The sequence below is a fragment of the Amblyomma maculatum genome, chromosome 1 (assembly GCF_055883805.1).
Source record: "Amblyomma maculatum isolate TAMU_Amacu chromosome 1, ASM5588380v1, whole genome shotgun sequence".
Taxonomy (NCBI): Eukaryota; Metazoa; Arthropoda; class Arachnida; order Ixodida; family Ixodidae; genus Amblyomma; species Amblyomma maculatum.
The window spans coordinates 472,105,814-472,394,171 of record NC_139344.1 but is presented as its reverse complement, the minus strand read 5'-3'; the positions used below and the strand labels follow the sequence as shown (position 1 = coordinate 472,394,171).

Genomic DNA, 288,358 nt, shown 5'->3' with positions numbered 1-288,358 from the left:
GTTTCTTTCTTAGTTCCCGAACTTTCTTTGAAAAGTCTTCGCCAACTGAATAATCTTTTCCCTTTAGTTTCCGTTCTTGAGTATCTCAGTTTTATGTCTAATGTCTAAAAGCTTTATGATTACATGACATGTTTTGTCAAATGCCGGCTTACCTAACCTATGTATCCGCTCAATAGGGACAGGGTTGAGTCCTAAAATATCATGATCTTTCTTTGTTTACGGTTTCTTCAAGCGATTCATTTGTTTCCTCTTCAGTTTCCGGGATGCCATAAATGATCAAATTTGACCTCCTACTATAATTCTCAAGCTGCTCAACCCTTGCTTCAAGCCTTTGAATTGTACTCATACAACTAACCTGTTCTTGGCAGAACGTTACTTGGCTTTCAAGCCTGGACAGAGCATCTGATTTGTTCTCTATATTCAGTAATCTGTTCTCTTTTATATCCTTTATGTCAACTGCGATTTCATTAAGTTGTTGCAAAATCAGGGTCATGTCAGGGCCGGGGTTCGATTCAATGTCACCTGCTAACAATAATAATTTCCTCAGACAAAATGTAAAAACCTCTAGCAAGCAGCAAAGCCGAGGGCACGGCAGCACCAACAGGAATAGGTCATTATGTCAAATATAGGTCAAATATATTCATTGTGTGTGCGTTTGTACGTGTTTTCTGTCTCTGTCCGTGCTTTTTTCGCGCAGTTGGAAAGATCTTCCTTAGTGAATACAGACGCAAAATACCTGTTGGATTCAACGGGGCAGTAACTGTCCGAAAAAGGTGTGTGGTCGGTATTGCACAATGTAACGTGGTTACTAGTATCGCCGAGAGATATCACACGCCAAAACTTTTTTCGGATTAGATTTTAAGAGAGCAGGCAGGTCATGAGAAAAGTATTTGTTTTTGGAAGCGCGAATAGCAGTACAGTAAGATATTAGGCATTGGCTGTATTTTTGCCAAGCAAATGGCGTGGACACAAGCTTAGCTTTTCTGTGCAAACGCTTTTTTTCTGTTTCGGCATCGTTACTTAGCCAGAAATTTGAAGAGCAAGATACTCACCTGCCTCAAGATTCCATAGTAGTGTACGTTGATGGAAGGCTGCAAGATTGTGAAGCCAAAACGGCAATATACTGTCGACGGAGACCTAGCTTGAATCAGACCACTACGCTTGAGCTTTCGGAACCACTTACATCTTTCTGCGCGGAGCTCGTGGCATTTCAGGAGGCACTCTGCTCCGTGGCTTCCATAACCATGCTTCCTAAAGCGCACGTTGTCATCCGCGCTGACGCACTTCAAGCAGTACGTCTGCTCCGACGTGTCAGCCGCTGCCCTAAAATTTGCCAAAACATCCACCAGCTTGCGGCGCGCATTCCACAATCAATACGCATTGAGCGGGTCCCACGGGATCTGCTGCCTTCCCAAAGTCAAGCTGATTTAGAAGACCGCCTCGTGAACCAAGACGCATCAATCCCACGGCTCCTCGACGTGGACGACGCTACCCTCCTTTTGTCAAGAAAGGAGCACCTCCGGCGCCGCACACGTGCACGTATCCCTCCGTGTGCGATATCCCTTCCCCGCGGTCTCACCCGTGCAGAGGAGGTTGCGCTTAGGAGGATCCGGGTCGGTGTTGCCCTTACACCAGCTGTCACTAGGACGTGGTCACACTTCCAACACTTATATCCTCGCCCAGGATGCCCGATCTGTAAAAACGAAGATGTCGAGGCCGACATCCACCACTTGCTGTGGGGCTGACCAGCATTCAAACCAACACAAATCCGGCACCTGAGCATAGCTGGCCTTTCAGCAACCAATCCTGCCTCATACGTCACTTGGACGCAGGGACCTCATCATCACTCACTTTTGGACTTCATAAAATCAGCCAACCTTTTTCCATTCATTTGATCATCTATTTATCCTTCATCTCATACCCTACTGATACCCTGAGGCAATAATTATCGACTACAAAAAAAAAAAAATAATTCGTTAAGTGCGATATTCATATCGCTATAATTAGCTCTACTGTAGTCACGAATTTGCCTGGATGAAGTACCTTGAAATTTTAATTGGATAGTAAGCTTTAATTGTATAAGCTTATGATCGCTAAAACCATGTAGGAATAGCACTTCGCGAACCGTTTCAGGTGCGCTGCAGAAAACTAGATCTAGAATATTGGAACCACGAGTTGGTTGATTAATAACTTGAAAACAATTAAAATCTAACGTGAAGCTGATAAGCTCAACTGAGGTGTGGCTTGCGGATGACAAACCTGACCAGTCTATCCGAGGCAAATTGAAGTCACCAACCAGGTAAATGATTTCAGCTGGGCATTTTTGGATGGCAGACGCAATACTGGTATGAAGCTATGAAATGAAGGTATGATCAGAATCAGGTGGACGGTAGCAAGCACCAACCAATACTTTCTCTGATGATGTTGTGCAAGCAGCCCACACTATTTCAAGGATGGAATCAGTACTGACGAGAAATGAAGGCAATGCTTTCTTGATGGTGTCCACCACCTCTTTTAGTGGAACGATTACGGCGATAAATATTGTAACTATCGAGATTGGGAAAACTTTCATCATCCGCTACATCTGGATGCAGCCAAGTTTCGGTGAGTGCCACGATATCACTGTCAGCATAATCCAAGAAAGAACACAGTTCCGTGCGCTTTGGGAGCAAGCTTCGGATGTTTGTGAAAGAAAGTGATAACAGTGGACCAGTGACAGATGCTCTCGGCAATGGCGGAATGTGTGTGCTTGGCCCTAGCTATCTTGTGAATAATACAACTGGGTCAGTCGCGCTGTCATACATGTATGTTCTTTTCTCTTTTTTTAAATCAATATTTATTGCCTCAGGGTATCACTAGGGTATGAGATGAATGATGAATAAATGATTAAATGAATGTGAAAAGGTTGGCTGATTTTATGAAGTCCAGAAGTGAGCGATGATGAGGTCCCTACGTCCAAGTGACATATGAGGCAGGATTCGTTGCTGAAATGCCAGCTATGCTCAGGTGCCGGATTCGTAATGGTTTGGGTGCTGGGCAGCCCCACAGCAAGTGGTGGATGTCGGCCTCAAGATCTTCGTTTTTACAGATCGGGCATCCTGGGCGAGGATATAAGTGTTGGTATGACCACGTACGTCCTAGTGACAGCTGGTGTAAGGGCAACACCAGCCCGGATCCTCCTAAGCGCAGCCTCCTGTGCACGGGTGAGACCGCTGGGAAGGGATATCGCACACGGAGGGATAAGTGCACATGTGCGGCACCGGAGGTGTTCCTTTCTTGACAAAAGGAGTGTAGCGTCGACCACTTCGAGGAGCCGTGGGATTGATGCGTCTTAGTTCACGAGGCGGGTTGCTAAATCAGCTTGACTTTGGGAAGGCAGCAGATCCCGCGCGCCGCAAGCTGGTGGATGTCTTGGCAAAGTTTAGGACAGCGGCTGACACGTCGGAGCAGACGTACTGCTTGAAGTGCGTCAGTGCGGATGACAACGTGGGCTGTAGGGAGCATGGTTATGGAAGCCACGGAGCAGAGTGCCTCCTGAACTGCCACGAGCTCAGCGCAGAAAGACGTAAGTGGTTCTGAAAGCTGAAACTTAGTGGTCTGATTCAGGCTAGGTCTCCGCGGACAGTAGATTGCTGTTCTGGCTTCACAGCCTTGCAGGCTTCCATCCACGTACACTACTATGGAATCTTGAGGCAGGTGAGCATCTTGCTCTTCAAATTTCTGGCGAAGCAAAGATGCCGAGTTGGCAGACGTTGGTCTGCGGATATCAGTTGGCTTGTTGTCTCCTAACTGTACGAATTTCCAGGGAGGGAGAACTGGCGCAGGTGGCTGAAGAATAATGCGTGACATTGCATACACCATGAGTGCTTGCGTGGAATGTGACAAAGTGACCTTCAGACTGCGAGCATCACGGCGCTGCTGCACCAGTTCATCGATGGTGTTGAGCTGCGCATTCTCCTGTAACGCTACGACCGGTGTGAGTCGTGGAAAGCAAGTTATGGTCCTCATAGCTTCTCGATTTACGGCTTCAAGGCGGTCCCATTGTGCTCTTGTAAGGTGCCGGAACTGTGCCTGATAAACAATACGTGGCTGCAGAACCGCCCTCACTAACTGGCATGCAACAGACGAGCCAGCGCCACCCGTTTTAGGTGAAACTCTTCTGGTTAAACTCATAGTTTGAAGTGCTTGCTTTTTTGCCTGAGAAAGCCAAGCAGTCGCTGATCCTGATTGGTGAATTGCTAAGCCCAGAATTTTCAGGCTCGAGCATTCTTGTATTGGGGTGCCTGATAGAGAGAGACGAATTGGAATTAGGTAAGTTTACGGCGTCCCCAGCGGTTGGCGACTGACTTGTATGAAGTGTTACACACAGAATGTTGAAGGCCAAAGGAGGATGCGTAATCAGAGGTTACGTCTAATGCCGACTGAAGGGCGGTCTCTTGAGTGAGAAGATCATGGTGACTGCTCCATAGCGTGATATCATCTGCGTATTGCAAAAACTTGATTTCAGGGATATCATGTAAGCGCCACGCCAATGGGATGAAAGTAATATTCATCAACGTCGGACCCAATACTGATCCCTGGGGCACGCCACGTATTGAAACGAATGAACCAACTGTGTCACCACTGAGGCGTACTGCAAATTTTCTTCCGTCCAAAAATGATGTGACAAAAGTGCGTACTCTCGGAGGGAGATGAAGCATGTCAATGGCATTCAGGATTGAAGCATGACTGATGTTTTCATATGCCTTTTCAACTTCCATTGCTAATATGGTACGTACATTGCGGCTGCGGGTAGATGATAGAACTGCTGATGCCAAGACAGCCAACCCGTCCTCTGTACCTATGTATGGACGAAATCCAATTTGAGCAGGGTGATAAAAACCGCGCTGTTCAAGCCACCAAGAAAGCCGTGTGGCTAGCATTTTCTCTGCAAGCTTGCAAAGCGTTGATTTTAAGGAGATTGGTCGTAATTTGGCGAGATCTGTTGGAGGCTTCCCAGGTTTGGGAATAGGGATCACGGCAGCGGTTTTCCAGCTCTCGGGTACGACACCATCAAGCCACACTTTGTTTATGGTGTCTAGTAGTTGAAGAAGTGCAGAAGTGGTGAGGTTCTTGTAAACCTCATACTGAATTTTGTCTAGATAGGGCGCTGTTTTCCGTTCCGCATCGTCAATTGCAGCCAGCAGCTCAGATATAGAAAAGGGGCTCGCAATTCCATCTGCGTCGGCAGCAGATGGTAGTTTCCATGCGTCTGCAGGGATACCTGTCAAATTAAGATTTGCAGCTGAAGGAGGCAGTATATCGTATTTTGGGAAAAATTTTCGAGTAGCTTCTTTGGCGAAATCCCCCGGCGACAGATTAGCCGCAAAGCATGCTGTTCCTGCTGCGTCATTAGAACGACGACCGTTTTCCATTGCACGAAACGTTCGCCAAAGTGAGGCATTCGATTATTTATCAGAAAATTGTTCACACCATGCATGTCATTGGCGTCGCGAGAGATCGTGCTCATATCTCCGAGCCTTCGTAGTGAGATAATTCAGTCGTGTACGTGCCTGCCCCGAAGTAGGGTCTCGCGTAGCAGCCAGCTCAGCTTGACAGCGGGCTGTCCACAAATTAAGCAGGCCAAGATCTGGTGCAGGTCGACCTACATCAATCCAGGTAGTAGTCATAGCGCTGTTTACTTCTCTTTGTATACGGTCAACAAAGAGTGACAGCGAATCTAAAGACATACTGTCGAGACATGAGCGAAAGCTGTCCCAGCTGATCATAGAACATTTGCGGCGTAAAGGGCGGAGACGGGAGGGATGGAGACCGATGATATGATAGGGTAGTGATCACTTCCCCAGCAGTCTGGCTCCATGTGCCATGAGGGAGTTCCCGCACCCAACCACCACGTCAAGTCTGGAGCATAGGCAGCACAATACGTATGTGACGCACAGGCCGTGTTGCTGTCCCAGAGTGATTAAGCAGAACAAACAGGGCATCAGTGAAGGTGTCCCGCACACGCCTACTACGAGGGTTTGCAGTCGGACACCCCCAATCTGGGTGAGGGGCGTTAGAGTAACCTCCGACCAAAATTGGACACCCGGGGTATTGCCAACGAGCACTTAATAACTAGCCAAGATTAATACGGGAAGGGGCGCCTCCAGCTGGTCGAACGTAATATGAAACAAGAACAACGGTTCCTTTCAGAAATTTCGCTTTAACTGCTACTACCTCTTGGTATGATGTGCAGCAGTTTTCGAGAGAAAGGCGCACATGAGGAATACGCGTTTCAACATATACCGCCGCCTTTCCCGGGGGAGAAGCAGTCTGCACGCTACGGTCGGTCATTGAAGGAGACACTTAGCCGCTGAAGCCCGGAATTGATGGCAAGGCGTTCGTTTCCTGAAGTAACATAGCCCACACCCGAAGCTTGTTAAATCGCAGTCGGGTCTTTAGCTCGGCGTGGAAATGCCTCTACAGTTCCTCTGTAATACACCAGGACGACCCGATTTCACCGTTTTCGTGTGCTAGTCCAAGCGCTGCAGTATCACAGATGTCAGGTTGGACAACTGGTTGCCATATAGTGGAGCAGCGATGTTGCAGAGTTATCATTGGGTGTTGTGGTACACTGGGAAGAGGCAGCAAATGGCCCTGTTGCGCGGGATGAAGGCGGCGGTGCTGGGGAATTGCTGGATTTGGCATTTACTTCTGCAGCTCGCCGACGTCGAGCAAGCATTTCGCGGTGTTGTCGGATCTTAGAGTCCTCTGCTAAGAGACGATTGATTTGCTCATCTACTACTGCCATATCGTCGTCTGGTAGACCAGTACGCTGCTGTATTGGCTGTTGTCGACGGCGTTTCTTCAGCACCGTATCGTTAGACTTTGTCTTAGCTGGAGGTGCATTCGAAGCGGGATCAGGATGCTCTGGCCACTCGTCAGCATCCCACTGGAGAGCTGCAAAGCGATTGGATGTCTGCACTGGTTGACACCAGTCTCCTATTGGCCAAATACTTAGTGTTCTGAAGAGGAGCCTTCTGCGTTGCCATTTGCTTTGTCGGACAACTTGGAGATGTTATCTCGTGGTCGTCCGATTTGCAGAGGCCGCATCGGTACGTAACTTTTCCTTCAGACGCACCTTCATCGGCAGTAGCAAAAGAGCAAGGTTTGCGCATGTGCCCTGGCCGGAAGCAGTTGTAACAGTAAACCACACTCGGTTTATACGGCCGTGGCCTTAATATGCAGCCGTAGTAGTACAGACAGGCTGGGAGTGTCGGAGGGCCTTACAATGTAATCACGCAGGTACGCCCCTTTCCTATGTGTCGGGCCTGTATGACTCGGTGCGTTGGGCAGTACAGCTCACGTTGAAGGGTGGTTTGATCTTCGTTTATGTCGAAGTTGTAAACGACGCAACGCTGCAAATCGGAGCCTTCAACTAGATACACTTGCACAGGCACTGAGATCTCTCTTGTGACTGAAATACTACTAAGCGTTTGGATACGTTCCACCGCAGTAAGGGTCGGGAGCCACATAGCTATAGTGTTTGACTTCTTCCTTGCCGTGAAGCCCCGAAAACCTCTGGTTCCGAGACACGCGTCCATGTTGGCCTGAATGATCCTGTTTGGTATATCGGTCAGGCTTTTGTTGGCTAGAAATTTAATTGCCACTTCATAAGATGGCGATCCCGGTGTAGGTGCAACCTGGTTTACGATAGTTAAACAGGAGCGCTCTTGATAGCCACCACTTGCCGACGCAGAATTCGGTTGATTATCTTCCGAATAACGCTTGTGAGGGGCGCGGGTGCTCGTTGACACGGATGGTGGTGCCGATATGTCCATTAGAGAGCACGTCTCCTCATGTTGCACTGTTGGATGTCCATCTAGGCGTGTTAACTGAGTGGTCATAGCCGTGCCCCGCCCAGAGAACAGTTCATGTTGTGCATTTTGGGAAGGCTGAATGGGCGCTGATGCTGAAGAACCGGGAGCACCAAGCTGGACCTGAGGCCGATGGTCAGGTTGAGATGTCGACGGCAGGGCAGGAGTTGCAGCGAGAAACTCCGGCGAAGCTACCTTTGCCAGCGTGGTAGCGGCAACACTACGCCTGGTCTCCGTGCCGACCTGAGCGGCAATCATGCATGGGTAGCATGCGCTGGAGGTCTCGCAACCTGTCGCCGAGAGGAGGTCTGGAGCTTCCTCGGATGTAGAGGATCCACTTCTCTGGAGACATGACAGTTGCTTACAAGGGCGGCAAGAATTTTCAGAGGAGCGATGAAGCCACCTTAGCACGAAAACACTTCTTGCTCTCTTGTCAATGCGCATTTTATCAGCAACCAGCTTTCCCTTCTTAATCTGCTGTTTGGCGAACTCAAGCAATTTCTTCTTAGCAATCCTGGTTGACCAAGAAAAATTTTCAGCTTGTGCGCAGACGAAAGAATTTGTTGCTTATCTTTAAAAAGTAAGACTTTTGCGATGATGGGCCTATTCTTCTCGACGTCGAACTTTCCCACCCGATGGACACGTTCAAGCTGGGCGTCCGTAACCGTGATTCCCAGTTTTTCTGAGCAGAAGGTAACTATTTTTTGCTCGGAATTATCCCAGCTCTCATTCTCCTCATCCTGAAGTCCAAAAAATAGCAAGTTCGAGCGCCGAAGCCTGTTCTCTGCGTCATTGCATCTCGCGGTAACTTCAGCTAGCTTTACAGTGATTTCGTGCAAAGCAGGGTCAGGAATGCTGGCACCAGAATTTCTACAACATTCTGTTGTGGCTTCAAGTGCTGTAACTCTGTCGGTGAGCTGTTTTATTGTAACATCTGTTGCATCCTCTTTTCCCTGACACCCTTCAGTTCATTAAGTATCGCTGTTTGACCGGACTCAATACTTTGCACTGTTTCCAGCACTGATGCAAGCAATACCTCTTGAGTTATTTGCTCAGGAGGAGGTCCAGGGTTTGGCTCCATATCATCAGCAAGTAGGAGCAGCAGAGACAGGGCAAAGGAACAACATCGCGACACTGACAGTATCAAGTGCTTCACCTTAACGCGGAGCTCTGTTAGGCACGACACCGCAAGTAGACAGTAATTAGAGCTCGTAAGACAAGTAGCACCTTTCATGTAACTAACCTGCGTAATCAGGACAGGTAAGTGATGCATGCCTGACGCGGCGTTGTGCCCAACTCCACTGCTTGCCCCGTCGCTGTTATATCATAGAGAAAGGGATTGGTAAAGAGCGGACACCCCATAGGGCGGCAACTACTTCCGGTCTTGTTGAAAGGCGCGCGATTTGAATGCTAGCATGCGCTGCGCCCTTCCCTGCCCTTTTGGCGCATTATTTTGGTTTTACATGGTCTGCTAGTGTTTCTATTTACTTTCAGCATGCATAACAACATAACAACAGTTCTATAAACTGGCCATCAACGTAGCTGCGCCACAGCTTTTGCAAAACAGTATTGCAGAAAAGATGCCAAGTGCTTTGTGAATTGAGCATTTATTTTGCTGCATATAAAACACGTAACAGATGCAACAGATGCAGACGGATGCATTGACAAAACTTGGCACACATTAGGCGATGTGCCCAGTACAGAAAAATAAAAAAAAACACAAGGCGAGAAACAGCACTAAGGTAGAGACAAAAAATAGCATAACGTTGATTTCCGAATTATGTCAAATGATATGTAACAAAACAGGCATTATACATAAACTACACAGTCCCAGTCACGGCTACCTTAGCAAGGGTAACTTGTATTGTTCAGGGCATAGAGGAGTACTGACGCTTGGGGGAAGGACACAACATTCAGTCGTCGCATCTGCCGTGCTTCGGCTGCAGTCCGTGGGTCCTGTTGGAAAAGGAACGAACATGATGCAGAAGGTTGCAATGAAATGTAAGACCACTGAACCGCGCACACATCTGTGCATGTGGGTGCGTACTGAAGACTTGGTGAGCAGCAGTTATGGTCCAAAACAGAAAAGCTGTAATTCGTAAAATTGATACAACAGCTACTCTTGCAACGTAGAGGTCAGGAAATGCAGGCTAACGGAACCTATCTGAAAATGCATTTCTACAGCGAGTGAAATAACAGCCACTAAACTAACAATATTCCTCAAGAGCACTGAACAGCTGAAGCAATGAAGCTTGCAGCATAATAAAACACTTCTCACTTTAACGTTGTCCCGTTAAATGCAACGCGACACCACGCAAAACTAGCCGTTCGCAAAACCGCGGCCGACGAGCACGCCATGTTGACTTGCCCTTCATACGCGCTGACCGCCGTGCTGAGCTAAACTGCCCGAAATGCCTCGCAGTTTGACAAGAATGAAACATTTCTCACCTTGCGGTTGACCTGTTAAACGCGACACCACGCGAAACTACCCATCGCAAAACCGCCAAGGTCTATGTACAACTGGTCGCGCAACTTGGAAGGAAATGCGTGCAGCTGCCTACTGCCAGCGGCATCAACTCGAGGATGAGGGCTCCTGCGAACTGTGAGGCAAATTACTAGCGTACAGAAAATGAAATCTGCCAGAACTCCAAAGAAGTAGAAAGTAAACATAATATTCGCGCTCAGGAATGAATGCAGTTGTTTCTTGCGTAAGAAAAAACGTGTCACATTTATATTAATATTTTAACTTGTTTCTAACGGCCTCTCTCGGCCATTTATTATCCGTTGCGTAGTTGGCCAAAGCTCAGAAATGGCTCAGACCAAAGCTTTTTTCATCCGCGGAATGGGTGCGTCATCGGCCCCGGTTCAACGTTCATCGTTGCGTGCTGCGTACAGAGTGCGTTATCTGTATCCAACAGTCAGTACTTCATTCTGCTGGTTGTGGTAGAGTTACAGCAAGGCGAAGACTGTGTGTGCTCGATGAGAAACTGATTGCCGCTGCATGTGCGCATTTCCCGACGATGGGACAATGCTGCGTCACAGCTCGGCGGCTCGGCTCGGCCTCCCAGGCACGTCGCAAAAGTGGTGGCTTGTTCTACGGATACACGTCTGCATGAGCGGCGTATCACTGCATGATTTAATTGAACGGTGAAGGTGGGATTTTATTGCCCCCAAGACGCGTGTCGCATTGCTCAAAGTCTTCCGTTCCGCTCCCTTTGCTGCGTGCTTTGCTTACTGCATCGTATTACCGCACCAACGTTCGCTGAACGTGATTTAGCTGTTATCACAGTGATGTTCCTATTGTCAATGGGATCTTTCTCATGAACATGTTAAATGCTTAAGTTGTAAATTTGTAACCTCACATTGAGTCCTCTCAGTGGCAAATGAAGCGCGAGTAAAATAATGGAATCGTGAACAGGGCGATATTTATTGGAGCGAAGCTATATCGTAGATATTTTCACTTCTCAGACGTATTAACTTCTAAATACTAGCAATCCCAATTTGAATTGCTTACTAAGCTCTTACAGGTTGGCGTTCTAGCGCTAGCGTTAGTTATTCTGTTCCTTTGTTTTTTGTTCTTTGACACTGATATGTACTTTGTTTGTTAGCAAGATCTTTTACCCTTTTATAATCTCACCGCGTCTCGTTTGGAGACCTACGCTCAGATCATTTTGTTATCACAAGGATTTCATGAAGACAAATGAGCGGTGGTCGCTTTCCTACACTTAAAGATTTCATTGTCGTGAATCGTCTATGTAAGTAATCGTGAATTAAAAAAGCCTGGCTTTCTATGCAGCACAGCTTCACTCATTTATGCCCTTAGTGAAATGCCTCAAGCCATGTGATTCTATTCATGTGCTTGCCGAATTCACTTGAAGGCCCTTGTTCATAAACGTTCCCGGAGAAATAAGCCCCAGAATGCGTTTACATGACGCGCGACGAAAGACTAGGCTAACGACGACGGAGGCAGAACGATGATATGATAAGGTGGTTAAAGATGCCGTAACATTTCAGTTAACGTAAAACTCGACAGTAGAAATCCATGTCAAGTAAAGTTGGCTGAACAGTTACGGTGTCCATTTTTCTGCCTTATCCGAGCATCGTTGACCTTGTTTTTCGTTCATAAGTAAGAAGGCAAATTCCCCGCCAAAAGTACGTCACTGTGACGTCACGAGCAACGTCACGTGTTTGTTTTGCCTCACAGTTCGCAGGGGGCGCCGGGAAACTAAACCCTCTAGAACTAGGAAACTAACTAGTAAGTATGCTAGTAACAAGGACGGAGAAATAAAGAGCATTAAGCAACAGGTTAAAAACACAGAAGGTAAAAATTGGATAAATTTGATGGAAAAGAAACAGAGTGTGGAATTATGCCGAAAGTGGAAAATGCAGATCAGGAAGGAAGATTTCTTTGATAACTCAAGAGACAGTGCCCTACGTTTTGAAGCTAGATCAGGGTGCCTTAGAACACGCAGCTACAAAAAGAAATTTAACAATGGAGATTACGCATGTGCTGTATGTGGAAACTCCAGTGAAACAATTGACCATATTATACTCGAATGTAATGGTATCCATCCGGAAATTGGTGCAGGCGCAATCACTGTTCCTGAAGCTCGGGGGTTTAGAGATAACAGTGGTCGGGTGAATAAACCGGCGGTGGAAACTAGCAAAAAACGACTGAAAGATTGGTGGCTTAAAAGCAGAGAAGTGACATAATGTTAGTAATGTAGGAACAAAATTTAATAAATAGAATGATGGTTTAGTTAACCATTCTAAATCAATAATTAAGATATAAGGAAAAAAATAAGCATGATAGCTACTGCTACCACCCCGTTTCAAAGGGGACGCTCCTATATTCCATCCATCCAACCTCTAGGGTGCTTCGATGCGCGCCCGGGGCCCGATCCTCGATATTCGCCTTCCCCTAGCGGCGCCATATTGTCTTTCTGATTGGCTCTGAAAAGAGTCACGTGCTTCAAACTTGTGGCGCGAAACCATCAGTTGAGGCAAGCACTTTTAGCGTTTACGTCAAAATGACGTAGCCGTGAAAACTAATTTCAACCGGAGCTATCCTTCTTGCCTGGATGACAAATACGAATGATTTTGGAGTGGAAACAAAGTTACTGACGGTGGTTTGGAGAACACTTACGCTCGATTAACCAATGTGATGAAAATAATGGCATACTGGGAGGAGCGGATGCTCAAATTTGATTGGCTGGAGGTATGTCACGTGAAACGCGTGATACGCAAGCATATTTAGATTACGTCAAATTGACGCGTCATGACGTAACTGATGTACCGCCATTACCGAAAATGCTGACGTTTGGCCGCCATAATTTCGCCGAGTGGCGAGGTACCCGAATTATGCTAATGAGACTATGGCGACAGGCAAGCTGATTTATGCAGCCGTTAGCCTACCTTAGTTTCTTAGCTTGTTATTAAAAGTAAAAGGATAACTTTATATACACCTTGTATGGCTTTTTAAACGCAATAGAAAGGCAAATTATGAGCGCGTATGAAATAAAGGACGCTTGAGACAATCTCTAATGGGGGCAGAAGCGTGCAGCCGCGTGACGGCGCTAACTGCTTTCTTATTTCAAACCCTTTCTTCCCATGGTAAGAAATCATTGGTCTGCGCGTTTATGATAACCCAGCAATGGCGGCGGCCATGGAGTACTTGGAGGAAGGAAAGAACTTGTACGCTTATGAGTGGTCTTCGTGCCGTTCATCGTCTGCAAGTGGTGATCGAGGATTTTCTGCAGCACAGCACTGCTGCCAAATTGTCTTGAAAGATAGCTCGTCAGTACTTTCAGATCAGTCATCTGACGAGGAGTGTAGTGTGGCGGCTTTGCAAGCTCCGAGGCGGGAATTGCCCTGCGCTCGGAGTGTTGAACTGTTGTGCTACTGGTGTTTCGGGTGTGATCGCCAGTGGTGAACGCCTCTGATGTTGGATGGCACGAAATGTATTCGTTCGGCCGAGCAACGAGCTCCCGGAATGTGTCGGGCTTCTCGATGGGTGTCGACCAGCAAGGCAACGCAGTCAATCTGCTGGAAATGATGCAGCACGTCGAGCATCACAGAGGTAATAAAACCTGCAAAGGTGACTGTTCATACAGCGTCATTCGCATTCAAGTTGTACGCAGGCGGGAAATGACTGAAGATTAAAGGAATACTTACAGGACGCATGCGGCGAATCCGATATTTTTAATCAGCATTTTGCGTTGCTTTTAGCTGCCTATTTCTACGACGCATTATAATTTTCTTCAACTTCTCTACACTGCACGAACTTAAAAAAAAAAGAAACTGTGTGCTCGTAGTTGTCAAGATTTCTTCGTTAATGGTTTAGACGACCGAGAAAGGAAAAACAAGTGAAATCGCCTGATATAAGTCGTTCTTTAATTGCAAAAAAAAAAGAAAGAAAAGAAAGAGAGGAAAAAAAAAAAGAAAAAAAAACCGTCGCACTACAATTTCCGCCATCAAGCCGTCTTTACCTGTTGCGGAAATGGTTAACTTAGGTATAGGTTTTGCACGGACCATTTCTTCCATTCATAGATTAAACTTTACCGCTGCTTAGCTTGCAGCTTTGATAATTTTGAATGTTCCTGTGGCATGCGTGTTTGAAATTTTATTTGCATATAATTTAGCACTAAACATTTGCAGGTAATCGTGTGGACCTTGTGCAGCCGTGGCAGCACTTCCGATCTGAGTCATCATGTGGTGAGAAATCCTGGGGCCATATTCAACATCATTAACCTCTCTGCTATAGGCTTGCATAATCTGGGAGGCCACGCCTTGTCCCTGGATGGCCACATCAGATGTGAAGTGCTATGCAGATGAACAGCTCTTTTTGAAGATCGTTACAGCTTGTAGTGTGTGCAGATCACATGACATTGACGCCACCTGCAAATGGTAATCGTAGCAGGAACATCAACAAGTACAAAGAAGAGGACATGCAACATTTATATTAACTCGGACAGGAACAACTTGATCACCTGCACTTGTGATTTTCACTCGCTGTCACGATTTTGATATATGCCACAAGTGATCAATGTGCGCATTCTTACTGCTTCATGTTCGATAGCATACTGCTGAAAAGCCGTCCAAGTCTTAATTTTTTCTGTGGTTTTGGGATATAACCATCTCTTTGGTGTACATTTTGTTGATAGCATGTGCAAGAACCAGGTTCAGCTTTGGGGTGGCGCAGTGGTTACGGCGCTCGACTACTGTTCCCAAGGACGCGGGATCGAATCCCGGCCTCGGCGGCCGCTTTTCGATGGAGGCGAAAAGCAAGGCGCCCGTGTGCTGTGCGATGTCAGCGCACGTTAAAGAACCCCAGGTGGTCGAAATTTCCGGATCCCTCCACTACGGCGTCTCTCATAGCCTGAGTCACTTTGGGACGTTAAACCCCACAAACCAAACCTTTCTTTGGTGCTATAATTTTTTGTCTACCGTCACCCGTTAATAATTAGGGGGTATTATTAACGATGCGCCCTTAACGGTGCGCACACTCCCAGACACCCTTAGAGTGAGTGGGGGTAGCTGTTCCGGTCGCAAAGGAGCTGCCCTCGACCTGCGTGGCAAGCTCAGCCGGAATTCAACTACCTGGTAGTGACAGAAGGGGGTGGCCGTTTGGTGCCCAGCTGTCGCCGGTTCAAACCAGAGTAAGGATCGGAGTCAGAAGTAACAAACAAGGCACAATGTATGCACAGCAAGAGACGATACAAAGGAATACACAAGAACACTTGAAATGCACAGACGAGAGGTTCACAGAATACAAACGCTAAGCATGCAACTACAGAATGATTCAATAACACAGAGGCTTTACAACAGATCAAACACGAGAGAGTTACATAAACAAACACCAAATTGTTCACCGGGCACTGTTGCAGTCCGAAGCCTCAAGAGTCACGATGTGGTCGCCATACGAGACGAGCGCCGCTCCCTTGCTGGTCTGTGGGCTAGCCAGCAGCGGGTGATCCCTGGGAGTCCAGCCGAAGCTCAGGGGAGCACGTCGCAAACACTGACTGACTACGCCGGGGTGGCGCAGTGGTCACGGCGCTCGACTACTGTTCCCAAAGACGCGGGATCGAATCCCGGCCTCGGCGGCAGCTTTTCGATGGAGGCGAAAGGCAAGGCGCCCGTGTGCTGTGCGATGTCAGTGCACGTTAAAGAACCCCAGGTGGTCGAAATTACCGGAGTCCTCCACTACGGCGTCTCTCATAGCCTGAGTTGCTTTTGGACGTTAAACCCCACAAACCAACCAACCAACCAACAAGCGGCGCGGTCTTTTTAAATAAGGCGCGCCGCGTCTGTCTGTTAACACGCGCCAAAGCTAGCGCGCACACACACACTTAGCTTCGCTGGTTAGAGCGCTCCCTTCCCCTCCCATCGAGCTGTGCGTCGTCATTGGTTAGGTTCCACAGAAAGATCTCGAAAGGTCTGGCACATTCCAGGCCGATGAACCACCGTCCTGCCTCTGGCAATGGGAAAGAGGGTGACGGCAACACGTACAAAGCTACGCGCTCTCCCGCGCGGGGAAGGAGGCTTTTCTCTTCATGCTTTCTACGCGACCCGCGCGGGCCTCGCGCCGTACCGGCTTGATGAAAATGTGCGCCGATTTCGTGACATCTACCATGTGGCCCTCGCTGAGAGCTGTCATTCTTTGTTGTATACTTTGCTTTTTTGTGTTCTGCTTAAACTCAGTGTGCATTTTATTAAGTGCTTCATGTCAATGAAACACAGGAAGGTACAAAAACGTTCTCCTTCTACCTCCAGAAGTGCCATTCTGATTAGGACATGCGTGCACCAATAGTTCATAATTCACTTTGGTGTTTTGTGGCAAGCAGGCAGTCTGCGATGTACTACTTCAGTGAGAATATTTGACATACGTGCACCCTGGTGGATGTGTCTGCAGTCGTTTGCCATAGCAGAGTCCATTTCGTTACACCTATCTTATGTGCTACTAGGGTGAAATGTGAGGTGCCCACTGTGTTTTTCCACAAACTGCAGAGTGAAGCGAGCTGTGCTTCTTTGTATTTGGTTGCCTTTATGCTTGTTTTCTATTGCTTCCTTCATATGCTGAATGTAGATGAACAGCAATCAACTAGTTTTCCCAAGGATAATTTGTGCATCTATTTGGTGGTCATTGTCTTTCATTGTTGTATGCACGAAAAATGAGGCCCCCGCCAACTTGTCAACCCATTTTGGCAATTTTAGATCCCACTTTTGCAAAATTTCCCATTTTCACTTTGCACTGCAATTACTGATGCTTTTTAGTGATGTTAATCAAGATCCCAGATAACCTGTTTAAGCTCTGCATCATTTGTGTGGTTCGGCTATCAATGAACATTTTTGTATTCTTCTGTTTTTTACAAAGGCAACTATGGACTTCTCTGTTTTGTAACTAGGTGATATTGATGTGCATGTGCACCCACTGGCAAAAGTTCTTGAAGGTGGCTTTGCAGGGGAAAAAATGCATTCATTTGTGTACGAGATAAATTGCTTGACATTTCATGTTACACTATGTAACCCATAGTCACAATAATGATGCACAAGCGCAGGAATGAAATAAAAACTTTTTGATAAGATTGTCCTTCATAAATTTGTGACTGCAGCTCTACAAAATGCTCCGCTCCTTTTGTGCATTGCTACATATTTTGTTCCATAAAATATCTCCCTCCATGATAGCGTTGTGTGTAGACCTTCCATACCCCTATAATGAGGCTGCTATCTGGGCCAGTTGCTTCTTGACACATTCTTGCTGCTGCCACATGCCCTCCGGCACTCACATATGTTAAAAGAGGGTTGGTAAAGCTCACATATTCATGCTCTAAGCCACTGGAGCATGGCTTCATCACTCGAGATGTCCATTGAATGATTGCAGCTGTGTATAACTGCTTCATTATTTTGTTTTCTGTTAGTTGCTTTTGTAGCCTTATCTTCATTGTTCTTTGTGAGCTTTAAATTCAGAATTTTAAGGAAGGGGCATCAATTTTATGCCAATTACTTTCATTTCATTTATGTAGAAGCACTTTCAAGGGCACTTTTGTTTCATCATTACTTTTCAACATTTTGTACCATTGTGCTAGTACTGAGTTGTATAACGGTTTGCTCTCATAAGTGACAGCTGCACTAGTTTCACTTACACCTATCCTATTGTCACATTTGTTTTCTACGTTATCTAGTATCCCTATGCTTTCCTATTATATCAGCTTCAGCAATCCGCTCTGCATTTAACCCTCAGAATGTGTTCCATATTTTGCACGTCTGCTATAAACAGCCTAAATTGAACACCACAATATATTCTTAAGATTGCATGCAAAAGATAACTTCCTGAAGGTACAATCCTATTGAACACAGTAGACGTCATACTATCCATAAGTGAGCCATTCTTTTTCATGATGTATTGAACAATTTGTGAACAAAGCGATTTCATTTTATCTTGACCACCATCATCTGTTGTTTCTGTGGTACAGCCTCTGCCGCAGCTGCATCTACAACTTGGCTGTTGGCACCATGGTCAAATGTCTTGCGAGCCAGCAGAGCCTAATGTAGCGTAGATGTTCACCTATTGGCTTCTTGCTTTTTTTTTGATGCAGCAACATTAAAGCCTCTCTTCTGCACAAAACGCGACGTTGTGAATGGAAAATCTTGGGCACATTTCAGACAGGTGACATGGCCGAGTACTCAATGTGACGTCTCTGGCTTCACCTTTGAGATGAATGTGTGAGGTGATAAACCTTGCAGGATCTTTGGGTAATAAGACAAGCAACCCTTAGGCCATGGAAACGCATCCATACAGCTTGGTTAGAGTGGGCTTTATAGGTATCTAGACAAGTGGTCTTCCACATAATTGGATAACTTACAGGTGTACACTGCTGATATGTATTGTATAATAAAGACTAGGTGTTAGCAGTAGCAAAGTCGATTCACAAGAACGAGAGTCTGCAGACAGGTGCCATAAAAGCTGTTGTGTCATAGCGGTAAATGCTCAGCTTGCGTGTCCCCACAATTGTTTTTAGGACATGAAGTTTTCAAGTGCTGTGCTGGTTTGCCTGATAGCCGTCACATGAGTTACTTGCTGAAATAATGCTTAAGGCTTGTCTTCCTGAGACAAACATTTCTGCTTTTTGGTAGACTGCACAAAGGGAGCATTCTAGGTGTGGCAGGCATTTATGCACAGGTAAAATCATTCTTACACACTATAACTACCTTTGCTCTGTCCATAACAGAATCAGGGAATACTTGCTCTGTCCCAGGTGCCGACTACCCTTTAAATGACGTTGAGTTCCATAATCTTTGATACTGGTAATATTGCGGAACGCATAACATCCCTTGACTGTAGTTGCAGCCTTGTGGTTTGAGCATTTGGGGACCAATCTTCAGTGGTGTTGGGTACTCATTGGTAAAACAGTGGGTGCTTGCTTTGCTGGTGCTGGGGTTATCTTGGGCCATACACTTGGAGAATGGGCTTTTGAACCTATCTTGTGTTCCCTTGCTTTGTTTAACTAATTTCTCTTCTTTGGAATTCAAGGCCATGCCACCTTTCAGATATGGCGATGAGCTGTACAAGTGCAACAATACTGTAATTACCTGAATGTGTGACAGCCTTTCATTTTAGGCTGTGTATTGTAGAGTGTGGAGTGCTGTAAATAAATTTTGTATTGCTTTGTATATTGTAATTTTCAGTTTTCTTATAAGCAAGGCTTCATGTCAGGTGCATGTAAAAAAAATGCCAAAAAGTACCGAAAGCAAATGATACACCAATTGTTAATCAACGACGAGCTGTTTAAAGCTACAGGGAATGTGTTACGTGAGTAGCAGGTCTCTTGAAGTGTGCATGTTTTGCCAAAATAAAGGAGAGAGCAACCTGTTGGAAAAACCATGCATACAAGACACAGTAGCTGCATATCATACGCTCATTTAAACAAGCCATCACATTTAGTTTTCTAATCATATGCAATCAGAATATCGAAAAAGTAAATTCCATGCTTTATTCCCATATTTATGCCCGTATTCAGGTGAGGTTCATTTGAGCATGTTTTTGAGTCAGAGTGTAGAGAGTGGATGTTAGACAGTTGCACGTTGGACATTATGTATTGCTGGAAGAGCACACAGGGGATGGCAAAGCCAATACAAATCATACAGTATTATCACCTGGCATTAATGAACCTTTGCCAAAAAATCCAGAACACCACCCGATTGCGTTGCTGTCTCTCCTAAAAATAATGTACTGCAGGCCACATCAGCCTTGCAATTCATGCCTCTTTTTGTCTAATATTGTTCCTGTGCATGCTTCTCTTTTTCTTTTTTGTTGCTGTTACATTTTACTTACGGTGTCCTTAAAGTCACGCTTGTTTTCCCCTCTGGCTCCCTTGCTTCACTCAGAGACAGGTTCGGGTTTTGTGTAGCATGGGCACTGGTTAATGTGTGCATGAATGCTACATTCAATGACAATTGCTTCAAGAAAATGGTTTCCATACTGCTCTAGCTCACTGTAATTAGGCATCCTATATCATATTCACTCTTCGTGTCTGTTCACTTCCTGAGCGATTTCTCTAGCCGACCTCTTCAAAGACCCTTCTCTCCTCTGAAGAATCTTGCTGCACTGAAAGAAAGTGCCAGATGCTATTGCAAGTGCAAAACTGGTAAACAGTAGCAAAGGAACTAGGCTGTACCTGACAAATTTTGTTTCGCTTGTGACATTGTGGTGTGATGTGTACCTGCATCAGACGAGCAGTGTTGCTACTTTTATAAAATGTTTTTATGCAACATGCTCAGAAACCAAGGAGAATAATACCGACAGTTTTTTTTATTTTAACGAGGTAATTAATACATCTGCCACAACAGAGTGACACACTCTGCATGCGGTGAAATGTGCATACAGCGTTATGTCTAATTCAGGGCACATTAAATGCCATCAGCCTGAAAGCTAACCTGCTTGCTACCAGTGGGCATCTGGCTACACTTTTTATTGCATTTTTATTGCTGCCAGAAAATCTTATCTGCTTATTTTTGTGACGAAATTCGCGGTAACGTTTCCTGTGCGGCAGCGTTAAAACGTCCCCGCCGCGATGGCTCAATAATGATTATAGACGCTCGGCTCTCTGATCCGCAGTATGTGCGTTGCCCAGCCATGACGATCGCATTTTGATGGAATTAACGCGCTAAAGGTGGTCCGATGTCAGCGCAGGCTAAGATCGCCAGATATATGGCCTAATCGAGCTCTCCACTATGCGGGTTTTCACTACGCCGCTCCATCTGGCCGACATCCGCACGCTACGTCACTGAAGCCGACACGTAGCCGTAGCAGACGTACTAACATATGATGGAAATGGTGGGCTGCCGCAGGCAGTTTCCAACGGCAGTGATACCTTGAGGAGGCCAGCGTTGTCGTCGAACAGGTGTGTCTCTTCTCTAGTGGCAACTGCAGCCCGAACATCTGCTGGGCACTTCCAATTCTAAGTATTCGTAAACAAATTCTTTATACCCACTAGCTGAGAAGTGAATGTGTAAAGCTCGATCCTGATCCTCGCCGATTTCTCTGCGCGACTAAGTCCATGACTGAAACTTATGCACAGCTAGCCACATGCACTCATCTCAAGTAAAGCATCGCTTACACTTGACGACCGGTTGTTTGTGGGGTTTGCGTCGAGTACCGCCGTTCGCTCAGCCTAGCTGCTGCTGGACGTCCGACAGCGTGTGTACTATGATGCACTGTGGTCGCAACGACCGTAACTAATAGTACAGTACAGCCGCAACGTATACGTAAATATCTCACTATCTCCTCAGCCTTGCCCTGCCGCGCGACGCGTATATGCAGCGTAAACACGGTTCGCACCGACCCTTCAGCTTCTCGGCATCGCAGCGTTGGCTTTTTTGTAATCGGCGCCAAGTAGCAGACGACGGCGTTATTTTTTGTAACTTTTTTCTTTGTTTTTAAATTTCGTCATCAATTTCTGTGTACACGCGTTTTAGCACCGCCTCAATTTTCACGTCACGGGTACGTCACAACATGGCCGAAAAGGCGAATATCGAGGATCGGCCCCCGCTCTCCGTTGAGGGTGGCGCCACTCTTAGAAGGGGTCGTCGCCGCCAAAACCGGTTATCGGGAGGCGCCGCCGCCATTTTCTTGCATTCCGCTCCCACCGTCCCGCGGACGTCCACGCTAGACACGGAAAGCGGCATCCTTCACATAGCAGAATTGCTGGGTGCTGTGTTCCCAAGTGCACAAACCGTGCTAAAAATGACCGGAGAATGTTTTCTTTTCCGAGCCCAAAAACGACCCCTTCTATGAACCGTGAAAGTGAAGCGGGACAACTGGCAGCCGACGAACTCTCCTTGCATATGCAGCGTAAGTACCCGACTTCTAAGTTCATTTTCGGGCTTATGTACGCTTGTCTATGCGACTGTTTCTGATTACCAGACATACCATTTTGTGTACCTGTCGGAGGCGCCATATCATGCTTTTGCAGCTTTCTGATATTTGATTGCTGTAAACGGACGTATTCCCTTAGAGCTCGAGAGAGATATGGATCCTCCAACGCGTTTACACCTTCATTAATACACTTAGCATTACAAATTAAGGCTCAGGCTGGTAAAAATATTACGATCTTTATCAGCCACGAAGCTTGAACAGGAGTTCACCGCGCCTACTTCACAAAAAGTCTTGCAGCCCGCTTAATTTTGAAAGACGCATCTGGCAGCGGGAAAATTATACATGTGACTCTCGGAGCGCAGAATAGCATGCGATTCATTAGGCTTTGTTTCTCTACGTTGCGTCACATTGAGATATTTTATACTTTTGTTCTGCGCGAGAACTATGCTATTCAAGACATTCATTATCGCCTATCCTATGTCACGGAAGTAGCGCACAGAAATGAAAAAAATAAATTAATGTGAAGCACATCTTTATTTTGTGCGTGTGTGCGGAGTTCAACCTATATGCATGCCAGTGTGCGTTTGTGTGATTTTCTTGATTTATCGTAAATTAATCCTATTTTTCAGGGAATAATGCATTTATAATAGCGACAAAAATTTTTCGTACAGGTTTACTCTGACGATTCCTGTTTTGAACAAAATAAGGCAGACTGTTGAAAGAAACTGAAGCGAAATGCTTTACCAACGGATTTCCCATTCAGGGCAAGGTATTTCCCACTTGATTCACTGCCTAATTGCATATATTCGTTACCAAAAATGTGGGGGTCGCCCGGAAACATTTCAGTGGCATTTGAACCTCAGGCCCGGCATGGGTCACTTATTTCGCCTTTAACAGGTTATGTGTACCTGTGTGTATCGATTCTGTTTCTCACGCTCTTAAGAATCGATACACACAGGTACACATAAGGTACTACATGCCTTTGTGCTCAGTCGCATTCTTTACACCTCTCCTTACCTGAACCTCTCCTGTGCAGACCAAGATAAAATCAATGCCTTAATCCGCATGGCTACCAAAGCAGCGCTCAACCTACCGAAGACCACTAGCACGAACAGGCTCTTAAAACTAGGAATGCACAACAATATACAAGATCTTATAGAGGCACATCTGTACACACAGTACCTTCGGTTGGCTGGCACGCAAACAGGACGACATATACTGGATACTCTCGGCATTCGCATACCCGCACATGCTGAAGAGTTAAACCCTCTCCCTCAGGCCGTGCATTCAGCGCTTATCCTCAAACCTCTTCCTAAGAACGTCCACTCAGAACACCATCAATCCCGCGGCGTCGCGCGAGCCAAAGCTCTCCATAAACACTATGGGACTGCAGAGGATGTCCGCTGGGTGGACGCCGCATGTGGTTCAGACCGTTCGGTAGCTGTGGCCTACAATCTAGCAGCCCCCCCCCCCCCCCCACTCACTCACTTCATAGACCCTCCCTGTAACTCGGAAGAAGCAGAGGAAGTAGCTATAGCCTTAGCAATCGCCCAAACAGATGCGGCTTACGTACTTAGCGACTCCAAAACAGCCATACTTAACTTTGCCCGCGGACGCGTCCATCCTCCCGCGTGGTAAATATTGAGAATGTGCACCCTGGATTCTGACAGGCGCATTGAGCTTATATGGGTGCCGGCTCACTCTGGCAATCCCGGAAATGAGGCCGCCGATAACATAGCCCGAGGACTTATTAGCCGGGCAAATGGCGACCCATGCCGGGATTTCTCGAGGGAGCGGGCACATACATTTTCTGAGCTCACACAGCAAGCACGCCTTGCCCGTCGACTCTACCCCCCTCCCCACCCCCAGCTGTCTCACTCCCAACAAATCCTCTGGAGGCATCTTCAAACCCGAACGCTTCTCACCCCTCAACGCCTATCCTACTACCGACCCGTTTTCCCTGAGTGCACTCTCTGTGGAGAGTTGCGCGCCACCTTGGACCACATTCTTTTCGGCTGCCCTGCCGATCCTCCCCCGCAGGGACAGCCCGCCATCGGATCATAGGAGGAATGGGAGGCCCTCCTTACGTCGCAGGACCTGGACATACAACTTCGCTGTGTGGACTGGGGTGCCAGTGCCATGGCCCTACGTGACCTGGACACATGCGCGTAATGTGAGGGCCGTGCGGTGGCCCTGGGCCCTTGAAGGGTCTAAACTCGCTCGTTTAATAAAGTTTTTTCCTCCTCCTCCTCCTCCTCCTCACGCTCTTATCAGAAGCATTCCCCTTATTCAATTCTACTGTTGATCGGCTAACACAACAACCTTCATCTCAAACACCCATTTAACCAATTACCACTTGAAAGGCAGAGTCGGTCGCCTTCTTTAATTAATACAAATGAAATTAACCAAGGCGACATTGTAGTAATAAAGGGAGCGGGGAACAAATCAAGTATTTATGTGCACTCTTTGGCCTACGCTTAAATTATTTTCTGGGAAAAAATATATTGCAGAGACGCTGGTCATGCCTTCTTTTCGCTCTGTTCTTTGCCTTGATTTTCCATATTATATGAATCCTGTTTTTAACTTTGCTTTGTGCTCAATTTGATCATTAGTGCTCAATTTGATCATCTTTCTGCTTCCAGTTGCTACAAAAAAGCGAAAGCCACCTAGATACAGAACGCAGCCGATTTGTGCATCAAGGTAATAAATAATTATTCTTGCGTGCACTTGAGTTTTTGTTTCGACTTCATAGTGTATGCATGACACAGTTTGCCACCATTGCAAAATAGTGTAAGTGAACGTAAGCATGCCATGCGTTCGCGCTTGAATGTGCAGCTGCTCATTTCGCCTACGTTCCGCTATATCCACACATAAGCGCTATGATAGAAAGTTGACGGCGCTGGTATGACGACGGCGAATAGTTGGCCGCCGTGATCACATATCGCAAAACAAAGATGACCGCTACACTTTCGCTAATCGTCTCGAAATAGCCAATGCATCACCGGACTTTTGCTATAACTTTTCATCGAAACTATAAAAGGAATGATCAACGAAGGCAAAGTTCCATTCAAGCTACCGCTGGTAGAGGGGCCTCCTCTATCTAGGCGCGTCACGCTGCAAACGCGCGCCTCGCGACCAGCGGATGCAAGAAAATGGTGGTCGCGCCAGCAGACGACGCGGTTGTCTTCACCCTAAGCAGAGAGCGGCGCGCATCGAGGCACCCTAAAAGCCTCGCTCAGAGTCGACACGCAGGCTTTTATGGGAGTTACGCTACCATTTGTTCTTCTACCATGAAACCGCCTCATGCCATGTCACGTCACCGCGGCGGCCAGCACGCCTTGTCATGCCTGTTAGGTTGCCCTTGACGCGCAACTTTGTGAAGCGCAGTCGCCGCCGTACTGAGCTAAACTGCCTGAAATACTGCACAGTTTGAAAAGAAAGTCAAGAATACAACATTTCTCACCTTACCGTCGCCCTGTTCAACGCGACACTTAGGAAAGCTAGCCGTTCGGCAAACCGCGTCAGGCCTGGCCGCACCGGCCGGCTAATACGCCATGTTGGCGCAACGGCGGGCCTTGGTGCCTTCACATGCCACTTTGTCCAGCGTACTGAGATAAACTGTTCGAAATGCAGCCCAGTTTCGCAGGACCACAACATATTAAACCTCGGCGCGGTTGGAAACAGCCGGAGCGTCACGAACTGCGCCTTAACTTCTGTATGCCTACAGCCGGCGCGCCTGTTCACGAGCTGCGAAACTTAATTGGCACCGGCCGGCGTGGTCATGGTAAACTGCTTCAAATGCAGCGTAGTTCAGCAAAAAACGTTGCTTACCTTGACGTCGTTCAAAACCGCAGTCGTTCCGCGTAGCAGACCACGAGAGATAAAAATATGCGGTCTGTGCCGCACAGGCGCGGCGAGGCACGAGCAGACAACCGCTCGCTCTATAATAGTTGGTTCAGAGGAAAGGAAAGGCGCAGTATCGGTCACACTTGTTTCTGTGGACACCTGAACCGCGCCGTAAGGGTAAGAAAAAAAAAACTGATTTATTTATAGGAAGAGAAAGACGCGGTAACTGTCTCACTTGTTTTCTGTGGACACCGCAACCGCGCCGTAGGGGAAGGGAGGAAGGTGGGAGTGAAAGTGGAAAGAGAGAAAGAGGAGCCGTAGTGGAGGGCTACGAAGTAATTTCGACCACCTGGGGATCTTTAACGTGCGCTGACATCGCACAGCACACGGACGCCTCTTCGTTTCGCCTCCATCGAAACGCAGCCGCCGAGGTCGGGTTCGAACCCGGGTACTCCGGCACAGTAGTCGGGCGTCTTACCACTGCACCACCCCGGCGGGGCAAGGGTAAGAAAGGAAGGTGGGAGTAAAGGTGAAAAGAGAGAAAGGGGAGCCGTAGTGGAGGGCTACGGAGTAATTTCGACCACCTGGGGATCTTTAACGAGCGTTGACATCGCACAGCACACAGACGTCACTTCGTTTCGCCTCCATCGAAACGCAGCCGCCGAGGTTGGGTTCGAACCCGGGCACTCCGGACAGTAGTCGGGCGTCTTACCACTGCACCACCCCGGCGGGGCAACCGCTCGCTCCCTACGACAACTTTCTGTCGTCTGCTCCGGCGGGCTACCGCTGCAGCGAGTGCCGTCGCGCGCGCGTCCGTGCATGTCCGCGCTGGTGCCACCATCCATCAATCGGCGGCAGCGCAACAAGTCGCGCGTCATTTCCTGGGGTCAGTTTTCGCCGAGTGTCCGCTCTTTACCAATCTCTTTCTCTATTGTTATATCCCCGGCTGTGTGTGACATGGATCGTGGTCGAAGAAGTACGTTGCCAGATGGAAGGACCCGTGGCGTCCAAATTCAGTTGCGGTGGCGGTGAGCCAGGATTAGGCAGCAGCGGCGCCTCATGACCAAGCTCTCGGTAGATTGCCGGCCAGCAAGCGATGCCACAGAGGAAAGGACCCTGCGTAATAGGACAGGTAAGTGATGCATGCCTGCCGCGGCGTTGTGCCCCATGCACCGTTCATTCGGCCTAGGTTCGTTTTTCATTGATGTTATCATGCAGTAGCTGCATATAACTCTAAAATATATTAGAGTAAGCATTCTTTAGAAATATTTCGTTCTGGCAGAAGCCGGATAATTAGATTGCCGGCAGTCGCTGTTCAGAGCGTAGGAGCGGACTGTCGCGCAAGTTGTAGCTGCGACTGCTAATATCTGAAAGCATGCGAATATCAGGAGGACACTGTGCAGTTTTTTTTTTGCAGCCATTACAAAGCTTATCGGTTTATGCTGCACTGCCCGAGAGAGTCAGAACAGCTAGGGTTTCTTGTCTTGCGGTGCACTGCAGCTGCCTGCAAGCACTGCCGGTACAACGCGTTTTAGTTGCTCAGCTAAAATTGTGACATGCAATTCTAACAGTGTATTGTGTTATTCGTTCAGAAAATCTAGATTTACTTACCAATGCTTTGAAGTGCGCACAATCTTCGCTATTTAGGCTACATATGCTCTTGACAGCTCAAATGATTGTGTTTACATATATACCGTTTTTAGTTTTTCTGGAGACTGTAGGAGGTAGAATGCCAAAGAACTGTATCATGGTAAACATCATACGTTCAATCAATGAAAACAGGAGGATCACGAAATAAAAACCTTTTCCCCAGCGTTTGATTTTTACTTGTTTTGTATTACAAAAATGCAACTGCATGCATGAGTTACATTTTTAGTATTGTTGTATTCATTCTTCATGCATCATACCCCAACATGTATGTAGCCAAGACTATATGGCCAAAAACCTCTACTAATGCCTGTTCCGGAACTGGCTCGGCTAGTAACGTAGCTATATTCCGGCAGTCAGTGAGACATATCCAATTGCCGAGACAGCAGTGCATGCGAGAAAACCCTAGTCATAAGCAAAATTAACCAAGCATAGTGTGTGGGATATATGTCATTCACATACAACTGTAGAAGCTCTCCATGCTCGAAGTTCCCATTCTTAATTCCCCAATACTGATTGCTGCATTATGTCGGTCAAAAAAGAGAAATACTAAAACAAAAATTTTGTTTTGAAACCTACAGAACCTTCAGGGTGCGAAACCATTATTTCTTCCAATCAAAGCTGGGAAGAGCCTGTAACTATTTTGCTGTTGGGTACTTTGTGCTTGGGGTCTGGTTGGGCAGGAAAACTAGATTTTGTATACTTTCAGATGTTTTCAGTAGGCACATAGGCTGTTAATGCATACATACTTAAATGTGGGAATGTATAACTTCTGCACTATATGCAATGTGTTCAAGGTAAAGGAGTCAAGCACGAAAAGCTAGGCATAAAGTCAACTTATCTTGTGGTTCTTCACAATGAAAACATCAGTTGAAAGTATCAACACTTAGCACAGCTGTGCTACGGGCACCAAGAGAAACAGTCAGGTACAAGAAAATAGGCAAAGGTAAAAAATACTAGTCTTTATGCCATATACTAGCCATGAAAGAGTAAAGATCCTTGGAAATGGGAAACCGTTCTCGTACTGTATTACACCTCATATTACTTTCTCCAGCAGAACTTCTGCAGCACATTTTTTACAGACAGCATGTGATTAATGACCTCCAAGCAAGGCTGGGAGTGAGGAATAGTAAATTGTGACAAAATGCCTAGTACAGGATGTAGAAATGAGCTTCAATAGAACTGTGGGTGAGTGATAGCAAGCTATAAGAAAATGCATAGTACAGAGCACAGAAATCCTCGGCAAGATTAATACTTCTTACCCTTAGAAATAAACTAGGCCAGCCTCTGCCTACCTTACAGAATTTTGCACTTCTTGAGATGGCCAATGGCCAACTTGTTTTCCATCTGAAGGCCACGCAGCGAATGAAAATAACACACAGACTTCATACATGCAGCGCTTTGCATTGCGTCACAAGTAGTTTAATTATACAGATGCATTCATTTAATTTTTGAATGAACACGTTTAGCATCACGTAGGCCATTATAAAACTGCTTTGCTGAACGGCAAAATTTGGTTTTACACCATATATCTCACCTGTCAGCTTTTCTACGTGGCATATATAATGATAATGATTTATTGGCAACAAATTTACAAAATAATGACCAACCCGTTTAAGCATACATGCTTGTGAACGGAGCTGGGCAGTACAGCGTCATTGCATACGTGCCAAGCCATGCACACAAAAAAAGGCAAAAAAGAAACAATATTCAAAAACAGCATTGATAAGAAAATATATGCAATGAAAAGAGGAAAGAAATGACAAAGCATTTACAACGCAAATCAATGAAAGTTAAGTGTAAAAAAAATCTGCTATATAGTATTCCTTACCGATAATATCTCGAGAATTAAACAGCACAGGTGAACCGTAAACACTTAATAGCATTGTACAAATGACCGAATGGACTGTTTAATTTTTCGAAGAGAGGTGAGTGACGTATCAATTTCAAATTTGTTGAAGACAGAAGGTGCATAAAAATCCTAGGTTTTTTTCCCGTAATTTGTATAGACACGCGGAACTATGAATTTTTCGGTATGGCGCAAACATCGTGTTTTTCTATTCTTACATTTGAAAGCTTCAGAAAAGTAGTGCTTGTACAAAATTTCATATGAGAACTGTTTCTCTATGGACAATATGCCGAAACGAATCATACTCAGTAATACATTTTCGCTGTGGAAGTTAGTGCCTTAGGAAAGGCTAGAGGCAGTTCTTTTGAAAATACTGTTTAGAATATTTAATTTGTAACCCATATACAGTGAGACCATATCTGAGTACCGTCTCGCCTAGGCTCTTGTAGACCATTTTTCTTATACGTGCATCACACGGCGATCTAAGGGAGAATAGGTATGCACAAACCGTTCTTAAACGTTTGGCTACTTCGGCGATATGAATATTCTATGATAGTGTACTATCGAACGTCATGCCTAAGTATTTTGTGCTGTTAACGAGCGGTATGGGGATACACGAACAATTTCCAGAGCAATTGTAATGTAAAAATATTGGTCTGTAGTTTGAGATGATTTTATGTGGGTTGTGAAAACATATTAGGTTTATTTTGGCTTTGTTATATTACTATTTTATTGTGTGCAAACCATGAAAGCGCTTGTATTATATCAGTTTGTAATATATCCCCAAGATCGCTATAAGATGCCCCAGGCAGTACACTGGCAGTGCCATCTGAAACAATTATAGTTTGGATTTCAGTGGCAGAGTGGCTAAATAATTGATATAAATATTAAATAGGAGGGGACTTAGAATCGAGCCTTGGGGTACTCCAGATTTAATGTCTAATAACTTACTGTAAAAATCTCCTATTTTTACGCATTGTTGTCGATCTTTGAAGTAATTATGAAAATGTTCGGTATGGCCCTCTGAAACCGAAATTCTCTAATTTGTCTAGCAAACGTTGATGATTAATTGTATCAAACGCTTTCTGAAGATCTACACAACGAAAGATGAAAAATAGCTGTCCTGAAGTGAATATTTCATGACTTTGACCCAGAGTATAGATGCTGTTAATTTGTATCCCTGCAACATCCTTTAACTGTCTATCTTTCTACACAAGACAATAATATACACCACAGCACCATGTGCAGAGGTTTGCACAAGCAGGCTATCAAAATGCTTGTATTTCTCCGCAATATTTGCGTGCTCACGCTGATTGTTTCGCTGGTGAAAGCATGTTTCGTCATCTAGAGTTAAATCAGAACATAACTGCTTGCACAACAATGTATAAACAACAACCGTATAAATCTTACAACTATACTAACGGTGACATGCTGGCCTAAACAGGCAAAGAGACCATCGACAGCTGATCGGTAAGCACTGGCCGTAGTTTTATAAACTTGCATTTAGCAGAAATGGCCGGGGAGAAAATTGTTCTGTACTTTATCAGTTCAGTACTTTCATCAGTAATATTATATCATGCTGTACTGACGGAGGCCGAACAGCACAATTTGCTAACCTTTTGAAGACGTGGAACGACCGCTTGCTGCTACCGTCATCATGCGAAAACAGCTGTAGCGCATATCCAAAGTTGCCCGAGCGAGCGCGAACTTGGGGCTCTTGAACGAGAGCAAACAACCTACTTCACAAAATTTGCTAGCTTTCACAGCGCTATCCAACACTTGCCATTGACAAAATACTTGAAATAAATTCTCGAGTTGCAGCTCGCCGTCTACGGTCAGCCAGTGGATCGCAACGGCCAACTGTTCTCGCCGTTCACAACTTGACGGCACTCGGAACATCTTTTATCGCGTTCTAGTCGAGTTGCCGCAGTTGGAAGCCGAGCACAACACCACATTCTCAGTAAATTGAGCGCAAATATCAAGGGAGTAAAGGTCGAAACCGTACGTTTGTAACCAATGCCAGCCGAAACCAAACCACAAAAACAACCCGGAAGGGAAAATTCACTTGACAAAGCTTCGCCGTGACGCAATGGCCACCAAAACACCTCTTGCTACACACTGATAGTATCGTCGATCGCCGCGCACTGGGTGCGCCCTAAAACCGGCGCGGTGCCCTGTGCACCGCGGCGGTGGCACCTTGGTTCAACATCGACGACAAAATGCATTCCGCGGGTGCATGCATGCAGCGACACCTTTTTTCTGGAGCGCGAATTTGATTGTCTGCTGCATGGCTTCCGAGATCACCCTCGCGCGCGAGATCATCGTGCGCGCGGAGGGGATCTCGGAGGTCATGTCTGCTGCAATCTCGCCAAACTCCGTGCCCCACACACACCGTTGTAGAAAGCAACAATATCAACGGTATGAGGCATCATTCGGCAATGTCTCAAGAGAACAGAATGATGTCAGGGAAGCGGCAGCACGGTCGAATGATATATAATGTATTTTCTGCTATGCGAAATATTACGGCGATGTTTGTTTTCAGAATACCATAAGTGAGATAAATCAATTAGGCACACAATCGCGATCATTAAAAAAATTAGAAATGAAAGGACGTGTTCTTCGAGTACGCTTTTGCAGGCTAGTTGGTGCCTAAGCATTCTTTTTTTTTTTTTTTTGCGCAAAGAACACGACACAAAAGGAACGAGGTAGACAGGACAAGCGCTTACTAACAACCCAGGTTTTTATCCACCTCGTTCCTTTTGTGTCGTGTTTTTTGCGCAAAAAATAAAATAAAACCAGAACGTGTTCTTCAGCCGTCTTCTGTGGGTAAGGGCTCCGCTGAGCTTAAAAGCACGACTTCTCATATAATTGTGCCGACTAGCAGACGTTCCTGCTCCCCCCAAAATGCTTTCGGAACTGCATATAAATCACACAGTTAAAGTCTCAAAGGCACATGTCGTACGTTACAAGCTTGACGTGTCAAAGGCTTTGCACACTGCTAGGTTAAGCAGGGAATCGGTAAACAGCCGCTCGCTGTTGTTGAGGCGCCAGATGATCGGCCCGAGGAAAAAACTGGTCTACTTTCGGGCATTCATCGTGTTTACGCTGTGTGAGATCGATTGTCCTACCGTCTTCGTAACCAGATGATCTTGACAGAAGTTGATCGATCGCGGCAACCATCCGTACTATTTTTCTGTATCGCTTCAGTCTGCGTGCAGACGCTACGGCTCCATGGTAGACGAGAGAAAGCGGCGTGCGTCCCACGGTGCTTGCCGGGATTGCACCCCTGCGAACCACCGATTTTCTGGGTGCGTGGCGGAGCAACGAAAAACTACCCCGGCAAGGGCGCTCCCGGTGATCGAGGACAGCGGGTGCGCTCCGGTGCGGTTGATTGAGGATAGATGGTGCGCACCAGAGCGCCCCGGTGCGCACTGGTGCGGGCGATCGAGGATGATATGAGATATTCAAATTTTCCGTCATAAAAAAAACGGTTGGGCCTCAAAATCCTCAGAAAGGGATAAAACGGCAGGATTGAGTGCCACACACCATAGTCTTCCAGTCTTCCACGACAGTCTACAACCGAAAAATTTTGTTTCTACCATTACTAACATTCTGTCACGTCTCTGCTTTTAAGCCACCAATCTTCCAGTCGTTTTTTGCTAGCTTCCACCGCCTGCTTATTCAACCAGCCACTGGTATCTCTAAACCCCAGAGCATCAGGAACAGTGACTGCGCTTGCATCAACTTCCGGATGGATACCATTACATTCGAGTATAATATGGTCAATTGTTTCACTGGAGTTACCACATACAGCACATGCGTCATCTCCATTGTTAAATTTCTTTTTGTAGCTGCGTGTTCTAAGGCACCCTGATCTAGCTTCAAAACGTAGGGCACTGCCTCTTGCGTTATCAAAGAAAGCTTCCTTCCTGATCTGCCTTTTCCACTTTCGGTATAATTCCGCACTCTGTTTCTTTTCCATCGAACTTATCCAATTTTTACCTCCTGTGTTTTTCACCTGTTGCTTAACGCTCTTTATTTCTTCGTCCTTGTGACTAGCATACTTACTAGTTAGCTTCCTAGTTCTTTTCCTCCACTGTGAGTCAACAATTTTTAAGTATAGATATCTAAATACTTTAGCTGCTTATCTGTTACTGGCCAATTTCCTCCGGCGTTCCTCATATAATATTTTACTCTGAGCTTCGTGTACTTCGAATGATGCCCAGCCCATATCTGCCTGTACCGCCTCATTTGTGGTTTTGCTTTGGGCACCGTGTGCTAATCGTCCAACGGCTCTCTGGTTTATTTCTAATGTCGACTGTACCTCTGATTCAGCGTCGTTTTTGAGCGCCGCGTAGCGGTTAACCCGTGCAATGTCGCGGCGATCGGTGTGCCCGTTGAAATCGAGGGGTCGCTTCAGGCACCCGTTTTTAGCACGTAGTTAGTCGATGGGCGGAGCTCGACGTCAATTGACGTCACATAAAAAAAAAAATAAAAGTAAAAATGCTGATGTGAACTTTTCAGTACATATATTTTTAGGTATGAAAGGGTTTTATTAATTTTTTCATATAGTAGAGTTTGGGCCGCATCAATAACAAACAAACTAGTCACGTGGGCACTTTGAGATTAAAAAAGAAAAAGAAAACTAACAGATCTGTGAGCGCCAAGCGCGGATCCCCGCTCGCGCACAACCTGTCTCCTCACCCCCCCCCCCCCCCCACCCTCTTTTTTTTTTCTCGGAAACTTATCCACATGAACACAGCGGAAAGCGCGCTCGCGCTGGGAAAAATGTATATAAAGGTTAAAAAATGCCGGATCTGTGCGCGCTCCATGGCTCATCCCTATGTCCCTTTTTGCTTACCCACTGACCTTTTGTGATGACTCATTTTTCAATTCTTTAATCATTCATCTTTTCTGAGGGTAAATATATATATTTTATTATTATTTATTTCGCTGGACTAATTAGTTAATAATGCTTACAAAGGTGGACCAGTGAAGACAGACTAAAATGTAGGATCAGCATTTTTCTTGGGGCCAACTGTTCCAGACTATAGCAGAAGGAGATAATCAACCCCTGTTCCATGGTCCAGTTTCCCTATGCCGCATTGGATATAAACCCAGTTCCGATGTTATGTGCTGCTGTGCAATGTGGCATTTGTTCAGTTTAGGTGTACAGTTGAACCACTTATTGTTACCCCGGAGAAGGACCATGGCCGCTCCTCGAGCCAAGGCCGTAGCATAGTTCAAGATCGCAGCCAGAGCCGATCCGGGGATGACTCTTTCCCGCCGCTAAACCGGTCAACAGCCAAGCTGGAGCAGCAACAGCAGCAGTCTCAGAAGGAACAACAGAAGAAGGGAAGGTGAGCTGAAGGGAGAGCGGGCCCTCCAAACTCACTGTTTACGCACTCGATCAAAAGAATATTACGCGCAACTCGGAAGAGATTAAAGCTCTAAGAGAGGGAATGCATATCTCCGTAAAAACGTCGATGACCTCATTAAAGAGATGCAGGCTCAAAGAACAGGGCAGGTACCATGGCCCCCGATCCTGCCGGTCGAAGTGCAACGACCCCCGTCCGCCTTAGACGTGAGCCCCGAGGAATTAAGAGCTTTTATGCAGCACGTGGAGGATTTCACGGTTCGCATTAAAGAACAGTTTCGCCAAACTCATGCAAAATTAGATGCTATGTATGTCAAAACCAACCTATTAGAACAGATTGTTTATCCCGACTTCAAGGTAGGCGTGATTTTGTCTGTTCCAGGACAAGGATTTAAATTTAGCAATGTGCATGTGATGAGCAGGGCTTAATAACTGAGAAAGATAAAAATGTCTAAGCGAAGGTATAGCCATTAGCAAGAGGCTTCTGTCAAAGCAGCTAGAATGGCTAAAGGTTACTGTAGAGGCAACCGAGGATATAAACTCTTCGTGTTAGAAACACCTCCTGAATCACTTTGTGATTTAAACCAAATAATCCCAATGCCAGTAAAACCAGATGACAAAATGCTGTTTTCATGTATTCAAGCATGAAATTAAATACAATTTTCTTACAAAAATAGAACAGGTAAAATTGAAGCTAAAATCACCAGAATGGCAGAAAAATGTACAAGGTGAATTCAGGTTTATTACTTTGCCCTTCATAATGTTTTGTTCTGTCAGCATAATGGGAATGTATATTGACATAGATGGAATTGTGGTGCCAGGCATTTAGAAAACGAAAGAGCCAGCAGCATGCCTAGGACCATCATAACTTCCAGTGCTGCACGACAGCTTTGCTACGTTCACCAGTTGTTACGGCAAGTTAGTGTCTAGCTCAAGATTGTCTTACAGCACTGATGAAAAATGTACATATGTGTCAAAGTATTATGAGGACAAATAAAAACCCTTAGGCCGTTAAGTTCACATTTTGATGAGAACAGAGAAGCATACCCAAACATACGCTACACGAGAGTTGAAATCATGGCCTGCTCGAAAAAGTCAGACACAGAACGAAATATATTTAGAAGTATGGATGATGGAACTTATCTTAGTTCATGAAGCGAAAAAGGAATAGCAGTGCAAAAAAAGGCAGTCAAGGAACTCCGTGTAAAAACAAAAGTTGGCATCGTCCCATAAAATCACTGACTGTTCCATAATAAGAAAAACATAGTGCAGCACCTAGTGCTAGATTGAATTTTCGGCTCAGTTATTATTTCGAAGAAGATTTGTCAGGAGTTTAAAAGGCGGTTGGCTGCACAAAGAAGCATCGGGAAAAATTTGTTAACTGCATCGAAAATGCTGTGTATGCATGAAATATCTCTCTCCTGTGGCAAACAATGTGTGAGGCAAACGGGCAGATGCCTGAATGATTAGCTGCGGTAGCATAGGCCAGACGTTAAGAACATGTGGGGGAAAGGTCTGTTGGCCACTGCCGCATTTGCAAATGCCTTCTTCCCCTTCAAAAAAAAAATGCTTAGTTTTAAAAGTGCATAAAAACCGTATAACATGTGAAGGCTCCGCCTTCTAGAATACGGGTCCGCGAGCCATGGTCTCGCCCGATGAGTGAAAAACCAAATCTTTCTTAAAAACACCTGTTTATTCCGGATCAACAGGAAAGTATTAAATAAAAAAGAAACAGCATTGGACGAAACTGCGCTGAGAACATGTCGTCGAAGTGCGCGACAATGGACTATGCAGAATAAAACGGAACATGGATCAGGGCTTCACCATGGCAACAAAAAACACTGCGGAGCGAATAGGGCGAGTAATAGGACCAAAGCGTTGACAACTCTACAAAAGCATTGCTTCTCGCGTGGCAGCACTCACGCTAATACTCCTACGGCATTCTTGTTGGCACCGCTTCCGACTTCGTCTAGTAGGACCCCGCTCCGTCGTCCGTGTACATCCCGCCGGCCTGGGATGCTGCCTGGCCGCCCATCGCTGTCCGGCCGCACGGCGAAAAAGCCACGAGCTATGCTCCCGATGCGCTTATCTACCCTCGGTCTCGCGCCGATAACATGCCGCCCCCGCTCCAGGCAACTCGTTCATGCGTACTCGCGCTGTTCGGGCAAACACCAACACAAACAGGAAAAAGCTCGCGCGGTTTGAAACACTAAAAGGCGCTGTGGGGCCCCAGACTCCACCCCTCTCAAGACGGGACACCTCCCGAGGCGTAGAAAAAAAAAAACGCGGGATAAGGACGGAACTGGTACTGCTGCTGGTGGGGCCTATGCTTGCAGGTACCTGCCGAGCATGGGTAGCTGTAGTGCCTGGCAGGTCAAGTGGTTCTATGTGGCTATTGGACGGCTCGTTCGCCCTTACCAGGCAGTGGAGCTCGGGACAGGGCATCGGCCACTTTGTTGAAAGTGCCTCTTCTGTATTTTACCCTGTAATCACACTTTTGGAGAGCGAGTGACCAGCGGGCTAGACGACCAGCTGAGTTTTGCCACCTTGAAAGCCATGATAAGGCCTGGTGGTCGGTCTGAATAGTGAATTCGGTGCTAGCCAAATACATGTCAAATTTCTTTAGTGCAAACACAATCGCGAGACACTTTTTCTCTGTCACACTATAGTTCCTTTCCGGTCCCGTCAGTGTATGATTAGCAAACGCCAATGGGCAAAGCTTTCCTTGATGTTCTTGAAGCAATACTGCCCCAATTCCGTATTCACTTGCATCCGTTTGTACTGTGAATGGCCGGTTAAGGTCTGCAAGCCGCAGGCGCCCAGTCGAAAAAAACTACAGAACTTTGTTAAAAATACGACAAAATGTCCTGTAGTTCTGTCGTAACCATCAGATTTTTCTGTAGTTCTGTAGTACTTTTCTGTAGTTCTGTAGTTTTTCTGTAGTCTGTTGTCTGTAGTTCTGTAGCACTTTTCTGTTGTAACTACAGACCAGAAATTTCTGATGTTACGACAGAATGTTCTGTTGTCACAACAGATTTCCCGTCAAAAACCGCACAGAAATTGTATCGTAACATCAGAAAATTTTCTGTAGTTTTTTTCGACTGGGCGTGCAGTATCCGCGATGTTGTTGCTGTGGTTGTAGGAAGAAAGAAAAGAAAATGCACGGGCCTGCTACTGGCTCTGCAGCTGAGCCACCTCTGCTGCCTCGTGCGGACAGAAGAGACTGATTTGTTTATAGGAAGGGAAAGGCGCGGTAACTGTCTCACTTGTTTTCTGTGGACACCGCAACCGTGCCGTAAGGGAAGGGAGGAAGGTGGGAATGAAAGTGGAAAGAGAGAAAGAGGAGCCGTAGTGGAGGGCTACGGAGTAATTTCGACCACCTGGGGATCTTTAACGTGCGCTGACATTGCACAGCACACGGACGCCTCTTCGTTTCGCTTCCATCGAAACGCAGCCGCCGAGGTCGGGTTCGAACCCGGGTACTCCGGCACAGTAGTCGGGCGTCTTACCACTGCACCACCCCGGCGGGGCAGGACAGAAGAGAAAATAGACAAGAAAGAAACGAAGAGGGAGAGAAAAAAGCGCGCCGCAACAACAGCCGTCGTCCACCACCACCGAAGCGGTGGCGGGTGCAATGACGGCCTACAACAGATAAAAATCAGTGACTGGCTAGCCCCCGCCGCATGCGGCGTTGACCTACCATCCCAGCCCCGTAGGGCCAGGAACTGCCAGTATCCGCGATGGCTGCAGACAGTGAACGGAATGATCACTGTTCTGCTTTTGTCCATTCTCTCCCACTTTCACTCCCACCTTCATACCTTCACTTAACGGCGCGGTTCAGGTGTCCACATAGCAAGTGTGATAGGTACCGCGCCTTTCCTTTCCTGTGAACGAATTATTATTATGACCAGCGGGCAATACCCCGCCGGGGTGGTGCAGTGGTAAGACGCCCGACCACTGTCCGGAGTTCCCGGGTTCGAACCCGACCACGGCGGCTGCGTTTCGATGAAGGCGAAACGAAGTGGTGTCCGCGTGCTGTGCGATGTCAGCGCACGTTAAAGATCCCCAGGTGGTCTAAATTACTCCGTTGCCCTCCACTACGTCTCCCCTTTCTCTCTTTCCACTTTCACTCCCACTTCATCCCTTCCCTTACGGCGCGGTTCAGGTGTCCACATAGCAAGTGTGACAGATACTGCGCCTTTCCCTTCCTGTGAACCAATTGTTGTTGTGTGACCAGCGGGCACCCTTCCGGAGGAGCTGATGGAGGGGTCGCGCTAGGTCAGCGCAGTTAGGGACGATGTGGCGTTAGAATCCCACAGTGCCCAAGAAACGCTGGAGACCTTATGCTGGTTGGTGGTGGGAGCTGCAGAATGGCCTGAAGCTTCTCTTCATACGGACGAACTGTGCCCTGTTCCACAATGAAACCAAGAAGGTTGATTGTGCTTGTCACCAACTGAACCTTGCCGTAGGTAATGGTGATGCCCGCATTCTGCATTCGTTGAAGGACATTGGTTATATGAATGAGGTGCTCTTCTAAGCTTTCTGAGAACACTACTTCGTCATCCACGTGGGCCATAGTGTAGTTAAATTTAGCGTCTCCCAGAACAATATCCATTACACATTGAACAGTAGCAGGTGAGTTGCACAAACCGAAAGGGAATCGCACAAATTCGAACAGCCCCTGATGGAAAGTGAAAGCCGTTTTCTCAATGTCACAGCGGACAATCGGGATTTGCAGAAAACCAAGAGTTGTAAAACATTTTGCTGACCCAAATTGATTTTGATTTTGTGGGGTTTAACGTCCCAAAGTGACTTAGGCTATGAGAGATGCCATAGTGGAGGACTCCGGAAATTTCGACCACCTGGGGTTTTTTAACGTGCACTGACATCGCACAGCACACGGGCGCTTTGCTTTTCGCCGCCATCGAAAAGCGGCCGCCGAGGCCGTGATTCGATACCGCGTCCTTGGGAACAGTAGTCGAGCGCCGTAACCACTGTGCCACCCCAAGTGAGAACATGACAGAGTCAAATGACGGGAAAGGGTAAGGGTCTCGCACTGTCACAGCGTTCAGACGTCGATAATCGACACACAACCGTGCTGCGCCATCTTAGGCGCGAGAACAACAGGGAACGCCCAGGGGCTTTTTGATGGTCTCACCGGACCGGTAGCCACCATTTCGTCGAGGGCCCCATCCAGCAGCGCTCGTTTGTGGACACTCAATGGCCTTGGATTGAATCGGATAGGACGAGCACAGCCGGTGTGTCGATCCTGTGAGTTTGTACGTTGGCCTTCCCCGGAGCCTCCGTGAATATTGCTGCAAAGGGCTTGAGCACTGCCTCGATTCTGCATTTTTCCGCTAGTGACCCCGTGAAGGAATTTAAAACAGAATGCCACTTCCTGTGATATTGGCCGAATGGCCGTTCGTGGCAAGCAACTGTGACTGTCGCTCAGCAGCCTTGGTCTTGAACTGAAATGCTTCCTAACCGATGCCCTTACTGAGATCAATCACGATTCCTACCTTCACTATGAGGTTACGGCCTAGTATGACTTGCCAGGATAGTCCGGGGAGGTGTAAGAAACGCTGTCTAATCTGTCGACCATTTATAGTAACTGTTAGGCGGGCTGCTGAGGTTGCGAGTACTATGTGAGTCGACGCCATACGAAGGTTAGATTTTACACTCCGCAACCGGACATGTTTTGCCTCACAGGAATTTTTACCTAATCGCCGAAGACTGAAACCGTAGACCCTTCGTCTAAAAGGGCTGGAAGTTCCAGTCCGGCCATTTTGACCAAGACTAGCGGGGTCTTGTCTGGTTGGCTTTGCTCAAAAGAAGTTGACGGGACTGCACTTGCCGAGTGTTTGTAGGGTTTCTCGGTGTCTGCCTCCTGCATAGCAGGTGGTGACGATGGTACCTGTGTCAATGGCACCTGGGTCGATTCAGGCAGGACAGGTAGCGACTAGGTCAGCTTTCCCGGCGGTTGACCATGTCTGTGCGGCCTGGCAGCTGGATGGTGTGATGACCAAAACACCCTCCCTGCGTTGTCCTGAATCTGCGAACCGGAGGACAAGTTGTACCCGGGAGCGACACCCACGCCTCACCTGATGGCGGCACCGATGCACCCGAAGGCGACGTTATGGCACCCGGTGATGACATTATTGCACCAGAAGGAGAATCTCACGTTGCACCCGAAGGCGACGTTATGGGAACTGATGGTGACACCCACGTTGCACCCATAGGTGACATCCACGCTGCACCCGTAGGTGACATGCACGCTGTACCCGTAGGTGACATCCACGCTGCACTCGTAGGTGACATCCACGCCGCACTCGTAGGTGACATCCACGCTGCACACGCAGGTGACACCATTGCACCCGATGGTGTATGGTAGACGGCAGTTCCTGCAGGTGGTGTCCGTGATTTGTGCGTTCGGACTTTCGATGACCAAACTGCTGCCACACAAGGGGTCCCAGCGCCTGTGTATGGTAAGAAGACACGGGGCCCCGTCTGACCTGCCCCCCCCTCATGCAATCGGCTCGTCACCTGAGGAGGCGCATCAGGGCTTGTGACCCCGTGCAAGTCTTCAGCCTCCATACGGCAGCCTGGCGTCACCAGGCTGCGTGCTGCCGATGATCCAGGCCACGCACAGGACGGCTCAAGGCAGGTCTCCGCCGGTGGAGGTGGTTTGTACTAGAGCCCCGCCAAGAAAGATGCCTCGACGCGGAATGCTTCTCTAGCCATGCCATCGAAGTCCGCGAACTGCGACGCCAGAGATATAGCTGGTACCTTGGATGGCACCGATGTATGACATGGGCCACCTTCTCTGGCTGCGGAACTGCAGGATCTGCCCGCTTATGCAGCTCTTGAAAACTGCGCAAAATCTCTAGCAAACCCTCGGTTTCGCCTTGCGTCCTGGTGCAAAGCTCGTCTTTCATACGGATGACATAAAAACTCTTCCCGAAAACGGTCTATAAAATCCTGCTTTGTAGTGAACGGCCGCTTTCTACACCTTCAGGTTGCTGCGGAACCTACTAAAGCTACACGAAGCACACGCGTGACCTGAGCGCTGTCCAAAATTGCCATTGCCATCTGATAATCATCGATTTTATAAAGAAAATTGCGAACAGATTTCTTGTCGGCATATCCTTCAAACCTTGGCACGGCCAAATTCAGCTGCAGCTGATTATCGCGATACAAGGGAGTGGGCGTTAACGAAACGTTCTCGCTTCCTACCATTTCTCGGAAATTTGCCTTTGATTCAAGTAGCTCGGACAGTAGGTCAAGAATTACGCTACCAAAAATCTGATGGTTCGCTTTTACTGTCTCCTGATTGCTCATGCCCGGAACCTGCCTGTGTGGGAGGCCGAACTGCCTGTGTCAACTGGGCGCTTACACCCGGTAAATCCGACATCGCTGCGCACGAAACTCCATGAACCTCAAATTGCGACACTCTCGGGGCGAGTCAAAGCTCGAGCAGAAATCATGTTGGGCGCCAAATGGAGGCTCCGCCTTCTAGAATACGGGTCCGCAAGCCATGGTCTCTCCCGACGAGGGAAAAACTAAGTCTTTCTTAAAAACACCGGTTTATTCCGGATCAACGGAAAAGTATTAAATAAAAAAGAAACTGCATTGGACGAAACTGCGCTAAAAACATGCCGTCGAAGTGCGCAACGATGGACTATGCAGAATAAAACGGAACATGGATCAGGGCTTCACCATGGCAACAAAAAACACTGCGGCGCGAATAGGGCGAGTAATAGGACCAAAGCGTTGACAACTCTACAAAAGCATTGCTTCTCGCGTGGCAGCACTCACGCTAATACTCCTAAAGCCTTCTTGTAGGCACCGCTTCCGCCTTCGTCTGGCAGGACCCCGCTCCGTCGTCCGTGCACATCCCGCCGGCCTGGGATGCTGCCTGGCCGCCCATCTCTGTCCGGCCGCACGGCGAAAAAGCCACGAGCCATGCTCTCGACGCGCTGATCTACCCTCGGCCTCGCGCCGATAACATGCCAGCCCCGCTCTGGGCAACTCGCTCATGCGTACTCGCGCTGTCCGCGCAAACACCAACACAAAAAGGAAAAAGCGCGCGCGGTTTGAAACACTAAAAGGTGCTGTGGGGCCCCACACATGTTAAATAATTGAAGCGAAATAGACTGCGCTTTTCAAAAGTGATTGTGTAAGTAGACCTCTGTTGTGCGATTGCCGAAAGAGCTCGCGTATCTGGGAGGTACGCTTTGCTAGTGCATGTTCTGATCATGCGCTTGTGATACGATGGTATGAAAACCGCCGTTCCTTTCCAAAATAAATATTGCTGGAAGTTAGCACTGTGCGTATTTTCTTTTTTGTATTTTTGTGCTACGCTTTATTCCTTACAAATATATTTGTACTTCTGGCTTCATTTCTAGGAATGTGAATTCCCTAGTAGTACAATTCACAGTAGCTATCTTAGGTGTGGTGCACCAAGAGTTATAAGCGTGCAGCCCAAATATTGCAGAATGCATAGGAAACTGCTTATAAAAATTTTGCACTGCAAGAAAACAGGCTATATCAGTATAATAGAATAAAATTTATTCTTGGGGATGCCATGGTAATTAAAATAATTCTCAGTGTTATGCAGTATTTAACCATAATGCCACCAATAATATTACATAAGCATAGGAAGAAAATTGTTCTAATTACTGGAGGCTGGTTGATATAACTTAAAATGCCTTCAATATCCATTGCTTTGATACCTACACATATTATTCTTTTCAAAAACGTATACATTTTGTAGAGAATATACATATCTAATAATTGTCATTCTCTTCTGATCATTTTGCATTTCAGGTTGACATCGCTGATGGAGCAGGAATATAAAGGACATACATAATAAAGGCCGACAAGATAAGACAGCTTGAAACTGAAATTCAAAGAAGAGAAAATATTAGGACTGAGCAACGCATATAAATCACAGTGTCATCCATGAGTGTGCATAGTGGGCATGAATTTGAACACATTGCAGGCTTCAGCCAAGCTGTGAGTAAACAAGTATCGGCCAAAATACATGACCCTGTGCGCGAAGGCACAACATGTGTCCAAACAGTTAAACAGTGCTTAGACTTTTACTCAAAGGAGTTCTCTTCGCCAGACAAAACCGGACACAAAGTGCCGAGAATTCTTCCCAACTGATGCAGATATACGTATTCATAAAGACAGGATTAGCTCCCTTGATCAGGAAAATGCCGAAATCTTCATAGGCACATACCAAAAGGATGAACCAGACAGTAAAATTTTTTACAGATCATACAAAAAGAAAATAGTAACAATCTGAGATGTGAAAGTGATGAAGTACAAGGAGAATTGGAGCAAGAATGTGAAGAAACACTTTTCATGTGTTATCAATCAAAATTCACGAAAAAATCATGCTAAAATATGGCCAAACTGTTGCATGCCTAGATGCAACCAATAAGACAACGAACAATGCTTTGCCACTTTTTTGATCGTTGTAAAGAGCACACATGGCTACATGACAGTTGGAGCTTTTATACCACAATTTGAAACAAGCACTTGCATCGCAGAAGCACTTGCAATTTTCAAAAAATGAAATCCAGCTTTCTGTCCCGACTATTGGATGATTGACAACAGCCAAGCTGAGATAAATGCTCTGCATGAATCTTTTCCGGCAAGAAGGTTTTCCTCTGTGATTTCCACCGAGAGCAGTCATGGGACAGGTGGCTCAAAAAAAGTGAAAACTGTGTGCAATGAAAGGAAGCTGTACTTGTTGCTCCCCGGAAGATTGCAAACTCAACCAGTGAATAGGAAATGGAACAGAACATCGATGACTTCAGCTCCAAACATTGGGAGAATAAAAAAACTGAAAAGGTACATAGAAGGACATTGGCTGAATGTTAGAGAGATGTGGGAGCATCTAGCCTAGATTTCAATGTTGTAATAACAACAAATAACGGTACAGAATCACAAAACCAAATTTTGAAGCACAAGTACTTCAAAAGTAATGAGGAAAGAGTCCGGCAAAGTAATGAGTCCGGCAGCAGTGCATCCGGCGAGCAAGTCGACTAAGTTTTCCTGTATATTTTTACAGCGGCACGTTTCCTGGCTCTTGGATCAACGCAACGGCTGGCCATCAAGGACACAGACTGCCTTTGCCCTTTGGACACTGTGACGCCAGAGGATCCTACTGCGCATTCTCGGTGCTGCCACCTCGTTCGTCTGTGCGTGCGCTGGCGGAGCAGCTTGACAGCTGCCTACATAAACCCGGAATCCTTGCTTCGCTTCTCAGTCCGGCAGCAGTGCATCCAGCGAGCAGGTCGACTAAGTTTTCCTGTATATTTTTACAGCGGCACGTTTCCTGGCTCTTGGATCAACGCAACGGCTGGCCATCAACGACACAGACTGCCTTCGCCCCTTGGACACTGACGCCAGAAGATCCTACTGCGCATTCTCGGTGCTTCACCCCGTTCGTCGGTGCGTGCGCTGGCAGAGCAGCTTGACAGCTGCCTACATAAACCCGGAATCCCTGCTTCGCCCCTCAGTCCGGCAGCAGTGCATCCATCGAGCACGTCGACTAAGTTTTCCTGTATATTTTTACAGGTGAGCAAAAACGACCTTTGAAACTAAATAGTAATTACCTTACTTGTTGCACTGTTGCCGGACAACTCCCAAACGTTTTGTGTTTTTGAATACTTTAAGAGAGAAAGAAAGAAGAAAGAAGAAGAAATAAGAAAGAAGAAAAGGAACTCACGAGCTTGTTTTCTGGTTTCCGTAGATAAATGCGGGAAATAAAAGATAGTCTGTGCTTCTGTAGTGACACCTGTGATGAAGGTAAGGTAATTGGTAGTGAAGTCAAGGCGCTACATGAGGAAATCCAAGCGTTAACAGCTCAGAATGAATACTTGAGAGCAGAAAACGAAAGGCTTGAAAAGAAAGTCGACGAGCTCGAACAATATCAGAGAAGTAATAACTTGGAAATTAAGGGTGTGCCCGAGGAGCTTGACTCGACTGTCGTGGTAAAAAAAAAATAGGCGAACTTGTAGGTGAAACGGTAACCGACGCTGATATCGACGTTTGCCATTGGGTGCCCATGGTCAGCGGTGACGATAAGCTTGTCATTGTACGGTTTATATCGCGAACCAAGCAGAACGCGTTCCTTGCCAAGTCCAAAAAAAGTGGTCACCAGAAGATGTGGGATTCGAGGGCGCAAGCGCTACTACCATTTATGTGAATGAACATTTGACATCACACAACAAGCACTCCTTGGTGCTGCGCTTAAGGAAAAGAAAAAGGCTGGATGGAAATATATATGGAGCTCGGGGAAAATTTTGGCACGCAAGGATGAACATACCGACGCCATCCGAATTGCAAACAAAGATGATATCGCCCGCATCAAATAACATCAGACGTCACTGTTTGGATCAGTGTTCTTTATCGAACAAATATGATGCTTAACTCGGCATCGTTCATTACCAAACCGTCCACATTAAGAGAAAATCTTCTTCAGTTGCACCCATGTCTTTCCCTGTTACACTTGAAAATCCGTAGCATGAGAAACAAACAAGATGAGCTGTACATTTGGCTAAACTCCCTGCAAGTCAATTTTGATGCATTCATGTTCACAAAAACATGGTTAAACGAAAATGACCCCTCCCCTACATTTATTGATTACATCCCAATACGATTAGACAAAAGGGTAGAGGGGGTGGCCTGATTATTTACCTGCAGCGCAAGTATGCATATAATATTGTTGATGAGTGCACAGTGATGAATAGGGATCTAGAGTACCTAACTGTAGAAACTAGCACGTTTCTAGTTGCTGTTCTGTACATTCCACCAGCTGGATACAAGCGGCATTTCCTAGAGCAGTTAGAAAATGTAATAATGTATTGTATTAATACTGATAAGCAGTTCTTTCTTTTCGGAGACATAAACATTGACACTTTGGCAGATGACTCTTCTGCGCGGGACTTGATGAATCTGTTATCCTCTTACGGGTGCAAAAATGCGATTACTATGCCAACCCGAATTACTTCAAACAGTTCTATTTCTATAGATATATGTATTTCAAACCTGAATGCATTGGACTTTAAAGCAGGAGTATTATCATGCGACATCAGCGGCCATATGCCCATATTCATTGCCACACAATACACTCTAAAGCATAACTATGAATGCAGCAGGCCTGAATATAGGGTGGTGAATGATGCCTCCTTAAACTATTTTTATTACTTAATTGAACGGGCTGACTGGTCGAACATGTACCTACAGCAGAATGCAAACTCTGCATATGAGGCTTTTCTTGGTGTCTTTCTTAGTTGCTACAATCGTGCATTTCCGCTAAAAGAGCATAAAAAATGCAATCGGAAGACTAAGAAGCCCTGGATTGACACCACCTTGCTAAAACGCATTAAAAAGAAAAATAATATGTTCCACAAATTCCTGCACTGCAAAGACGGCAACTTGTTTACAGAATTTAAGAAGTATAGTAATAAATTAAACGCTGATATTAAACAAGCCAAACGTGCATATTACGAAGCAGTGTTTTCTAGGATAAGAACGGATCCAGCTAAGATCTAGAGGCAGGTTAACCACCTTACCGACAGAAACTGCTCACAGGTTAAGGCAGACCAAATAGTAATCAATGGCTCCATAAGCGGCAAAGAGTTTGCAGATGAAATCAACGAGCATTTCATTAAAGCGGCCGTGCCCCAGTCGCCTATTCAACAGGGTGGGGACTACTGGCCTTCTCGCCGAGTAAATTCCTTCGTATTGGAAGCCATTACCGAAACAGAAATTAATGATCTTATAATACACTTAAAAAGTAATGTTGCGAGTGGGTATGATGATATTAAAGTTGAACCCGTAAAGCGGGTGTCATTAATAGTCAGCCCTGTTCTAGCCCATCTCGTAAATCTCACGTTTTCAACAGGAGTCTTCCCGGACAAACTAAAGCTGGCCACAGTAATTCCAATACACAAAGGAGGTAGAAATGATGATATTGTCACGCACTTCCCGCGGTCCTTATTGAAGGAAGATGAGGTTTGGCGGGATAAGCTGAAGAGGAGGAAGCTGGTTCTGCCCCGCTCTTGTGTGCTATTCTCTAGCGCAGCCTAAGATCTGTCTAAATAAACGTCGTAACAAGTGTGGTGGAGTTTGCGGGCTAAAGATCACCACGGAACCTCTCCTACTTCGCCGGAGCAGAAGAATTGCTGGGCTACCCCCCCCCCCCCCCCCTACGGACGGAGATGGCGCAAGCAGATGTTTCAACGCCGCCCATGCCAGCAGCACAACCGACCATCCCACAGCCTTATCGGGAACCCCGACACTTTTATGGCAAGCCTGGGGAAGACGTGGATGACTGGCTCACCCACTACAATCGGGTGAGCAAATACAACCGCTGGGATGCGAATACCAAGCTGGCGAATGCGGTATTCTTTCTCGAAGAAACTGCACTAACATGGTTTGACAATCATGAAGCATCCCTTACCACCTGGGATTGCTTCATGGAAGAAATGAGAGCGGGATTCGGTGATGCCGATGCTCGAAAAAAGAGCGCAGAACAGACTCTGGCTCAGCGAGCGCAAGTACCGGGGGAGACCTGCACAACTTATATAGAAGAAGTCCTCAAGCTATGCAGAATAGTTGATGATCGAATGACAGAAGAAGACAAAGTGGGCCACCTCCTCAAAGGAATAGCACAAGATGTGTACAACTTTCTCATCTGCAAGGAGGATTTGAATACCACCGGTGATGTAACACGACACTGCTGCACGTTTGAATCTTTGAAGCGACGCCGTATCATTCCGAAGTTTGGTCGGCTGCCTAATGTGACTACTGTCGCTAGTGTGGATGTGTCTGAAACGACAAGCCTGGCAGATACAATTCGCCAGATCGTCCGCGAAGAGCTTCGGAGGCATCAAGATATTGGGGGCCACGTCAGACCCGTCTACAGGAGCACCTCTTCGTCAGACAGCCCATCTTCTACCTGTTATGATCCCTCTGTTACGTCTCCTTCGGACACCCGATGCTCTGCTGCTCATCGCCCGAACATCCAGCCCCTCAACATTAACGCCTACAACAGCGAGCACTCTCGTCCTCCTCGTCGACCACATCCAGAGCATGTAACGTTTAATACAAGCGACGATGAGCCTTATTCATCGAATGAACGTGAGCCGCCAGTGTGTTATGCCTGTGGAATGATCGGCCACATTTTCCGCTTTTGCCGCAACCGTCGTCCGTATCAGCAGTATCGCCGACATGCAGTGGGTGAACTCCCGTACAAGGCTTCCTGCTGACAATGATGATTCGTATAGAAGAACACCTGGCCGGAATGAGTACAGAGCAACAGCTAGCCGACAAGACGCAGAATGGTGCTGAACCGAAACGAATCACCGGCCTCTGACCGTAGCCTGACACCACCATCTCGGCGCCTACGACAATCCCCTTCTCCCCGACGACGGTCGCCACCTCCGGGAAACTAGTGAGTGCGGCCGATGGAGGTGAGGTCGCAAAACATTCTAGCTTACCCATGCCTCTGCCCATTTCGATGTTAAAAAACCGAATTGAAGTGTTTGTGGACGGTGTACGTGCTATGGCGTTGTTGGACACAGGTGCAACTATTTCTATTATAAGTCTCGCTTTTAAAAACTGCCTTGGTCGTAAAATTATGTTTGCTTGGTATAGTGCGACAACATTATGTGGTGTTGGTGGCGAACCGCTTAACCCACTTGGAGTCTGTTCCGTGAATCTTGTTATCGCCGGCCACACATTCCGAACTGAATTCGCAGTACTTACTCGATCAACGCATGACGTAATTCTTGGACTCGATTTTCTGGAGCAATGTGGGGCCACTCTCGACTTTCGCAATGGAGACATTTCTGTGAGCACTCGAATTGAATCTGCTTTGCGTGAAAATTCGCGGACCCATCCTAGCACGCTTTCGGTTTCGGAAGACATAGTCATTCCTGCAATGTCAGCAGAGTTTATACGAGTTGTTAGTTCCAGCTGTACCAGTGATGCATTCGACGCTGTGGTTGAACCACTCACCCTCAACTGCGCGAAGAAAAGTATTCTGATTCCCCGCTGCATCGTCTAAGTCATGAATGGCCATTCTTCTTTGTGGACGACTAACTGCTCTAACGAATCTGTTGTATTACCACGTGGTCTAAAACTTGCCAACTTTGACGAAGGCACTTTTAAATCAGTGGCCGTGCTCAGCACAGACAATTCCCAGCCTACCGCATGCTCAGAAGAAGATGAGACAAAATTGCTTGCCATGATTAACAAATCCCTGCTAACAAGTGACCGTCACAGTTTAGTGGAAGTTCTGGCAAAACATACTGCGGCTTTCGATTTCTCTCGGGACTCGCCACCACGGGTTCCCATTTCCCGTACTCAGCACCGAATCAATACAGGAACTGCTGATCCAATCCGCCAGAAACCTTATCGTGTATCCCCATCAGAGCGCCAAACAATCGAAGAACAAGTTCGTGACATGCTGCATAAGGGCATCATTCAGGAATCGTCTAGTCCGTGGGCTGCCCCTGTGATTCTAGTCAAAAAGAAAGATGGCACATGGCGATTTTGTGTTGATTATCGACGTCTGAATACTGTTACCAAGAAGGACGTGTATCCCCTGCCACGTATTGATGACGCCATTGATTGCTTACATTCCGCCTCCTATTTTTCCTCAGTTGACCTGCGATCAGGCTATTGGCAGATCCCCACGCACCCGGAAGATAAAGAAAAGACGGCATTCATCACCCCAGACGGGCTGTATGAATTTAATGTGATGCCGTTTGGATTATGTAACGCTCCAGCCACGTTCGAAAGGTTCATGGATACAGTTTTGCGCGGGCTGAAGTGGCACATTTGTATGTGTTATTTGGACGATGTAGTGATATTCGGGAAAACTTTTCATGAACACAACAGTCGATTAGAGGTTGTCTTGGAGTGTATTGAGAAAGCTGGTCTGGTACTCAATTCCAAGAAATGTCGTTTTGGAGAACGCCAGACTGTGGTACTTGGACATCTCATAGACAAGGATGGAATCAGGCCTGATCCGAAAAAGATCGAAGCTGTCACTTGTTTTAAACCGCCGAAATCGTTAAAACAGCTCAGGAGTTTTTTTGGGCTTTGCTCCTATTTTCGGCGTTTTGTTTCGAAGTTTGCTGATCTGGCATATCCCCTTACTTGTCTTCTGCAAAAAGATGTGCCTTTCAAGTGGACTGCCGATTGTGACTCCGCCTTTCGTCAGTTAAAGTTTATTTTGACATCAGGACCAGTACTACGCCACTTCTGTCCATCAGCTCCAACAGAACTTCACACTGACGCCAGCGCAGTTGGAATTGGTGCTGTGCTCATACAGCGCCACAATGGCGATGAACATGTCGTTGCGTATGCAAGCCGTTCTTTGAGCAAGGCTGAGCGTAATTATACAGTAACTGAACAGGAATGCTTAGCTGTTGTATTCGGTGTGCAACGGTTTAGGTCATATCTTTATGGATGTGCATTTAAAATTGGGACGGACCATCATTCCTTATGTTGGCTTGTAAACCTTCGTGACCCCTGTGGACGCCTTGCGCGGTTGGCTTTGCGCCTTCAAGAATTCAATTTTACTGTGTCTTTTAAGAGTGGTCGTAAGCACGGTGATGCTGACTGCTTGTCACGGTTGCCACTCGAAACTACTGATTGCGACAATGAGGTCTTGGATGAATATATAGATGCTATCTCTACAAGTTTCCCTGATGTTGGTGAATTCAAGATTGCGCAGCGGCACGACAACGAGTTGGCGCCGCTTTTTGAGGCAGCAAAATCCCGGAACCCTACGACCTCATTCTGCATTCGTGACGGTGTACTATACAGGAAGAACTACTCGTCAGTAGGTGCGCGGCTTATTCTGGTAGTTCCTACAAGTCTTAGGTGTCAGGTTCTTCGGGTAATGCACGACGATGCCACAGCTGGACACTTGGGTTTCGCAAGGACATTGCACAGGACTAAGGAACGTTTTTATTGGCCGAAGATGCGTCAAACAACTCAACGTTATGTGGCCAGCTGCCTCCAGTGCCAGCGTTTCAAGCACCCAACCTGTTCACCGCCGGGTCATCTTCAGCCTATAACGCCACCACGAACCCCATTCGAACAGGCGGGAATTGATCTTCTAGGACCGTTTCCCCGTTCCTCCAACGGAAACCGCTGGGTCATAGTGTGCGTAGACTACCTTACGCGGTACTGTGAAACTGCTGCCATACCATCAGCCACTGCTTCTGATGTCTCGGCGTTCCTCCTACGGTCCATCATTCTTCGACATGGGCCTCCTCGTGTGTTAATAAGCGATCGTGGCCGACAGTTTACGGCAGAAGTTGTAGAAGAACTTCTTCGCCTCTGCTCATCCCATTTTCGCCATTCAACTCCTTACCATCCACAAACAAACGGTCTTACCGAACGCACCAATCGGACGCTTAGCAATATGCTCGCAATGTATGTCGACTCCCGCCACAAAAACTGGGATGAAGTCCTTCCGTTTATAACATACACATTTAACACTACTAAGCATGAAACGACAGGCTACAGTCCGTTTTTTCTTCTCTATGCACGACCTCCACGAAGCACTTTGGACACGTTTTTGCCTTTCTCACTCCCTGCTGAAACTTCACTAGCGCATACTCTCTCTTCGGCTGAAGAAGCTCGTCGACTCGCTAGACTTCGCACTCTAGCCTCCCAGGAACGCTACAAGCAACGCTACGACAAGCGTCATGAGGATGTTAATTATGTCCCTGGTGACTTAGTGTGGCTTTGGACGCCGTTGCGTAAGCGCGGTTTGTGCCAGAAACTGTTGCACCACTATACTGGCCCTTTCGTTGTATTGGAACGCCTCAGCGCAGTAAACTTTGTAGTCTCTCGCGTGACCACCCAAGGGCGTCGTTCTCGGAAGACTCAAGTAGTCCACGTGGCCCGCATGAAGCCCTTCCATCAACGTGACGAACCTTGACTCGCCCGGCGGGCATCGTCTGCGAAGGGGGCAGTGTCACGCACTTCCCGCAGTCCTTATTGAAGGAAGAAGAGGTTTGGCGGGATAAGCTGAAGAGGAGGAAGTTGGTTCTGCCCCGCTCTTGTGTGCTATTCGCTAGCGCAGCCTAAGATCTGTCTAAATAAACGTCGTAACAATATTATGAATTACCGGCCAATCTCGGTGCTACCGGTGTTTTCTAAGGTTTACGAGCTGTCAATCAAAAACCGACTGTCAAAATACCCAACTAAGTATCATATAATATCACCCTCACAATACGGCTTTCAGAAAAATAAGACAACTCAGGACGCTCTTCTTACCGTCAAGCAGCAAGTAATCAGAAATCTTGAAGATCAGCTCCTCACCTTGGGGATATTTCTCGACCTGTGTAAAGCCTTCGGTTCTGTTGACCATGAAATCATAGCTATAAATTAAATTGCTACGAGATCCGAGGCGTTACATTGAATCTTATCAAGAGTTACTTATTGTTTCGGCGTCAGTTTGTTAAGATAGACTGTGTTACTTCAAAGCAACTTGATATTAAACTAGGTGTCCCGCAAGGGTCGATACTAGGCCCGTTACTTTTCCTCTTATATGTGAATGACATCACGGAATTAAAAACAACACCCACAGTATGTTTGTAGACGACACTAGTCTATTTTTTACAGGTAGGACACTGCACGACATCGAACAATCAGCAAATTGTTATCTGGACGCGTGGTTGCAGCAGAACAAACTCCAACTCAATGCAGTAAAAACAAAGCTCATGGTATTTAAGCCAATCAATAAGTACGAACAAAAAAGATTCATCTAGAATACAGAGGACAAAACTTACAGCAAGTGAGTGTGCAGAAGTTTCTTGGGGTATGGTTTAGTGAAGACTTGTCTTGGACCCCTCATGTCAATCACCTGCTCTCTGAACTCGCAAAGTCTGTCGGATGTCTCAGAAAAATAGCCTCCCTTCTACCTCTCTGGTTAAAACAATCACTCTATTACTCCCGGTTCTATTCCAAACTTTTGTATGGTATTCTAGTCTGGGGAACGACGACAAATGGGAACTATGATAGGCTACAAATGCTGCAAAAGCGTGTCCTCCGAAACTTTGCAAACCACACCGCTCCTATTAGATTGTTACCAACGCAACCACTTCTTCCTACCTTTGATGTTTTACCAGCAAATAAAGTCTATTTATGGGTACTGGCACAGCAAATCTATAAAAAGAAACTCCACACTATTTACATGCCTGTCTTGGTGCCATATGATATTCGTAACCTCAAACGGAGAATCAAAAACGTTAGAAAAAACTATGGAAAGCAAGATTTTGAATAACAGGTAATAGACATGCTAAATCGCTATGTTTCTATTTTGGATTTCTGTTTGCCGACAAAGGCGTTCAAAGGGCAACTGCGGGAAATTTTGTTTTCTGTTGAAAATGTACAGTAACGTTGATAAATCTATGTTTTCTTTATGCCAATATGTCTGTGTGACATGAGCAAATGTTCAATGTAAATAATGAAATCAAATTAAGCCGCCCCAGTCCATAGTGGTTGAAAGAATAGAGCCATGCTGTATGAATGTATGCGTGCATTTTTTGTTTTTATTTTTATTTTTTTCCTTGGCTTCTATGTTCATATTTATGTATTGTTCCAGCTTTCTGATGTACTGCTGTAGACTGCTTAGCTTGTTACGGGGGCAGAGACCTCGTCAGGCAATCATGCCTTTTGTCTCTGCCACCCGCAGGAAGGAGTGATGTCCTGCAAATAAAAAATGACTGACTGACTGACTGACTGAAAAACTTCTGACCACGTTAGTATCTGTTATCGCAAAAAAAGTTTTTACGATAGGCATTTGATGGCTGCATCGTCATCATACAGGGCTTACAGTGACACTGTACCGAAATATCTACATAACAGACCTCCATCTTTTGTCAAACACATGATGCAAAAGGTGTACACAGCTCTAGAATACACTGAAAGCAGCACAGGCGCGGCCGGAGAGTTCACTGTGCGATTGCAATCTTCCCCTGGCTGGCACACGGTAAACATGTCTCGACCAGAATGTACAGTACTCACGGATTGAAATAGGACACTCGGAGCGCGTGGCCGTCGCTGCATGCATGGCATTGTGGTAAACAACAGGCCGGTTTATTGGCGACCGGAAGGAGCAGTTCTGCTTTTTAGATGTTCTCCCCCTCGCGCTATACCACAACGCAGCACCTTGGTTCCATGAGCATCCACGGGCGGCGCTGCATGCAGCGACGGCCACGCGCTCCGAGTGTCCTATTTCAATCCGTGAGTACTGTACATGCATGGACTTCAAGGTGACCAAATTTCCCTGTAAGCACTTCTGTGCAGTCTTCCGGCTAACAGAAATTTCATTCAAACAATTACCTGAGGGCTATTAAACAGTTCCTACATCTCTGTAGCAGAAATACTCACTGCTTCGAAACCGGGCACCGAAGTAGACTATGAAGTGGATCCCTACCAAGAGAGTAACCAACAAGAGCACAATAGTCAGAATGAAGAGTCAGTGCTCCCGATAGCCTCATGCTCCTCCAATCAAATAAAACTTAAGCGAAAGAAAGCTCAAAGCCTTGCAGAAATGTCACCAGCTTTCTTTACTATTGTACCGTTTTTTTCGTTTTGGACGATGCTAATGAGAAGCTCGAGGCAACTTGTGCTACTTTGAGTGCATCAATTCTATCATCAAGTGGCGTACATATACGAAATTCTCCGACCAAAGGTTGTTCAAATCATAGGCCCCGTCCTCTGTAGAATAAAAATCTCAAAGGAGCAAGAATTGCAAGCGTGCTGAGGACTTACGCAAAACAATCAACGTTGACCCTTTTCTGTCAGCAAGCAAATGAATTTAAAAAAGCAATCAGAGGAAAATCATTACATTGGTCAGGAAGCAGTACTTATACGAGAGTCTCAACATTTCAAAATGGCCACCATGAGGAGACTACAATGAGATACCTGCTGCAGTATAGCCCTGGTTTCAAAGAATCTGCTTGTGATTTTAGCCGATACATGAAATTATCAGTTTTCATAAGCCACTGCTGAAACATTGGCTGGAAGCTGTTATACTGTTTTCCTGTAGATAAATGGACGAAGAACCCTAACTGCATGGCAGTCCAAAAATGCAGCCACCGACTGAAGAAACAACTCTGCGCTACCTAAATAAGGCTATGCTTCAAGGGAGCGAGATGAATTTCCTTTCTGATGGTTGGTTGATTTATTTATAGGGTTTAAGATCTCATAGGGACTCAGGCCAATGAGGAACACCGTAATGGAATGCTCCGGAAATTGTGGCCACCTGAGGTTCTACTGACATTGCGTGGTATGAATGAGCACTGAACAAGGATAAAGAGGGTGGAAGCCTCAGTTCGCAGGTCGAGCCAAAGTTTCGACAAGTGGACTTGTCTTCGTTCTAAAGAGAAGTCCACTTGTCGAAACGTTGGCTTGACCTGCGAACTGAGGCGTACCCCCTTTACCCATGTTCAGTGCTCCTTCATACCGTGTAAACCATCTTCGTCTCGTTCTACTTGACAATGCGTAGCACACGGACATCTTGCTTTTTACCTCCATCGAAAAGCTGTCGCTGCAGCTGGATTTGATTCGTCCTTTGGTTCTGCAGTCGAGCGCCCTAACCACTCAGCCACCGCAGCCGAGTGGTTATTATGTTCAGCAATCTGGTAACTGTGGGCATACGTACGCAGTACATTAATTTTGCATGCAAATTTCCTAACTTTTGTAATTCTCTTTCTTGTGTTCATGCTCTGATTTGAATTGCTGTCCATCGGAAAGTGGCCGCCGAGGCCGGGATTCGATCCGGCATCCTTGGGAATAGTAGTCGAGCGCCGTAACCACTGCGCCACCCGGTGCTAATGCTGTGAAACAAGTATGAGCGCCGTCGGGTTGTTCACAAGCACTGTTTCTTGCTTTACTCTTTGTCCTGTGTTTTTTGGTATGCTCTTTCAGGGTATAGATCCTGTCATGCAAACAAATTAGTCAAAATTTCAGTGCATAGGAGCACTCTAACCTTAGATTGCCCCCAATACACGCAAAAATCTGCTAGCCTAGGGAGCTTGTTCATGCAGTGCATGAAATTTGGTTACTCGCGTAAAACGATATAGTGAACACAGATTACAAATAAACGGCCTCCGTCGTCGCCTAATCAGAAGCGCTTTTCTTAAATGTCCAGCCCAGCCCAGTCCAAGGCAGTCAACAGAAACGCTATAGACCAGATCATCCATGCATATCCCGGAAGCGGCGAACAATTGTCATCGTCACTACAAAATAAATATGTAAACTCCAGCAAAGATGGAGATTTGTACCCGGACTACCCGGGACGCGACAACCCAAATCGTGACGAGCCTTTCTCGGACGCAGAGATCTGGGCCGCACTGTCTCTCTCAACTGAAGACAAAATCTGCGCCTGGACCAGATAAAATCAATAATAAGATGCTGCGGAACCTAGATCTAAAGTCGGTCACAGCGCTCACGGATTACTTGAATTAGTGTTGAGAGAGTGGTAGCATACCCTAATCTTGGAAGCACGCCAAGATGATTTTTATTCCAAAACCTTACAAGATGATAAACCTCGATAACCTAAGGCCAATCTCGGTTACCTCGTGCTTAGGTGAGCTAATGCAGCATGTTGTGCTTAATAGACTGCAGGACTACGCCGAAGAATACTCACTTCTACCACACACTATGGTGGGCTTCAGAAGGGGACTTTCTACACAGGATGTCATGCTTCAACTGTCACATGACATCAGTAACAGATCTAAAAAGGTAAATACGCAGGCTATCCTGGCTATCGACCTAAAGAAAGCATTTGACGTCTCCCATTATGCTATACTAGAGCACCTAAACGAAATTTACATCAAGGCCTTTCTGAGTGAGCGCTCGGTGGAACTGCACGTGGGCAATTTGAAATCCGACTCGATAAAGCTGGGAAACAGAGGCACCCCTCAGGGGCTTGCTCTCTCTCCGTTCCTCTTTAATCTGGCATTAATCAAGATCCCGGATAGATACCAGGAGTACAGTACAGCCTCTACGCGGACGATATTACGGTGTGGGCAACTAAGGGCTCTTATGGTGAAATCGAGGCTGCTCTTAAAGCAGCTGCAGACGTCATCGATGAAGAGGCCAGGAGAGCGGACCTAGAATGCTCCCCTGAAAAATCGGAGCTTATAGTGTTTCATAAAGGCAAATTAAATGCGCCCTTGACGACAGTCATTATACAGGGTGTGGAAGTAACAGAGGTTCAAGAGATCAAGATCCTAGGGCTCAGGCTACAAACAAACTCTGAAAACGCTCCAGCAATTAACAAACTGAAATGGGCGGTTCACCAAACAGCCAGATTAATACAAAGAATCACTAATAGAAAACGAGGCATGAAAGAACACGACCTCTTCAAACTAATAGATACCTTATCATAAGCAGGATTGCATGCTCCCTCCCGTATTTAAAACTCCAAAGAAACGAAGTTGAGAGAATCGACGCCATAATTAGAATAACTTACAAAACAGCAATGGGCCTGGTTCGCTCGACTCCCAACGAAGCGCTTCTCAAACTCGGGGTCCACAATACCTACGAGGAACTCAAAGGAGCACAACGAACTGCCCAAATAAGGCGCCTATCCAGCATGCCCACCACTTGGACAATACTTGAAAGATTAGGTATTAGGGCGAACCCATGCAAGACCTCCCTAAAACTATTCCATGCGATATCCGAAAGAGGATCACCATCAAACCTCTTCCTAGAAACATGAACCCCCACGCCCATCAAGGCCGAAGAAAAGCAAGAGCTAAGTGCCTGCACAAAACCCTGAGCCGGCTACAGAATGCCATCTACGTCGACGCCGCAGAAGACGCGGAAGACCCTAACAAATATTTGATATGTGAAGTCACATAGCCCAACACTAACCCAGCAAAACTCGTTATGGCGGAGACTGTTTCCACATCGAGACCCCTAGTGGCGGAGGAGGCCGCCATCCCTGCGGCCATTGCTTTTACTAATGCAGCAACCATAGTAAGCGACTCTAAACTGGCAATCAGTAAGTCTGCTAGGAATAGTCTCCAAACCGGCCTCACAAATACTCAGTGAAATGAGAGAATCTCCTCTCTCGAGAGATATCGAATTAAATGAACCCCAGCTCTTGCGGGGAATCCTGCAAATGAGGCTGCCCACCAATACGCTCGAGAATTAGCCGGCCGAGCGGTGGCGCAACATCAGGAACCGGAACCCTTCGGTGAGCCAGCCGTATCATACCACAAACTCACTGCATATTACAAAGCAATTAGAACACTCCCACCACCCCATAAAACACTGACCAGACAACAAGTAATATGGACACAGCTACAGACGGGGACCCTCCCCAATCCAAACTACATATCAGAATTCATAAATAAGGATATGAATCCCTTCTGCCGGTTTTGCGGGGAGAAAGACAACTTCTAGCATATGATCTGGGCGTGCAAAGCCCATAAACCTCCCTCAGAACTCTTGCCTGATCCCTCTAAAGAAGCTTGGGACAAGCTAAGGTCCAGCGATGATCCTGGCATTCAGTTCAAGAACGTCGAATGGGCCGGCATTGCCAAAAGTCTCCACGGCCTGCGGCACGCTAGCTGACGTCCCCTATTCCTTCCACTTATTGTGAATAAAGTTTTATCAGCCCTTAATGTCTCATTTTCCAGGTAAGGCATGGAACATAGCTGCGGATCGGCACTCTCGTATATAGCAATGTAATATATATATATATATTGTGAAGAGGAAGAAGTACACGAGGAACATTCTAGGCAGTGGCATCGTGATCGCTGTGCGTGTTGGACCAGACGGTGTTCGCTGTTGCTGTGCTCGCCGCTGATCTGCCAAGTCCTACTGATCGAGTCCTGCTGATCTGATCAATAAACCCCCATCTTACATTTGGTGGAGCTGTCGGTTAAGATCTATCCTCTCGCCCTGGAACTCCACAGCCGCACATTACCACCTCCTGTGATGCCTGAGGACGTTAACCACCAAGCCGTACAAGTTGGCTCGGCCATTATCTGCCCCGGCTCCCTCCGCCAGCGGGACCCCGCCATCTTCAGCGGCACTGACGCCCATGACGTCGAGGACAGGCTCACATCCTATGAGCGAGTGAGCGCTTATAACAAATGGGACGCGGAAACGAAGTTAAGCAACGTGATATTCTATCTTACCGGCGTAGCAAATCTACGATTTCGCAACCATGAAGCGGACATTCAATCATGGTCCGTGTTCAAAGCTAGCTTCGCTGAAGTTTTCGGCCGTCCGGCCGTGAGGAAACTCCGCGCTGAACAGCGCTTGCGTGCGCGGTCTCAGCAGGTTGGTGAGAATTTCACAAGTTATATCGAGGACGTCGTCGACTTGTGCAAGCGCGTGAACGCACAGATGTCAGAGGCCGACAAGATTAAGTACATTCTGCAAGGCATTGATGACGACGCCTTCCAGATGCTGAATGCTCGAGATATCCGCACCGTCGCAGAAGTAGTCACACTGTCAAAGTTATGATGAACTGCGCAAACACGCAAACAAAGGGCCATAACTCGCGCGAACACCATGCACTCTGCGTCGCTTGCTGGCCTGACAGATGCAGCTGAACATTCTGCGCTGTCATTTCTCCCCAGACCGCTCAGCCATGACCGACCGCCGTTCACCGTCGCCGAGACGCCGCTCTATCTCTCCGATGCGACGTCGACAGAACGCTTCATGTGAGGAAAATTAGAGGCCGCAGTTCTTGAGGCGAGAACTGCGACCCCGTCGAACTTTCAAAGTCCTCATCTATCGCCGGCCAACCTTATTGAAGTTTTCGTCGAAGGTGTTGCTGTCATGGCTCTAATTGACACTGGTGCTGCGATTTCAGTTATGGACGCAAAACTATGTAGCTCTAAAGTGAAGACGCCAATTTCGGGACTTTCGCTGCGAACGGCCAGCACTCAGCATATCAAGCCCTTAGCAGCGTGCACCGCTCGAGTAGTTATCCAAAATTGCCTTTATACCATTGAGTTCGTCGTGCTGCCAAGTTGCTCACACGTTGTTATTTTAGGCTGGGATTTCCTGTAGCGTCACGCTGCTATTATCGATTGTTCTCGAGCGGAAGTGGGATTTTCGACTTTGCCCGATGCCTTACCAGACGCTGATCCACGAAATTTCTGTGCTAAAGCCCTCGCCGCCGAAGATATTGACCTTCCTCCCTGCTCTTCTGTGCTTGTTCGTGTCGCTTGTGCCTCTGTTAGCGATGAGACCGTTCTCTTCACACCAGCCCATACTTTCTTGCGCCGCAAGTGTCTTCCATTGCCCTACGCTGTGCTCGCTATTTCCGCTGGCCTTTCCATGTTATGGGTCTCTAACCCATTTAGCTCCCCTACTGCTTTGCGCCATGGTGAATGCCTCGGCAGTATCCAGCCAATCGCTTCTCTTCTGATCTCTGAAGAACTTGACGACGCGTCGCACTCTGCCGTGACTGTGCTCAGCCCCCCTTCATCTGCGCCCGCTCCTCCCTCTACAGACTTGTTTCTCCGCTGCATCGACGCCGATCTTCCTCCAGCGCAGCGCACTCAGCTTTTGAACCTACTACATCAATTTCGCTCCTCCTTCAACTCTCATAAAAGTTGTTTGGGTCAAACTGCTACAGTCACTCACCGCATCGACACCGGCACCCACGCACCACTGCGACAGCGCCCCTATCGTGTGTCTACAACCGAACGCCAGGCTATCGAAGAGCAAGTCGACCTAATGATTTAGAATTGCATGATTCAGCCCTCAAGCAGCCTTTGGGCGTCACTTGGTGTCCTCGTAAAAACGAAAGATGGTTCTATCCGCTTCTGTGTCGATTATCGCCGCCTGAATAAGATTACGCGAAAGGACGTCTACCCACTCCCACGCATCGACGATGCTCTCGATTCTTTGCAAGGCGCCGAGCTCTTCTCTTCCCTAGATTTACGTTCCGGCTACTGGCAAGTTCCCCTGGAAGCGGCTGATCGCCCCAAAACTGCTTTTGTAACTCCCGACGGCTTGTACGAATTTACAGTTATGCCGTTTGGCCTTTGTAATGCTCCGGCAACATTTGAGCGGATGATGGACACTATTTTGCGTGGCCTGAAGTGGAAGACGTACCTTTGCTACCTCGACGACATTGTCGTCTTTTCTCCTGACTTTGACACACACCTCTACCGTCTGAAGCACGTTTTGACATGCGTATTTGATGCCGGACTGCAGCTGAATTTGAAAAAATGTCGTTTTGCCGCCCGCCAGCTCACCATTCTTGGTCACGTTGTCTCCAAAGAATGTGTATCTCCAGATCCTGCCAAACTTCGTGCTGTAGCAGCCTTTCCCAAACCGACCTCTACAGATTTTATCTGACAGATTTGATCTACGTAGCTTCCTCGGGCTGTGCTCTTACTTTCGCCGCTTTATTAGAAATTTTGCTTTCGCGGCTTCCTAACATTGTAATATATTGGTTTCTACTGGTCGATATTGTCTAATGAGCCTTGATGGCTGGCCAGCATTGCACATATGATGGCATAGGTTGGGCAATAATGTTTTGCCAATATGGCTGGCTTGTCAACATTGAATATATATTGGCATGCATTGGTCAATATTGTTCGATGGACTGGAATGGCTAGCCAGCGTTGCACCCTAATGACATAGGGTGGGCAGTAATGTTCTGCCAATATGGATGGCTTGTCAACATGGACTATATCTTGACATAGACTGGTCAATATTGTTCGACCAGATTTAGTGGCATCCCAATATTACATATATCGTGGTTTCTAGTAGTCAATATTGTCTAACGAGCTTTGATGGCTGGTCACCATTGCACATTTCAGGCTTCGGTTGCGATAAAAAACACTAGAAGCAGGTCTGACCGACACAGCCATTTTTCAGTATGACAGTGTTTTCGGGCTAATTTCGTCCCAACTAAATTTTTCACTGGCCCGGACATCAATTTACGTTCAACTGTAGAAGATATTCCCCAGGCAGCACAAAGCATTGGGCCAATGTTAGCTCGACGGCAAAGAGTGGCCCTACATTGGGCCTGCCTAACCAGCATGCTCCCAATATAGGACATGCCAGGCAGCACCGTGCCTAACAATGGCCCGGACTATCCAATGCTCTTCCAGTGCTGGCGCTGCCAATAGCCAACACTGAGATGTACAGTGAGTTCCCGATATTGGCGCTGCCATACATACAGAATGCCCATATTGGGCCGTGATTGCCGTTGTTCCCCCAATAATGGTCGCGCCGGGTTCAAAAACTGGCTATAATGGGCCAAGCTGTCCTGCGTTCATCCGTCGTTGGGTTTTCCGTTTTTTTAAAACTGGCTACAATGGACCAAGTTGTCCTGTGTTCTTCCGACATTGGACGTTCCGGTTACATGGCTACAATGGACAATGTTATCCTGTGTTCTTCCAGTATTGGATATTCAGTTTTTTAAAGCTGGCTACAATGGACCAAGTTGTCCTGTGTTCCGCCGTCGTTGGCCGTTCCTTTTTTAAAACTGGCTACAATGGACCATGTTGTCCTGTGTTTTTCCGGCGTTGCCCGTTCAGTTTTTAAAACTGCCGACAATGGACCAAGGTGTCCTGCGTACTTCCGACGTTGACCGTTCCGTTTTTCTAAACTGGCTGTAATGGACCAATTTGTCTTGTGTTTTTCCAATATTAGCTATCCCTTTATGAAAACTGCCCACGATGGACCACTTTATCCCCTGATCTCCTGATTGTCATTGCCATCCTAAAAACGCAGCTTTAATGGGCTGCCGAAGTGAATATTTTCTGTTGACCATTCAATCAAAACAAATTCTACATTTTTATGGTTGAATACACGTGCGCTGGACGCGAAACCGCGGCATTTCTTTACGACAACATTTCAGCCGATCGTTCGGACATCACAGAGTACCACGTACGGGACGACAATTACTATAACCCATTCAAGCACGTACCGCTGCAGCTGTCTGAATTCGTCTTTTCGGTGCACTCATATGCGGCGCACTTTTGGGGGTCAGCTATATATATTTGTTTATGGTTTTAGGCTATTGGCATGCATGCAGATTTCGTCGCAGGCACATACGGTTGTCGCACAATTATATATGATGATAGCACAACCGTGCGACCACATATGTATACCCCAGACCGGCTAGCACTCACGACCCAATATGCCTGTTTTGGACGCCGATTACATCCCTGCATCTACTTAACCTCTAGAACAAATCCAGTTGTCAGTGAGAACGCGCATACAAAACGAAATCGTGTCGCCTTAGCATGATCATGTGACATTAAATTAGTGATTAGAAGGTAACTTTTTCACTGCCGAGAAGGAAAACATTGCCTCAAGTTGAAGGAACAAGTAACCATTTTCTCAGCGATGTTTTTGTTCTAGTGCTTTTGTATTATCCATAAGGAACTACGCGCAGCATCGTCTGTTTACCTGGAGAAACATCGAATACGATGTGTGTACTTTCTAGACGCAATCACTGGAAAATGAAAAGCCGGAAGACTCGCGAGGTCACCATTTTAGTTTTGGGCCTTCACACGGTGGTAAAAAAATGACAGTAGAGATATTTAGCTTACCGGAGACGTATGACGTCTCCCGGAGACGTACAGACGTAGACGTATCGGACGCCTACTGCGCATGCGTGAAAACTGCCGATACGTACAGGCGCTGGAGACGTACTCCGGAGACGTATGCCGCGTGACGTCCAGCTTGCCGTAACCTCGTGAGATCTCACGAGATTTCAGCAGCCATGGAGCCAAGCCGCCAAGCTAAGCCAATCGCCGATGGGATGGTGCTACGAGTGCTTGTAGAGTGCTGCTGTGCGCAACGGGCCACATAGTTCTCCCGTTTTCACATTGGCGTCATCAAATGCTGTAACACGTTGCCTCGGCCGTGCCAAGAAAACAACATGCGCAAGCGTTTCAGTGCGGCGGACGACCAGCAAGTAGCTCGAGATCGCCACCATCCTGTACATACACTGTACAGCGCAGGGAGAAGGCGCCGTTGAAAAAAGTTGCAACGATTTCTAAGGATCCGCCGACGGCGAACGAGCGCTCGCTCCGCTGCGCAATGAAGGCGTTCGCAAAGGCCTTTGCAAGCCATCCAGCGTCAGAAAAAAAATGATTCTGGTAAGTCACTACCCACTACCTTCTCTGTTCAGACGATCGGACTGGACAGCGGACTGTCCAAGCGGAACAATTAGTTATCATATGTGACGAAAACGGCACTTTCGAGTAGCTCGGAATGGCAGTGACTCGGCGCCTGCCGATCGCGTGCGCTCGGAGTAGGAGTGGTGGTGGATGATGCTTTCCCACGATACATACGGCCCGCCCGTCTGAACACCGCCTAGTCGATTGCTGGGGAATAGCAGCGCAAAGTAAAAAGCCACTTACGTTGGGCGAATTAGATACATGATATTTCAGCATTTTTGCTAAGCATGACTCGAGTTGCATAATATAATACACGTCGTATAGCTGCTTTTGTTTACATGTGAATGTAAATGTGCACAGCCACCAGGAGCCACAATAAATGAAAATTGTTTGCAAGATGATTTACTTTATCTTCTCAGACAATTGTCTGGCACCATTAGCTAACAGCACATGCTGAATGCAGTGCCAAAGCCAAATATTGCAAGAGGTCATTTAATTTTTTTTTGCTCCAAGCTTATGAACTTGTGTCCCTGTGTCAGCACGTGAAATGAAGTATTTTATGCTGCTGGACAAAACATTCAGGCACTGGAAGTCTTATTAGCATTTACAAGTCGCAGAGGCTGAACTGGTTTGCTCATTGTGTTATAAAAACACCTGAAAATTAAAAAACGATCCTTGTTAAGGACCATTGCATTGAATGAAGGCAACAGTGTCTGCGTCGTGGCACTTTTCTAGTGTCCTGGCGCAACTTTCAGCTGCACAATTAGATCCTGTATTATGTTGGCAAGTTAATTACCAATCATCTGTGTCTCATATGGTTATTCCCTTTCAGATGAAAATCAGCCTGCAAGTGCCTGAATGACATGGTGCCCAGAGAGACTCATGATGATGAAAGCAATCATGACAACTCCCGGAATAGTAAGCGACAACACTTCTTATAATACTTTCTTCAATGTTCTTGTCGAACATGTTACAGCTATTTACAAAGCACTGCAATGTTCAGTCTTGATTCTCTTACTACAGTGTACAAAGTGTAGCCAGAGTGCTAAAGTAAGCTCGTGCATGTTGTTATGCACCGGAAAACAGCCCAAGATCTCATGGCTGCAGAAATAATTATTTCTTTCATTTGTTTGCTTGCTTCCATGGCACAGCCACAAGTCTGCACAGTGTGGAGCCGCTGCCGTCAACACCAAGCCTGCAGTCAGTGCCCTTGAGGGGTGAGGACATATTTACATTATTTTGAGCAGCACCAATTTGTAAAAAGTTTTATTTATCTCAATGCCTTAACAACTTACTATAGTTTAAAACTCAAGACTGCTTAGTACAACTGCACTAGAACCTAGTTGTTAGCTTTTGCATTCATGCCAAAACTATGCAAGGACCAGCAGCAGCAACAGTGCAATATACAAAATGCAATGGCCTATGAAAGCAGCGATAAATGAAATAAATGAGTACGAAAACAAATTATTCACAAATTTTCATGTTCATGGTGCACACTCACGATACCATCGCAAGACTTTGTGTATTGTTATGCTTGTCTCAGACTGTTTTGAACCTACACTCCATTTGGTGGCATGACTGAGTCTTCGGTTTGAGAGAAGAATGACGTTTCGAAGATGAGAGAACAAAAACAATGAAATTTGATTGCACTTCTGCACTTCAAAGGTCTTAACAGCAAAAGGTCAAAAGCAAGTTCATAGCAATGATAGACTATTGAGCCTCTCGCCCAGGGCCAGTATTGTTTTTTTTTTACTCCACAAGAAACCTTTAAACAATCAATCCAGCCCTCTCACAAAACTTTGACCAAAAAACACGGCACATCTCTTCGGGTCAATCAGCCAGTCAATCAAACAGTATTGGTAAGCAATGTTCCTGCAGTCATACCTTGGGAACAGGCGAGGATACATAGAAACTTCTTTTTTCACTTCGATAGCGTTGCAATAGTCGAACAAGGAGTCTGTCTGCTAGAAAAACACAGGGCATGTCTGATGTCACATACAGCGGATCAAAACAGCATCTGTAGAACTCAACTCCTAATGGATCAGTGTAATGGTTTTATGGCCATGTCCCTTCTACCAAACAGCCACCGTATCTTCCTGTGCGGTGTGGCCTCAGGCACCCCTCTCCAGAATGTATTCATCATCGGGCAAAGCGTGGGAAGTTCCCACATGCTTTTTCTTTTTGCGGCTTCACACTTTTGTGTGATGTTTGCCTGGACGCGTGATGCATTTCCAGCTCTTAGGTCACTGCAGCATACTGCTGTGCATGTACATAATCAACGCAAAAGCTCAGAAGTAATATTTTATAGAGGCATTTCTACCGCAATTACCCATTTGGTGAATTTTATTTATCCTCAAGAAAAGGATGGCAAAATTATATTATTGTTTACTCCACCCTCCACTGTGGTCTTAAGATTGATGTGAAAAAATGATTCAATTTGTTTTCAATGTGCATCAGAAGGAGCGTTCACTGACATAAAATAACATCAAATACCATGGAAAATCTTTTGCATATGCCAGCAACAGGCAAGTCCCAGTATAGATTGCTGTTGAACTTGACACTTAGTATTCTCTGCGAGCCTACAATTGTAATGTTCCGGCTCTCATTGCTGACAGCACGATTAAAATTGTTTTTTTTTCTGGGAAAATAATCAGCGTTGTCTTTGAACAATTTATATTAAGTTTGTTTGATTGAAACCACAACAATAATGTTAACAGGAAGGCTTTGCTTTGCTTTGTCAACGTGTCTGCATCTGTGCCCGTCATAATAGAACAGTCATCTGCATGTGGTGGTGGCAAAACTAATAAATATCCAACAGGTGCAAGATAGTTGTCAACTTATCCGCAAAGATGACGACCTGGAGTCCTTGGACATGGGCGATGTCAGCTAGTCGGATTAGACCTAGCAGAGTTTCAGGGCGTGGGCTCGACAGTAGTTTCCCAAAATTATTTTTTGTCTCTCGATTTATATTTTAGATTTCTGGACACGCCCATATCATATGTACCAGATCCACCCTATATATGTACGACAAATTTAATGGATATGTCGATGTGGGCAATGTCTTTGATGAACACTTTCAACAACAGTGGCCAAAGCAGGCTTCCTTGTGAAACACTGTTAGTGACTGTTAGATCGTTCAAATGGTGATTACTCAGGCATGCTATTTGTGTTTATTCTCCTCTCCTTCGGGGCAAGTGCCAAGGGGTATACTCTACAACCTGTGTGCAATTCTGTTCACAACTATATAATCACACCAGGTTGATTGCTACAATGAGAATTCACTGCCTTTTCTTTTCCTTTCTTTTTTTTTTCATGAAATTCTAGTTTAAGATTCGTAATTATCAAAATACCCAATTGCTTGTCCATGAACCTTTTGTACTTGCTATATACCATGGCCTATTCCCCGCCGTGGGTATGTGCCATTACCACTAAAGACAGTCATCAATGGGTCTGATACATAGGTCAGGGGTGGAAGCAGGCTCAAGCATTTTGGAGCAGCTTTGGGAGCAGCGAGACAAGAGTTTTGGAGCAGCTTTGGAGCAATGAGACAAGAGTTTTGGAGCATTTGAATTATGTTTTGGAGCAGGTTCCTAAGGTCAAATGCCTCTGATAATTGTAGTAATTGTTTTTCTCTTTCTGACAGAAAAAGATGAGCTCTTCCTTTTTATGCAAGTTCAATGCCTCTCCAACTTCGCACTCATTTCTGGCAAGACAACGGCCAACAACTTGGAACAGACTAGCAGCAAACAAAATGCTTGCTGGTGTGCTTTATAACTGAACACCTAGTGTGACCTTGTGACCTAACGCATATGCCTATTCTGACTTGACAGATTCAAATGTCAAGTTTACCACTTCAATGCACTCAAGCAATGCCACTAATTTGGAGCTCAGATTAATGGACATGACATTTCTGCTCTCTATCTTGTGCATATCCCTTTTTGATCCTATGCCTGTGCTGATAAATTCCTGAGCAGTGGTCAGTAGTGCCTTCAGGAAATGTAGATGGCACTGAAGGGTAGCCTTTTCATCCTTCAACATTTTGACTTCACTACCTCCTTCCAATAGTTTTATCATTCTTTGCTTGAGCAATGCTCGGGCTCATTTTTTAAATCTTGGCAATAGGCCCTGTATGGCTTTCCAACACTCTTGAGACGCTTCCTAGTGAGTGACATCTTTGGAGTACCAACCCATAACGATTCAAGTATGATTCTGTCTGCCGTAGGCCCGACAAGCTTGTTACTGAAAAAGAGGCTCGATAGGTGCCTGCTTGTTCTTAGACCACAACAATTAGAATAACTCTTGTGGTTTTTCCAGTCGGACAAGTTTCCTTCCGAACGACTCACGGTAGTTTGCGCCTATCTGCTTCGCTTGCTGCTCTTGCTTCTCCCTCCACCGGCGATTCAAAAGGCTGAGAGGAGGTGCTACGTCACATGCACAGTGCATTTTTTTTGCAACTATCTCCAATCGCCAGTGACTCATATTAAATTTACTTGCAAACAAATATTTATTATGCCACATGCTTCCTTCCCTTACAAAAATTTCGTTTGTATTAAGCCCAGTGCTAGATGCGTTATATCTTTGCCACTGGTGCAAAGACATTGTTTGCGTGTTGCACTAAATTTGATGGTAGAACATTAAAACAGCCAATTTGGAACAGTTTTGGAGCAATATTGCATTTTGGAGCAGGATAGAGCAGGAAAAGCAGTTTGGGAGCAGAATGGAGCAAATGGAGTGGCAATTGCACCCTTGATAGGTGCATTCACAAGAGGAGACTGCTGCACTTCTGTGCCATGATATAGGGGTATGCCATATGCCCAGACATTTCATCAATAATCATGTGCGTAGTTATTCACTGCAATACCAGCTGGCGAGCAATAATAAACAACCTCCAGCTTTCTCATAACAGCTTTAATTTTACAGTAATTTCTGTGAACACTGCACCTTTTCATTCCAGGAAGGTAGAAGAATACAACACGGATGTTTTATGCAGCACATGGTGACGAACACTGCCCCATGTGAAGATGGACATGTGGAGATCAGCTGGTGAAATCTTGGCAATCAGTTGACAAGATGCTGATTGCTCTGATGAAAGAATGAAAGTTATTTATGTTGGCACTATATCACATTGCAGATAGCACCAGTTTATTTTCTCCAAAACTCTCTCGACCATGTTCACTTTGCCAAATAAATCCCAAATACATTTTTGCAACACAAATGCTGTCGGTGTGTTTCTGTTCTTGCATTTTATGGTGCATAAGTGGCTAAAGCTACAGTTTCGCAAATACAGGTCCAAAATTATCTGCAAAGGGCATTACACTAATTTTAAATTGCATATTTTAAGAAATATTTGCATTGTGAGAATTGCAAACATATGCAATGACTCGAAAAAAAAATATGTGCACAACCTCTCTCAAGTGAGCCTCAGCTACAACGTTGAAAACACTGTTAGTGGCCGGTGGTCACCACTTCACCAAAAGAAATTCAAAATGTCCCGTCACATAGTGGTAATTGCTAAAAACATATCATAGATCAGTGTTTCTCAAATAAGGGCTCACGAAAGGATTTTCAGGGTCCACGAAACCCACAGCTCCAAAAAAAAGAAAGATATGCGTGATAGCTTTGGCCTGACTAGACACAGTTTTGCAGGGTTAAAATCTAGGAGATTCAAAGGCGACTTTAGTTTATGAAAAAAAAGAATGCGGAAACAGAGGGAGAGGGCATCTGCGGCATTCGTTGATGCCAACGTTGGTAAAACTCTAGCTCTGGCTGCACTACTGGATGGGGCTACAATGCAAAGCGTCTCGGGCATGATGACAACATGACAGCTCAATGAGAGTACAATCAATTCGGTAGTGTACAGAAAACTCTGAATAATGACTCTGGCAGTACATGCGATCAATAAATATATGAGCTGTGAATTAGCGGCATGAAGTGAAAAACCATAAAATGGCATCTTCACTTTTTGCATCTGGTAGCACAGGTTCTCACTGTAGCCGTCAGACGGCCTGATGAAGACAAGCTGTAGTGGTTCGCCGCCTCGTTCGTCAAAGCAGATGGCACTTCACACATGCAGACACTTTTATAACTCAGATGCGACCTTTCCTTAATCTAGACAATACACAAATGCACACACAACCGTTCAGGTGAAACACTAGAGACGGCCCACGCTGCACAACTCATGTACAGCGTTCAGACTGGTGGTCTAGTGCATATTTGCGGTCACAAGCATCTCGTGCCACTAACAACGAAGTCAGCGTTGGGAACAAGTGAAGCCGCTGGTCCGGAGCACAGCTGTCAGGTGTCCACCGGTAGACGGTCACGCAGTCAAAGGAGCATGGGAGACAATGCCGAACCAAAGTCATCGCGTCCTTTCAGTTCGCCAAGTAGCGAGATGGCAAACCGAAGCTGTCATATCGCTGCACACAACACTCGGGCAAAAACCCCTGCATTTGAACACAAACACTATCACACGCCACCCTAAATGCCACCACGCACACACCATGTCATGTTGAACACTGTGAGACGAGAACAACGAGAAAGTAGTCATGCACTGCTGCAATCAATCGAGATAAATATTGCTGCATCTCGCATAAAAAAAATTCATAAAGCTGCATCTCGGCATAACAGCGTCAACAAATGAACAGCATAAATCTTTGGGTAGCATTGTTGCATGCAGTGATGCTCATCTTGGAAATGGAGTAACTGTTCTAGAAAACACGGACAACAGAAACAGAAGTGGACATGGACGTACACAGGCTCACAACTGTATTTTACTAACCGAAAGAGGACATATATACAGCAAGCAAAAGTATAGCGTTGAGCATGCGGTTTTGTGCACTTTATATATGTCATCTTTACTTAGTAAAATCCAGTTGTGAGTCTGCAAGCCTCCTGTCCACTTGTTTCTGATGTCCAAGTTTCCTAGTGCACTTACCCTATTTACAAGATATGCACCACTGCATGCCGCAATTATTGCTGTAAGGAATACAGAGATGAATTCTGTGACTGTTGACAAATGCCTCAACTATGAAGGTCACTGCTTGCCATGCTTGTCCATATTTTACTGAGAAAGGCAGCCTAAAAAAAATGTTCCAAATTTTTTGACCGCAAGACGTAGGCCGACACTTATGTCTGAAGAGGCACAAGGTATTGACCAACTGAGGCAGACACAAGACAAAGTAGATAGACACATGACAGCTGTACAAAGATGTTCGGCAGTTCATTGCGCAACTTTATACATGCGCCCTACCTGTTACCATCTCAAAGTTTGGTTCTTGAAATAGTCAATAAAAGCAAAATCCCATGCTACGCTGCCAAACCCCTCTCTACAGCTTTCCTAACACTGCTAATTGCCTTGTTGAAGGCAACATGATGAGGTTGCAGTACGGCACCTCCAAACAGCTTGTAGAGTAGAGGCCATCGGGGGTAGGCTGCATCACTATAGATCACATATTTATGACCCATGGTCATCTTCTGCAGGTTCTCAAAGTGCACCGTCTCCTTGAGGATCCCTAAAAGATAGCAAGAATTAAAAATATAACCAATGCGGGTCTACACAGGTGCCTCTTCTTTTTGTATAATGAGATGTAATTACAGTTGCAAGTTTTTAGATACAATTTTTTCCTACAAATTTATAAAATGCCACATGCTAACACAATCTTGCATCACATACTTAAGTGCCACGTTTCTTTACAGATGAAATGCTGTTTTTCATGAGGGGGGTCATTGAGTACCCTTTCCCAAAAATAAACTCAAAAAATATAAAAGTACTAGTGGAATTTTCGCAGCAGAGATGTTAGGCTTTAATTTGGAAATGCACTCCCCTGAATATGAAAAACATATTACAGCTAGTTATTGCAATGAAGACATGACTGAGCAGGCTTACCTGCATCGTGACGTCTGCCTTTAAATGGCCCACTGGCAGACTATGGCATTGGTACACATTAGTGCCTGATATTTCTGCACAGGCTCCACTTGTGCCCAGAGAAGTCCTCCTTCTGAGCCACAGACGGTCGACAAATTTGCCTTGCTGTGCCATGACGATACCCCAGCAGTTGAGCACGGGGGCCTTCCTTTGCATGCACCGCCTGAGGAGGAAAAATTGCAGCGGCTGCAAGCAACGATCGCTTATAGAGTCCCCATAAAGTGGTCATGAGAAAATAATCTTTCAGTGTGCACCTTCTTTACTGTGCGGTAGCATAATACTTATTGCATTGCTTTTGGAAGAGTTCACTAGCGTTACCTCGTACAGGCCCATCAATTTTAAGGTGAAAATCTTTAATGGCTCATACTGTCGGCATTCGTTTGTTTGGTCACACTATAGCTGTCAATCAAATGACGTCATGATGATGCCACCAGAAAAAATTAAAATCCTGTTTCCGCTGGGAGCCGAACCTCTATCCCTCGCATCCCCATCCGAGCGCTTTAGCCAACTGTGCAACGTTCGGGATCTTGAAACACACATCAAAATTCTCCTTGTCTACTGTAAGGATGATAGTAGCGATGACAATGAAGTTGGAATTAGCAGTGATGACATTAGCAATGATAATGACGGTGCATTTAATTCATAATGATGAGAGCAAACGCGATGCACCGTGTGCACCAGCAACGCTTAGATTTTCACATTTCTGCAGTGTAGATTCCGCAGTGCTCCCGGATTTTTTCAACACTATCATCGACACTTGATTTTTTTTTCAAAGCAAACGAAATTCAGAAACCTACACTAGGTTATTTTCTTTTTTTTTTGTAATTGAAAGATCATATATACATCTCACTTTTGCAAATGGTTTGAGACAGTAAGGATGTAAATAAAGACCAGGAATTTCACAGAAATCATGTGCCAAATCAAAAATGAGCCAGATTCTGCTGATGTGCAGATGGAAATGAGCCAAATCTATTTTATTCTTGACAGCTTTCTTTCTCAGCTTTAGCATGATAGGGTGGACTACTGCGAGTGTAAATTCAATTATTGGTTCTCCATAGCTACTTCCTTATTATTGTCTAGGATACGAAGAGATCACAGGAAAATCTGAAGCCAGAAGATAAAAACACTGGGAACATAGTAGGCCTGCAGCAGACGAAGCAGTTTGTGCATAAAGCTAGCAAAATAACTTATAAAAGACTACATTCAGTTTAGCCTGTTGGCAGCGGCTTTCTGCATTTAGCAACATAAGCAAATAGCCGAAACTGGCAAGAAACGACAATATTTGCCGCTGTCTTGTCGCTTTGCATCCCATGTGCATCTACCATTCCCCGGCAATACAATGGTGCACTGAATTAAAATAGCTCTTCATTAAACACATTCCAACTAATTTCTACCAACAGAAAATAGCCTCACATCTTTGCTTGAAGCAGAAGCCCACTAAGCATTTATTTGCTCACTTTAGAGCAAATCAGTGCTGCTGATTGTGGGACAATGAATATTACAACTCTTCATCAGCTGTATTCACAGTATGATCATTTACAGGTATTATTTTCACAAAGAGACTAGAAACGACTCTGAAAAAAATTTCCTTTGCTTTACATGTTTCGGCGGGCATATTTATTTTACCCAGAAAGCACTGCTATCAATAATTTGGCTTGTAACCGTCAAGCCACCACAGCCACCACACCATGCGCTACTTACCTCGGAGAATCGCTGAAGAGCTTGCAGATCAAGCCACTTGTCATATCGTAGAGTAGATGACCGAAGTAAAAATTGAGCTGTGCCAAGGTGCCTCGGAGCCGGAGACCCTGACACGCTGCGCACTGATGACCTCATTTAGAATTAGGAGGGCTAACTGCAGCTCTCCGAAATCCTCTTTCTAGAATCTAAAAATCCTGTTGAACACTATGTTGTTGTTGGCGCCGATGTTGAAGGGTACCACGCTCACGTAAGTTCCTTCGAGGCTTTGGAATATCGCGCTCCCGCTGAAATCAATTCATGTCTTCAAATTCATCCCATGATAGGGTGCTCAAAAAAGCTGCCTGTCGTGAAGGGTGAAGGATGCTGTCGGCATGATGTAACGTAACGTGGGCAGGTTGCACCGATAGCACGAGCAAACTCTAGCACACGACCGAACACCAGCAAACACGAGCAGTTGTTTCCTTCCTCCATGCGAGCACCAAAACAAACGGATTTAATGCAACTAGGCTTGGATTGTTCAGGCTTGCTGCAGGTGGCAAAGTGGTTAAAAGTGAGCTCAAATTATTAATTATTCGAAACACAGCTAACACGTCAACATGATGACTTCGGGGGATCTGCATGTGACATTTTTGTGACATTATTTGAAGTATTTATTACAAATAGCTTCTATCTTTTTTTACTGGATAGCATCATCATCATCTGCATGTACGTTCAGGCGTCTAGCGATACGTCTTACGTATGGGCGATACGTACAGCTAAAACGTGTTTTGCCCGGTGTCAGCCGAATACGTCTACATCAATTTTCACGCATGCGCACTAGGCATCCGATACATCTACGTCTGTACGTCTCCGGGAGACGTAATACGTCTCCGGTAAGCTAAATCTCTCTAGTTTTTTGCGCAGACTGCGAACATGAAGGCCCCGGTGCATTTATATGGCGCACAACATATATATCGGCAATAAACAACAAAAATAGTTTGTTCCGCCTATTAGTTTAGAGTTTCACCATTCCAACCGCGCTAGGCGGTGGCAAAGGAATAAAAAAAACTGTACAAGAATGAAAATAATGTGCGCTGTCGAGTCATTCGAAAAAACGAATGCAGCCCAGAAACACTGTTTTAATGAGGCAGTTTTCCATGCCCTTTCCAATTCTTTCATTCTACTAAAATGATTTGGAATACGTTGCTTGCTCATGAACGTCATCGTCTTTTTGTGCAATCCGCGTTAAGGTGAAGGAGATTGCGAAAAACGTCTGTGTGTTGCCTGATGCCACAGCGCATCAGGACCTCGACGCGCACAAAATTGATTCTGAATCATTCATTGCTGTGTCTGTCACCGGCGATTTGCGAAGTCGAGACAAAATATGACCGAAGAAATATTTTTACAGTTGGAGAATGATGAGGACGAATTGGCGCGGTCGTCTGTGGAAGATTAGGAAAAAGAAGTGCGTAGAACGGGGGGCCCTCGTAGCCTGGCTCCTTGGGTAAACATATTTCTCCCTGTTACAAAATTATATGCCAAAATTTAAAAACCTTGAACAATTCAAAAATTCCGCAGAATTTTCAGAACTGCACGGTGCGCTATATATAATTGGACAAAGGCTTTATCGAAGTGGCCATAATTACTTGCGCAACAAAATTATGCAAGGTGTTTTTAATGGTTTTGAAAGAGGTAGTGTTGATTAGGTGGAAAAAGTTTAAACAATGTTAAAACTGTTTTTTTTTCCTAAAAATTTTCAATGTTCGCTGTTTTCTGTAAATTAGCGCGATCGTATCTCTGTATTCAAATGTCATAAAAATATGAGCTTTAGCTATTTGCGGATAATTATGCTGAGAACATATTATGGAATTACTGCTGCTCTACCATGAACCTTGTCTGAAATAACGGCCTGAAAATTAGGCAAATTTTCGTTTCATGGGCCGATGTTGAGAATTTTTATAAAAACATCTGCTCAAACCCGAAAAGCGAACATTACCTGAATACAAATAAAAACATGTATATATTTAGTGAGATAATTTTCAGCTAGCTAACTTGAACATAATTTGTATAATCTATAACCAAAGTTGGCCAGAATAGAAGAGAAGCTCGGAACTCCGCCTCTTCGACATTAATAATCAGCCATCACGGAACAATATATAATATTTTGAAGTAAATATAAAAGGTCGAACGACCATCCTTTTTTAGATTATAGGTGGCGAACGGGAGGAGAAAGATGACGCGCGCATTTGTCGATGCACCAACTGTATGGATTTACGCAAGAATGTGGATGGTAGATGGGGAGGCTTTCTATTTTTTTAGAAAATGTTATGTCCGTGGTTGGCTTGAAGAAACAATGCATTTGCGAACACACAAAACAAAACTATTTATTAGAACTCGATTCGAGCGGTGCGCGCTGGCGGCCGCTCATCGGCACGGTCCGAAGCCACGGCTGGCCGGTGAAAGGAGAAGAGGGCTCGGTAAAGGAGGAATGGAATGTTGACAGGGTCGTTGGTCCTTCGTTCCCACGCGCAGCCCTTGCGAACACAACACCGCTGCGGGAATCGCGCACTGGTTGAGCGGTTCGTTGTTCCCCCTCGCCTACGCGTCTACGTGCAAGACACACCATGCATACCCAGCTGCGCTGCTGTGCGGCCTCCCCCGAAGCGTTCATTTCAGAGCTTGTTGAAGACGCTACAAGACTTGTGACAGCTTCTTAAGCCTTTCTTTAATTTCTTCCCTCATTAATTTTCTTTTTCATTGTGCTGTGCATAATTTTCTGTTGCGCCTATACATGTCCATGTGCTCCGGTTGGTGCTTGCTACATATCAGTGAATAGCTGAGCTGTGAAATGTCACCGGAGTACGGATTACAGCTACGGCGGGATACCATCGGCATTATCGGACTCAGTGAACGCCGTCATCTTAGACCGTGAGTGTATATCTTTGCAGCATGCCATTGCTTCATAATTGGTTCTATATAATCTCCTACCAGTCCCAAATGTTCTCTTTCCGTATTCTCCTCGAAACAACTGCGCGAAGCATGACTTCAAGAATTAAGCGAATTTTCGTCCGGGTTACATGCAAGCAAGTGCGTGGACTTATTTGCTGGCTGCGATATGAATAGCATTTGCGCCGAAAATAGAGCAGCCGTGCGTAACAGGTGTGTGTGCCACCAACGCGCGACAGAACACTGCAGGCAGCCATTTGCGCCGTTTTTTTGACTGCGCAGCGCGCCGCAATCAATTAGTAACCAGATACTATGCGCCCGGCTTTGTATACATATATTTTGGACCGCGTCTCTTCTACGCGCAGGAAGCCATGTTCGCTCAGTTTTCGGATTTTGTGAAGAGTTAAGGGCAGTTTTTGTTTTCAGATGTACAGACGAAGTTTTGAAAACTGTTCGTGCCGTCTGTGCAAGAGAATTTTACAGTGGGGCGGGCATTATGTGCGTGATGCCGCTTGATGATTAGCTATAATTAAGTCATAATGAACTTCCACTTTTATAATGGTTAATATAATATTGAGGAATTGAAAGTCGTGAACAGCGCAAGTGAGTCCCTTTTCAAAAATTTCTTAATCGACGCCCCCCTTTTGAGCACGCGCCTTCAGGTGAGGGCTTTATTAGAAAGCGGCCACAATAGGAGAGCGATTTCGCAGACGCGCTTCGAAGGCGGGGGAAAATAACAATACAAGCAAAAAGGCACATAAGCCGTGTGTGCACTGCGTCCCTGTCACTGCAAAGTAAACAACGTGCACGCGGGACATATTGTACAAAACACTGACGGCCGGTACGAGGCGACCATATCGTCCGAAATATATTGCTCGCGAAGCGCTCGATCACGGCGCGCACTTTCAGGCCAAATGGGACAGGACGTAAGGTCCGCCTGTTCGGCAATTACAGCTCTTTGTACCTCACGTGCCGTACCGTACGCATGAAGTGCACGCCATAGCCATCGTGCAAAAATGTTGAAACCGAAGCAGCGATCCACGTATTCTAATTCTATAGGAAATCATTTGGGAGTAGAAAAGAGCAACTTAATATGATGTGCATGGTTCTGTAATGAACGATATGTATAAATGGACGGTTGAATAGTTACAGTAATGGAGTGTTCCGCTAGAATTGTTTACGGCCGTGACCGCAATAAATATTACTCATATTCTCTTAGCTTTAAGCTCTGGCATTGATAAGCCTATCTAATGAACCGACTGGCAGTGACAGGTTGTTTACAGCTGTTGATTAAAAGATAGGCCATCATGCTATTATTGCAGGCATATTTGCTCCTTTTTGTACCTCTGTTTACTAAAACTTAATTTTGTTCCCCATTCCTAGGGACGCCGCACCTCTTACAACACTCACTGTTCAGTCCCTTTTATTCAAGGTACAAAAAGGAGGAAATGCGCATGCACTCATAGGATGGCCTGTCTTTCCGTTAACAGCTGCAAATAACACGCCACTGCTGCTCGGCACCTTGGATGAGGTTTTCAATGGGGTTACCTGAGATGCCTAGCAATTGCTGTAATATTTATACGAATCACTGCAGTGAAAAAGAAAGGTAACACTGCATCAATTTAACTGCTGCATGCACCTTTAAACGTGCCTTAATTTTATTGCCTATTCTTATAGACGCAGGACCTCTTGCTATAGGCTTTGTTCAGTAAGCAACCGTCTTTCATTGCTTCCATTTCTGTCTCTCCACCACTTTCTTGTTGCTCTGGGTGTGATCATTTGATTTCATTGTTCAAATCATATTGTTTATCATGTGTGAATGATTTAGCCTGCACATACATGCTTTCATTTTTTAGATGCGCATCGGGAGCGTTTTCTACGTAGAAATGGATCGATTGAGTTGTATCACTGGTGCGAAAACCGACAACCCCCAGAAGATATGTGTCCTGTGGTTGGAAGGGCAATAAAGAAGAGGAAAATCAACGGAAAAGCCTGCCTAAAAAAAAGGTAGCGCTGCATCACTGTAACTGCGGCATGCACCTTTAAATATGCCTTATTTTTATTGCCTATTCTTATAGACGGTGGACCTCTTGCTATTGGCTTTTTGCAGAAAGCAACCGCCTTTCATTGCTTCAATTCCTATCTCTCCACCACTTTTTTGTTACTTCGAGTGTGATTTTATTGTTCAAATCATATTATTAAATCGCCGGTGAATGATTTCGCCTACACATACATGCTTTCATTTTTTTAGGTGCGCATCGAGAGTGTTTTCTACCTAGAAATGGATCGATTAAGTTGTATCACTGGTGCGAAAACCAACAGTTCGGTACCCCCAGAAGATCTGTGTCCTGTGGGTGGCAAGGGTATATAGAAGAGGATAATCAGTGGAAAAGCCTGCCTAAAAACTTACAAAGATGGCGCAAAAGCGAAATGCTGGTCAGGGTTAGAGTCTGATTACTTCTGTTATTCCATTTCACTTGCTAGGTGATGTGACATATATGAAGCACCTTAGTATATTTTGTGGTATACTCAATGAAAATTGTGTAGACATTAAATTTTTTCTCGTTCAATTATTTTGAGCGACGCACGAATTGGAATAAAACGAAGTCATCCACACATCTAATGCCCATAGACATTAGATGCGTGGATGAGCTCATTAATTGTGCTCCTATGTGAACATGCAATAGTTTGTCGAATATATTAATATGTTAAACGTTGATTTTTTTTACTGTTACCCGGAGTAATACATATGGTCCATATCATAGCATTATTCGCCTGTAGTTTGTATCTGCTCTTTCCTAAATTGTATTCTACAAAGTATACGTGTGTCATCTCGTACGTCTATTTAACTAGCCAACAATTTGCAGTCGAATCCCTTTTGGGATGTTGTTTCAGCTACAAATAACGGATGACAGTTGTGACATTATAGGTGGCTTTAGGTATAACGTATAGCGCGAAAATCTTAAATATATGCGATGATATTTCTATTCACCGCATTGGCTAAACCAGCCTGTTTGAAGAGACGAAATGAAAACAAATATGGATGTCTTCAGACAGGAAGAGTAATCGTGGTGCCATGACCATTTTTTTCAATTAAATTTTCATATGTTGTGGGCTAATGACTCGAACAAAGGAATGATCCTTAGGTTTGCAAGATGCGGCTTAGTATTCTCGAAAAAAAAAAAAAAAACGCCTATCACTAAAGCTGGAAAACGCCGTTTTTGTCGTTTCAAAAAGTTGCACGTTTGGAGGCCGGCTGGTTGCGTAAAATTTTGTCATCCATTGTTTTTTACTCACCGCATTTGCGTAACGTTTACTTGTATAAGAAGCATTAAAAGTGTGTTTCATTGATGCAGTTGATTTAGTAAAAAATCGCGAACTTTGCTTCAAGAACAACGCGCTACAAAAATGTTAATGTTCTACCTTACATACTGGCGTGATGCGTTACGTTGTTTGCGCTAAAACATTCTGTGTTTATTACGCAGGTCATATTGTTAATTTAAGGCAGAATTTCGAGCTCTAAGCTGCTATGCATGTTCTCTGTAACGCCACCAAAATTATGCTGGAAAGCGATTTGCTGATGATTGTAATTATAAAAATTACACATTGAAAAATCATCTTTAAAGATACAGTATCGTTAGTTGCGGTCAAAGCTGAAAAATGGAATAATATATTAATAAACTAGATTGAATACTATTGCACCTAGCAATAAAAAAGAATGCAGGACAGAGAAAAAGTTCAGCCTTCACTTGCGTTCTGCCATGAAATTGACAGAAATAGTGAATTAATACCATTTTAAGCTTATATTAAGTATTTGCCAAGAAGAAGAAAAAGGGTGTATAAGCGCTGACAAGGTTTTAAGATTTACTTAAGGTAAAATGTAACTAAATTAAGCAAATACTAAATTGAGGTTTTGATGCCTACTTCATAAGGGGGAGCCATATAAGCACGTCTATAGAACAAAAACATGCATTTTTATATTTCTAATATTACATTTTGCTGAATTCAATATATTTACTGACTCATATTAACAAAGTGATTTGCATTGTTTCCACAGATTTTGATAAAAAATTGATGTTGCGGCCGTTTCTTCAATTCTAATCAGTTTTCCTTATTTTATCATTTTCTTACTTTTGTCCAATTTCAAAATAATATGCAGAAATACACACACATCTAGAGCTTCAAATTTTTTCTGAAATAAAGAATGGAACTTAGATAATGTAGAGAAATAGTTTCTGTGCCAAGATATTATTGGATCTTGCAAGAATGCAGGCTGAATTTGGCCATTATCAGCACAAGCACTCGGTTTAATATTTAATGTTATATTTTTAAACAGTATAACGCAACACGTTTTAGTCCGTGATATTTTTGAGGTACTGAAGATTTTTGAGAGAGATTTGAATGAAAATCGAAGATGATCTTTTTTTTTTAATTGCAGCGAATTTGCCCTTTACTGCTGTTTTTGAATTCTGGACAATTTTGATGCGTTGTGGAGAACATACCTAGTGGTCTGGAGCTCCAGATACTGCCTGGAATTAAGAACATGCATCAGGAAGTGAAAACATATTTAGTACAACCAACCTAATGCATCATATGCCAGCACATAAAGTTAAAAATGAATATTTTTGCAGCGTATCGCTCCTGAAGCAAAGTTTTGCGAATTTTTAATAACTCAACTGCAAAAACAAAACAGGTTTCTAATAGTGTCTGTAAATGTAAAACCTGCATAAATTTAGTGAGTAAAAAATAGTAGATGACAAAATAATGGTATCCAAACTTGCAACATTTTGAAATGGCAACAACACCGTTTTCTACCTCTAGAGATATACCATACATTTTTTTTTCGAGGAAACTACGCGTATCTTGAAAAACTGAGGTTAATTCTTTTGTGTCTAGATATTCGCCCACCACATGTAAGAATTTCATTGGAAACGAAAGATGGCCATGGGACCTCGATTATGTTTCTTATCTAAGGCACCCATAATACGCTGTGAGAAAGCCAATATCAAGGGCTTTTTTTAATATTCCATATTTCGAACGGTTGTGCCATCTAAGAAAATTTGAAAGCTAGGCACACCTTAGGTGTCGCAGGCCCTCACTTTCTGTTACAGCTGCACTTGCTAAGCTGAATTAATACGTTGAGTACTTTATTTTAGCCTCGAATATAGCGCTATTACGTGCCAATTTTAAAGAAAGGCCGCAGTGACGCGATTCCCGTAGAATTTGTAAGTGAAATCTGTAAACCTCAAAAATCTACCCATGTATATGATCTCTTGCAGGTTTTATTCAAGCTACATTACACCTGCTGCACCCCATAGCTTGAGCCAAGGGTTATAAATAAACCATTAGAAACAGACGATGGAAACAGGTGGCGCATTGCTGGCAGCCACTTAGGACAGCGCAGAAAATATTTATTTTGTACGTAGGGAAGTGAGGTTATTCGCTTCAAGTACTAAATGTTCACTTTAGACAATAAATAGGACTTACAGAGTCGGTGAGCACGTTCGGGAACCCCTGTTTCAATATTGGCGGTTAGAAGCCTCATGTGTACCTTTTTTTCCAGCTGCAGATAAATTCCGGGTTATGTAGATACCGAAACCGTTACCAGCCCATTCCCGCGCCTCAATTGTGCTGCTCACAACATATTTAAGCAACACTTGCTGTTGGGCTAGTTGGTTCAAATCCTGTGTTCCCAAATATGCTCACAACATGATTTTGAGCGGACAAAACAACCTGCCGCTGTGATGGCTAGCCCCATGCATGAGTAAGGGTGATATGCTGGCGATGGTTGCTTTGCGTCGGCCCTTTGGCGCACATTAAGGCTCGAGTTACAATGAGCGCGCCGAACTTTGCAATGCGGATAATGACTACAAAGAGGTAAGGATACAAATGAGTGGAGCATTAATTTTCAGCTGTAAAATACAAATACAGTCTTGTTGGACGAATGTGCTGGCGCGGACGAAGAAACCATAGGCAACTTGTAGGTCTAACGCTACACAGGGCTGTCGAGCCAAGCCAAGTCCTCAATTGTATTGTCCGGGAATCTGATTTTTGTATTTTCGTGGTTTCCTATTGTATCTGGCATTCAAAATGCAGACGAGAGGGTTCTTTATCGCAAATAATCAAACGTGGTTTGTGCCGGTACCCTTCAAAGTAGCAACACCATTTGTTGTGTAAGACATTAATCAGTAATTTAGGTAAATAATGTCAATTAAGGATTCCAAACAAAACCTTTTCTGTGGCGCTCAAGGCAGCTTCCAGCAATATGTATCTGGTTTCCTTTGCCTGCCTCCGAAATGTTTTTTATTCCTTGGATCAAATTTGCTTAGACAAGCAGTATATGTATAAAAATGGTGCACCTCATATTTAAATTGACTTCAGATATCATCCGATGACTAAATCACCACTGATCCCACTGAAGGTCCTTACAGTTGCTTGAGTGACAGCTTTTTATCACTTTAACAGGCTAGAAAATTCATATGAATACGGAATGAAAGCTGATATTTTCTTTCGTATATTTTCTAGGATGCCTGAGGAGAGGCAGCGTGTACCTGGTTGACGTCCTCTCCAGGAAGACCGTGGCAGCCATGAAGTGATGGCTCGTAACAGTGAAGTAATGAGACGGCGGGCACAACGAGCAGGAAAACGTGACATCTTCAACTCAGCTTAGAAGCTGAAAGCTGGAATAAATTGCTGTGAAGGCTCACAACCTTAGTAAGCTGTAAGTGCCACTTTTTATTAGGAAGGTTTTGAGCCTGTTTCGAATATTTAAGAAAAAAACAATAAAAAGTGCTGTTTAAAACTACATTTGTCGATGCGCAGGCCTTTTTAAGCTGCATACGTATGGGGTGCTTTTCACCTGCCCAGAGAACACCATTGCTGATGCCAAACAGTTAGCGCCCGCTTGGAGGAGAATATGCGCAATTCAAGATACTGCCCCAGCGCTAACGTCCATGCACAATCGAACTGCAGACGTTTTAATGGGTAAATCATAGGCCATGGATGAGTAGACTCCTAATCATACCTGGATAAACCACCGGTTAGCGTGTACCGCCGAAGTGGTTGGGCCATGTGTGGGTAAGCCATAGCCCATGCATGACCCTAGCACGGCAGTAGGCTGATAAAGTCGGCCATACTCGTCGGCCCGAGGTCGATTGCCGATAATTGGCCGTTCTTAGGTCATTGTCAATTCCCGACTTCGGGCTGAGGTGGGTGGCATAGGTCGGCCCGATGAGTTTTAGTCGGTCATATTGAAAAGGGCCGAGCGCGGGCCGACTATGCGCTTGCCGCTTGGGACTGCCGTGTGACAGCTATAGGTATATTCTGGCTAGCGATGACATAACAATCGAATATTGTTCGAGCGTACGCACCCGGTCGCAGCCATCCTCGGCAAACTGGCAACGGAGCGATAAGCATTAACTTCAATATCTGCAGTGTGTTTTATGAACTTCAGCAGAATTATAATAGATTATAACGATCGAGTGGCTAGATTTCCGTGTTCACACTTTAGCACTCAAGAGCTGTAAATACATGCTTATGCGTGACAAGTATGCAGACAGAGCTAGTGATTTTGGCGTGTGTGGAAAGCGACATTCACCTGTTTAAGTGCGTTACCCACAAAGTGAGCCGAAAGCGTATATCAGCTAACCAGCGGCCAGTGCAGCAGTCGTGGGCTTAGATCGCTTTCACAATATTATATCTAGCTATTTAAAAAAAAATGCAAATGATCGCCGAACATTCTCTTGGTAATGATATTTAGTATAAAATGTTTGCACATCGTAGAAAGCGTAGGAGCGGCAACAAACTAGCGCGCCAATTATGCGGAGACAGCCGACAAACACTGATTCCTAGTGTGGGATGAAACACTGGCTGTCTCAAACGTATTGCTATGGAGACGATCAAATTGCAACAGGGCACATGCTATGCAATGTATGTGCGTCTTTCATCCTAATAAATCCAAGGCAGCTGAAAATAATCTGGAACTCATCAGTATAGTGTCTCTCATTGACCATGAATTTCGGTACATGAATCCTGCAATTTTCTACATCTTCCTAAAATAATGCGCGCGATTTTATATGCCTCGTAATAGTGTTGTAAATTTTGTTTCCTCATTGTTTTTGTGCAGGTGCCATTTGCGAAAAAGTTGAGGTGGACGCTTTGGAGGCACACGCATTTATTCGCAGGTGGCTCCCTGGTTCTTGTGACAGAGGGGGTGGAAGAAAAAGGCGTTATGCGAAAACCTCCCCTGGCGAACCAGGCATGCCACCTGTGCATGCAATTGCAGGGTCAGCCCCCTTCACCATGCCTATGGGTGTGCCCTCCAGCTCCCTGGCCCCTTCCACTTCCCGAAAGCCCGCCCTGCCCTGCCCAACCCTGCCACTGGCCTGCACGCCCCTGCTGCCACTCTGCCTACCACTGCCCCGCCAGCTGCGGCTGTGTGTGCCCTCAGCGCTGGCTATAGTAACAACTGCCGTCTAGTAACAATTGCAATAAATATTATCTTTTTGTGAACCCTGCCCTTGTTTTGTGAATATCCACTGGTTGCTCATGAGCGGCAATTTGAATTATTATGGCCACTCCTATTTGAAAGGCCATTCATTATTGTCCCAGCAAGTTCGATGTGCTGTCACGAATATGGCTTGAATGAAAAAGGCTGCGTTTTATGGCTTGCACAGGCAGTGCCACAAAATGTGTAATCTTGACATCATCAATGGCACATGAATGGAGTAGCTGGTGTACCCATGAACCATTGGATGAATATTGGTATCGACAATATGCGGCATGAATGGAGTAGCCAGTGCACCTGCAATGGCTAACCATTGGTATGATATTGGCATTGACAATGGGTCATCAATGGAATAGCTGGTATTAAACAAATATTGGTAATACAATGATGGTATAATGCTGGACAGTACTGGCAAGAATCATGGTGCATGAATGGAAAGTCTAATACTGTGCCTACATTGGTGGCTCCAGCTTGGTTGAACACTGGACCAGTCTTGGAACGAAAGATGGGCCAAGAATGGAGAATGTAGTAAAATGCCCAAATGCCAATATCAACCCAATATTGATGCCATTCTTTTCCAGTGATGAACCATTGTTGGACCAATGCTGGTGCGCTGCTTGGGTCATACGCCATATGTAATTTGGGCCACCATATATATAATGTTTTTGGGATTAATGTACAGATTGTCTTAAAATTGTTTGACTGAGGTGACCACACAAAATGCACAGAAGCTCCCATCACGGAAAATGTAGAATATATTTTTCTGAATATATTTTCCATGATTTACTAATTGTTGCGGATGACCTGCGATTATATTTGACGGTAGAGTACTCTTTTATTTACGATTTTAGACACGAGTAATTGCTATGTAAAATTCTGCATATAATATCTTCGAGACAATTCCTGCATACTACAGGGCCGTATGTCGATCACGCGTGGACGTAGCTAACACAGATAGTGTTCCAAACTTTAGCCAAGTGTTGACAAAATTCTGACAGCATGTGGAATTTACACTGCAGAAATTTGCGAAGGCGAGATTTTTGGTGCTGCATACGGTGCATCACGTATTATTATCGTTATCAGCTAAACGCAGCGTCATTACCATTGATACTGTCATCGGTGTCATTACCACTAATTGCGGCATCATTCTCGTCGCTATCATCAAGGTAGACAAGGAGAATTATATATGCTGCTTGTTTCGCGATCCAGGGTTTAGCGCAGTTGGTTAAAGCGCTAGCTAGGCTAGGAGACCGATTCCCGATGTAGACGATTTGTTTTTCCGATCTCGTCAAACCAGGATGATTGAAAGTTATAGACACATCAGTGCACAGATCCTGAACACATCTCGGCAACAACTCTCGCGCATGAAATTTCGTTACACAGGCCTATATATGCGCATACGAGTGTACAAGCATACGTACACGCTCGAACACACATCTGACAAGCAAACGTTTAATAGATGCGTGTCCGCGAAAAAACTCCTGCGCAGTCAAGAAACGCAAGGTACTCAAATGCAAAGAACGCAACAGAACGTGTGAGTCGCTTGAACAAACACCAGTGGCTACGTTTGGATAGTAAATGCGGAAACGATCGAATATATCCAGTGAATCCACATCCTGTAAACGTTTGTCTATGATTGGAAACACGCACGCGTAGCATCATTATTTCCGCCTTTTTTTACGCGATAGAAAGAAACCCTACATATGTTCAAGCGATAGCAGTGGTGGGAGAGATCGATCGTGCAACCAATCAAACACTCACTGAATGATTCGCCATTGCGCTAGCTGTTTCCGGCATTCAGCATCAGCACCGACTATACCACGCCTCAGTACTAGCTGTTCTTATAGACAGATATGTTGGGCTGGTTTCAAGGCCTTCGAGTTCTAATATCTACTAAACACAAATTTGCATCTTATTCCTGTACTCTTTAGCGCTCTGCTGTGGGCTTCAGCAACAGACAGATAAAGACTGAACGACTTTGGCCATCGGTGTAGCAGCGCATAAAATATTTCAGCTCAAAGAAAAAAATACAAGCAACATATATTCTACGCTATGTCTAGCTAATTCACTTGACAAGAAAAGAAATCTTAACTGTACTGGAATGGTTCGTATTCTAATGCGACGTAAATCGCACACTGCCGAAACGTTGTGTGCATGTGGAAGATAATAAACAAAATCAACAGCACTACATGCGGCAAGGCAAACGAAAAAAATAAAAGTTTATAACAATTACCTACAGTGCAATGAATGCGCGCTCATGCGTCGCCAGCATATATGGTAACAAAATTGAAATTGCATAATAACGATGCTCTCTATGAAAGTTATTTTTGTTCAAAAGCTGCAATACATGGCTCATAATGATGCATTTGAAATGTGGATTTAATAGTTGATTGGAATGTCTAGCGCTGGCAGTAATTCGGGCACAGCAGGATCGGAATACCAGCCGCAGGGCACAGCTTCAGCGCGAGAGAGATGGGCGCCGGAGACCAGCGATGGTGATGGCGATGCCGCAGCGTTGTTTCTTCTTCATCTTCTTTACATTTCCCCCGCGTGAAGAAGTCGCCATCCTGGCGACTCATGGAGAAGAGACAACCAGAGGGTTGTAATACGGCTTGAGGCGGCTAACACGGACAACCTCACGGCTGCGGCGGCGGTGGTCGGAAGAAGGGGTGACTGGCTCGATGAGGTAGTTAACAAGGGATGTGCGTTCCAAGACGCGATAAGGTCCGTGGTACTTCGTTTCTAGTTTGCTGGTGCAGGAACGCATAGCCAAACGAAGCTGTCGGCCAGGAACGTCGGAGCAGGGGTATCGCTATCATGCTGATCTTTGCGATAGCCTTGGGTGTCGGAGCTAGCTGACGGCATTCCTCAGCCTTCTGTACAATATCGGACAAAGCACTGTACAAGATGCATCTGGATGGTATGGCAAAATTGTGTCCAGAGTACAAGATGGTTCACGGCCGTATAAGAGAAAGAAGGGCGAAAAACGAGTTGTTGCCTGGGTGGCAGTGTTGTACGCGAATGTTACGAATGGCAGTACCTGGTCCCAGTTGGAGCTCCCAGATTCAGATGTAACATACATTGCGAGCATGTCCCCAAGCGTACGGTTGAAACGCTCCGTGAGGCCGCTGGTTTGCGGGTGGTACGCGGTTGTAGCCCGACGTATCGATTTGCAAGACGACAGAAGCTCTTGGACTACTTCGGAAACAAAGGCACGTCCTCTATCACTCAGTAGTTCGCGAGGGGCGCCGTGTCGAAGAATGAAGTGGTGCAGGAGAAAATGGGCTACCTCTCGGGCTGTCGCCGCGGGAAGTGCAGCAGTCTCCGCATAACGAGTCAGGTAGTCGACGGCGGAGATGACCCATCGATTACCGGCGGCACTGCATGGTAGCGGACCATAGAGGTTGATTTCCACACGATCAAACGGGCGAGCTGGACACGGTAAAGGCTGGAGAGGGCCAGCGGGGTGGCGAGAAATCTTGCGTTGTTGACAGGCGGTACAAGAGCGAATGTAACGACGTACGAAATTGTACATTTCCCGCCAGTAATACCTCTGACGAATTCGATCATAGGTTTTCAGGACGCCGGCATGAGCGCTTTGCGGGTCAGTGTGATGGTGGGCACAAACCTCGGAGCGGAGGTGGCGCGGAATGACAAGAAGCCATTTTCTGCCATCTGAGTTGTAGTTCTTTCGGTAGAGCAGGCCGTCCCGAATGGTAAAATGGGAGGCCTGTCGGCGGAGTGCCCGAGGATGCGTAGCCGCGGAAGTAGTGCCAAGGACATCTAGCAGGTTAGAAACCCAAGGATCTTGTCGCTGCTCGAAAGGCATATCCTCAATGGTGAGTGCTGACAAGGATGCTTGAGGAGGGGATGATGAGTTAGGAGAACGCACCGGTGACCGAGAAAGAGCATCGGCGTCAGAGTGCTTGCGGCCAGAGCGGTACACTACACGGATGTCGTATTCCTGAAGCCTGAGAGCCCAGCGCCCGAGACGGCCAGACGGATCCTTGAGAGACGTGAGCCAGCAGAGCGCGTGATGATCTGTAACTACATCGAAGGAGTGGCCATATAAGTAAGGGCGGAACTTCGTTATAGCCCACACGATTGCTAAGCACTACTTTTCGGTAACGGAGTAGTTGGTCTCGGCTTTGGTAAGAGCACGGCTTGCGTAGGCGACAACGTATTCGGAGAAGCCAGGCTTGCGCTGGGCGAGGACGGCGCCGAGGTCGACACCACTGGCATCGGTGTGAAGTTCTGTACGTGCAGTAGGGTCGTAATAGCGAAGGATTGGCGGTGACGTCAGAACATTGCGCAGCGTCGCGAATGCATCATCGCAGGCTGGCGACCAAGATGGGAGGTTAGTGGCGCCTTTCAAGAGCTGTGTAGGGGGGCTATGATGGTCGCGAAATTGCGAAAAAAAACGACGAAAGTACGAGCAGAGGCCCACGAAGCTTCGCAGTTGTTTCAAAGTGGTCGCTTTCGGAAAGTCAGCAACGGCGCGGAGCTTCTCAGGATCAGGCAGAACTCCATCTTTGCACACAACATGTCCGAGTATTGTGAGCTGGCGGGCACCGAAGCGGCACTTTTTGAGGTTCAGTTGAAGACCGGCGCGGGTTAGGCAGGTGAAGACCTGGCGAAGTCGAGTCAGGTGGGTCGGGAAGTCTGTTGAAAAGACGACGATATCATCGAGGTAGCATAAACAGATGTTCCATTTCAGGCCGCGCAGTACAGTGTCCATCATTCTTTCAAATGTGGCTGTGGCGTTACGGAGTCCGAATGGCATAACATTAAATTCTTACAGTCCGTCTGGAGTAATAAAGGCGGTCTTAGCGCGATGCTCCTCTGCCATGGGTACATGCCAATATCCAGAGCGCAAATCTAGTGAGAAAAAGAATTCTGCGTCTTGCAAGCAGTCTAGAGCATCGTCGATTCTTGGCAGGGGATACACATCATGACGAGTAATTTTGTTTAGGCGGCGATAATCAACACAAAATCGTATGGATCCATCCTTCTTCTTAACTAGGACCACAGGAGACGACCATGGACTACAGTATTCTCTAATTACTCCGCGTTGCAGCATGTCATCGACTTGTTGGGTAATAACACGGCGCTCAGTCGGGGACACCCGATACGGCCGCTGATGGAGAGGTGGGTGAGCGCCAGTGTCAATGAGGTGAGTAACGGTCGTCGTGCGGCCCAAGGAAGATTGCGGGGTGTCGAAGGAGGAGCGGAATTGGTGTAGAAGGTCAAGAAGTTGTTCTCGGTGGCGCGGCTCTAGAGCGCTGTCCACAAAATGGTCAAAAAGATCCCGCTGTAGCGGATCTGAAGCCACACGAGTTGGAGTCAAGGCGTCAACTTGGCAAACAGGGAATGACAAATCATCAAAGGCGAACAGAAGGTCCACGGGCTCGATGCGGCTGAGGCACTCCCCTTCGATCAACATAGCGGGAGACGCAAGAGGATTGGCTACCAGAAGTGTGCTAGCGCCGTTGTTCATGTCAAGGACGGCAAACGGCAGCGGTAAGTGGCGGCGGTGGCAGACAACATTAGAGGGCACAAAGAGGACTGTCGCGGCGGTGGTAAAAGAGGCAGTGAGGGGAACCAGAACAGCGCTAACGGGTGGGATGGTTGTGTCATGAGCTACGAGGAGTTTGGTCGCAAAACGAGGACACGGCTCGTGGAGCAGGGCATCAGACGGTGCATCACTCGATTCAATGAGCTCTACGTGAGGACTGGCGCAGTCAATGGTAGCATGATGCTGGGACAGGAAATCCCAGCCGAGACTGACGTCATGAGAACATGTGGGGAGAACGACGAATTCGATGATGTACAAGGCTGCAGCAATGACGACGCGAGCAGTGCAGACAGCTGACGGCTGTATACTGTGAGTGGATGCGGTACGAAGCGATAGTCCCTCGAGAGGCGTAGTCACCTTTCGGATGGAGCGGCAGAGTTTTTGGCTGATAACTGAGACAGCGGCACCGGTGTTGACGAGCGCAAGAGTATGAACACCTTCAACGATGACAGGAATAACATTCGCGGGATTAAGACGAGGACTTTGAATTTCTGTCGAATACGCAGTTCGTGCCTCGCGAACTGCGGCGTTTAGTTTTCCAGCTGGGTAACGGGTCGTCGGCGCATTGGCGAAATGGAGCGGCGACGTGGTGATGGCGAACGACGAGGGAGGAAGTCCGGAGTATCAGGGGGTGCTGTTGGAGGAACCGATGGGACTGGGAACTGGGGGGCCAAATAAGGTGGTGCAGGCCGTGCAGCAAAAGACATATTTATTCGGCGCCGGCAGTAGCGTGTAGTGTGTCCAGGGATGCCGCAGTGGTAGCAAATAGGCCTGTTGTCTGCAGTGCACCATGGAGATGGTGTCTGACGCAAGGGGGGAGCAAAAGCTGTTGGTGCCGAACGCATAGGGGGCGAAGCATAGGCATATGCTGGCTGAGGAGGCGGACTTGAGGTAACTTCGGCATACGTGCGACGCAATACCTGAGGAGGAGCCGGCGCGAATGCTGAAGTGTAGCTCAGTGGCGCAACGCCGGACGATGAAATTGTGGGCGTGAGGAACGGCATTGAGGGTGCGACCGGAGCTGATTGAGGAACAGGATTAGGGAGGACTTCAGAGACATGTTGCTGTATTGCACGGCGAAGCTCCGGAACAAGGCCAGTTGGTGACGACTCCTTAACGTATGGCTGCAGGGACAGTTGTCGCGCGACCTCTTGACGTACAAAAGCCTTGATGTCTTCAGAAAGGCTAGATGACTCCCTCTCCGCGGCTAATCCAGCGAGTGATGCATGAGGCTGGCGAATCAAAGCAAGCTCCTTGAGGAGTTCGTCGTAGCTTTGACAGAGGTCGTAGATTTCCTTGACCGTATTGGGGCCTTTGGCGATAAGCATGTTGAAAGCGCCGGCATCAATTCCTGTGAGGACATGACGTATCTTAACGGCCTCGGTCAAGGTCGGGTCAACGTGGCGACACAAATCAACAATGTCCTTAATATAACTGGTGAACGTTTCACCGGGCAGCTGTAGTAGCGATCGAAGACGCTGTTCCGCGCGGAGTTTTCGGATGGTGGGGCGGCCAAAGACATCGGAAAATTTGGTCTTGAAATTCGCCCAGGTGGTAAAGTCCGACTCGTGGTTTCGAAACCACAAATTAGCGACATCGCTCACGTAAAAGATGACATTATTGAGCTTACGGTTGTCGTCCCAGTTATTGTGACGGCTGACCCGTTCGTAAATGGACAGCGATGGTGATGGCGACGCCGTAGCGTTGTTTCTTCATCTTCTTTACACATTTGACAACAACTTTTGACAGTGTTCTCCTAAGCACTGATCAGAAACTATTCTTCAGGCATTCTATGCCTCCATATAATCATCCAGCCATATAATCACCGCACCGAAGGCGTTTCCCTCCAGAGAACTAAAGAATTCTATTCCATCGTGTCAACCAGGTAGCTAATGGCAATTCATATGTATTAAAAGTAATGCGAGTGCGTTATTTAGGCTGTTTTGGAGCATTTTTAGAGAACACCACTCTCGAAGAATTTAAAACACGATTGAGAATCAGGTTTCCTCTCTGTAATATTCTGCCGCTTTGACAAGAGCAGCTTCCGCGGGCTGAAAGATGATTTTACCGCGCTTCTTTCTGAGGACTACACCTTGTCCCAAGTTCGTAGATATAGTTTCAATATAGACCCTTGCTTTCTTTCTATTCTTTCTTTAGTCCCAATTTAGTTCTTCAAATCTTAGCTCGTCGAGTATTTTTTATTTCTTGCTGCTTTATATGCCCACGCTTAGTTCTATGCGGATTGTTTCTTGCTCTAAACGGCGACCTGATTTTGTAGCGATCGTGGAGAACCACGCATCCCTCCGAAACGCCGCGCGCCGCGGAAGATGAAGGGGACAAAAGTATTCCTTCTCTTCCGGGGTTGAGTAACCCAAACGGGTTGCTCGATAGCGCCGCGTTTCCCTCTTCCCTCGCCGGGCGCAGGAGCGCACCGCTAGACGTCGCAGACGCGACGCTCATTGGCCGAAAAAGGACAAAGGGCAAGATGCGCCGAGATCGGCGGGAACCGACTGCCGCCGAGCAGAGACGACAGCGAGCCGCGACAACGGAAGGACGCAAGGTAAATACCTCCCCGCTATACTTCTTTGTTGTTGCCATCTTGCCCTTCGAAGTGTCAGGCCCCATCCAAAAGGATAGGGTCGCCAGCAAGACCTTCACCAGCGTTCTTTTTGGGAAAACCCAAAACCTGGTTCCGGGCAAAGTCGTGTTCTGTGCTGTGGTACTTCGCATTACCACTTTGCGGCCCTGAGAACGGCTGCCCGTGGTGTGTGATCGCGGGAGCTCTGTGTTTGCGGCCTAGACCTCAGAAGAGGCTCGACGGCTTAGTAAGAACCCCCCCCCAACTGGCGCCCCAACGAGGTTCTCTCGTGCAGAAGCACTTGAGCTACTCGCTCCCGCCGGACACAATGCCAGACCAGCAGAGTAATCTGCCTGATCCGATGTGGCTCGCAGAGCTCAGCCCCGGGTACAGGGAAAGCCCGGCCCACGGCTCGCTCGCCGCCAGCGCGACTCTACAGACGGGACAATCCGCCGCTGCAGGAGCAGCCAGCGAAACACGACGCCCGCAGGCAGATTCCGGCAGACTCCGCGAAATGCCACCCTCAAGAGTTGGCGCGCCTCTGCACTACGCGCGAACGGATTGGGGAGAAGCACCAGGCACGCCGTGTCCGCCCTCGCAGCTACCAAACGGCAGCACAGGGGCCGCGCCAACCCCGCCGACGATCTCGCCACTCGTCGCGGCACCCGAGAGCGAGGCAGCGGCAAAATACGAGAACCTCGCAGGAGTCCTCACCAGCGCATTCCAGCAAGCGCTGCAGTCCTTGCAACCCAGCCCGCGGATCGGAACACCGATCCCAACGTACAGCGGCTACGGCGATCAAATGAGCGCCAACAGCTTTCTCCTGGCGTTAGACCGGTACGGCCAAGTCAACGGCTGCAGCGAGACCCACATGCTGCGAAGGGTGATACCAGCGGCACTGGTTGTCCAAGCCACTCGGTGGCACCGTTTGGTAGGCCACACAACGAGCACTATGGCTGAATTCCGCAGTATGTTTAGGGACGAATTCCTTCCTCACGGCGACCAGCAGCGAATGCGGCGAGAATTGGAACTCCGAACCCAGGCTTCCGACGAGTCGCTCGTCGAATACGTCAGGGCGATGCAGGAGGTTTACGATTACGCCGATCCCAACGCTTCGAACACGCAGCAAGTGGAACGAGTAATCCGACAGAGCCACCCCACCTTTGCTCTTTACCTGCGGGGAAGTCGCTGCAGGAACCTGAATGAGCTTGCCGTGGAAGCGCGTCGAGTGCAAGCCGAAATTTCAGCTGCCAGTGCGTACCGGCCCCCGCCACCCCCATCGGATTGTCTGGAGCCCAGCTGCACCTGGAATGGCAGTGCGCGTTCAAGGAGTGAAAACGCTCGAACGTCATGTGTTTCAGGTGAGGGCGCTTTCCCGGGAATCTCGGATCGCGCTCTTCATCCCTACTCAAGCGGGCCGAGGATCATCGAAGCTGTGCGAGAGGAAAAGTGGTCAACCTCATGCCGACCGCCCGACAGAGATTACCAAACACGGTCAAACGATCGAGCGCTGGTGACGCGTGCGGACGGGCAGCGTAACATGGTGGTGGCACCGGCTCAACAAGCTCTCACGGACGGCCGTACGCGAGAGCACCCTCGTCTGCCTCAGCCTAGAGCCCGGAATACCGGACCGCTTCTCTTGTGGCCAAGTTGGTCACTTGGCCCGTGCCTGCCTTGCGAGTCAGGGAAACGAGGTAGGCCGCCGGTAGCAGCGCCGGCGGCCGAAGGTGATCCGAGCGACGGAGCTGCAATAGTGGCACCCTCAATTCTCAGGATCGGAACACCGACCACTACCAGGGCTCCGTTCATAGACCTTGCGATAGCAGAGACTACGTTCCGAGCACTGCTTGACACTGGTGCTAGCACTTCTCTAATCGGAGACGAAGTCATTTCCCGCCTTCGACAGAGAGGCATTCGGGTGCGAAAACGCAGCCTGCCCCTCCAGTTGGCGAGCGGAGAAGTATGCTCCGGCGGTGATGTGCGCCTCATCGCGCGTTGGAATCAGCTCGCTCGGCGACAGCGTTTCATTCATCTGCCTGGACTCACGGTACCAGTTATTCTCGGCCGAGATTTCTTGTCCCGTACGGGAATCGTGGTTGATATCGGCAATGGTGGTTATCGGGAAAGCCCGTTCGAGCCACTCAAGCCGTTCGTCACAGCACCGACCGCGACGGCCGAAAGGACAGCTTCCGAGGTGGAAAGGAGCAATACCTCCCGAGGAAGCGGCGCTCCCCTCAGCCGCTGCAGCCCGTCCCCATGCCTTGCGCGTGGGTGCGGAAGAGCGTTTACTGGGTCTGCTGGCAAATGCCGACAACCTAACAGACCATGAGCGCGGCCGCGTCTTTTCGTTGTTAGGAAACTTCGAAGAGATGTTCACGGACCGCCCCGGCTGTACCAAGCTTGTACAGCACCGCATCGAGACAGGAGACGCGCAGCCTTGGAAATCCAACCAGAGACCGGTCAGCCCCGCCAAAAGGCAGGCGATTGACGCGGCGCTGCAAGAACTGATCGATGCGGGCATTGTTCGCCGCTCTTCAAGCCCCTGGGGATTCCCAGTGGTGCTGGTCCCCAAAAAGGACGGTAGCTCACGGCTGTGCGTGGACTACAGGCGACTGAATGCGGTCACACAAAAGGATGCATACCCCTTCCCGAGCGTGGACGACATTGTTTCGAACCTCGGCGGAGCGCGGTATTTTTCGACTCTGGACGCAAGCAAAGGCTATCTCCAAGTAGAGATGCGACCAGGCGACGAGTGTGAAACGGCGTTCACCTGCCACAGGGGTCTCTACGAATTCGTTAGGATGCCCTTCGGTCTGTCGGGAAGTCCGAGCACCTTTCAGCGGCTGATCGACCGTGTACTGGGAGACGCCAAATGGCATCACGCTCTCGCCTACCTGGACGACATCGTCATCTACTCCCGCACGTTCGAGGAACACCTCGATCACCTCCGAGACGTTCTGGGAAAACTCAGAACAGCAGGTCTCACGCTGAACCCCACTAAAGCACAGCTGTGCAGGGCTGAAGTCAGTTTGCTCGGCCACCGCGTTAAGCGAGGAAAAGTAGCCCCGGACCCTGACAAACTTCGCGCTATCCTGGAATTCCCGGTGCCGAACGATGTAAAGGCCGTGCGCCGTTTTCTCGGCATGGTGGGCTACTATCGCCAATTCATTCCCAACTGCATCCGCCTGCAAACCCCTCTAACAAAATCGTTAAGGAAGGCAGCCTCGTGGGAATGGGGAGAGGAACAGCAGGCGAGTTTTTGTCAGCTCTCGCAAGCCATCGCCGATACCGCGTCACTGAAACTCCCCGACCTAAAGAGGCCCTTTTTGATCCAGACAGATGCCTGTGATTTCGGAGTGGGCGCAGTGCTTCTCCAAAAGGAGGACGAGAAACTGCGCCCCGTGGCGTTCGTCAGCCGCGCGCTGACGCCGGCGGAGTGCAACTACTCAGTGACGGAGAAGGAATGCCTCGCTATCATCTTCGCGCTCCGAAAATTCGAGATGTACGTTGAAGGTACAAGGTTCACGGTCGAAACCGATCACATGGCCTTGACATGGCTGACCCGCTTACGCGAGCCGAGCAGGAGGCTCGCGCGCTGGGCACTGACGCTACAGTGCTTCGATTTCGAGGTGCGCTACCGGAAAGGTGCCACAAACGTGGTTGCGGACGCGCTGTCGCGCGCGCCGGTGAATGACCCGTCCCCAGCCGCGGGAGAGGAGGCGCGGCAACTTCCCCGCTCGTCGGGAAAGGAGGGCCGAAAGGAGAAATTCCTGCCTCCGGAGCACGCGCATCGCGTGACAGCGAAAACGCCGATCGAGATTGCATTCGGCAGGGCAGAGCTTATCAAAGCTCAACAGGAAGACTCGTATTGTCGTGAGATGGTCGCCAGTCTGTGTGAAGAGACGGACCAATCGACACCGCTGGTCGAAGAGCGCCCAGAATCCGCGGAGAACGCGGTAGGCGCTAGCTCTAGTTCAGCTGGTATTGCTGCGAGTGAGCTGGAGAGCTTCCTGTTGGACGCTGATGGAGCTTTGCTGAAATACGTGCCTGGCAAAGAAGACTCAAACGACTGCTTCAAAACCGTCATCCCCGGCCAACTGAGGCATGCTGCTTTGCAGCACTATCACGACGCAGACGGTCACGGAAGCGCACCAAAGACATGGAAGAAACTATGTCGGCTCGCTACCTGGCCAGGAATGAAGGCTGATGTATGTAATACGTACGGACCTGCCACGTCTGCCAAGAAAGGAAGCCGCGAGGTGGAAAACCGCCTGGCCTGCTCTAACCGATCGTGAGCACAAAGCCATGGGAAACCATGGCATGCGATCTGATCGGACCGCTGCCGCGCAGCAAAAGAGGGCACAAATTTGTGTTAGCAGTAACATGTCACTTCAGCGGAATCGCTGAACTTTATCCGCTGCGAAACGCCACAACGAAGGAGATCCTGACGAAGCTCTCAGGATTGTTCTGTCACTACGGGTTTCCGGAGAGGCTGATCACTGACAACGCCTCGTATTTCACGGCGAAAGTTTTTCGTGATACGTGTGCCGCCATGGGCGTACGGCAGCAGCGAACGACGTGTTATCATCCGCAATCAAATGTGACCGAACGCCGCAATCGCCATGTGAAGCCACTACTCGGGGCATACGCCCGGACACACAGACTGGGATGAGCACCTCGATGCGATCACCTTCGCACTGCGAACAAGCGAGAATCGCTCCACAGGTTTCACGCCTGCCTTCCTGATGTTCGGGAGGGAACTAAATACGCCAACTGACACCATTTTGACCAAAAGGCAGGATGCTTCGTCAGGCGAAACGGCAATAGCTGACTACGCGCGGCGCATGCGTGATCGCTTGCAAAAAGCAGTGAGCGAGGCCAGCCAAAATCGCGCTAAAGCCAGGGCTAGCCAGAAGGCTGCCTATGATCGCGCGCATCGGAACGTGGAATTTCAAGTGGGAGACTTCGTTCTAAAGCGTAGCCATGTGCAGAGCGATGCGAGCACGGGGTTCGCAGCTGGCCTTGCGCCTAAATGGATTGGGCCGTTCATAGTTGCTGAGAAGCTGTCGCAGTTGAACTACAGGCTGAAAGATCCGAACACGGGTCGACTCGGCAAGCCGATCCACGTCGGGGAGCCAAAGCGGTACTTCCAACGGGAAGTGGCTGGCAGGGTGGCAGCGCCGATTTCGAGAAGACGCGGGAAAAGGTCAGTGCCCCCACCTACCCCCAGGCTCGCCCATACAACACCCGCTCTAGGCGAAAACGACCTTGATGGGGTGATTGGCCTGACAACAACATGTCGACCGCTCAGACGAGCGGTCGAGGAAGCAACCGGTTGTGAGGATGTGGTGGTGGTGACAAACATTTATTCATTTCAAAGGGGTGGATGTAGGGGAGCCCTTACAGATACTGGGTGGGGTCCCTAGTACGGGACCCCAGTGGCGTCGGCCGCTGCCCGGGCGCGCTCGACCAAGGCCTTTTGGGCCTGCAGGTCATAGCAGCCGAGCAGGGTCGCCTCCCAGTCCTCCCGAGTGGGGTTGGGGTGAGGAGGAATAGCTGGGTTGGATGGGCAAGCCCACACCATGTGGTAGATGTCCGAAGACTTCTCCGCACAGTGCGGACAACTGCCCGTGAAGGAGGGATTAAAATGTTTAGTGCTGCCGGGCACAGCAGAGTGTTGGTATACAGACGGAGTAGAAGCCGCTCCTCCGTCCTAGATAGACCTTTACTCGGGCGAGGGTAAAGGCTATGACAAGATTGATAGTAAAGAACAATGTCTTTAAAAGAATACGCGGGTTCGAATTTGAGATCCTGATCTAGGGGGTCGAGATGGGAAGCCCGGAAAGAGAGCGCGCGGGCGGTGGCGTCGGCTGCCTCATTCCCTTCGAGACCCATATGAGCAGGAGCCCATACTATTTTCCGGTAAGCGGGGTCCCCCGTATAGGTACAATTTTGAAGTAGTCGGTAGGCTAAGTATGGTGCCCAGCCTTGCTCGACGTTCCGACAGGCCTCTCGCGAGTCGGAGATAATTGTTTTAGAATCAGTGTGAGTAGCTGCCAGCGCAATGGCGACCTCCTCCGCGTGGGTTATGTCACGGGCGCGAAATGTAAGCCCGTTAACAGTTTTGGACTGGTGGACCACTGCGGCCGTGTACCATCCCCCATGGTGGGGGCCGGAGGCATCCACGTAGTAAGTGCCGGGTTTCGACCCATAATGGCGGCCCAGGGCTTCTGCCCGCGCCAGGCGCCGGCCATTGTGGTCTTCACGTGTCATGTTTTTGGGAAGAGGGCGTACGTGGAGGGCGCATCTCCACTCGAAAGGGAGGCGTACACGATCTTCCATAAGGGTGGTATGTTGGATGTGTAGCCGGGCAAGGAGGCGGCGACCCGACAGTGTTTTAGAAAGACGTGTGTATTGGTTGGATAAGTGAGCCTCTCGGATCTCCCGGAACGTATTCACCATGCCCAGGCCCAGTAGACGCTGGTTGGAGGTGTTCACGGGGAGATCGAGGGCTCTCTTAAAAATTTTGCGCAGGACGACTTCGAGTGCATCCTCGTCTTGTTTCCAAAGGTGGAGGTAAGGAGTCGAATACAAGATTCGACTGGTCACAAATGCATGCGCCAGCCGCAAGGCGTCTTTGCACCGCAACCCCCCACGTTTGTTAGAAACCCGGCGGACCATGCGGCCCACCTGGTCCCCCACCTTACGGAGTTTCGCCAAGGTAGTGTTCGACCGTCTATGTTGATGAATGAAGAGCCCCAGTACCCGGACTTCTGTTCGTTCAGGAATTGATCCTGTCTCTAAAAAAAGCTCAATTTTGGCCGTGCACTTTGGTGAGGGGCGTATGTGTACAAATTCAGATTTTTGAGGGGGGCATTGAAGGCCGCAGCGGCGAGCATAACGGTCCAATATGGTTGCCGCTTGCTGCAGGTTGGCCTCAATATCTCCAAGAGAACCGTGCGTGGCCCACAGGGTGATGTCATCGGCATACAGCGCATGCTGCACACCAGCGACAGCACCCAACTGGGCCGGCAGGTGCATCATAGCCAGATCGAATAAGAGAGGAGACAGCACTGCACCCTGTGGTGTTCCTCTGGTTCCAAGTTGGAACGGGCCATGTTCGGTGTCCTGGATTTTAATGTAGGATTGGCGATCTGTCAAAAATTGCCGAATGTATCTGAACGCGTTGCGTCCGCAACCGGTTTGTGAAAGATGAGTGAGTATTACCTCATGAGTAACGTTGTCAAATGCTCCTTTCAAGTCTAAGGCGAGTATGACCTTGTCGTTGTGAGGGCATTCGACAGGGTCAAGAACGTCCCGATTAAGTTGTAGCAAAACATCCTGTGCGGACCTGTACGGGCGAAATCCGAACATGGAGTCTGCGAAGATGTGTTGATTTTCCATGAACTCGGACAACCTGTGACGCACCATCGTCTCCATTAGTTTGCCCGCACACGAGGTTAGAGAGATGGGGCGAAGGTTGTCCGTGTTGATAGCCTTGCCAGCTTTTGGAATGAAAGTGACCAGAGCAGTCTTCCAATCAATGGGGAGTGGCGCGTCCCCAAGCCAAATTGAATCGATGTAATCCAATAAGGACTGGTAGGCCGGGTCGGGTAAGTTAGCTAGTAATTTGACAGTAATTTTGTCCCGACCCGGGGCTGTGCCACGTTTCATTTTTGCCAGGGCCGCCCGCAGATCGTGGAGCTGAAACGGCTGATCCAGCTCAGCGTTCTCCGAACCTGCATAAGAGTGCGCCGGTCCGCGGGGGTCTTGGGTAGTGCACAAGTATTGGTCCCGCAACTTGTGCGCTAGCTGAGTTATGTTGCCCTGAAAGCTGTGTATGGCACGTTGTAGATGTTTCTGAGTTTCTGTGTGTGTCTGCGTTGGGTCGATAAGAGCGCGGAAGAGCCGCCAGGTATTCCTGCTGGACATCTCCCGCGCCGCCGTGTTGTAACGATCCACCCAGTTGGCGTCTGCGAGCTGGGCCGCATACTCGGCCGCCTGCTGGGTGAGCTCTGAAATTCGAGCCTTAAGTTTACGGTTATGCTTTTGTCGGCGCCATCGGCGGACAAGGCAATGCCGCGCTTTCCAGAGGTGGAGGAGGTGGTTATCTACGTCTGATACTGCCTCGGAAAGCTGCTGGCTACGGGAGGGTCGTATCTAGCAGTACTGTCAGTATGTCCCCTCGTCCCAAACAAAGGGGGGAAGGAAAGGAAAAGCGGATGGCAGCGAAGACGCTACCAAGCTGTTCCCCCCTTTCCATCTGCTGCCGTAGGGACCGGGCCAAGTGGCAGGTAACTATTGGTTAGAGGCGTCAAGGGAAACCAATCGGAATCCCGTATTTGTTACCCAGAGGGCGCGGCAGGGCGGTTCGAAGTCACTCGGAGCAATTCGTTCGGCCGCCACGCCAGTCGGATCCGTAATGCCGTCAGAGACACCACGCCGCTCGGGCCAGGAATTGAGACCGGACGGAGCCCGCCTGGTCCGGGCTGACGGAGAGACCAGCTTGACGCAGCAGCAGCAGTACCGGCATCTCCGTCGGCCACCGGGACGCTGCCGAGAACCGGGGCGCCGGCAGCCACAGCCTCGACCGGGGCCGCAGCAACGAGGCCCGCAGCATCGGGGCCCACGGCCGCAGCAACCGAAGCGGATGCAGCAGTGCGACCCGCGGCCGCAGTGGCCGCAACCACAGTGGCCGCAGCAGCAGCAGCCCCTACAACAGGAGCGGCCGCGGTCTCCGCGACGAACTCCAGCGGCGGCGGCTGAAACGTGGCAGCAGCAGTTCCGGTCCGTGGCCACCTGGACGAGCCAGGAGGGTGCCGAGCCGCCGCGACCATACGTAAGCGTGGCGGCCTGGGCAAACCAACTCCAGGTGGCGGCGGACCTCGCCCTGGATCGGGTGCCGCGAGTCTTCCGCGGCCGCACAGTGCGGGAAAGCTGGGCGGCGCACCCGACATCGGGGATGGCCCCCGATCCAGGTGCCGTCTACTGCGGCACGTGCGGCGTGCTGATGGTGAATGAGGAGGTGCACAGGGCATCGGCGGTCCACCGGGACTTCGCGGACCGCTGCGACGCGAGGCAGGAGGCGGTACAAGCCAGGATGGCTCGCGACCCGGAGTTCGCCGCCCTCATACTCCGGGTGGACGTGCCAGGCGACCAGAACCCGGAGTCCCTCATGCCTCGCCTCGAGCCCATGGAGGACCGGCTCGTCATCGACGAGGATGGGATGGCCCTGGAAATGGACCTGCTGGGGGGTTTTTAAAGGGAGGCAAGCCCGGACACCCCCCCCCCCCCCGGCCCTCTCATCTGGAAGAAGGCGGCAAGGAAGTCGTTGCCGGCCTACCGTCGCCTGAATTCAGGTGACGTTCGGTCTTTAGGGAGGAGTGTAGCGATCGTGGAGAACCACGCATCCCTCCGAAACGCGGCGCGCCGCGGAGGATGAAGGGGACAAAAGTATTCCTTCTCTTCCGGGGTTGAGTAACCCAAACGGGTTTCTCGATAGCGCCGCGTTTCCCTCTTACCTCGCCGGGCGCAGGAGCGCACCGCTGGACGTCGCAGACGCGGAGCTCATTGGACGAAAAAGGACAAAGGGCAAGATGCGCCGAGATCGGCGGGAACCGACTACCGCCGGGGAGAGACGACAGCGAGCCGCGACAACGGAAGGACGCAAGGTAAATACCTCCCCGCTATACTTCTTTGTTGTCGCCATCTTGCCCTTCGAAGTGTCAGGCACCATCCAAAAGGATAAGGTCCCCAGCAAGACCTTCACCAGCGTTCTTTTTCTGAAAACCCAATAAACATCTGGTTCCGGGCAAAGTCCTGTTCTGTGTTGTGTCGTACTTCGCATTACCACTTTGCGGCCGTGAGAACGGCTGCCCGTGGTGTGTGATCGCGGGAGCTCTGTGTTTGCGGCCTAGACCTCAGAAGAGCCTCGACGGCTTAGCAAGAACCCCCCCCCCCCAATTTGAAAAATAAAATAAAAATTAATAACATGGGAATTTCAACCTTAAGTACCCGTAGTTAATGTCGTTTTTGCTTTTCTTTTACTTAATAGGAATACAGCAAGTATACGGGCTGCTGCATCGCTCAGTTGCGCGTCATGACGTTTCAAGAGCACTCCGTCATGAACCTGTGTGCCATCTTTACTAAACTAATATGTGCATTTGTTCGAACCGAGAACGATTCCGTGAAAACTGAAGATTGTTTTACGTATGCGATTATTACTGAAACACATAGGTAACGCATTTTGCATTAACAATAAAAATGTAGCGAAATTATCGTGCCACTGAAAACGTTACGGAGTCAACAGTCGAGGCGACCAAAGAGTTCCGAACGCACTTCTCATTGTTTTAGCGAAGCCGAGAGCAAAACTCTGCGCATTCCTCCTCACAAGTTTGGCGCAAAGAACATATGGTTCTCTGGTCCTTTCGTCGCCTCTCCGCCCGAGGGCCTTGACTAAAGCAATTTTCCAAACCGCTTTCAACTTCACGTCTTGTAGCCTTTTCTCCCCGTGAAGCAGTCATCGCGGAAGGGCAGCGACTTTCACTGCCCTTTGTTTCTTCCCGGCTAGGCATGCGTTGCTCACAATTCCCCCCACTCTACTCCCCCGCACTCTCCCCTTCCTTCCCGCCAACTTCTAGGATCTGTGGGATATTCTTAGGGGGGGGGGGGGGGGATACCGGACGCGGGTTATACCGGCCTAATGTCGCGGCGGTACTCTTGGCGTCCGGAGGAAGGGGAGATGGGTCGTGTGGAGGGGTGGAGCCAACTTTCTTGGCCGGCAGCCTTCTGGGCTCGCGCGGTCCTACGGAACCTTTTTAATTTCTCTCACCGCTTTCGAGCTTTATGCCTCCTCTTTCGACAGATCTCAAGCAAAAAAAAAAGAGAGAGAGAGAGAGAGTGAAAACACAACAACCCTTCTGCCCCCTTCCAACCGCGCCTCGAAACTCGACACAAGCGGCTGATTCAGAGGCGTCCGGCCGGCCACACAATCCCCACCCGCTCGAGCTGCTCGAGCTCCTGCACCTTTGGACAGCAGAACGAAAAAACCAGGCATTGTGAAAGTTCCATTTCGTTTTAATGACCATGCCTGAAAGAGGATATGAGTACCACCGGCATTTTATGTTGTTTGTGCATAACCGAGCTTTCTGAGATTATTTCTTGCTTTGTCTCGTCGTAAGATCGCTACTTTTTCTTACCAGGTGTAATAAAGCATCAGATCACTGGGATGTACTTTGCGTGGCAACATTCATTTTGGATTGTTGCAACTGAGGTCTGGGAATCTGCGTTAGCCGTACGGTAAGATAACTTTTTTGCATTATTTGGTGCTGTATATTGCAAGCCTTGATCATTATGTCAATAAGCGATATGCTTGCGAGAACGGAAAGCCATTTATTTCGATCACACCACGCCAGTCAGTTCTGAACTGTATTTGCAGCCCACTATATTGAATGCATAAACTCTAGTCAAAAAGACAAAATTTACAGCGCAGAGGCGGCCAATTTGTATTGAAAAAGAAAAATGTGGCCCTGTAAAACATGATGCGTGTTTTGTGTGATTCTTAGGTTACAACTTCATCGCGCATGTTTTGTGTCTGAAGTGATCAATTTCTTTTACGTACTATATTCAAAACTCATGGTTAAGTTGAGCTTTCTGGAACATGATTTTTAGTGGCAAGCGAATATTTAATATTGTAGTTTGCCGGTCTGAATGCGTTTCTGGAATGGTCTAAACGACGTGTAGCTTATCCACGTGTTTTTTAGTCGATATATATTGCCTCAGGGCATCAGTAGGTTATGAGATGAAGGATGAATAAATGATTAAATGAATGGAAAAAGGTTGGCTGATTGTATGAAGTCCAGAAGTGAGCGATGATGAGGTTCCTGCGTCCAAGTGACGTATGAGGCAGGATTGGTTGCTGAAAGGCCAGCGATGCTGAGGTGCCGGATTCGTGTTGGCTTGAGTGCTGGGCAGTCCCACAGCAAGTGGTGGATGTCGGCCTCGACATCTTCGTTGTTACAGATCGGGCATCCTGGGCGAGGATATAAGTGTTGGAAGTATGACCACGTCCTAGTTACAGCTGGTGTAAGGGCAACACCGACCCTAATCCTCCTATGCGCAACCTCCTCTGCACGGGTGACACCGCGGCGAAGGGATATCGCACACGGAGGGATAAGTGCACGTGTGCGGCGCCGGAGGTGCTCCTTTCTTGACAAAAGGAGGGTAGCGTCGTCGACTTCGAGAAGCCGTGGGATTGATGCGTCTTGGTTCACGAGGCGGGTTGCAAAATCAGCTTGACGTTGGGAAGGCAGCAGATCCCGTGGGACCCACTTAATGCCTATTGATTGTGGGATGCGCGCCGCAAGCTGGTGGATGTCCTGGCAAATTTTAGGGCAGCGGCTGACACGTCGGAACAGACGTACTGCTTGAAGTGCGTCAGTGCGGATGACAACGTGGGCTGTAGGGAGCATGGTTATAGAAGTCGCGGAGCAGAGTGCCTGCTGAACTGCCACAAGCTCAGCGCAGAAAGATGTAAGTGGTTCCGAAAGCTGAAACGTAGTTGTCTGATTCAGGTTAGGTCTCCGTGGACAGTAGATTGCCGTTTTGGCTTCACAGCCTTGCAGGCTTCCATCTACTATGGAATCTTGAGGCAGGTGAGTATCTTGCTCTTCAAATTTCTGTCGTAGCAACGATGCAGAGTTGGCAGACGTCGGTCTGCGGATGTCAGTTGGCGTGTTGTCTCCTAACTGTATAAATTTCCAGGGAGGGAGAACTGGCGCAGGTGGCTGAAGAATAATGTGTGACGTTGCATACGCCCTCAGTGCTTGCGTGGAATGTGACAAAGTGGCCTTGAGTCTGCGAGCATCACGGCGCTGCTGCACCAGTTCATCGATGGTGTTGAGCTGCGCACTCTCCTGTAACGCTACGACCGGTGTGATTCGTGGAAGGCATGTTATGGTCCTCATAGCTTCTCGATTTACGGCTTCAAGGTGATTCCATTGTGCCCTTGTAAGATGCCGGAACTGGGCCTGATAAACAATACGGGGCTGCAGAACCGCCCTCACTAACTGGCGTGAAACAGACGAGCCAGCGTCACCCGTTTTAGGTGCAATTCTTCTTATTAAGCTTATAGTTCAAAGTGCTTGCTTTTTTGCCTGAGAAAGCCAAGCAGTCGCTGATCCTGATTGGTGAATTGTTAAGCCCAGAATTTTCAGGCTCGAACTTGTGCCTGATAGAGAGAGACGAATTGGATTTGAGGCAAGTTTACGGCGTCCCCAGCGGTTGGCGACTGACGTGTATGATGTTTTACACACAGAAAGTTGAAGGCCAATGGAGGATGCGTAATCAGATGTTACGTCTAATGCTGACTGAAGGGCGGCCTTTTGAGTGAGAAGGTCATGGTGAGGGCTCCATACCGTGATATCATCTGCGTACTGCAAAAACTTGATTTCAGGGATATCATGTAAGCGCCACGCCAATCGGATGAAAGTAATATTGAACAACGTCAGAGACAATACTGATCCCTGGGGCACGCCATGTAGTGAAACGAATGAAACAACAGTGTCACCGCTGAGGCGTAGTGCAAATTTTCTTCCGTCCAAAAGTGATGCGACAAAAGTGCGTACTCTCCGAGGGGGATGAATCTTGTCAATGGCATTCAGGATTGCAGCATGACTGATGTTGTCATATGCCTTTTCAACGTCCATTGCTAATATGGTACGTACATTGCGGCTGCGGGTAGATGATAGAACTGCTGATGCCAAGACAGCCAACCGGTCCTCTGTACCTCTGTATGGACGAAATCCAATTTGAGCAGGGTGATAAAAACCGTGCTGTGGAAGCCACCAAGATAGTCGTGTGGCTAGCATTTTCTCTGCGAGTTTGCAAAGCGTTGATGTTAATGAGATTGGTCGTAAGTTGGTGAGGTCCGTTGGAGGCTTCTTAGGTTTGGGAATAGGAATCACGAAAGTGGTTTTCCAGCTCTCGGGTACGACACCATCAAGCCACACTTTGTTTATGGTGTCTAGTAGTTGAGGAAGTGCAGCAGTGGTGAGGTTCTTGTAAACCTCATACTGAATCTTGTCCAGGCCGGGCGCTGGTTTCCGTTTCGCATTGTCAATTGCAGCCAGCAGCTCGCACATCCTCGCAATTTCATCTGCGTCGGCAGCAGACGGTAGTTTCCGTGCGTCTGCAGAGATACCTGCCAAATTAAGATTTACAGCTGAAGGAGGCAGTATATCGTATTTTGGGAAATATTTTCGAGCAGCTTCTTTGGCGAAATCGCTCGGCGACAGATTAGCCGTAAAGCATGCTGCTGCTGCTGCGTCAGTAAAACGACGAACGTGTTCCACTGCACTAAACGTTCGCCATAGTGAGGCATTCGATGATTTATCAGTTCACACCATGCATGCCACTGGCGTCGCGAGTGATCGCGTTCTAATCTCCGAGCCTTCGCGGTAGATAATTCAGTCGTGTACGTGCCTGCCCCGAAGTAGGGTCTCGCGTAGTAGACATCTCAGCTTGACGGCGGGCTGCCCACAAGTTAAGCAGGCCGAGATTGGTGCCAGTCGACCTACATCATTCCAGGTAGTAGTCGTAGCGCTATTTAGTGCTCTCTGTATACGGTCAACAAGGAGTGACGGCGAATCTGAAGACATACTATCGAGACATGAGCAAAAGCTGTCCCAGTTTATCACAGAACATTTGCGGCGTAAAGGGCGGAGACGGGAGGGATGGAGACCGATGAGGATAGGGTGGTGATCACTTCCCCAGCAGTCCGGCTCCATGTGCCATGAGGGAGTTCCTGCGCCCAACCACCACGTCAAGTCTGGAGCATAGGCAGCACTTCGTATGTGACGCACAGTTCGTGTTGCTGTCCCAGGGTGATTAAGCAGAACAAACAGGGCATCAGAGAAGGCGTCCCGCACACGCCTACCACGAAGGCTTTGCAGTCGGATACCCCCAATCTGAGGGAGGGGCGTTAAAGACGCCTCCGACTAAAATTGGACACCCGGGGTATTTACAACGAACACTTAATAACCAGCCAAGATTAATACGGGAAGAGGCGCCTCCAGCTGGTCGAACGTAATATGAAACAAGAACAACGGTTCCTTTCAGAAATTTCGCAGCAACTGCTACTACCTCTTGGTATGATGTGCAGCAGTTTTCGAGAGAAAGGCGTACGTGAGAAATACGCGTTTCAACATATATCGCCACCTTTCCTGGGGGAGAAGCAGTCTGCACGCGACGGTTGGTCATTGAAGGAGACACGTAGCCGCTGAAGTCAGGAATAGATGACAAGGCATTCGTTTCCTGAAGTAACATAGCCCATACCCGAAGCTTGTTAAATCGCAGTCGGGTATAGAACTCGGCCACCTTCGTGGAAATGCCTCTACAGTTCCACTGTAGTACACCAGGACGACCGGATTTCGCCATTTTTGTGTGCTAGTCCAAGCTCTGTAGTATCACAGATGTCAGGTTGGACAACTGGTTGAACATACGGCGGAGCAGGGATGTTGCAGAGTTATCATTGGGGTTTGTGGTACTCCGAGAAAAGACAGCAAACGGCTCTGTTGCGCGGGATGAAGGCTGCAGTGTTGGGTAATTACTAGATTTGGCGGTTACTTCTGCAGCTCGCCGACGTCGAGCAAGCATTTCGCGTTGTTGTCGAAGCTTAGAAACCTCTGCTAAGAGACGATTGATTTGCTCATCCACTACAGCCATATCGTCGTCTGGTAGATTAGTGCGCTGCTGTATTGGCTGTTGTCGATGGCGTTTCTTGAGCACCGTATCATTAGACTTTGTCTTAGCTGGAGGTGCATTCGAAGCGGGCTCAGGAAGCTCTGGTTACTCGTCATCATCACACTGGAGAGCTGCAAAGCGATTGGATGTCTGCACCGGTGTCATGTCCTCTATTGGCCAACGCTTAGTGTTCGGACGACGAGCCTTCTGCGTTGCCTTTTGTTTTGTCGGACAACTTGGAGATGTTATCTCGTGGTCGTCCGATTTGCGGAGGCCGCATCGGTACGTAACTTTTCCTTCAGACGCACCTTCATCGGCAGTAGCAAAGGGGCAAGATTTTCGCATGTGCCTTGCCCGAAAACAGTTATAACAGTAAACCACACTCGGTTTATACGGCCGTGGCCTTAATATGCAGCCGTAGTAGTACAGACAGGCTGGGAGTGTCGGAGGGCCTTGCAAGGTGATCATGCAGGAACGCCCCTTTTCTATGTGTCGGGCCTGTATGACTCGGTGCATTGGGCAGTACAGCTCACGTTGAAAGGTGGTTTGATCTTCATTTATGTCGACGTTGTAAACGACGCAACGCTGCAAGTCGGAGCCTTCAACTAGAGACACTTGCACAGGCACTGAGATCTCACTTGTGACTGAAATATAACTAAGCGTTTGGACACGTTCCACGTGTTTGATCTTTCTCCTGCGCTAATCCTGAGTAGTAGAAGTGTCATAAAATAGTCAGCAGGTGCAGTTTTACTATCAATTTTAGAAAACTAAAAGCGTCCGGAAAGAAGATCTGCCGACGCACTTATTCTTACTGCTGAATTTGATTATTTGCGGAAATAAAAAAGAAGTTTTCATTCAAAAATGCAGTTATCCACAATTATAGATTGTGTAGCAATCCCGATCGCCATCAGCTCGCGCGCCAACCCAAAGAGGTAGACGAAGTGGAGCAGGAGCCTTGTTGGCACTGCACTGCACTTCGAACGCTACCCCTGTCGCCTTGGTTTGCGGACGTTGCCTACGGTCTTGGTGCTCCAATAAACACCTTACACTTGGTGGAAGTGTCTCGGTCGTCGCCCCAGTCCTCCTCGCAAATTTCACTCTGGAACTTCGGAACCGCACGCTACCGCCTGCGGTCACAACCATGCAGAACGCTCCCACCCAACCATCGGCGCCCATCCCTGCCACTCCTGCCACCATCTTCTGTCCCGGGGCAGAAAGCCCCCGTGACCCACCTTTCTTCAGTGGTACCGACGACCATGACGTTGACGACTGGCTGGCCTCTTTCGAGCGCGTCAGCACTTACAACCGTTGGGACGATTCCATAAAACTGACCAACGTCCTCTTCTACCTCACGGACGTGGCAAATCTGTGGTTTCGAATCCACGAAGCCGATCTTTCAACGTGATCTGTCTTCAAGAACTTCGCGGGTGTCTTCGGCCGTCCTGCGGTACGCAAACTTCGCGCCGAACAACGTCTCCATGCACGGCTTCAACTTCCCGAGGAAAAGTTTGCCAGCTACATCGAGGACGTGGTTGACCTATGCAAGCGGGTCAATCCGTCCATGCCCGAGCCTGAAAGAGTCACACATGTTCTAAAAGGTCTCACTGATGATGCGTACTATATGATGTCGGCCAGGGACCCTACTTCCGTATCCGACATTATAACCCTGTGCGAGAGGTTTGACGAGTTACGAAAGCAACGCGCTTCTACGCGGCGGGCTGCAGCACCTGCCGGCATTGCTGCCTTGGCACTGGCCACGTTGTCTGCGGAACAGTCTCAATTTATGCAGAATATCCAAGACTTCATCCGCGAAGAAGTTGCACGCCAGCTGTCCCTCCTCCATCCAGTTCAGCCGACCGTCTGCACTTCGCAATTAGCGCCGGCCAACGCGCCACCCATCTCGCCGGCTATCCGCCAAGTTATCGCGGAGAAAGTCGCCGAAGCGCTGCCTTCTAGTGTTCCCATCGCACCTGTGCAAGCCCCACTCACTTACGCTCAAGTAACCGCTGGAACGCGCGGTCCGTTTCCTACATCGTCTTACCAGAACGGCCCTACATTTTATGCTCCACCTCGTTTCATGGCCCCTCAGTCTCCGATCCCTCGACCGCGACGCCGCATTACGAACCCATGGCGAACCGCCGACAATCGCCCAATTTGCTATGCTTGCGGGCTCCCGGGTCACGTCGCCCGCCTTTGCCGTCAGCGCCCGCTTCATCCTGCGAACGCAGTTCGTTAGTACCACTATGAATCCGAGCCGCCCTTGAGCAACATCTCTTCTGGATCGTGTCCACCTCGGGCTCAGTACTCGACACGCCGTTCGCCTTCGCCTCGCCGACGTTCCATTTCACCGATGCTCCGGCGACAAGGCCCTACGCAAGGGGAAAACTAAATGCCGCAGTTCCGGAGGCAAGAACTGCGCGTTTGACGAACTCGTTAAGTCCTCCGCCTTCTCCCGCCAACGTCATTGAAGTGCTCGTAGAAGGTTTTCCCGTTGTTGTGCTGGTGGATACAGGTGCTGCCGTTTCCGTAATTAGTGATGCCCTTCGCCGCGAAATTCGCAAGGTCACGACGCCGCTTTCTGCCTTTTCGCTTCGTACGGCCAGTTCAGAGTGCATCACCCCTGTGGCAGCGTGCGCGGTACGAGTTTGCATCAAAGACACTACGTATCTCGTGGAGATGGTGGTGCTTTACGCCTGCTCCCACGACTTCATCCTCGGCTACGACTTTCTGTCGACTCACAGTGCTGTGTTTGATTGTGCCCGTGCTGAAGTTGAGCTTTCCTCTGTGTGTAATGTTTCCCTGCGTGACCCGCCTGTGCGCCCTGCAAAACTCCTTGTAGCTGCAGACACCGACATTCCTCGCTATTCTTCTGTTCTCGTTCCCCTTATTTCGACATATACCCTCCCTAGTCCTGTTCACTTTAAGCCCAAATTCGCCTCCGCCCACCATAACCGCCTCCTTCTTCCTTTCGTCGTTCTAACGATTTCTGATGGCAGCTGTGTCATTTATGCTTTCAATCCTTTTCCCTGCCCAACGGCAGTTCTTCGCGGGGAGTGCCTCGGCTACATTGAAGAGCTGGACCCTGATCGCACTTACATGTTCTCCGAACCTGAAGTTTTTCCTCACGTCGCTGCCCTGACGTCTTGTGCTGCTACGAGCGATGAGCTTCCTGTCGACGCCCTTCATCGAGCTATCGCGACCGACTTTCCGTCCGTCCAACGGGACCATATAGTCGCCCTCCTTCAGCGCTTCAGTGCATCTTTTGACGTGTCCCAGCCTTCTTGGGCCGCGCCTTGACCGTTTCTCGTGCAATCGACACTGGTCCTCATGCTCCCCTGCGGCGGCGACCATATCGCGTGTCGCCCACTGAGCGCCGCGTCATTCGTGACAATGTCGCCGATATGCTTCAACGGGGCATCATACGACCATCTCATAGCCCTTGGGCCTCCCCCGTAGCGTTGGTGACAAAGATGGCACGATCCGTTTTTGTGTGGACTACTGGCGTCTGAATAAGATAACCCGCAAATATGTTTACCCACTACCACGAATTGACGACGCGCTAGATGTTTGCAAGGAGCGGAGTTCTTTTCGTCACTAGATTTGTGCTCTGGCTATTGGCAAGTAATGATGGCTTCCGCTGACCGCCCGAAAACAGCCTTCATCACTCCCGATGGCTTGTATTAATTCAATGTGATGCTGTTCGGACTGTGCAACGCCCCCGCCACCTTCGAAAGATTGATGAATAACATTCTCAGTGGGCTCAAATGGGAAAAGTGTCTTTGCTATCTAGATGACATTGTCGTTTTCTCGAAAGATTTCCCTTCCCACTTTCTGCGCCTTCAGCGTGTCCTTACGTGCCTTACTGAAGCCGGCCTACAGCTCAACTTGAAGAAATGTCACTTTGTTGCTACCAAGCTCACAATACTTGGTCATGTCATATCCAAAGATGGCGTTCTACTGGATCCTACCAAGCTTCGTGCCGTCGCAGACTTCCCCAAGCCCACAACCTTGAAAGAACTTCGCGTTTTTGTCGGTCTATGTTCGTATTTCCGCCGTTTTATCCGTAACGTCGCCAATATCATCGCCCCTTTAACGCAACTTCTCGCCGGAGGCCCGAACCTCTCCTGTTGGTCACCAGCCTGTGATGCTGCGTTCCGAACACTACGCCGTCGACTGGTCTCTCCCCCTATACTCCGCCATTTCGACTCTGCCTACTCGATCGAAATGCACACTGATGCAAGCGGCGTAGGTCTGGGCGCTGTTCTTGCTCAAAGAAAACCTGGATATTCCGAGTATGTCGTCGCGTACGCTAGTCGTACCCTCATGAAAGCGGGATCGAACTATTCTGTGACTGAAAAGGAGTGTCTGGCCATCATATGGGCCATTACCAAGTTTCGTCCTTATATTTGCGGTTGCCCATTTTACGTTGTTACCGACCACCACGTGCTGTTGCCTATCCTCCCTCAAAGACTAATCCGGCCGCCTCGCTCGCTGGGCGTTACGTCTTCAGGAGTACGATATCCACATCATCTATCGATCTGGACGCAAGCACACCGACGCTGATACCCTTTCCCGTTCACCGCTTCCTAGCGACTCGACGGCTGGCTTCGTTTGTGCTATCGATATGTGGCCACTCAACATACCAACATGAAATCTGAGCAGCAGAAGGATCCATGGATATCCTCCCTCTTAACATTCCTGTCTACGCCCGCAGAGCTGTCTCCGTTACGTGCACTTCGTAGTCAAGCCCACCACTTCGCCACTCGTGATGAACTTTATACCGCCGCAATTACCATCCTACAGGGCGAAAGTGGCTTCTCGTCATTCCGCGACATCTCCGTGCTGAAATCTGCCCCTCTTTCCAGGCCGATCCCCACTGCGGCCATGCAGGTGCGATGAAAACCTATTTTCGACTGCGCATGAGATATTACTGGCGCGGCATGTACCGCAGTGAATAAGCATGGATATAAGATATTGGATGCCCAGTGAGCTTGACGGGATAGCTGTGATATAACAACCAGTGAGTGATCTTGGATTGAAGATATTGAGTAGTCATTGAGTGCCACTGAATGCCAGTAAACAAGGTAGTATGCCAATACTGGTTTTGATAGGAGAGCCAGTCAAATTGGTTGGCATATATCTTGGCTCTTTGTGCGCCCCAATCAAGCGCCAATATTGACCAATATTGGGACAAATATATCCCAATATTGGACCAGTGTTGGTCTAATGATGGCGTGCTGCTTGGGTACTGCGTCTCAAGCACTCCAGCATGCGGAAAACTGTCGACAAATTGCCCGCGAATTCGCGGCTAACACCCAATACCGCCACAAATCCAACCATGACAACCAACACTCGACACCGGACTTCTCGCCTGGCGCTCTTGTGTGGCTGTCGATACCTTCCAATGCTCCTGGACTGTCTTCAAAATTTCTTGCTAGATACCATGGCCCATACCGAGTGTTGGAGCGCACCTCTCTGGTTAATTATGTGGTGGAACCTCTCACACCGTCTCATGATCTACGCCGGCGCGGACACAAGATTGTTCACGTCCAGTGCCTTAAACCCTATTACGACCCTGCCATCTTGCTCACGCCTTAAGTCGCCAGGATGTTTCCTCTTCGTCCCGCGGGTTATTGTGAAGAGGAAGAAGTACACGAGGTACATTCTAGGCAGTGGCATCGTGATCGCTGCGTGTTTGACCTGACGGTGTTCGCTGTTGCTGTGCTCGCCGCTGATCTGCCCAGTCCTGCTGATCTGATCAATAAACCCCCGTCTTGCAATATATAAATGTATATATATATATATATATATATATATATATATATATATTTTGAGCCTTCTGTGAACGTTCTTTAATTTGTACATGCCATGATATTCCTCTTTCATTTGTACATACCATCATCATCGTCCCCCGACGCCGGCTCCGGCGCGTGCCTGGGTTTTGTCATCGGAGTAAAACGCCAGACACGGCATCCCTTGCCTTGCCGTCTCGACCTGGCCTTCTTCCACAAGTGGTGGAGGTAGGACTTGATCCCCTTGCTGTTTTGTGCCTTGCCTCTCGCTGGAGCTACGTTCCGGTCGCTGTTTACCGCCTGCCACCATCGTTATGACTACCGAGAGTACCCACCAATCGGCAGCACCCTCTACCTCGGCTGCACCACCTACTCCGACTGTGCCCACACAACAACGCGACCCGCCGCTGTTCGCTGGTCGTCGCGATGAAGACGTCGATGACTGGCTGGACACCTATGAACGCTGCAGTAACTACAACCGGTGGGATGATGCTCTAAAATTTCTGAATGTTTCTTTCTACCTCATTGAGGTCGCCAGAACCTGGTTTATTAACCGCGAACCCCACACCACTAACTGGACCACGTGCAAGCAGCAGTTCCGCCAATATTTTGCGGACCCAGCAGTTCGGACTGAGATCGCGAAGAATAAGCTCGCCTCTCTTCCCTTACGGCGTGGTTCAGGTGTCCACAGAGCAAGTGTGACAGATACTGCCCCTTTCCCTTCCTATGAACCAACCAACCTCTCGCCTCCAAGGTCCCGATGAGTCGTACGCGTCTTACATAGAGGCCATACTTGCACTTTGCCGGCGTATTAGTCCCACTATGCCGGAACCTGAACGCGTACACCACATCTTGAAAGGAATTAATTCAGTGGCATATAACACCCTGATTGCCCAGAATCCTTCTACTGTTGACGCCATTATTGCGACCTGCCAACGTATCGACCAGCTGCAGTCCTCCCGATTGCAGCCCGGCATTGCTACGGGCCCGACCTCTGCTGACCTAGATCTGCGGGCACTGATTCGAGCCATCATCCGGGAGGAGCTCCAAGCCCTCAAGCCTGTCTGCAACACGGGTGCGATCATTCTTCGGTACCTTATAATGACGCCGGTCTCCGCAACATCATTAAAGATGAGCTGGCAACAATCACTCGGCCTATGGAGTCCGACCCTCCTGCACCCCGCCCAGCATCGACTTACGCACACGTCGCAGCATCACCCCCTTCTTTTGTTCCACCGCCCAACTGGCACCGCCCTACAACCACATCAACACCGTTACGACGGCTCAGCCTACGCCATGCTATTACGCACCTTGGCGCCCTTCTCGCCCAGTGTGCTGCTACTGTGGAATCCGAGGGCATATATCCCGCTTCTGTCGTCGACGCATTCAAAACGAACGGCGTGGTTACGACGCCTTCGAAAGTGACGTACCCTCATATTATCAGTGGCGACCTATTCCCAGCCAACCTCGTCGATCCTCTCCACCGCCGGTATCCTCGTCTGAACCAAATGGCGCCCATGTATCTCGACGCCGGTCCCTTTCCCCATACCGCCGCTCAGTTTCCCCTCTCCGCCCCGCAACCACTCTCCCTGTCCGCCATCCGGAAAACTAAGTGTTGCAGTTTCCGGTGGTCAAACTGCACTCTGCGAACTTACTAAAAGTCCTCCTGATCGCCCGTATAATGTGATTGCTGTTATCGCTGAAGGTTTACCGGTTCAAGCTTTGATTGATACAGAAGCTGCAATTTCTGTCATTCACGCTGATTTGTGCTACCGTTTGCGAAAAGTGACACCATATGATGGGCCTGAACTCCGTGGAGCCAATGACGTACGTCCCTTTACGCCCTTCAGCGAAGTGCGCCGTACGAGTTGTTATCGACGGCATCCGCCATCATGTGCAGTTTGCTGTGCTCTCACCTTGGGCGCATCTGATGCTTTTTGGATCGGATTTTTTGTCAACCGCTTCAGCGCTAATTTCTTGTGGTGAGCGTGTTATCCATATGACAGACAGCGATTTTTCATCTGACTTTTCTGAACGACATCATCCCCTCGTTGCCGCCGCTGATACTGTTTTGCCTCCTCAGTGCAAAAAACTGCTTACTGTTGTTTCTGACCACATAACTGACGGGGACGTACTCACAGCACAATCATATAGTCATCTTGCACGCGGCATCGCCTTCCCGTCAAGTCTTGTCCGGTTCCACAACGGCTCAGCGACAGTAGTGGCCAATAACACTTCACGTGAATCCCTCGTGCTCCCAAAAGGAACTTCTCTGCATTGCATGGTGGATGTTCAACCTTTTTCCCTGATGGTGCTCACCGCCCCTGTGCCTCAGCAACGTGTTTCGTCAACGTCTCTCTTTCTGTTCTCGCAAAGACTATTAATCCTAAACTCACGCCGAACCAACGCTAAGAACTGCTGACATTGCTTCGACACCACCAAGCCATTTTTGATGCCACTTCCACACCACTGGGGCAGACTAGTGTTGCGCACCATCGCGTCATTACTGAAGGTAACACTATCGTTCGCCGACGGCCTTATCGGGTTTCCCTCTCTGAACGAAAAGTAATTGAAGAAAATGTAAATGACATGCTCCATCGCAATATAATTCGTCCCTCAACAAACCCATGGTCCTCCCCAGTAGTGCTAGTTAAAAAAAAGGACGGCTCGGTACGCTTTTGTGTTGATTACCATGCACTCAACAAAATTACCCGCAAAGATGTATATCCGATGCCGCGAATTGATGACGCCCTTGACTCTCTCCAAGGCTCCGAATATTTCTCAACCTTGGACCTCCGCTCAGGTTATTGGCAAATACCTATCCACGAGGACGACAAAGAAAAGACCGCTTTCGCAACACCCGATGGCCTTTACGAATTTAATGTTATGCCTTTCGGACTTTGCAACGCACCAGCGACATTTGAAAGAATGATCGATACTGTGCTTCGTGGCCTAAAATGGAGAACCTGTTTGTGTTACTTGGACGACATTGTTGTCTTTTCGGCAACCTTTAATGTCCATCTCACGCGCCTGAATGAGGTCCTCACCTGTCTCGCTTCGGCAGGCCTTCAGCTCAACACCAAGAAGTGCCACTTTGCACAGAAGGAAATTAGAATATTGGGACATCTGGTCAGCCATGACGGCATTCGCCCAGATCCTGAAAAAATCATCGCGGTCTGGAACTTTGCTCGTCGACAACGGACTACTTGCGCAGTTTCCTCGGCCTCGCGTCTTATTTCCGGCGTTTTATAAGGCATTTTGCAACTATTGCTGCACCACTTCATGAGCTACAAAGCACGCAGCCCTTTCGTGTGGACTGAACTGTGCGAAACTGCTTTTAATGACCTAAAGCAGGCCCTTACATCAGATCCTGTCCTTGGCCACTTCAGTGACAGCGCTCCAACTATCCTGCACACCGATGCCAGTGGCCACGGTCTTGGCGCTGTACTTCTGCAGCGTGATGCAACATCGAGTGAGAAAGTGATTGCCTTTGCCAGTCGGACCTTGACTACAGCTGAGAAAAACTACACCATTACCGAGCAGGAGCGTCTTGCCGTCGTCTGGGCTGTCCAAAAATTTCGCCCTTACCTATACGGTCGGCATTTCACAGTTGTGACCGACCACCATTCTCTTTGCTGGTTGTCTTCACTCAAAAATTTGACAGGCCGACTTGGCCACTGGATTCTACGCCTGCAAGAATACCATTTCGACGTCACTTATAAATCTGGTCGCCAACCCCAAGACGCCGACGCTCTCTCTCGCTGTCCTCTTTCGGAATCAACTTGGTGTTTTTCTTTCCAATGCATTACCACCTCTGACCAGAGCCGACCGTCTCTTTGCCCGACGTATATCACAACCGTTTGTTTTGACGACTCTGAGAACAAGCACGCTCTCCGCTCTCCCCTCAGAGCAATTAGCCGATGCCTACTGCCGTCCCATCATCGACCGCCTTATTGGCGCTTCGGACCCACCCAATGCTAGGCTTCGCCGACAGCTTCGCAATTTCAAGCTCGAAGATGGCATCCTACTCCGCTATGTGTATTGCCCTGATGGAACTCGCTGGATCCCAGTCGTGCCGCGTGTGCTTCGCCCACGTATACTGGCGGCTGTCCACGATGAGGCTACTGCAGGTCACCTTGGTTTTGACAAAACCTACGACGGCGTGAGAAAATGATTCTTTTGGCCTGGCTTATCTTCCACCGTTGCCAAATACGTCGCATCCTGCCCTCTGTGCCAACGTCGCAAACGGCTGACCTCTTCGCCCGCAGGCCTTCTACAACCTCTTCCTTGTCCCGCCACGCCATTCGACGTAGTCGGCATCGACTTATATGGTCCCCTACCTCTCTCCGATGGGGTTAACCATTGGATTATAACGGCTCTCGACCACCTCACACGATACGCTGAGAGAGCACCTGTACCGACTGGTTCCGCTGAAGAAGTAGCAAATTTCTTTTTGCAATCAATTGTATTGCGTCATGGCGCTCCTCGGGTGCTGATAAGTGACCGCGGTACAGCCTTATCGAAAGTCGTTGCCGCAGTTCTTCACGCGTCATCCACCCTTCATAAGACAACCTCAAGCTACCACCCCCAGACTAACGGTCTCACTGAACGATTTCATCGCACCTTGTCGCACATGATATCCATGTGCATCACACCAGATCATCGAAATTGGGATACTGTTCTACCATTCGTCAAATTCGCCTATAATACAGCAGTACAGCGAACTACCGGTTACTCTCCATTTTTCCTTGTTTATGGCCGTCCTCCCACTACAATTCTCGACGCTTCCTTTTTCTCTACGTCCGACTACTCCACGTCAGTACCTGCCCATTTTTTATCTCGTTTGGCCAGATGCTGTCATCTTGCCCGCCTCAACACGGCAGCTTGCCAGGAAGACCGCAAGACTCGCTATGATTCTACACATCGAGTGGTCTCTTTTCGTCCTGGTGACGAAGTACTGCTTTATACACCATTGCGAACCCCTGGTCTTAGTGACAAATTCCACCACCGCTACGTAGGTCCCTATGAGGTCATAAGCCAAACTTCCCCAGTGAACTACAAAGTTACGCCTGTTAATCCCCCAGCTGATCGACGCCACCGTGGAACTGAAATCGTTCATGTGTCTCGCTTGAAACCATTTGTGCGCCGCGATGCATCGGTTAGTTAGGAGCGGCCAAGCTGACCGCTTCCGACCCCCTGGGCAGATTGTGTGAGCCTTCTGTGAACGTTCTTTAATTTGTACATGCCATGATCTTCCTCTTTCATTTGTACATACCATCATCATCGTCCCGCGGCGCCGGCTCCGGCGCGCCTGGGTTTTGTCATCGGAGTAAAATGCCAGACACGGCATCCCTTGCCTTGCCGTCTCGACCTGGCCTTCTTCCACAATATATATATTGTAAAGAAGTTCAGATTAGGTGGGCATATCGCCGAGAAAGAGGAAGAGGAAGTGATTTTGAGGACCAGCTGACTGCAAGCTAGGCCAGCCCCGCTCCGGTCCTGCTCGCTACCAGTGCTCGTTACCAGTACCTGAATCCCCGCTTAATACTTGGTGGAGGTCGCGAGATTTCTCTTCCATTCCCTCGCCCTGGAGCTCCGCAGCCGCCGAATTCCTACCTCAATGACTGACTCCAGCACTAACACTACCGGCCCCGCTACCTCGGCCCCTTCCATTCCATGCTCCGGGGTGCTCCGGGGTGCTTCGACAGCGGGAGCCGCCGGTCTTCAAGCGGTACCGACGATCAGGACGTGGAGGACTGGCTTTCGTCGTATGAACGCGTAAGCACCCACAATAAGTGGGTTGATATCTTGAAGCTTAACAACGTGATATTCTACCTCACACAGGTCGCAAAGTTGGGGTTCACAAATCACGAGGCTGACATTCCAACTTGGGCCTCGTTCAAATCTCGCTTTGTGGATGTCTTCGGTCGCCCTGCGGTCCGCAAGTTTCGCGCCGAACACCATTTGCGCGAGCGGGTGCAGCAGCAGACAGGCGAAACCTTCACAAGCTACATCGAAGACGTTTTAGATTTGTGCCATCGTGTAAATGCATTGATGACTGAAGCTCAGAAGTTCGCCACATCATGATGGGCATCCATGAAGGCGTATTCAACATCCTCATGGCGAAAGAGCCCCGCACTGTAAGTGATGTCATGATGTGTCAAAGCTACGACGAACTTCGTCGCCAACGCATCGTCCCTCGACAACCTGAAGGCACGATCGCGGCTATGTCTGATGGCACTGTCAGCTCTGCACTTATCCAGGAAATCAAAGACTTCGTACGGGAAGAAGTTGCCCGGCAATTATCATTAATTTCAAACGTTCCGCAATCCAGCTCACACCTCGCTTCGAACATACGCCAGGTTATTCAGGAGCAAGTTGCCGAAGCACTTCCGCCCCCTCAACAGCCACCTCTTCATGCCGCTTCACTCACAGCTTCGCTCATTCATGCCGACGCCGTCCCGACGCCCAGACCCAGTCCACTGTCCCATGCTCAGGTTGCCGCAAGACCACCCCCTCCTACGCCTTTTCCATCGTACGGTTCGCCTCAGCGGGCATTTTTCACTCAGCGTCGTGCGCCACCTATTCTACGCCCTTGGCGCACAGCTGACAATCGGCCGATTTGCTTTGCATGTGGTCTCCCTGGCCATGTTGCACGCCTGTGCCGCCGTCTCTCGGCACCGTACGCTTTCGATCAGAGCCCGGTCAACTACGCGCAGCCACCGTCCCCTCTCCGTGCGCCCCTTTCAGCCCTCGTCCCACCTTGACCACTTCTCGTATGACAACCGCTCAACCTATGACAACCGCTCAACCTCTCCGCGCCGTCGCTCTTCGTCGCCGATGCGCCGCCGTTCTACCTCGCCAATGCCGGAAAACCACTAGACGCAGTTCCGCAGCCAAGAACTGCGATTTCGTCGAACAGTGAAAGTCCTGCTTCGCCACCGAACAATTTAATAGAAGTTACCATTGAAAATGTTTGTACTCTTGCGCTTGTAGATACTGGGGTTGCTGTGTCGGTTATTGACGTTAGAGTGTGCCGCTTGTTACGAAAAGTTGTTCTGCCGTATTCTGGGGTTTTTTCTGTTCTGCCGTATTCTGGGGCCACTGCTGAGCACATAAAACTGCTCGGTACCTGCACGGCTCGAGTCACCATTCAGGACGTTCTCTACGTCATCAGTTTTATCGTTCTTCGTGACTGCTCTCATGACATTATTTTAGGGTGGGACTTCTTGTGTCGCAATCGCGCCGTAATTTATTGCGCTCGTGCCGAAGTAGAGCTTTCTCCGCTGTGCACCGCACCGACCACCGTTAACGTTCTTGGGGAAGCCAAATGGCACGTTGCGGATGCTACTGATATCCCGCCTTTATCTGCTGCTATTGTGCCTATAAACTGTGCCTCTCTTCATGGCTCTACAGTGCTTTTCACCCCATCTTCTCTTTTCGTCTCACGACGCTGTCTTCCCCTGCCCTTCGCCGTCCTTAGTGTACGAAGCGGCCACACCGAACTAGCCATTACTAATGATTCATTCTATCCACTCACGTTGCAACGTGGCGAGTGCATTGGGCATGCCGACCCTGTTCGATCAGAAAATTTTGTTACCGTCCCGGCGCTTCTGTTCGCCTGTGCCGACACAATCTCCGACAACATAAGTGCCCTTAACCCACCTCGTTCCTCGTCTCCTCCATCGCCTCTTGCTGCCTTTGACAAAGCCATCGACAGTGCTCTCGTTCCAGATCAACGCGCCAAGCTCTTCGACTTGCTGAACCGATTCCGAACTTCCTTCGACATCCAGCAGCCATCCTTGGGTCGGACATCAACTGTTGCCCACCACATCTATACTGGTACTCACGCCCCGTTACGCCAACCTCCTTATCGTGTATCAGCCTCAGAGCGCCGCATTATTGATGAGCAAGTCGATGAGATGCTCCGTGGAGGTGTTATTAAGCCTTCCAGTAGCCCTTGGGCGTCCCCGGTCGTTTTAGGCAAGAAGAAAGACGAGTCTATTCGATTCTGTGTGGACTACCGCCGACTTAATGCGATCACACGAAAGGCGTCTATCCGCTGTCACGCATAGACGACGCGCTGAACACTTTGCATGGAGCGGAATTTTTCTCTTCAATCGATTTACGATCTGGCTACTGGCAAGTTCCAATGGCTGAAGACGATCGCTCCAAGACAGCTTTTGTCACTCCCGTCGGGCTCTATGAGTTCAACGTCATGCCGTTTGGCCTGTGTAACGCGCCCGCCACCTTTGAACGCATGATGAACAATATTCTCCGCGGTTTGAAGTGGCACACATGTCTCTGCTACTTGGATGACATCGTCGTATTTTCACCCGACTTCGCGACCCACCTAACTAGCCTTGAAACTGTCTTGCAATGTCTTAGCGACGCTGGTCTGCAGCTCAATCTGAAAAAGTGCCATTTCGCCGCTCGCCAACTTACTATTTTAGGGCATTCGGTGTCCAAGAATGGCATCCTTCCTGATCCATCTAAACTCCGCGCTGTCGCTGAGTTCCCGAAGCCAACATCTATCAAGCAGCTGCGCAGCTTCGTAGACTTATGCTCCTATTTTAGGCGTTTCGTTCGGAACTTTGCGACCATCATTGCTCCTCTGACGCGACTTCTCAGTGCCCACAAAGATCTTTCTGCCTGGTCGCCGGCTTTCGATACTGCTTTTACGAAACTGCGCACGATACTTACCTCACCCCCCTTATTGCGCCATTTTGATCCGGCTGCTCCTACCGAAGTGCACGCCGATGCCAGCGACGCCGGCCTCGGCGCTGTTCTTGCTCAACGAAAACCCGGTGTTGATGAATACGTTGTGGCGTACGCAAGTCGAACGCTGACCAAGGCCGAGACAAACTACTCGGTGACAGAAAAGGAATGCTTGGCAATTGTTTGGGCGCTTCAGAAATTTCGGTCACACTTGTATGGGCGCGCATTTGATGTTGTTACGGACCACCACGCTTTATGTTGGTTGTCTTCACTAAAAGACCCCACCGGCCGTCTCGCCCACTGGTCGCTTAGACTACAAGAGTATGATATCCGAGTAATCTATTGTAAAGGGCGTAAGCATTCCGACGCAGACGCTTTATCTCGCTCGCCAGTGTCGCCTGACGCTCCGTTGTCCCCTGCCTCCAGCTCCGCCTTGTCTTCCTTGTCCATCGACGACATGCCATCAGAACAGCGCAAGGATCCGTGGATTACATCACTAATCGATCTTCTAACGAACTCGTCACTTTCACCGGTGCCTCTCGCCCTTCGTCGTCAAGCGCAGCATTTCGCCCTTCGTGACCGTCTTCTCTATCGACGCAACTATATGCCAGATGGCCGTAAGTGGCTGCTCGTCGTACATCGCCACCTCCGAAGTGATCATAACGATCCGCAGTGTGGCCATGTGGGTGTATTTAAGACATATGAACGGTTGCGACAGCTCTTTTACTGGCGCGGTATGTATACCTTCGTCAGTAAGTATGTGCGTTCGTGCATCGATTGCCAGCGTCGCAAGCCGCCTCCTCTCCATCAGCCGGCTCCACTACAGCACCTTCCGTGCCCATACCGACCATTCGATCGTGTTGGCATCGATTTGTATGGGCCTCTGCCATACACACCTGCAGGAAATCGTTGGATAATCGTGGCCGTCGATCATCTCACTCGCTATGCGGAGACAGCAGCACTTCAGGATGCCACCGGACCCACTATCGCGTCCTTTCTTCTTCATAATTTCATTCTGCGGCACAGGGCTCCCCGTGAACTTCTAAGTGATCGAGGCAAATCTTTCTTATCCGAGGTTGCCGAAGCACTCCTACGCGAATGTCAAGCCATCCATCGGACAGCCAGCGCGTACCACCCTCAAACCAACAGACTGACAGAGCGCTTCAATCGCACACTACGTGACATGATGCCCAAGTACATCGCCTCCGATCACTCCGATTGGGACAAGATTCTCCCATTTATAACCTACGCCTACAACACCGCCGTTCAAGCAACTACCGGATTCTCGCCATTTTTTCTGCTTTACGGGCGTGAACCTTCGTCTCCACTCGACACCATTTTTCCCTACCGTCCTGATATCTCAGAGTACACATCGCTTTCAGCAGCTGCCAGGCACGCTGAAGAATGTTGCAAACTGGCTCGCTCACTCACTTCGGACGAGCAAGACCAGAAACAAGCCCACAGCGACAGCAGCCACTGTCCACCAATTTTCTCCCGGTGCTCACGTGTGGCTCTGGGTCCTATCGACACCACCCGGTCTGACCAGCAAGTTTATTTCCAAGTACCACGGACCCTATCTAGTACTCGAACAGAACACTCCCGTCAATTACCTAGTTGAACCGCTAGCCGCTTCCACCGACCTTCGCCGCCGTGAGCGTGAGATTGTTCACGTTGACCGTTTGAAGCCTTACTACGACCCCGCATTCCTTTCGTCTCCTTGAGTCGCCAGGATGGCTCCTCAGAAATTTCTGCGGGGGCCAGATTGTAAAGAAGTTCAGATTAGGTGGGCATATCGCCGAGAAAGAGGAAGAGGAAGTGATTTTGAGGACCAGCTGACTGCAAGCTAAGCCACCCCCGCTCTGGTCCTGCTCGCTACCAGTGCCTGGATCCCCGCTTAACAATATATATATATATATATATATATATATATATATATATGGCTGAGGGTGGCGCTGGTGAACACTCTCAAGGTTCGTGTACAGACAACATAAATACTCAAGAAAGTAGCAGGGGGGGACAGCGGCCGATGTAGCTTAGTTGGAAGAGCACCGGACGCGTTATTCGGAGGTCGTGGGTTCGGATCCCACCATCGGCACGTTGTTTTTTCTTCTACTTTGTGTCTAATTATCCTTCCCCTAAACAGATTACATTACTAATTTCTGTGATTATCCAAGTAAATATTTAAAATAAAAAAGACAAAGTACCATCCCAAATGCTTTCCTTGGCCTCGCCGACTGTTGGCTTCTTTCCTACACACACACACACACACACACACACACACACACACACACACACACACACACACACACACACACACACACACACACACACACACACACACACACACACACACACACACACACACACACACACACACACACACACACACACACACACACACACACACACACACACACACACACACGCACACACACACATATATATATATATATATATGAAGGAAAGAAGGAAATCCCACCATCGGCACATTGTTTTTTCTTCTACTTTGTGTTTAATTATCTTTCCCCTAAACAGATTACATTACTAATTTCTGTGATTATCCAAGTAAACATTAAAACAATAAAAAGACAAAGCACAATCCCCAATGCTTTCCTTGGCCTTGCCGACTGTTGGCTTCTTTCCTTCATGCGTTATAACGAGCACCCTCATTTTCCCTATATATATATATATATATATATATATATATATATATATATATATATATATAATATTGTTACGTATGTATCACCGAAGAGAACGACGGTGGAAAATAGAGTGAGAGACGACGAAGCTGAAGCAACTGTTCGGGCTTGCCTGAACACTTGCACATCATCTGCTGTGGTTTCCTGTGCTAGCCTTCTGCCCCGTATCATCTTGGTTGGAGGTGCGGGGTACTTCTTCATCATCCCCCATCCTGGTCCGGAGCTTCGGCGCTCTGCGACTTCGTGTGCCGTCGGTTGAAGGTTAGGAGGCATCGCATGGCTGTTCCTCAGCCCGCCGGACCTAGCAAGACCTCGCCGTTCATCCGCCCGTCCCCCTGCCCCGACTACAAGACACGACGGAGAGACTGACCCGAGACGCCACGCATGACCGCAAGAAACAAGGAGAGACCCAAACGACCACATGTGACCTCACTGACCTGATGTGCCGACCAACAATCCCACGACCCAAGACACCACTAAGCTTGAAGTCATCCTCCCCTGCCTATGCCATTCGGTGCATGCCTTGGCCTCTGCCATGGGGTCGTGGCGACGTGTGGCCCGAGAGTGTCCTAGGCCAAGGTTCATTGGGAATCATCGTGCCGGCAAGCCATTCTCTTCTTCCTTCTTCCTCTTCTTCTTCAAGCATCCAGACAACACGCCCATCATCATGCCATGAACTCTTTAACATCGATAAAATTCCTCGTCCGCGATCGGGACGATCGCTCGGTGTCCCCGGGTAATGTTACGGACCAGCAAAGAAGAAGAAGCGGCAGTGGCGCGGGCAGGAGCGCTCGCGCTACGCCCGCTAGCAATTCATTAAATATCATCTCCCATCGCCATCTGTCATGTTCTGTCGTCTTTCTTCATCGGCTTGCCGCATGATAACAATATATTACTTTGTTTTCTAAAGCAACGACAGATGCGAAGAGTTATTTGATGAACTTACTAACACAGGAATCAGTGAGAATAGGCGTGTGCACAGAAAAAGGAAACAAGATTAAGCGCATGAGTCTATTAAAAAAACTTATATTACGAGTAATCAAGTCGCCCTCCCTCTCTCTCTCCCACACACACCCACATGTACACGCACACGCACATACACAGAGACACAGAGAGAAAAGAAAAAGATAATTTTACTGCTCGCACTGGACTGAAATTTTAAAACACGATATTCAAGGTATCTACAGCGCCGGAACAGGAATTTGAAGGGAATTGCATGAACTTAATTGCTCTTAGCGCAACAAGAAAAACTGAGCAAGAATGCAATATTGTTAATGTTAATGTCAATGAAATGCAGAAACAAGAATTTGACTTCATAAACAGAGAAAAACATTGCAAGATTACAAAAGCGAGTTGGGCGAGTTGGCGTTTTCGATGATCTATAACTATAGCGCAAAATACAGAACAGAAATGAAGGAGGGACACCACACAGCGCCAATGAAGAGGAGAACATTATACTTCTTTTGGAGAATATCTGAGTGGGTAGTATAATCATTTTTCTTTTGTGCGTGTGTGTGTGTGTGTGTTTGTGCCTAAAAATGAGCTTTAGCGTTCCTAACTTCCTCTAACCATCGCTTTTTGTAACTGATTTTGTATTGCTTCAACAGCAAAAACCATATTTTCAGCGGATTCACTTCAATATGCTTGGTTGGTAGCATATCTTGAGCTCATTCAGAAGCTTATAAGCTTTTATGCTTGCCCGCCTCACAAAAATGCTGTCACGAAGCCGCTCTCATACGTACCTCAGTCCAGGCAGGAACTTGACCTACCAGCATTTGCATGTCTGGAAGACCTAGCTTGTAGAAGCCGATCTAGATCCTCTTCTGATATTTTTAGATGCTTATCTTTTACCAACAAGAAACTGCTTAAAGAACCGTGAAGAAGTGATAAGCCACACTCCCATTCCTCCTAACTCCCTAATTACCCAAACAGCGACCGAGATCCCAGGCAGCATATGCCATCGGCCCAATAATGGGGATTGATTGAGGATTACTGGCCCACAAGTGGCCCAATGGTGCCAATGAGCTACCAAAAGTGCGCAGCATTGCTATAACATAACCATTAGTGGCCCAGTGAACTTCACCCATATCCGTTAATTAGCATTCAACCGGCTAACAGCGGTCAATAATTCCCATGCATATTGAACAGTTAACTTAAACGCTATTTGTTTACATTCGCCCAACTTTCGAAGCGCCTGCGTAACAAATATATGAGACCAAGTTCTTTTGCTATGTTTCTGGAACCCGGATATTTGCGACCTGCAATGCTCTTGATTTAAGTTGAGGGCAACGCAGAGGGCTATAGAACAAAAATGGTAGGGGTAACATTGAGATAGGAAGCGTGCAGAGTGGGTCAGAGAAATAACTCAGGTTCCTGACATTCTAGTGGAAATCAAGAAGAAATTGGCATGGGCGGGACATATAGTGCGAAGAGAGGATAACCGACGGTCGCTTAAGGTAACAAACTAGATTCCAAGAGAAGGAAAGCATAGCAGGGGGCGGCAGAAATTTAGGTTGGCGGATGAGGTTTAGATGTTCGCAGGGGTCAAGTGGATGCAGCTAGCACAGAACCGGGTTAATTTGAGAAATATGGGAGAGGCCTTCGCCCTGCAGTGGGTATAGACAGGTTGATGATGATGATATTGAACAGCTTGCCATTATTGTATACACAATAACCTGGTCATTATCGGCCAACCAGCTGCAATGATTTGCCAATATCTTCCACACCATGGTATAACCTGGTAGATAATTACCGGTTAATAGCAACGGCTTCTCAATATTGAATATATCTAGGCATACAGTGATCTATAATGTCAAACCAACTTTGGCGGCTTCCTAACATTGTATTATATTGGTTTCTCATCATCATCATCAGCCTGACTATACCCACTGCAGGGCGAAGGCCTCTCCCATATTTCTCCACTTAATCCGGTTCTGTGCTAGCTGCATCCACTTGACCCCTGCGAACTTCTTAACCTCATCCGCCCACCTGACTTTCTGCCGCCCCTGCCTTGGTTTCTAGTGGTCGATATTGTCCAATGAGGCTTGATGGCTGGCCAGCATTGCACATATCATGGCATAGGTTGGGCAATAATGTTCTGCAATATGGCGGTCTTGTCAATATGCACTGCTCAATATTCTTACAGTCGTGGCCCAGGCAGCACAAATGAATGGCCCAATATTGGGAAAGAGATAGCAAAGTATTGACAAGTCAGGTCCTACAACTGACCCGTGTTGCCACTAGTTTCCCAATATAGGCTATGCCACTTGCTAGCACTTCCAATGATGGCCCTTTTAGTACGATGTCCTGCCCATATGGGCATTGCCACTTTCTAGCACTTCCAATGATGGCCCTGTTTGTCCTCTGTTACACCCATATGGGCATTGCCACTGCGTTACACTTCCAACAATGGCCCTGTTAGTCCTCTGTTCTACCCACATGGGCATTGCCACTGTGTTACACTTCTAACGATGGCCCAGTTTCTCCTCTCTTCTACCCATATGGGCATTGCCACTGCGTTACACTTTCGATGATGGCCTTGATTGTCCCTCTTACTCTGCCCATATTGTCAGTGCCACACCAAAAAATTGACCACAATTGATCTTGTCTCCGGTTGTCTGCTATATTACCTGTGTGATTTTTAAAATGGAGCAGTGTACGACCTGTCACTGATTCCTTGAGGTTCTCTTCTGTAATGTGCAATAATTGTGTAATATATATATGCACATTAACATATGCAGTTTTAGGGGAAAACAATATATATGAGGTGTAGTTCTTCGGCATTCACAATTTTTGAATTGGCGCATAATAACGAAAACAAAGAAAACCAGCCGGAGTGAAACCTCAGCTGTAAAATACCTATTTGGAAAGCTCTAGCGAATCAAGTAGTTAACTTCTGCGGGTATGGCTTAGAAAAGCTCCTATTATTGCCTTAGATGGGCTAGGTGCAGCATTTCCGGAATGGCACTTGCCCGATGTCTATGAATTAAAGCGCGCTTATTTTGTGAGGATTGAATGGCATTCCTAAGGATTTTTCTGCAGTTTGCTGGTATAAGCATCTGGAAATCTGCCCGAATGCGGTCCAACATAAAATGTTGACTTCCATAGTCAAGAGCCTGCACCCGTGTGTTAGAACACCTGCACCACAGTTTTTAGAAGTGTATTCTCTGGGCGGCTTTTGCGCACAGCTTTAGCAAATACTAGAATGAAATCGACCCGTCTGTTTTAAAATAAGAAATTGCAGAGAGGATTCCAGGCTTTCGTACGTCGTGTCATTAGCACATGTACCTGCATTCCTTGATTTCGTGTTTTGTTTCTTTTCCTTCCGTTTGGAATGTAGTAAATTCCTATCATATTGTATGGACGTTCTTGTAGTATATCTATTGCTGCATTGGGCATGTGCTTATATTTATTTTGCGACGTTTTTGCTTTAGACGTTGTATTTATTGAAAAGATGCATCCGAAGTACTTATCCACTTTAGAAACAATCGCTCTCGTGCATTATTTTTTTATAACGCTGCAATGCGAACATGCCACAATTCGCTTCCCTTCAAGAAAGCTTGGGCAGGCACGTACGGGCCGCACAATGAAGTTCCTAGCCGCCCCGCAAGGTTTTTACAGTAAAAAATGTAGTAGATTGCTCTGCTACGAAAATAATCAACTGCCTACCGTATGTTTTTTTGCGTTAGCGTCTTAGCCTGTGTGCCGCATGTATCCTAAGTAAAACAGTGTATTAGCATGCATTTTATGCAATTCCGATTAGTTTATTTTACAAATTATTTTCTTAATTTTATGGCAACATTTATATGCCACCTTTAACCAACGAAGACCACCGCATGGGGTTGCACAGATTATGGGAGTGTTTCGAGATGCCTAAGCGACAACTATGTCAAAGCCGCGCTTTTCCCTGCAAAAATCGCAAGAGGATATTCCGCCACTTGAGGTCGGGCTGTGAACGACCCATAAGGCATTTTCCCTGCTTTTGTCCTCTTTCACTAGGTTTGCCTCCCCCGAGCCTCACCTTTGCAGCTCTTTTCCTAGCTTGCTTCTTTTTCACAGAAGAGCTCCCCACTCCTCTCGCCTGAGTGCGCTGCACGTGGCTTATTCTCTTTCTCCTCGTCTTTCTACACATCTTTCAGCTGTGTACCTTCTCTTCCGGTGTGGTATCCAGTTGGCGTGCGCTCGAGCAGTTGAGTATAATAGGTAATGAGTCTGGTTTGGTAGCCTGCCTGACAACCACAACGACAAGAATGTTTGCTCGCTCGTGGCGAGCTGTTCGTATTTCTCATAGCGGCGGCGGCGGCGGCGCGCAAGTGCGCGTTTGGAGTCCAGACTTCCGTTCGGCAGTAGTTCTTTGATAGCGAAAAGGCAAGCCAGATCTTCTGACACCTCGCGACAGCTCCGGCGTAGTCCAGAAGCCGGTCAACAAACTCCTATTTGTGAGTACCACTCTCTCTTTACCTCAGACAATTTTGGAAATGAAATGTTTTGGGCTGTTTGTTGATTGCTCGATGTGGTGTTTCATTTCTATTTTTTTCCCAGGAGGAAAAGTGATGCGCATACTAATTTTTAGGACAACTTTTATTGAGAAATATCTAAAATACGTAGCGCAGGAAGTAATACTTCTGGAATGGGAAAAACATTATTTGTTTTGGTTAAGATGCATCCAGGGGACGTTGACAAATGTTAGTTAGCGGGATTAGGTGCAAAGTTGTATCGTGTCTTATGGGATCGTGGAGATATAGCTCATCTATCGTTTGTGCAAGACAAGAATCTTACTCGCTCGGTTTTGCAGTTCAGCAAGGCACTAAAGGCTTATCACGTACAAGCGATTGAGTGAACGCAGCCAGACCGAGGTGGCGATGCAACGAAAATTTTAATTTTGCACAAGTTTACTCTCAGTAAAAAAAGCTATAACTATCGTTTGTCCGGTGGGCGTTTTGTAAGGGTTTCGAATATCCCAATCGTACCTACAGAAGCGTGCACCCCGAACGACATAGGCATACTATTTAAATTCTTTTTTCCCTATAAAAGTTGCTCCGATTGATGTATTCAACATATTTCACTCGGTTCTGCTGGCATTTCGGGTAAAAACGTTTTGTCCCATTTAAATATAAAGCATCGTTCAAATTTGATATACAGCTTTTACATCTGAGGAGAGGGGGGCATGAATTGAAGGAGATTGCAGAGAATGAGAGGTGGTGGGGAGTGTGCCTACGGGAGATTAGAATATAAGGTTTTGAAGCTGTGCAGGGCACACCAAGCAAACTTCAATCTGAACTTAAGTAATATATAATTTCGGTATATCTATATATGGATCACTGCCTTGTCGTGGCGGAGGGGCTTGCGAAACTCGATGAAGTCGTGAGCTCTGCTGTGTAGGGCCACCCAAGATAGACATGTCACGGCACAGAGTTCTGACAAAATGTGATTCACTGGAGAAGGTAATGGCAACCCACTCCAGTATTTCCTGCCAAGAAAACCCTATGGCCAGTCGCAATACCATTATCGATATGGCGCCGGAAGATGAGCCCCCCAGGTTGGAAGGCGTCCCACATGTTACTGGGGATGAACAAAGGGCGATTCCTAGTAGCTCCAAGACGAATGAAGCGGCTGGGCTAAAGCCAAAAGGACGCTCAGTTGTGGATGTGTCGGGAAGCGACTGGAAAGTCCGATGTTGCAAGGAGATATATCACATAGCAACATGGAATGTAAGATCTATGACGCAAGGTAAACTGGATATCGTCAAGCGAGAAATGGACAGATTGAACATTGATATCTTGGGTATCAGCGAGCTCAAGTGGACCGGAATGGGAGAATTTAACTCCGGCGACCATTATGTCTTTTATTGTGGGCACGAATCCAAGAGAAGGAATGGGGTCGCTCTCATAGTAAACAGAAGAATGGGCAAAGCAGTGCTAGGGTACAACCCCAAAAACGACCGAATGATTTCACTTCTGATCCAAGGTCACCCTTTCAACATAACAGTTATCCAAATCTATGCACCGACCACTGCTGCTGAAGAAGCTGACGTTGAGAGATTTTATGCGGACCTACAATGCCTTTTAGACCGCACCCCATCATCAGACGTCGTTTTTCTCATAGGAGACTGGAATGCTAAGGTGGGGAGTGAAGAAATATCCGGAATTACAGGCAAGTTCGGTCTTGGTGAGCCAAATGAAGCTGGGCAGAGGCTAGTAGAGTTCTATCAAGAAAACAACCTGACCATAGCGAATACTCATTTTCAACAGCACAAGAGGCGCCTGTACACATGGATTTCACCGGACGGTCTGTACAGGAATCAGATCGATTATATTATTTGCCGGCAGAGATGGAGAAGCGCTATATAAGCAGTAAAAACAAGGCCTGGGGCCGATTGTGGCACCGATCATCAGCTTCTTGTTGCCAAAATTAAGCTTCGATTGAGGAAAACGCAGAGAACTAGAAGGCCTTTCAGGTATGATCTGGATCAGATTCCATTAGAATATGCTGTGGAAGTGAGGAATCGATTTCAAGAATTAGATCTAGAAGACAAAGAGCCCGAAGAGATGTGGACTGATGTTCGTGATATAATACAAGAAGTTGCTACTAAGGTAGTTCCAAAGCAAAAGAAATGCAAAAAAGCAAACTGGTTATCTGAAGAGGCTTTGCAAATAGCTGAGGAAAGGAGGATGGCAAAAGGTATGGGGGAAAGAGAAAGATACAAGGTTCTCAATGCGGATTTTCAGAAAATAGCAAGGAGAGATAAGAATGCCTTCCTGAACATACAGTGTCAAGCAGTTGAGGACAACAGCCAATTAAGGAACACAAGAGCTCTGTATAAGACAATCAAAGATATCAAAGGAAGCTTCTGTGCTAAGCTGGGCGTGATAAAGGACAAACGAGGCAAGGACCTCACTGAAGCCTCAGAGATAAAGAAGAGGTGGCAGGAATACACAGAAGAACTGTACAAGAAGGACCCGGATGTGCAAACCCAACATAGGACGGTTGTGATTACTGATCTCGAGCCGGGCATCCTGAAGAGTGAAGTTGAATGGGCCTTAGCCAGCCTTGCTAAGAACAAAGCTAGCGGAATTGATGGTATTCCAGCTGAGTTGCTTCAAAACCTCAACCACGACGCTGTTAACACACTGCATACATTATGTCAAAATATTTGGACAACCCTGCAGTGGCCACAGGATTGGAGGAGGTCAGTTTACATCCCCATTCCAAAGAAAGGCAGTGCCAAAGATTGTTCCAACTACCGCACGATCGCGCTTATTTCGCATGCTAGCAAGGTGATGTTAAAAATCCTGCAAGGTAGGCTGCAGCAGTATGTGGATCGGGAGCTTCCGGACGTGCAAGATGGGTTTCGCAAGGGCAGAGGAACTAGAGACCAAATTGCCAACCTTCGCTGGATCATGGAAAAAGCAAGAGAGTTCCAGAAACCCATTTACTTCTGCTTTATTGATTATGCGAAAGCGTTTGACTGTGTAGATCACAGCAGATTGTGGCAAGCTCTCCAAGAGATGGGAGTTCCAATTCACCTCATCTGTCTCCTCAGGATCCTTTATGAAGGGCAAGAGGCCACAGTCAGAACTGGGCATGGTCTTACTGATTGGTTTCCGATTGAGAAAGGGGTGAGGCAAGGCTGCATACTGTCGCCCTGTCTATTTAACCTATATGCAGAGTGCATCATGAGGAAGGCCGGTCTGGACGAGTCTTCAGCTGGAGTGAAGATTGCTGGAAAACGTATCAACAACCTTAGATATGCGGATGATACCACTTTAATGGCAGAAAGTGAAGTGGAACTCAAGAGACTTCTGATGCGCGTACAAGAAGAGAGTGAGAAGTTTGGGCTTAAACTGAACATTAAAAAGACGAAGATCATGGCGTCTTGCCCTATCAAGTCCTGGAGCATCAATGGACAAGAAGTGGAAGCTGTGACAGATTTTCTGTTCTTGGGCGCCAAGATTACCTCGGAAGGAGACTGCAGCCATGAAATTAGGAGACGCCTGCTTCTGGGAAAGAGAGCAATGGTTAGCCTTGACCGCCTAGTAAAGAGCAGAGACATTAGTCTGCCAACCAAGATCCGTATAACCCGTGCTATGGTCTTTCCAGTTGTGATGTATGGATGCGAGAGTTGGACTGTGAAAAAGGCTGACCGCCGAAGAATTGACGCGTTTGAATTGTGGTGCTGGCGAAGACTCTTAAGAGTTCCCTGGACTGCCAGAAGATCAAATCAGTCTATATTGTCGACCATAAACCCTGACTGCTCATTGGAGGGTCAAATTCTAAAGTTAAAGCTCAGCTACTTTGGTCGTCTGATGAGAAGAGAGGAGTCGCTGGAGAAAGATTTGACGTTGGGAAAGGTTGAGGGTCGCCGGAGAAGGGGTAGGCAGCGAACGCGATGGTTAGATGGCATTCTCGAGGCATTGGAGATGAAGCTATGTGATGTTAAGAAGATAGTGAGAGACCGGAAAGCGTGGCGTGACATGGTCCATAGGGTCACGAAGAGTCGGACACGACTGAGCGCCTGAACTGAACTGAAATAATTTCTGCACTGTTTTGTGCATTGTTTGTCAGACAGTGCACATTTGATGAATATGATGTTGATATAATTGTTTGTTTTTAGTTTAGGGTCTTCCAGTCGACTAAGTTCAAGAGAGCGCACTTCCGCGGAAGAAGCCTCGCATCAATTGTTTCCGCTTTACGATGATAGTTACTTGTTGCAGATGACAATCACCAGTAATAATAGGCGACCTTTCACAAAGTATAGTTTACTGCAACATCTTGAGAATATGTCAGGAGTTTTTCCGAACGCTAGGTCCATGAAGCGGTAAATAATGTATGCAATCTATGACTACGTGGCATCCTCTGCTTAATAACATGCGCGCCTCCCTTTTCATCTTGTCAAATAATGAACTTGATTTATTATGAATGTAGAGTGCGCGGTTGTGAAATCTATTTCTTGGACGTCAGTGCAGAATACCTTGTGCAGATGCTACGTGCGAAAAGCCCGCAGTGGACCTGGCGTTAACAACTTATGCAAGGGTGGCTGCCAGGAGCCTGCTGTCCAGGGCCTACCAATGAATCCTTGTGATGGGCCAGCCCACTGCACAGAGCCACGCATCTATGGCTCGCACCCCCTTTCTAGAGTCGGAACCGTCTGCTGTCTCTGCCACACCTTGGGCCTGCATGGTTATCTCAATCACCTTCTACAAGCCTGCCCTGTACGTCCCAAGCTGTGTCTTGACTTGCCGCGTGTTCCTCGTGACACTTGAAATAAAATAGTTTTTTCTTCAATCATTTGGTTTTCTTTTTTGCATGACTGCTCTTCGCTCATATGCAGAAGGTTTCATATAGGTTCCCCTTCTGTGGGAGGACAAGCGGTGCAAATCCGAATTTTCGGAGTCTGCATTCTGTATTGAACTATTGCCTACAGCTTCCCTCGTCGATTAGACAAAAATTGCAGAATATACAAGAGGATATGGTATAGAACTAAGTGGGGTGCCTCTGGTGGGATTTACCACTGGCCGAGAAATTCAGCGCCCACATTGAAATGGCAGCATTCTGAGCCAAGGTGCAACTGGCTGCACATATGCCAAGCCTTGCCATGAATCTCGGGTGATCAATATTCCGGCTTAACGTGGGTGTAATCATGGTGCAAAAGCGGGAACAGGATGGCTGGATATGGGCGTAATCATGGTACAAGGGTGGGGGTAGGAAGGCTGCATATAGGCATAATCATGGAACAAGTGTTGGGGTAGGATGGCTGGATATGGGAAAAGACTTGACAGGAGCGTGGGGATAAGTAGGCTCTACGTAGGCGTAGTCTTGGCGTGAGCGTGGCGGCAGGTTGGCTGCACACGCGCATGCTTGACAAGAATGTGGCGACAGCTTGGCCATACGCGGGCATACCCTTGGTGACTGGCTGGCTGTATGTAGGCATGCTCTTGGCATTAAAATGGCGATGGGTTGGCATACTACTGGCATTAATGGTGGGGCCATTGTTGGAAAAAGAAATTTGCCCAAATACCAATGAAGGACCTATATTCTTGCCAACGTTTGCCACCAGAATGCCAGTCAAAAGCCATTGCTTTTGTGCTGCCTTGGGTGGCCTGCCAACAACATATACAGATCGGCTTATAGTGGTCAATATTGTTTGATGGACTGTGATGGCTAGCCAGCATTGCCCATATCATGGCATAGCTTGGTTATTATTGTCCGGCCATTATGGTTGTCTTGTCAACATTGAATATATCTTGGCATACATTGGTCAATATTACTCAACCAGCTTTGGTGGCACCTAACATTGTATATATCTTGTCTTATAGTAGTCAATATTGTCTAATAAGCTTGAATGGCTGGCCAGCATTGCACATATAATGGCATAAATTGGTTAATATTGTCCGGCCATTATAGTTGTCTTGTCAGTGATATATAAATCTGGGCATATATTGGTCAATAGTGACCCGCTTGTTATGGCGGCCTGCCAACAGTGTATACATACTGCATTATATTGTTCATTATTTTTCGATAGACTGTGATGGCTAGCCAGCATTGCACCCTAATGGCATTGGTTGGGCAATAATGTTCTGCCAATATGGATGGCTTGTCAACATGGAATATATCTTGACATAGATTGGTCAATATTGTCCCATCAGCTTTGGTGGCATCCCAACATATATATCCTGGTTTCTATAGTGGTCGATATTTTTAACGAGCTTTAATGGCTGGCCACCATTGCACATTTCAGGCTGCGGCGGCACTAAAAAACAGCAGAAGCAGCTCTGACCGACACAGACATTTTTCAATGTGCATGTATGCCAATATGACAGCGTCTTGGGCTAATTCCGTCCCAACTAAATCTTTTGCTGGCCCGGATGTCAGTTACATTCAACTGTAGAAGATATTCACACGCCATAAGTAATTTGGGCCACCATATATATGTTTATTCGGATTAATGCATTCATTGTCCTAAAATTGTTTCACTAAGCTGACCACACAAAATACACAGAAGCGCCCATCACTGAAAATGTAGAATATATTTTTCTGAATACATTTCCGTGATTCGTTAATTGTTGTGGATGACCTGCGATTATATTAAACAATTTTGGTACAGTACCTTTTAATTTACAATTTTAGGCACGATTAACTTTTATGTAAATATCTGCATATAATATCTTCGAGACAATTCCTGCAAATCAGAGGGCCGGATGTCGATCACACGTGGATGTAGCTAACACAGATAGTGTTCCAAACTTTAGCCAAGTGTTGAAAAAATTCTGACAGAAAGTGGAATTTGCACTGCAGAAATTTGCGAAGGCGAGATTAATGATGCTGCATACGGTGCATCACGTATCATAATGGTTATCAACTAAACGCAGCGTCATTACCATCGATACTGTCATCATTGTCATTATCACTAAATGCAGCGTCATTCTCGTCGCTATCCTCGCGGTAGACAAGGAGAATTATATATGGTGCTGGTTTCGTGATCCAGAGTTTAACGCAGTTGGTTAAAGCGCTCGCTAGGCTAGGATTTCGAGTGCCGGTGGAGACGATTTGTTTTTCTCCTCTCGTCAAATCAGGATGATTGAAAGTGATAGACACATCAGATCAGTGCACAGATCCGATGCACAGATATATCCATGCACAGATCCTGAACACAACTTGCGCACAACTCGCGCACGGGATTTCCTTCCATGGGCCTATAATACGCATACCAGTGCACAAGCATACGCACACGCTCGAGCACACATCTCACCAACAAAAGTGTAATAGATGCGTGTCTGCTAAAAAAATCCCCTGCGCAGTCAAGAAACGCCAGGTATTCAAATGCAAAGAACGCAACAAAACATGTGAGTCGCTTGAACAAACACCAGTGGTTACGTTTGGATAGTAAACGCAGAAACGATCGAATATATCCGGTGAATCCACATCCTGTAAACGTTTGCCTATGATTGGAAACACACATGCGTAGCATCATTATTTCCGCCTTTTTTACGTGACAGAAAGAAACCCAATATGTTCAAGCGATAGCAGAGGTGGAAGAGATCGATCGTGCTAGCCAATCAAACACGCACTGCTTGATTCTCCATTACGCTAGCTGTTTCCGGCATTCAGCATCAGCACCGACTATACCACGCCTCAGTACTAGCTGTTCTTATAGACAGATATGTTGGGCTGCTTTAAAGGCCTTCGAGTTCCAATATCTACTAAACACAAATTTGCATCTTATTCCTGTACTCTTTAGCGCTCTGCTGTGGGCTTCAGCAACAGCAGATAAAGACTGAACGACTTTCGCCATCGTTGCAGCAGCGCATAAAATATTTCAGTTCAAAGAAAGAATACAAGCAACATATATTCTACGCTATGTCTAGCTAATTCTCTTGACAAGAAAAGAAATCTGAACTGTCCTGGAATGGTTCGTATTCTAATGCGACGTAAATCGCACACTGCCGAAACGTTGTGTGCATGTGGAAAATAATAAGAAAAATCTACAGCGCTACATGTGGCAAGGCAAACGAAACAAAAATTTTAAGACAATTACCTACTGTGCAATGAATGCGCGCTCATGTGTCGCCAGCATATATGGTAACAAAATTGAAATTGCATAATAACGATGCTCTTTACGGAAGTTATTTTTGTTCGAAAGCTGCAATATATGGCTCATAAAGATGCATTTTACTACAGCATTTGACAGCATTCTCCTAAGCACTGTTCAGAAACTATTATTCAGGCATTCATTGCCTTATTATCCAACCATATAATCACCGCACCGAAAGTGTTTCCCTCCAGAGAACTAAACCATTCTATCCCATCGCGTCAACCAGGCAGCTAATGGTAATTCATATATATTAAACGTAATGCGAGCGCGTTATTTAAGCAGTCTTGGGGCATTTTTAGAGAACACCGCTCTCGAAGAATTTAGCACATGATTGAAAATTATGTTTCCTCTCTGAAATATTCTCGCTTTCACACGCGCAGCTTCCGCGTGCTGCAAGATGATTATACCGCGCTTTTTTCCGAGGACTACACCTTGTCCCAAGTTCGTAGATATAGTTTCAATGTTGACCCTTGCTTTTTTTTTTCTGTTTTTTCTTTACTGTCAATTTAGTTCTTCAGATCTTAGCTCATCGAGTACTTTGTATTTCTTGCTGCTTTATATGACCACGCTTAGTTCTATCCGGATTTTTTCTTGTTATAAACGTCGACCTGATTTGAAAAAAAAAAAAAAATTAATAACATGTGAATTTTAACCTTGAAGTACCCGTAGTTATGGTCGTGTTCGCTTTTCTTTTCCTTAGTAAGAATGCAGCAAGTATTGGCCTCGAGATCGAGCAGAGTCGCCACCTTGCGGCTCAGCGGCGAAACCTACTCAGTGTGGATGCGTTTTCGCGTCGCGTGCCAGCCCACAGTGATTTACGCGCGCGCATGCGGCGTGTATAGGAGTGTTTTTGTTTGTTTCGCGGTTCCTAGCTGTGAGCTTTTGCTTACCTATATGCCTCTGGCAAAATAAATATGAACAGTCTATAACCCCCACGCTTCATTAAAAAAAATATACTTTACTAGTCCGTATCGAGAATGTCATTCTTGGATAAGGACATCATCCATCGCGGTCTTCGCCTCTTGAGATCCTTTGACATGCAATATCTCAAACGAAGTGGTACTGTCGTTACCGCCCTGTCAAAGCAAAACAGGTCGTCGCCTTCAATAAAAGTTGATGCAAAAGCTCAGAAATCGCATATTCCCGTTTCTGTTTGGATACCGCAGCTGCTAAAACATATGTCACCGCAGACTGCTTCATATAGCAGAATGCAGTTTGAACAGACTACGCTATGCCTACTATGCCGTCTGTATGCACGATAGAATCGTGTGAGTACTTTTTTTTTCTTTTTTTTTGCTTTTAAACCTCTGTCGCGGTGTCTCAATGGTAAGGGCGCTCAACTGCTGATTTCGAGAACGGGGGATTCAATCACAACCGTTTCGAAAGGCGTTCCTCTGCTTTGGGATTTGACTGCACAATAAAAAAGTCCTACCTCGTAAATGTGGTGTTAATAATGAAAAAAAAAAACACCAATACCAGCTTCTGCAATCATCCGTCATAGATGATGCCGCTTTCAAGCGTTAAACCTGGGCCAATATGAATTTCTTTTCTTTTTTGTTGGTGTTGAAGGCTTCTGTGCATCCGTAAAAGTTTCAGTGAGCACATTTGCTTTAGAGAAATGCTCGAATGTTTGGGAAACATATTCCCTGCACCTAATTGTTACCCTAAATATTACATAATACACCTAGATCAATGTACTTTACTGGTAGCCTATTATAATCATTATAATCCCTTTTCGTCCAAGTGCTGTCTTCCGAGCAAACTCGACGTTTCTGACAAGGGGAGTAAAAAAGCTTCATGCGGGCTTAAATATCGATGTTTAATTCGGGAATAAATACAGTTTTATAGTCGCATGATAAGATGACCTCAGTTTCTTTCGGAATAGTTTTATATTCAGGATCTGTTTTGGAAGCAACCCTAATATTTTACTTCGCATAAGATTTAGTCACTGCTAAATAATTAGTGATAAAGAAATTTTCAGCCTCTAAAATTGCTTCCCAGAACATGACAGTGCCCATGCGCAGTTTATAACGACGTGTTCGCAGCGAGTAATCCGTAGCTTGCACTTTAACTTTACTGAAAATTAATCGCTGATTATTGTAAATTCTGTCAAGTGTGTAAAAGTTCCCTCACACGGTGAAATTGATTCGCATTAGAAAACAAAATAATTATACTACTAATTTACCGTTATATATTAACATCACACACATCAGAAATCCCTTATACTTTCCTCGGTTTCAGGAAATTATTTACACTTAGTGGCGCATGCAGTAATGCACTATCACATTCTATGACAGTGGCCGCAAAAAGCATCTCTGCAAATTCAATCCACTCAGCGCTGTACACGTGAACAATCAGCTTTCCTGTGCGGCGAGGTTTCCTGTATAGTGTTGGCGTGATCTCATTTTTGGGGAATACTTGTGCGTGGTTGTCTGGGCCAGAGTTTATGCGCACTCAGTCTAAAGCAACTCGCCATGCAGTGCGCTGCCAATGCTACATTTAACCTGCTTAATCCTCGAGTCAAGTATGATTAATGAACCAGGCTTTCTCGATTCAATCTAAATACTGCAGGTCAGAGCCCGAACCTTATATCTGCGCGGGCTTGACACTAAATTCGCCGGTCTCATTCGCATGAGACACGCGCAAACTGTTTAAAAGTCGATAAGAAAAATAAAGCTGTCATTAGGCAGGGACTAAGCATTAGGCGCGTGAGCGCGGTACAGCGCAAGAAACGTGCAAAGTAAATCCAGAAGACTGGTGGTTGCGTGCTTTGTTTTCCTAAAATCCGCTCTTCTTCTGCTGCATTGGCGAAATCCTTGGATTTTTTTCTGCAGTATTGCAGAAATACTGCAGAAGACACGTTTTCATTGCCAACAAACTCGCCGTAAACTCGGAAGCAGACCTACGCAGCGCGCGTTTCTGCGAGCGCCGCCGGCTGCCGATCCACACTACCGGACTGACGGTGGCGCCACCTCTAGGTCGATCTCGCGGCGAATACGGGCTGCTGCATCGCTCAGTTGCGCGGTGCAAGAGCACTCCGCCATGCACCTGTGTGCCATCTTCAGTAAAAAAGTATGTCCATTTGTTCGAACCGAGAATGATTTCGAGAAAACTGGATTGTTTTACGTATGTTATTATTATTTGAAACAATGAGGTAAAACGCATTTTGCATTTACAAATAGAAATGTTGCGAAATTATCATGCCACTGAAAACGTTACCGAGTCAACAGACGAGGCGACCAAAGAACTCCGAACGCACTCCTCGTTGTTTTAGCGAAGCCGAGGGCAAAACCCTGCGCATTCCTCCTCCCAAGCTTGGCGCAAAGAACATATGGTTTCCATTTTCTCGTCCTTTCGTCGCCTCTCTGGCCTCTGCGCCCGAGGGCCTTGACTGAAGCAATTCTCCAAACCGCTTTCAGCTTCCCGTCTTGTAGCCTTTTCTCTCCGTGAATCAGTCATCGCGGAAGGACAGCGACCTTCACTGCTCTCTCTTTCCTCCCGGCTAGGCATGCGTTGCTCACAATGCCCCCCCCCCCCCCCCCCCCCTCCCGCCCCACTCTACTCCTCCGCACTCTTCCCTTCCTTCCCGCCAACTTTCCTGGCCTGCAGCCTTCTGGACTCGCGCGGTCCTACGGAGCCTCTTTCATTTCTCTCACCCCTTTTCGAGTTTTATGCCTGCTCTTTCGACAGATCTCAAGCAAAAAGAGAGAGATAGAGAAAACACAATGATACTTATGCCCCCTTCCAACCGTGCCTCGTAACTCGACACCAACTACTGATCAGTGGCCAATTTGTATTGCAAAAGGAAAACGTGGCCCTGTAAAACATGACGCGTGTTTTGTGTGATTTTCAGGTTACAGTTTCATAGCGCTTGTGTTGTGTGTCTGAAGTGATAAGTTTCTTTTACATACTATATTCAAAACTCAGAGTTAAGTTGGGCTTTCTGGGAAACGTTTTTAGTTGCGAGCGAGTATTCAATATTCTAATTTGCCATTATGAATGCGCTATTGGAATGGTCTAAACGACGCGTAGCTTATTCACGTGTTTAATCTTTCTCCTGCGCTAATCCTGAGCAGTAGAAGTGTCATAAAATAGCCAGCGGGTGCAGTTTTACTATCAACTGTAGAAAACTAAAAGGTACAGAAGGAAGATCTGCCGACGCACTTATTCTTACTGCTAAATTTGAGTATTTACGGAAATAATAAAAAAATCTTTTCGTTCAAAAATGCACTTATCCACAATTATAGATCGTTATACCGCGCAGAGAAAAGAGACTTGCCTGAAACATGACACTTTATATTCTACGTGCAAGAGCTTCTACTCTCCGCGAGAACTCAATGAAAAAAACTTCTGAAAAGGGGATTCTTAGTTACAGTTGCTACATTAATTCGAATACTTTGCCATAGGTACAAACTTGTTCCCACAACAAACGTGATGCTAAGTTACGGATTTCTTTATTTTTTCAATTTGAGTGTATCATACAAACCCCAAAGTATCTGTGTCGTACGTTGTTTTGGCTGCAGCTTTCATAACATTTAAAACGTTCTGTTTGCAGTAATGATGCGGTGTACACTAATTTTAGCAGCCGCGGTCGGAGTGTGACTGCCCTTATACCTAGTGGCACGGGCAGAGGCACATTATTTTGTTTTTTTTGGGGGGTAGCCTCACCATAATATATGTCATTTTTTGCGTCTATTTTTCCTTTCGTAGTTTCTTTTAGTTCTTGCGGCAATCTATCCCAACAAAACTATTCAACGGAAAGCTATTGATTTGAAGCATGCAGTTAGTTATACGACGACTTTCTTCTACAGGTGTTCGATCACCTGTGGAAGGGGGCAAGCACTGACTACCGTTTAACGAATAGGTAATGGCAAATATCATTTTGTTTTATGTTTCCAGCGTCAACAACACATCCACATGGGAAGCCGTGCACTGCCAGATGTCGCAACCAATGTAACCAAGTTAATATGGCCGGCCGCACCGAACATGCAGCTTATTTCAACATGAGTAAACCAGACAAGAAAGTGGCCTGAGGGCCAGCAGATGGTGCTTTATTTTGCATTGTTACTCCATGGTCTAGCTGTACTTCCACTTTCCAAAAATGTGCTCTCTTAATGGGATTTATGAATGTTGCTTTTATTTCCAGGTGTCATCTGCGAAAGGAAATACATTGTTATGCACGCTGCTCAAGTCCATATCTTTAAAGGCTGCTGGAGCTGTTGCCCCTACAACCGACCACAAAAGAAGCTGCGATGAACTCAGCGCCTTCCTCCAACCTGGGACCTGAGAACACCTTGCCAAGGGACGCAAAAACCGGAGAGCACTGAAGTCTACGAGTTCTCCCTAAAGTTTTCCATGCCCTGTAATCCATGCACACCTAATAAATCACCATGCAATGTACCTTTCAGTTGTATTATTTTCTGTGGATGGATATTCTCATCATGCTTTATATAAATAAAAAGCTGCATGAAAATATCTGCACTGCATACGTATGGGATGGCTTTGTAGTTGCCTATTAGCCATAGTACGAAAAAGCAACTAGCCGTAGTACTGATTATTGAAACATTCAGCACTATAATGTGCCGGATTGCCAACTGCTCTGGCTGGATTCCAATAATGCAAAACCAGTGGGCAAGATTGAATTGGAAATATTGGGTAGCCGATAATTTGGCTGGATGCCAGTTGTGAATATCCAGTGAATAAGCATGGATACAAGATATCGGATGGCCAGTGAGCTTGACGGGATGGCCGTGATATCAAACCAGTGAGTGAGCTCGGGTGGAAGATACTGAGTAGCCATTGAGTGCCGTTGAATGCCAGTAAATAAGGTAGTATGCCAATACTGGTTTTGATAGGAGAGCCAATCAAATTGGTTGGCATATATCTTGGATCTTTGTGCGCCCCAATCAGATGCCAATATTGACCAATAGTGGAACCAATATATCCCAATATTGGACCAGTGGCGGTCCATTGACGGCGTGCATTCATCTCTTCAATCAAATGAAGACTGTATTCATTCCTTATCTTTTTTTATTTTTCTTGTCAGCTGCCACAGCTCGCTGCGTTTTCTATGCCACATGCTTAGCTATTTTAAAGGTATTTTATTTCTTGTGAATATCTTGCTTGTCGAATGTTTCTGTAGTTTTTATGATGTCCCCTTTCTTCGCATTAGCTCTGAGTTTGAAGCGTCGTGCACAATTTCGCTTCATTGACATGCTTCAGAAGAGCTGTAACCAACGCTCAGTTGACATGATATGATAACAATATGCGCAAAATATCGTTGCCGCGACCGTTAACTGCTCATTGACAAAAGTCTTATCAACAAGCTAAATTCCCCGCCCTCATGGCTTGTTTATTTCCTCGTCGCGAAAATACTTCGAATTGCTGATACTGCGACGAACTCAAAATGATCCAGATAAAAATCCATTTCAGCAGCTCAGTTGTCAGATTTACGCTATTTACACTGATAGGCTCTTGGAATCTTGCAAGTTCTCTATTTGAATTGCTGGCGAAACACACGGGGCAGCGCGATTATTAGGGTGGTTCTCTTCGGTATATATAATGTCTTTTGCGTTCGAAATATGTGCCAGCAAAAAAAAAAGAAAATAAAGAGCCTTGCTACATGAACTATCACGAGAGTATTTGAATATAGTTCTTTTTCTAAATACAGATCAGTAATTGTTCACTTCGGAGTAAACTTATTCGTATGTGCAAAGCTTGTGCCCACCTTTTAATCTCGAGAAAGTCAGTGACACGAACAAATGACGGATTCCAAGTAATCTTTTCAACAAATTCGTTGCCCCTGGTGCAAAGCATGCAGGCCAGCATGAAGAGATCTTATGTAAAAAAAATTATAGCAGAAAGCTTCGTCTTGAGAGAGGACGCGATAGCGCCTTTACGCTGTCTCTTCATCATCATCATCATCAGCCTGACTATACCCTCTGCAGGGCGAAGGCCTCTCCCATATTTCTCCAATTAACCCGGTGTTGTGCTAGCTGCGCCCACTTGACCCCTGCGAAATTCTTAGCCGGATCCGCCAACCTAAATTTTTGCCGCCCCCTGCTATGCTTTCCTTCCCTTGGAATCCAGTTTGTTACCCTAAGCGACCTTCGGTTATCCTCTCTTCGCACTACATGCCCTGCCCATGCCCATTTCTTCTTAATTTCCACTAGAATGTCGGATACTTGAGTTATTTCTCTGACCCACTATGCACGCTTCCTTATCTTAATGTTGCCCCTACCATTTTTCGTTCCATAGCCCTCTGGGTTGTCCTCAACTTAAGTAGAACACTCTTGGTTAGCCTCCATGTTTCAGCCCCATAGGTGAGTACAGGTAAGATGCAACTGTTGTATACTTTCCTCTTGAGCGATACAGGTAAGCTGCTAGTCATAATCTGCGAGTGCTTGCCAATTGCGCTCCATCCCAATCTTATTCTTGTTAATTTCTTTTCATGGTCCGGATCTGCTTTTACTACCTGTCCTAAGTAGACATATTTGCTTACTACTTCTAGTACTTCGCTACCTAATGTAAACTGCTGTTCCTTCCTGAGGCTGTTGAACATTACCTTAGTCTTCTGCATATTAATTTTCAAGTCTACCTTTCTACTTTTCCTGTCTAGGTCATCAATCAATATTTGTAGTTCATCTCCCGTCTCTTCAATCCGCCAATTTTAGGCATCTAGAGTCTGGCACGTGGTTGGCAAAGCGTAGGTCTATTTGTTTTTGATTTAAGGCCGGTCTGGACGAGTCTTCAGCTGGAGTGAAGATTGCTGGAAAATGTATCAACAACCTTAGATATGCGAATGATACCACTTTAATGGCAGAAAGTGAAGTGGAACTCAAGAGACTTCTGATGCGCGTACAAGAAGAGAGTGAGAAGTTTGGGCTTAAACTGAATATTAAAAAGACAAAGGTCATGGCATCTTGCCCTATTAAGTCCTGGAGCATCAAGGGACAAGAAGTGGAAGCTGTGACAGATTTTCTTTTATTGGGCTCCAAGATTACCCCAGAAAAAGACTGCAGCCAGGAAATTAGGAGACGCCTGCTTCTGGGAAAGAGAGCCATGGTTAGCCTTGACCGCCTAGTAAAGAGCAGATACATTTGTCTGCCAACCAAGATCCGTTTAACTCGTGCTATGGTCTTTCCAGTTGGGATGTGTGAATGCGAGAGTTGGACTGTGAAGAAGGCTGGCCGCCGAAGAATTGACGCGTTTGAATTGTAGTGCTGGCGGAGACCCTTGAGAGTTCCTTGGACTGCCAGAAGATCAAATCAGTCGATATTGTCGACCATAAACCCTGACTGCTCATTGGAGGGTCAAATTCTAAAGTTAAAGCTCAGCTACTTTGGTCATCTGATGAGAAGAGAGGAGTCGCTGGAGAAAGATTTGATGTTGGGAAAGGTTGATGGTCGCCGGAGAAGGGGTAAGCAGCGAACGCGATAGTTAGATGGCATCCTCGAGGCGCACCAGAGGAAGCTATGTAATGTTATGAAGGTAGTGAGAGACCGGAAAGCGTGGCGTGACATGGTTCATAGGGTCACGAAGAGTCTGACACGACGGAACGACTGAACTGAACTGAAAGTCTATTTGTTTTTGATTTTAGGATAAAGACGCAGCATCTTCTCGGCGTACGCCTAACGTTTACAGTGAACGGCATAGAATTGAAGGCACATTAGTCGGCGGCTTGAATCCATGTCACAAATTGGACTGAAACTAGGAAAGAAGGTGGAAGCTAAATAAGAAGCGAAAAATTACATGAAGAAACATGAACGCTGCGCATTGAACGGCTTCTTCATAATTTAATACGAAATGACTTGCACGTCACCATATCGCGTAATAAAAAGAAAAGAAACCGAAGATCAGACAACGTTACTAGAACGCTGCTTCTGCCGAGGAAGTTGACAACGCTGTCACACTTGTTTTGCGGAATTAAATTTTGCATCACTCAAGTGCGTTCTCTGATAATGCTTGTCTTCCAAGCCAAAACTGTCATCATGTAGTCATAACTGCACTGCTGCCGTGTAGAGTGCAACGGCAGCACCTAACAGCTACGTGTATGCTGTGCTCTCCACGCTTCCGAGCCGCGTGTAGCAGACGACGCGCCCGGCAAGGAGAAAGAGTCAACTGCAGCGCCGTTAGTTCACGCGACCGCCACTAGGGACACTCTCCGGGCGGAGTTGACAGTTGTCATCTGTGTGGTGCGGACGCGTGTTTCATCGCTCCTCCAATTGCACGTGGCTACCGGCAACGGACGGACTGGCGACAGCGGGAGCTTCCAAAGCGTCAAATAGATGAGTTTTTTTTCTTTTATTACCTTTATTTCGTTTTCAGCTAGTTAGGTTAGGTGCAGCCTAAAGAATAGATTTTAGCTCTTTGGCCTAGCGGCCTGGTTTTTCGTGCCGGCATCTAGGTTTTCTCGGCGTTCATTCTTTAACTATCTTGTTTAGATAAATACTTTTTTTCTAGGCTATTGGCATTCGCAGAATTGATTTTAACGCGTGTTTACTAGTCGTCTCTTGTGTCTTCTTTTGGCAATTTGTATATTCTGAGAATTCGTAATAGATATAGTTCAGTCGATACATGCTTAAGATGTGCAATCAAAAGAAGGTAAAGTGTACTCAGTGTGAGGCGCAGGTTAATTTCAAGGAAACGCGTTTTGACTCTGTAGGTGAAACAGAATGCAGCGACGTTTTGTGTCGGTGTTGCGTGCTGAGTGCGCGTCTAGATAGATTTGATCAAGGAAGGGGCAGTTTAGTGTCTCGTGTGGATGATTTAGAAAATGAAGCACGTTTGTTAAGGGCAGAAAATCAGAAACTGCTTGGACAGCTTCCTGAAATTGAAAAAAAGTGGGCGACTTTATCCTTGGAACCAACGAGGACGAACATTCCAGCGCGGGTCACGTGGCTGGAACCAGCACTGGCATGGTCACGTGGCTGGAACCAGCACTGGCATGGAAGGCTAAAGCAAAGTAGGTCAGGCGGATCCGAACCGACAGAGTTATTTAGAAGCAGCTACTAAGAAGCCGGAAAAAAAGGAAGAAGTAAGGAAGAATGAACATCTAAGAGATAAGGACACAGATAAACGAAAGCAGGAGCCACCAGTTGGGAGAGGAAGAGAGAAGACCCAGGTGCTTATCGCCGGAGATTCTATAACATGAGCAGGTGCAAGCGAGATATCCTGGAACGTGTAAAGGGTGATAAGAGAGTGGTAGTTGGAGCCTTCCTAGGGAGCACAATGAGGGCAGTGCTGAAAGAGAGTAAAAATAGACTTTTGAAAAATTCCGCAGAGCGCAGTATGGTGATAGTAGCCGCGGAGCTAAATGATGTCCGAAATGGTGACGCTGCAGGAATGGTGGAAAGTTTAGCTAAGGGAGTTGACGAGACCAGGGAGATAGCACAGCAAGCGCAGATAGTTGTATGCACAGTACCGGAGGTGCTAGAATTGAACGGAAAGCTGGAAAAGGACGTGGTGACAGTGAATAAGGACATAAGAAAGTTAAGCCTGGAGAAGCGTTTCGAAGTGGTTGAGGTAAACAGGGAGGTGCATAAAGCAGGTTTTGGTAGGGTTTTTCAGCGAGATGGCATTCATTTTAATAGAAGGGTTGGAGCAGAGATCGGCTGGCGCCTGGCAGGCAGGGCTGTAGCTTTTTTAGGGGGTCCGCGAGGACACCGTGCACAGAGGTAGTTAGAAGTGAAGCACAAGAAAGTGCAATAACGGAGGCTGAGCCCCCAAAAATGGCAAGGAGGAGGTCGAGAAAGAAAAGTACAAAAAAGAATTTTAACGCTAGGATCAGCTACATAAGCATGCAAGGAGGTAGAAAAAGAGCGAAATGACTAGATATAGAACAGCAGTTGAAGGATGACAAAATAGGTGTGTACGCTCTTTGCGAGACTCACCTCAGGGATCTAGAAGATCCGCCGTTTAAAGAAGGCTACGTCTGGGGAGGGTGCAACATAACGAGAATCGAAAAAAGGGTGGAGGGGTAGGTATGTTGATACACCAGGAAACAAATTGGCAAATAATTAAATCATCTTGTAAACAACATATCTGGGCTTCAGGAACAATTGCCGGCATAAGGACATGGCTAGGGGTAGTTTGTTTAGGAACAGGACATCAATGCAGGCAAGAAAACAAAGACCTTGTTGAATGTCTCAATGACGATATAAGCCAGTTTGGAAACGGGGCCAATATCATTCTGCTGGGGGACATGAACGGCCACATCGACGATCTGGATGGACACGCGGATTGTAACGGGAAGCTAATGCTAGGTTTCTGTGAGCGACACGATCTAGTTATAGTAAATAGAGAAACAAAACGATGAAGGCCTAATCACATGGGAATTCGGCAACAGGCAGACTACCATTGACTACTTTCTAATGTCGCAGGAAGTTTATATCAAGGTCACAAAAAGCGAAATAGACGAAGAAGAGGAGTGTAGTCTGGAAAGTAATCATAAACGTATTAGTCAGCAGATGGGGCCCTTGATGAAAAGAGAAATGGAACTTAGACAAAACGTAAACGCAAAATTAAACGACGATCAGATAGCGCAGATAGCAGCAGACAGAGGAAGCAATAGAGAAAAGCCCAATGGAAGACTGGGATTATGAACAGGTAGAACTACTCATAAGGAGGAAAATTAAGGAGGTTAAAGCAGCAAACCGCTGGAATGGAAAGAGGAAGCCACGGAGCTGGTGGAATAAGGAAATCAGGGAAGCTATTGAACAACGACGGGCTGCTTCAAGGGAACACCGAGTGGCAAAGAAAGCACAGGTATCTCAGGAGGAAATCGACCAAAAATGGGAATCATATCGACAAAAGAAACTTGAGTTGCAGGCCCTCGTCCGTAGTAAAATAAGGCAGTCCACCGATTGCTGGACGGCTGACATACACGATACCTCTAGAGGCGGAGCAAGAAAATTCTGGAACCATATAAGCTGGCTAGGGAAGGAGAATCAAAGAAAGCAGGATGGGATTCAAGATAACGAGGGAAATTGTTTAAAGGGAGACAACGCAGTGAACTACATTACATCAGTTATAGCCGAGTCATTTAAGAGCGACGATAGGGTAATCTCCACAAATCAGAAAGCAACAAAAGGTAGCAGAATACAAAGCAGCTTAGAACTGACCAATCTAAACTGGAAAAAGGCAGAAAAAAATATTCTTATAAACACATCTACAGGAATAGATGGAATTCCGATCAAGCTGATTAATGAGCTTGGTCCAAAAAGTAAGGAAACGTTGTTAAAGGCTCTGGAAACAGTCATAACGAATAAGCAAATTCCAGACAGCTGGCGGCAGAGTAAAATGAATTTGATTTATAAAGTGAAAGGAGAAGGGATGCACATAAAATCCTACAGGCCGATTACCATAACATATGTTATGTACAGGTTGGTCATGCAGGCGGTGAAATTAAAGGTGCAAGCATGGGTAGAAAGTAACAAGATACTCGGAGAACTTCAGAACGGCTTTAGAAATGGTAGGCGCTTAGATGATAGCCTGTTCGTGCTTACCCAATGCATCGAAATATCTAGAGTGGAAAATAGACCTTTGTTTTGGCCTTCCTGGACATAAACGGGGCGTACGACAACGTAAGCAGGGAACTCCTGTGGAACATATTAAAAGAAGAAGGTATCGTTTATGAGATAATAGAGTTCCTACAGGAAATATACCGGGATAACAAAGTAGAAATTACGTGGGAAGGGATAAGTAGTACGGAGGATGTCAAAGTATGCAAAGGATTAAGACAAGGCTGTCCTCTATCACCGGTGCTGTTCATGCTTTATATGATAAACCTGGAACGGAGGATACAAGACAGTAACCTAGGTTTTAACCTGTCATATAGATTAGGCGGAAAGGCGGTAGAGCAGCGCCTCCCCGGTTCGATGCATGCAGACGATATTGTGCTGCTAGCTGAGAGTCTGGAAGAATTACAAACTCTAGTTAAGTATTGCGAAGACGAAGGCGACGCTCTAGGCTTCAGTCTTAGCGTAGTTAAGTCGCGTCTGATTATTTTCAACGGATCAACTGATCAGGGTCTTAAAATACAAGACCATTAAATACCTAGAGTAGCAGAATATAAATATCTGGGGGTAAACGAAGTATTGGCATGCATTGGAAAGCATGAGGAATCACTTAAGGCCAAAGGGCGAAGGAATGGCGCGATAATGAAGCATAGGGCTTTGTGGGGATACAATAGGTATGAGGTTTGAGGGGTACTTGGAAAGGAATTATGGTGCCCGGACTTACATTCGGAAATGCGGTTTTGTGCCTAAAATCAGAGGTACAGTCTACATTAGAAATAAATCAGAGATCCGTTGGACGATTAGCACTAGGTGCCCACGGCAAAACTGCAAATGAGGCGGTACAGGGAGATATGGGCTGGGCACCTTTCGAAGTACGGGAAGCTCAGAGTAAATTATTATATGAGGAACGCCTGAGGAAACTGGACAGTAACAGATGGGCAGCTAAGGTATTTAAATACCTGTACTTAAAAAGCGTTGACTCACAATGGAGGAAAAGAACTAGGAAACTAATTTGTAAGTACGCTAGTCACAAGGACGGAGAAATAAAGAGCATTAAGCAACAGGTGAAAAACACAGGTGAAAACTGGATAAAATCGATGGAAAAGAAACAGAGTGTGGAATTATACCGAAAGTGGAAAATGCAGATCAGGAAGGAAGATTTCTTTGATAACTCAAGAGGCAGTGCCCTACCTTTTGAAGCTAGATCAGGGTGCCTTAGAACACGCAGCTAGAAAAAGAAATTTAACAATGGAGATGACGCATGTGCGGTATGTGGTAACTCCAGTGATACAATTGACCATATTATACTCGAATGTAACGGTATCCATCCGGAAGTTGATGCAGGCGCGATCACTGTTCCTGAAGCTCTGGGGTTTAGAGATACCAGTGGTCGGGTGAATAAACCGGTGGTGGAAACTAGCAAAAAACGACTGGAAGAGTGGTGGCTGAACTTTCAGCTCTGCATCTTGCGGCAGACATCATACTGCAATGGCCACTCGATCATTACTCCTGCGTATAGTGAACTAGAATACTTTCTAGTGGTGCGAACGACGACGCTCGGGCACGGCCAGTCTCGAGGGAGAGCGCGAGCGCGCGCTCTCCCTCGAGACCGGCCGTGGGGAGAATGTTTTTGCAGACCGTCGATGCGCAGTCACGTGACACATGGGTGACGTAGCCTACACATCACGTACGCGTGTCTCGCGGAGTCTTTTTTTTTCCTTTTAAGAGGAAGCGCTCGTGGCGGATAGTTTTGTCCACGCCATGGCTCCTCCTCCAATAAGTTTGGGTGCTCATAGCCAGAAGATCCTCCCCCGCTCTGGCTTGGGAGGGGTCAGTGGCACCTGCGGTGGTCTCCGCCACTTGTCCGATCCCAATACCACTGAGTTCACTCAAGAATCATCATAGGAATAATAAAGGAAATTTCAGTAATTTGGAACCCAATTGTTTATCAACATTTCACCATTATGTTATGGAGTTCTCCGCCTAACATTTTTATTTGTTAGAAATTGTGGACTTCCTACACATTATACGCATTATATTTCATTATTCTTAAACCAGCTCATCAGAGTTCTGAATGCCGCGCTTTTCTGTTGCAGCTTCATGGCCAAGTTTTAACTGCGAGATTATTCTAGTTCCTACGGAAGCACTAGGGGGACATTTAATTTCCTATATTGAGGGCATGACGTGACGCTGCTTATGGCTCTCTTCGCGGTTTCTCGTTCGCATACGTGCCCCTTGCATAATCACTAACTATATTGCAATCGTAACCTGCCACATTCTGACGTAGAGCAGGCGACATAGAGCCCCGTTTAACCACGCTGGATACAATGGTCCATGGTTCACGCCCATCTCAGAGCTCCATGTTACATGGTCTCGAAACTTTGCACAATCCGGCGACAAATAGCGCCCGGTCGCCTACCCTTCGAGGTGGAAGGCCGATAATAATGCCAACACCGAATTTTCGGCGAGTAGACTCTGAACGCTGTCACGCTAGTGAGTGAGGTTGGCTCTAACACTAGATTTGCATCAGCGAGGCCTGTTCTTCTAGATGTAAGCCCATCTTCTAGATACGGTGTTTTCCACCTTCCTTGTTACTTGCGGAGGGTGGGGGACATTGCAAAATCTGGTAAGAAAGGTGGATAAAACTGTCTCCCTGTACACTTTTCCACAGTCGCCTATTCCACATTCAGCATAACTAGACATCCTAGACAAGCGCATTTTTCAAGCGGAGGTAGTTTTTAAACGCAAGTTTTCGAATATGGCGAGCTTAATTGAACTAGGTGGCATTCCATTTATCGGCAAATCCCCCTGCTACATACGGCATTTATTTTCTATTGTAGTTCGACCTTCCCACTACCAGGGCAGGACAAGCATTGAAGAAAAAAAAGTGGATGTTCATTTGCCATTTTCCGGAGGGTTTAAACATTCGTTCAATTGTTTATACTAATATTTTAGAATATTGGTGCACAAATAAAAGTGATGTTCAAGAAAGCTGGATTTGCGGCACTTCCTTGCAGCGAGCCTTTCCACAAATTAAGCTAGCTTAATTTTGACGCTCCGGAGCTAGCAAGAAGTGCAAGGAGAGAGGCGAAAACAAGTTCCAGCCACTTTCGGCTTCCGTTTCGGACGCCGTGCAGTGCCGGAAGCGACGTCTGCTCCGCCGCAAAATGTAGCTCCGAGGGGATCGATGAGATGAGATGACCGCGATAAATCGATCGCCCTCCGACTCCTGCGCAAGGAACAGGTGGAGGGAAGAGAGCGGTGCGGCTCGATGAAGAAAAGCCGAGATTATCCGGTCAGAGGCACTGGACCGACATTGTAGAGATAGCTTAGGACGCACTTCTTATCACTCAAGAGGCAGGCGAGGAGGAGACATGACGTTGTTCTGGAAGATAACGCAGGCGAGGCAGGTTGGCGAGCGAAGCCCCGGTGCAGGAGGCAGCTCAATAGACGGAACCAAGCCACGGCGGTGGAAAAGAGACCGTCGGCGCACTCAATCAGTGGTGTCTTACTAAATAGATATTGACGGATGATTTAGCTTTGCAGACAAATTTCCTGACAGAGAACCCCTGGAAACAAAGCAACAGATTGGCACACGTGCTGCACGTGACAAGTCGGAGATAAAACGTCGAAAGTCAGCGGGACAGCCGGGTTCAGTCTCGCCTGAGTCAAGGTGAGATACAGAATTCAATTTGCCCTTATGTTACGAGGCGTGTAGACTGCCATCGTTGAAATTGCGGGTGGAGCATAAACCAAGCGCATTTTTTTGTGCTTACGGATTTACTTGAAAGTATTTCTTGAGAAATAATGCATCGCTTACTTGTTTGTTGGGTGCTGTTCTGAAAGGTCTTACTTCAATTAATAGGGCTAAGTGCGAATGGTTCATTCGCTGCTGTCATGAAAGGAACTATAGTTCTTGCACTGAAGGAATGCCGCCTTGGAAGATGGACGGTCGGAGACAATGCCAAGCGGCGTTAGTAGAGAGTTTTCTGTCGCTTCGTTAACTGCACTGGTTATATGTAGCAGTTATCGTCTGCTGTAGATTCGCGCAGACACCCCGTCGCCTCGTTAAGCCGTACAAGACGTCAAACAGAATGCTTTTAATACTCTTGTGCTAGGCACTCACGCGACTGAGTGCAACCGATAACGCGTGGTATTGGCGCGCAGTTAAGTGGCAACTGCGGTGCCCAGCTCTGCTCGGCGGCAGAAGACATCTCAGCGGCCATGAACACGTGTTGGTGAACCCGCTGTCTTCCTCTCGCGGCGCTAAAATATACCCAGAGGGAGAGAACAAAACGCGCGTGCGAGCGGCCAGTCAAACGAGCCGTTCGAGTTATGTACTCGTGCCATTGGCCACTGTGAACAGTTTCTGGTTCTGATCGTATGCGTTGAATTGCGGTACGCGTTTCGCACTGACTGTAAAAAAGGTGTCCGCAAGCACGCGCATGCTGTCACATCTCAATTGGTTCGATACGCCGAGCATCGCTGAATGGTCCTGTTTGCCTTTATCGCGAGCAATCAGCGGAAAAGAAAAATAAACTGAGTGAACCCAAAACGATGCCTGAAAATAGTTCAACTCTCACTATCTTCTTTTTAGTTACATTCCTTTCTTGTGAATTTCAAATGCCGAAGTCTGTTTTGACATCGGTGTTCACTCAGCAGGGCTGGGAACAACAGGTATACGTACTACCTCGGCAATTACCTCGTGTTCCATTGTGCTTACTGCTAATTCGGGGCTTGTTTACTTTGTCACTTTGCGTGATCTGAAGTCCGCCGGTTAGCTCAGATGCTGCTATGCCAGCGACTGCGTTCATTTCGCGGCTGGCGATGGACTGACGCAGCGCTGTGAAAAATACCAACCCATACGTACAGAAAAAACTAAGTTAAGTGAATTGTCAGAACATCGCAGTTGAGACGCATTCGCGCTCTGATAGCGCAGTGCTTATAACAAGAAATTTCACACAAATGAGGGAAATAATTTTTGAATGTAATTTTTGTCACATTTTGTATAACTACACAATAACGATCAGTATAGTCGCGGGCCTTCCGTCGGCAAGCTTGTGGTATTTTGCTGTTTATGTCCAGAAAATCGTCCCATTGGTTTTCTACTGCTGTCCTGATTACCATTCGCCGTGGGCGAAGAGTTAACTTCATGAGCAAAGTTTTGCTAGGCATTGCTAGGCATTTTTCAACTGCTAGGCATTTTTCAACATAATATTTAATAAGATATTTGTTACAATATTTCCCTCAAATAGTTTCAAAAAATGCACCCAAGTGCCTTTCTATGGCAGTTTTGTCTATTCGGTGCGGGAACAGGAAAAGTCTTAAGGCTAATTTTTGCCACGGATCGAAACCTTAGACTATTCCCACCAACATGTGAGCATAACAATTGTCTTACAAATAAAAAGTGTCCCGAAGATCGTGGGGGTGATTCAGTGTATAGGCATCAAAAGTTATTTTGACGCCCTGGACTGCACGATATATATGGCCCTAGTTCAAGCTTAGGTGCCTGTTAGACTGGAACATGTGACGGAGAGGTCTTCATCTGATGTCGATACGCGTAGCTGGTTGTCATGGAGATGATGTATACGGGTGCCAAGAAATGCGTTGCGATGGAGACTGCTGCGAGGAAGACATCAAAGCTGACTGCATGATATTTCACTGGCTTACCAGTAGTCCAGCATCTAACACTACTTTTTAAGAGGAGTTGAAACACATTGCTTGGTACAGTCTTGATTCCTCTAAAACGAGGATGACTTGCGCTCGCTTTGTACGCAGTGGCCGACCATGTCAACAGAGCCGATCAAGCCTTGGCTGGACTGCCAGAGGGCAGCCGGCCTGCTGAAGGAGTGCTTCGGCTTCGCCGCTGCTTCCATTACAGAGCTAGAGAGTTACGACGATCGCAACTTCCGCGTGCAGGTACGTCGAGGCCATCGCTGGATCCTCTTTATTTTATTCAGACCTCAGGACTCCGAGAAAAACAGCGAGCCGCTGAAGCCAGCCTAAGGGCGCTTTATGGCGGCAAAGGAGTGAAGCATGCAGGCTCTCGGCGTCAGACTGTCGGTTCAGGCGCCAGTTGTTGAATTATCTGAAGCCAAGGAACTGTGCTACTCGTCCGAACCAAAGAGCCTTGTATTGTCGTGTCCTATCCGATATGCAAAACACGATATACAACATGGCAGTTTCAGCTGCAAAAGCAGCTCAAACCTGCTGCATTTGGTGGAATTCGCCACTGTACCCCCGTGCGAACTGAAATCTATAGGTGCTTTTCTATTCGCCCTGCACACACAAATTGAAGCGTAAGGTGGTTTAATATGAAGTCTTGCATCCAGGCGGGGGCATGCATGTGACTAAGTTGACAATATCGTACTGTGATGAGAGGCCGAGTAAGGCGGCGCGCTTTGGCACAACTGAGCCACCTCTGCGTCGCAATGGTCGGCTGTGGACTAGCATTTCTGAGAAAGAGCAGCTATTGGAACCCGCCCCGCCGACTAGACCTGCGCTTGAGGAAACTCTGCTCGCTACAGCTGCGTATGGGCAAACGGCATAATATGGCATCTAAATTAGTATTTTATGCAGGAAAAAAAAACTAAAACAACTTGGCTTTCTTAGTGAATTTCGATGTTAAATGTATTGCCAACATAAAGAATGCAATGGTTTGTTGAATAGCCCTATTGAAATTCCTAAATCCAGTCTGGTGAGGCAATTTTCTTTAAAAAAAAAGGTACCAACAGTACAAGCCGAATAAGGACGCACTGGAGAAGAAAAATTAAAATGGAATTGTACCTTGGACCAATCATAATCCATAAACGCCGTAAAAACGATGAAAACGTTTACGTCTAGAGAGCTGATCTGCAAAGTATAGAGTAGTAACAGATAGAAAAGAGTGATAGGGGAACGCTTTAGCGTTCAAAAGCGGTATTACGATATAAGCAATAATCAAACAATGTGCTGCTGGCCAAAATTAATTAGCCAAGAAAGACTACGCACACTCTCGCCCTGATACAGTATGTCTCATTCGAAAATGAGAAGTATCAGCCTCGAGACTCGAAGACAAAGAGAGGGATGGTAAAGATTGATAAATCTCCCGAACATAAGTGGAATCCGAGAAGGCAGAACAAGGATTGAACCAGGCTGGCAGAAGCCATTTGGGCATGTAAGAGACTTGCAGGAAACATGTAACTGGTCGAAAGGACAAGATGGGCTGGTAGCAGAGAGGAAAAAAATAACAGCTATACAGAATGCCAAAGTTACGGAAATGAAAATACTTAGAATTATCTTATTAGTAACTGGGATATATCTCTAAAACGACAAAGGTACGTCTTAACAAAAAAATCAAAATGGGCACGTGGGGGCGGTCAGCTTATATTTCCTAAAGAACCAGACCACTAAACTTCTTAGTTCCTAATTTTGTATTTCTATGAAATTATCGAAAAAAAAACAAAAAACAAAAAAGAAACGGCGGACAGAAGCGCACTGTTCACAACGTTCATGCCATTGTGCAAAAAGTGACCCAGCTCCTCGAGTTTATCAGACAGATAAATAGCGGTAACTTGCTTCAGTGGGAATCTTGTTTCACAGTCACATTACGATCAGAGGCCTAGTTGACTAAGGACACTACTAAAGGGATGATAGAAACGTGAGCCTTCAGCACCGTAAAAGATAGCAAGAATATTGCACAGTTGCGCGAAACATAAAACTCTGGTCTGTTATAAGCCGCCCCTTATTCGCTGACTATTTTGTCACGACTCAAGCCACAGGAAGCGGAGAAGGTACACGTCGACGAGGACCCGAGAATGAGGCCGGCTTCTCGTTACTATAACAGAGTCCAGCACCACTGCACCAGCGCGCCTCTCGAGCCAACAACCGCTTCGTCGTCGTCGGCACCAAGCACGGCAGTCGCACGGCGCAAGGCACGTAGCATTATTCCCCCACCCCCCACCTCCCCGTGAAAGAAAAACATCTTCCCGATGACAAGGTGAGAGGATAAAAAAAAATTAGATGTCAAGTGAACTGTACAATAACTCAAGGTCTCACTTGCAGGAAGCGTCAATGTTACGAAACGCGACGTTGACACAGCGCTCAGTCACGCGAAAAGTACGGCTTTAAGGGCACCACATGCACAATTTCAGGCCGCTGACGCCGAACATAGACGGTCACAGTTCCATCTGGAATAAACTCGTAATTAACACTGTTCTAGCGGCGCAGGACTTTATAGGGTCCGAAATACTGGTGGAGCAGTTTCTCGCACAAGCCTTTGCGGCGCACGGGGGTCCACACCCACACTTTGTCCCCTGATTCGTAGTGGACTTCCCTGTGCCGAAGATTATAGCGTCGAGTGTCGATGGCATGCTGCTCCTTGATGTGCAAGCGGGCCAGTTGACGGGCTTGCTCGGCCTGTTCCGCGAAATGGGCGGCATCGGGTTCGACCGCTTTATCCCTGCACGGGAGCGTCGCGTCCAACATCATGCGGGCCTCCCTACCATATACGAGACGAAACGGCGTAAACTTCGTGGTTTCCTGCAGCGCCGTATTGTAGGCGAAGGTGGCATACGGCAGGATCTCGTCCCACATTTTATGTGCAACGTCAACGTACACTGAGATCATGTCCGCCAAAGTTTTGTTTAGTCGTTCCGTTAATCCATTTGTCTGAGGGTGGTGCGCTGTTGTTGTGCGGTGCTCGGTATGGCTGAGAGTTAAGGTATCCCGCAGTAGCCGAGCTGTAAACGCCTTTCCTCGGTGATTAATGACGGTCGACGGTGCACCATGTCTGAGCACAATGTCGTTCATAAAGAATCGAGCAACTTCGCCGGCAGTACCTCGGGCAAGGGCCTTCGTTTCAGCGTAGCGTGTTAAGTAGTCTGTGGCGACTACGATCCACTTGTGTCCGTTCGAGGATAAAGGAAATGGGCCTAAAAGGTCCATGCCCACTTGCTCGAAGGCTGTGAGAGGTGGCTCGATAGATTGTAACATGCCGGATGGCTTGAGCGCAGGTTTTTTTCGCCGCTGGCATTGTCGACAAGTCTGTACGTAACGTCTAACGCTCGGAGAAAGATGTGGCCAGTAGTAGTTCTGCCGGACTCGGTTTAGGGTGCCTGTAAAGCCAAGATGACCGGAAGTTGGTTCTTCGTGGCCGGCCAGGAGTATTTCGTGCCTTAGATCAGCCGGTATGACTAGCAGGTATGTTTTTGCACTCGAAGCAGAATTCTTCTTATAAAGCACCCAATTGCGGAGGGAATACGACGATAGCCCCCGAGCGAGATACCGGGTGTCATCCGTTAATAATTAGAAGGATTATTAAGGATGCGCCCTTAACGGTGCGCACACTCCCAGACACCTTTAGAGTGAGTGGGGGTAGCTGTTCCGGTCGCAAAGGAGATGCCCTCGACCTGCGTGGCAAGCTCAGCCGGAATTCAACTACCTTGTAGTGACAGAAAGGGGTGGTCGTTTGGCGCCCAGCTTTCGCCGGTTCAAGCAGGAGTAAGGGTTGGAGTCAGAAGTAACAAACAAAACAAACTTTATATACAGCAGGGGACAATACAGAGGAATACACAAACACTAAAATTGCACAGACTAGAGGTTCACAGAATACAAATGCTAAAGATGCAACTGCAGAGGTATTCAATAATACAGAGGTTTTACAACTCAGATCAAACACGAGAGAATCACATAAACAAACACCAAATGGTTCATCGGGCACTGTTGCAGTCCAACGCCTCGATAGTCACGATGTGGCCGCCATGCAAGACTAGCGCCGCTCCCTCGCAGGTCCATGGGCTTGCCAGCAGCGGGTGATCCCCGGGAGTGCAGCCGAATCACTAGCGAACACGCCGCTGTCACTGACTAACTAGCGGCGTGGCCTTAATAAATAGGGCGCGTCTGTCTGTTAAGGCGCGCTAAAGCTAGCGCACACACACACACTTAACTTCGCTGGTTGGAGGGCTCCCTTTTCCTCCCGTCGAGCCGCACGTCGTCATTGGCTAGGTCCCATGGAATGTTCTAGAGACCTCTGGAATCTTCCAGACTGACGAGTTACCGTCATCGCTGGGTGATTAGAAAGAGGGCGACGGCGACGCGTATAAAGCTGCACAGGGGAAGGAGGCTTTTCTCGAACTTTGTGGAAATTTCCATGCTGCGCCGCACGGGCCTCGCGCCGTGCCGGCTTGATAAAAATGTGCGCCGATTTCGTGACACCGGGGTATTGTAGGGTGCCCACCTTCAAGGTGGTCGATGATCAGTCGCAGCTCGGCGTCGGCACGCTGTTTGGAAACGAGGTCGGACGTAGTGACTGCTCCAAGGAAGCTATCGTCGTCGGTGGCATCTGACGAACGAGGGTTGACGGGTGCGCGAGACAGGCTGTCAGCGTCGGTGTGCTTTCGGCCGGACTTATAAATAACGTCGAAATCGAACTCCTGCTGGCGCAATGCCCAACGTGCTAAGCGGCCACAAGGATCCTTGTTTTTCAGCCAACACGAGTGATGGTCAGTGATGACATGAAACGGTCGGCCATAAAGGTACGGGGGGAACTTGGCAGCGGCCTATACTACCACTAAACATTCTTTTTCAGTGGAGGAATAGTTGCACTCAGCACGGGAACGTGCACGGCTGGCGTAGGCAATTACTTTCTCCACCCCGTCTTAGTGCTGAACTGTAGAACGGCGCAAAGGCCGACGTTGCTCGTATCCGCTTGTAGGTCTGTGTCGGCATCATCATCGAAATGTGCCAGGATCGGGGGTGACTGGAGCCGACATCGTAACTCGTCGAAAGCCATCTGCTGCTCGGCGCCCCAGGAAAATGATGCGTCATTTCGAGTCAGGAGTGTCAGAGGGCTGGCCATCTGTACAAAGTTTTTGACAAAGCGGCAATAATAGGAGCACAGCCTCAAAAACCATCGCACTACTTTTGTGTGGGCGAGGATGGGAAAGGCAGAAACGGCAGCAAGTTTCTCAGGGTTAGCTCGGATGCCATCAGCACTCCCGATGTGCCCAAGAAACTTCAATTCGGTGAACCCGAAGTGACACTTTTGAGGCTTGAGAAAGGTTGGCAGACCGGACGACTTCGAGAACAGTTCTCAAGCGGCGCAAGTGTTCCGTGAATGGCGGCGAAAAGATTATCACGTCGTCTGCATAAACAAGGCATGTCTGCCACTTAAGACCTATGAGCACAGTGTCAATCATTCGCTGGAAGGTGGCAGGAGCACAGCAGAGCCCGAGTGGGAGGACGCGGAATTCATAGAGCCCATCTGGTGTCACGAAGGCAGTTTTCTCACGGTCCCGCTCATCATCTTTGATTTGCCAATAACCACTTCTGTAGTCAATGGAGAAGTGCTTGGCTCGGCGAAGTCGGTCGAGAGAGTCGTCGATCCGTTGCAGCGGATAGACGTCCTTCTTTGTCATACTGTTAAGTTTCCGATAGCAAGCGTAGAAACGAAGTGTTCTTTCTTTTTAACGAGGACTACACGCGACGACCATGGGCTGCTTGAAGGTTGAATGACGCCATCGACAAGCATTTCCTTGACTTGCTGTTGGATAGCGTCTCTCTCCCGAGGAGACACACGATAGGGCTGCTGATGAATGGGTCGAGTGGCTTCATGCGTGATAATCCGGTGTTTAATGACCGACGTTTGCTGCACTTTAGACGAAGACGTGAAGTACGCACGAAACTTCAGCAATAGATCCTGTAGTTGCCTCTTTTCAGCGGAGGAAAGGCTAGAATTGATGTCGACAGCGTGCACGACATCATCCGGTTCGGTGGTAGGCGTAGTTTCCTCGGAAGCAAAACATTCGACAACTTCCTGCAGATGGCCGACCTCAGCAGTGACAGTTTGGATTGCATTGGGCAGTGTCACGGAACAGATGTTGGTGTTCATTGGAGACATTGGTGACAAGCACCTCCGTATCTCTGCAGCGAAAGAAACAAAGCCCTCTTGCCACAGAAACTCACAAGGCGGGCGAGAGGGACACATTAGGCTCAACAATCCGGAGGCCGTGATGTGGCTTGTCACAGGTAAATCTGGCGAGGATGCTGGCGCGTGGTGGCACTGTGAGGCTATCATCGGCGATTCGCAACGTGGAGTTGGACCCACGGTACTGAAGCTTTTCGGTTGCCAGTTTGGCGGAAAATGTCACCAATTGGTTCGGGAGATCTATAGTGGCACCGTGCTCCCGAAGGAATTCGATGCCAAGAATAACATTGCGAGAGCATTCGCGTAGAACAAGAAAGTCGCGACAAATGTGCAGCCTCGCACCGTAACCTGGGCCGTACACATACCCAGTGGTGCAACCACATGTCCGCCTGCCGTACGTATGTCTGGTCCGTTCCATGGCGTCATCACTTTTCTCAGTGTCCTTGTAAGTCGCCCTCTAAGGATAGAATTTTCGGCTCCCGTATCGACTAATGCGCTGACCTCCTTCGTGTCGACGATAACAGGGATGTCCAGAGAGACCCGGACAAGACCAGGGCCTGTCAATGTCGGTTCGGAGTGAAGCTGGCGGTGTGGCGGCGGAAGTTGGGCAGCAGTTGTGTGGTCTGCGTCGGGGTGATTTAAGCGACACGTCAGTGATAACTGGTCGGCGATGCGGACGACGTCGGTACGATCTGGTCTGTGCGGCGGACACTGGACAGGAATTCGGCATTCGACGTCGGGGCGAGTCGAGCGGTGCGGTGGTGGAAGCTTTGCGGCGAATCGGTGTGCGGCAGCATCGCCCCCAAAGGTCGCCGGAGCTAGTTTTCCCGGCGAGGGCTCGAGGAACCACGGTGTCCAGCGGTATAACGTGGCGCAGAGGGCGACTCACGATGAGGCGAAGGCGAGCGCGACTCACGACGAGGAGAATACGGCAGACTACGCTGGCGGGTGACGTACTGGGCGATGTCCTGAGGCCGCTCACCAGGCCGTGGACGAGGGCTGTCGGGAGAAAATCCTTTAAGGCCCATCTGGCGATCTGGTGACCTGCCTCGCCACAGTGGTAGCAGAGAGGGTGGTTATCTAGAGCGCGCCAGAGATCCGTCTTCCGGGGCACCTCCGCCGATCTTCCCAGAGGGACAGTGGTTCCGCAGCGTGCACAGCGACCTGAGGTAGGGTATAAGACGAAGGGGTAGGAATCAGGGCTGGTCGGCGTGTGACATCAGCATCAGTCATCAGCGGCTGACACGTCGGAGCAAACTTACCGCTTGAAGTTTGTCAGTGCGGATGACAACGTGGGCTATAGGAAGCATGGTTATGGAAGCCATGGAGCAGAGTGCCTCCTGAACTGCTACGAGCTCAGCGCAGAAAGATGTAAGTGGTTCCGAAAGATGAAACGTAGTGATCTGATTCAGGCTAGGTCTCCGTGGGCAGTAGATGACGGTTTTGGCCTCACAGCCTTGCTGGATTCCATCTACGTACACTAAAATGGAATCTTGAGGCAGGTGAGCATCTTGCTCTGCAAATTTCTGACGAAGCAATGATGCCGAGTTGGCAGACGTTGGTCTGCGGATATTAGCTGGCTTGTTGTCTCCTAACTGTACGAATTTCCAGGGAGGGAGAACTGGCGCAGGTGGCTGAATAATAATGTGTGACGTTGCATACGCCCTCAGTGCTTGCGTGGAATGTGACAAAGTGACCTTCAGTCTGCGAGCATCACGGCGCTGCTGCACCAGTTCATCGATAGTGTTGAGCTGCGCATTCTCCTGTAACGCTAAGACCGGTGTGAGTCGTGGAAAGCAAGTTATGGTCCTCATAGCTTCTCGATTTACGGATTCAAGGCGATCCCATTGTGCCCTTGTAAGATGGTGGAACTGGGCCTGATAAACAATACGTGGCTGCAGAACCGCTCTCACTAACTGTCGTGCAACAGACGAGCCAGCGCCACCCGTTTTAGGTGCAATTCTTAATAAACTCATAGTTTCGAGTGCTTGCTTTTTTGCCTGAGAAAGCCAAGCAGTCGCTGATCCTGATTGGTGAATTGTTAAGCCCAGAATTTTCAGGCTCGAGCTTTCTTGTATTGGGGTGCCTGATAGAGAGAGAAGAATTGAATTTGAGGTAAGTTCACAGCGTCCCCAGCGGTTGGCGACTGAAGTGTATGTAGTTTTACACACAGAAAGTTGAAGGCCAATCGACGGTTGTGTGGTAGCGTTATTGTTTTGCTTTGTGTTTAGGGACTGGGGTTTGTAACTGCTTTTGCTGTCTGTATGTCATTTTTTTCAGCGCGTAGCCGGACAAGGACACAGCTCCTCCGTGCTGTGTCCGTGACCGGCACACGTTGCAGAAAACCATGAAAAACCAACTAGCCCGACAGCGTGTCCCCTTCTCTGTATGAGTCTGCTTTTGCTGCGTATTTTTGACTCTGACTTCGACTTTTTGTTGGTCACACTTTTGAATAAGAAATTGGTAAACTGTTACATTTACAAAGGAAACATTTCTTGATTAGCTTTTGCACGAATGACAAAAGGGTATTGCGAGATTTAAGTGGGCCGTACTTGGATGTGAAGGAAAACGTTATTTCGCTCCTTGTTTTCATATTAGTAACGGTTGCTAGTGTTGGCCTGTGTTGTCTCTCTCTTTGCACAGTCTTAGTTGCGCCACTGTTCTAGGGTATCATGCTAGAGCAAATATCACTTTTTCTTAGGTGTCCCCCGTAGTTTTGTTTATGTCGGTTGCTCTGGCGTCACGTTCAGGAGCTAGAACTGTTATCCGGTGTTGCACCATGAAGAACGTGTGTGCTTGGCAGGCTTCCCAAACGTTTTTCAATATGTGCCAATAACCCCCCACCGCCTTTTGCCATCTCAATCAGGCGAAGATGCTTGTGAATGGACCCGTCATGGCGGTTTTTCCTCTTTCTATTTATTAAAAGTGCACTTCTCACTCCTGCTCAGACGTTTAAACATGAAAAAGAAAATATTTTTGAAAGTTTAATCTTTTCATCACCATCAGCAGGACTATACCCACTGCAGGGCGAAAGCATGTCCTATTTTTCTCCAATTACCCCGCCCTACGCTAGCCGCATCCACGTGACCTCTGGGAATTGCTTAATCTCATTCACCCACCTAATTTTCTGCTGCCCCCTTCTACGCTTACCTTCCCTTGGAATCCTATCGGCTACTCTTGGATACCATTGGTTAAATATTTCAAAGCAAGTTACACAAGCGAAAGGATGACACTTGCTGACGGCGTTGCAAGGTCCTCTCCGTAGCAGATAGGGAGCCCAAGCTCAAGTTTGGCGTAAAGTCACTGGAACTGGGAAAGTACAGCAGTCGCCGGCCGCCATATTTGTTCCAGCGCATGCAGCTGGCGCGCCCGTGGCTGCACATGTCTCGCGCAGCTTCAGAACCTGAAGGGAGTTCTGAATGGGCGAATTTCTTCAAATTTCTGGGCCACAGGCTTAAGAAGTGCTTAGATTGTAAGAATAGAAGTAAAAGTCAGAATTTGGCTTCTGCACGAATAAAATGGGTTGTGAAATGAAACAGTGTAATGAAGACAGTAGCTAAATGCGTCGACTGTATGCATCTTATTCCTGAAAATAATATCCGAGCAGGCAAGGAAATGATCTCTGAAAGGGTACACGAATAAACCAGATTTAGCTTGCACGCAGTCAATTTCGGCGCTGTGGCTCTTAAAAAGAAAACAGTTTTCTGGCATCGTCAAATCCGCATGTAACCTGGAAATCACATTACGCTCTTAAAATTCATGAACGTTGTTGGTGAGATCATATTAAACGCTGATATACAATATAGTTCATGCAACTCCCATTTGCTTCATTTATTTATTGCGTTGTAATATAGAGGAGCTAAAAAAGTGAATATTGAGCAAATGATAGATTGTAATGTTGTTACTCTTACAAGCATGTGAATTTTGTTTATAGGTTATTTTTAAAGCACCAGTTAGGCAAGTAAAAAGGAAATTAACGTTTTAGAAACGAGTTTATCATGCGTTAGTTTTGCAGCAGCTGCTCTAATTCCGGCGGTCTTAGAGGCACATTTAAGGTATGAATTCGGCAAGCTGCATGGTTACAATTCGTCCACATCATGAATCGAAGTTATAAAGTGCGCTAAATGCAAGCCTACTGGAAAAGCGTACGTCACGCAGCCACCTAGCAGGTGGTAAAAAAGAGGCATCATAATAAAAAGGGCAGGAATGTTCCTCATGTTCCGGGAAAAGGAGTCAAACAAAAATCCGCGCCTACCTCCCCATGAGTCATTGCCATTCCGGGAGGTTGCTATTGGAAATATGAAGCACAGTGCGCTGTTTAATTACTTATAATTCGAATTCCACCCACCGAGTGCGCAGCGGCGTCGTGCATGGAGAAAACAAAAAAATGCGAAAATGTTGCTTTTCTCCGGTTTCCGCGCATGCACACAAAGGCCTGTCCTGCACAAGGTGAAATGCGCTGCTGACTAGCGTAGTGTAACTCTCGCTACAAACTCTGTCATGAAACGGGCTAGACGTAACTAAACGACAGGGCGAAGTTGTACGAGCCGGCAGAGTACGAGCAGGCGAAGTTGGGCGAGCCGACTTCAGCGTCTTTTCTTCCAGGCGCCACCTAAGAACATCAGGAACACCAGGTCTACTTACTCTCCTTCATAAAAAATGGAAGCAGAGACTGAAGGGGAGCGAAGGGCGAATCAAGCGAAAACAAAAGAATCAGCACAGGAACAGAACAGATAACGGAGGCGGGGTAAAGTGCCCGACGCAACAACGAAACAAGCGCATAGCACACTGCATATTACCGCGTGAAATACGGCTTCATGCGGACAACGTGCATGAACTCGAAGCGTAGTTGCCGACGCGAGGGCTGCACAGTACCACCTGGAAGGACTTCGTATGTCACTTCCGTGACACGGGGCAGAACTCCGTAAGGTCCAAAGTAACGCGACATCAGTTTTTCAGACGCTTTGGGCCGGCGCACCGGTGTCCACACACCAATTTGCTTTCCAGGTTGGTACGTGACTTGTCGATGACGGAGGTTCTAGCGACGCGCATCCGTGCCCTGCTGTTGCTGAATGGGAATGCGGGCAGGTTGGCATGCTTCCTCGGCGCGCAGAGCAAACTGTTCGGCGTCTGGCGTGAGCGGATGATCCTCAGTGCAGCACGGAAGCATGGCATATAACCTCGTTTGAACATCGCGTCCGTAGTGTGTAGGCATACGTTACGTACGAGAGAATCTTGTCCCAGGTTTTGTTCTGCGAGTTTATGTACATAGCGATCATGTCGGCGATCGTTTTACTGAGTCTCTCCGAGAGGCCATTCGTCTGCAGGTGATAGGCTGTGGTTTTGCGATGGCTCGTGTAACTGAGCTCAAATACGTCGTGCATAAGTTGTGCCGTAAACGCCATGCCTCGATCGGTGATGACTTGGGACGGTGCGCATAGAGCAACAAGATTTACTGCATAAAAGAACTGGGTGATCTCAGATGACGTGCCACGCTGCACCGCCTTGGTTTTCGCATACCGTGTGAGATAGTCGGTCGTGACTATAATCCATTTTTACCGGCTGATGTCAGCGGAAATGGGCCCAGAAGGTCGATGCCGATTTGTTCAAGCGGCGCCCGGGGAGGCGCCATAAGTTGGAGCAATCCCGCCGGTTTGAGAGGCGGCGCCTTTCGACATTGACACTCACGGCAGCCTCTGACGTAGCTATGAAGGGTGTGAGCAAGATTAGGCCAATAATAGGCTTTACGAACTCGGGCGAGTGCGCGTGCAAAGCCAAAGTGGCAAGCGGTGAGCTCATCATGGCCAGCAAAATGATATCGACGCGGAGGTCGGCCGGCACTACGAGGAGGCCAACAGTGTTGGAGCTCTTCTTGAATAGAACGCCATTACAGAGATATAAAGCAGACAGGTTTTGAGCAAAATGACGACGGGCGTCAGGAGCGCGACCTTCTAGGTGGCCAATGACAGGTCGAAAGTTCGGGTCAGCTCGCTGTCGGGACATTTACGTCTGAGGCACTCACCAGTCCAAGAAAACCACTCTCGTCATCCGTGCTCTCACTGACTAAACTGACGGGTGCACGCGACAGCGCGTCAGCATCTTCGTGCTTCTGGCCAGATTTATACACAATGGTTTACTCAAATTCTTGCAGGCAAAGGCTCCATCATGCTAGGCACCCCGATGGGTCGCGGAGGTTGGCCTTTTACCTTTTATTATTCCTCTCAGAATATGACGAAAAAAAATGTAAAAGAAAGAGAGAGGGAGCCCGGATCAGGAAAGCTTTGCCAGGCTTAATCCAATTTAAGATAAAAGAAAAGGAGCTAAACGCCCAAAATAAAAAAAAAAATGATTTAGATGAAAAAAAAACATGGACATAAAAATGTAAAAAAATGTACATTAAAGATACAAAAGGAAACAAAGATCACAACTGCCTTATTACAATAGATAGATATATGAAATGGAAAAAGAATAAAGAAAGAAATAAAAAGCGAAAGAAAAGCACAAAAAGATAAAGAAGTCCAGGAAAGAAGGAAGCAGAGAAGAAAATGTCCGCGGGTAGCCAGAAACTGCAAAAGAAGAGAGAACAGAAATATAAAAATTGTGCATTAAGGATTAGCCAATTCGCAAAAAATATAACTTTAAAGTGAATATGCGAAACACACTTCAGACTAGAAAATATAAATATATGTATATAAAGCGGTTACCAAAGTCTGCAGTGAAATGAGAAAAAATAGTATTGAAAAACGTCGCGAATACGAAACTAATGGAGGCATAAAGAAACACAAAACATCACGCATAACATCCTTGACAGCTTGAGAAGACGTCCATTACTATGAAATTATAGAATAAAATTCTGTCCGAATCGATTGGGAGAAAGCTGTACATTACGTACACACAAAAAAAGAAAAAAACTGAATTCTGAAAATATAATATACCGGTCTATGGAAAATAATTAAGGTAACACGAAATGGAAAATGCGGATAAATGTATACATAAAAATTGGCCACAAAGAGGTGAACAGAGAAAAGAAAAGTAATAGCAATTACATTAGTAAATACCAAATGACAGATTTAAAAGGAAAACAGAAAAGAAAAAGACAGAAGAAAAATGTTATGCAATACAGCTGATATCAGAAAATAGTATAAGAAAGAGGAAGACAGCAGATGCGCTGTAAAGGGCATGCCCATTAAGAGCCCTTGTCGATCTCTTGGGCTCAAGCCTTGGTGAAGAAAGGTGCGTGGTGTCGGTATGACTCTGCCGCAATAAGGCAAATCCGTCAGGCGGCAGTGACTCAGACCTCCACAACGTATTCATGTATTGCTCAGGCAAGTGAACAGGTTGGCCAGCCAACACAAACATTGATGGTCGATGACATTTTAAATGGATGGCCATAGATGTAAACCCAACTTTCATGGTTGCCCACAAAACCGCAAGGCATTCCTTTTCCGCAGTGGAATAGTGTCTCACCGCGGGAGAGCGTGCGGCTGGCATACGCGATGCCTTTCCGACGCCAGCTTGGTGTTGAACGAGTAAAGCGCCGAGGCCGATATTCTTGGCCTCGGTGTGGACTTCGGTGTCAGCGTCTTCATGAAAGTGCGCAAGCAAAGGGGTTGTTTGCAGTCGTCTGCGTAGCTCCGCAAAAGCCGCTTGTGGCTCGGAGCCCCACATTATTTGTGTGTCATCGTGCGTGGGACAAGTCAGGGGGTGACAACCTTGGGAAAATCGGCAATGAAGCGGCGGTAGTACGCGCAGACACACTGGAAGCGTTGAAAACTACTCTTGATTGCAGGAACGGGAAATCTGGCGGCACCAGCAGTCTTGTCGACGTCTGGCTTCACGCCAGCGGCGCTCACGAGAGAACCGAGAAACTTCAACTTCCTGTAGCGAAAGTGGCATTTCTTTGGCTTGAATGTCAAGTCAGCTGACCGAAGCGCGTATAACACTGTGTGCTGGCGTTCAAAATCTTCAATAAAGGTTTCAGAGAACACGATGACGTCATCGAGGCAAACTAAAGAAATTTGGCATTGAGGCCAGCTAGGACTGTGTTCATTATGCGCTGAAAAGTAGCCGCCGTTGAACATAGCCAGAAAGGCACCACTTTAAACTCATACAGTCCATCTCGGGTGACAAAATCCGTTTTTTTTTTTTTTTTTTTTTTCGGCTCCGCACATGGACCGCAATCTGCCAGTATACCCGCTCTTCAAGTTGATTGGGGAGAAGTACTGGGCACGACGTAGTCTGTCGAGCGAGTCGTCGGTACGGGTTAGCAGGAGACCTGTTTTTTTTTGTCATGTCGTTCAGTTTTCTATAATCAACACAGAAGCGAAGAATCCCATCCTTCTTCTTTACCAGCACGACAGGGGACGACCACGGGCTGTTGGAGGGTTGGATGACACCATCACGAAGCATCGCCTGAACCTGTGTGTGAATCGCTTCACGTTCCACCGTTGAGATGCGGTACCGCTGCTGGCGTATAGGGCCCGCATCGTCTTGCGTAATGATGCAGTGCTTCACAAGAGGCTTTTGCCGAATTTTCGATGAAGTCGCGAAACAAGCGCAGCATTCTAGGAGGAGAGCACGCAGTTCGTGCTGGTATGTTTCCGAAAGATCTGTACTAATATAAAGACGGTCAAAAGATTGGCGCACATTTTAAACTGCTCACAAATAAAAACATTCGGAAACGTCTGCTAAGTAGTCGACGAATGCGATTGCAGCCACACGAGAAAGATGACGGAGTTCGTTCGTGAAGTTAGTCACCAGGAGCTCAGATCGGCCGTTACGGAGGTGGATGACGCTCCGTGCCGAGGTGATGCCGTGGGTAAACAAAAGGGACTGTTTGCCCTTAGTGACCGCAATTGCCTCACGTATTTCGTCGCAGTTAACAGTTACAAAACACTGGAACGTGGCGGAATAGAAACGCTCTAGGCGGAAATTCGAAGAGGCGAAATTCGGCGCGGCTATGGCGGTCCTTGGGGTCAATGATCCTCAGCTTTCTCGCTCTAAAAGGTCACGTTACGCTTCCGGAGATCAATAATGGCTCCATACTCCCAGGGAAAATCTACAGCAAGGATACAGTCTTAGGAACAGTCGGGCATTACGAGGCAGCTGACAACAAACGTGGAGTTGCGAATTTGGACTCCCGCCGTGCACTGGCCTCTCGGAGTTGCAATATGCCCGCCAACGGTTCGAATCTGCGTGCGTGGCGTCATTTCTTTTTTTTTTTTTTAGAAGCGCCGCTAACTTCCCGCTTGAAATCGAAGAATCAGCGCCAGTGTTAACCAATGCAGTAACCTTATAGCCGCCGAGAACCACGGGTATATCCAGCGAGAATCGATCTCCACATCTACGAACTGTCGCCGGGGCCGTCAAGTCACGGTCGCTCACAGGTCGCGTTGTCGGGGGGTCTTCGTCGCGCCGATTGAAAAGCGGCCTCGCCCCCGGAGGTCGCTGTCTTTAGTTTTCCCGACGCGAAATTGGTGACCGTCGCTGCGCCATCCAGAAGGAGCTGGGCTGCAGCGATGGTCGGCGTGGAGACGGAGAGCATGACTGTCGCTAGAAAGTTGGCACCATGCGCTGCTAGGCTACGTAGTCCTCAATATCCCGGGGTCGCTGGTCTAATGGAGGACGAGACATGTCCAAGTTGTCGATATGGGCACAGGCGATACAAATGACCTGGTTCCCCGCAGTGGAAACACAGGTGCCGCCGATTTTGGGCATGCCACAGGTCTGTATTTCGCGAGGGTAGTCGGCGGTTATCGATGTACGGCTCTGGGTGTGGTGAATACAGTGAGCCTTGGTCGGGCGGGAGTAATGGTGTGGAATCAGGTGGAGAGCGTCGCAAGGCGTCTGCATACGTTGGCCCACTGTACTCGGTGTAAAAGGATGGCGGGTCAGCTGACGGTACCGAATGCCGAAATTCTTGCTGAAGCTTTTCTCAGACGATACTTAGAAACAGAGCCGACCTTTGGCGGGGGAGCACCGAATGGTGTCTGGAGCTCTTCGCGCAAAACTGAGCGGATGTAGCGAAGAAGATCCGGGGTAGCCCAGAAGGCCGAAAGCGGCTTCGTGAGCGAAACGGCAAGTACCGGCATGTCGTAGACCGCTGCTGGAGCGCCCTTTCCATTTTGATTGTTTACATAAGAAACTCGGCAACTGTGCTCAACGGATTGCGCACGAGGCCAGCGAACAGTTGCTCTTTATCGCTGCGCATGAGATGGCGCACCTTTTCCTCTTCGGGCATGGCGGGTCAGATCGTCGGAACAGCCTGGTCATGTCCTCCACGTACATGGTTACCGTCACATTTGGCATCTGCATGCAAGGACGTAAAGCCCTTTCCGCTCATTCTCGGCGCTGGTATAGGTGTCCAGGATGCATCGGCAGAACTCGCGCCACGATGTTAGGGCGCCTTCGCGGTTCTCGCACCAAGTACGAGCGCCATCTTCCAGGCTGAAAAAGACGTTCCTTAGTTTTGCGGCGTCGTCACACTGAATAAATGAGGCGACCCGTTCAAACTGGACGAGCCAGTCTTTGACGTCATCAATCTGACTGCCGTGGAAAGGCTTAGACAGACGTGGGTCCTGTAGAGCGTAATAATCTGGAGCTTGCATTGCATGTCGAGGTGGTATGTGGTGAATTCCAATGGCCAGTGCTCAGGAGGTACGCCTAGGTTCATCCAGCTAGCACGGCGCACAGGATTGTCAATTAGCACAGCACCTGAATCCTGGGCGTGCGGAGGAGTGCGGGAGATATACTGGGATCGATAACCGGCGCTGGCGCCAAAGTATGTCACGGCCAACAGGGCTAGACGCAACTAAACGACAGGGCGAAGCTGTACGAGCAGGGAGAGTTCCGCACACAGCGCGCGAGCCGACGTCAGCGTCTTTTTCTTCCAGGCGCCACCTAAGAACATCAGGAACACCAGGTCACAAGACACATTCTGTAAGCAACTGGAGCACGCACCAAGCAAAATTCTCATAGCTGCCTCACAGCACCATGCAGAAAGCGCGCGCGCACGCGCTAAAGGTGCAGACGCAGCAGATGCACGCAGGTCAATAGGAGAGGGAGACGGCCTGCCTGATAAGACGTGGAGCCGCTCGGAGATGTGCTGCTTGCTGGCATCCGCAGCGCCATACTGCGATGCTTGAGCTCCCTATTGGCCAGCTTCGTCCAGTCCATGGAAAATAACGCTCTGCCTAGGCGAACGGTGCACTCTTCTTAAACCTCTTTAAAGAGATCTTGAGCTGCTGTTTGGCTACCACAGAAGCATCCCGCCTCTGCAGTTAAAATTCGCAGTTTATTGTACCTAGCTTTAAATTCTGCCTTCAACAAACTTTCTACCGTTTTCGAGTGCCAAAGTCAAGCACACGCGGCCACTTGCGCATACAAGTCCTGGTTACAACGCATGGCCTACTTGTGCGACGGGCTTTATACGCACCGAAAAGGAGAGTCACATCAAAATCCAAAGCAATAAGGCCACCCCTCAAACAGCGCACGCACGTACACACACACGCACGCACGTAGACACACACACACACACACACACACACACACACACACACACACACACACACACACACACACACACACACACACACACACACACACACACACACACACACACACACACACACACACACACACACACACTAGGCTACCTTTTGACGCCCTCTCCGTTGTCTTCATCCTAGCATTCTCTCCAGGGAAAAGTACAATGCCCTCATTTAACCTGCATTTTCCCCCTCCCTCATAGCTTAACTAGATTAGAGGAGGTATCCCTTAGAAGGATAAGCGTATATGTCATGCCAATGGGGCTCTTAAGACAGTACCGACCATCTGTTCTAGACCCGCTTCAGAGGTGGATGTTCGCCACCTCTTGTGGACTTGTGCAGGGACAATTAAGGACACAGATTCTACAAGAAGTGGGATTGTGAGATTTCTCCAAGTGATAGGCTGACAAGAACAGAAGCCTTCTCCGGTTTTTTCGAGACAATGTTTTGCCCGATTTCTTACAGTATCGTTTATGGCAAGTTTGTGAAAAAAAGGGCGAGAGCAAGGAAGCACCTTTTTATGAACGCGATGCAAGCTGTGCGGTACAAAAAGGAGCCAATATTGTCATTACAGTGAATGAACTGTGGTCGTCAACGGAAAACACTGGGTAAATCAGAACTAGTGCACACCCCCGTCAACACCCCCCCCCCCCCAGCATTATTCACATTTAAAGTCCATGGATTTTTTCTTACCTCATAAATTATTACTACTAAAACCTTTATACCTCCTTTTAGACGCATACTAGTGCCTACCTGCCGACCTTTCTTTGCAACCTGTTATTACAGAAACAGTGAAGCACAACCTCAATTATTATTTGAGTCGACACAGTGTACACAGTAGCCTTCTTGCCAGACTAGAGCCTGCAGCGACATAATAATGCCTTATTAGGTTTCATTTGTATTAGCTAGTTAATAAAATATCGCAACCATTGTCCCCCAGTTACACCGCGAGGATGCCCAGTGGAAGAGGTACCCGCATGGATTCGTCCTCAAGGTCGTCAACTGGATCGAGAGCCAACAGACGGAGTTCCTCGGTGAGCGAATCACCAACGGTGCCTCTTCTTCTCGAGCGCCTAGAGGGCGGACTACGGCAATGACAGCAGTAGACGACAACATAACCGCGCCGAAATATTGGCCAACGCTACCGATACTGTAAATGTTAACTCCGATGGCAACGTTCTCTTTGGAGGAGTAAATGAAAAGGATGAATTTTACCAACACACTGCTCACCCTGCGCGCAGGGCCAGTGCAGTCAGGCCGAAGAAGGGAGCTAGACGGTCCTCTACCTCATTTATTGTGCTTTTCAAAATAAGTTTTTTCACCCTGTAGCCTAACACTTTTGAACGCTACAAAATTTAAGCATGGTCCGCAGGGGCTACGGTGGAAGTACAGAGGTTGCCGCGAGGTCAGAAAGTTAAAGACAGCATTCTTCAAAACCTACTATTTACTACCTACTACGTAAAAACCTACTACGTCTACTATTAATCACATCAAAAGAATCGAAATGGCGACGATTTAGGTTGTGTAAGTGGGGTTACGTAATCTAGGAGACGGAAACTTGTTGCTGGGCAGTCCTTGAATGCCCTGTACGGCAGAAAGATGCGACTCTATGGCATGAGCAGCTTGTTTTGAAGCGACAGATTGACTTATAGGAAGGGAAAGGCGAGGTAACTGTCTTACTTGTTTTCTGTGGACACCTCAACCGCGCCGTAAGGGAAGAGAGGAAGGTGGGAGTGAAAGTGGAAAGAGAAAGAGGAGCCGTAGGGGAGGGCTACGGAGTAGTTTCGACCACCTGGGGATCTTTAACGTGCTTGACATCACAGATGGGGCTGGGGCAGGTAGGTCACCGCCGCTTGCGGCGGGGGCTAGCCTGCCACCGAATTTTTATATGTTGTAGGCCGTCGTTGCACCCGCCACTGCTTCGGTGGTGGACGACGGCTGCTGTTGCGGCGCGCGCCTTTCTCTCCCTGTGCGTTTTCATTCTTCTCTATTTTCTCTTCTGTCTGCACGAGGCAGCGGAGGTGGCTCAGCTGCAGAGCCAGTAGCAGGCCCGTGCATTTTCTTTTCCTTATTCCTACAGCCACAACAACAGCGCTGACATCGCACAGCACACGGACGCCTCTTCGTTTCGACTCCATCGAAACGCAGCCGCCGAGGTCGGGTTCGAACCCGAGTACTCCGGCACAGTAGTCGGGCGTTGTTTTGAAGCGAAAGCTGCACTACGCCAGCTTTTCGAACCGTCAGTTCTCACGGAGAGAGAGAAACAACTTTATTTGCCCCAGTTGTCGTGAATTAGGCCAGGTGGGTCCTGTGTGGCCCCCAGGTGCTGTTGTTGTAGCTGTAGGAAGAAGGAAAAGAAAATGCGCGGGCCTGCTACTGGCTCTGAGTTGAGCCACCTCCGCTGCCTCGTGCGGACAGAAAAGAAAATAGCGAAGAAAGGAAAACGAAGAGGGAGAGAAAGACGCCCGCCGCAACAACAGCCATCATCCACCACCTAAGCGGTGGCGGGTGCAATGACGGCCTAGAACAGAAAATTCAGTGGCTGGCTAGCCCCCGTCGCAAGCGGCGTTGATCTGCCAGGCCAGCAGGGCCAGGAATTGCCACCCTTCACCACCTCCCTGGGCGATGTTGCTGTTGTTGTGGCTGTAGGAAGAAGGAAAAGATAGATAGATGGATTTATTGAAAGGAAAAGGCAGAGAGGTTGGCCCGAATAATTCAAATCTGGCCTGCTACTCTGCACTGGGGAAGGGGAAGGAGAGAAGAAAGAAGGTCATGATGGGTGACGATGTGGGAGAAGGGGGGATGAAATATATATACAGACACAGCAGCTTGCTTTACAAGCGTGAATCAAGACCGCTGGCGCTCAAATAGCGGCAAAGAGCGCGCACTGCCTGGACGCCCTTCCCCTTGTCCTGCCAAGCGCCCAGCAGCAGTTCCTTCGACAGAGGCCTCTTGTCTAAATGCTTCAAGGAAGCAGCTAGTACATTTCTTTCGTTCGCATACTCTGGGCACACCAATAATACATGGTCCACAGTCTCTGGGATGCCACAAGTTGAACATTCCGGTGAGTCCATCTGTCCAATTAAATGTAAGTACTTGCGCGTGAAAGCCACGTTTAAACGAAGTCTATGTATCAAGCATGTCTGATGACGCGGAATATCACGCGGAACATTAAATTTAAATGTTCGATCGAGCCTTAGACGGATGTGTCGGGCGAAGGAAAAGAAAATGCACGGGCTGCTACTGGTTCCGTAGCTGAGCCACCTCCGCTGCCTCGAGCAGACAGAAGAGAAAATAGAGCAGAAAGAAATGGAAGAGGGAAAGAAAGACGCGCGCCGCATCAACAGCCGTCGTCCAACACCGAAGCGGTGGCGGGTGCAATGACGGTCTACAACAGATAAAAAGTCGGTGGCAGGATAGCCCCCGCCGCTAGCGGCGGTGACCTACCTGCCCCAGCTCCATCAGGGGTCTTCTCCCTGGGCGATGGCTTTCACCTTCAAGGTACCTAGGCAGACACTGCGCCTTTCCTTTCTTACAAGCCAATTTACCAAGCTTCACTAAGCGAGGTCTTCACGTGGTACTAAATTCGCCCTTCAGGTGACATTGACCTAATTAAGGGTCGATGTCTACGATTTGGTGGTGTTCACCCAGATGTACCATACTGCGCCTTCCTTTCTTCAGAACGTAACGTAAACAGGCAGCTCTGGGTTGGCGCGACGTCCGCGCATCTTGAAAAGGTCCGGAGTTGGCCAAATTTCTCGGTAGCCTTCCACTATGGGACCGTTTCTCTTCACTTCACCGCCCACCTTCCTTCTCTCTCGTTTGGCAGATACTTCGCCTTTCCTTTCTCACAAACGAATGTACGATATATGCAAAGAAGGAAGAAAAAACTTTATTTAGCCCTATATTAGTTGGCGGTTTTTGGGACGTCTTCAGAGATGTCTGCTTGTTGAATCCACAAGAGTCTTCTCTGTCAACCTCATCCACTTCTGCACAATGGTCGGTTGCCCTCAGTCCAGGGCTCCGCTGGCTACTGCCGCCCGTTGGGCTCGATGTACCAGACCTTGCTGGTCTTCGCAGCGGTCGCCGGACAGCAGAGGCCTTGTTCCGCTCTCGGGTTTCGAATTTTGGGGACCACATCTATGTTTTGACAGGCCCATGTGATGTGATATAGTGTTGATGTTTCATCGCACCACGGACATCTGTCCGCGCATATGGTCGGGTGCATTTTGTTTAGTATGTGTAGGTTTGGGTATGAACCCGTCTGTAATTGTCTCCATATGACAGCTTCCTCTCTGGTGAGAGAACTGCGCGTTGGGGGATATCGCATTCTTCTTCCTCAATAGTTTTCTAGTATGGCCGAGTATGCCTTGGGTGCTGGCAAAAGTTCCGCGGACTCGTCGGCTGCTCGGAAAGTAGTGTATGCTCGAGCTATCCTGTCAGCCTCTTGGTTCCCTGCCACCCTCATGTGCCCCGGTACAGACATAATTTTGTGTCTGGTCTAGTTTGCTTCGTGGTTTTTAATTCTGTCGCTCGCTTCGAGGAGTATACGGAGCGCGTGACGACCAATCCTACCATTCGTGAAATTTCGACAGGCTGTTTGAGAGTCCGTGAGTATCGTTAGCGACCGCCCAGTTATATAGCCCTCCGCCACCGCTAAAGCAACGGCTACTTCCTCGGCCTCTGCTACTGTGCAGTGTCGGATAGAGGCGCTGGTCACTTCGCGTAGGGACGAATCGACCACCGTGGCCACTGCAATTTTTTGTGTCCTCCTCTCGAGGACGCGTCTGCATACATGGTCGTGTCTTGAGGAGTGTATGTTTTTGAATAAAATCGGCCCTTGCCTCTCTTCTACCTTGGTGGAGGTTAGGGTCCATGTTTCTCGGGATTGGAGCTACCTTGAAGGACTTGCGAAATTCGTCAGGTATCGTTACCGTCCTCGCTATTTCTCGCATATGCTCACAGTATCCGAGTCTCTGTAAGAGCGCTCTTCCAGTCGTTGTCTGCAGCAGCCGGAGTTTTTGCGACTGAAGCTGCGCCTCGCGTAGTTCTTCGAATGTGTTTTGCAATCCAAGCGCCATGAGCTTTTCTGTAGACGTGTTGCGCGGTAATCGGAGCGCCGTCGTATACGCTTTGTGTAGCAGGGCATCCGCTTGTATTTCACTCTTGTTGAGGCACTGTAGGGCAGGCTGTACATAATTCGGCTCACTACCAGGTTTCTAACTAGTTTTAGTGCATCCTCTTCGCGCATGCCATGCCGCCTGTAGGTGATGCGGGTGATCATGCGTGTCACTTGTGGCGTTGTTGTTTTGAGCATGGTAAAAGTGTGACTACTGCATTGGTCCGATTGAACCCACATGCCTAATATTCATATTGTTGTCTTTTCCGGGATGGGCATTCCTTCCAGGTAAATGTTGAGTTTCAGGTCCTCACTGGTTGGGACAGTCCGGTTTTGTTTGCCTCTCCACACTCGAAGCAGTTCCGATTTCTCGGTCGAGCATGCGAGTCCTCTTTCTCCGAGATATTTCTGTACACAGGAGGCCGCTTCCTGTAGTTTTTCTTTCTTCTCCCCGAGGGAAGCGGTGTTCGTCCAGGCTGTTATGTCGTCTGCAAACATTGCGTGCCTGATGCCTTCGATCTGCTCTAGTTTCCGTGCTAGACCTATCATAGCTATATTGAAGAGGATAGGTGAGATGACTAATCCTTGGGGTGTTCCTTTATTTGGCGCGTGAATTTTGTTCGATCGAAGGTCTCCCGTGCCGATGGTGGCAGTTCTATCTGACAGGAAGGCTTTGACGTACCCGGGGATTCTGCGTCCGCAGTCCAGGTCGTCTAGGCCTCTAAGGATCGCTTCGTGATACGTCATCAAATGCTCCCTTGATGTCGAGGGCCATTATGACATTTTTAGCCGTCCGAGGTACATTTCGGAGCCCATCTTGTATTTGAAGCAGCACGTCCTGCGTCGAGAGTTTTTATCTGAAGCCGAACCTGGTATGTGGTACATGGTCATAATCTTCCATGAAATTTTGCAGTCTGAGCATTACCACCCGCTCGTAAAGCTTACTGAGGCATAACGTGAGTGAGATGGGCCTGAGATTTTCAATTTGGAGCCGTTTGCCAGGTTTAGGAATCATAATTACTTCGGCGTGTTTCCAGTCTTCGGGAACCGTCTCCGCCACCCAGTGTTTGTTTAGAAAGCTTACGAGCTCTTGTATGAGGTCGTCACTCAGGTTTCGAATCAGGGCGTTGTCGATTCTGTCGGCTCATGCTGCCGTATTCTGGTCGTATTCCTTATGGCCGCGTAAACTACTTCCATAGTTTTCGTGCGGTCGAGTCTCTCGTTTTCGGCTCCGGGATAGGTTCCTTGGTATCGTGAGGGGTTATGATCACCGAAACATTTTTTTCGTGCCTTCTCTAAAAGGTCGGTGTCCGAACCCTCGAAGGAGTGGATGAATTATGGATGCTTTTATTGTTTTCTGATTTTGTTTGGGTCGGATCGATTAGTGCTCTTAGGAGATTCCAGGTTCTGGACGTACCCAAGGTTCCCGTAAGCGAGTGGCTGAATTGTTCCCAATTTTGTTTCGCGAGTTGCGCAGCGTATTCTACAGCTTTTGCCGTAACTTGTGCTATCTTTAGTTTTAGTTTCCTGTTGTGTTTTTGCTTCCGTCATCTTTTGGTGAGACTGCGTCTGGCTTCCCATAGTCGCAGAAGGTGCCCGTCTACTTCGGGCGTTGTTGTCGTTCGTCTTACACTTTTTGCGCATTTGTCTCGCGCTTCTGTCAACATGCCACTCCATTCTTCTAGTGATTGGATGCCGCCTTCAGATTTTTTGCAAGCCCCGCGGAACGCGTTCCAGTCCGTGAGTTTTGCTTGTCCAATCCGGTATCTTACCCTTTCCGATGCTATTCGCGTCCGGAGGATAAACTGATCGCTGCCTAGGTTTCCTATGATGTTTTCCCACTGTGACTCTCTGCTCATCCTTACGAACGTGAGGTCCGGGCAAGTGTCCGTGCTCACACTACTACAGATTCTCGCGGGGGTCGCGGAATCTGTCATTAGCCTGCATCCAAAATATTCGGCTACCTTCGCTAATGTTCTTCCCTTGATATCTTGTTTCCGGTATCCCCAGCTCGTGTCCATGGCGTTGAAATCTCCTACGATAATGAGTGCATTTTCTTTGGCCAGCTTGTGCGCTCGGTGGAAGAGTTCGAAGAATTTGGCTTTTCTTTGTCTTGGCGGGTTGTACACTGTTACGTTTCTCCACCGACAAGTGGGATAGCTGACGCGGCCACCGCATAGCAACAGGCAGAACAGCGAGCGGATCGGCCATTTCGACGCCGTTCATCGGCCGCGCAACGCTTCCTCCCGCGGACATGTCTCAACGTCATCCTGCCACGCGCCAAATGTGTGTGCGTGCGTGTGTGTGCAAACGCCGGCCAAGCCTGGAGCTCGTGAGAGAGTGTGCCGCCCTCGCCCGTCTGCAGGAGGTGGAAGAGATGCGTTTGGACCACCTGCGATTGAGTCATCCCATCTTGTCCAGACGTGTTGGGCGCTCCATTTCCTGTGAGGGTTTACCCTTTCCCTGTGAACTGGAAAACCTATAAAAAGCAGCGGCCGACTCCGCTGAGATAGAGACGCGCCGTTGAGACAACGCTAGACACCAGCTGTGTGAACGTGTCTGTATTCTCTCCGGGTCAGCTTCTCTGCCCGTTCTTCACGATGTTGTAGTAAAGGTTGTTTCGTTAGTAGACGCCTCGTCTTTGCTGAGACCGTTGATGCCGTCCTCTGTCCACGGAGCCGCCAGGCCAAAGCTACCGAGGAGCCGTGCGCCGCATGTAACAACTGCCGTCAGCGGTGGGCTGAGCACGCGAGCCACGCACGTAATAACTACGGGCAGCGGTACGCTACTCAGGCACTCGCGACCTCAAACCTAACAATGGGTGAACAGCGGTGGGACGACGACGACCAAGCCGTAACCGTGGTTGGAGGGACGAACCCGGCGATACTGTCGTCCAACAACTGGTGAACAGCGGAGAGACGAGGACGACCAAGCAATGACCGTGGTCGGTGAAAGAGCCAGGCCTGACCGAGGTGCAACATCTGGTGGGAAGAGCGGAGATGTCCCAGGCTGACCCGTGAATCAAGCAGCTTAGCGAAAAGTCGGGAGCAGTGTAACAAGCCCTGTGTTATGACTGGTTGCCTGCAGCGGAACGACTGCGTTGGATTCTTGGCTGCGAGGTTTGGTGAGTGCGGGACTTTCTTCTACTGAGTTTTGCCAGGCTTTTGTTAAGTAGAGAACAGAGCTGGTAATTGTGTTGTCGTTGTTGCTGGGTTAATTGCAGCAAGGCAATAGTGGGCAGTAGAGAAGGCAGCACTCGGAACAGCCATGAATTTGGATTTGAAGTCGTTGCGCAAACCGAAATTGCTGGAGCTTGCGGAGGAGTTGGGTCTGAATTTCTCAGACAAACTCAGAAAACCAGAAGTGTTAAAGGCTATTCTTGCGTTGGAAGCTGAAGATGACGAGCTTTTGGAATGCCTTGAGATCATTGACGAACGTCACGAGAAAGAGGAACGTGAACGTAGAGAACGTCACGAGAAAGAGGAACGTGAACGCAGGGAACGTCACGAGAAAGATATGCGTGAACGTAGGGAACGTTTCGAGAAAGAGGACGCCCGCGTAAGGAAACTGATGCAGCTGGAGATATCAGCACATAGAATGAGCGTGGAAAGGATTAAAGCTTGCAATGCCATTCAGTGTAACGGTTCAATACCGCGAGATGGTCCGCCACCGTTCTTCATTGCCGAGGATGTGGCCGAGTATTTGGCACCCTTTGAGAATGTCTGTAGAAGTAAACGCTTCGAGCGAGGTAGTTGGGCGCAGAAGTTGGTAACTCTTCTATCCGCTGAAGCGTCGGAAGAAATCAAGCGATTGGTTGGCGACCGCTTGAAAAATTACGATGAACTGAAAGGGTCATTGCTGATACGATATCAGATAACGCCTCAGGAAGTTCGGAAGAGATATGAGAGCGAGAAACATTGTAACGAGGCATACTTTGATTTGGCCTATCAGTTGAAAGCCGCTGTAAGCGAATGGCTAGAGAGTGCGGAAGTTCCGGAGCAAATCGAACTTGCACCGGCGTGTGAGAAACAGCTTGGGGAAGCGGCCGAGCAATGTGACCGCAGTAGCGAGCCGACCGAGCCTCGAACAGAAGAGTATCCTGTTACCTTGGTCGAGCCACTAGCTCAGACGGTTAGCACATGCTTAATCGGCGAGAAGTCCGAAGTGACGCCGTTAAGCGAGGTGAACTGCATGCCGACCCAAGTAGCTGTAGGAGATACAGTTCCATCAAATGAGTGTGGGGAACTGGTAGTAACTGAACCGCCTCTCGAGTTAAAAGCAGAAGCTTGCGTAGAGCGCGACGTAGATGGAAACGAGCTAGGAGATGAAAAAATTGCGGTCTCCGAAATCGACTGTGTTGTAGAGCAGGGCACGCAGAAAAACGAAGTGCCGATCAGGGAAACTGCGCAGCCCGCGAGTTGTGATCAGCCAGGGCAGACCGACGAGGAGTGCGCGTACGCTGTAGAGACTTGCGAAGGCGACAGAGCAGAGTCAGAATCGTTCGAGCCCTATACCACGCTATGTTGTATTCGCGAAAGCAACCACAGTGCGAACGCGGACGTAGCATCTATGGCCCTCACACAATCCGAAGCGCCCCAGCTGTCGCAGGAGCTTGATCCTGCTCCGGTTAGCTGTGGTGGTGGTGGTGACAAACGTTTATTGGTAAAAAAGGGGTGGATGGATCTATGAACATCCAGCCCTTACAGATACTAGGTGGGGTCCCTAGTACGGGACCCTAGTGGCGTCGGCTGCCCGGGCGCACTCGACCAAGGCCTTTTGGGCCTGCAGGTCATATAGCAGCCGAGCAGGGTCGCCTCCCAGTCCTCCCGAGTGGGGTTGGGGTGAGGAGGAATAGCTGGGTTGGATGGGCAAGCCCACACCATGTGGTAGATGTCCGAATACTTCTCCGCGCAGTGCGGACAACTGCCCAGCGAGGCGACGCACTGAGTGGCGAGCCGCCAGAGCAAATGCCTGGAAGGGGGACTGACACAAGTCAGCCGTTGTTGTCGTTCGGATTTGACTGAAAGTGAGTCATGCGCTGCTGGCTGCGATACAGACGCGGCTCCGCAATTCGACGACACCCGTGCCTTACTAGCTCCGGTTACCGCTAGAACATTGACCGCTAGCTTGTCAGAGATGGCCCAGAAAGAAAGCAGAAGGCTAGTATTCTAGCGCTGCCTACGAAAAACGCAAAAGGGCAGGCGCGAGAAAGAATGCTGCCATCGTAAGGAGAGCAAACTCCACAGATTGCGAAAAGAAAGCAGAAAGCATGTGTTTCAGTGCTGCCGTAGAAAAAAACGGAAAGACAGGCGCGAGAAACAATGGAGAAAGTGTAAGCTATCGCGAAAAAGAAAGCGACTATCCCAAAGGCACAAATGCGCCCGTGCCCGGAAAATGCGTGAGTGGTGCGCAACCCGTAAGGAGAGGGATAGGTTGTTTAGAAAAGTGAGCGACTCACGCTCATGCGTTTCTTTGCACAGAAACAGGAAGGTACGGTTGTTCCGTGAAACGGACAGCCGAAGCTTTAGGGAAAAGGGTGACCTCAACGGTAATGCCGATGGCTTAAGTGGAAGCCTATAACGTGAGAAGCCTCAGTTTTCACTTCTTTGTGTTTTTCTTCCTGACTCAGGATTTTGAACAAATTGCATTGTATTATTTTTGTTTGAAGTGATGTTTTTGAAAGCGCAATTTTCAAATTTGTGGACGCGTTCCAAGTGCTGCTGAGTTGCCCTTTAATATTGATCTAATCTAATTGATTCATAGGAAGAGAAAGGCGCAGTATCTGTCACACTTGCTATGTGGACACCTGAACCGCGCCGTAAGGGAAGTGATGAAGGTGGGAGTGAAAGTGGAAAGAGAGAAAGGGGAGCCGTAGTGGAGGGCTACGGAGTAATTTCGACCACCTGGGGATCTTTAACGTGCGCTGAATCGCACAGCACACGGATGCCACTTCGTTTCGCCTCCATCGAAACGCAGCCGCCGAGGTCGGGTTCGAACCCGGGAACTCCGGACAGTAGTCGGGCGTCTTACCACTGTACCACCCCGGCATAAGAGGGAAATAGTCTGGCATGACTTAGTGAAGATTGTGCCGTGCTTGCTGGCTGACCGGTTGAGTTTTTAGCGTGGTTGTGACGTTGTGGGTTGTCAGAAATCTCTCCTAAAGACAAGTTGCAGAGTGCCTTGGAAATCCGGATTTGCCAAGGAATTCTTCAGGCTGACTGGCTCAAGAGAAACAAAGTCGGATGACCCCGGCTAGCAGCAACATCCAGATCCCTCCGGACAGCGGATGCAGTCCCCTGCCCTTCGGGATCTCCCTTCCCCGGCGGGGCAGTCTGTTACGTTTCTCCACCGACAAGTGGGACAGCTGACGCGGCCACCGCATAGCAACAGGCAGAACCGCGAGCGGATCGGCCATTTCGGCGCCGTTCATCGGCCGCGCAACGCTTCCTCCCGCGGACAAGTCTCAACGTCATCCTGCCACGCGCCAAATGTGTGTGCGTGCGTGTGTGTGCAAACGCCGGCCAAGCCTGGAGCTCGTGAGAGAGTGCGCCGCCCTCGCCGTCTGCAGGAGGTGGAAGAGATGCGTTTGGACCACCTGCGATTGAGTCATCCCATCTTGCCCAGACGTGTTGGGCGCTCCATTTCCTGTGAGGGTTTACCCTTTCCCTGTGAACTGGAAAACCTATAAAAAGCAGCGGCCGACTCCGCTGAGATAGAGACGCGCCGTTGAGACGACGCTAGACACCAGCTGTGTGAACGTGTCTGTATTCTCTCCGGGTCAGCTTCTCTGCCCGTTCTTCACGATGTTGTAGTAAAGGTTGTTTCGTTAGTAGACGTCTCGTCTTTGCTGAGAACGTTGATGCCGTCCGTCGTCCACGGAGTCGCCAGGCCAACGCTACCGAGGAGCCGCGCGCCGCATGTAACAACTGCCGTCAGCGGTGGGCTGAGCACGCGAGCCACGCACGTAATAACTGCTGGCAGCGGTACGCTACTCAGGCACTCGCGACCTCAAACCTAATAACACGTTCAGTACGAATGTGCTTCTTCCCTTTCGCGTTTTCGGAACAATTTCGACAACCGCGTGCTCGATGTCTGTGTCGGCGATGGTATCGTGCCTGATCGCGGTGATCGCTTTGATGTCTAGAACGGCTGCTTTACCTCCGTTTTGGCTCTCTAAACATCGTACCCCTGTAAAGAGGGCCTGGTTCCAGTCTCTTTAACGCAATCACATCGGGAGTGAAGCTATGTGTTTATATATTGTTTTAGTATGGCCTGTTTTATGCGGTAGCCTCTGCAGTTCCATTGCCAAATTTCAAAGTATTCTTGGTCTTGCTGACGTGTCTTGGTCATGTTTACGTGTTAGTGCTGTTGCCTTGTTCGACAGCGAACGCCGTTAGCGCTGGACGGTTGTGCGATCTTATGTCTTTGTTTTCGAAAAGCACTTTTGATTTCCGAGATCGGCCCCTGAAATTGTGCTTGCATCTGTTGCATTTGAGATTGGATTCGCCGCATCATATCCTACATCATCTGCTGCATCATCTGTTGCATCCGTGTTTCAAGTTCTCCATTGTTGGTTGCTTGTGACTGTTTTGGAAGGGCTCCAGTGATTTCAAGCTCCCGCTGTTGTGCCTTTAGTGTTTTTGTTAGTTCCTCTACCTTGCGTTCGAGCTCATTTTGCTTGAGTCGAGCGAGTTCAAGCTCGCGTCTGAGTGCATCGCTGCTCGCGTCTTAAGCTTCTTTGACAGGAATATTTTTGTTGTTTGTATTGTTTGTGTTACTACTATTTTCTACCGAGTGCGGATCAATGGTAAATGCCCAGCTTACCTTGCTGCCGCCTTTCTGGGAGAGCTTCTTTTTCTTCTTTTCTTGGTTGTTCCCCTCCTGTGAACCGGCCGGCGATCTTGATCGGCTCCTCGAGGTTTCTCCTTCTGAGCTGAACCATCGCTTGCGTGGTCTCCCGCGTTGGTCACTGCGCCCTCTTTCCCCGCTGGGATTTGGTCTTGCTTTTTTCAGTCTCTCGGGGCACTCATTGGATCCGGTGCGATGTGCCTCACCGCATATTAGGCACTTGAGCTCGCACACATGGTCTTTCGTCTAGGTTTGATCTCCGCACAGTCCGCACACAATAATGTCCGGTGTGGGACACACGTTGGAGCGGTGTCCTTGTTGGAAACAGACGTAGCACACTTGCCTCGTGGGCGGTACTGGTAGCACGGTAGTTCACCTCCGTAGTATATTAGGAATTTCGGCAAGATCGGGCCGTCGAACGTGATCACTGCGGTCTTGGATTTTACAAGCATCCTTGCCTGTAGAATGGTTATTCCTTGAGTTCTGAATCGTGGGTGTGCTTTGAGCTCTTCGGGAGACGTACCTGAGTCAACACCGTGTATTACGCCGCGAAAGACGTTCTCCGTGGCTGTCACGTAAGCGTGTGCCTCGTACAACTTTCCGGCGAATTTAAGGCGGGTAATGCGCCGCACCACGTGAGCCGTTTCTTCGTGTGGAGTGCTAACGATAATGATGTTGGATCCTGTACGAAGCCTTACAGGTATGTCCTCGTCCTTGCATTGTTGGTCGCACGCCATGATAACGGCGTGCGCTACTTGGTATGTGGGGAGTGATTTCACCATGAGTCCTTTCTTGAGTCAAAAATTATTTTGATGTCTTTTTCGGGGAGTGCCGGCAGTCTTCGCCTATAGGCCTCCTCTGTTCCCCCTGCCCGTCTTGTTGCAGCCGGTCGCATTACCCATTGATCTTCCATCGTGAGGCTGGGTGTCCGGGCCGGTTCCCGTGCCTTTCCGTTGTCCTCGTCTCTAAAGTTGTTTTTTTTTTTCTGGCACTTGGATTGAATAAGCTCTCAACTGGCATCGTTGCTGTACACGACGCGCTCCGATGAGGAATTTGACGGGATTCCGTCTTCGCTTCCTGACTCGGCGTCTCCAAAGTTGTCTTCATCCATCCCTTGGAATTCGTCAAGGAGGGCATTTGGTGGTTGTGGCGACGCACTTGCGGCTTGGCTGGGCCCTGCCATATGGTCTCTGAAAAAGCGTTGGTGCTAGGTGCCGCCGTCCTAGCGTCCCATGCTCTCCCGATGTAGTGCTGGGCGTCCCGTCAGGGTTAGCGGGCTGGCGCCCGCTTTGGAACTTCCGGTAAAGATCCGAAAAATGATCCTACTGCTTGAAATATGGCATCCAAGGGATCCACCACTTGATATCTTCCAGTTCCGAATAAAATCCGGTGTCGAAAAGCGTTGGTCCGGTGAAATCGGTCAAAATTTGCGGAGCCGAAGTGACGCGTGTCCGCGGAGGTGGCTCAGCATCCCTCTTCCTCTACAATATGCAAGAAAAAGTATGAAAACATGATCTTGACCTGGTCAGGTGTAGGGGTCCCCAATTCCGTGGCGTCCACTCAAAAGTATAAGGCTCCTTCATATCCCCAATACCTAATTTTTTCTTTCCACTTTCACTCCAACCTTCCTTCCTTACGGTGCGGTTCATGTGTCCACAGAGCAAGTGTTACAGATACGGCGTCTTTCCCTTCATGTGAACAAATGATAAGCGCAGCGGTGGCGTAGCGGTAGAACATCCGCCTCGCAGGCAAGAGGACCGGGGTTCAAATCCCGGTGCCGCGCAATTCTCCACAGGATGTTAAAAAACAAAACAAAATCCGCGTGTCGATGGAATTGCATACACAGGTTTGGGGTGCGACCTGATGCCGGTGAACACCTCCGGCAAACGCACTCCCTCACCAGAACAGGAGTTGGCCACACTGGTGCAGTAATTGGCCGCAACCTCCTATGATAAGCTCCATAAAACCCCGGCCCTCAGTCACCAGCGGCTGCGGAACAACTGACCACGGCGGCGGTCAGACCTGTGACGCAGCAGGGGGTGCTAAGAAAGCCTGGCTCCGCTGGACAGGCCGCCATTGGAAACTGACCCTGGCAACGTTTAATGCTAGAACCCTAGCTAGTGAAGCTAGTTTAGCAGTGCTGTTAGAGGAACCAGAGGGCATGAAATGGGATGTCATAGGGCTTAGTGGGGTTAGGAGGCCGAATGAGGCATATACTGTACTGAAGGATGGGCATGTACTGTGTTATCGAGGTTTACCAGGGAAGCGACAACTAGGAGTAGGTTTCCTTGTCAATAAGTATATAGCGGGTAATATAGATGAATTCTATAGTATTAATGAGCGGGTTGCAGGCATCGTAATTAGGCTCAATAAGCGGTATAAACTGAAGGTTGTACAGGCCTATGCACCTACATGTAGTTGTGATGACCAGGCAGTTGAAAGCGTCTATGAAGATGTAGAATCGGCAATGCGAAAAGTAAAGGCGCAGTATACTGTACTAATGGGTGACTTCAATGCCAAGGTAGGGAAAAAACAGGCAGGAGACAAGGCAGTAGGTGACTATGACATTGGCTCTAGGAATAGCAGGGGGGAGTTACTAGTTGAGTTTGCAGGGCGCAATAACTTACGAATCATGAATACCTTCTTCAGCAAACGGAAGAACCGGAAATGGACATGGAAGAGTCCTAACGGAGAGACTAAAAATGAAATCGACTTCATAATGTGTTCAACCCCCGCCATTATGCAAGATGTAGAGGTAATCGGGAAAGTGCGATGCAGTGACCAAAGGATGGTGAGGTCCCGAATTAGCCTAAATCTGAAGAAGGAACGCAACAGATTAGTAAGAAAGAAACCCATCAACGAATTAGCGGTGAGGGGGAGGGCAGAAGAGTTCAGGATCTCGCTACAGAATAGGTATTCAGCTCTAACTGAGGATGGCGACATTACCCTAGAGGCAAGGAACGATAATTTCAGAGATATCATTACTGAGTGCGCGGTAGAAGTAGGCGGTAGGATAGTTAGAGAGGATACCGGCAAGCTGTCTAAGGAGACGAAAGATTTGATTAAGAAACGCCAGAGTATGAAAGCTTCGAATCCAACAGACCAGATCGAATTGGCCGAGATATCAAAGCTAATCAATAAGCGCAAGGTGGCCGATATAAGGAAGTATAACATGGAGGAAATTGAGCATGCTGTAAAGAACGGGGGAAGCCTTAAAGCGGTAAAGAAGAAATTGGGCATAGGCAAAAACCAGATGTATGCAATAAGGGACAAGGCGGGCAATGTCATCACTAATATGGAAAAGATAGTCAAAGTAGCCGAGGAATTCTATACAGATCTCTACAGTAGCCAAAGTAGTCAGGACCATAATGAGACTGGCGGTAGGGAAAAACAGTCAGACGTTCCACCAGTGACGAAGGACGAGGTCAAGAAAGCACTAGAAACTATGAAAAGGGGGAAAGCAGCTGGAGAGGATCAGATAACCACAGATTTGCTTAAGGACGGGGGGGATATCGTGCTAGAAAAACTGGCCACCCTGTATACGCAGTGCCTGGTGTCATCGACGGTACCGGAACCATGGAAGAATGCAAACATTATCCTCATTCACAAGAAAGGGGACTCTAAGGACCTTAAAAATTACAGACCAATCAGCTTACTGTCTGTTACGTATAAGGTATTTACTAAGGTAATCGCTAATAGAATCAGGACAACCTTAGACTGCAATCAAGCAAAGGATCAAGCAGGGTTTCGGAAACGGTACTCTACTAGGTGATAGAAAAATGCTCGAAATATAACCAGCCCTTATACATAGCATTCATTGATTACGAAAAAGCATTTGACTCAGTTGAAACCTCGGCGGTGATGCAGGCATTGCGAAATCAGGGGGTAGACGAGCCGTACGTGAAAGTGCTGGAATATATATATAGTGGCTGCACAGCAACCATAGTTCTGCATAAAAAAGTAACAAAATTCCCATAAAGAAAGGTGTTAGGCAAGGAGACACAATCTCCCCAGTACTATTCACAGCTTGTTTAGAGGAAGTATTCAGAGACTTGGAATGGGAGCAGTTAGGGATAAGGGTAGATGGAGAATACCTCACTAATCTGCGATTTGCTGATGACATTGCCTTGCTAAGCAACTGGGGGATGAACTGCAAATAATGATTGATGACCTAGACAGGAAAAGTAGAAAGGTAGGCTTGAAAATCAATATGCAGAAGACTAAGGTAATGTTCAACAGCCTCGGGAAAGAACAGCAGTTTACATTAGGTAGCGAAATACTGGAAGTAGTAGGCGAATGTCTACTTAGGGCAGGTAGTAACCGCAGATCCGGACCATGAAAAGGAAATAACAAGAAGAATAAGATTGGGATGGAGCGCATTTGGCAAGCACTCGCAGATTATGACTAGCAGCTTACCGGTATCGCTCAAGAGGAAAGTATACAACAGTTGCATCTTGCCTGTACTCACCTATGGGGCTGAAACGTGGAGGCTAACCAAGAGAGTTCTACTTAAGTTGAGGACAACCCAGAGGGCTATGGAACGAAAAATGGTAGGGGTAACATTAAGAGATAGAAAGCGTGCAGAGTGGGTCAGAGAAATAACTCAAGTTACCGACATTCTAGTAGAAATTAAGAAGAAGAAATGGACATGTGCAGGACATGTAGTCCGAAGAGAGGATAACCGATGGTCGCTTAGGGTAACAAACTGGATTCCAATTGAAGGAAACCGTAGCCGGGGGCGGCAGAAAGTTAGGTGGGCGGATGAGATTAAGAAGTTCGCAGGGGTCAAGTGGATGCAGCTAGCACAGAACCGGGTTAAGTGGAAAAATATGGGAGAGGCCTTCGCCCTGCAGTGGGTATAATCAGGCTGATGATGATGAACAAATGATAAAATAATGATTATGAAAAAAACCGCGGATTGACAAGCAGGTTTTAAAGAGGCTATCGCTGCAACACTTGCAGCTTTCGCTCTATCACTAGGTTCAAGCCACGCTTAACCCCCCTCCCCCAAGTTTTATTTTCGCCACGAGGCCGGACTCGTTTCTTTTGCTGTGTCGGCGTCTGTATTGCTTCTCTCTCCAGAATCGACATCGCGCCTGCTGGTCGAGCTCAGCGAGGAAGTCACGTGCCAGCGGCCCATCCTGACCAGAGAGGGCGGCTTCTTCGCCACCGAACGCTTCCCCATCGGCGCCGAGCACAGTGAGTGAGTCTGGCGCGTGGATTGCCTACTTTCTTCCTAAGCCTCACCGCTTACACTGCTTTCACACCATTAAGTAATCTAGCTCTCATTTTCTCTCCACCCTGTCAGATTGCCAGCCGGGCAGAGCCTGGTTAATCTCTCTGTCACTGTTCAATATCTCCTCCTTTCTCGAATAGAAAGGCCTTGCTCGACTCTGGTTTGTTTACAGTATTGTTGATTTACACGAGTAGCTCTTTCGAGCTTGGGCCCTAGCTCAAAAGCTTACGAGTTTTAATTTGCGAGGCAGAAAAGTATTCTAAGGCTTGCATTATATTAAGGCCGCTTCTGGCGGCTTCACTGTGATGATTCTGACCTTTACCGCTTCGATGCATGCTCACAAAAGCACCGATGTATTAGCAAGCACTATGTGTCGCGTCGGTAAGGTGAATTTTACACAGGTTGCTCAGGAAAGCTTGGAAGAGCTGGAATAATTCGGCGAAAAATTGCAAGGGAGAGAGAGCGAAATTTTTCATCACAGTATTAAACGCGGAATGTCTCCTGGACTATGGTCGCCAGCGCCAACAAGTACGCCAGCTTCTTCGAGGCTAGCCCATCGCTCATCACTTGGTGGAGAAGGGTATGAAAAGCTGGCAGTTTGAATGCCAATTGGGCAGGAGAAAATGCAACGTTAATCGGTACAGCGTTCGGGATGACGTGAGGTTGCGTGTTGGCTACTGTATAAAAAAGGGGCAGGAGCGAGGTAAATATTGCGTCGAGGAATGCGTAATTGTGTGGTTCTTTGCGATTTTCGCGGAACAGGGATGAATAGCTTCTCTCATGTTGTCATAGCGAAGTTTTAGTTTTGTTTGTAGTGGAGAGCAGTGTCCTATTGGGTGTATAAGGCCAAGCTATTGCCGAGCTTGAGCAGCTCTAGTTCATGCTGTTTTCGTCCACAAAAGAAATAATAATAATAATTCTGTGATTTGGTAACAAAGGTTGTTGCTGCTGCCGGACGGCGCCCTACAAGCCCAATTGCGGCTTTGGCGCGTCCGCGTCCTGTATTGTTTCATTGAAGTGAATAAAGTATTATTATTATTATTAAAAAAAAAGCGCCTGATGTAGAAATTCACGTGCAAGGCAATGGTACTCCAGCATGACCAGTAATCCACCCAGTAGTGTGGTCTTGGAGATCATCCTTTAGTTCTGGAGAAATCCAACCCGTATGTATTGCGCATACAGCGTTGCACTGAATCAGTGTATACATGGTATATGTTGATGAGTTACAAGTTTCTTCAGAAAGGTCCGGGCTGACAGTCGTTATAGTGTCTTTATGGTCGCTATACGAGAGGTATTATGTGCAAGAAACAAGGATGCATGTGACAACCTGGTCGACCATTTCAGTTGAATAAGCAGCGACCCAGACCTAAGTTCCTGATGCGCCTGTGTACACAGTGGTCGAATGGTTAAAATCAACATGACTGGCAACATGAGGAGAACGCCTGTATAGGTTCGTATTAACAGCAAGGCATTTTGGAAGGATTGCTATGTGGTGGTTTTCTGTCATGGCAAAGGACTCGTAGTAATTGGGTGCTAGATACGTTTGAGAGAAACTTGTACCAAGTGCCTCGGTTTTGAGTTTTAAAGGATAGGCCACTTGCTGTTCTTCACATCGTTGGATGAGGTTTTTCAGGATGTAGTGTTCAGCGATCGTAGGTACCTAATGGAACTTTGGGGGTGGTCTTGAGCAATGATTGAGCGAAGATAGTTTGGATAAATTCAATGAATCTGTCAATCCCCCCTTTGGTGAAATAGGGAATGAAAGCTTTTTATGATTGCAAAGAATTGCAGCCGCTGGGCGGGTGGAATCCTGTTCTAGATCCCGCTAACCTTTGGCAAAATTCATTACCGGCATTTATCGGCAAACCTTATACGGAAGCTGGCCAGTAATAAAGTACAGTTGCAGTGACTGTCTAAGGCAAGAAATGCTGCTAGAAATACTTTGTGATATATTTAAATCAGTAGCAAAACTTAATTTTTTTTTGCTCAATATTTTAAATGTTGCGTAATAGATTAAAAACGTATAAACCAATGTGGATTGCGCAAAAAAGTGGTGATTTATAATTAAATCTTTCATTTCGTGCAATTTTAGTTCTGAACGCCACCGAATGGCTGTAGGCGCGTCGAGGCCCACGAGAACTTCAGTTTGAGCGCCGAATCCCTTTTTTTTTTTTATATTCGGAACAACCCTTAGGCAAGCCTACCTAAGAGCTGGAATAATAAAATGAACCATACGTTAAAGAACAAATGACGACAACTTGTGCTCATCTGGAGCATGGTTTGAATGCTCTAGCAAACAGTTGACCACACTGACGACGGATACGTTTCAAACCACTGCAAGCACCTTTTGTGGCCCACTGAAAACACCCTGTGTTATTGACTCTTAACTAACGTTGAACCAACGCTGCCACTACTGTATTGTTCCCACGGCATTATTTTTCTTCCTTTGATTTGTATCCCCTTCACATCCTGTGTAAACACTCCTACGTCACTCACTAACAAGGTTAACTAGGTTCGCCTCTGTCGTTAAAGAAACAGAGTGCTGCCGTGGCTATCAGATGCCCTGCTTGCTTTCCACAAGAAATGCTTCAGTGCGAGTCCACTCCGACGGAGTTTTTACTCTGATATTTCTTTTCTCCATATTCAACGCATGATGAGCACAGGCACGCCCGGTCAATTCTTTAACAATATCGAGCTACTGTCGACTGCCCGGCGCTGCTGCCCCGTAAAGCGTAGGAGATGACAAGACAGGCGAGAAGGGAGTGCCCACTGTTCCTGCAGTAAGCGTCGTCTGCTACGCTGTTCTGACTGCTGCAAAGCAGCCCCTGCAATCACCGGCTGGTTGCATCGGTGCTCCAAGAAGTTGCCTAAAGTGTTGCTGATGTCTGTAACGAAGAACAAAATATTTTCATTAAACAATTGAGCATGCACAGTAACTATTTGCACTAGTTACTTTCCAAGTAAATATTTAACAGGGGCATTAAATATCGGCCCAAAAAAACTTTCTCTAGACATTACTCTAAAATGGAAATGGCGATAAGTGTAGTAAAGTCTGCGTCAGTAAAAGCCACAAGCACACAGTAGATAGAACAAGCGCTCTGTTACTGCCGACGGAGCAGACCAGCCAAGCAAATGACAAATCGCTGCAGCAGCCCCCCACGCTCGTTCCCTCTCCGGATTTCCACTTGCTTCGCGTCGGCGCCGCTGCACCGGGATGTCGCGCAGTATTGTCAAACAATTGTTATGCCAGCAGAACCCGATAGCACGATATCTCGCGACATTGCTGTCACTTGTCCGGCAACAAAAGATGCATTTATTGATGAGATATTGCGATAAGAAATTGAGAAGCTTTTTTTATCCCGCCGGTTGAATTCAAACAGTTCAACCCAACTACGTAGTTGGATAAAATGACGCCGTCCATGACGTAATACAGACTCCGTGCCCGCGGCGAGCGGCGTGATCTAGAAGCAGCCGAAATGAAAGCCGGCCTTTGCGTCGTGCCGCCGTCAACATAGTTTCGCACCAGTAATGGAGCCAGTTTACGAATCCGACAACGATTGAAGTTCTCGCAGCGACCACTGGCCTGCACTTCAGCGGCCTCAACCAGCCCCACCTAGACTAGGGGGTGATGTCTCAACCCCACAGATCATGCGATGGTTTTTGCGGGCCGAAGTGGCGCAGGTACGAGCACTGAAAATAAGAATGAGGCCGCCTGTGGCGCCGTATGTTTCTCCTTGGTTTGTCCCATTTAGGGTGCCTTTTCGCCGTCGTCTCCACGTGATAAATGCATGTCATTATGTTGGAGACAAAACATACTGCTCGATTCAAACATGCAGCGTAATTAAAATTTGTCACCCTCCGAGATTTATTGCGCGTCACGTGACTCACATCTGTGAGCTTCGGCCGTTTCGGTTGTGGCGGCAATGCTTGTATCTCTATACTTGCTCTTTTCTACCTTAGTAGAACATTGTTTTCAGTTAGAAGGGTCTCTTTGCGATCAAGAAATGGTATTTTATCGATGCAAGCCCACTTCATTTTTCTGCTCAATGTCCTTTTAAAGAATTGGCCAGGTGCACATAGATGGAATCGCTCATCGCGGCCAGTTATGCTAGTGCATTGAAGCACACGTCCAAGAGTTTGTCTCTACTCATTTCAGAAATTATCTATTATTTAACAGCGCGAAAAAACGAGGACGTTAACACACAAAACAACATGAGCGCTGACTTTCAACTGAAGATTTATTATCACACCCGAAATTTATAGATAATCCCGGCAAAATACACACACACACACAAAACTATTTATCCTATCTTTAACTTCCTGCAACGACTTCTCAAGAAAGGCGATTTCCCGGTTAATCAATAACAAAGACTGTTTTGCGACGCACGCGGAGCCCCCCTTATCAACGTGGTACGCTTCTACTAATTCTCTTACCGTCTGATCTTTGTGTTTAAAAATGACAGACGTCTCTTGAAGTAAAGGGGTGCAGGTGTGTTGTCTGCAATGCAGAGCTAAATTCGAGCCGCCTGCTTCGTCCAACGAGTGTTTCCTCCTCCTCCTCCTCCTCATCATCATCATCATCATCAGCCTGATTATACCCACTGCAGGGCGAAGGCCTCTCCCATATTTCTCCACTTAACCCGGTTCTGTGCTAGCTGCATCCACTTGACCCCTGCGAACTTCTTAATCTCATCCGCCCACCTAACTTTCTGCCGCCCCCTGCTACGCTTTCCTTCCCTTGGAATCCAGTTTGTTACCTTCAGCGACCATCGGTTATCCTCTCTTCGCACTACATGTCCTGCCCATGTCCATTTCTTCTTCTTAATTTCTACTAGAATGTCGGTAACTTGAGTTATTTCTCTGACCCACTCTGCACGCTTTCTATCTCTTAATGTTACCCCTACCATTTTTCGTTCCATAGCCCTCTGGGTTGTCCTCAATTTAAGTAGAACTCTCTTGGTTAGCCTCCACGTTTCAGCCCCATAGGTGAGTACAGGCAAGATGCAACTGTTGTATACTTTCCTCTTGAGCGATACCGGTAAGCTGCTAGTCATAATCTGCGAGTGCTTGCCAAATGCGCTCCATCCCAATCGTATTCTTGTTATTTCCTTTTCGTGGTCCGGGTCTGCGGTTACTACCTGTCCTAAGTAGACATATTCGCCTACTACTTCCAGTATTTCGCTACCTAATGTAAACTGCTGTTCCTTCCCGAGGCTGTTGAACATTACCTTAGTCTTCAGCGTATTGATTTTCAAGCCTACCTTTCTACTTTTCCTGTCTAGGTCATCAATCATCATTTGCAGTTCATCCCCCGAGTTGCTTAGCAGGGCAATGTCATCAGCAAATCGCAGATTACTGAGGTATTCTCCATCTACACTTATCCTTAACTGCTCCCATTCCAAGTCTCTGAATACTTCCTCTAAACAAGCTGTGAATAGTACTGGGGAGATTGTGTCTCCTTGCCTAACACCTCTCTTTATGGGAATTTTGTTACTTTCTTTATGCAGAACTATTGTTGCTGTGCAGCCACTATATATATCTTCTGGCACTTTCACGTATGGCTCGTCTACCCCCTGATTTCACAATGCCTGCATCACCGCCGAGGTTTCAACTGAGCCAAATGCTTTTTCGTTATCAATGAATGCTATGTATAAGGGCTGGTTATATTCCGAGCATTTTTCTATCACCTGATTGATGGTATGGATATGATGATCGATAGTAGAGTACCGTTTCCGAAACCCTGCTTGATCCTTTGCTTGATTGCAGTCTAAGGTTGTCCTGATTCTATTAGCGATTACCTTAGTAAATACCTTATACGTAACAGACAGTAAGCTGATTGGTCTAATTTTTAAGGTCCTTAGAGTCCCCTTTCTTGTGAATGAGGATAATGTTTGCATTCTTCCATGGTTCCGGTACCGTCGATGACACCAGGCACTGCGTATACAGGGTGGCCAGGTTTTCTAGCACGATATCCCCCCCGTCCTTCAGCAAATCTGTAGTTATCTGATCCTCTCCAGCTGATTTCCCCCTTTTCATAGTTTCTAGTGCTTTCTTGACGTCGTCCTTCGTCACTGGTGGAACGTCTGACTGTTTTTCCCTACCGCCAATCTCATTACGGTACTGACTACTTTGGCTACTGTAGAGATCTGTATAGAACTCCTCGGCTACTTTGACTATCTTTTCCATGTTAGTGATGACGTTGCCCGCCTTGTCCCTTATCGCATACATCTGGTTTTTGCCTATGCCCAATTTCTTCTTTACCGCTTTAAGGCTTCCCCCGTTCTTTACAGCATGCTCAATTTTCTCCATGTTATACTTCCTAATATCGGCCACCTTGCGCTTATTGATTAGCTTTGATATCTCGGCCAATTCGATCTGGTCTGTTGGATTGGAAGCTTTCATACTCTGGCGTTTCTTAATCAAATCTTTCGTCTCCTTAGACAGCTTACCGGTATCCTCTCTAACTATCCTACCGCCTACTTCTACCGCGCACTCAGTAATGATATCTCTGAAATTATTGTTCCTTGCCTCTAGGGTAATGTCGCCATCCTCAGTTAGAGCTGAAAACCTATTCTGTAGCGAGATCCTGAACTCTTCTGCCCTCCCCCTCACCGCTAATTCGTTGATGGGTTTCTTTCTTACTAATCTGTTGCGTTCCTTCTTCAGATTTAGGCTAATTCGGGACCTCACCATCCTGTGGTCACTGCATCGCACTTTCCTGATTACCTCTACATCTTGCATAATGCATCTTGCATATGCATCTTGCATACGTCTTGTCTGTCCTACTTACCATGCGCCACAGATGATTCTGTATACAACCCTTTTTGCGCAATCCACCCTCCTTTCAGCATGGTACATTCAAGTTTGGCCCTCCTACATAGTAGAGACTCGCGCCTTAGTTATACAGTCGGGCAAATATTGCTCAACTTTCTGCGAGACCAAAATAAAACGTAAATTTCAAATTTACGGGCAACTTTCTTGACGCGCGGTGAGATGTCGAGTGAATATAGAGAATAACCGCGACCCCTTGGCGCTAGGCTGCTTCACGGATGTGATTAGATTTCATTGTGGACACCATTCTTTCACATAACCTTCCAATGTGGACCTCTAGAAAACCTCCCTCCCAAAGCCTGGCAATTTGGCTTTTCACACTTTCCCCAATCAGATGGAGGCACGACTTATTCATAGCGGCGCGAATACATGAAGTGGCAAGGCCATCTTTCACCAACTTTGAATGCCCTCACTGGAAGCTTCTTGACAGAGCGTGGCGAATAGAACCAGGTAACATGCCCAGGTTTAAGCCTCAGTTCTAGATCCAGAAGCTGATTCCTGCCATGGTGAATGGACTCTGCTGTAAAGTTAAGCCCCTGGCCATTCCTGATAAAGGTGTCCAGCACAGGCTGCATAACGCTGTCGCAAAGACGAGATAATCGTTCACATATCTAAGTATCTTAAGTACACCACCCAGTAACTCTCCTTCAATCACTTTGTCAACCCTGCTAAGGAACAAATCACTTAGCATTGGTGCCACAAGAGAACCGATACAAATCCTAAAGAGCTGCACAATCACACCATCATTCCAAGCAACAATAGTTGACTGAATGTACATGCACAGTACTTCAAGGAAGGCATCCACAAACACCACAAACGTTTCGGAACTGGACCTCGTCATTTTCTTCCGTAATGCAGTCCCTCACAAAGCGCAGTAAACAGTCATGGGGAATCGAGTAGTACAGGTCCTCTACTCCACACTGAACACATGACAGTCACCACGATTACTGTCCTGAAGGTATTCGCGAACGCCTTGAGAGTTTCTTGTGCGAAAAGGGTCTTCGAAGGCAAGGGATGCAAGTGACTTCTGTACATAGCTCGAGACGACAAGCTGCCTTGTTCCGCGCTCTGAAATTATGGAACGAAACGGCAAGCCTACTTTGTGAAACTTAACCGTGAAAAATATCTCGAGCGTGTTTAGTTCTCTTTTTTAACCGAATCGCATAACTTGTCAAGGCGCACCTTTTTGAGAGGGGCAACGGCGCGTCTCAATCTTGGCAGCGTTTCTCCGGCAAACACCGAAAATTCTTCGAGACGGCAGCCATAGCTTTCTCTAAGTAGACGCTCTCAGTCATCAAAACAAAGCAGCCCTCTTTGTCAGCAATTAGCGGATCAGGTAACTCACTAATGCGTCATATCCTTTTGGCGCCTTACCAAGGGAGCTTGAACAGCAGAATAGCACTCAGATAAGCATTGCTGACGTTGCCCTTCAGGTACCTGGCGAGCGATAGCTCTGTACATTGCCAATTCCTCAACCGGAATGAATGAATGAATGAAAAACTTTATTTAGGGAAAGGGAATTGTCCCGGCGTGGGTGGGACCCTCAGTCCACGGCCCCAGGGGCCTTTGCCGTCTTGCGCGCTCTGTCGATCAGTTCGAGCTGGTCGTCAGGTGATAGCGCAGCCTCCCACTGCTCCGGTGTGGTGTTTATCATAGCGCTCAACCAAAAGTACTCGAGGCTCAAAATGTTTGTCTTACTTGCAGGTAACGTTCGGCGAACTTTGCTCCGCAAGAATTCGGTATGCCATTCGGCCGCCTTGCACCATTCAGTGAACACACAGCGATATCTTTGATCATGTCCACTACCATAGCAAACACGCAACCAGTCCTTATAAAATCATGTTTGTCTCTGCCGCTCGGAGGAGTGTATACGGCAGATTCTTCTTGAATGACCTGGCGAAGGCTGCAGCCACACACTCAAGCGCTGAATTTCCACGGGGCACGAGTGACTGCTGGACATGGACCTAGCGTTTCATATGCAAATAGAAAGTAGCGAGACGAGCATGGCGGGATTATTAAAAGAGACACACGGTGAAAGGACGGAGCCCAGGGAAATGACCTGACTACGTTCCAAGTATAGCTACCGTCCTTAATCTCTAGCTGGTCATAAATGTTGCATTTTGTTAAAGGATGATTTTCACTAAAGCACTGTTTCAACGATATGCATGGCCTTCTGCAGCGGTCTTCAAGCTGCTGTAATGAGTATGGCACAGGAAAAGGTCCGCAGCAAAGCTCCGGTTTGTTTAAACCTCTGTGATTACATTGGGATTATTTGGTTCAAAACTGTGGTCTAATCGCTGGTCACCCGAATTCATTACCGGTGTTACTGTTCGTTGGGTTAATGCACACAAAACTGCTAGTCAGGTCGAGCTTCAAACTGCTTGAGAGCATTGTATATGAATGACCTCTGGTCATTGAAACTGCTAAAGGGGTGTAACTTTCGGGGATCGTCGCCATAAATTGTTAAATTAGTTTAGAGGAAAGGAAAGGTGCATCTACTAGTAACACTTTCTCCGTGGACACCTGCCCCGCGACGTAAAGGAGTGGAGGGAGGTGGGAGTCAAGGAAGAAAGAGAGAAAGAGGAGCAGTACTGGAGGGCACCAGAATAATTTAAACCACCTGGGGATCTTGAACATGCACTGACATCGCATAGCACAAAGACGCCTTTGCGTATCGCCTTCATTGAGGATCGAACCGGGATACTCCAGTTCAGTAGCCGAGAGTCCTGAACATACAAGAGTTTTTGATGGTCATCAGATACGGAAGCAAACGTATTGTTGTAAAACTCCCTTCTTGTTTTCTCAAGGTCAGATTAGAGCTTATTTCTGAATATTTTGAATTCCTTAAGTAAACTTAGATTCTTGGAAAGAAGAAGGGCACGGCGAGGCCTCCAGAATGAAGCCACCTGAACCTTCGTCCTGTTTTTACAGGCTTTCCTGCGTCATGGCTCAACGTTGGATCACGCAACAAGTACGCGTCTTGTTGCCGACAGCCACGACGTTCATCTTTCGCGGCTGCCTGGGTGGGAAGCCACGAAATAGAACGGATTGGCGCATGCGCATCCTGGGACAACTGCACCAATGATAACGGACAGCAACGGCTATTTAAGCTCAGTCGTCACCAAGCCTTCGTGTGGGCACGGCGATGCCTCCAGAATGAAGCCACTTGAACCTTTTGTCCTGTTTTTACAGGCGTTCCTGCGTCATGCCTCAATTTTGGATCACGCCACAAGTACGTGTCTTGTTGCCGACAGCCCCGACGTTCATCTTTCGCGGCTGCCTGAGTGGGAAGCCACCAAATGGAACGAATTGGCGCATGCACATCCTGGGACAACTTTGTCAATGATAACGGACAGCAACGGCTATTTAAACTCAGTCGTCACCAAGCCTTCGTGTGGGCACGGCGAGGCATCCAGAATGAAGCCATCTGAACCTTTGTCGTGTGTTTACAGGCTTTCCTGCGTCAGGCCTCAATTTTGAATCACGCCACAAGTACAGGGTCGTCCACTTCTAGCTATAACACAGACACTGCTTTCAAATCAACAATACGTACGAAACAGCCACATATCGATGCAAATCGATGCACGCACACAGGGACCCGGATGTGCTGCTTCACATGGCCTGCCACTTAGCTTTATTGTGTGGCCGGTTCGAACGCAACAGCGCTTTGAAGGCGGTGAGCGTGTTACAGCTAGAAGTGGACGAGGCTGTACGTGTCTTGTTGCCGACAGCCACGACGTTCATCTTTCGCGGCTGCCTGAGTGGGAAGCCACCAAATGAAACGGATCGGCGCATGCGCATCCTGGGACAACTTTGTCAATGATAACGGACAGCAACGGCTATTTAAACTCAGTCGTCACCAAGCCTTCGTGTGGGCACGGCGAGGCATCCAGAATGAAGCCACCTGAACCTTTGTCGTGTTTTTACAGGCCTTCCTGCGTCAGGCCTCAATTTTGAATCACGCCACAAGTACTTGTCTTATTGCCGACAGCCACGACGTTCATCTTTCGTGGCTGCCTGAGTGGGAAGCCACCAAATGAAACGGATTGGCGCATGCGCATCCTGGGACAACTTTGTCAATGATAAAGGACAGCAAAGGCTATTTAAACTCAGTCGTCACCAAGCCTTCGTGTGGGCACGTCGAGGCATCCAGAACGAAGCCACCTGAACCTTTGTCGTGTTTTTACAGGCCTTCCTGCGTCAGGCCTCAATTTTGAATCACGCCACAAGTACGTGTCTTGTTGCCGACAGCCACGACGTTCTTCTTTCGCGGCTGCCTGAGTGGGAAGCCACCAAATGAAACGGATTGGCGCATGCGCATCCTGGGAAAACTTTGTCAATGATAACGGACAGCAACGGCTATTTAAACTCAGTCGTCACCAAGCCTTCGTGTGGGCACGGCAAGGCATCCAGAATGAAGCCACCTGAACCTTTGTCGTGTTTTTACAGGCCTTCCTGCGTCAGGCCTCAATTTTGGATCACGCCACAAGTACGTGTCTTGTTGCCGACAGCTACGACGTTCATCGTTCGTGGCTGCCTGGGTGGGAAGCCACCAAATTCAACAGTTTGGCGCATGCGCATCCTGGGACAACTGCCTCAACGATAACGGACAGCACCGGCTATTTAAGCTCAGTCGTCACCAAGCCTTCGTGTGGGCATGGCAAGGCATCCAGAATGAAGCCACCTGAACCTTTGTCGTGTTTTTACAGGCCTTCCTGCGTCAGGCCTCAATTTTGGATCACGCCACAAGTACGTGTCTTGTTGCCGACAGCCACGACGTTCATCGTTCGTGGCTGCCTGCGTGGGAAGCCACCAAATTCAACAGTTTGGCGCTTGCGCATCCTGGGACAACTGCCTCAACGATAACGGACAGCACCGGCTATTTAAGCTCAGTCGTCACCAAGCCTTCGTGTGGGCACAGCGAGGACTCAAGAATGAAGACATCTTAACCTTTTGTCCTATTTTTACAGGTTAGTAAACAAGACAAAGGTTTTAGAACTGATAATAGGTTCATTAATGTTCTGCCGTCTCGCGCAGTCTGTGTATTGGAGTACATTTCATATTTGTTGATGCTTGCTGGACATGTTGAGCCAACTGATAAAACAAGTGAGTGAATAAGTACCTAGGAGTGATACTCTCATCAGACTTGCAATGGGAGAAACATGTTGCATTTATATCAGGCAAGGCTCTTTCTGCTCTCCATTCATTAAAGCGCGCAATCAGCTCTGCAGTACCAGATAGGAAAATACTAGCTTCCACCATACTAATTCGTCCTATATACGAAAATAGTATAATCGCCTGGTACCAACAAAACGAAACAATGCATACAAAAATTAAAGAATGTCTAACGCAAATCATTAACATCTGTATACTATAGATATAGACGTGATGATTCACCAACCGAACTTTTGAATCAAGCTGGCATTTCAAATATAAGTGTTCATACCAAATTCATGCGCCTTAAGTTTATATTCCTCCTGTTTAATGGTTACCTCAAAATGGACGCCAGTCGTTTCTTTTATCCTTCGACTTCACGCAATACACGTAATAAACATTGCAAACATTTAAACGAATATAGGTTCAGCCAGAGGTGGGCATTTGACCTCAAAAACCTCGGCCTCACCTCAAATTCAAAAAATATTTGGCGACCTCAGTCAACCTCAACCTCATAAATTGAGGTTGAAGTCCCCCAGCCGAACTCACCTCAATTTTCAGGTGTCCATTGGCCACCTCACTCAACCTCACCTCAAACTCAAAATGTGAGGTTGAGATCGGGCACTCGACCTCAAAAAAAAAGAATCATTAAATTAAACCATAACTTAAAGCAAATTGCATTTCTCGGTAATCATGGGATATATAGGCAAGCCACAATTTCGTCGCATGAAGGCTGTAGTTTACTCCTAATTTCATACAACAATTAATATCCCGGATAAAAGAAGAAAAACTCCGGAAACTCCATGTCCAATTCTGCACTAAAGTAGTAATCATCTCCCCCTCCTCGCCTACCCTTTTTATTTTGTCCTTTTTATCCTAAGGCCTACATGGGTACCACATTAGTACGCATAGGCCCATAATGCAATACAAAGAGTTTATTCTATCCGACCCACATGAATAAAATCCGTATTCGAAATAAAACAAGCCAGTTCTTACTATATACTGAAAAGATAAGATGTTGACCCTAGCGACGATGACAACAATGACAATATGTTCTTTTTCTTAATTCGCAAAAACTAAATTGATGATTGCCAAGCTTTTTTTTAATACACTGTACAGCCTTTGTCAAAAGTTTAGAGCCCGGGGGGTCTGCTTCCGAGCCGTGTAGCGGCGCTGATTTATCATTAGTGGATATCCTTCCCGTTGAAGAGTGTAGGACAAAAAAATCATCTTGCCATCCAGAGATTACGAACTCTGGAAATGCATTACAAGCCGAACGAAAGGCTCAGAAGCAGACCCTCTGGGCTCTACACTTTTGACAAAGACTGTAATTTGTCTTGCGACGAATGCATTAAATTGGGGAAAAAAGAGGAATACAGTCGTTCCTCGTTAGTAAGGACATTTTGGTTTCCGACTAAAACTGTCCATAACGCGAGTCGTCCATAATAACGAGTCATGAATAAAAGCGAGAAGTATTTTTTGAGCAAAACTTTATTACTAATGACTGCTTTTTAACTAAATTTGTAATTAAAAACAGCCGAGCTGTCGATGTTACCCCCTTCTTCATGAATCCGTCGGCCCGAAATGTCATGTCTGTTCTTAAATCTTGTCAGCTATCCTCTTGAGTAGCTGAAGTTAGTAATGCCTAGACATGGCGTAGAATAATTTTTCTCAGTAAACATCACCCTGTTTTATTGAACAAAAATTCCGTAGGTCATCACAGGTAACACCTATCAAGACGGAGGGGAAGGAACGGTACGCACCCATAATATTACCGAGGCAGCGAGCCTTCTGTTGAAGCATTTCGTCGCTGACTACAGCACCATTCGCGCGCAATTCACGAACCACATCAACAAGGCTGACTCCATTTCTTCGAATTGTGCTGGGCACTGTCGGACTGTGGCTGACGCTGCGATGCCGACGTTGAGCCATTTATCTGAGTCCTGTAGTATCGATGCTACCGTCGACCTGGCGAGGCTGAGGCCTAGTTGAACTTGGGTCCAATCCCTCCCGGCTTGGATTGACTGAGATGGCTTTTGCCGCTTGTAATCACGGATGTCCCGCTTCGCGCCTACGTTCAGCTCCGTTCTTTTGCGTTTAACTCCCGCTATGTCAAAAGTCAGACTAAAGTTGAGGTTACTGGCATACATGGCAAAATTACTTTTCAAAAAGAATTAAATTACATTACTAATATTACTTTGCTGAAAATCACAGGAAAGTAATTCAATTGCTTTACTCGTTACTGCTCCCAAAAAGTAATGAAATTACATTACAATTACTTATACTGAGTAATTCAATTACTTTTAAATTACTTTCTAGTTTCCATCCATGCAAAAACTAAGTAAAGCTAGTGAACAAAACAACTTGTTCTCCAGACGCGAAGCACACACATTCTTTCGTCTTCCCGCCAAATTCCGTCCAGAGACCTATTCCTTCCTTCTTTCCTACAACATTTGCCATTACCAGAACAAGACAACCTGAAAAAAAAAAGGAAAAAAGAAAAAAAAATGCAGAAGCAAGGTAGAACGGTTGTGAAATGACCGGCAGACCAAGCGCCTTGCTGGCCTGTCTCCGCCATTTCAAGGACCCGAAGAAGCTAGCTTATTTATTGCTTCCGCAGTCCCAAGAATCGACGTCGGCACCCTGTACTCACTGCTAAGAATGCTCAAGCCACGGCGGCTCACGCCATGGAGCCTTCTTCCCACAGCAATCCTCCCTCGCCCCGTGGTGAAGAGTGTAACCAGGCACCGCTGGGCCCCAGCCGAGGGAATGCCACTGCGCCGCGCTCCCAGCTAGTTTTCAACTCCAGCCTTCTTGCACCATCTCTCCCTTCGGCATTCCCTTGACGCCTTCTATCCTGCTGCTCCCTGCTTTTTTCGAACGATGTCCATATTAATGAGACAAAAATGCATGGGCCCAAGTGGGCTGTATGCATTCTTCCTCTGTCCATTGTTCAGACAGCGAGATTCTATATTAACGAGGCATAAATACATTGAAAAAGTTTCGTCCTCCGAAAAACTGTTCATAATTCGGGTCGTGCGTGACAATATTAACGGGGCATGAATTTCCCATAAGAGCCATTCATGAAATGACCTGTCGTGATGACTAAATCCCCAACAAAACAAACAAAAGAGGAGAAGACAGCAACACACCAAATAATCACAAAACTCGGCCAACGCCGAGTAGACAAATGTAGCTTCAGAAAATTTTGAAGAAGAACGCTGTGGATGTTATGAGGTCCTAACCGGCCACTCCTAGGTGTTTGTCTATAATTCTGTGATTGCGTGGCGTATTGCAAGAATTAGTGAAATTGCTTCTTCCAACATCACGCTTACATTTAAAAATTACAGGGTTCGGAACTGCTAGGCAAGAGGGCTGTCGCGAACATTGGCTCGCCCGTCAATTTTCACCGGACCAAAATGCCCAACTCCCCGCCCCCCTCCCTGCTGTGCACGCGCTCCTCCCTCCGCCGTCCGTCTCTAGGCATCTGGTTTTGCTCATGCAGTGAATGCCGAACTGTCACCAATACACACCAAAGGCATGTGTCAGCTTCGTTTTCAGAGACTACATCGCGTTTTGCAATACTTGCAAAAAAAAAGAAAAAAGAGAGAAACTAAATAACCGCTCCGGTAAGTGGAAAGGAGGGTTGTGCTACGGGCCTCTAGAAAGATGCCAAAGAGCCAAATGGGAGGAAAGAAGCTTGTTCTCTGTTCGGCAGTGCACGAACGTAAATGTCATACAAGAAAATATATACAAGAATTACCATGTTGACGAAAGTAATACGAAATTTCGCACACTAAAAACAGAAAAGAACTGCGCTTACCAGAGCGTATAGAAGGCTTGAGACATCGCCTTAGTACTGCATTCCTCAGTGCTAGCATCTAATTGGTTTCATTCAAGTATATTTCAATGCAATGTTAAAAAAAAAACGAATGCCTGAATATATTACTCCAATATCTGACCACACAAATGTTCATTCGATTGATTTGTCCGTCTCGAGCAGACGGCTGCACAAAAGAGACAAGCTCAGTTTGCCACACTAATTCGTCCGTCTAGATACCAAAATGTCGCGCCAGAAAACATCTCAATACTTTTTAGCTTATAAAAACATATAGGAGAACGTTTTTCTTTTTTTTCCCTGCGCCTAAAGAGATTTCAAGAGAAACCTGATATTATGGAGTTAAGAATCTGTTACCATCATCCTTCCTCCTGCATTGCTTGGTTTCACTAGAATTTGAGAGAGAAACAAAGGACCTTAACAGAGCAAAAACATTTTTTTTTTTCATTGGGCTTTACTGTATACAAGCCCCATATACTTTTTTTGCCTCTTCTACCTCGGCAAATGGTTAACATGCACAGACTTCTTTCCTGTATACCAGCTGCGTCTATAAGCAGTGCCGTCCGTCTCATCCTCTTGCATGTTTTACCGCTATATTGGTTATGCAAAGAACGATAGCACCTTCATCCCATGCTTCAATGATTCGGCGTTGCAGTTGTTCGAGGTCACCTGTGAATATGTTAGAAGGAACAAGCAGCACAAGACCAAAGAGAGGTTATTCTGGAGAATACAAGAATATAAATTTACAGGACCGGAATATAGAACGATGGCGTACAATTCGAAAGGGAGGACCTCGATAAAATACTCATACTGTTTTGTGCCGATTTTCCTGGTTTGTTCATGTTTTCCTTTTTTTTTAATCTTTCAGTATCACGTTCTCTAACAATTTCGCTGCACCATTTTCTGTTAGGTTCCGTGTAATGTACAGCGGGATCCTTCATCGAATGGCAGCAGCCGTACGTCAGTGCCTGGAAACTGGCATGCTTACGACAAACAGTTCGGCTTCGCGCCGTCTGCGCAAAAGACAATTTGCTTCGCGTTTTAGTTTGCTTGTTTGTTTGCGGCATCCAACAAAAGCACCGCGGGTCAGAGTGAGTTATGTGCTTTGCGCGCTCCTGGGTGTTTGAGCCGGCGGCAAGCATCGGCACAAACAAGTCAGAGAAAACGGGGATGGCGGGCGGGGGGCACGAGGAGCTCATGCCGTAAAAAAAAAAGAAAAAAAGAATATCTTCCAAGAAGACCAGAGGGAAGCGTCCTCAGGCTGCGGACATTACGGTGGAATGCCGAAAGCTGGGCAGCATCCGGTCGTCCGAACGGGGGGTAACCGAACACCAAGAGTCGGCGAGCACACCGCGGCAGTACGCTCGAACTCCGCGTCAAAAGGGGCGCTCTTCGTAGTAAGCCGCGGCAACAGCAAAAAGCCTGGACCTCACAATTTTGACCTCACACAATGACGACCTCACTCAACCTCAAACTCACGCGAGAGGTTGAGGTCCAATTTCGTGACCTCACTCAAAAAATTTCGAGCTATCGCCGACCTCACCTCAACCTCACCTCACTCCGTGAGGTTGAGGTCATTTTGAGGTTGAGGTAGACCTCATGAGGTCGAAACCTCATGAGGTTGCCCACCTCTGGGATCAACAACGATACGTTTAGGTATTCATTCTTTCCCCGAGAGGTTAGAGACTGGAATTCTCTGCCTGACGATATTGTCATGTCTACTACGCTTTCTTGGTTTGGTTGGTTTGGTTTGGTTTGTGGGGTTTAACGTCCCAAAGCAACTCAGGCTGTGAAAGACGCCGTAGTGGAGGACTCCGGAAATTTCGACCACCTGGGGTTCTTTAACGTGCACTGACATCGCACAGCATACGGGCGCCTTGCTTTTCGCCTCGATCGAAAAGCGGCCGCCGAGGCCGGGATTCGATCCCGCGTCTTTGGGAACAGTAGTCGAGCGCCGTAACCACTGCGCCACCCAGGCGGGGTACTACGCTTTCTTCATTCATCTCTAAGTTGTGCAGTGTTGTTTATGATTCATAAGGACGATTAATGTGAGTCTCGTCATTGATGTGAGTGTTGTTCAATATGTTCAGTTTGTGTGCGTTTTATTTCAACATTCCGGTAATTGACTAGCTTTATGTCACTTGTTCGAATTGTTCGATGTTTTTTTTTTTGTTTCTTTGTTTTGTGTCTGAAGAGCACCTAAAATTTTCCGTTCCATCTTTTTGCTTGTTCCTTTTGCATAATACAATCTCCTAAACCTGCGACAGCCTCAACCGAGGCTAGCAGTTTGTTGTGAATAAATAAATTAATAATTAACCCGGGGCCTGATACTGTTGGGAAAATGCTCAGTGAACTCATGAAAGGGCAGAAAGCGCTCAAGGAGGACATGAGGCTACTTAAAGAAAACCAGAGTTTGCTTTCCCAGCAATTTGAAAAAGCCAATGAAAAGATGCTAGACATTGAGAGGAATGTATTAAGTATGCGCAAAAAAGAAGAAAAACTTGAAGCATTAGTGCATGACCTCGAAGTAACTATCCGCTCACAGCAACAGACGATGATAGAATTGGAAGACCGAAGTCGTCGAAATAATCTTCTGGTATTCGGAGTACCGGAAACTGATAGTGAATTTACTGATGAACCTAAGAAGAAAGTGATACACGATATCTTCCATGAATGCCTCGTTGTCAAAGTTAACACAGTAGAACGCATACACAGGCTCGGAAGGAAGGGTGTGGAAAAGGTGCGCCTTGTGATCGTTCGGTTCTTCGACTATAACGAAAAGATGAATTTATTTAGGAACTGCAAAAAATTATAGGGCAGCGACACTTCTTTTTCACATGATTATTCCCTGACAACTTTACAAGAGCGAAAGCGACTGTGAGAAAGTGCACGGCACAAGTAGGACAAAGGCACAAAGATACGGCTTGAGGAGGATAGGCTATTCATGGACAAAGAGGCATTTGTCTGGGAATGCGAGAATCATTGCCGTGGGAGTGTGGAACGGACGCTTGCTATTGATAATAAAAACGTATGACAGTTTGGGACGGAAAAAAGAAATTTCACATTGATAAACGTCAATTCACGTAGTCTCTTGAATAAAACTGCTGAACTTGAACACATTATCATGCTTTATCAACCAGACGTTATTGCAGTCGCGGAAATGTGGTGGCGCCCTGAAATAACTGACAGCGAGATAATACCTCCTACATATCGAATGATACGAAATGATCGCGATAAGCGGGGCAGTGGTGTTGCGCTTATTTTTAAAAACGGAATCGAATTTCAATAGAACTTTGGTTGGGCCTAGTTGGTTCATGATTCCCTATGGTACTGAAGAGCGCAAACAGAAGACAATACACAGAGAAGAAGAAAACACAAGCTCCTGTCCTTGTCTTCCGTAGGGAATCGAATTTGTTGCTATGAAGGATTGCCCTAACGCCGAGAGCATCTGGTGCAAGCTTGGCATTTCGTTCTGTGGTATTGCAGCTGTGCATAGACCCCCTAATGCTCCTATTACATTTCTCGAATCGTTACAAGACTACCTTTTGAATAATGTATCTCCCAAATCAGGTCCAATCATTGCAGGTGATTTCAATTTGTCGAGTATATCTTGGGAAGCTGCTGATGTATGCACAACTGATGTTAAAACTGTGAGGCCATGTTAGACATTGCCTTTAATAATGATCTCACAGAAATGGTTAAATGTGCAACAAGGATCGGAGCAAGTACGGAATCAACATTGGACTTGGTTTTTGTAAGCAGTAAAATAACCGAATATGATGTGTCCATTAAGGAAGGGCTTTCTGATCATAACCTTGTCTTAGCTTCCTTTAAAGGGCTGACACCACCTGAAATGGAAGCAAGGCGAACTATTTCTATTAATGAGTTTTCGAAAGCCGACGATGTCCGCATCATAGATTACATGGAAATGGCTTTGGATTCATTTGATGAGGAAGATGACATCAATACTTTGTGGGAGCGATTTAAAAACGTAGTCCCGCACTGCCTACAAAAGTTTGTTCCACAGCGTAATAAAACAATCAGAAAACGTAGCCCTTGGATAAATCGCGCAATATTCCAGATGAAGCGAAAAATAAAACGGAGAAAGAGCATGAGAGAAAGGAATGAAAATAAAGTTTACACCTATCTTCAATGCTTAAACAGAATTGCTGAAATCGAAAGATCAGTACTTTTCAGAAAAACTTATGCAATTTATGAAAACTTCCCCACAGCGTTTTTGGCATCACCTTTCAACCTCAAATTAAAAAATAGGGCTAATTACAGTGGATGATTCTATTATTACTGATAAATCAGAAATTTCTAACACCTTGCAATGCTTATTTTCAATCTGTATTTAGCACTTCAACCTCCTTGACATGCCAGATATTACCTTGTCCAAACAAGGTATTTTTTCCCTCCTCCTTAATTTAGATACAAAAAAGTCTTCCGGTCCTGATGTTATTCCTAATGAGTTCCTGAGGCGGTACGCGGAATGGGTCGATAAATATCTAATTATTATATTCAACGCATCTCTGAAGCAACATTCCTTACCAAACGACTGGCTGCAGGCTAGGGTAGTACCAGTACAGAATTCTGGTAGCAAGCACACTCCTCACAATTACAGACCAATTTCTATCACTTGCACTTGTTGCAAGATACTTGAGCACGTTGTGGCCAACTGCTTGTCCAAATACCTTGAGGACCTAAACAAGCTAAATCCCAATCAACGTGGTTTCAGACGGAAGCTGTGTACTGTTACTCAACTTATGGAAACCCTGCATGATTTTTTAAAAGCAATAAATGACAGGGATCAAGTGGATGCAATTTGCTTATACATGTCCGAAGCATTTTACCGTGTGCCCCATGACGAACTTCTTAACAGACTGATTGGCCTTGGCGTAAACAGACATATTATACACTGGATAAAAGCTTATCTCACAAACATAACCCGGTTTGTGGAGGTAGACAATGCGAAATCTGACATCATGGTTGTGCCATGAGGTGTTCCTCAGGGGTCTGTGCTGGGGCCGATATTATTTTTATGTTATGTCAATAACATTCGAGTCTTACTTCCTTCCAATATTACAGTCCGGCTGTTTGCGGATGATTGTTTAATTTACTCAGTCATTTCAAAGCCAGAAGACAAGCTGGCATTTATTTCGGCTTTGAACTCTGTTAATCAATAGTGCACAACTGCCCGAATGAAAATTAATTAAACAAAAACTTCATATATTACAGTGACTAACAAAACTAAAATTTTTTTTTTTTCATTTGGTTATGAAATAGAAGGGCGACTTATAACACGCGTAAGCTCTTTTAAATATTTAGGTGTTACTGTATCCTCTAACCTAAGTTGGAATTCAAAAATTAATAACATATGTTCAAAAGCAGAAAATAAGTTGTTGTTTCTTAGAAGGAAACTGAAGCTTGCTTCCACAAAAGCAAAACTGACTGCCTATCTCGCGCTGGTACGTCCGACATTGGAATACGCGAGCGTCATATGGCAGCCCTATCAGTCAAAACAAATTGATAAGATTGATAAGGTTTAAAGAAGGGCGGCCAGATTCATTCTGTCAAAATATAGATACACAGATTCTGTGACTGACATACTACATAAATTACAACTTCCTCCGCTATCTAAACGACTAAAGATCACCAGGCTAAAATTTCTTCATCTGTTGTGTAATAATCACTTCAACATAAACACAAGCCCCTATTTGCAACAGCGTTCCTGTCGTCCTGTACTCAGCTCTCACAGCTATCAGGTTACACATATGAATGCCCGTGTTAACTGCTCTAAATATTCTTTTTTCTCCAAAACAATAACAGAATGGAATTCCCTGCCTCAGGCCTTTCAGCAAACAGACAATCTGCTTTAATTTGAAAATTGCTCATATAGTCACGTACGCGACTTGATATCCCTGCCACTTTTAGTTTTTCATATTTTTCCCTTATTGTGATTTTTTGTGGCTTGCAGGCCGAATTATTTAGGGAATAATTTGCTCGCCAGTGTTGTACTAAAGTCTTGTATCTGCAGAGCGGGACGGCTTTGTCATTTATGGAATTGATTTTTCTAGAAGTGCATAAGGTTGTACTTGTGGCTGTGTGTTCCTTAATTACATGTATTTGTATTGACCCTGTAACTGCCTTACGGCTGACAGTATCAATATAAATAAATGTGTCCAATAACTAGTCCTTTATAATCCTTCCTTGTGCCCCTTGGCTTCCGACATCCTTTGTGCTTTCTAAGTGCTTGCAGAGGAAGTACATTGTCATATCATTGTCATGAAGGATGTTTTCGTAAGGTAGGTTTGCATTTTATGAACTGAAAACAGTTTGCCCTTTAAATCATGTCACGAATATTATCAGTGATCTTACGATTGAAAACTTGACCATGCAGGCTACAGCGCTTTAACTTGGCCTTTTTCATGGGGAGAAAACGCGATATATTGACAGACGGCCACTTAAACAAAACGTAAAAGCACCATAAAAAAGCGCAAGGGTGCTAGATAGTAATGCATAAATCTAGAAAGGTTTTTGTTTCACAAGCAATTTTTGTTAGTGAGAAGATGACATTTTAGCAAATAAAAGATCGTGAAAACTGTGAGCCAGGGAGGTAAGTGTGAATAATTCAAGAATAACATCTCCAGTCAAAATTACAGGTATATTTCGAAAAGTACCTAGTAGAGAATATTAAGTTTAACAATTTCATTGCTCTCTCCAGAGGGAGGATGATAAGCTAATGGATACAGTGTCCCTTCATATTTTACAGCAATGGATTCATAGTGGGCGTTAAATTGTAAGTGATCGTAGAGTGGGTCGACCGCATGAAGAGCACCAAGCTCCTTCACCCGCTCGTCCGGCGACAATTAGTTGCTGCTGCAGGCTCACTTCTGGAAAAAAGCCTATTTATTGAAGACCGGACGAAGTACCAGGCAGTCGTAAAAAAGGCCAGGACTCGCTCTCACCATTTCGCGCTAAAACGCCACTTTTCCCAGCACACTTCACAAACCAATCAGAACCAAGCTTCTTATGGCCAATCAGATAAATTTAGTATAACTTATTTGAGCCAATAGCGCGCGTCGGTGCCTACAAGATTGTTTTTTTTTTTTTTTTTTTTTACTTTTCAGCACCGCGCGCTTTCTCAAAACCGTAAATATTCATGTCTACGTGCAGAGGCAGTGGCAGTCCCTCTCTGTTTCTGGGGCATCAGCGTGCGGCGCATCTTCTAAGAGCCATAAAAAACTTTTCTCAGAACTCGAACACCTCGCGAGGCGGCTGTCCTCGCACAAGTCGCACATTTCGCCACTAAACACTCAGCGATCAAGCGAGTGCCATTTTGTCACCGCGGGGTGTACCACCGGACTGGAGTATACTCTAGGTGGATGCACACGACAGAGGAGCCCGAACGAAATTGCGGAGGGGAAGCGGAATCAGACAGGACTTCATACTGTTTTTAATGTAAAGTAAATAGCCGCCAACCCTTTCGACATTTGCCTTCGGATTTGTATCCCGAGAGACTGATTACATCACTTTCATGTTTCCGTGAAAGCCAAGAAATCAAGTGCATACTCGAATCAATCTAAAGCAATCTCAATGCCCGGCCATATCTTTCTTAAGCTTGTTAGGCTTACATGAAAAACGGGCAGTTTACCTCCGTACCTAAGACTAGAACCACGCAGATAAGATTTACGAAAAGATTTAAGATTTAAAAGAAAACGCAAAAGGAGACGAACAAAAAGATAAAATTGATCACTATGCTTCCGAGTGACCGGGCTCATATTCGAACAAATGAAGTTGTTTTAGAAGTACCCAAAATGATTTGTTTTCCAGCCTCACGTCACTAGCTAAAATCATGGCTGGCTTTCTGCACCATCCCGAGGGTGCTCGTGCGATGGGAAACGAAGGTGCAAAAAAAAATGCGTGACGGCACTGGGAAGTTACTAGATTCTGCTAGTATAGCGGACAGGGTGCAGTTTGAGCAAGCATTCATGCATACACACTCCCTCCCTCTGTGTCACACACACACACACACACACACACACACACACACACACACACACACACACACACACACACACACACACACACACACACACACACACACACACACACACACACACACACACACACACACACACACACACACACACACACACACACACACACACACACACACACACACACACACACACACACACACACACACACACACACACACACACACACACACACACACACACACACACACACACACACACACACACACACACACACACACACACACACACACACACACACACACACACACACACACACACACACACACACACACACACACACACACACACACACACACACACACACACACACACACACACACACACACACACACACACACACACACACACACACACACACACACACACACACACACACACACACACACACACACACACACACACACACACACACACACACACACACACACACACACACAGACACACACACACACACACACACACACACACACACACACACACACGCGCACGCGCACGCACACACACACACACACACACGCACGCACGCACGCACACACGCACGCACACGCACACGCACACGCACACACGCACGCACACGCACACGCATACACAAACACAAACACACACGTACACACGCACGTACGCGCTACAACCCGTAATCTGTAAAACCTGGTCAATGCTTAAACAACGTATGATCCTAAAACTGTCATTATCCGGCTTTTATCCCAGAAAGTGGCATTACATTTTTGGCGACACCTAAGCTCCACGTTAAGTATAATGTTTCTTCACTTCATTTTTATTGCTCACAAAGCCCACACGGTCTCCTTTACACCAAGTAACGAGTTGTTCCCGGATTCAATTACTAGCTCATCCCAGCCTGCGTTTTACTTTGCTTAATTTGTTTTCAGCACAATCGTTTCACTCGTGGTCCTACGTATTAATAAAGTTTGAAAACTACCTCGGCATTACACCGCCAATTTATTTAATGATCGCATCAGTTCCACCATTTCATCACGGCCTCCCACCGGCCGGTCCTTATTTTTTGTTCGTAATGGCGCCATGATTTCTGCTCAAACGAATATTTGAATGCGTTTAAGCGCTGTATCACTGTACGGCTGTAAATTCGAGTTTCATATTACTAAATTACAAACGAAAAATACTTAACTCCTTTTCCGGTCTTTTCTACATAGCCACACCCATTGCCCGTCGCATGTTTCCATTAGTTCGGTCACCGATGAGTTTCTATTTTTTTTTTTTCATGAAGGTAGCGAGCCTCGCCAGCGTGCTTAATACATCGGATGTGTGCAATGCTGCGTCAACCTATGACATCTCAAGATAATTCCGATAAAGGTAGCTTTAAACAGGTGCACACAAAGAGGACCGAAGCAAAGAAAAACAGAATTGGGACGCCAACGGGGTGTGACTAATACTTCTTTGGTCAGAGCCCGTTCAGAGCGGCGTCTCACGTGTGCTTGCTGGCATTTTAGACAAGGCATTATGCATCTCTTGGAAGCGCCAGAAAAAATATTGCTTGCCTAATGAAGATGGGTGTCAAGGAGATTTGATCTTTACTACTGTTGCGATTTTATTGCCTGATAGCCGCACAATCTGTAACTCGTTGCCATGTCAGCTGTCACACTTTCCAAGTCATATATTGCCTGTGATCGTACCTGCCGTAGTCAGCGTATTTGGCGTACGATGTTGCTAAAACTCTCCATTGATAGTTAACTAACGTAAATATTGCCAGTGCTTTATATTGCATTTACTTTCACGTTTTCCGTGATCCTTTTTTTCCGGCACGGTTCAGATCTCTACACTATCTCAGACTGCTATCGAGCCTTTCGTTTCCTGCAACCCGTACGCACAGGGCCATGGCTTTTTGGAGTACTGAGAAGGCTGACACCTTTGGTAACGAATCAAGTGCGAACCGTAATAGACCCATGTTTCGATAATTACATACAAACTCACATTGCTATTAATATAAAACATTACTGGCTTAACGAAGACTGTTGTCAATCCCAATCTAGGAGGGCTGACCCTCGCGGAAAGCACACGTTGAGTGCGTTGAGCGCGTGTTCACCTTCTCCCGCAGGCTCCCTGATCAAAGCTTGCGCGGTGCGGCTGTTCACGTTTCTGCCAGGCAGCACGCTGCATCGGCGCCCTCTCAGCGACCGCGTCTGCCTCAGCTGGGGCGCCCTGCTGGGAAGGCTGCACCGGGCGCTGTGCACAAAGGTACGGCTTCCCAGCGATACGCATGCGGTGACCAGAATCCAGTAATCCGATCAGGTCAGTGCTGCGGCACATCCATCGGCCTGGATATCATAGGCTCAGCACTTCGGGGCATGCAGGATGCCACTCTTTCCTTCCGCGTTCTTTCAAGTGCAGGGACAAAATTGGGAGGCATATGTGCAGTATTGCAACGTACATGTTGAAGAGAAAAAATTACGCATGTGACGAATGGTAATTTTTGCGTTTGGAGTTTGGAATATGTGGCTTCACAAAAATAAGTCAGGCTTTTATTATTGACCGCAATGGGGCTCGTTTTGAAAATGAAGAGAAACATCTAGCACTATGCCGAGGGCAACTAAAGGAAATTGGGCGCGAGCGCCAAACCTGGAGCGAGCGGCGCTGGTGTCGACCTAGGGGAGCAAGTGTGATCACGTGACTCCTCTTACTGCTGCTGAAGCAGACGGTCGATGAAACTTGCGTGTTTTAAAAGCTAATAGTCACGTTTATTTCTGTTTTCGGGTTGATATAGAGTGCCAGCATTGCACTTTTTCATCTTGCATCGGGACTGAGGCTGCTGAAGTTTATTTAAGCTGTTGTTACGGTCCGTTACTGCTCTGTACCCGGACGTAAGCGAGGGAACCCGGAGCAAGCTCCCATTGCTAGCCGAAACATAAGCTCACAGAATCTTCCTTAGTCAAAATTTGAATGGCAAATCAGCAAGTGATCATTCTCATGATGTGGTCAGCAGACATTTCAGCGAGCGAGATTTCGTCCATAGAGTTGGCGCCATAAGTTTGGTGAGCGGCAGAAAAAAACTGCGCGCGCGTTTTCATTTCCGTTTATTATTTATGAAGCTGACGACACTATTGCTAGACCATGAACGGTTGTTATCTTTATGTGTTACCTTCCCCCCCCTTATGTAATACCCCACCCGGGGCCTTTAAGGGTATAATAAATGATGATGAATGATGAAGGATGTAAACGTTGCTAGCTTCTTCATGGAGCATGTTCAGAAGGTCACAAATGAAACACAAATTCTAAATGAACGCATTGACACGGCAGTTTCACTGAAGTGAACTGTAAGATTCTGCCGCCTCGTGCAGCGGTATGCATGGTGAGTTGTCTTAGACAGCGTCTCCAGTGATGTAGTTGTTTCAAACGACAGAGTATGTGAATAAACAAAAGATAGAGCATTGCATGCATGTTGCGATGGGCTGATCGAGATATGCGTAAAAAAAAAACAAAGAAAAAAACCTACTGTGCACGGGGAAAACAAATATCAGCATTAACCAAGAGTACCAATGAACGCACGTCTTCACACTTGCTAAAAAATTAATCCATGTCATCGCCACATATCCTATGCTGAGGCAGGCAAAAGTAAATAAAAATAAAGAGCCTCTGGCCGATTTCATCCCCGCAGTCAAACTAGGAAACATGTTTGCTCTACTACGTTCAAGGGAGCAGGCGAACGGTGCCGCTTCCGCTGGCGCTATGCGAAGGCGCTCCGCATCTGCCGGGCTCCTCAGTCATGTGCTCTTGCTGAGGAATTCCATTACCTGTGCACTGACTGCTTAAATCTGACTTGTTGTGAGGTAGCTTCAGTTTTTTTTTTTCATACCAGCAGAAATGCTGTAGCCGGTTCGTGTCGTCGTAGCAGTAAAGCACGCCAACTTCGATAACTCTTATTCGGTAAAGTGCTGTTTTTGCCGAATGAATGGGTCTCATAGCTCAAACTATTCTTATATAGGCCTAAATCGAGGTGATTAATAAATAAATAAATGAACGTAATGATAACGCGCAACTGACCTACCTAGGAAAGTATTCTGCAGCAGCAGTTCATCGTTCGTTATCCCACTTATTTCATCATGCCGGCGCTTCCGGATGGTGGCGCCACGGTATGTCCTCGCGCCCGAAAAACGTTATGAGGGACACTTAAGCTTCGTTTTTAAAGGCAGGATGCGATAGTGTAGGATATATAACACTACACATTAAAGCTCCGCTTTAACCAAGCCGTTTAAACGTGCCTGCGTGGTCTAGGCGTAACGTAAATTCAAGCGCCCTTGGCAGGTTGTTTCTGATATCCTCCTTCCATATGAAAGGAGAGGCCTGAGCTGGCAGCTCGCAACAAAAGTAATGTTAGCCAACCCTACATCTAGTGGGTGCGCGGCCATGTCACCTGCCAGCTACCGGCTGCCAGCGTCGTGCTCCTGATTTGTAGGGAACCAACATGGGCCCCGCGGCGTAGCATGCAAGCTCCCAGTGGTTTTTCGCTCACAATACCAACGCCGGAGTTTCAGCGAATGGGGCCTTTAATTAACGTTGTAGCGTTAATATGCATTCAAGGACTCTTTCCCAGAATCTCATGTATCACTAGTGACGCTGTCACTGTCACACCACTTCGGCTGCGTAATTTTCCAGAAGGACAGGTGCAGCTCTCAAGCACTAAAATATTTGCCTTGAGCTTAGGTTACGTAATAAATACTCCACAGTAGAACCTAGTTCCGCAAAACCGAATAAATATAAATAGCCGGGGTTAACCCCGGTTAAGACGTCCGAATTAAAGCACCATTTGATTCCCATGGTTTTTCTTAGTAGTTTAGCACTGAGACTGGCACATAGTTGAAAACTAGTTTCTGAGCAAAGAATATCTGCAGCACTTCAAGGCCGAAACCGGAGTAACCATCAATAACCATCACATGCAATTGGAGGCCCGTATGTCCTAGGTTGCGATGCCTATCGCGACCTAGCCTATATATGCCCAGTGTATGAGACCGCCCTAAAAGCTTCATAAAAAGCGGTTGCACCACATTCTGATACAAAATCAGGCGATGTTTTTATTGCCAGGTTTTAGCCCGTCCCGTAAACCCGGCTGGTAGCCACGTTGACCTTTAGAGCGACCCCAGATGGGGCCCCTTTTCAAGTCGTCGGGTAAACCCGGTCAGTAGCCATGCCGCGCCTAAGAAGAAGAAGAAGAACGAACAGCTTTATGCACTGAAGGAGAAGAAGAAGAAAGAGAAGCTACGTCGGCTTCGCTTACGCAACCTACCGGGTTTAACTAAAGTTAACTTTTAGCGAACCCTAGCTAACTTTTTGGTGTAACTTGCCGCTCACACAGCGTTCCCGACAACCTTAAGACAAGTAAGGCTTATGCCTTAATAAGCATGGCGATTTCCTTCACATTTCAGGAAATCATCGCTGCACCAGAGTTTTGCTGCCTGCCCGCTTTAGAACACATGGGTTCAATCCTCCCAGGGCCAGACTTAATTATACCGTCAACCCTCCTTTGGCTCTACGTACCACCGGGAGAGTCAGCACAGGGGGCAAAAAATTTCAAGCACCTCGCGACCTGACGGACAGGATTCATGGAGCACGCGGGTTATGCATTGTTGGACAACACCGGACTTACTGCTCGCTCAGGACGGCTAGATGCAATTTTATTTTAACAATGTATCACCTCACTCTTCCTTCAGTCAGAGATACTGCTCTGGTACACGATCATCTGAGCCGGTTATCCTGCTAATCGTACCGCTGTCCTGAATGTAATGTCTAGGAGCCTTTACTTATCATTGCAACGTTTGCTAATGCATTCATTCTGTTCCGTTGCGTCATGCCATTCTCACCGAAGTACTTTTCCGCCGACTGACCTCCTTCGATCGTAATACTCTGTATCATCAGCATCGTCGGCCGGACTATACCAGCTGCAACAGCATTCCAATTAACGCTATAGAGCTGCTATAGAAGCCCCTCTGGAGCAAAGCCTGCCTCACCCTGTCTCGCGTATTCGCAGGGTTCCGGGAAGTATCCAGCGTTGTTGAGCCGCTACACCTCTTGGAGCCTGTGGAGCGTCCCTGAACTGTCTGCCTTAGTCGATGACTACGTGGACAGTCCGGAAGACAGGAAGCTGGTGCACAGCGTGCTGGCACGATTCGCTGAAATAGAGCCGAAGCTCAGATCTTTGCCCGCGGGTAAGTACAAGCCGGAAAAGTTCATTTTGTCTATGACCTTCAAATTTTGTGACTACGTGAAAGCCTTCAGACCGACCCAATGAAATGAATCTCCCTCATATGCTACGTTGCACGTAATGTCGCGCTCTTGTTCGTTGCGCATGTTTTTTTAAATTTTTTTCTTTGTTCTAAGAAACAGTACACGAACAGTTGGTTCGACCCATAGCCTTTACGGCTAGTGATGGATACAGATACAAAACAACAATTCATTGACATGGATTACGATTGACTGAGGTGGATTACGATGGAATGCGGGTAAACTGTGCCTGGAAAAGGGCGTATTGTCGGGCTAGTCGGTTCTGCATAGTATAGAAGAACGTAGCACGAAAACTGGAGCGAAGACACGGAAGAGAAAGAGGCCTGCCAAGATGCTGCGCTCCTATAACATCTCTGTGCGTCAATATATCGTGCAGAGGTGATGATCTCGGCGAAGTTGGCAGAGCGCGGAGGTTTAGACGCTCTTCTCGGTTTTGTAGCGGATGGGGAGCTAGGCGATAAACCCGTTTCTACGGGTTTCAAAAGACCTTGCATCTGGACACTGTGGAACAAAAAGTCACGAGCAAAGCGATAGGTAGTTATAAGCGCCCTAATGGAAGAAAGTTCTCTAGAAAGTATCTTTCATTCGCGATCTTTCCGGGCCTGTTTTGAAGATCGCTATTAATCATACGTTTCAATTTGCAATTGTGAAAATCGTATAAACGACTTTGTACAGCATATTGAATTATTGGCATATGGAATTAAAGCGTACTCCCCTTAAATTTCCAAAATTCATGATCTTCTGCATTAATATAGTATTACAATGAATAAGTCTGCAAGCGCATGAATTATGGTGGAGCAGACACAATTACAGCCGATTGTGTTGCATATAATGTGAAGTTTTGCGGAATAGGACATAGTTACGTTGGTTTAAGTTGGATTACGGTGAATGTGGCCTGAATCGGGTGATTTCGATGCATTAAGAATGTATTACCTTGGATTTAGTTTCATTTCATTGAACTACGGTGGATTATGGTAGATTGGGTCAGATTACTGTGGGCTGCGGTTGCTTACGATGGAGGAGGTATCTTAAGTAGGGTAACGGCAAATTAATGGTGTATTGCGCCGGAATGGGGTAAATTACAGTAGAATAATGGTTTGATTGAGTTAGAATAAATTTGGTTAAGGTTGAATTATAGTAGTGTACTGGGCAGGTGAAAATTAGTCAATTGGTTTGCTTTTACAAAACCGAACTGGTCTTAAGTGCACACTATGTTTTCGCCCACCTCTCGCTCCTAACTTTGTGTCTTATTCTGTCTGGGCGATAGACTGCAGTTCGCAAGTAAACGTTTTCCAGAAGAGGGATCTCAGCCAAGAGTTGATCCGCGGGCAGCCAAGGGAACAAAATAGAGACATTTAGTCTAGTGCTCCACCGTCTATACCGCGCGAGCATCAGTGTGCATGCGCAGGTCCGAGTTTACCGATATTGCAAAAAATGCACTTTTCGTCGGCCTCCGTCTCTGAGTTTTATTCCACTCTCGCATCGCATAAGCACAAGATGTTCTAATACCACGCTTTCGCGCTCATTATAAGCTACAAATGTTGACCTATGGATAGGATATAGCGAGCCTCGTAAATATTTTGTCGAAATGTGATTTTATGTTGTGACCGCATTGTTAACCCTCATCTGGTTTTCTATAATATTTGCGCTAAACATATATATGAACATATTCTGGTTCATTTTCCAATTCTGCATTTGATATGTATGGTTTTTTGTCGTATTCCAGTTTCTATTTGTACGTGTGATTGAGACGCACATTTACATTTCCATTAGCATTTTTATGTGTCAATTCTACGCGATGTTGATGTTTCCTTACCGCTTGTATGCTATTGTATACAAGGGGGCCAGGGCCCCGTCAATCTGTTTTGCACAGCTTTTGGTCCTGGCTCCTCATTTCACTTCAACCTGATGCCGACAAATAGAGCTACGTACTCGTCAAATGCAAAGCCTGGGTTTCAGTCAAATGCCGGCGAATTCGCAACACAGGAGCCCAAGAGTGCGTGCGCAGCCGAAGGCGCACGGTAGCGGTAGAAAGGCGGTGAACTATACCACACCGAACTAACAGGGCGCTTAGATGGCGTCGCTGTTGCCGTGTCACAGAGCTCTAGTTGATTCGAAAGAAGCTCGTCGTGCCAAGGTATATATATTATGGTAGCGAAGGCTCCATAGAAGCCCATACGTACAAAACATGGCGGCTCATGGGCTCCAGCGACCAATGAAAATTGGGGGGCCATTACGTCAAATGACGTCACGCCTACGTTCACTTTGGCGCGAATTATAAAGTTTAAAAAAAAAACGCCGCGTTGCATTGACGAGCCTGCATCTTTTGAAGGTTGTTGCCTTTCAGCGCGCGCCAAGCTTTGCCATCTAAAAGAACTCGAGTTTCTGTTGTTCACGCCCTTTTTTATAAGCAGTTGCTCCAGCACAATCAAAGTGGTTGGCAAAGGTAGCGACATTGAAAGGCAGCAATATTTCAAAATAGAGACCACGCATGCAAATTCATAATACAAATACTGCTGCAAGCCATGCAAGTACTTTGGCCATTTACTTTGTCCCTCAGCACAGTAAGGTGCGGTCCAGAAACACTGGTGCAACGGGGCAGTCGTGCCCAGTTCGCAACAGAGTGTAACAAGTGAACAATTATGGTTTTCATATCCATGGTTTATTGCATCAACCAATAAAATACAGCAACAAATCACAACAATAAAAATGCATGTCGCAGACAGCACAAACAGTAGCGCTGTTTAAGTGGGCTAGTCATCTCAATGATCACAGCCGAGGCACCGAAAAGGCTTGAAGTGTCTGCCACAGAACGAAACATGCATGCACAGAAAACAAAGCTGTGACAGCTGCAGTTGAAATAAAAATGTCATGAATTAGTAGGTGCACCAAAACATACGTGGAGCATAGAGCACTGGGATAACTCTTCACATTTAAATGCTTCGGCAGAAAGTATACAGCAGTTTTCACGGCAATTTCAAGGTTGCACCAGTCCAGACAGCTCTAGCATCAACAAACGTGCTTAACACAGGGGCATTAGAGCATACATTGAGTCTGTGTGCAACCTCCAGATCTGCTCACCGGTGAAAGTCAGCCGGGAAGCAGTAAGACACCGACGGTTGAGTCCACGCTGTCGCAACGTGCCACGGAGCATCGCTTCTTCACTTTCTGCGGGCTCATCTTGCGATAAAACGCTCAGCGCAATACAATGCTGCAAAAAGACTTCGAAATGCCCGCACCACGAAGGGGACGAAAGCAAAAAAACACTGCTGCAGGGGATATAAAATCTCACCAAACGGCGACAGAGCAGCGACCAGCAAGAACGCCGAAATCTTCGCAAAAGGGACATTTTAAGACTTGCGAACTAAATTACGCTTTCCCGGGCGCACCAAGGCCCGCATCACTGCAGACGAGTAGCAGACAGCGATAAGAAACCGTTTCGTGCTTCGTCAGCTTCGTTATGTCCGTTGCCTTGGTTACCTCTGGCAGCGCCTCCTGACCGATGCAACATCAAGGAGGTGGGGTGATAAGAGTGTGTTGCAAGATTTAAAAATATTAAGAATGTATTTATAAAATACCTTACGTCATTCACAAGCGAAGTTATCAAAATGCCGATTCTTTTTATGTTGATTGATACTTTTTAATTTGTAGTAGTATAATTTCTTAATCTGAGTGGTTGGCCCCCGGACCTGTGGCTATGCTGCGGTACCATAGAGAAAGAGATTGGTAAAGAGCGGACACTCCCATAGGGCCCAGCGGCCCATTTGACTGTAGTGCACCAAGCGGCAACTACTTCCGGCTTTGCTGAAAGGCGCGCGATTTGGATGTTAGCATGCGCTGCGCCCTTCCCTGCCCTTTTGGCGCATTATTTTGGTTTTACATGGTCTGCTAGTGTTTCTATTTACTTTCAGCATGCATAATAACATGAAAAATAGATTCCCAGTTCTCTGCACTGGCCATCAACGCAGCTGCTCCACAGCTTTTGCAAAACAGTATTGCAGAAAAGACGCCAAGTGCTGTGTGAAATGAACATTTATTTTGCTGTATATAAAACACACAAGAGATGCAGCAGATGTACACGGATGCACTGACAAACTTGGCACACATTAGACGACGTGCACAGTACAGAAAATAAAAATACACAAGGCGAGAAACAGAGCAAAAATAGCATAACGTTGATTTCCGCATTATGGCAAATGATATGTAGTAAAACAGGTATTATACAATAACTACGCAGTCCCAGTGGCGGCTACCTTAGTAAGGGTAACTTGTATTGTTCAGGGAAGAGAGGAGTACTGACGCTTGGGGGAAGGCCACACCGTTCACTCGTCGCATGTGCCGTGCTTCGGCTGCAGTCAGTGGGTCCATGCAGTGCTGCTGGAAAAGGAATGAACATCATGCAGAAGGTTGCAATGAACTCTAAGGCCACTGCACCGCTCACACATCTGTGCATGTGGGTGCGTTCTGAAGAAGACTTTGTGAGCAGCAGTTATGGTCCAGAACAGAAAAGCTGTCATTCGTAAAATTGATACAAAAGCTACTCTTGCAACGTGAAGTTCAGGAAATGCAGGCTAACCGAACCTATTTGAAAATGCATTTCTACAGTGAGTGAAATAACAGCCACTAAACTAACAATATTCCTCAAAAGCACTTAACAGCTGAAGCAATAAAGCTTGCAGCATAATAAAAAATAACTCACTTTAACGTTGTCCCGTTAAATGCAATGCGAAACCACGCAAAACTAGCCGTCCGCAAAACCGCGGCCGGCGAGCACACCATGTTGGCTCGCCCTTTATACGCGTCTGTGAAGCGCAGACCGCCGTGCTGAGCTAAACTGCCTGAAATGCCTCGCAGTTTGACAAGAATTAAACATTTCTCACCTTGCGGTTGCCCTGTTAAACGCGCGACACCACGCAAAACTAGCCGTTCGCAAAACCGCCTCACGCCATGTCACGTCACCGCGGCGACCAGCACGCCTTGTCATACCTGTTAGCTTGCCCTTCACGCGCGACTTTGTGAAGCGCAGTCGCCGCCGTACTGAGCTAAACTGCTGGAAATTCTGCACAGTTTCACAAGAAAGTCAAGAATGCAACATTTCTCACCTTACCGTTGCCCTGTTAAACGCGACACTTAGGAAAACTAGTCGTTCGGCAAACCGCGTCAGGCCTGGCCGCACCGGCCGGCTACGCCATGTTGGCGCAACGGCGTGCCTTGGTGCTTCGCATGCCACTTTGTCCAGCGTGCTGAGATAAACTGTTCGAAATGCAGCTCAGTTTTGCAGGAACACAACATATTAAACCTCGCCGCGGTTGGAATCTGCCGGAGCGTCACGAACTGCGCCTGAACTTTCTCTGTGCCTGAACAGCCGGCGCGCCTGTTCACGAGTTGCGAAACTTAATTGGCTCCGGCCGGCGCGGTCATGGTAAACTGCTTCAAATGCAGCGTAGTTCAGCAAAAAACGTTGCTGACCTTGACGTCGTTCCAAACCGCAGTCGTTCCGCTTAGCAGCCCATGAGATATAAAATATGCCGTCTGTGCCGCACAGGCGCGGCGAGGCACGAGCAGACAACAGCTCGCTCCCTTCGACAGCTTTTTGTCGTCTGCTCCGGCGGGCTACCGCTGCAGCGAGTGCCGTCGCGCGCGCGTCCGCGCATGCGCACGTTGGTGCCGCCATCCATCAATCGGCGGCAGCGCAAAATTCGCGCGTCATTTCCTGGGGCCAGTTTTTGCCGAGTGACCGCTCTTTACCAATCTCTTTCTCTATGGCGGTACCGCTGAACCGCTTTTGGGCCCAGCCTTCGCCACCATTCTACTTCCGCCATGGTCGTGCTGGGAAGGCTCGATCCCGGACTTGAAACGACGGCTTTGTGTTCGCCATCGAACGAGAGCCGATCTCGCGGCATAGCAGGTGCAGCGCACAACGCGGGCCCGTCGACAGCGCGTAAAAGGAACACGTTCAACTTTCGGTCTCGGACGAAGGCGGTACTAAGATGCCAAAGCATAGGGAGCGTCAGAATGAAGCACTCACCCACACGCATGATCGCACGTAGTGTTTAATACCCCAGTCACACGGGCAAGTTTAGTGACACTTTCACGAAGTGCACTTACATAGGAAGAGTGACACTTTCGGTGCTCGCTGTCACACGGCAAAATCAAGTGTCATTTTGAAATGACGGCAGTGCCGATGCGGATGCTGCAGCCCTATGTGGAAATTAATTAGTGTTCACAAAAATACCTTAAAATTCAATTTTATTGCAAGCACAATTACCTTAAGCTAACAGTTTATTTGTGCATTTCAGTACATGGTTTTCACAAAAAAAAAAAAAAAGCATCGCGATGTCGCACGCGCTTTTCGCCAACATGCATGGTTACTGCTGTTTACAAGCAAAACCGACCTCGTTTATTATATATAGTTGCGCTACTAACTGCGGTTATCGCGAACGTAGCTTTGCGACTTTGATTTGCATCGTTAACCGGTAGCGCCTACGTATGGAACGGACACTGGTGTTCGAGCGCGAAAAGTGCACGAGTTGTATGATTCAGAGTAGCGTGCATTTTTCACACGAAATCATGTCCGACGGCGCTTCTATGCAGCTTAAGATGTCCAGCGGCGCAGCACCACGCATGACAGCATCGTCACGTCTTCACAGCGTTTGCTTGGCGTGTAATTGTACACAGCGTCGAAAAATGTCCAGTTTCCGCAGCATCACGAAAGTAGGCGAGAAGTTCGCAGCGTTCACAGCACCGGATGCTACGAGCTTTCCGCTGTAATGCCGCCCGTGAGCGCCCGTGAACGGCAGAGCGCGCGGGGCAAGTAGCGCTTGGCCGTGCGCTCCTCCGTGGTCGTCGCTAGGCCTATAGTTTGGCATCGAAGTATCAGTGGGCGGCGCTTTCGTATGGCCAGCTTAATAGGATATATGGCTCACTTGTGGCACTGCCTTGAGAGAAATGAGAATAATGAGAGAAACGTGCAATTGAAATCGACGACTCCTTAGGAGCGTACGTAGCTAGCGTGTACTTACATACGTGTACTACAAGGGTGAGCTGCGCCGCGCCGCCGGGGACGATGGCTATGAAGTAGTGAGCAGAAATTTGCTTGTATCGCAGCGATTACTCCTGCTAGCGACTCGGTACGGGTCAACGATCCCCAAGAAGGAATAATTTCTGACATTGATTTACTCCAGGGATTATTATTTACGGAAAAAACGAATTCTCGCACACTTTTCTGACGCCGGTGACAGCGGGGCCGGATGCACCGTAAAGGTGCTGGCTTGGAGCTGGCGGCTTGTGGGAGCAAAAGCGGTGCTATCTTCGGCCGGCGCTTGAGCAAAATGCTGCCGTGTCAAGTGACGACATTCTAGAGATTGGGTTACAAATAACTCCAACTTGTTTGATGCAGCTTGAGATACCGCATACGATCGAGGTGCAGCAGCAGACGAACGCCTTCGCCTTAGCGCAAGCACTTAGAGCGAGGGTAGCTATTCATGTGTACGCATTGTTTTTAGTTGGTGACAGCTTAAATCCCTTGCCTATTAATAGAAACGCTCATAAAATTACGATAAACATTTCAAAACATTGTAATTCTCAAAAAATGTATGAGTAATATGAAGTGCCCTGTTGTCGAGACTACACACTCGCCTGCCGGACAAAGTGTAGTGAGTTCCCCAAACTCACTTTGCGCTGAGTGTGTTCGGCAGCGAGTGTCATTAAAGTTCATCGTGTGACACGATGCGAATGACACTAAAGGCGAGTGCACTCGTTGAAAGTGACACTAAACTTGCTCGTCTGACCGGGGTATAACTAGTCCGTCGCCCAGTTTAGCCTTTTTTTTATCGTCTTGAGCGCTAAACTAGCCCGGCTTACACTTAAATATTGAACTTCGCTCGTTTGTGACGAAGCCAATAATCTACACTGGAAAAAGTGTTTGTCATTCCTCGATTCCGGTTCGATTCCGCTGTGGTAGCCGTGCTTTTCGACGTAGGTGCGACAAATACTGTGCATGTAATTGCACGTTGAGGTACCCAGGTGGTCGAACATTCCGGAGCCTTCCTCTACGACGTCAATCATAGCCTGGGTCGCTTTGGGACGAAAAAACCTACAAAGTAACCAACCCATTTCTTTAGCACTATCGCGTGAGTGTCGACCTGTTGGTTTGTTAGCAACCTCGCAGCAAAGCAACAAAATCAACGTGAAGAAAATTTGGGGACGCCGGTCGACCATTCGCGGTCTAGCAATAAATAACCGGGCTGGTGTACGGAGAGACAAATTTGTTTCCTTCCAATTTAGTAACACAAAGACAGATTTCTTGCCTGGTCTATATGATGCATTTGAAAGAAAGCCTTTGCACGAAGGCGTGTTTACGAATTCAATTTCACATATGAATGCGGTGCGTTTGGCTTCCATGAGAATCGCTGAAACGGCAGCTATTGACGCTTTGCAGGAACATAGCCCTTGGTTGAAGCCATATCATTAGAAACCGCGACAACCAACTTCGTCATGTAATCGCTTGGAACAACACAAAATATCTCTCAAATTCTTTGTATTTATTTCAGTAAACACATATCAGCTAGAAGAACCTTTCTAAGGCCTGCGCTTTTTGGGATGTTTTCTATCTACCATAAAACCGAACGCCCACATTATAACTGCCGATTTCCACACAGGCTGGAATGAAAACCTCTGTTAGAAGTTGCTGTGTTACGACAGGGGTACAATTTGGCTGTGAAGAAAAGAGGACAGCAAATGAAGCAAGGGAGAAGAGAAAACCAGGAAGCTGCAGAAGCGTTAACTTTTCATGAATATAAACATACGCTTTTATAATGAACCAATATTTAATCAATCATTCTTTAATAAATATGCGCAGCAACGACCATGTGGTGTTCGTGCTGCATCACAAAAAAACGCACACACAAGTTTTACACACACAAATATCACACGAAATGAAACTGAGACGAAATCTATCACGGAGAGCAAGAAATCAATGACTAGCATGTCTTGTATACACGGTGAGAGAATTGTAGAGAACGTCACGAAAAAAAAAACGATAGATAGAGAGAAAAACAAACAAATAACTGCCATTGACTATAGCAATAAAGAAGTATGCATAAAATAAACAACCACTCGAAGCGCAGCAAGTGTTCGGTGTATAGAAGAAAATACAATAAATAAACAGAGTTGAACGCGGGACAGTAAGATTCGAATATAAAGTTTGAAGTTAAAATATAAATAACAAACGGATAAAAAGCAGTACAATATACTATAGACAGCACTGAACAAAACGTGAAGTAAATTAAATACAGTACAAAGGTTAGAAAGTGCAAGCTGTATGTGATAAATACAGTTTAGAATACAAAGCTACGAACGTCCAATATAAATGAAGAGAGCGAGTTTTGGAAGATGTCAAGGTGAAGACAAAAAGAGTTAAACATCTGCGTTCTGTCAAGAGGGGAATGGAAACGACGAAACGGAGAAACTCGAAACGGTCTGAATTCCCTCATGCTCTTTCGCGGAACGCGCAGAAGGATGTACTCTAAGAGCTGAGGGCATATAATGTGGCCACGAGGGAGCTTGTACAGAAAAATAATATCTACTCTGACACGACGGCAGTTAAGAGAAAGAAGATTCAGTGGGGTACTCTTAGTGGAGCGAGAGGAGGAAGTTGAGCAAGGAAAGTGATATCGAAATATCCGTAAACTTTTTGCTGTACTCTGTCAACCTTGTTCCAGGTCGATTTACAAGTGCCACTCCAAAGAACCGACGCGTACTCCAAAAGCGGCAAGCATATGGACAGGTACAGCTTTAGGAATGGAAGTGGAGTACGAAACTCTCTCGAAAGTCTGCAGACGAATTTTTCAAACAGTTCTTAAATATAGCAGTCAGTACTGGTACAAAGATACAACTGAAGGCTTTTACTATGGCTGCTGGAATGCCATCAGGTCCAGGAGACAAAGATGGTCTCAGACGCTTAAGACTCGCAGTTAACTTCTCGACAAAGAGAAAGGAATTAGATGGTGCACTAGATGGGAGGCATACGGAATCGCAGTGTGGAGGTTTGTATACGGAGGAAAAATGTTGGTCAAAACTGTCGGCAACATCCCGAATTTCAGACCCCTGAGAGTCAACTAAGTTGATACTGGAATCCGATTTAATGGAACGCTTGCGAACGTACCACCAGAACAGACTAGGACGACTTGTGGCACTCCTCTCTAAAGACTCATGATAAGAGTCGTAGTCCCGCTTGTATAAGCGTTTGTAAAGAGAACGCAAGCGGCGAAACTGATCTGCCCAATTGTCAAACCCGGGAAGTTTCGCTTTACGATGGGCCCGTTCCTTAAGTTTTAACGCCCTTCTCAGTCCTCTGGAAAACCAGAAAAGAAAATTCCTACGAGTAGGAGTATGCAGAGGTATGTACTGATGCATACCATTAATAACTATTTCAGTGAAGTGACAGAATTGTCCGTCGACATCACTAATGTCATTTAAAAGGGACCAGCCGACAGAAGAGAAGAAATTGAAGAGACCGACATAGTCACCACATGCATACGCGAAACGGGGCGACTTCTCCGCCCGATCTGAATTAGTAGAGGGTGAGGCAGAGACAGAAGTAGTCACAAGAAGTGGAGGGTGAAATTTGTCACAGCGAGTAAGCGGTATATCGGAACTCGAGACTCGAACAATTTCTAAATTGGATAGACAGATATCGAGAATATCACCACAGCAGTTTTCAACGAAATTGTGTTGTTGAAAAGAGTTAAAGGCTACAAAATCAAGTAGCCTGCTACATTTACTTAATATATAATGATTGTTGTGAGAAGAAGTAAATGAGCTCCAATTGATACCTGGAGTATTAAAATCGCCTAAAATGAGAAGTTTGTGTTCGCTATGACGAGTTATAACATGTTCGATTAAGAGCAGAACGTCATCATTGGCTGGAGGAGGAAGACTCGAAGGAATGTAGAAAGCTACAAGTAAAAGTTTGTCATGTCGATTTAAAGTGAGCTCAAGCCACACACTATCTTCAACAGTTTCCAGATCAGAACGTCGAACACACTGCAGAGAACTGTCACGCAATGAGCACTCCCCCTCCTCTTTGTTAGGGTCCTGTTTCAGGGCGGTCGCTTCTGAACTAGAGTAATTATTAGGAGAGAAATCACTGGAAGGGATATCGCTTGACAGCCAGGTTTTGGTAACTACAACAGCGGCGTAACAACTGGCCAAAACGCTAGAAAGGAATTCAGATCCCTTAGTCCGAGGCCCTCGGGCGTTTTGATAACAGATGTCCAAATTAAGGGCCACTGCAATTTAGCATCCGTTCGGAGGAATGCAGCATGTCGTCGTGAAGCTTCCCACGAAAGTCCTTGTAAATGCAGCCTATCGACCACATCTAAGGCTTGACAAGCTTAGTGTAGGATTCTTCATCAACTTCAACATGAAAGGACGAGTAGGAGTCGTACATTGTTTTCAGCTGCCGTCAGGAAATTGGGGTAATATTCATTGACTATAGATGGTTGGTAAGGTTTGCCGATGTTGTTTCGGGACTGAGCTTCGAGACGAAATTAGTCTTCGGACGCTTTTGTTGATAATTGGCAACGTTGGTGAGCTCGATGCGCCAGTGATGGCTGCACTTCGGTGCTTTTTCATCGCACTAGGTGGGTTAAGAGGCAGAAGATGTACAATGTTACGTTTCTCCACCAAGAAGTGGGACAGCTGACGCGGCCACCGCATAGCAACAGGCAGAATCGCGAGCGGATCGGCCATTTCGACGCCGTTCTTCGGCCGCGCAACGCTTCCTCCCGCCGACAAGTCTCAGCGTGTTCCTGCCACGCGCCAAATGTGTGTGCGTGCGTGTGTGTGCAAAAGCTGGCCAAGCCTGGAGCTCGAGGGAAAGTGCGTCGCCCTCTCCTGTCTGCAGGAGGTGGAGGAGATGAGGTCGGAACACCTGCGATTGAGTCATTCGTCGTGAACCAACATGTTTGGCTCTCCCTTTCCTCTGAGAGTTTACCCTTTCCCTGTGAAAGGGAAAACCTATAAAATGCAGCGGCCGACTCCGCTGCGACAGAGACTACTTTGACGCGCCGTTTGCACGACGCTAGACACCAGCTGTGTGAGAGTGTCTGTAATCTCTCCGGGTCAGCTTCACTGCCCGTTTCTTCATGATGTTGCAGTAAAGGTTGTTTCGTTAGAAGACGCCTCGTCTTTGCTGGCACCTTTGATGCCGTCGGCCGTCCACGGAGCCGCAAGGCCAACGCCACCGAGGGGCGCGCACACCCCAAATGTAACAATTGGTGAACAGCGGTGGGATGACGACGACCAAGCCGTAACCGTGGTTGGAGGGACGAGCCAGGCGATACCGTCGTCCAACAACTGGTGAACAGCGGAAAGCGGAGAGACGAGGACGACCAAGCAGTGACCGTGGTCGGTGAAACGAGCCAGGCCTGACCGAGGTGCAACATCTGGTGGGAAGAGCGGAGATGTCCGAGGCGTGACTCGTGAATCCAAAGCAGCTCAGCGGAAAGGCGGGAGCAGTGCAACGAGCCCTGTGTGATGACTGGTTGCCTGCAGCGGAACGACTGCGTTGGATTCTTGGCTGCGAGGTTTGGTGAGTGCGGGACTTTCTTCTACTGAGTTTTGCCAAGCTTTTGTTAAGTAGAGAACAGAGCTGGTAATTGTGTTGTCGTTGTTGCTGGGTTAATTGCAGCAAGGCAATAGTGGGCAGTAGAGAAGGCAGCACTCGGAACAGCCATGAGTTTGGATTTGAAGTCGTTGCGCAAACCAAAATTGCTGGAGCTTGCGGAGGAGTTGGGTCTGGATTTGTCAGACAAACTCAGAAAACCAGAAGTGTTAAAGGCTATTCTTGCGTTGGAAGCTGAAGATGACGAGCTTTTGGAATGCCTTGAGATCATTGACGAACGTCAAGAGGAACGTGAACGTCACGAGAAAGAGGAACGTGAACGTAGAGAACGTTACGAGAAAGAGATGCGTGAACGTAGGGAACGTTTCGAGAAAGAGGACGCCCGCGTAAGGAAACTGATGCAGCTGGAGATATCAGCACATAGAATGAGCGTGGAAAGGATTAAAGCTTGCAATGCCATTCAGTGTAACGGTTCAATACCGCGAGATGGTCCGCCACCGTTCCTCATTGGCGAGGATGTGGCCGAGTATTTGGCAGACTTCGAGAATGTCTGCAGAAGTAAACGTTTCGAGCGAGATAGTTGGGCGCAGATGTTGGTAGCTCTTCTCTCCGCTGAAGCGTCGGAAGAAATCAAGCGATTGGTTGGCGACCGCTTGAAAAATTACGATGAACTAAAAGAGTCATTGCTGATACGATATCAGATAACGCCTCAGGATCTTCGGAAGAGATATGAGAGCGAGAAACATTGTAACGAGGCATACTTTGATTTGGCCTATCAGTTGAAAGCCGCTGTAAGCGAATGGCTAGACAGTGCGGAAGTTCCGGAGCAAATCGAATTTGCACCGGAGTGTGAGAAACAGCTTGGGGAAACGGCCGAGCAATGTGACCGCAGTAGTAAGCCGACCGATTCTCGAACAGAAGAGCATCGTGTTACCTTGGTCGAGCCACTAGCTGAGAAGGTTAGCGCCGGCTCCAACGGCGAGAAGTCCGAAGTGACGCCGTTAAGCGAGGTGAACTGCATGCCGACCCAAGTAGCTGTAGGAGATACAGTTCCATCAAATGAGAGTGGGGAACTGGTAGTAACTGAACCGTCTCTCGAGTCGAAAACAGAAGCTTGTGGAGAGCGCGACGGAGATGAGAAAATTTCGGTTTCCGAAATCAGCTGTGTCGTAGAGCAGGGCACACCGAAAAACGAAGTGCCGATCAGGGAAACTGCGCAGCCCGCGAGTTGCGATCACCCAGGGCAGACCGACGAGGAGTGCGCGTCCGCTGTAGAGAGCGAGACTTGCGAAGGCGACAGCAGCGAACGACCAGAGCAGAGTCAGAATAGTTCGTGCTCTGATACCACGCTAGGTTGTATTCGCGAAAGCATCCCCAGTGCGAACGCGGACGTAGCACACATGACCCTCACGCTATCCGAAGCGCCCCAGCTGTCGAATGAGCTTGATCGTGCGCCGGTTAGCGCTGAGCAATGCGGCTCACCGGAGGACCCGTGTAACGTGAGTGGCGAGCCAGAGGAGATGCCTAGCATGAGGGCTGGCGTGAGCAGTTGTCGTTCGGACTTGACTGAAAGTGAGTCATGCGCTGCTGGCCGCGATGCAGACGCGGCGCCGCTCTTTGACGACACCGGTACCCTACTAGCTCCGGTTACCGCTAAAACGTTGACCGCTAGCTTGCCAGAGCTCGCGCCGAAAGAAAGTAGGACTAGAGCATTCAAGTGCTGCCACCGAAAAACGCGGAAGGGCAGGCGCGAAAAAGATTGCTGCCGTCGTAAGGAGAGCAAGCTCAAACGGTTGCAAAAAGAAAGCAGAAGGCTAGTATTCCAGCGCTGCCGACGAAAAACGCGAAAGGGCAGGCGTGAGAAAGAATGCTGCCATCGTCAGGATAGTAAACTCCAAAGATTGCGAAAAGAAAGCACAAAGCATGTGTTTCAGTGCTGCCGTAGAAAAAAACGGAAAGGCAGGCGCGAGAAAGAAGCGAGAAAGTTGAAGCTATCGCGAAAGCGACTATCCCAAAGGCACAAATGCGCCCATGCAAAGAAAATGCGTGATTGGTGCGCCACACGTGAGGAGAGGGATAGGTTGTTTAGGAAAGTGAGTGAGTTATGCTCATGTGTTTCTTTGCACAGAAGCAGGAAGGTACGGTTGTTCCGTGAAATGGACAGCCGAAGCTTTAGTGAAAAGGGTGATCTCAACAGTAATGACGAGGGCTTAAGTCGAAGCCCATAACGTGAGAAGAAGCCTCAGTTTTCACTTGTTGGTGTTTTTCTTCCTGGCCTAGGATTTTAAACATATTGCATTGTATTATTTTTGTTTGAAGGGACGTTTTTGAAAGCGCAATTTTCAAATTTGTGGACGCGTTCCAAGTGCTGCTGAGCTGCCCTTTAATATTGATGGGGGCATAAGAGGGAAATAGTATGGCAGAACTTAGTGAAGATTGTGCCGTGCTTGCTGGCTGAGCGGTTGAGTGTTTAGCGTGGTTGTGACGTTGTGGGTTGTCAGAAATCTCTCCTGAAGACAAGTTGCAGAGTGCCTTGGAAACCCGGACTTGCCAAGGAATTCTTCAGGCTGACTGGCTCAAGAGAACAGAGTCGGATGAACCCGGCTAGCAGCAACATCCCGATCCCTCCGGACAGCGGATGCAGTCCCCTGCCCTTCGGGATCTCCCTCCCCCGGCGGGGCAGTCTGTTACGTTTCTCCACCAAGAAGTGGGACAGCTGACGCGGCCACCGCATAGCAACAGGCAGAATCGCGAGCGGATCGGCCATTTCGACGCCGTTCTTCGGCCGCGCAACGCTTCCTCCCGCCGACAAGTCTCAGCGTGTTCCTGCCACGCGCCAAATGTGTGTGCGTGCGTGTGTGTGCAAAAGCTGGCCAAGCCTGGAGCTCGAGGGAAAGTGCGTCGCCCTCTCCTGTCTGCAGGAGGTGGAGGAGATGAGGTCGGAACACCTGCGATTGAGTCATTCGTCGTGAACCAACATGTTTGGCTCTCCCTTTCCTCTGAGAGTTTACCCTTTCCCTGTGAACGGGAAAACCTATAAAATGCAGCGGCCGGCTCCGCTGGGACAGAGACTACTTTGACGCGCCGTTTGCACGACGCTAGACACCAGCTGTGTGAGAGTGTCTGTAATCTCTCCGGGTCAGCTTCACTGCCCGTTTCTTCATGATGTTGCAGTAAAGGTTGTTTCGTTAGAAGACGCCTCGTCTTTGCTGGCACCTTTGATGCCGTCGGCCGTCCACGGAGCCGCAAGGCCAACGCCACCGAGGGGCGCGCACACCCCAAATGTAACAATTGGTGAACAGCGGTGGGATGACGACGACCAAGCCGTAACCGTGGTTGGAGGGACGAGCCAGGCGATACCGTCGTCCAACAACTGGTGAACAGCGGAAAGCGGAGAGACGAGGACGACCAAGCAGTGACCGTGGTCGGTGAAACGAGCCAGGCCTGACCGAGGTGCAACATCTGGTGGGAAGAGCGGAGATGTCCGAGGCGTGACTCGTGAATCAAAGCAGCTCAGCGGAAAGGCGGGAGCAGTGCAACGAGCCCTGTGTGATGACTGGTTGCCTGCAGCGGAACGACTGCGTTGGATTCTTGGCTGCGAGGTTTGATGAGTGCGGGACTTTCTTCTACTGAGTTTTGCCAGGCTTTTGTTAAGTAGAGAACAGAGCTGGTAATTGTGTTGTCGTTGTTGCTGGGTTAATTGCAGCAAGGCAATAGTGGGCAGTAGAGAAGGCAGCACTCGGAACAGCCATGAGTTTGGATTTGAAGTCGTTGCGCAAACCAAAATTGCTGGAGCTTGCGGAGGAGTTGGGTCTGGATTTGTCAGACAAACTCAGAAAACCAGAAGTGTTAAAGGCTATTCTTGCGTTGGAAGCTGAAGATGACGAGCTTTTGGAATGCCTTGAGATCATTGACGAACGTCAAGAGGAACGTGAACGTCACGAGAAAGAGGAACGTGAACGTAGAGAACGTTACGAGAAAGAGATGCGTGAACGTAGGGAACGTTTCGAGAAAGAGGACGCCCGCGTAAGGAAACTGATGCAGCTGGAGATATCAGCACATAGAATGAGCGTGGAAAGGATTAAAGCTTGCAATGCCATTCAGTGTAACGGTTCAATACCGCGAGATGGTCCGCCACCGTTCCTCATTGCCGAGGATGTGGCCGAGTATTTGGCAGACTTCGAGAATGTCTGCAGAAGTAAACGTTTCGAGCGAGATAGTTGGGCGCAGATGTTGGTAGCTCTTCTCTCCGCTGAAGCGTCGGAAGAAATCAAGCGATTGGTTGGCGACCGCTTGAAAAATTACGATGAACTAAAAGAGTCATTGCTGATACGATATCAGATAACGCCTCAGGATCTTCGGAAGAGATATGAGAGCGAGAAACATTGCAACGAGGCATACTTTGATTTGGCCTATCAGTTGAAAGCCGCTGTAAGCGAATGGCTAGACAGTGCGGAAGTTCCGGAGCAAATCGAATTTGCACCGGAGTGTGAGAAACAGCTTGGGGAAACGGCCGAGCAATGTGACCGCAGTAGTAAGCCGACCGATTCTCGAACAGAAGAGCATCGTGTTACCTTGGTCGAGCCACTAGCTGAGAAGGTTAGCGCCGGCTCCAACGGCGAGAAGTCCGAAGTGACGCCGTTAAGCGAGGTGAACTGCATGCCGACCCAAGTAGCTGTAGGAGATACAGTTCCATCAAATGAGAGTGGGGAACTGGTAGTAACTGAACCGTCTCTCGAGTCGAAAACAGAAGCTTGTGGAGAGCGCGACGGAGATGAGAAAATTTCGGTTTCCGAAATCAGCTGTGTCGTAGAGCAGGGCACACCGAAAAACGAAGTGCCGATCAGGGAAACTGCGCAGCCCGCGAGTTGCGATCACCCAGGGCAGACCGACGAGGAGTGCGCGTCCGCTGTAGAGAGCGAGACTTGCGAAGGCGACAGCGAACGACCAGAGCAGAGTCAGAATAGTTCGTGCTCAGATACCACGCTAGGTTGTATTCGCGAAAGCATCCCCAGTGCGAACGCGGACGTAGCACACATGACCCTCACGCTATCCGAAGCGCCCCAGCTGTCGAATGAGCTTGATCGTGCGCCGGTTAGCGCTGAGCAATGCGGCTCACCGGAGGACCCGTGTAACGTGAGTGGCGAGCCAGAGGAGATGCCTAGCATGAGGGCTGGCGTGAGCAGTTGTCGTTCGGACTTGACTGAAAGTGAGTCATGCGCTGCTGGCCGCGATGCAGACGCGGCGCCGCTCTTTGACGACACCGGTACCCTACTAGCTCCGGTTACCGCTAAAACGTTGACCGCTAGCTTGCCAGAGCTCGCGCCGAAAGAAAGTAGGACTAGAGTATTCAAGTGCTGCCACCGAAAAACGCGGAAGGGCAGGCGCGAAAAAGATTGCTGCCGTCGTAAGGAGAGCAAGCTCAAACGGTTGCAAAAAGAAAGCAGAAGGCTAGTATTCCAGCGCTGCCGACGAAAAACGCGAAAGGGCAGGCGTGAGAAAGAATGCTGCCATCGTCAGGATAGCAAACTCCAAAGATTGCGAAAAGAAAGCACAAAGCATGTGTTTCAGTGCTGCCGTAGAAAAAAACGGAAAGGCAGGCGCGAGAAAGAAGCGAGAAAGTTGAAGCTATCGCGAAAGAGAAAGCGACTATCCCAAAGGCACAAATGCGCCCATGCAAAGAAAATGCGTGATTGGTGCGCCACACGTAAGGAGAGGGATAGGTTGTTTAGGAAAGTGAGTGAGTTATGCTCATGTGTTTCTTTGCACAGAAGCAGGAAGGTACGGTTGTTCCGTGAAATGGACAGCCGAAGCTTTAGTGAAAAGGGTGATCTCAACAGTAATGACGAGGGCTTAAGTCGAAGCCCATAACGTGAGAAGAAGCCTCAGTTTTCACTTGTTGGTGTTTTTCTTCCTGGCCTAGGATTTTAAACATATTGCATTGTATTATTTTTGTTTGAAGGGACGTTTTTGAAAGCGCAATTTTCAAATTTGTGGACGCGTTCCAAGTGCTGCTGAGCTGCCCTTTAATATTGATGGGGGCATAAGAGGGAAATAGTATGGCAGAACTTAGTGAAGATTGTGCCGTGCTTGCTGGCTGAGCGGTTGAGTGTTTAGCGTGGTTGTGACGTTGTGGGTTGTCAGAAATCTCTCCTGAAGACAAGTTGCAGAGTGCCTTGGAAACCCGGACTTGCCAAGGAATTCTTCAGGCTGACTGGCTCAAGAGAACAGAGTCGGATGAACCCGGCTAGCAGCAACATCCCGATCCCTCCGGACAGCGGATGCAGTCCCCTGCCCTTCGGGATCTCCCTCCCCCGGCGGGGCAGTCTGTTACGTTTCTCCACCAAGAAGTGGGACAGCTGACGCGGCCACCGCATAGCAACAGGCAGAATCGCGAGCGGATCGGCCATTTCGACGCCGTTCTTCGGCCGCGCAACGCTTCCTCCCGCCGACAAGTCTCAGCGTGTTCCTGCCACGCGCCAAATGTGTGTGCGTGCGTGTGTGTGCAAAAGCTGGCCAAGCCTGGAGCTCGAGGGAAAGTGCGTCGCCCTCTCCTGTCTGCAGGAGGTGGAGGAGATGAGGTCGGAACACCTGCGATTGAGTCATTCGTCGTGAACCAACATGTTTGGCTCTCCCTTTCCTCTGAGAGTTTACCCTTTCCCTGTGAACGGGAAAACCTATAAAATGCAGCGGCCGGCTCCGCTGGGACAGAGACTACTTTGACGCGCCGTTTGCACGACGCTAGACACCAGCTGTGTGAGAGTGTCTGTAATCTCTCCGGGTCAGCTTCACTGCCCGTTTCTTCATGATGTTGCAGTAAAGGTTGTTTCGTTAGAAGACGCCTCGTCTTTGCTGGCACCTTTGATGCCGTCGGCCGTCCACGGAGCCGCAAGGCCAACGCCACCGAGGGGCGCGCACACCCCAAATGTAACAATTGGTGAACAGCGGTGGGATGACGACGACCAAGCCGTAACCGTGGTTGGAGGGACGAGCCAGGCGATACCGTCGTCCAACAACTGGTGAACAGCGGAAAGCGGAGAGACGAGGACGACCAAGCAGTGACCGTGGTCGGTGAAACGAGCCAGGCCTGACCGAGGTGCAACATCTGGTGGGAAGAGCGGAGATGTCCGAGGCGTGACTCGTGAATCAAAGCAGCTCAGCGGAAAGGCGGGAGCAGTGCAACGAGCCCTGTGTGATGACTGGTTGCCTGCAGCGGAACGACTGCGTTGGATTCTTGGCTGCGAGGTTTGATGAGTGCGGGACTTTCTTCTACTGAGTTTTGCCAGGCTTTTGTTAAGTAGAGAACAGAGCTGGTAATTGTGTTGTCGTTGTTGCTGGGTTAATTGCAGCAAGGCAATAGTGGGCAGTAGAGAAGGCAGCACTCGGAACAGCCATGAGTTTGGATTTGAAGTCGTTGCGCAAACCAAAATTGCTGGAGCTTGCGGAGGAGTTGGGTCTGGATTTGTCAGACAAACTCAGAAAACCAGAAGTGTTAAAGGCTATTCTTGCGTTGGAAGCTGAAGATGACGAGCTTTTGGAATGCCTTGAGATCATTGACGAACGTCAAGAGGAACGTGAACGTCACGAGAAAGAGGAACGTGAACGTAGAGAACGTTACGAGAAAGAGATGCGTGAACGTAGGGAACGTTTCGAGAAAGAGGACGCCCGCGTAAGGAAACTGATGCAGCTGGAGATATCAGCACATAGAATGAGCGTGGAAAGGATTAAAGCTTGCAATGCCATTCAGTGTAACGGTTCAATACCGCGAGATGGTCCGCCACCGTTCCTCATTGCCGAGGATGTGGCCGAGTATTTGGCAGACTTCGAGAATGTCTGCAGAAGTAAACGTTTCGAGCGAGATAGTTGGGCGCAGATGTTGGTAGCTCTTCTCTCCGCTGAAGCGTCGGAAGAAATCAAGCGATTGGTTGGCGACCGCTTGAAAAATTACGATGAACTAAAAGAGTCATTGCTGATACGATATCAGATAACGCCTCAGGATCTTCGGAAGAGATATGAGAGCGAGAAACATTGCAACGAGGCATACTTTGATTTGGCCTATCAGTTGAAAGCCGCTGTAAGCGAATGGCTAGACAGTGCGGAAGTTCCGGAGCAAATCGAATTTGCACCGGAGTGTGAGAAACAGCTTGGGGAAACGGCCGAGCAATGTGACCGCAGTAGTAAGCCGACCGATTCTCGAACAGAAGAGCATCGTGTTACCTTGGTCGAGCCACTAGCTGAGAAGGTTAGCGCCGGCTCCAACGGCGAGAAGTCCGAAGTGACGCCGTTAAGCGAGGTGAACTGCATGCCGACCCAAGTAGCTGTAGGAGATACAGTTCCATCAAATGAGAGTGGGGAACTGGTAGTAACTGAACCGTCTCTCGAGTCGAAAACAGAAGCTTGTGGAGAGCGCGACGGAGATGAGAAAATTTCGGTTTCCGAAATCAGCTGTGTCGTAGAGCAGGGCACACCGAAAAACGAAGTGCCGATCAGGGAAACTGCGCAGCCCGCGAGTTGCGATCACCCAGGGCAGACCGACGAGGAGTGCGCGTCCGCTGTAGAGAGCGAGACTTGCGAAGGCGACAGCGAACGACCAGAGCAGAGTCAGAATAGTTCGTGCTCAGATACCACGCTAGGTTGTATTCGCGAAAGCATCCCCAGTGCGAACGCGGACGTAGCACACATGACCCTCACGCTATCCGAAGCGCCCCAGCTGTCGAATGAGCTTGATCGTGCGCCGGTTAGCGCTGAGCAATGCGGCTCACCGGAGGACCCGTGTAACGTGAGTGGCGAGCCAGAGGAGATGCCTAGCATGAGGGCTGGCGTGAGCAGTTGTCGTTCGGACTTGACTGAAAGTGAGTCATGCGCTGCTGGCCGCGATGCAGACGCGGCGCCGCTCTTTGACGACACCGGTACCCTACTAGCTCCGGTTACCGCTAAAACGTTGACCGCTAGCTTGCCAGAGCTCGCGCCGAAAGAAAGTAGGACTAGAGTATTCAAGTGCTGCCACCGAAAAACGCGGAAGGGCAGGCGCGAAAAAGATTGCTGCCGTCGTAAGGAGAGCAAGCTCAAACGGTTGCAAAAAGAAAGCAGAAGGCTAGTATTCCAGCGCTGCCGACGAAAAACGCGAAAGGGCAGGCGTGAGAAAGAATGCTGCCATCGTCAGGATAGCAAACTCCAAAGATTGCGAAAAGAAAGCACAAAGCATGTGTTTCAGTGCTGCCGTAGAAAAAAACGGAAAGGCAGGCGCGAGAAAGAAGCGAGAAAGTTGAAGCTATCGCGAAAGAGAAAGCGACTATCCCAAAGGCACAAATGCGCCCATGCAAAGAAAATGCGTGATTGGTGCGCCACACGTAAGGAGAGGGATAGGTTGTTTAGGAAAGTGAGTGAGTTATGCTCATGTGTTTCTTTGCACAGAAACAGGAAGGTAAGGTTGTTCCGTGAAATGGACAGCCGAAGCTTTAGTGAAAAGGGTGATCTCAACAGTAATGACGAGGGCTTAAGTCGAAGCCCATAACGTGAGAAGAAGCCTCAGTTTTCACTTGTTGGTGTTTTTCTTCCTGGCCTAGGATTTTAAACATATTGCATTGTATTATTTTTGTTTGAAGGGACGTTTTTGAAAGCGCAATTTTCAAATTTGTGGACGCGTTCCAAGTGCTGCTGAGCTGCCCTTTAATATTGATGGGGGCATAAGAGGGAAATAGTATGGCAGAACTTAGTGAAGATTGTGCCGTGCTTGCTGGCTGAGCGGTTGAGTGTTTAGCGTGGTTGTGACGTTGTGGGTTGTCAGAAATCTCTCCTGAAGACAAGTTGCAGAGTGCCTTGGAAACCCGGACTTGCCAAGGAATTCTTCAGGCTGACTGGCTCAAGAGAACAGAGTCGGATGAACCCGGCTAGCAGCAACATCCCGATCCCTCCGGACAGCGGATGCAGTCCCCTGCCCTTCGGGATCTCCCTCCCCCGGCGGGGCAGTCTGTTACGTTTCTCCACCAAGAAGTGGGACAGCTGACGCGGCCACCGCATAGCAACAGGCAGAATCGCGAGCGGATCGGCCATTTCGACGCCGTTCTTCGGCCGCGCAACGCTTCCTCCCGCCGACAAGTCTCAGCGTGTTCCTGCCACGCGCCAAATGTGTGTGCGTGCGTGTGTGTGCAAAAGCTGGCCAAGCCTGGAGCTCGAGGGAAAGTGCGTCGCCCTCTCCTGTCTGCAGGAGGTGGAGGAGATGAGGTCGGAACACCTGCGATTGAGTCATTCGTCGTGAACCAACATGTTTGGCTCTCCCTTTCCTCTGAGAGTTTACCCTTTCCCTGTGAACGGGAAAACCTATAAAATGCAGCGGCCGACTCCGCTGGGACAGAGACTACTTTGACGCGCCGTTTGCACGACGCTAGACACCAGCTGTGTGAGAGTGTCTGTAATCTCTCCGGGTCAGCTTCACTGCCCGTTTCTTCATGATGTTGCAGTAAAGGTTGTTTCGTTAGAAGACGCCTCGTCTTTGCTGGCACCTTTGATGCCGTCGGCCGTCCACGGAGCCGCAAGGCCAACGCCACCGAGGGGCGCGCACACCCCAAATGTAACAATTGGTGAACAGCGGTGGGATGACGACGACCAAGCCGTAACCGTGGTTGGAGGGACGAGCCAGGCGATACCGTCGTCCAACAACTGGTGAACAGCGGAAAGCGGAGAGACGAGGACGACCAAGCAGTGACCGTGGTCGGTGAAACGAGCCAGGCCTGACCGAGGTGCAACATCTGGTGGGAAGAGCGGAGATGTCCGAGGCGTGACTCGTGAATCAAAGCAGCTCAGCGGAAAGGCGGGAGCAGTGCAACGAGCCCTGTGTGATGACTGGTTGCCTGCAGCGGAACGACTGCGTTGGATTCTTGGCTGCGAGGTTTGGTGAGTGCGGGACTTTCTTCTACTGAGTTTTGCCAGGCTTTTGTTAAGTAGAGAACAGAGCTGGTAATTGTGTTGTCGTTGTTGCTGGGTTAATTGCAGCAAGGCAATAGTGGGCAGTAGAGAAGGCAGCACTCGGAACAGCCATGAGTTTGGATTTGAAGTCGTTGCGCAAACCAAAATTGCTGGAGCTTGCGGAGGAGTTGGGTCTGGATTTGTCAGACAAACTCAGAAAACCAGAAGTGTTAAAGGCTATTCTTGCGTCGGAAGCTGAAGATGACGAGCTTTTGGAATGCCTTGAGATCATTGACGAACGTCAAGAGGAACGTTAACGTCACGAGAAAGAGGAACGTGAACGTAGAGAACGTTACGAGAAAGAGATGCGTGAACGTAGGGAACGTTTCGAGAAAGAGGACGCCCGCGTAAGGAAACTGATGCAGCTGGAGATATCAGCACATAGAATGAGCGTGGAAAGGATTAAAGCTTGCAATGCCATTCAGTGTAACGGTTCAATACCGCGAGATGGTCCGCCACTGTTCCTCATTGCCGAGGATGTGGCCGAGTATTTGGCAGACTTCGAGAATGTCTGCAGAAGTAAACGTTTCGAGCGAGATAGTTGGGCGCAGATGTTGGTAGCTCTTCTCTCCGCTGAAGCGTCGGAAGACATCAAGCGATTGGTTGGCGACCGCTTGAAAAATTACGATGAACTAAAAGAGTCATTGCTGATACGATATCAGATAACGCCTCAGGATCTTCGGAAGAGATATGAGAGCGAGAAACATTGCAACGAGGCATACTTTGATTTGGCCTATCAGTTGAAAGCCGCTGTAAGCGAATGGCTAGACAGTGCGGAAGTTCCGGAGCAAATCGAATTTGCACCGGAGTGTGAGAAACAGCTTGGGGAAACGGCCGAGCAATGTGACCGCAGTAGTAAGCCGACCGATTCTCGAACAGAAGAGCATCGTGTTACCTTGGTCGAGCCACTAGCTGAGAAGGTTAGCGCCGGCTCCAACGGCGAGAAGTCCGAAGTGACGCCGTTAAGCGAGGTGAACTGCATGCCGACCCAAGTAGCTGTAGGAGATACAGTTCCATCAAATGAGAGTGGGGAACTGGTAGTAACTGAACCGTCTCTCGAGTCGAAAACAGAAGCTTGTGGAGAGCGCGGCGGAGATGAGAAAATTTCGGTTTCCGAAATCAGCTGTGTCGTAGAGCAGGGCACACCGAAAAACGAAGTGCCGATCAGGGAAACTGCGCAGCCCGCGAGTTCCGATCACCCAGGGCAGACCGACGAGGAGTGCGCGTCCGCTGTAGAGAGCGAGACTTGCGAAGGCGACAGCGAACGACCAGAGCAGAGTCAGAATAGTTCGTGCTCTGATACCACGCTAGGTTGTATTCGCGAAAGCATCCCCAGTGCGAACGCGGACGTAGCACACATGACCCTCACGCTATCCGAAGCGCCCCAGCTGTCGAATGAGCTTGATCGTGCGCCGGTTAGCGCTGAGCAATGCGGCTCACCGGAGGACCCGTGTAACGTGAGTGGCGAGCCAGAGGAGATGCCTAGCATGAGGGCTGGCGTGAGCAGTTGTCGCTCGGACTTGACTGAAAGTGAGTCATGCGCTGCTGGCCGCGATGCAGACGCGGCGCCGCTCTTTGACGACACCGGTACCCTACTAGCTCCGGTTACCGCTAAAACGTTGACCGCTAGCTTGCCAGAGCTCGCGCCGAAAGAAAGTAGGACTAGAGTATTCAAGTGCTGCCACCGAAAAACGCGGAAGGGCAGGCGCGAAAAAGATTGCTGCCGTCGTAAGGAGAGCAAGCTCAAACGGTTGCAAAAAGAAAGCAGAAGGCTAGTATTCCAGCGCTGCCGACGAAAAACGCGAAAGGGCAGGCGTGAGAAAGAATGCTGCCATCGTCAGGATAGCAAACTCCAAAGATTGCGAAAAGAAAGCACAAAGCATGTGTTTCAGTGCTGCCGTAGAAAAAAACGGAAAGGCAGGCGCGATGAAAGAAGCGAGAAAGTTGAAGCTATCGCGAAAGAGAAAGCGACTATCCCAAAGGCACAAATGCGCCCATGCAAAGAAAATGCGTGATTGGTGCGCCACACGTAAGGAGAGGGATAGGTTGTTTAGGAAAGTGAGTGAGTTATGCTCATGTGTTTCTTTGCACAGAAACAGGAAGGTACGGTTGTTCCGTGAAATGGACAGCCGGAGCTTTAGTGAAAAGGGTGATCTCAACAGTAATGACGAGGGCTTAAGTCGAAGCCCATAACGTGAGAAGAAGCCTCAGTTTTCACTTGTTGGTGTTTTTCTTCCTGGCCTAGGATTTTAAACATATTGCATTGTATTATTTTTGTTTGAAGGGACGTTTTTGAAAGCGCAATTTTCAAATTTGTGGACGCGTTCCAAGTGCTGCTGAGCTGCCCTTTAATATTGATGGGGGCATAAGAGGGAAATAGTATGGCAGAACTTAGTGAAGATTGTGCCGTGCTTGCTGGCTGAGCGGTTGAGTGTTTAGCGTGGTTGTGACGTTGTGGGTTGTCAGAAATCTCTCCTGAAGAGAAGTTGCAGAGTGCCTTGGAAACCCGGACTTGCCAAGGAATTCTTCAGGCTGACTGGCTCAAGAGAACAGAGTCGGATGAACCCGGCTAGCAGCAACATCCCGATCCCTCCGGACAGCGGATGCAGTCCCCTGCCCTTCGGGATCTCCCTCCCCCGGCGGGGCAGTCTGTTACGTTTCTCCACCAAGAAGTGGGACAGCTGACGCGGCCACCGCATAGCAACAGGCAGAATCGCGAGCGGATCGGCCATTTCGACGCCGTTCTTCGGCCGCGCAACGCTTCCTCCCGCCGACAAGTCTCAGCGTGTTCCTGCCACGCGCCAAATGTGTGTGCGTGCGTGTGTGTGCAAAAGCTGGCCAAGCCTGGAGCTCGAGGGAAAGTGCGTCGCCCTCTCCTGTCTGCAGGAGGTGGAGGAGATGAGGTCGGAACACCTGCGATTGAGTCATTCGTCGTGAACCAACATGTTTGGCTCTCCCTTTCCTCTGAGAGTTTACCCTTTCCCTGTGAACGGGAAAACCTATAAAATGCAGCGGCCGACTCCGCTGGGACAGAGACTACTTTGACGCGCCGTTTGCACGACGCTAGACACCAGCTGTGTGAGAGTGTCTGTAATCTCTCCGGGTCAGCTTCACTGCCCGTTTCTTCATGATGTTGCAGTAAAGGTTGTTTCGTTAGAAGACGCCTCGTCTTTGCTGGCACCTTTGATGCCGTCGGCCGTCCACGGAGCCGCCAAGGCCAACGCCACCAAGGGGCCGCGCGCCAAACCTAACAACAAGTAGTATCGCCGGGAGTCATCCTTCGATGAAGAGCGGTGGAGTAGTCCACAGACGGCTGCTCATCACGGCTAGTATTGCCCAGGGAAACAACGAGAGGGCGCTCGACGAGAGGACGCTCAGACTGCGAAGCCTACGCCGCGGCCTACGCCAGGAGCTTGTGAGGCGCGCACAAGCTCCTGGCGTAGCCCGCGAACATCGTCAAGTAGAGAGCCAATGATCTCGGCTTGTTGTACCACGGCCGGTCTAGACGGAGAGCGCGCTTCCCTTCTCTTACGGCCTCACTAATGGGGTCTGTTTCCACCGCCCGCCGCGCCTCGGTGGGGTCGCCACCGCCCCACTGCTGCGCCTGTGCTGCCGCTGTTCACGCGAAAGGCCAACGCGCGCTCGCTCTTCGCTCCGCCCGCGTCAGTTGCAACCGGCAGGTCCTCACATTTCACCCCTTATGGTTTATACAGTGACGCCGTAATCAGCGTCTAAGATTTATCGTGTACGAGGAATAAAATATAGTGCACACCGTCCACACGCGTGCGCGCCTTCGTCAGTACGGCCGAGCACCTTCGAATGAAGCTGGTACACTTACTTCAACATTTTGTGCCCCTAAATTTTGCACAGAAATAAATTTGTCAGGCTATGCAGGGTTCCTTCGAAAGCTGTAAGCAGGTGCATCGTGACCTAATGTGAGTGCATCGTAAACTGTTGGCTGGAGGTTCTGTCAATCGCTTCTGTTTTCGTATACAGCAAAAGAGGCGCCGGCGAAAATTCAGATTCAGAGTAAGGAACACAATTTACGCATATAGTTAAAATTGCAGTTGTCTAGTGGACCGAGCTGTTCTAGCTTCGTTCCAAACAAATCAGTAGGTTGAAAGACAGAATATGTATATGTAGCCTCGCGACTGACGCACGTGCCGTCTGTTGGAGAAGTTTGCAGCCCAACGCGCCGGGCGGAGGAGCAGTATCGCTCCCGAGAGGCGGCGCTGCGCCCGCCGGCGCGGCCTGGTGACGCAGCTATAAAGAGTGAGGAGGCTTGTTCTCTTCCCCTCATCCCGTGGTTGATATCGCACATCTTTGCTCTCAGCCGCGCGATGAGGGGAAGAGAACAAGCCTCCTCACTCTTTATAGCTGTGTCACCAAGCAGCGCCGGCGGGCGCAGCGCCGCCTCTCGGGAGCGATACGGCTCCTCCGCCCGGCGCGTTGGGCTGCAAACTTCTGCAACAGACGGTACGTGTATAACAGACGTAGTCGGTTTAATGCATAGGTAAACAACAACTTTATTTATTTACGAAATGGGCATGAACAGTTATGCCTAATTGAAAAGAGCGGCAAACAATACAAAAATTATCTTTCAAAGGTATACATTGTACTATATATTCACCCATTCTTCAAACCGTGACCTGCGTCTAGACAATTCAGTCTCAATATCTTCCTGGCCGGTTTGTTCATATAGGGAGCTGGCCTGTAATTCCTGTATGTCACTTTCTTGGTATAATTGACAAGTAGGATTGTGATAAATTTTTCAGATATCAAAGAAGCGGGCCGTATAGGCTGTTGTTAATTCCTTCAGGGCAACTCAGCAATGGAGAATTCTCAATTGCGCTGCTTGTACAAGATTTGAGGTACTTCGAGAGCATTTGTGTGTGGTAGATGCACAACTATTTTTTTTAAAGAAAACCTTATCCAATAGGGCAATAAACTCTGGTTTCGGATAATGCAGTCCACTAGAATTCTTGTCCCCGTAGAAGAGTGTAAATGGGGCTGCTTCTTTCGCTAGTTTCAAGAAAGATAGCGCAGCGTCACACCCGAGGTCACTGATTAACTTATCAATGTATCCATCGACGTAAGCTGAACCGGAATATGTGACAGTAATGGGATGACAGGAGATGCCACCACAATTCCGTCATTTTGTCGGTTACGGATTGTGGCCGAGCAGAAATGATTTCTTTGGCATCGACGAAAACTGCCTTGATTTTGCTCCATGATAAAACGCCTGTCTTGACAATGTGGTCAAGTGCCGCTGTTACGGCCCTCGCATTTAGCATGTCGTTCTCTCCGCACATTAGCCTTACTTTCCCTAAGAGATCCTCAATGAGGCCCCTATTGAGTTTCCTGGTGAGGACGGAGTCGACACCTTTCCCCAGGAGGTATTCTACCACTTGTACAGTAGACTCGTGATGAACAGCATGTCTTGAAATGTTTCTTCAGATAAAGTTTCCTTTTTTAACGCTTTAGAAGTTTCTTGGATATTTTTGATATAGTAAGTGAACTCGATCGTTGTCAGCCGCTGCAATCGAGTGTCACCAGCTGTGTCATTTATTAGTCTCTTTTTACCGCATCCCGAACAAGCGGTGTTATGAATATCAAACCATTTATTATTTTTATAATAAGCATAATATCATGTAAAATTCAATTAAAACAGTTTATTTGCAAAATAAAATAATGAATAAATGCATCACATTGCTAATATACAAATTATAATAACATTGAAAACCCAGCCTTACAGTCTTTACTTTGACTGTTATACTATTACTTCATATCATGCAAGCATTATGCAACTTAGATTACATTTTTATGAAATTATTTTCATCTTCGGCGCTATATATGGATGGTTTCGATCTAGCGCTAAAAGACGATTTTGCTGTTGCAGACGAATTGCTGTAATGTTAGCCTTGAAGAAGCTTCGATGTGATCACTGCTCATTCGATTTTTTTTTTTTTTTTTGCTATTCTTGTGCAGGCTTGGGAAAATTTCGGTTTAAAATGAAGAAAAGTAGCTACCATGCCGCAATGTATGTCATATGCTTCGAGAACGTTTGCTGAGTGACAGTGCTTTTATATAAAGACTCGGTTCACGGGTATAGTACGCTGGCGACATGCTGCTGCAGTATCTACCTTCCGTGTTCTTTCATTTCGGGGCTGCACTCACCACGAAAAAAGCGAACGACAACGCGAAACCAGGCAAAAGCCCCCCGTCGCCGCTGAAGCAGATGCGGAGCGAACAATGAGCAGGTCGCGCCCCTTGCGGCGGGGGAGAGTGTAACTCAAGGAGAAAAGTTCCCATTGCTCCCGCGGCGATTGAGAAGGCCGTAAGAAAGGGCGTGTGCTCTCCCTCGAGACCGGCGGTGGTTGTACGAAGGCCCGCGAGTTCTCCCCGCGAAGGCGCTCGTTCTCCTCCCGTAGCTGGGCAACCTCATTGCTCAGAAAAGAGATTCCCTCAAACGCGTCGACGAGGAGAGCCCGTAGCGAGGCAAACTCACCGCCATGTTCGCTGGTCGCGGTTGAAAGGGGAAAGCCGGTCGGGTGGCTGGACAGGAGCGGGGCGATGGGAGAAAGGAACTTAGCTGCCGGCCCACCACCGTCGCTAAGCCTAACACCGTCAGACGACGACGACGCTCACAAATTGCACACGAATGGCTGAGAGCCGGACTTCAAGAGTTGCAGCTCATCATCCGCCCAAGTGATGCACTTCGGGTGAACACGTTTCGCACAGTCGGCACAGCGTAAAAACTGCTGCTTGCCAAAGAACGGCCGAGAGCACAACACACATGCGTCCTTACTGGGCGCCATCTTGGGAAAAAAAATAATCATTCATTCAATCAATCAATCAATCTTTATTTAATATGCGCAGGAATAACCATGTGGTGTTCGTGCTGCAGAACAAAAAAAAATGGCAATGCACACACAAGTTTAACACACACAGATAAAACACAAAATAATAAACAAATAACACATGAAATGGAACTGAGACGAAGTATCACGGAAAGAAAGAAATCAATGAGTAGCATGTCTTATATACACAGTCAGAGAATTGTAGAGCACATCACAAAAAAAAACAGATAGAGAAAGAAACAAATAACTGACATTGATTATAGTAATAAAAGTATACATACAATAAACAACCATACCAGGCGCAACAAGTGCGTGCTACTTAAACACAGGCTAGAAGTACAGAGAAATACATTAATTATATACAATTGAACCCGGGACAGTAAGGTTCGAAAATAAAGTTTAAAGTTAAAATATAAGTAAGAAACGTAAAAAAAGCAGTACAAGATATTTTAAACAGCACTGAACAGGAGAAAAAGCTAAACGTGAAGTAAATTAAATACAATACTTTGGCTAGAAAGTGGAAGTTATATGTTGTAAATACAGCTTAGAGTACAAAATTAAGCTACGAAAGTCCAATATAAATGAAGAGAGCGAGTTTTGGAAGAAGTCAAGGTGAAGACAAAAAGAGTAAACAACTTCTGCATTCTGTCAAGAGGGGAATGGGGATGAAGAAACGGAGAAACTTGAATAATAATAATAATAATAATAATAATAATAATAATAATAATAATAATAATAATAATAATAATAATAATAATAATAATAATAATAATAATAATAATAATAATAATAATGATAATAATACCTTTATTTGTGTCCCATAAAGAATACAAGACACTGCTGGCGGCCTGCAGAAAAAGTTGTCATTATAAAGACTGGCCCCAATACACTGAACAGCGTCAGCTCTTAATGGGAGCTTCCCACTGCGATCCTCACACGGCTTGTGTTTATTCCTTAGTTAGTAACGTTTCTTTGACAGTTTCCTGTGCTTGCTTGACAGCGATCACCGCTGTGCTTGTGGTGTAGTTTATGTCCAGAAGGCAAGCGATCAAATTGAATTCCCGACTGAGACTCACGTGGATCGCTTAGGCCTTGGCGTATTCCTTTTCGCGCTCAGGCGTTCTACATGGTGACCTGAATGAGAAGAACGTGCTGACGCACCCAAAGAAGACCTGCGGCGGAGGACAGCAAGGGCAGGGAGACGAGGATGGCGACGACGAAGTGTACGCCGTGCTGGACTGGGGCGACGTGCACGGCGGACCCCGGGTACTGGACCTGGCCGTGATGCTGGCCTACGTGCTCATCGCGCCTGCGGGGCTACGGTCACCTGAAGAGAACGTGGGGCTGTCAATCGCAGGGTACCTAGTTCATCTACCTGAGGAGAGAGGATCGGTTCACTTGCTCAAGGTATGGGACAGATACGAGCACGCAGCAGTCGCGCCTCTTGTCGCGTTCAGGGTGCAGCCAACACCGCAGGCTTGGCTGGAGGGATTCCTCGCGCACCCATGACGCATAATATTAACGCCATATCGTCGGAGTCCGAATGCCGAGAAAACTCTCGTGGCTCTCAGTGTCTGTCACGAAAAACTGCGATCGGCAGAGTGAAGGGCGGGGCGATCACAATTCGTGACGGCATTGAATAAGGTGATTCATAGCGACTGCCGTACATAAGGCTTGTTCGAGGAATGTGCTACAAAAACAAAAAGCGAAGTGTGTGGTAACGATCCATTAATTTTATTTGCGAACTTTGTGGTGTAACTTCTGAACGCGAAGTTCTTGGGCCGCGTTACTTCGCTTTCGCCTTTTGAGCACAATGTGATTTTAATGCTTTTCCGTTACAGGCCTCGTTCACTAAAACATTGTTGCGTCTTATCGACGTCGGCGCTGAGAGCGAAAAATGCCGAGCATGACGCTGACATTACCGGGCACTGATTCGAAGTAAGCTTGCATGACGTTACGTTTGGCAGAAGCTGCTAACGCGGTCTTCTCCTTTCGTTGGGATTTCGGTATCAGCCTGCCCTTGAGTTCTGAGTCAGAGACCTTACCCCTATGCAAAGCAGGCACGTTCATACGGATTGGTTAAAGCGGTATTTTATATGTCCGGTTTTAGCCTACGATATCGCATTAACCCTTAAAGGATATGAAGCGATAGTGTGGGCTAGCACCTGACATATAACACGTGACGTAGGATACTTAAGTTCCGCCGTAAAGTATCCTCCATATATACTATATATATATATATATATATATATATATATATATATATATATATAAATGAAGGGTAAATGAGGGTGCTCGTTATGATGCATATATATAGTATATTACGAAGTAGTTTCCGTCGGCTTCCGTAATTAGGGCGGGGGTCCCACTCCGGCAGCGCGAATGGGCCATTTTAGGCAATGTTTGCGTGAGCATTCTACGCGTTGTTCTTTTTCGAACATCACAATGTAGGCATCATTCGAAAGCTTAATATACGCTCTGTCAAATGATGTGCGCTGCTTTAGTGTGCCAACGTTATCAACTGCATGAGAGGTGGTATTGCAGATGACAAATTCGCTAGCGTCGTTGATATACCCTACTTCGGATTAATTTGCTGAAGAAACTGCTGCACTTAGAACAGTGGCCTACACATAGAATGGGTATTTATATTAGGGGACATGGCGCGTAATTAGTTTTAATTTAATGAGTATTTTATCGGCAGCCTTTTCAACATGGTAAAGTTTGGCTATTTTGGGCACGAATATCTGCGCTTTATCAACGTGCACAGCAGTAAAATTTTTACCACTTCGGGCGCACATTATCATAGTTGAGTGTACGAAGTTTCATTGAAATTTATTCGCTAGTTCGTTTTTAATTACCTTTCCAATTTGAAGATTTCCGTAATACTGCCGCACATCGCATAGCTTGACCAGAAAACCCGCTCATTCTACAGCCTAGGAATCATGCATGGCGAAACTAGAATAGTAGTTATTTGTGAAAATGATCGCAAATTGCGCTTTATACAATTAGCACGATTATACTGAGCCTTCAAATATAATCAATTTTTCCTACACGGCATTCAATCGAGAAGGCCGTCATACTCAACAATGTGAGCCTTGTTTGAGTTGGCTTTTTTTTTATATTGTATTACTGTAAAATAAAGTTAAAATAAGAAGCATAAACCATAGCGATAATTAGTATTTGCACCTGTATTCGGTCATTAAAGGTTTTTACTGCTAGCGCCACCTAGGTAAAAGCAGCAAAAGTGTGAGTTCATTCAATTGCCAGGAGAGGCGCGCGTGACTACACTCCTTCAAAGTCAGCTTCTCTGCAGTGCAAAAACCCCTTCACCATGGCGGCCAAACCTGTTTTGGGGGCAGAAATCGGGTGCAGTGCAGGAGACGTCTATTGTGGCAATAATGGCCACGTCCATTTCCTGCACCCCTCTTCTTGTCGCAATTATGGGATTAAGAACCCCTCCGTTTGTGAGTGCCATTCATAACACCTCTCCTGCCCCTACCTCCACCTCTCAATTGTGAAGGAATTCTGCTCAACACGTTTGGGCATGACATCAGGCTGAACACAGATGTATTCTGTGCTGCACCCAACTTCTGCCCTCAAAACAGGTTTGGCTGCTATGGTGAAGAGGTTTGACCTGCTGACTTCTAGGTTTCTGCAACCCACCTATACTACTTTTGTGCTGTGAAGTGTTTTGCTTGTTGCTATTTGCATTGCTGTTTGTGAGGTGACTGTCACACTTTTCAAAAATTCATTGCCTGTCGAAACAACTTCTTTCTGGAGCAGATCCGGCTTCAAACATTCCATAGAGGGAGAATTTCAACAACTCTCTCACCTGATGCAGAGGCTACAATTCATGATATAGAGGAAAGCAGAGAGTGTCAGTGGAGTGAAAGTAATGAATGAATACCTGGAGGCACCACTCGATTTAGAACGTGGTGCGAGACACCACTGGTTCTTAGCACAAGGAGACGCATCTACTCAAAGTGGAAACACAAACAGTTCATTAGAGAAGGACCGCAGAGTGAAATTTTTTTTAGGTGACAAGACATGACAGGCACACTGCGTGCGTGCACATGTTTTGCGCGCATACACTGTGGTTTATGCGGGGGCTATTCGCTCGCACGAAGAACCTGCACATGGTCACCGCATCACCCTTTGCACCTCTGCATTGTGTGCGAACAGTGGACGCTCGCCTGCAGTGCTAAGCCGCTAACCTTCACGCCCAATCGCTGAGGGGCTTTGCGCTATTTTGTGCTTTTCTAAATATGCTTCTGGCCCTGTACTTTTTCCCTCATGCATTCGTATTTCGCCAGGCGCTTCAGGCTCGGATAGCAAGTGACACGGCTTGCAAAAACCAAACAGAATGTGCAGAATCTTCCGGTAAATTTACATGTATCGGGCTTGCTTTTCGGCTGGCGACAAAAGTGCAAATTTATCAAAATTAAGACATGCCTTGACAGATTGCAGGTTGCTTGGACGAGGTTCTTCATCTGTGCGCGAAGTTGGTCCAGTGGTATTTCTCGCAAAATCTAGACATTATGTGTTTGACAGCGAGTGCTACGGATATCGCCACGTTATGCTGCATGGTGTGCTGGTAAAATGCTCGCACGTGACATCACGATACGCCAGCTGGCGTACCACGCGTATGATCCACCGTTTAGATGCTATGTGCGTCATGCGACTCTCAAATATTGGTCGAAAAACGAATAGGACAGTAGACCAAAAGAAATAGTTTCGGCCGGCGGTTGTCTCCTTCACATCTTCGTTGGTGCGTGCTCTGTTCCCTAGAGCTTTCAGTGGCACACGTGTGCTTAGGTGCAGCTGTCCTCTCGGAAAGCACCGTTTTGAATGTAGCTTCGCAGCCGCTAAAAGAAATACAACTGCAAAAGGACGACGTCGCATACGGAGTACAGATGAAAAAAAAAAAAAAAAGAAACGAAGGAATTCGACGCTGCTGAACCGAATGTCGAGCGTTAGCTGAAATGAGAATGTACACTGTTTTGGTTCAGTGCTTTTCATGCTTATAAACATTACAAATATGTGCTCATAGATAATCAAAAACCAGACGTCATCACCGATAATCATCGTAATGAAACGATAATGAAACGTAACAGCCGTTGTACGTCTGTCTAATTGTATTTGGTCACTTACGAAGCGTGTATGGACATCTTCGCAAAGGTGGGACAGTTGACCGCACTACGCTGCGTGGAAAGAGAGAAGTTTCAACTGCAGACAGCGTAACATAAAGTGACACCGAGAGGGCAGCTGGGCGCATTTCACTGTGACAAGAGAAAAGTGCTTGCCTACATATAAACCGAATTACCGGATTCCTTCGGCGCACACGCAGTGGCATTAGTGGGGCCAAGTAGAGCTAATGCGCGTGCGAAGCCGGCACACTCTGCTTCTCTGTGCGTCTACGCTATGCTCAAAATAGTAAGCCTCGAAGCCGTGGATTCATGTTTCAAGGCCAGGGGTCTGTTTTATTATTATTATTATTATTATTATTATTATTATTATTATTATTATTATTATTATTATTATTATTATTATTATTATTATTATTATTATTATTATTATTATTATTATTCAATGCACCGTAAACGCTTTCGCGGACATTTAGTACATGTGGTGGGTTGACGGAATGAAGCGCGTGTCTGTATCGGGCGGTCGTGCAGAACAGAGTACTGATATCCATCGCGGCACACGCACATCGCCACTGTTTTTAGACTGCCGCAATGAAAAAAATCAAACGTATTTATTAGCGCAATGACAGCCTCCCTTTACGAGCGCACATGGTCATCCCCGATTAGTCATCGCGGTGAAATTCCAAGCTTTTTGGGTGTTTCTTGCACCTCATTTCGGTTTTGTACCGAAAAAAAAAAGTAAAGAAACGTCGCGTTTGGTTTTGACATAGGACATCATTTTCTTCACACTTCGAACACGTCAGTTGGTTTTAGTAAAGTAAGTAGAGGAGGCTCAGAATTTTTGCCTCCGAATGGCTCAATGTTGATTGGCACCACCGAAATGAAATATGCGACGATGTGTGGAGCGGAAATCACATGACAGTCTGATTCGGCGCGCAGTTTTGACGTCGAGGTCACCAGCGGCATTTTTCTTTTTTTACTGAAAGCATTTCCGATAACAAACATGCAAAGCAGTAAAAGAAAATAAAACCAAAGACTAACGCTAGTTGTAATCCTTACTGCTTAGCATCAAGGAGCCACGTGGTCTTACTCAGAAAGATTCAGAAATATAAGCGTAGTAGCACAGCTAGCAATGCGAAAGCAATTAAAAGCAAACACGCAGAAGACACGCGGCAAGATCTACCAAGGCAGCAGTTTTTGCTTCCCTCAGGAGATAGGAGCCTGAGTCTTGCACGAAGGCACATTCACGAACTGGGCTGAACCTGTTCAATCCGTTTCGAAATGATTTTTGATAACAATACCACGTCAATTCGATGTAGACAGCTATATGTCGAGACCTTGCGGTGAAACCCACAGTTGACCGCGTCGAGTTATCGCTATAGCTTCGTTCCCACGTGTAGCGAACATCACCCATTTTTGCTGTGCACAGATAACAAATGGCGACCACGCCTTTCAGACTACTTTTTTTTTGTTAGTGATAGGAAGGCAAATTTCCACTCCTTTGCAATGATAAAATCGGAAATAAATGGGAGGGAATGGAAACATAATGTTCAAAAAACAAAATGACTTGAAACAGCATCGCCGCAGAAGAAACTGCATAAATATTCGCAGCATCTGCCATTTTCTTGGTTTAGAGAAATTGCTTCAAGGGTCTCTCAACTTGCATCTTGAGCGTTCACGAGCCTACTTCAGCCGACTGATTGGAAAGTCATTCTAAGGAGTTCTTGTGTGGACAAAAAAAGCAGGAGGATAAGGGTTAGGTGCAGCAAGTGGCCCTGAACCAGCTCTGCCATTGTTCAACTCTAATCCTGCTAAAATGCTGCATGGCATAGTGAAACAACAAAATATTGGGGTGAGGTCAACGAATTGCCACCATGATTGATCTCATGATAGAGGAAGAGAGAAGGACAGGGACTGGTCATTTTGGGCAAGGGCTAAAAATATACAGGCACGAGGGACAGGCAAAGCGCTTTGTCCCATGTCTCTCGACCATCCCTGCCTCTTTTTTGCGCTTTGTCAAAATGAGCAAACTCCACCAACTAGCCCAAGAAACAGCATTGCAGAAAGTATGCCTAAAGCTCACAGCCGCTTTTTCTAAGCCTACAAAAGCTAGTAAATTCAAACTAGATTGACCAAAATTGACCACAATAATCTGGTCATGCACTGGGAAAATGTTTTGTCTAACATGAAAATGAACACATTCCGATGCCTGTGCTGCTTAGCATTCGTCAAGTTTTTTCTCTCAGTGTGGCGATTGAAGAAAGTATAAAGGCATACCACTTCCCCAAAGTACATCCAAAATTGCGTCATGTTGGGGGTAGAAGTGGCGTGGGGTGAAGGGAACTACTGGAATACATAAGCCCCACTGCCGCGCTAACGTCGTCGCACGCGTCAGCCAATGCCGGTCTGCGCATGCGCTCAGCGCCTGCGTGCATCGCGAGCTCTGATGCTGTGATCTGTCCCTGCCAGATATCTGGCGCGTGCTACACGCGTCGAAAACTAGCGAGGGGTTGGGACTGCGCGGCTGTCCCCTACTCCGTTCTTCTCGTCCTGAAGTCCACTTAGCTCCCCCTGCTTCTTTTCTTCACAGAATAGTTTTCTTCACGGTTTTCAAATTTTCTCAGTCCGCGCGAGAGGGTGAGCGAGCCAGCACCACGAACATGCAGGTGCATTCCCCTTTTGCGATGCCTGCCGTGACAGCGGCGTTGACGTCGCGGCGCGTGGAAAGTGCTTTGGAGTACCCGCTTTATTTATGGCAGTTACGAGGGTTTACCTACAGAAGGAATGTGAGGATTGACAGCCATCCTCGGGCTGTTTTTCTTTTTTCCATCAATGATGAAACAAACCCTTCACGTACGTTCGTGGGGACAATGTTTGCAAACGGTGTAGGTTCGCCAGTACTTGTCTAAATGGGGCGATCCCCCCCCCCTTCTTCTTTGGAACCGCAGATGAATCAACATCATCATCATCATCATCATCATCATCATCAGCCTGATTATACCCACTGCAGGGCGAAGGCCTCTCCCATATTTCTCCACTTAACCCGGTTCTGTGCTAGCTGCATCCACTTGACCCCTGCGAACTTCTTAATCTCATCCGCCCACCTAACTTTCTGCCGCCCCCTGCTACGCTTTCCTTCCCTTGGAATCCAGTTTGTTACCCTCAGCGACCATCGGTTATCCTCTCTTCGCCCTACATGTCCTGCCCATGTCCATTTCTTCTTCTTAATTTCCACTAGAATGTCGGTAACTTGAGTTATTTCTCTGACCCACTCTGCACGCTTTCTATCTCTTAATGTTACCCCTACCATTTTTCGTTCCATAGCCCTCTGGGTTGTCCTCAACTTAAGTAGAACTCTCTTGGTTAGCCTCCACGTTTCAGCCCCATAGGTGAGTACAGGCAAGATGCAACTGTTGTATACTTTCCTCTTGAGCGATACCGGTAAGCTGCTAGTCATAATCTGCGAGTGCTTGCCAAATGCGCACCATCCCAATCTTATTCTTCTTGTTATTTCCTTTTCATGGTCCGGATCTGCGGTTACTACCTGTCCTAGGTAGACATATTCGCCTACTACTTCCAGTATTTCGCTACCTAATGTAAACTGCTGTTCCTTCCCGAGGCTGTTGAACATTACCTTAGTCTTCTGCATATTGATTTTCAAGCCTACCTTTCTACTTTTTCTGTCTAGGTCATCAATCATTATTTGCAGTTCATCCCCCGAGTTGCTTAGCAAGGCAATGTCATCAGCAAATCGCAGATTACTGAGGTATTCTCCATCTACCCTTATCCCTAACTGCTCCCATTCCAAGTCTCTGAATACTTCCTCTAAACAAGCTGTGAATAGTACTGGGGAGATTGTGTCTCCTTGCCTAACACCTTTCTTTATGGGAATTTTGTTACTTTCTTTATGCAGAACTATGGTTGCTGTGCAGCCACTATATATATCTTCCAGCACTTTCACGTACGGCTCGTCTACCCCCTGATTTCGCAATGCCTGCATCACCGCCGAGGTTTCAACTGAGTCAAATGCTTTTTCGTAATCAATGAATGCTATGTATAAGGGCTGGTTATATTCCGAGCATTTTTCTATCACCTGGTTGATGGTATGGATATGATCGATAGTAGAGTACCGTTTCCGAAACCCTGCTTGATCCTTTGATTGATTGCAGTCTAAGGTTGTTCTGATTCTATTAGCGATTACCTTAGTAAATACCTTATACGTAACAGACAGTAAGCTGATTGGTCTGTAATTTTTAAGGTCCTTAGAGTCCCCTTTCTTGTGAATGAGGATAATGTTTGCATTCTTCCATGGTTCCGGTACCGTCGATGACACCAGGCACTGCGTATACAGGGTGGCCAGTTTTTCTAGCACGATATCCCCCCCGTCCTTCAGCAAATCTGTAGTTATCTGATCCTCTCCAGCTGATTTCCCCCTTTTCATAGTATCTAATGCTTTCTTGACCTCGTCTTTCGTCACTGGTGGAACGTCTGACTGTTTTTCCCTACCGCCAATCTCATTACGGTCCTGACTACTTTGGCTGCTGTGGAGATCTGTATAGAACTCCTCGGCTACTTTGACTATCTTGTCCATATTAGTGATGACGTTGCCCGCCTTGTCCCTTATCGCATACATCTGGTTTTTGCCTATGCCCAATTTCTTCTTTACCGCTTTAAGGCTTCCCCCGTTCTTTACAGCATGCTCAATTTTCTCCATGTTATACTTCCTTATATCGGCCACCTTGCGCTTATTGATTAGCTTTGATATCTCGGCCAATTCGATCTGGTCTGTTGGATTGGAAGCTTTCATACTCTGGCGTTTCTTAATCAAATCTTTCGTCTCCTTAGACAGCTTACCGGTATCCTCTCTAACTATCCTACCGCCTACTTCTACCGCGCACTCAGTAATGATATCTCAGAAATTATTGTTCCTTGCCTCTAGGGTAATGTCGCCATCCTCAGTTAGAGCTGAATACCTATTCTGTAGCGAGATCCTGAACTCTTCTGCCCTCCCCCTCACCGCTAATTCGTTGATGGGTTTCTTTCTTACTAATCTGTTGCGTTCCTTCTTCAGATTTAGGCTAATTCGGGACCTCACCATCCTGTGGTCACTGCATCGCACTTTCCCGATTACCTCTACATCCTGCATAATGGCGGGGGTTGAACACATTATGAAGTCGATTTCATTTTTAGTCTCTCCGTTAGGACTTTTCCATGTCCATTTCCGGTTCTTCCGTTTGCTGAAGAAGGTATTCATGATTCGTAAGTTACTGCGCTCTGCAAACTCAACTAGTAACTCCCCCCTGCTATTCCTAGAACCAACGCCATAGTCACCTACTGCCTTGTCTCCTGCCTGTTTTTTCCCTACCTTGGCATTGAAGTCGCCCATTAGTACAGTATACTGCGTCTTTACTTTTCGCATTGCCGATTCTACATCTTCATAGAAGCTTTCAACTGCCTGGTCATCATAACTACTTGTAGGTGCATAGGCCTGTACAACATTCAGTTTATACCGCTTATTAAGCCTAATTACGATGCCTGCAACCCTCTCATTAATACTATAGAATTCATCTATATTACCCGCTATATACTTATTGACAAGGAAACCTACTCCTAGTTGTCGCCTCTCTGGTAAACCTCGATAACACAGTACATGCCCATCCTTCAGTACAGTATATGCCTCATTCGGCCTCCTAACCTCACTAAGCCCTATGACATCCCATTTCATGCCCTCTAGTTCCTCTAACAGCACTGCTAAACTAGCTTCACTAGCTAGGGTTCTAGCATTAAACGTTGCCAGGGTCAGTTTCCAATGGCGGCCTGTCCAGCGGAGCCAGGCTTTCTTAGCACCCCCTGCTGCGTCACAGGTCTGACCGCCGCCGTGGTCAGTTGTTCCGCAGCCGCTGGTGACTGAGGGCCGGGGTTTTGTGGAGCTTATCATAGGAGGTTGTGGCCAATTACTGCACCAGGGTGGCCAACTCCTGTTCTGGTGAGGGAGTGCGTTGCCGGAGGTGTTCACCGACATCAGGTCGCACTTCAAACCTGTTTATGCAATTCCATCGACACTCGGATTTTTTTTTTTGTTCATCCGGTGGAGAATTGCGCGGCACCGGGATTTGAACCCCGGTCCTCTTGCATGCGAGGCGGATGTTCTACCGCTACGCCACCGCTGCACAAGGGTATCAACAAGGGTATCTTATTGTATGATCCCCAGACATGTAAAAAGAATTCCGGGGCTGGTAAATTTCAAATTATGAAATCATTGTCAAGAAACACATGTGCTAGTTGCAAAGCGGCGCATATTTAGATAACTGCTCGTGATGTCTCACTTTTCTGGTCGTCTTATTGCTCAGAATATGTTTATTTATTTATTTTATTTACATTACCCCTCAGGGAGGCATTACATATATTTTGAATATATTTCAGAAATATCATGTTGCACTCACGCTCTCGAGTGCTGCTAGTATGGCAGTCCGCTTTCTCAACGCACCTTATAGCTAAAAATGTCGCAACAAGAGCGCAGACTGACTTGAAACTAGAGCTCGCGGTAGTTATTGTAGCTGGAGTACCATTACCAATGTACGCTTACTACCAGCGCTGGTGCATTCCCTTTCAGCCCACCTGCTCATGTTGCTGTATATAGCACAAGGAGCTCAATCTAAAACATCAATCTATTCGTTGTGTCGTCTTCTGACCTTGTGCTCCCATCCACGTTCCGCGCTGTTACCTCAAGGTGCATAAGCAACACGCCCAAGCTGCTATTCTAAATAAAAACAAAAATGGGGGAGGAGGAGGGGCGGTTAGCTTACCGTCAACACTATATAGCCTCGTGTGTTTCAATGGAAATGCCTCCACCTCCCCCCCCTCCGCCAGGGAAAAAAGAAAGCGGTCAGCGCGTTATGAAAAGGAAAGTACGCACACCCACATACATCAGCGCGCACGTTTTTTTTTTTCTACTTTTATTACAACAGAAAATTTACCGACGATTACGTTGCTTTCTAATGCAAAATTTGAGCGTATCTCATTGGCTGTTCGAGCTTTTCGATAGATTCAGGCAAAGATTTCGAGCAAGACATGTATGTACAGTTACAGACAACTTTTTTATTTTATTTTTCACACGTATTTCTTCAAGAAACACTCCACTAACAGTTCTTGACTGTCATGAAGGAAGCTTTGTGGATCAGGAGTTCGCGTAAGGCAGCGTGTGGACCTGTAGGAGCGTTGCGCTGCGAAGAGATAGCAGCGACTGACTGATGCCGCTGACGCCGCTAGTGAGTCAAGTCAACGTGGCTCTGCGTTTCGGCTTAGGATGTATGCACCGCGATCCACTTACACCGGAAAACACCGTCGCCGCCACAAAGGAAAAAGGTAGGGGGAGGGGGGGGGGGGACACGCAGCGGCGAATGGTGGCAGGAGCGTGCGCTGCCCTGGTTACGAGGGACAACGCAGACGGCGACGCGAAACGCAGGAACGGGCGCCAAAGAGCTGGGCTCTAAAACAAAAAAAAAAAGAAAGCTGTTCAGCACGCCAAATGGCCACATCAGGGCAGCGCGAGGAAGTACATGTCCGGACAAATTCTAGGGGCAGTAAGTAACCGAAGGGTGTCTTGAATTATTCTTTTGTTGCACATATAACGACAGAAACGAATCCTTTGACTCCAAAGAATGCCTCAGTGGCAGCCAGTTATGCATTTCAACGTGGTTAGCGCGAGTGATTGCCGGTCTATGCTTGTTATGAAAGCAGGTGATTCTGGTAGTGAATAAATAAATAAGTAAATAAATATATAGAAAGCACACTGGATTCGCAATGCAGCAAAGACGTACATCTAACCAATGAAAAGTACAGAGGAGATTCAAAGGGGAAAAGTCGAGAAGGAGCGGTCTAGCGCGCTTGCGAAACTAACCCGCTTCTACTGGCAACATTGCCTCATAACTGTCTGCTACCCTCCCCTCTCCAATTCATTTCTCCCAAAATTTAGCCTGAATGCATTGCGGCAGCTGCGTGGTGCTTACCCTTTTGGTAGGTATTTCACACCTATTTCGCAATGCCGACTCTCCTCTCTAAGGTAAAATGATATTGGCCATCGCCCTTTTCTCAGCTCATTAGGTTACCAACGTCAGTTTCTATGGTTAGAAAAGCCCGAACTAAAAAAAAAAGAAAAATGAAAATGATTACTGTTGATTGAAACCGACTTTATTGCAATTTTATTATGTGCAATAACGTTTGATAAAAGTAGTTCTGCACCAGAGAGCTCGCAAGAATATCCTGCTATAAATGCTATAACTTCAAAAGTGATAACAGCTCAAAAGATGGGTATCAAAGGAAAGACAATACAGGTGTCGATTTCAGCCAGAGTTCATGACGAAACCACCAAAGTTGTATACTTCGACTCACAAAATGTTTTTAGTACTGCGAAAGGCCGGGGCGCCATGGACCAAGAGCACTTGGACACTTGCGCGCGAGCGAGGCAAACGCGTTTCCCTTTTTTTTTGTACTTTGTAACTAATGTACAAAGCTCCCCCTGTAATTTCGTGTTATAGCTCCCCTCTGCACTTCCCCTCGCTTTCTTCTCCCCATCATTTTGCTTTCCCGCCGGCTGCAGCTTGGGCGCTTCAGATTTTAGATAGCAGTTGAAGCGGCCGGCAGCACTCTTTTCCTTCCTTTTGTTTGAATAACCACTATCCACACCACCTATAATAGGCAATTGTGCTCCTACTGTCGCCCTTGCCGATTCGAGGGGTGCGTCGGAGCACAATTACCTATTACAGTGCGCATTTGAATGGGCCAGGGAGCCCCTGCCTTTAGCAGTGGTGCAAATCTCTTGTGAGTCAAAGTATAGTATACAAGGGCCACATAAATATCTTCCATCATATCGCACCTTTCCATTTTTGGTATACACTTGAGCTATCGTGAACATATGTCGATGATGTATCATCAACTCGCTCAAGCTTCCACTCTATCCAGAACAGTGAACAACAAAACGAGGTGGTACTTTTCATTTACGTTACGCACATTCGGTCATGGCCGAATCGAGCGGCGGCGGTCGCGTCGCCGCTCAAGTTCAGCCGTGGTAAGGCAAGCATCCCGCAGTCCTGCTATCTGCAGTAGTCAAGCTAAGAACAGGTGAACGCTTCCCCCTGCGCACGGCCAACACCCTCTAGTCTAGAGGGTGTTGGCACGGCGGGGAGAAGAATGGGGCTTTGAAAACCCACCCCCCAACAAAAGACAGCTTCTCTACAAAGCAACGGTTGGGTCCCTCGGCCAACTGGGGGCAAGGCCGATAGGCACTTTCTCAGTCCTGAATCAGTGGCGTAGCCTGGTGGCAGAATTTGAACTAATTCCAAGATGGCCACCGTGGGACCCCCGCCTTAAAAGTTGAAGAGAGTAGACACTTCTTAGAGAGACGCATTTATTTGTTGTCAACGTTTCGGTCGGAGCCCGACCTTTATCAAGACTGTGTTACATCGCTTGGGACTGCCTTTTTCAGCTGTCACCGCTACAAAAAAAAAAAAAAACAAAAAAAAAACAAAGCAATAAAGTTGACACAAGTAAGGACAGTTCTTAACAAATTGAAAAAAAAAGAAAAAGGGGAGGGAGAAAATCTGGAAGGAGGGTGGGGTTGAAGACTGGGGGATGCTCGAGACAAGAATAGGCAAGAGAGAACGGACAAACGCAGTGAGGGGTGGGTTCCCCTAACAGTGTGAGGTTAAACAGGTGTTGTAGGGAATGTGGCGGGTGAGGGTATTCGAGAGGCAAGGCTTTAGAAGGTAATACCTCTGTCAGACAAGCAAATTTAATGTCATCCGATACATCGGATTTCGTTCAGTTTCTTTCGGTGCTACACGGTAAAATATAATGTCATTCGCAAATGGTGGTAATTACGATCAGCTATAAAAAAATACTGGACTTAAGGAACATCAGTGCGCATAATAGGCGCTTGAAATCACTGTGTAACATTTTAAAGCTGATGAAAACATTTCTGTACGATAATTCAAGCGAAAAACATTACTTTTGGCTGTGCTGTATCACTTTAGCCATAAAAATCCAAGCCAAGTATCGAGTCACCCACAAGTTTGATAAATATAAACAAACAATATGGCTGAACACAGCGGAGCACGGATACACAGTGCAGAGACGCACGGAGACATGTGGAGCATGGAATTGACGTCCAAATTGTGAGAAGCTCAGTCACAACTTTAAATAGTTGTGACTGAGCTTAAATTAAAAAAAAATAATAAACAGGAAGATGCGGCCACCAAGGAACAAAGTGCCCAAAACGATTATGAGTCGTTGACATGACTGGACCACTGCTGTGACCGAGAGTAATGGCGTTCCGCGAGAGCCTGCTGTGCGAATAATTTTACACCTAAATTAACAGGTTTTAAAACAAAACTCTAGAAATATAATTTTTTTTAATTTCACTGTGCGCAAAATATGTCGTTGTATAACTTGTTTCTGCTGCGTATCTGGCGTCAAGAGTACATATTCGGTTCGCGATCGAATGCGAATGAGTTCCCCAATCTCATTCGATGAAGAATGTCATTCGAACCTAATGACATTAAATTTTCTTGTATAGCAGGAGAATAATGACATTAGATGCTACTGTCATTCGATACGAATGACATTAAATTTGCTCAATAGAGTGGAAAGCTGGGCCAGTTGGTACATATTGGTAAGGATTAACACTAGCGGAAAGACGCAGACAAAGAGAGAAGCACACAACACAACACAACGCGTCTTTCAGCTGGTTTTAATCCTTACCATTAAATTTGCTCATGTGACAGGGGTATAACACTTCTTCGCACTCAGAGTGAGCGCATAGCTTAAAAAAGACGCAGTTGTGCGTGCGATTAGTGCCGGTTGCCTTGGTGTTTTTTGTGCCTTCTGCATAGGATGAGCGGTGGGCTCAGTTGTGAGAAAAAAAAAAACAAAAGAGAAGGTGTGTGTGGGGGGGGGGGAGTGAATAGTCACCTCTGAGTGGAGTGAACTCTAAGCCCGTGATATTTCGTTTTTCTTCAGCCGGGCGTCGCAGTACGGACCATAGAACGGATCAGTAGAAGCGATGTGTGGAATTCGGAAACGTTCTAACCACTTACTCCTGACCTCGCCTCGTCGGATATGCTTTGTAATTGCTCAAAGCTAGAGTAAATGGTCTCTCATGGAACTGCCTTACTGCCGATCCCATAGTATCAGTAAAAGAAAGATGTAAATTTCGGTTTGGTTTTGGTTTGTGAGGTTTAACGTCCCAAAGCGACTCGGGCTATGAGAGACGCCGTAGTGGAGGACTCCGGAAATTTCGACCACCTGGGGTTCTTTAACGTGCGCTGACATCGCACAGCACACGGACGCCTCTTCGTTTTGCCTCCATCGAAACGCAGCTTTGATGTAAATTTCGGTGACGCCTTAGCAGCGGAGCCAGCGTGCGGACGATGAGCTGCGCGGGACGCACCAGCGGCAATGTGTTGCGTAACTTATTTGTATTGCAATTATCAATAACACGGTATGGGTCCGAAATCCACAAGAAATACTTTTTTTTTTTCGCGTTCGGATTATTGCTTAAGTGAAGAACAGATTTTAGCACGCTCTTGCGGTGGCGGAAGAGATTCACCGTATCGTTGGCGCGGAGGGCTTCAGGAGGCACGGCCTGCCCGGCATGGATCGGCAGTAAGGCAGTTCCATGAGAGACTATTTACTCTAGCTTTGAGCAATTACAAAGCGTCGTCGGATATGCCTTCGATGCGAAACAATTTAGGCCTAGCGACGACTAGAGAGTAGCGCTCGACGAGAGTGCCGTAGTCCGCCGCGCCAGCGGGCGGCGCCGCTTTCGTAGGCGCTGCTGTATGTGCTGCGAATTTGTCGTTTTCTTTCATGGTGCAGCTGAGAGTGCACGTTTTTCGACGTTTTGCTCAACAGTACGTCGTGCAAACGATGCTGGTACGGGACAGGTTTATACGATGCTGTTGCGCCACAGGGCGGGAGCACAAGATTAGAAGACGACACAACGAGCGCTGACTTCCAGCGCTGACTTTCAACAGGTTGAAAGTTAGCGCTCGTTGTGTCGTCTTCTAATCTTGTGCTCCCGTCCACGTTCCGCTATGTTACCTCAAGATGCATAACCAACATGCCCAAGCTGCTATTCTAGCCGCAGGACGAACACCAAGGCTTTATAAAAACGTCGACGTATTGTACTTTAGACACTACTTCTTTTATGTGCTGGTCTTGAACCGCGGTTTCACTTGAAAGTATACATTGTTGAAGCAGGACAGCTGGATCCTATATCGAAATGGGTTGCACTTCATGTTAAATCAATGCGGCGATAACTGGAAAGCATCTTTCGTAGTATCTTCATTCCGCGTTCGGAGCTGCCCGTACGGTTCATTCGCTGTGTGTTTGTATGTACAGTTACCATTGCGATTATAAAACATAATTGAAAACACATATATCGTGAAAGATACAACGGGTACACCCTCACTGCGGAAGTGAAGCGCAGTACTCCGCAGTCACCCCGGCTGCTAATGCTGTTTCCAAAAACTGCCGCTATGTCAAACGGATGGTATACGGTTTGCTGGCGCGCTCAGGCAAAGCACAAATAGCCCCCAGGTGTCGAATAGCTTTCACCACCACCGCGAAACAGCACTTTTAAACTGCCGCACCGCAGCATCAACACGCACAGCACAGCCCAAGATGTCGCCAAGAGGAGTCGGAGCGGACGTTCGGAGTTGGGCTCATACGGGGCGCCACCATCAAACTGAGATGGCTGCACCCAGGCATCGAAACTAAAAAGGTCTATAGTCCGTGTCAATGCCCGAATAGGCCCCGGCTTCAGCCAGCCCACCTTGAGCTTCACTGACGCTGTGTGACTAGCACGTTCACTTTTTCTTCGTCATTTCTTCCTGCTGGCCGGTCCCTCCGTCGCAAAGCCATTCCTCATTCTGTCTCTATTGTCTGCATTGTCCTATTAATTGATGTAACTGTCAGTTTAATTTTTTCGCCACTTCACCAATTTTGTCGCTATTTGCTCCTCTACCATTTTGCCTACTCTATATCTCACGGGCCTGTCCCTATCATCGATATGTCTATTTTGTTGAGTGCTGTTCTCTGCCCGGTATAATTTCTTGTTGCACCCATTTACTTGTTTTGCTTCACTCTTTTTAGTCATCCTGATACCCATCCCCATTTAATTTTTTTTGTTAGATGCTTTTAAGCACTGGCCTATCTTTTTTTGACCTGTTTGTTTTCGGGTCTTTTTATTTGAGCTGCCTTGTCACATGTTTACCTTGCCTGAATTTCCTGTCAGCAGTGCTGCTTCATTGCATTGTCCTTCTTTAATTGCTTCCAGAAACTACACGATTTTGAATAAAGGAGAGCCTATTGTTTTTTTTAAATATTGCCTTTCAGAAAATACTCTTCTATATCTTTTTTTAATCGATATTTACTGCCTCAGGGCCTCAGTAGTGTATGAGATGAATGATGAATAAATGATTAGGTGAATGGAAAAAGGTTGGCTGATGTTATGAAGTCCAGAAGTGAGCGATGATGAGGTCCCTTCGTCCAAGTGACATATGAGGCAGGATTGGCAGGATTGGTTGCTGAAAAGCCAGCTATGCTCAGGTGCCGGATTCGTGTTTGTTTGAGGGCTGGGCATGCTCTTTTATATCTATTATGCGATATTATACACTCCTTGTTTGGTCGAAAAGCATCCCCGTTTCATTCACCGTCGCGGTTAACTGACAGAACCATGTCGTAAAAAGTACCTACATGTGTTCATATAGAAATTGTGACGCAACCGTTTTATGTTCAGCACTATGTATAATTTCCTACAATTTCAGTCCTCAATAGGCGTCCCTCGTCTGCCCCGCCGCAGTGGTGTAGAGTTTGTGGCGCTGGGCTGCTGTGGTCTCTTTTGGATTGAGGCGAGGAGCATGGAGCCCGTGTGCTAGGCGATCTCAGTGCATGTCAAAGAACCCCATATGGTCGAATTTTCCAGAGCCTCTCAGTAAACAAAGTAAACCATACTTCGGCTATTCAAGTTGGAGGCCAGTTTGAGATAGGGATTCGATCCCACGACGTGTGTAACTGTAGGTGTTCACCAAGAAGTGAGACCGATAATGCACTCTACTATCCCCAAAAACTAAACTAACTGAAGACATTTGACGTTCTGCCAAACTCTCTGCCAGTTTATCAATGCTGAAAATTCGCGGAATGGAAAGGCTGCAATTAGGAGGACGCGTCCTCCTAAAATTTTGTTCATCTTGAATTAACTTTTCGTCCGGCAAAGCACTGCTTGTGCAGGCGACCTCTTTTGTCCATTTAAGTGTTTTGTTTTTCATATCTTTTAAGAGCACCAATGGAAATCAACAACAACAAAAGGAATAATTCATGCGTGAGTTTTCGGTGACATGGCACGTTGCGCTTCCTCGTCAGAATTTAGACTTCGCCAAAAGCAGCCCCCAAGGTTAGGCGCGTAAGCTTTTGTTTCCATCCTGTTGTGGCATCACAAGAACGAGGACTAAGACGAAGAAGGAGAGAACATCTCATTCTTCGTGGTTCTGGTACCACAACAAAATGGATCCATATCAACTCGCTCCGTTTTCGACCGTTTTGCAGTTCTTGTTCCCCTGTTGTCGAACCGTATTGTTTAGAGGGTCGCATAGGAAAATATTGTGCTTCGCTCTTGCTGGTGCGCAGACGCTGATCGCGGCCCGCCTGTGCCAGTCCCTGGTGAAGGGGCTGCAGTCCTACCAGCAGAACCCCGGCAACGAGTACGTGCTGGACTCTCAAGAGAGCGGGTGGCGAGGACTGCGGCGCATCTGGGACATTGCAGAGGAGGAACTGCAGGCCACCTGGGACCGCATGCTGGCGGAACAAGGAGCGTTGCTCGACGGGGGCTCTGCAGCCACTAGATGTCCATCCGTCGAAATTCCACTGGCGGATGAGATATCGTGCGGCAGGAAATAGCGCACGGACGAAAGAGGAGACAGATTTGCAGCTTTTTTGAGAGATTGCGGATCAAAGGCCTTTGCTGATTTTGAACCAGATGGTGATGCAAATTTCTTTCGTGAGGGAAACTATAAAACCCAATCAATATACAACTATTGCACCCAAAACACGAAAAAGGACATGTGGAGCAGTGATACGATTTGGAAAAGGGGAACGTATGTGCCATAATTTACGAGCAACACCGACTGCACTGCGTCGAGTGGGAAAAGAGCCAAAGCGGGCAAAATTAAGCAGGTGACTCTGTTTATAGAAAACCATTGCTGAAGGTGATGTCATGAGCATGCAGAAGCCAAAACTAGAGGGAAGCATGCAGTGCTAGAGCTCAGGAAATCTGGAAAGATGGAAGCCCTACAGGCCACGTGGAAAAGGCCAAAGAAATCTGGTTCCAGGGAGCATGAATGCTAGGATCAACGTGAAGGGGACTTCGAAAAGCTTTGCCTCCCGTAGAGGACAGAAGGGGGTTTCCGAAAGCCCGGCCGCTCAATGGCACTGCACATGCATTGAGCAACCGTGGCAGAAACGTCCGGCAAAGGTGGACGGGTTCGGCCGCAACGACGAGTATGCAAACACTCCCTTTATATGAAGCCGAGAAAGGCGCATTATAGTGCTTTTCAAGCGGAGACTTTCAGTCGGGAGCAAAAGCTGTATACAACACGGAGCCAATGGCGGAGCTCTGAAAAACTGCATTGAAAACCATTTAGCAAAAGCGATAGGTGCCGCGACAGCGACACATGCATGTGGATTAAGTGGGGCACCGCAACAATTTTCGCGATCTCATACAGCTGTTGCTAGATAGTGTTGGAATGTAGTTTTCCCGAGCACCAGCTGCGTGTTGTATACCACTTTTGCTCACGACTGTACGTGCTGTGATAGATGTTGTAATCTTTCAGTGCCTTGGTGCTATAGTTGTGATCAGCTGTATGTTGAATGTCTACTCATTGATGCTGAACGCAGCGCAGGGCTCGCGTTCATTCACTTTCGCAGTTGTCAGAGCAAACGTTCGTGTAAGGCCGCTTGTGCCTTGGGCGGCACGATCGTCACTCATTTGCCACCTGTAACCTGAAGTCCACTTTGAATGGCCTGCGTTTTCATCGGGGTGTGGTCAATATGCATAATGACATGTCTAAGTGTATAGGGTACAGATGTGTTCGGACGTGACCGCTTTGATGCATGATTTATTGGAACGTTCATGTGAGAGCGTGCGAACTTGTTCGTTCATGCTGAAATACGCAGCTCACACACGTAAGGAACCATACCAAAGTATGGTCTCTCTCTCTCTCTCTCTCACACACACACACACACAATCGCGAGAGAGAGCGCTTATTTCCATCGCCTTTAATAAGGTGGTCCTTATCAAAATTGGATAAAATTTATATTGGAAATATTTTATTGAAGCGAAAGCTTCACTGGCCGCGATACAGTGACTTCACTGCGGCACCAATTTCCACTGAGGTTTCATCGCTCTTAGCGTCTCTGCCTAGCAATCACCTCCTCTCCATCTAGCGTGTATACGACGATAGCCGTTGCCTAGCAAGCGCCGCAGCTGGCGGACGACGCTAAACCCCTTGGTGGCGACTATGATAAGGGCGATGGGATAGTGGACACGACGTGTGCCAGCCTGAACGAGCGGCGGCACTGTTGGTATCCAGCGGAATGGATAGGGGACGGGTGGAGGAGGGGGGGGGGGGGACGCACTTTTTTGGAGCATCGCTCGCTCGGCGTGGCTGGCACCAAGGAGGATATAAAAAACTGGTGGAGTAGAATTAGCTGGGGTGAAGCCTGCGGCCTGTTCGCGGGCGTCGCCAGTGTGTTTCAAGTGCTTAAAGGATTTTTAAGTTCTAATGCAATGTTGTGGACTACCAGCTGAGCAAGTCTTAATTAAACACGGTGAATTATTCAACCGCTAATGAACTTTAGATTTTACACATCATCGAGTCATATCTCGATAGATAGCATATGTCGAGTATAAGTGCTCTGGCTTGACTTAATTCGTAATAAATTATGCTAATTAGATAATTGTCCATAAAAGTTAAAATGCATGCATTGGCTACAAGTCATATATCGTTGGATAGCTTATGCCGAGTACAAGTGCTCTATACTAACTGCACGTCTTAATTAATTACCACTAATTAGTCATTGTGATTAAACCTGAATTGAATGCTATCCTTTCAAGTCATATATCGTGGAGTAGCTTAATTGAGTACAGTTGTACTAAACTAATATAACTGCAATTAGCAGTAAATAATTAGCGTAATTAGTGGTAAATAATTAAAACGTGCAGCTAGTCGAGTGCTGTTGGAGTTGGCATAAGCTATCAAACCGTGTACGACTTGTAGCTATAGCATGTATTTTATTATTTATTTACAATTTTCCAATTAGCTGTAATTAATTTGCGCAAAACGCTACTAATATGCTCAGGAACCATTCATGACGCCATACATCAACATTAATCCAAACGGCGTTGCCATGCAGTAAAGAAATATCTGTAAACGGGCCGCGCGCTTGACTGCGGCTGCTGCCATGAAGTGGCCGCCTGTATGTATTGCCTCCCCCCCCCCCCCCCCCCTGAAGATGGCCGCACGTTGGCGCAGAAATTTTGATATATCCTCCTTGGCTGGCACACGCGGCGCTCGTAAGTTTGCGTCTTTTCCGGCTCGGTTATTGAGTAAAAACACAACAAAGACAGGCGACGCGCTTGACTGTACCACGAACCACATAAATTAGCGGCTCGTACGCGCAATGAAAGTGCTAGTTACGAGAGCTTGCGGCATGAACAATAACAGCTTGCCGCATAGATCTCACATTCCCTTTGACTTTTCAATACCGTCTGCAGCAACACGGCATAGTATAATGATAATAATTATTTACAAAGTATTTGAACATTCCTGGATGCTTTCAGCATACCGATGCTCAGTTAAATGTATACATTCACCTTGTACCAATTTTCGGGGAAATACAGGTTATGAAGTTGTTCACGAGTGGAGTTTTAGAAGTGCGATGGTTGCTAGGAACAGGCTGGGACATTTGCTTTGACGGCCGCCCTACAATTTTTCCTTAAGGTTCAGTCTGAGTTTGGCACCGCGCAGTGCACATGCAGCGGCTTAATTGTTTTTGTAGTTAAAAATTTTCACGGCTGTTTAAAACGAATATCAACTTTTTCTCTTCATACAGCGCCTTTAGCTCCCGCTGTCGGCGACCTTGAGGTGACGTCGAGCCGAAACCGAGAGCCAAGATCTGGGCACCGATTTCCCTTCATCCGAGGAAAGTGTCATCTGCATCCCAAAGTTTGGCCCTCTCAACCACCGAAATTTGATCTTGTCCGAATTTCATCAAAATTGGTGACAACCCTAATTTTAGTATGACCAATTTATTGGTGACCTCCAAATACAGGTAGATAACACCCAAAATTTGGCTTTCATGACCTCTTGATTCAACCTCGTCTATATTTGAGCAACATTGTTGCCCGACCTAATTAGGTTATGTTTAAATTAGATTACAGATGCCAATTTCGGTCAGATTTTGATCAGGTCAAATTTTGGGGATTCAGAGGGCCATATTTTGGGGGTGGCCCTCCTAAATTTGGAGATCACCACTGAATGCCCCGTACTCAAATAGGACGGACACAAATTTTGGTCAAATGTGGACGAAGTGAAATTTTGGAGGTTATTAGGTTTGGGGTTGCGCCTGGGTATCGCACCGCTGCCACCAGTTATTACATGCGGCTCGCGGCCCCTCGGTAGCGTTGGCCTGGCGGCTCCGTGGCCCGGCGGACGGCATCAACGGTCCCAGCAAAGACGAGGCGTCTTCTAACGAAACAACCTTTACTACAACATCACGAAGGAACGGGCAGAGAAACTGGCCCGGAGAGAATAAAGACACTCTCACACAGCTGGTGTCTAGCGTCGTCTCAACGGCGCGTCAAAGTAGCGTCTGTCTCAGCGGAGTCTGCCGCTACTTTTTATAGGCTTGCCAGTTCACAGGGAAATGGAGAAAGCCCTGCATGTTCAGACAAGGCGATGACTCAATCGCAGGTGTATTCGTTAATGACTGCAACATTGCAACTAGTGTGGAAAAAGCACAAAGGACAGCGACAAAAGGTACCGACGGGACAGTAGTTATTCGGTACCTTTTGTCGCTGTCCGTTGTGTTTTTCCACGCTAGTTGCAATGTCGCAGTCATTAACGAATACACACCAGCCCAACTGTCTTCCATAATCGCTTGGCCAGCATTTGAACACACACGCATGCACACACATTTGGCGCGTGGCAAGATCACGCCGAGATTTGCCCGCGGGAGGAAGCGTTGGGCGGCCGATGGACGGCACCGAAATGGCTGAACCGCTCGCTGTTATGCCTGTTGCTATGCGGTGGCCGCGTCAGCTGTCACACTTGTCGGTGGTGAAACGTAACAGACTACCCCGCCGGGGAAGGGAGATCCCGAAGGGCAGGGGACTGCATCCGCTGTCCGGAGGGATTGGGATGTTGCTGCTAATCGGGGTCGTCCGACTCTGCTTCTCTTGAGCCAGTCAGCCTGAAGAAGTCCTTGGCAAGTCCGGATTTCCAAGGCACTCTGCAACTTCTCTCCAGAATAGTTTTCTGACAACCCACAACGTCACACCACGCTAAAAACTCCACCATTCAGCCAGCAAGCACGACACAAACTTCACTAAGTTATGCCAGACTATTTCCCTCTTATGCCCCCATCTATATTAAAGGGCAGCTCAGCAGCACTTCGAACGCGTCCACAAATTTGAAAATTGCGCTTTCTAAAACGTCACTTAAAACAAAGATAATCAATACAAATGTTCAAAATCCTATGTCAGGAAGAAAAACACCAACAAATGAAAACAGGCTTCTCACGTTAGGGGCTCCGACTTAAGCCATCGGCGTTACCGTGGAGATACATACATACATACATACATACATACATACATACATACATACATACATACATACATACATACATACATACATACATACATACATACATACAAACATACATACATACATACATACAAACATACATACATACATACATACATACATACATACATACATACATACATACATACATACATACATACATACATACATACATACATACATACATACATACATACATACATACATACATACATACATGCGTACATACATACATACATACATCGTTACATACATACTGTGAGCCTTCTGTGGACCTTCTTTAATTTGTACATACCATCATCATCGCCCCGAGGCGCCGGCTCCGGCGCGCGCCTGGGTTCGTGATCGGATTAAAAACGCTAGACAAGGCTTCGCTGTCCTTGCCGTCATGACCTCGCCGTATCGAACTAGCCTTCTTTTACAAGTGGTGGAGGTGAAATTTAATCCCCTTGCTGCCTTGGGCCCTGCCTCTCGCTGGAGCTACGTTGCAGTCGCCGTTTGGCAACTGCCACCATTGCTATGTCTACCGACAGTAACCACGACCCGGCCGGACCCTCTACCTCGGCTGCTCTCGTGCGGGCTCTCCGACTGTGCCCGCACGACAGCGCGACCCGCCGCTGTTCGCTGGTCGTCGCGATGAAGACGTCGATGACTGGCTTGACACCTATGAACGCTGCAGTGCCTACAACCGGCGGGACAATGCTCTGAAATTTCTCAACGTTTCTTTCTACCTTATTGAGGTCGCCAGGAATTGGTTCATCAACCGCGAGCCACACACAACTAACTGGCCCACCTTCAAACAGCAGTTCCGACAGTACTTCGCCGACCCGGCAGCTCGGACTGAGATCGCGAAGACCAAGCTCGTTTCCCGCCTTCAAGGTCCTGATGAGTCATATATGTGTCTTACATAGAGGCCATACTTGCACTCTGCCGGCGTATTAGTCCCACCATGGCGGAACCTGAGCGAGTGCACCACGTCTTGAAAGGAATAAATTCTATGGCTTATAACATCCTAGTTGCTTAGAATCCTTCAAGTATTGATTCCATTATTACGACCTGTCAACGCATCGACCAGATGCAGTCCTCCCGATTGCAGCCCGCCAACGCTACTGGCCCGACCTATGATGATCTCGATCTGCGGGCCCTTATTCGAGCCATCATCCGCGAGGAGCTCCAGGCCTCAAGCCTGTCTGTCGACACGGGTGCGATAATACTTCCGTAACTTCTAATGGCGCCAGTCTCCGCAGCATCATCAAAGAAGAGCTGGCAACAATCACTCAACACATGGCATCTGACCCTCCTGCACCCCGCCCAGTACCGACTTACGCGCACGTTGCAGCATCGCCCCCTCCTTTGGTTCTCCCGCCCCGACCGGCACAAACCTACAGTCACGTCAATGCAATAGCAGCGGCTCAACCTGCACCACCCTATTACGCACCTTGACGCCCCTCCCGACCAGTTTGCTATTACTGTGGCATTAGAGGACATATATCCCGCTTCTGTTGTCGCCGCCTCCAGAACGAGCGCCGTGGTTACGACACCTTCGAAAGTGACGTGCCTTCAACGTCATATTATCAACGCCGGTTTATTCCAAGCCCAACTCGAAGATCATCCCAACCTCCTGAATCCTCGTCTGAGCCTCGTGGAACCCATGCATCCCGACGCCGGTCCCTATCCCCATACCACCGCTCAGTTTCCCCTCTCCGACCCACAACAACTCTCCCTGTCCGCCATCCGGAAAACTAAGCGTAGCAGTTTCCGGAGGTCAAACTGCACTCTGCGAACTTACTAAAAGTCCTCCTAATCGCCCGTATAATGTGATTTCTGTTTTCGCTGAAGGGTTACCGGTCGAAGCATTGATTGATACACGGGCTGCAACTTCTGTCATTCACGCTGATTTGTGCTACCGTTTGCGAAAAGTGACGACACCATATGATGGGCCTGAACTCCGTGGAGCCAATGACGTCCCTTTGCGCCCTTTAGCAAAGTGCACCGTACGAATTGTTATTGACGGCGTCCGCCATCATGTGCAGTTTGCTGTGCTCTCACCATGTGCGCATCTGATGATTTTAGGATGGGATTTTTTGTCAACCGCTTCGGCGTTAATTTCTTGTGGCGACCGTGTTATCCATATGACAGACAGCGATTTTTCATCTGAAGTTTCTGAACGACATCATCCCCTAGTTGCCGCCGCTGATACTGTTTTGCCTCCTCAGTGCGAAAAACTGCTTACCGTTGTTTCTGACCACATCACTGACGGGGACGTACTCATCGCACCATCTTATCGTCATCTTGCACGCGGTATCGCCTTCCTGTCTAGTCTTGTGAGGTTCTGCAACGGCTCAGCGGCAGTAGCGGCCACTAACACTTCACGTGAATCCCTCGTGCTCCGAAAAGGAACTTCTCTCCCCTGCATAGTGGATGTTCAACCGTGGTCCTTGATGGTGCTCACCGCCCCTCAGCCTCAGCACCGTGTTTCGACAGACGTCTCTCTTTCTGTTCTTACAAAGACTGTTAATCCTAATCTCACGCCGAACCAACGCCAAGAACTGCTGACATTGCTTCGACACCACCCAGCCATTTTTGATGCCACTTCCCCACCACTGGGACGCACTAGGGTTGCGCACCATCGCATCATTACTGAAGGTAACTATCGTTCGACGACGGCCTTATCGAGTTTCCCTCTCTCAACGAAAAGTAATTGAAGAAAATGTAAAACAGATGCTCCATCGCAATATTACTCTTACCTCGACAAGCCCATGGTCCTCCCCAGTAGTGTTAGTTAAAAAAAGGACGGCTCGGTACTCTTTTGTGTTGATTACCAGCAAAGATGTATACCCAATGCCAAGAATTGATGACGCCCTTGACTCTCTCCAAGGCGCCGAAAATTTCTCGACTTTGGACCTCCACTCAGGTTTTTGGCAAACACCTATGCACGAGGACGATAAAGAAAAATTCACTTTCGCAACTCCCGATGGCCTTTACGAATTTAATGTTATGCCTTTCGGACTTTGTAACGCACCAGCGACATTTGAAAGAATGATCGATACTGTGCTTCGTGGCCTAAAATGGAGAACCTGTTTATGTTACTTGGATGACATTGTCATCTTTTCGTCAACTTTTAACGACCATCTCACACGCCTGAATGAGGTCCTCACGTGTCTCGCTTCAGCGGGCCTTCAGCTCAACACCAAGAAGTGCCACTTTGCACAGAAGAAAATTAAAATATTGGGATATCTAGTCAGCCATGACGGCATTCGTCCAGACCCTGAAATATTCATCGCGGTCTTGAACTTTGCTCGTCCACAATGGACTACAGAATTACGCAGTTTTCTCGGCCTGGCGTCCTATTTCCGGCGTTTTATAAGGCATTTTGCAAGTATTGCTGCTCCACTTCATGAACTACTTAAAGCACGCAGCCCTTTCGTGTGGACTGAACAGTGCGAAGCTGCTTTTAATAACCTGAAGCACGCCCTCACGTCAGACCCTGTTCTTGGCCACTGCAGTGACAGCGCTCCAACCATCCTGCACACTGATGCCAGTGGTCTCGATCTTGGCGCTGTACTTCTGCAGCGCGATGCAACTTCGCGTGAGAAAGTGATTGCCTTCGCTAGTCGGACTATGACTGCAGCTGAAAAAACCACCATTACCGAGCAGGAGTGCCTTGCCGTCGTCTGGGCTGTCCAAAAATTTCGCCCTTATGTATACGGTCGGCACTTCACAGTTGTGACCGATCACCATGCTCTTTGCTGGTTGTCTTCGCTCAAAAATTTGACAGGCCGACTTGGCCGTAGGATTCTACGCCTGCAAGAATACCATTTCGACGTCACTTATAAATCGGGTCGCCAACACCAAGACGCCGACGCTCTTTCTCGTTGTCCACTTTCGGAATCGGCTTGCTGTTTTTCTTCCCAATGCATTTCCACCTATGCCCACAGCCGACCACCTCTTTCCCCGACGTATATCACAACAGTTTCATTTGACGACTCTGAGAACAAACACGCTCTCCGCTCACAGCAATTAGCCGATGCCTACTGCCGTCCCATCATCGACCGCCTTATTGGCGCTTCGTACCCACCCAATGCTGGGCTCCGCCGACAGCTTCGTAATTTCAAGCTCCATGATAGCATCCTAAGCCGCTGCGTGTATTGCCCTGATGAAACTCGCTGGATCCCAGTCGTGCCTTATTAACTTCGCCCACGTATACTGGCGGCTCTCCACGATGACGCTACTGCAGGTCACCTTGGTGTTGACAAAACCTACGACCGCGTGAAAAAAACGATTCTTTTGGCCTGGCCTATCTTCCAGCGTTGCCAGATACGTCGCATCCTGCCCTCTGTGCCAACGTCGCAAAAGGTTGACTTCTTCGCCCGCTGGCCTTCTCCAACCTGTTCCCTGCCCCGCCACGCCATTCGACGTAGTCGGCATCGACTTATATGGTCCCCTACCTCTCTCCGATGGGGGTAACCATTGGATTATAACAGCTGTCCACCACCTTACACGCTACGCTGAAACAGCACCTGTACCGACCGGTTCCGCTCAAGAAGTAGCAAATTTCTTTTTGCGCTCAATTGTATTGCGTCATGGCGCTCCTCAGGTGCTCCTAAGTGGCCGCGGGATGGCCTTCTTATCGACAGTCGTTGCCGAAGTTCTTTACGCGTCATCCACCCTTCATGAGACAACCTCAAGCTACCATCCCCAGACTAACAGGCTGACTGAGCGATTTCACCGCACCTTATCGGATATGATCTCCACCGGATCATCGAAATTGGGACACTATTCTACCATTCGTCACTTTCGCCTATCAGTAAGCGGACTACCCGTTACTCTCCATTTTTCCGCGTTTATGGCCGTCCTCCCACTACATTTCTCGACGCTTCCTTCTACTATACGCCCAACTACTCCACATCAGTACCTACCCAGTTCTTATCTCGTGTGACCAGATGCCGTCATCTTGCCCGCCTCAACACAGCAGCGTGCCAGGAAGACCGCAAGAGTCGCTACGATTCTACGCATCACGTGGTCTCTTATCGTCCCGGTGACGAAGTACTGCTTTATACACCACTGTGCACCCCTGGCCTTAGTGACAAATTCCACCACCGCTTCCTTGGTCCCTACGAGATCATCAGCCAAACTTCTCCAGTTAACTACAAAGTCACGCCTGTTGATCCCCCAGCCGATCGACGCCACCGTGGAACTGAAATTGTTCATGTTTCTAGCTTGAAACCGTTTGTGCGCCGCGGTACATCGGTTAGTTAGGAGCGGCCAAGCTGGCCGCTTCCGACCCCCCGGTCAGATTGTGTGAGCCTTCTGTGGACCTTCTTTCATTTGTACATACCATCATCATCGTCCCGCGGCTCCGGCTCCGGCGCGCGCCTGGGTTCGTGATCGGATTAAAACGCTAGACGGGGCTTCGCTGTCCTTGCCGTCACGACCTCGCCGTCTCGACCTAGCCTTCTTTTACATACATACATACATACATACATACATACATACATACATACATACATACATACATACATACATACATACATACATACATACATACATACATACATACATACATACATACATACATACATACATACATACATACATACATACATACATACATACATACATACATACATACATGCAATGCATGCATACATACATACATACATACATACATACATACATACATACATACATACATACATACATACATACATACATACATACATACATACATACATACATACATACATAATTTTACCATTCTTCAATACAGATTACATTCTCGTGCCCGCAGAAGCGCAGGAGCGCTTGTGGGCGGGCCACGGCAATCGACGGGCGCTTGCTACACGCCAAAATAAACAATAATAAATTAAAGGTACATCATACAATATTGTAACGAGTACAAGGCAGCGATCACTGATCGGAACAGTTCCACGCGCTACACTCAGTTTCGTCCTCTTTGTCCTCTGTTCTTCTTTGTCCTCTTTTCAGAGAGGCACGCGGCATTACCCCCCCTCTTCGAAAGCGGCGACTCGACGCTGGGAATATCCTCAGATTATGCACACAGGAGAAGCAGGGAACACAAAGCTGCACACGCGCAAAAGATCACTGCCTCTCATAATACGGTTTCATCCGCACTACATGAACAGTTTCAGCACTTGAGCGCCGCCGTGTTGAAGGTCGCTGGCTCCGAGCAACAACTTCATAAGTCACGTTACTAAGACGCCGAATGACCTCGTATGGCCCAAAGTAACGGCGAAGTAGTTTCTCGGAGAGTCGTCGACGGCGCACTGGTGTCCACACCCATACAAGATCGCCAGGTTGGTAGTGAACGTCTCGGTGTCGGAGGTTGTACCGACTGGCATCGCGATGTTGTTGTTGTTGAATACGGCATCGTGCGAACTGGCGCGCTTCTTCGGCCCGCTGTAGAAATATGTCGACGTCTGCATAGGCGTTGGTGACATCGTCGCCATGACTTATGGGTAGCATAGCGTCCAACATTGTGGTGACGGGACGACCGTAGACTAGCTGGAATGGTGCAAGACGCGTCGTCTCCTGTTCAGCCGTATTGTATGCAAAAGTTGCATACGGAAGGACTTCATCCCACGTGCGATGCTCAACGTCGACGTACATGGAAATCATGTCTGCAAGCGTTCTATTGAGGCGTTCAGTCAGTCCGTTTGTTTGCGGATGGTAAGCAGTAGTCCTACAACGACTTGTGCGGGTAAGACTGAAGAGAGCCTGCATTAGTTCAGCCGTAAAGGCTGTACCGCGGTCAGTGATAATAACCGATGGGGCACCGTGGCGCAGTACGATGGTCTTAAGAAAAAACGGGGCTACTTCTGCAGCAGTTGCACGGGAAAGTGCCTGTGTCTCGGCGTATCGCGTTAAGTAGTCCGTCGCCACTACTATCCATCTGTGCCCTGATGCGGACGTTGGGAAAGGGCCCAGAAGATCCATACCCACTTGCTGGAAAGGGGCTGTTGGCGGAGTTATCGGCTGAAGGAGCCCTGCAGGCTTCAGCGGAGGTGTCTTTCGCCGCTGGCAATCTCGGCATGTTCTCACGTAGTGCTGGACTGAAGGCAGCAACTTAGGCCAATAGTATTTTTGTCGAATGCGTGCTAATGTTCGCGTGACTCCTAAATGTCCAGCCGAAGGCTCATCGTGGCATGCGTGCAAGATTTCTGGCCTGAGGTCGGACGGCACAACGAGAAGAAAGGTTTCCTTGTTGTGCTGAAAGTTTCTCTTATATAGGACGCCATTGCGAATGCTGTAGGAGGATAAACCCCGTGCAAAAGCACGTGGGACAGCTACATCAAGGCCTTCGAGATGCTCTATAAGCGGGCGTAAACCGGGGTCAGCCCGTTGACGCTGGGCCATGTCGGTGGTCGTGACGACAGCAAGAAACGGGATGTCATCGTCTTCTCTGTCGGGAGGGGCAGCATCAACTGGTGCACGAGACAAGCAATCGGCGTCGCTGTGCTTACGGCCGCTCTTGTATACAACCGTAATGTCGTATTCTTGGAGACGGAGACTCCACCTTGCAAGCCGTCCAGAGGGGTCTTTGAGGTTGGCTAGCCAGCATAACGAATGCTGGTCGCTCACAGCCCTAAAAGGTCGGCCGTAAATATAGGGTCGGAACTTAGTTATGGCCCAAACTACC

General features: G+C 47.6%; 1 protein-coding gene and 2 long non-coding RNA genes across 4 annotated transcripts; all 3 read left to right on the top strand.

Annotated features, from left to right (window-relative positions):
• Window positions 1–65,955: 65,955 nt before the first annotated feature.
• LOC146209960 (uncharacterized) lies at window positions 65,956–70,342 on the top strand. Its single transcript, XR_014703492.1, has 3 exons — window positions 65,956–66,040; window positions 66,274–66,339; window positions 70,077–70,342. It is a non-coding gene; the product is annotated as an uncharacterized LOC146209960 (long non-coding RNA).
• Window positions 70,343–77,594: 7,252 nt separating this feature from the next.
• LOC146209959 (uncharacterized) lies at window positions 77,595–84,313 on the top strand. The gene is made up of 3 exons (XR_014703491.1): window positions 77,595–77,654; window positions 79,529–79,679; window positions 84,198–84,313. It is a non-coding gene; the product is annotated as an uncharacterized LOC146209959 (long non-coding RNA).
• A 72,527-nt stretch (window positions 84,314–156,840) lies between these two features.
• LOC146209958 (hydroxylysine kinase) lies at window positions 156,841–279,651 on the top strand. 2 transcript variants are annotated; one of them, XR_014707771.1, is made up of 9 exons: window positions 156,841–157,066; window positions 159,172–159,312; window positions 177,785–177,878; window positions 194,894–195,010; window positions 221,005–221,144; window positions 224,929–225,106; window positions 256,753–257,042; window positions 275,465–275,816; window positions 278,948–279,651. XR_014707771.1 is itself a non-coding variant. In XM_084605467.1 (8 exons), exons 2-8 carry the CDS (start codon window positions 159,181–159,183, stop codon window positions 275,732–275,734), a joined length of 1,221 nt encoding a protein of 406 aa, XP_084461593.1. In that variant the 5' UTR covers window positions 156,841–157,066; window positions 159,172–159,180; the 3' UTR covers window positions 275,735–277,429. The 2 variants fall into 2 exon arrangements, 1 of the variants encoding a protein (XP_084461593.1); XM_084605467.1 differs by lacking the exon at window positions 278,948–279,651 and having other exon boundaries at window positions 275,465–277,429.
• Window positions 279,652–288,358: the final 8,707 nt, after the last annotated feature.

Coding starts and splice junctions, on each gene's coding strand:
- LOC146209958 (XM_084605467.1), top strand. CDS start 159,181: ATGTCAACAGAGCCGATCAAGCCTTGGCTGGACTGCCAGAGGGCAGCC. Junction 159,313..177,784: donor ATCGCAACTTCCGCGTGCAG/GTACGTCGAGGC, acceptor ATTGTCCCCCAG/TTACACCGCGAGGATGCCCA. Junction 225,107..256,752: donor GCTCAGATCTTTGCCCGCGG/GTAAGTACAAGC, acceptor TTTCGCGCTCAG/GCGTTCTACATGGTGACCTG.